The 252,788-nt window shown below is 41.3% G+C and overlaps 19 protein-coding genes and 4 long non-coding RNA genes across 41 annotated transcripts; 11 read left to right on the top strand and 12 right to left on the bottom strand.

Annotated features, from left to right (window-relative positions):
- Nucleotides 1-227: 227 nt before the first annotated feature.
- On the top strand, nucleotides 228-45,279 carry col11a2 (collagen, type XI, alpha 2). Of its 7 annotated transcripts, none has more exons than XM_071500955.1 (65): nucleotides 228-753; nucleotides 13,400-13,561; nucleotides 14,765-14,975; nucleotides 15,155-15,317; nucleotides 15,496-15,618; nucleotides 20,168-21,286; nucleotides 22,651-22,770; nucleotides 24,321-24,536; nucleotides 25,501-25,554; nucleotides 25,917-25,958; nucleotides 26,226-26,288; nucleotides 26,380-26,454; nucleotides 26,786-26,872; nucleotides 27,531-27,587; nucleotides 27,812-27,865; nucleotides 28,018-28,071; nucleotides 28,205-28,258; nucleotides 28,473-28,526; nucleotides 28,668-28,721; nucleotides 28,825-28,869; nucleotides 29,501-29,554; nucleotides 30,552-30,596; nucleotides 30,805-30,858; nucleotides 31,017-31,061; nucleotides 31,868-31,921; nucleotides 32,029-32,073; nucleotides 32,299-32,352; nucleotides 32,469-32,513; nucleotides 32,744-32,797; nucleotides 32,891-32,998; nucleotides 33,517-33,570; nucleotides 33,667-33,720; nucleotides 33,881-33,925; nucleotides 34,266-34,319; nucleotides 34,608-34,652; nucleotides 34,768-34,821; nucleotides 35,025-35,078; nucleotides 35,798-35,851; nucleotides 36,041-36,238; nucleotides 36,357-36,410; nucleotides 36,647-36,754; nucleotides 36,879-36,986; nucleotides 37,109-37,162; nucleotides 37,257-37,310; nucleotides 37,449-37,556; nucleotides 37,678-37,731; nucleotides 37,826-37,879; nucleotides 37,985-38,038; nucleotides 38,187-38,240; nucleotides 38,350-38,457; nucleotides 38,561-38,614; nucleotides 38,947-39,000; nucleotides 39,089-39,142; nucleotides 39,365-39,418; nucleotides 39,671-39,778; nucleotides 39,907-39,960; nucleotides 40,232-40,393; nucleotides 40,477-40,530; nucleotides 40,694-40,729; nucleotides 40,850-40,903; nucleotides 41,024-41,309; nucleotides 41,596-41,708; nucleotides 41,889-41,957; nucleotides 42,064-42,300; nucleotides 43,084-45,279. In XM_071500955.1, exons 1-65 carry the CDS (start codon nucleotides 636-638, stop codon nucleotides 43,228-43,230), a joined length of 6,441 nt encoding a protein of 2,146 aa, XP_071357056.1. In that variant the 5' UTR covers nucleotides 228-635; the 3' UTR covers nucleotides 43,231-45,279. The 7 variants fall into 7 exon arrangements, with proteins under 7 accessions (XP_071357056.1, XP_071357057.1, XP_071357058.1 ...); XM_071500958.1 differs by lacking the exon at nucleotides 20,168-21,286 and adding an exon at nucleotides 17,711-17,824 and having other exon boundaries at nucleotides 497-753; XM_071500956.1 differs by lacking the exon at nucleotides 22,651-22,770.
- Nucleotides 45,280-47,257: 1,978 nt separating this feature from the next.
- On the bottom strand, nucleotides 47,258-53,151 carry hsd17b8 (hydroxysteroid (17-beta) dehydrogenase 8). Its single transcript, XM_071500968.1, has 10 exons — nucleotides 53,133-53,151; nucleotides 52,022-52,160; nucleotides 50,925-51,127; nucleotides 50,691-50,807; nucleotides 50,325-50,420; nucleotides 49,730-49,815; nucleotides 49,554-49,638; nucleotides 48,688-48,730; nucleotides 47,674-47,748; nucleotides 47,258-47,478 (listed from the first exon to the last, which is right to left on the bottom strand). The coding sequence occupies exons 2-10, from the start codon at nucleotides 52,068-52,070 to the stop codon at nucleotides 47,459-47,461; spliced, it is 774 nt and encodes a 257-aa protein (XP_071357069.1). The 5' UTR covers nucleotides 52,071-52,160; nucleotides 53,133-53,151; the 3' UTR covers nucleotides 47,258-47,458.
- Nucleotides 53,152-54,456: 1,305 nt separating this feature from the next.
- Nucleotides 54,457-66,522, bottom strand: brd2a (bromodomain containing 2a). Of its 5 annotated transcripts, none has more exons than XM_071500966.1 (12): nucleotides 66,408-66,522; nucleotides 61,316-61,622; nucleotides 60,782-60,919; nucleotides 60,234-60,375; nucleotides 59,875-60,074; nucleotides 59,184-59,744; nucleotides 58,603-58,731; nucleotides 58,267-58,458; nucleotides 57,863-58,125; nucleotides 57,248-57,567; nucleotides 56,813-56,941; nucleotides 54,457-56,650 (listed from the first exon to the last, which is right to left on the bottom strand). In XM_071500966.1, exons 2-12 carry the CDS (start codon nucleotides 61,592-61,594, stop codon nucleotides 56,523-56,525), a joined length of 2,481 nt encoding a protein of 826 aa, XP_071357067.1. In that variant the 5' UTR covers nucleotides 61,595-61,622; nucleotides 66,408-66,522; the 3' UTR covers nucleotides 54,457-56,522. The 5 variants fall into 5 exon arrangements, with proteins under 5 accessions (XP_071357067.1, XP_071357066.1, XP_071357065.1 ...); XM_071500965.1 differs by having other exon boundaries at nucleotides 60,225-60,375; nucleotides 66,408-66,520; XM_071500964.1 differs by lacking the exon at nucleotides 66,408-66,522 and adding an exon at nucleotides 64,848-65,247.
- Nucleotides 66,523-79,908: 13,386 nt separating this feature from the next.
- tap2a (transporter associated with antigen processing, subunit type a) lies at nucleotides 79,909-86,800 on the bottom strand. The gene is made up of 11 exons (XM_071500455.1): nucleotides 86,207-86,800; nucleotides 85,855-85,969; nucleotides 85,641-85,771; nucleotides 84,720-84,925; nucleotides 84,208-84,405; nucleotides 83,944-84,072; nucleotides 82,913-83,101; nucleotides 82,477-82,650; nucleotides 81,914-82,073; nucleotides 81,523-81,659; nucleotides 79,909-80,513 (listed from the first exon to the last, which is right to left on the bottom strand). The coding sequence occupies exons 1-11, from the start codon at nucleotides 86,778-86,780 to the stop codon at nucleotides 80,307-80,309; spliced, it is 2,220 nt and encodes a 739-aa protein (XP_071356556.1). The 5' UTR covers nucleotides 86,781-86,800; the 3' UTR covers nucleotides 79,909-80,306.
- Nucleotides 86,801-87,899: 1,099 nt separating this feature from the next.
- Nucleotides 87,900-90,762, bottom strand: psmb9a (proteasome 20S subunit beta 9a). The gene is made up of 6 exons (XM_071500456.1): nucleotides 90,549-90,762; nucleotides 90,361-90,428; nucleotides 89,256-89,387; nucleotides 88,735-88,864; nucleotides 88,385-88,526; nucleotides 87,900-88,202 (listed from the first exon to the last, which is right to left on the bottom strand). The coding sequence occupies exons 1-6, from the start codon at nucleotides 90,597-90,599 to the stop codon at nucleotides 88,075-88,077; spliced, it is 651 nt and encodes a 216-aa protein (XP_071356557.1). The 5' UTR covers nucleotides 90,600-90,762; the 3' UTR covers nucleotides 87,900-88,074.
- A 291-nt stretch (nucleotides 90,763-91,053) lies between these two features.
- psmb12 (proteasome 20S subunit beta 12) lies at nucleotides 91,054-94,298 on the bottom strand. Its single transcript, XM_071501215.1, has 6 exons — nucleotides 94,159-94,298; nucleotides 93,629-93,699; nucleotides 92,442-92,573; nucleotides 92,215-92,344; nucleotides 91,962-92,106; nucleotides 91,054-91,552 (listed from the first exon to the last, which is right to left on the bottom strand). Exons 1-6 carry the CDS (start codon nucleotides 94,204-94,206, stop codon nucleotides 91,425-91,427), a joined length of 654 nt encoding a protein of 217 aa, XP_071357316.1. The 5' UTR covers nucleotides 94,207-94,298; the 3' UTR covers nucleotides 91,054-91,424.
- On the top strand, nucleotides 94,237-97,636 carry psmb13a (proteasome 20S subunit beta 13a). Its single transcript, XM_071501213.1, has 8 exons — nucleotides 94,237-94,386; nucleotides 94,722-94,809; nucleotides 95,339-95,436; nucleotides 95,972-96,112; nucleotides 96,234-96,349; nucleotides 96,651-96,709; nucleotides 96,834-96,985; nucleotides 97,229-97,636. Exons 1-8 carry the CDS (start codon nucleotides 94,325-94,327, stop codon nucleotides 97,338-97,340), a joined length of 828 nt encoding a protein of 275 aa, XP_071357314.1. The 5' UTR covers nucleotides 94,237-94,324; the 3' UTR covers nucleotides 97,341-97,636.
- Nucleotides 97,637-97,880: 244 nt separating this feature from the next.
- psmb8a (proteasome 20S subunit beta 8A) lies at nucleotides 97,881-101,644 on the top strand. Its single transcript, XM_071501212.1, has 6 exons — nucleotides 97,881-98,352; nucleotides 98,874-99,015; nucleotides 99,344-99,455; nucleotides 100,017-100,146; nucleotides 100,681-100,885; nucleotides 101,139-101,644. The coding sequence occupies exons 1-6, from the start codon at nucleotides 98,203-98,205 to the stop codon at nucleotides 101,225-101,227; spliced, it is 828 nt and encodes a 275-aa protein (XP_071357313.1). The 5' UTR covers nucleotides 97,881-98,202; the 3' UTR covers nucleotides 101,228-101,644.
- Nucleotides 101,645-103,679: 2,035 nt separating this feature from the next.
- Nucleotides 103,680-114,458, bottom strand: LOC139634626 (major histocompatibility complex class I-related gene protein-like). Its single transcript, XM_071501210.1, has 8 exons — nucleotides 114,299-114,458; nucleotides 112,269-112,535; nucleotides 107,695-107,973; nucleotides 106,871-107,170; nucleotides 106,013-106,111; nucleotides 105,697-105,714; nucleotides 105,456-105,528; nucleotides 103,680-105,036 (listed from the first exon to the last, which is right to left on the bottom strand). Exons 1-7 carry the CDS (start codon nucleotides 114,348-114,350, stop codon nucleotides 105,482-105,484), a joined length of 1,062 nt encoding a protein of 353 aa, XP_071357311.1. The 5' UTR covers nucleotides 114,351-114,458; the 3' UTR covers nucleotides 103,680-105,036; nucleotides 105,456-105,481.
- LOC139634633 (uncharacterized) lies at nucleotides 108,929-111,568 on the bottom strand. Its single transcript, XR_011694003.1, has 2 exons — nucleotides 110,918-111,568; nucleotides 108,929-110,239 (listed from the first exon to the last, which is right to left on the bottom strand). It is a non-coding gene; the product is annotated as an uncharacterized lncRNA (long non-coding RNA).
- An 8,036-nt stretch (nucleotides 114,459-122,494) lies between the features above and the next one.
- Nucleotides 122,495-122,789, top strand: LOC139634632 (uncharacterized). The gene is made up of 2 exons (XR_011694002.1): nucleotides 122,495-122,612; nucleotides 122,649-122,789. It is a non-coding gene; the product is annotated as an uncharacterized lncRNA (long non-coding RNA).
- On the bottom strand, nucleotides 122,582-131,983 carry LOC139634628 (major histocompatibility complex class I-related gene protein). Of its 2 annotated transcripts, none has more exons than XM_071501211.1 (8): nucleotides 131,813-131,983; nucleotides 130,531-130,791; nucleotides 125,840-126,112; nucleotides 125,086-125,385; nucleotides 124,016-124,114; nucleotides 123,686-123,703; nucleotides 123,445-123,517; nucleotides 122,582-123,029 (listed from the first exon to the last, which is right to left on the bottom strand). In XM_071501211.1, the coding sequence occupies exons 1-7, from the start codon at nucleotides 131,859-131,861 to the stop codon at nucleotides 123,471-123,473; spliced, it is 1,047 nt and encodes a 348-aa protein (XP_071357312.1). In that variant the 5' UTR covers nucleotides 131,862-131,983; the 3' UTR covers nucleotides 122,582-123,029; nucleotides 123,445-123,470. The 2 variants fall into 2 exon arrangements, 1 of the variants encoding a protein (XP_071357312.1); XR_011694001.1 differs by having other exon boundaries at nucleotides 122,946-123,339; nucleotides 123,374-123,517.
- A 3,295-nt stretch (nucleotides 131,984-135,278) lies between these two features.
- Nucleotides 135,279-139,828, top strand: tapbp.1 (TAP binding protein (tapasin), tandem duplicate 1). Of its 2 annotated transcripts, XM_071501207.1 has the most exons (8): nucleotides 135,281-135,486; nucleotides 136,442-136,633; nucleotides 137,041-137,289; nucleotides 137,386-137,745; nucleotides 137,900-138,223; nucleotides 138,429-138,530; nucleotides 138,778-138,797; nucleotides 138,951-139,828. In XM_071501207.1, the coding sequence occupies exons 1-8, from the start codon at nucleotides 135,426-135,428 to the stop codon at nucleotides 138,960-138,962; spliced, it is 1,320 nt and encodes a 439-aa protein (XP_071357308.1). In that variant the 5' UTR covers nucleotides 135,281-135,425; the 3' UTR covers nucleotides 138,963-139,828. The 2 variants fall into 2 exon arrangements, with proteins under 2 accessions (XP_071357309.1, XP_071357308.1); XM_071501208.1 differs by lacking the exon at nucleotides 138,778-138,797 and having other exon boundaries at nucleotides 135,279-135,486; nucleotides 138,429-138,525; nucleotides 138,926-139,828.
- An 890-nt stretch (nucleotides 139,829-140,718) lies between these two features.
- On the top strand, nucleotides 140,719-151,669 carry daxx (death-domain associated protein). 3 transcript variants are annotated; one of them, XR_011694000.1, is made up of 12 exons: nucleotides 140,719-141,051; nucleotides 142,149-142,403; nucleotides 142,878-143,330; nucleotides 143,891-144,022; nucleotides 144,161-144,277; nucleotides 144,914-145,145; nucleotides 145,327-145,496; nucleotides 146,081-146,255; nucleotides 147,114-147,660; nucleotides 148,125-148,254; nucleotides 149,368-149,538; nucleotides 150,815-151,669. XR_011694000.1 is itself a non-coding variant. In XM_071501200.1 (11 exons), exons 2-11 carry the CDS (start codon nucleotides 142,167-142,169, stop codon nucleotides 149,425-149,427), a joined length of 2,253 nt encoding a protein of 750 aa, XP_071357301.1. In that variant the 5' UTR covers nucleotides 140,719-141,051; nucleotides 142,149-142,166; the 3' UTR covers nucleotides 149,428-151,669. The 3 variants fall into 3 exon arrangements, 1 of the variants encoding a protein (XP_071357301.1); XR_011693999.1 differs by having other exon boundaries at nucleotides 149,368-150,088; XM_071501200.1 differs by having other exon boundaries at nucleotides 149,368-151,669.
- Nucleotides 151,670-153,817: 2,148 nt separating this feature from the next.
- On the top strand, nucleotides 153,818-154,537 carry LOC139634634 (uncharacterized). The gene is made up of 3 exons (XR_011694004.1): nucleotides 153,818-153,945; nucleotides 154,056-154,302; nucleotides 154,402-154,537. It is a non-coding gene; the product is annotated as an uncharacterized lncRNA (long non-coding RNA).
- Nucleotides 154,538-154,677: 140 nt separating this feature from the next.
- On the top strand, nucleotides 154,678-156,539 carry LOC139634635 (uncharacterized). Its single transcript, XR_011694005.1, has 3 exons — nucleotides 154,678-154,816; nucleotides 156,093-156,254; nucleotides 156,406-156,539. It is a non-coding gene; the product is annotated as an uncharacterized lncRNA (long non-coding RNA).
- Nucleotides 156,540-157,239: 700 nt separating this feature from the next.
- On the bottom strand, nucleotides 157,240-164,314 carry zbtb22b (zinc finger and BTB domain containing 22b). Of its 2 annotated transcripts, none has more exons than XM_071501198.1 (5): nucleotides 164,148-164,314; nucleotides 161,462-161,695; nucleotides 159,935-160,687; nucleotides 159,190-159,468; nucleotides 157,240-158,782 (listed from the first exon to the last, which is right to left on the bottom strand). In XM_071501198.1, exons 2-5 carry the CDS (start codon nucleotides 161,693-161,695, stop codon nucleotides 157,661-157,663), a joined length of 2,388 nt encoding a protein of 795 aa, XP_071357299.1. In that variant the 5' UTR covers nucleotides 164,148-164,314; the 3' UTR covers nucleotides 157,240-157,660. The 2 variants fall into 2 exon arrangements, with proteins under 2 accessions (XP_071357299.1, XP_071357300.1); XM_071501199.1 differs by having other exon boundaries at nucleotides 164,153-164,314.
- Nucleotides 164,315-165,120: 806 nt separating this feature from the next.
- Nucleotides 165,121-173,554, bottom strand: kifc1 (kinesin family member C1). Its single transcript, XM_071501201.1, has 17 exons — nucleotides 173,432-173,554; nucleotides 172,321-172,413; nucleotides 171,929-172,028; nucleotides 171,649-171,702; nucleotides 171,338-171,421; nucleotides 170,609-170,798; nucleotides 170,346-170,511; nucleotides 169,887-170,054; nucleotides 169,519-169,632; nucleotides 169,111-169,197; nucleotides 168,822-169,019; nucleotides 167,936-168,100; nucleotides 167,588-167,726; nucleotides 167,149-167,288; nucleotides 166,927-167,000; nucleotides 166,511-166,586; nucleotides 165,121-165,968 (listed from the first exon to the last, which is right to left on the bottom strand). The coding sequence occupies exons 2-17, from the start codon at nucleotides 172,408-172,410 to the stop codon at nucleotides 165,924-165,926; spliced, it is 1,890 nt and encodes a 629-aa protein (XP_071357302.1). The 5' UTR covers nucleotides 172,411-172,413; nucleotides 173,432-173,554; the 3' UTR covers nucleotides 165,121-165,923.
- Nucleotides 173,555-176,791: 3,237 nt separating this feature from the next.
- Nucleotides 176,792-185,664, bottom strand: znf384a (zinc finger protein 384 a). 4 transcript variants are annotated; one of them, XM_071501203.1, is made up of 11 exons: nucleotides 185,500-185,659; nucleotides 183,440-183,507; nucleotides 182,362-182,686; nucleotides 181,998-182,120; nucleotides 181,199-181,362; nucleotides 180,990-181,066; nucleotides 180,575-180,799; nucleotides 178,865-179,032; nucleotides 178,170-178,248; nucleotides 177,883-178,041; nucleotides 176,792-177,730 (listed from the first exon to the last, which is right to left on the bottom strand). In XM_071501203.1, the coding sequence occupies exons 2-11, from the start codon at nucleotides 183,500-183,502 to the stop codon at nucleotides 177,314-177,316; spliced, it is 1,800 nt and encodes a 599-aa protein (XP_071357304.1). In that variant the 5' UTR covers nucleotides 183,503-183,507; nucleotides 185,500-185,659; the 3' UTR covers nucleotides 176,792-177,313. The 4 variants fall into 4 exon arrangements, with proteins under 4 accessions (XP_071357304.1, XP_071357305.1, XP_071357306.1 ...); XM_071501204.1 differs by lacking the exon at nucleotides 185,500-185,659 and adding an exon at nucleotides 185,139-185,449; XM_071501205.1 differs by lacking the exon at nucleotides 178,865-179,032.
- A 1,187-nt stretch (nucleotides 185,665-186,851) lies between these two features.
- flot1a (flotillin 1a) lies at nucleotides 186,852-196,692 on the bottom strand. Its single transcript, XM_071501209.1, has 13 exons — nucleotides 195,977-196,692; nucleotides 195,442-195,505; nucleotides 195,025-195,100; nucleotides 194,300-194,390; nucleotides 193,617-193,760; nucleotides 193,251-193,370; nucleotides 192,986-193,081; nucleotides 192,698-192,850; nucleotides 192,415-192,596; nucleotides 191,562-191,607; nucleotides 191,228-191,365; nucleotides 190,386-190,550; nucleotides 186,852-189,811 (listed from the first exon to the last, which is right to left on the bottom strand). Exons 2-13 carry the CDS (start codon nucleotides 195,482-195,484, stop codon nucleotides 189,791-189,793), a joined length of 1,275 nt encoding a protein of 424 aa, XP_071357310.1. The 5' UTR covers nucleotides 195,485-195,505; nucleotides 195,977-196,692; the 3' UTR covers nucleotides 186,852-189,790.
- A 276-nt stretch (nucleotides 196,693-196,968) lies between these two features.
- LOC139633579 (tubulin beta chain-like) lies at nucleotides 196,969-206,163 on the top strand. The gene is made up of 5 exons (XM_071499327.1): nucleotides 196,969-197,128; nucleotides 202,184-202,292; nucleotides 203,474-203,584; nucleotides 204,271-204,515; nucleotides 205,334-206,163. Exons 1-5 carry the CDS (start codon nucleotides 197,072-197,074, stop codon nucleotides 206,144-206,146), a joined length of 1,335 nt encoding a protein of 444 aa, XP_071355428.1. The 5' UTR covers nucleotides 196,969-197,071; the 3' UTR covers nucleotides 206,147-206,163.
- Nucleotides 206,164-208,927: 2,764 nt separating this feature from the next.
- LOC139633578 (uncharacterized) lies at nucleotides 208,928-228,981 on the top strand. The gene is made up of 10 exons (XM_071499325.1): nucleotides 208,928-209,228; nucleotides 213,273-213,328; nucleotides 213,734-213,754; nucleotides 213,904-214,176; nucleotides 215,106-215,193; nucleotides 215,475-215,701; nucleotides 216,816-217,103; nucleotides 218,392-218,570; nucleotides 225,473-225,565; nucleotides 227,517-228,981. The coding sequence occupies exons 2-10, from the start codon at nucleotides 213,283-213,285 to the stop codon at nucleotides 227,958-227,960; spliced, it is 1,659 nt and encodes a 552-aa protein (XP_071355426.1). The 5' UTR covers nucleotides 208,928-209,228; nucleotides 213,273-213,282; the 3' UTR covers nucleotides 227,961-228,981.
- Nucleotides 228,982-237,191: 8,210 nt separating this feature from the next.
- tcf19l (transcription factor 19 (SC1), like) lies at nucleotides 237,192-246,773 on the top strand. The gene is made up of 5 exons (XM_071500649.1): nucleotides 237,192-238,942; nucleotides 241,351-241,520; nucleotides 243,188-243,581; nucleotides 243,884-244,391; nucleotides 244,936-246,773. Exons 1-5 carry the CDS (start codon nucleotides 238,672-238,674, stop codon nucleotides 245,297-245,299), a joined length of 1,707 nt encoding a protein of 568 aa, XP_071356750.1. The 5' UTR covers nucleotides 237,192-238,671; the 3' UTR covers nucleotides 245,300-246,773.
- Nucleotides 246,774-252,788: the final 6,015 nt, after the last annotated feature.

The following is a 252,788-nucleotide window of genomic DNA, read 5'->3' as shown; positions in this document are numbered from 1 at the left end:
ACATCAAACCACTTACTCACAGCTGAAAAGAAAGACGTCATTGTCATGTGTGTGAGCTGAAGTATTTGTATAGGCCTATCATTAAAAACGCTCAGTCCGCAGTCTCAGACGCTCCCCCGTGCAACGTCGATCTGCGTACGCCGAGGGCGCAATTACGCACGCCCTCTCTCTACCCCCTTTACCATTCACTCTCTCTCTCCACACACACACATACACACACGCTCTCACTCTTCGTGGGAGAAAGTAAAGAAGGGTAGAGGGAAAGAGAGAGAAGGGAGAGAGAGCGTGATTCCAGGTCTCTCTCTGCTGCTCTCTCCACTTTGGGTACTCGTACCCAATCTGACTCAATGGGGCTTTAGCACTAAGGGGTTAAACGTTAAAATAAAAGATATTTATTCACCCCAAACCCCTTTTAGTGTGTAGGTTTTGTGCATTAACATAGACAGACATAGGTAACCCATTAAGGAAAGTCTCCGGGAGAGTGGCAGAGACGTCTCCAGAGGCGTGCCTTTTTGTCCGTCGGCTCGCAGAAGGTTCAGTCGGGTCCCTCTCGTCGGCTGGCTTTCTGTGAGAGGATAACTTCCACCATATCCTACATCTACAGCTCAACCAGGCCGGCAAACTACTGCAGCACTATGGATATTGGAGCTTGTCCCTTCCGGAAGAAACGGAGACCATGGCGCATGGACCTCTCATCCTTCGCCTTGGTAGCCGTGGCGCTCGCTGTGTGCCAAACGACCGTGGTTCGGGCAGGTAAGACGGTTTCTCTTGTTACTAACTGTGAGGTTTATTGTTGCTTTTTAACTGAGGCAGAGTATTAACACCTTTGGTGTTTTTCTCTCTTAATCCACCTCATTCTTCTGACAACTTGCATTAAACGTGTGCGTAATAAAAGCGCACCTCATCCATTATTGGACACTTGCGCACCTGACATGCTTCTTTAGATTTTCCCCGAGAAATGCTCCAACACCACGACCCAGAGCATCTAAATATGTTATAGGTTTAGAAATGTATCTCTTCATCTCTGCTTTCTACACTTGGAGTCAAATTCCTGAAAACATCTTCGGGCAACTTCAGTTTTTTTCCCGGTGATTTTGACAAGTTATTTGGAAAATATAAAAATCTGAGTGACAGGATATATAAGAGTCCTCTCAAATAAAAGAAACAACAAAATAATTTCCCCAATATTGTTTTTCCTGTTTATTAATTGTGACTGTCGAAAAAGTTATTTCTCAGATCGGGAAACTGAAATCTCGTCTACCTTGACATACCCTGTCCGATAATGGATGTTACGCACGGTCCCTATCAAACACTGATCAAAGAGACGATACAAAAGCTTTTTATTCACTTTTTGCTGCTGGAAAACAAACAAACACTTTATTACGTTTTCCAGTTGAAGTTTTTCTCGCTGCGTGGACTTATCTCTGACAGGTGTCCCCTCACTGAAGGTCAGCAGCTGAGCTCAAACGTTCCAGACATCCAGATGCTTTCTTGATCATTTTTTAAAACAGATTTCACTGTATCCTCCACTAAACTTTATTTCGTTTTTAAGAATTTCCCTCAGTTTTGAAAGGACGCTGCTCATCTTACACATATCTGCCCCCCCCACCCCTCGCATCCGGAGGGGGGCATGGGGTAAGATGGTGCAAAGAGCTGCTTCAGTCGCTTCTGTGGATGTTTTTCTCGGATAAATATCCCGTTCACGAAATGTGTAGGCGACTATAATTGTATTTGTATATTGCAGTTGAATGTTGTGCTGTGGGTGAAGTGTGGAAGCAGGGACTGTGTGAGGTTGGCTGGGTGTTTACCAGCTCAGCCTGTGCACCAGTCCGCCCGTCCCTGCCTCTGGTTTCCCAGGGAGGAGGGATTTCTGCATCAAGTTTGTAGAACGGAAAGTTGATTCTGTATTTGTCCAGTATATTTGTTTTTATTAGTTTACTGGTGTCACTTTTTCATATTAAGAAGAACATTTTTTGGACATTTTTTTTTCCCCAGTCAGGACATTTTTGCTTGAGGTTCTTGTAAAGTTTTATCAGCCCCCCACTGCCCCCACTCCCGCCACTGTTCCGGTGTAAATAGCTCAAAGGGACTGATGTGTATGCGCTGCAGTTCCCCGACGGACCGCTAGTGGTCTCGGTTATTTTTAACACAGAGAATCCATTGATCCACCTGAATCCGCATCAGTTCAGACCTGACTCAGGACTCTTGATGCGGAATGGCAACGGAAAGAAATGTAATTAAAGATAAAAACTGATTTTTATTAAAGTGCAGCAGCAGGACTAAACTTGTGATGCTTGAATAAATCTTTTCAGATTTCACTCAACGTGTTAAATGATGAACTTGAGATTTTCGTTCGCCTCCAGCTGATCTGAGCTGGAAGTTTTCTTCCCTCGTTGCTTTAAGTGGAAGCGGAGTTTTGCTGCTTTGGCTCAGACGCAGGTTCGGTTCCAGCTTTTTTTTTTTTTTTTTTATTGAGAAATAAATTTGCTTTAGAAGTTTCTGTGGACAGATGGATCAGTGGCCCTTTATTCTTCATTTGGATGGTTTGCAGGGACAGTTGGTGCAGCTTAAGCACCAAGGGGGCTTTTGTAACATAAACAGCCCCCCTCCGGTGTATTCTTTGGCCCCGTTTCCAATTTCAGATTGCAGGAGGCGATTGCACCTTCCCGTCGTCTCCCGTGTGTATTTTGGAGGCGGAAGCCTGAGACATTTTTGCTTTTTATGAATAGGTTATTATGCGGCGGAGCAGCTCGGTCGCAGGGGTTTGAGGAGTGAAAGCGTTTAGTGTGTCCGTGTCTGTGTGTGCTTTGTACAGTTGTGTTTGTGTATATGCGTCTGTACGCTGTGGATGTTTTTTCCCCACTTCAGGGTGTGGAAATGTGTTCCACATCAATGTGAGTGCGCCTCTGTGTGCGGCACATCGAGCGGGCTGCTCTCTAGAAACAAGTTTGTTTTTTTAATCATCTGACCCTGTGATCATGTGAGAGTGACGCAAATAAAACACACCTTTCACCTGCGTCCGTGTGCACGTAGCGCCCCGGTGCGCGCACCACGGGTCCCATGCGCGTACTCGCTCAGACGCGCTGTCTTGATGCGCGTTCCTGCGCGCGTAGTGCGGCGGTGCGGCAGCAGATGTGCAAATTATAACAGCGCCGCACCCAGGCAGTGAAAGACCGATTTAGAGAAGAGAGTGGTCAGAATCTTTCATGTTTGTTCTCTCTTCCCTGGGAGAATGAAGACTAGAAAAAAGAAGGAGGAGGGAGGGATGAGGCGCAGCCATCACCCAGAGAGCAGTGGGCCGAGGGAGGCATGAAAGACGAGTGTTGTTCAAAGGAGGAGAAAATCAGAGGGCAATGTTTTCTTGACATGGATGTTCCCCAACCTCATTTCAAAGCAGCGCGCTCCTCAAAGAGCAGCCTGTCTCCGTTTGGCTAAACATAACATAACATAACATAACCCTGCTCTCTCTCTCTCTCTCTCTCTCCCTCTCTCTGCTGGTGAATAGAGCCACTATATGTGGTGGCAGAGCGGGGTTTTGACAGCTCATTCCTGTGACTGTATGGAAGTGTGTGGTATTTCAGGCTTCTGTTGGTCACATGGCAGCTTTAACCTTACCCCCATGATTTTCCTCTGCCTCGTCATCACTGTCCCATGAGCCATTGTGGCTCTGGTGCTCCACATCCATCCTCTTTATATCTTTATTTTTAATCTTTATGCTTTTTTGTACATACCCACACCTGGTTGTCCAGGTTATTGTGTCCAGTTTAATCATTTTTTATTGGCTAGGCAGATGCCTGTCACCATCAGATGTCAGCAGTGCACATAGGATTTATACAGATTTATTTATTCACCAATAAGATTTTACTTTTCACCCATGTCCATGTTTCTTGTGCAAAATTAGATTTAGTGAATGCAGAGAGACTTTGTAAATCACTTAACATAGGCAAGTGCATCAGGTGCTGTACAGTATGTACAGTGTTTTTACCCTGAGATGAGCCTCCCAGGCAGAACTTATTCTTATTCTGCCTTCAAATTCCACCTCATTTGCCAGGAATAACAGACCTCAGCCACTGGTTAAACCTAAACTTAACCATGTATAATGTAAGATTGCTACTTTGGTGGTGAAATACAACCTGGGAGGACAGGCTGCCTGGGAGGCGTAGCTCAGGGCAAACAAATACCAACTTCTCAAAGTGGTTAGCATCTCATTAAAACCTGAATATGTAAACACAGCAAACACTGCCACAGCTTTAGGACCAGGTTACTGGTGATTTTGAAATACATTAAGATTTCCTTTTCATATTCAATACTTCATGTTCAACTCTCACTACTCTCAACTGTTGAGAGGCTTAAATGTATGATTTTGTCCAGGAAACTGTGACTGTGTGCAGGACAACCTCACCTCCATCTCTCAGTTGCCTCAATGGCAGATGTAAAATCTCATCGTTTACAGACAGATAAGGCCCAGACAGTGGTTGTAGGGAAGTCAAATCTGAAATACACATACAGCAAACCCTCCTGAGCCCTTAGCTCCAAACCATCGCATCCCCGCAAACTGTGAACTCGTAAAAGCTTTTCTCAGGCAAAACCACATCAGCCCTGCAGACTGAAGGGAACAGGGTGAGCAGAAGATAGCTCTTCTTTCGTTCTCGGTTTCATAGGTGATGATTTTGTGGTTTGTGTGTGTGTGTGGATGGATGGATGGATGGATGGATGGTTAGGCGTCAATCCTCGGAGGCATTCTGTTCCAGCAGAAGATGTACATGGACGACAGGAGAGTGTGCCAACTTCATAATGACAGGCTGTCTGTCGATGCTATTCCTAGTCACTGTTATTTTGCTGCTTCTAGGAAGTCAGTGTAGGAGGGTGTGGAGACTCGCTGTGTGCCTTTACATGTAATGTTAATGTACATCTCTTTTCCAGACATCGGCATAGTCTCTCCATGTGAAAATAGTTTTAAAAGTTGGACTGGGTTGAGTGGAAAGAGTTGCTCTTTGATCCACTGTATATTAGAAGACAGAGCTGGGTTTAAAATATGGAAAACATGCCAAAAGTAATTAATATCAGAAAACCTCTCCCTGCAATTTCATAACTTCTCTGGGAGTATTTGAAGTGGCCAAATGCAGTAATCTCCAATTTTCTAATTATATAAGTAGAAAACAACATTATAAGGAAAAATGGAAAAATGCATCACTTTCATAAAGAGGAAATAACCCAATCAGTGCATCCAGTAATATAAGTAATGCCAACCTGACTGTGCACAGTGCTCCGCAGATAGTATTTATCACTGTAACTGTTGTGTTGCCAGCTTTAGTGCAGGAGCAAAAAGGATTTCTACCAGTGCGTTTCAGTTCATTTACACAACATATTTTTCAGACATTTGAATTTGCATCTCCCACTATCTGCAAATATTCAGGGGTCTGTGTTTAATTGAAGGTGTGAAATGTTTGAGTCCTGGGGGAACAATATCCCTGAAGGAGTGTGTGAGTTCAATCCAGACGCACACAGCACATCGCAGCCAGTCAAAGCCCTCCTGCACCCTCTCAGCTCTGCTCTTTACCCACCGTCTCCTCTCACTTGTTTCTGCAGGTAAATTACAGCTATAAAGATCCCCAGAATGTAGGTGTGGGGGATTTCCACAGTGAAAATGTGTCGCTATAAACATTGATGATGATTATTATGCAATCTTGGCCCACTGCTGTTACTCTTCTCTTTATTATAAGTCTGACTTGTCACCTCCTCTGCTAGACTCTGATGCAAATGTAAGTATTCAGATATATTTAATGTAATTTAATATAAATATCTTGGCTACACACTCCTTTAAGTAAATGTAATTGTCAGGAATAGAGCAATAGACTGGTGAAATTGATCTCAGGGATAAAAAGCTGTATATTGCTACAAATTATGTGCAGTCTGCATTAGAACTGACCAGGTTTCAGATGGAAGATTTAACTTTTTTTGCATTGTTTTGTTGTACAAAATGATTGAGTTTCAAAACATGGATTCCCAGCTATGAGGAGCTTTAAATTTATTGTCAGCAGTGAATTCTTCATATCATTGAACCCAAGTAAATGACAGTAGCTAGTGTTTTCTCTGTAATTTTGTTTTAGTTTAATGTAATATGTGGTGACTTTATTTTTGGACTGTAAGGTTTTGTTAGCTCAGTGCAGTCAGAGCTGGACTGTCAGGTCTTATCATTCAGAGCAGAAGGAGCTTGAGATGGTTTCTAATTTGTACCCTCACTGTCTGACTGTGATAGCACGACACAAGGAGCCACTGACTGTCTCCTGGTCCTTGTGGTGTCAGTTATCCACCCTCAGATCCAAACTAAGACTGTGGCCTCCAGCCCTGAAACCACACTAAGCTCCAGCATGGCAGCGTCTGTGCAGCACACACAGACTGGCACAGACCACATAATAGTACACAGGGGACAGTAGAGGACTTGGGCACATGTTGGCAGTAGCTCCTTAATAGGAGGGAATGGTACTCAGAAACCACAGAAGGCTGCAATACAGTAAATGTTGGCGCTGACCTGCGGTGGCAAATAAACCACATGGACTGTGAAATTCATTGGTACTGATGCTCTAAAATTAGTGCTGATAGAGGCAGGTTTAAAAAGCTAATATCAAAGGATAAAGAGCTTAAGTAAAACACTGCTAGTAGCAGGTGATAGAATACCTGGTTTTCCTTGTTTGTTGCAGAAATAATTTGCTTTATATAAATATTGTTTGGTGATTTTAATGTTGGTCAGGTCTGATGTGGGGGTGACAGAGGTGTGGTCTCATTAAAATCAAATGTTTGAGAGTTTTTCAGCTGAAATTAACTCACCAACATTTAATAATAATCATGTTGCAGCCCATAAATGGATCAGCAACTCTGCTGTCTGCATGTTGGGCTTCACTTTGATTGACATTTTCTCATCATTAATCAAACTCTCTCCTCAGTTCTTTTGTGTAGAGAGAGATCAGCTGCAGCACAGTCTGTGTTTGAGTTGTTGATATTGAATTTGACAACTGACTTGAACTTTCAGTTATGTCATAAATTCACATTGATCCATTCAAATGATTATCCAGGCTCAGATTTGTTCTTGTATTTGATAATTTTCCTCCCCTTCTTTAACTCTGATCTTCAAGTTTTCAAATCAAGCTTCCATCTTACTGTTGGGGAATTCAGGAACAGAAAAATTCACGCCTGGATCAGGATTTACTGAGATTCATGTCGCACAAAAGATAGTTCTGTGTTTCCTTTCTGAGCCGCCACCCAGACATGGTCACATGGTTTCGACATGATAATTAAACTTGTGCTGTATGAATAATGTAAATTCCACTAACCTCCTTTTACAGCATGGGTATTCATAATGGATTTTCTGTCTGTGTACACAAGACATTATAAATAAATCGTAACTATAGAGCTCCATGCTGTAAATTACAACCTGCAGTCAGGACCGTGCTCATACTCCTGGCCACCGTGGTCAGCTGGGTGGACGGGGACACAACTGGAGTTTATTTTATGGTTTTCAGTTTTGAAATTAGTTTTATATTTGACTTTTTGTGATTTATGATGTTTTTTAGAAAGCAGAAAAATGTCAGGAGGATGAAATACTGAGACATAGAATTGGTGTACACATGAATTTGTGTGTGTGTGTGTGTCCATGGTCAATATTGCACATCCCTCTTAAACCATGTGTCTAACAACGTGGTCGTTGTGTAAAGGTGAGAGGTGAGGGGTCAACGTGTCAGCTGGAGTGTGTGTCTGGTATTTGGCATAGCTCTACCAGAGGAGGAAAGGACACACACACACACACACACACACACACAGAAATTGTTGCAGAGCATCAAAGGCAGAAAGCCCAGGAGAGGAAATAAAGGTTTTCGTCTAAAGTGAATTGAGAACTGACCCCTCACATGTCTGCAGTGACCCAGGGCTCAGATCACTGTGTGTGTGTGTGTGTGTGTGTGTGAGTGTGTGTGTGTGTGTGTGTGTGTGTGTGTGTGTGTGTGTGTGTGTGTGTGTGTGTGTGTGCGTGTGTGCGTGTGTGCTATCCCACATAGGAGTCTCATATTCCTTTGAGCTGCAACAATTAGTCAATAAATCAATTAGTCAATAAAAGAAAATTTATTTTGGGATTCAATTAACTGTTTCAGTCATTTTTCAAGCACTCGATAAAACAAGGACTTTAAGGATCACTGTGAGCTCTGGAAGTCATGATAGAGGTTTTTTGATCATTTCATAGACTGAACAATCAATCAAGAAAATAATCATCGGATTGCTCGATAATGAAAAGAATCATTGGTTGCAGCCTTATTCGTGTTATTAATGATAATTTGGGTTTGTTTGATGAGAGACACAACAAGCTGAACTCCTCCTCCTTTGTGTGCACACAGGGTCTAATGTGTGTGTCCAGGCAGAAGAGTGTGTGTGTGTTAGTGGAGTTGTTCACACTGTCAGTTGACAGGGTGTGGACTCTGCTTCATATTCAGTCGTTCGTGTGTCTGTTTGTACAGTGGGTGTACATGTAAACACCAGTGTGTGTGTGTGTGTGTGTGTGTGTGTGTGTGTGTGTGTGTGTGTGTGTGTCTCCAGCCCTTCCACAGACTCTGACTGTACTCTCCTAACTCTGTTAATTAAATCCGCTTTAGCTCTATCTGCTGGCGGCTGAGGGGAACTGAACTATCCCAAACACCCCTGGAAGGCAGCGCAGTTTTAGCGGCACACCTCGTTTTACAGTGACTGCTAACCTGAGTATCACACATGTTTCCTATCAGGCCGTAATAAGCTGGTGGGCTGCGTGTTTGGTCGGTGGTGGTTGTGCGGAGCTGAGTGTAACAGGGACAGGATTGTTTCAGTCCGGGGGCACCTGTTGAAAAAAGAAATGCATCCACACCACAGTACAGTGCTGCATTATACCCCGCACAGCATCTCATTATAACTGTGGTTCCAGCCTCAGTTCTTAGTGGCTGTATGTGTTACATCAGTTTAAAGAGTGAACAACTCGGCTGAAGAAAATCAGAGAGACAAAAAAAAGAAATTATTTGCGTTGCAGTAAATCAAGTTGCTGAAGGGAGATGTGAGGTTTTCACTGAGCATCAGAGATATATTGCGACATTATTCAGCCTCTCTGATCACTGCCTTTACGCTCTGCGGATACGTCTACTGACGTCATTACGCCGGAAACGCACTGGGTGGGTGGCGTGTGCCTTAATTGTTGGATTTCTCCTCATTATGAATTAATTTCTGATTAATCTTTGACAGAAAATGTCACTAATGCCACTGTCTCCACGTGCAGCTGCTAAAATGGAAACAAATATATTTATATTTTTCATCTTCTGTGTTATTCAGCATAGACATAGAGACTATAGGTGAAGGTGTCAGTTATGTGTAATATTACTGGTATGATGTCAAAATTACTCTCAATGGGTCTTTTCTCTGTCTATTTTTGCTGCATGACAGCAAGGTCAGCGTAAAAACTAGGCAAGATGCTGAATCACTAGATCTCTGTTAACATAACTTTACATCACTGTCTCCAGTAGTAAAGAGATTATTTTAGTTTGGCTGTTTATACTGTTGAAATAAATACATGAAATAAAAATCTAAAGAGGATTCAGAAAGGAAAGAGTAGGAGGATTGTACACGAGTCTGCTCAGTACAATATTAGAGTAATTAAGGAAAGTTAAAGTTTAATTATCAGCCTAAGGTAGATGAATATTAGTCTGGCTGCCAGGGTCAAATGCACTGTGGGAAATGGTCTTTTTTCACTGGACTTAAGCCAGTGCAGCTGTCAGTAGGTGTAACTGTATGGGCTACTGTAATCTCTACCTACAGCACTGGTTGTAACTTCCCTCACGTGCCTGGGTGTCCTGTTTCCTGTCTTAATGACAGCGGCGTAATAGGCTGCATTTACATCAAAAGGCCGCAGCCATCTGTGAGCAGTTATGGTAAGAAGGGCCGATGGAGCGGGAAGAGGAAGAATAAAGGGAGTTTGTGCGCTGTGGCGGTCTGTTTTCCTACCTTGTCCAGTTTCATATTTGCTACTCCTCGTCTCGCGAGGTGTATCGGTGCACTTTTCCCTGCCTGGCCTGTGTGAGTGTGTACCTCTGTGGCCCTGTGTGTTGTTTTTGCGGGTGTGTTTTTGTCGTGATTGTGGTCCTCCAGGCAGGAAGGGCCCCGGCTGCAGATGTGAGCTGCTCGGGCAGCAGAGAGAACAGAGCGGCACATTGTACTGGGCGTACTGGGGGAGCTCGGGCTGCAATCTGATCCAGTATCCTGCCATCACAGAACCGCGCTGTCTACTGTCACTGCCTGACCCCCCAAAACACACACACACACACACTCCACCTTTGCCTGAACCACTCTCTCTTGCCCTCTGCCTTTCCTCCCTCTCCCTCTTTCTCTTTCTCATTCCCAGCATTCCTGTGCAGCTCAACAGAAGTCTTGAAAAGTATGAAAAAGAAATCAATGTCTGTCAGGACTTGGAAAGTTTGTAAAAGTCTGGAAATTGCACACAAATCTGGAAAAGCATGAAATCTGGTTTCTGTTCTGTCCATTTTTAGATTAACTCGACGTTCATTGCTCTCTGTCTCTCTCTCTTCTAATCCTTTTCTCCACATACGTCTTTTCACTCACTAACCTCCCTTCAGTTCATTTCTGACCTCAAGCTGTTGTTTGTAGGGAAGTTTCTGTCTCAGATGGTTAATGTAGCATCACAATACCACTCAGTCTCCCTCTCACTTTCCCATCTCATTACAGTGCATATTGGTTGTACACCCTTCTCTTTCTCCCCTCATTACTTACTCCATCTCTCCCTGCTCTCTCTCTTTCTCTCTCTGGTGTAGAGTGACGTTAATGGACTGTGGTCCAGACATCCTCAGGCTGTATTAACGCACCATTTGCTCTGTCTGAATAAATATTACCATCTGTGGACCAGTTTGACTAACTGGTAATTGTGAGACACTGGGTGTCACCTAAACACAAGCACCACTGATGGGATCAGTGTGATTTTAGGACAGACACACAATAAACGTAACAGTAGAGGCCAATAGAAAACCTCACATATGGCTGATGAGCACATTAAGACGACTTTATGATACAGTGTGGTCAGACTCATAATACAAAGAAGCCAGGTTTATGTTTGTACCTCACACTCACACATATATTTAGCAATAGTGGCCCAAATGGTAAAGGGATCCCTCATGTGCTAATTATTTCCCTGCTGCCCTGTTGTGCCCGCTGATGCTGATGTTGGTATGATCACATGATTTCTTCTTAAACGTGATGCTTCTTAAAGCCCCTGAAAGATGATTAATGTGGCTGTTAAATGAAAAATGAAAATAATCACGTAACGTCACAGACTGCATCAAAGGAGGGCTTGGTTTTAATCTTTTCATCTGTGCTGTAGTGTTTGTTTTTTTACCAGAGCAATGCATCGCTGCCACTGCAAGTTTATTATGAGAAGTGCCACAGCAGGGCCGGCTGTAAATGAATTTAATTGTCTGTTAACAGCAGAGTTAGCTCTCTAGTGCACCTCAAACACAGGAAGACTCGCCAAGACCGAGGGAGGACGAGGCTCAGGAAAATGTGACTTTATAGCTGCCTCACTTACAAACCCATGGGGATCCAGCAAGATGTTGTAACTGTCTAAGGTGGATTTTATAATTACATCTGGGTTTCCAGGCTGAAAGCTTTGGCAGATTTAGCATCAGTGTATTTGTCATTCCATTTTGAATTAGACAGCAGGTTTCACAACACCTCAGCGTCTCGGCAGTTACATATAAAAAAGTTATTTTTTTTAGCATGTAGAGCTGTTTTCTTAGTGAACCAACAAAAATTAGCCTTTCACCACAGACTCACTGAATAACCAAGCTTTGATTAGCCAATTATCTCAATAAGCAGGATTTGAATATGTATAAAACAAAAAGCAGCAAGAGTAACCCTAACCTTTGACCTTTGTGAATTTCTCTATAAATGAAGTATTTCTTATCTTATCTGATTATCTTGTCACAAATCTCTCATGTCTCATGCACCAACCACTGCATTTACCAAAATACTCTTCTGTAACAACAAGAAAGGACAAGTCAGCCGATGTGAGTAATTAGAGATCCGCTCGTCTTTGAGGTTTAACGCCTGCAGTGGTAAAATAAGTGCTGAATGTCAAACTAAGTGTAAATTATGTTTAAAATGATCAGTTCATTCAGGATGTTTGTTTCCAAAACAGTGAGATTTTACAGGAGCAAACATTGAGCAACGAACATCAGGGAGCACTTTTCACGTTAGATAGTTGTGACTTTCCCTCTGTGGTGTCGTTACTCTTTACTTTCATCAGCTGCTTCACAGCTTGTTTAGGGAAATTAATTATAACCTGGTCACTTTTATCCACATTGTGTTACAGCGCAGTATTTACTGCAGCATTGCAGGTGATAAAGGGGAATCAAACTCTGACTTCCAGAGGTTAGAGCCGTGTCTTTAAACCTGACAGACTGATTCAGTGCCTTTGAGCAATGTGAGAAAGCCAACAAGGTAAACCACAGCTCAGACTGAGGGCGGAGGAACAGACTGGTTGACCTCAGCGTGTGAAACTGGAGGCAGGATGTGAGACTGGTGGTACAGCGTCTGTATCTGTGTGTGTATGTGTGTGTGTGTGTGTGTGTGTGTGTGTTTGTTTATGTGATGTTAGACTGCGTACTGTATATCTGCTCTGTATGTGTGTGTCTGTGCATTCCTGCAGTTCTGTGTGCTTGTGCGTGTCAGGTTAAACTGTGAAATGATTGTGCGTCCGCAGATAAACACTCATTTTGACTCAGTGCTGTCACTTCAACAGCCACTTGTTTCAGCTGCCTGATAAATGAGCAGAATAGGAGACAGTGTCTGTGCTCTGATTTAAACTGAGCCTTACTGTACCTGCCCTGCTCTGGTTCATATATGTGGCTTGGACTGTTGCCCATTCGCCCTGGCACAGTGCTTCCTTTCTTAAATTATACCTAAATGTACAGTGGGAGCCATTGTGGACATCACTCATGCCTGCCTCTGTATCACATTAATGACAAGAATATTTAAGATCACTTCCAAGATTACATTTTTTTTTTTATCTTCTGGGCAAAGTTTGGTCTCTGCAGCTGCAAAGATAAAACTCTCCTCTATTCTGGATTTAAACCAAATTACTGAGGTGTAGGAGTAAAATATACACAGGTCTCATGTGTTTAACTCATGAAGTGGAGCTGCAGCTGGAATTTGTTTCCATTAACCGGGAGATCACAGATTTACCTTATTTGCCCAAAAGAGGAATCAGAAACTGTATGTGCACCTCAACGCAAACAGTGACGGTGACAAATGAAAACCAGAGAGTGAAGTGCTCTGTGCAGAAAATATGTAATGACAAGTCTCTTCCTCGTGCTGTGTCCCTCAGATCCAGTGGATGTGTTGCGGGCTCTGCAGGTCCCCTCTCTCCCTGAGGGCGTGAAGAAAGTCCCCGGCTTCTGCACATCCCGTCGCTCCAGCAGCCCCGATCATGCTTACCGCATCTCCAAGAAGGCCCAGATCTCTGCCCCCACCAAGCAGCTCTTCTCAGGTAGGCTGCAGCTGGACCCGACATCAGGTGGTTTGAGTATTTGGGGAGACTGCTCTGTAAATTGGCATAAGGGTGTTTGGTCCAAGTTACTATGAGTTTAAATCTAAGTTTCATTTTGTCGTACTTAAGGAGGCACTCATGCGATTTATTATTGCACTGTCATAATGTTGGAGGCCTGATAAGACACAGATATCATTTTCTCAGACTTTAGGAAGCTCAGCTGTTCACAGGCTGAGTTCACCTCAGGATGAAACTGAAATAAACTGAACTTTACTTTAAGTATTAAATATAACCAATGTCACAATAAGTTTGGTTTACAAAATTGTTTTACAGTAAAGCAAATTTATGTTTAATATTAATCACATTAACTCTAATTTTGAAAATAAGTTAACCAAATGTTTAGATTTTCCTCAGAAAGAAGGTAACGTTCCTGTGGAGCACGTTAACTTAAAGCAGAGTTCAATATTTAATATTTACGTTGAATTCCAGAGCTCAGAAGCCTATAATTATCCTCGCAGGTTGCTCTTTATGTTTGAATGTATTTAAAACTGAGCTCCGTGGGGTTTAGTGAGGCTGTTGTGCCCCAGGTGAGATTGCTCGAAGATATTTTAAGTATAATTATGTGTTGCAGAGTTAAACTGTGTGGAAGAGCCATAACAAATTAACTGTAGAATACAGTCTGACACCCTGGAGTGAGGAGGGAAAACAGAAAGTGGCACTTATGTGGCTGTGAAGAAAAATCCTCAAAAGTCAAAGCTGATTTTCAGCTCATTCTCTGAGGTTTAGGCTTCCTTCTCCAGCTGTGCCCACCTGTTATTATGTGCCTTATTATGTGTCCCCATCGTCTATGCCAGCCTCACATGGGACTGTATTCTATATATCATTTAATTCTGGCACAGATCTCTTACTTTTCACATTTATTCATTCTGTCCTTATCTCCCACTGCTTCTCCATTCTCTTCCTTCAGCAGCCAACACTAGTTCCTCCATTCTGCTTGAAAGCTTTTTCTTCTATCTTCTCTTCCTTCACCTTCATTTTTTTCATTGATAAATAAATGTCCTGGAGCAAGGTCCAGGTCAGTCTACACATCTTCGTACTATTTCCTCATCTCCTCATTTGAAAACCCACAAGTCAGTCTATGATCTAATTCCTTCCTTCTTTCATTGTCTCTCTCCTCCCGTCCCTCACTTTCTTCATCCATAGGTCGTTTCCCGGAGAACTTCTCCATCATGGCTCTGGTCAAGGCCCATGCCGGTCTCCAGGCCTTCCTCCTGTCCATCTACAGTGAGCAGGGCATCCAGCAGCTGGGCATTGAACTGGGACGCTCACCTGTTTTCCTGTACGAGGACCAGAACGGCAAGCCAGCCCCCGAGGACTACCCACTGTTCAGAGGTGTCAACCTGGCTGATGGCAAGTCAGTAACCAGCGACAACCAGTTTGTGACTGGTTGAGATGACACATTTAGGGTCTTGAGGGAGTTCTGTTGAAATGTGTACATGATTTGTGGGTTGGTTAGATTCCTTTTTAATCAGACCTGTCATCACATTACACATTTATTCGCCTCCGGTTCCTCCTCCTCCTCCTCGTCTCTAGGTGGCATCGCATCGCTTTCTCTGTTTCCAAGAAAAACGTGACACTGCTGCTGGACTGCAAGAAGAAGATGACCCGCGCCCTGCCCCGTGGCAACAACGCAGTGGTCGACACCAACGGCATCACAGTGTTCGGAGCCCGTCTGCTTGATGAGGAGGTTTTCCAGGTGAGGAAGGGAGAGACAGCTGTGAGGTCCCTCTGCTGTATCAGTCACACAGTTTTAGTCATAAACAGTAACTTTATCTGAGATTAAAAACACATTAACGCTTGATACACTTCACTAGTTTCCACTCAGCCCCGTTATAGATGATGCAGCTGTTCGTGGACCTGTTTTCTCTCCACAGGGAGACATCCAGCAGCTGCTGATCGCCTCCAACCCCCAGGCTGCCTATGACTTCTGTGAACACTACAGCCCTGACTGTGACTCCCCTCTGCCCAAAACCCAGGCTCAGGACCCCAACACATACGTGAGTAACACAATCACAGCACGATTGCAGGCACAGACGTACAAAATCAACATTTTCTCCTCCACACATATGAACCTTTTATCAGACAATTAAACTTCTTAGTGAATAATGATCTTGAAAACCTCTCTGCAGGTTACAATCAGTAGCTGTTAAATTTTACTCATCTGATGAAGGTTTCTGCAGGATCAGGTCTCAGTTGAATGCACAGCCACACATGAATCCACCAGCACTTACATGACCACTGAGTAGCATCAGTTACAGAGAGATAACATCAGGCTGTTAGCACTATGCTAACACAGTTCATTTATTATATTGTGGGCTCATCTGTAGCTCCAGTGAAGCCCAAACTAAATCAGTGGACTTTGTTTTTCTTTTCTGTGACACTTTATTTATTTGGAGAAAGAAAGCTATTAAACTATTCACCAGATCTGAATAGTCTTTTTTTTAATGAAATGAAATCACAAAATCATGGAAATATATGAAGGAGGATTCTTGAGAACTTAGGAGAAAAAGAAAAAAGAAAAGGCAAGATTCTCTGACCAAAATATTGCAGAATGGTTTCCTTTTCTAAATGATGGTCATATGTACAGTTTTCCATAGAAACAGAGAGTGGAAATTGCCTGAATCTCCTTTGTACATAAAAAGAGGTTCAGTTAAGTCAGTTAGAAATCTTCCAAACTGAAAAATATTCTTTAATTATTGATCCAATCTTATGAAGAGTGACTGTGGCTCAGTAGTTAGCACTGTCACCTGAAAGAAAAATGCCATTTGAATTACTTCTATCTATATTTTGCATCTTCTTCCCATGTTTGCTTCAAGTTCCTCAAGTTCCACCCATAAAGAACTTAAGTTTGTAAGATATAATTTGTGTTAGGAAAGGTACACCACATGAAAATGTGTTCAGAGAGTAAAAACAAAATGCCCTGGTTAGAAAATAAAAGAAAAGTCCTCGGGTTCAGTTTGATAGCGATAAGTCATCTGATGATGTCATCAAAGTGCTGCTCTCCCTTCCTGTCTTCCTCACGCATCCCTGTCATCAGCAACAGTTTGTATCCATCCACTTTCCTCCTCACCTCCTCAGTCTGTGTGTCCCTGAGGTAACTAAAGAAAAGCAGAGGCCTTGTCATAAACCGCACCCTTACAACTGGGCACATTTCCGTCATTTCATGCACCTTGCTGTGGAGAAACATGAGCTTGAGTTGTTTCGTCAGTGGGTTAGTTGTCACTTTTGTTTCTGCTCCGCTACAATGGAACACAGAAAGGTAGGGGAAAGAGGATGATACAAGCCAACGTCAATGTCTTCCCTAATTTTTTCCCCATGGATTGAAGAAAGAGAATTTGTTCAGTACGTAAAACAAATGAAGTTAAATTCTGATTGGTTTTCTGGTTAAATTGAGAAATATAAGGATTTGGCATGAAGATGGCTTAAGGTGGAGCCTCTTTGCTTACTGAGACTGGTTGTGCACATTACATGTATTATAAGCTTTTGCAAGCTCTCCGTCATTCTTTTTACTGATGTTCGGAAGCTGACAGCGAGTGATTCTCATCCGCATTCATTCATCCAAAGTACATGATCTGTGTTTTAAATATGCATGGCGGATCTGAAGTCAGTATAAATCGTCAGACACTGTACAGACCCAAGGCCTGTCATGTTGGTGCTGTTGAGATGACCTCTTTCTGAATGAATATAAATCAGTGTGGTTTTATTCATCGGCTTCACCCTTTGCTTTCTCATTCATCGAGGTCGTCTGTGTGTGGACATTTTAAACATCAGCACCTGTTAACCAGCACCACAGACTCCCTCTAATGAATGGAAAAATAAAAGCTTTGCATTTTGTCATTATCTCCTTTGCTGTCTATCACCATGTTTTATTTTTTCCCCCCTTCCTGCCGCTTCACTCCACATTCACCCCTTCTCCTCTTTACCTTTATTTATCCCCCTGTGGCCTCTGTAACTCCCTGGATATCCACTCTCCCCCTCTTCATGAATTCCTCTCCTTCCATTCATCTTGCTTTCATCCCACTCTGCCAAACCATCTCTCTATCCATCCCTCCCATCTTTCAATTCTTCCATCCCCTCCACCTCTCTCAGTACTTTGATGAGGAGCAGGATGACCATGAATACCCCTATTATTATGAGGAAACAACAGGCGTTCCCTCCTCCTCTGCGTCCCCCTCACCCCAACCTGGGGCCCCCAGTCTACAGGTAAAGAGGGAGCAAGAGAGAGGGAAAACACAAGCTGGGTTTGTGGAAGGGAAGGAGAATGAGAGAGAGAGAGAGGTATTAAAGCAATAACAGTGGAATAAATTCATAATTTACACTTAGCTTGCTTAATATTTGAGCGTCAACTAAATTTATATTAAATATTTCTTAAAATATTTGTGTGAAAATCTTCATTTTCACTTTAAGCACTCGATATGCCTCTCTCATCCCTCATCACTCCATACCTCCTTTGTTTTAATCATATCTCACCTTTTCTTTAATCCACACACGTCCACCTCGTCTCCACCATCTCCGTCACACAGGATTGTGATGCTCCTTGTGATGTTGTTTGTCCTCATGTCATTTACCTGTTGTCATATATGTATGCGTGTTCAGATGTGGCCAAGTGGGGGCACTAGGGTGGTATAGGTGCAGCTGTGTTGTTATACACACATGCAGACTCTTTTTTTTTTCCACATACCTCTCCACTCAGTTTTCCAATATCCATTCCTACTTCATGTATTGTATCCCGTCCTGTTCCACCCTAAACTGAACCAAAGTACCTTCTCCCAAAGTGGAAAAAAAAAGAATGAAACCATTTTGGGAATTTATGGAGGGCAAGTTCATGTTTAGAGAGGGATGTCACAAAACTTTCTCAGCATGTAATTGACTGTACAAAGAATCAGATTAAAGTTGTATCACAAACAATCACTGACAACCACATGGATGTTCACAGGAGATTTCTTGGATTAAATTATGACAAAAGCAAATAGTCTGACATTGAAAATTTAGAAATCCTATGACTAGAATTTTTTTGAGACTGTTAAGGTTTGTGGTTTTACTAAGTCACCAAATCCGACCAATGAATTACATGATGATTAATTGTTTTGTCTTTGATGACAAACTGAGCACATGCAAATACATGTTAGAATAGGAAGCAAATAAGAAAATGCATAGTAGCCTTGTCTTTATGTAATCTTGGTCAAATAATCTTTGTAAATGAGTAAATTTGTTTGCTTTCATTGATTCATTATGTGCAGGATATGTGGGGTTTGCCACATCGAGTGTTAAGAAGATAATCACAGAACAGCACAGTTATTTGATTTGCATAAGCTTTCCTGTGATTGTTTGAATTTTCTAGTGCTCACTGCATGATTGTTTACGAGAAACCCTGCCCATTTAGCTTCACAGAAAACCCACAGACAGATTTGCAATACTATTTGACCATGGCATGTGTCTGTATTGTCTTGTTACTTGCATGATTTCTTAATTGTCTTGGAGGATGTCACCGCATGCACCTACTGTACTTCTGCGTCATCAGTTTCCAGTCAACATGGGACTATCAATGCACATGTTTTGTGTTGGTAAATGGATTCATTGTTGTACATCAGACCTTTGTATGGCATACATGACAAACATGTATGCCACAGTCAGTCTCCTTTAAGTCTGTTTCTGTTCTGTATTGCATATTTGAGGAGTTTATATCACCGGTGATGTCCTGTTTTCCCTTCACACTTAATTATTTGGGTGAAATTTTTGACTCTTTTTTTTTCACAGTGTTATTTTGCATGTAATGTAATTCTAGCAGCACGAGTAGTAATAATTAATCTTTCACAGTGGTTTTCAATTTGTGGTTTTATGTGACTAACGTGCAGTTGCATGCAAGCCTGGCATCTGTCCTCCCTCTTTTGCATGGCTAAACAGCAGCAACCACCTCTGTCTTGTAGTTAGACTTCTCAGTGCACTATAAACTGTGTGTATGAGCACAGCAGGTCAGTGCATCTGTGTGTGTGTGTGTGTGTGTGTGTGTGTGTGTGTGTGTATACTGTGTGTGTGAGTTCAGCACCAGCTTTACCTGACCAGTCACACCCTCAGTGCCTCTGCCAAACCACAGGCTCCAGTTCCTGTTAGCACCAAGATGCTGCTTTGTCATTTAATATTGGGAATGGCATTACTGGAGAGGTCAGCAAAAACCGACCCAAATAACTTGGGTCAAAGACATGAAATTTCTCAAACGTGGATTCAATTTAGATTTTTATTCATAGTTTTTTCAGTTGTATTTATGTTTCCCATTTTAAACCTTGTCTAAATCCTCTGCTGTATCCAGTAATGCCTGTACAGTCTCAGTAAATCATCCAAGCCTTAGCCATCTTTATGTCATTGTTTCTCAAAACATCCACTCTTGTCTTTCTCTCTCCTTCTGTCCATCCCTTGTTTGTGCTTTTCACCCCCCTCCCAACCCCTCCACGTATCTATGTCTTCCTCCACTCTCTCTCCCTGTCTTTGTCAATATGCACTTTTACATACTAAACAACATCTCAACCAAACAATAATCACGGATATTAGAAGAAGGCGCTCAATGGAAAAGCAGCCCCCACTAAAACAACCCCTGTCAAAGCCAAACCCACTCCAGCTAAGCAGGCCAAGACCGGATCATACAAACTCGTAGTCAAGCCGCCTATGCCCACCAAAGCTTCCAAGTCCTCCAAGACATCCAAAGCAAAGCCTACTGCAGTAGAGATCCTCTTGTCTAAGATCAAACCAACAGCAGTTTCTAAATCGAAGCTAACAGCTGCTGAGAAGAAAGTAAATGGTGCAGCTAAAGCCAATGGCAATGGAAAAGCAGCTGTAGCAAAAACAAATGGCAAAGCTGAAGCTAAGCCTACAGCTCAGGTCAAGATCAATGGAAATGGCAATGGCAAGGTTGCAACTGAGAAGAAAGTCAATGGTAATGGAAATGGAAAATCCTCAGCAGAAAAGAAAGCCAATGGAAATGGAAAAGCCACTGTTGTGTCCAAAGCTAATGGAAACAGTAACGGCAAAGCTACAGCAGAGAAGAAAGCTAATGGAAATGGCAAAACTACCATTGAAGTTAAAGAGGTTAAAGTCAAAATTAATGGCAAAGCTGAGAATAAAGTCAATGGTGAGGCTAAGGCTAATGGCAATGGCAAAGTTATTACTGTGGTAGAAAAGAAAATCATTAGTAATGGTGCTGCAAATCAGGCAAAAACAGAAACCACTACAAAAGCAAAGACTGAGAAAGTTGTTAAAGTAGAAAAGACTGTGGTCAGTTCAGCTAAATCAACTGTCAAAGTAGACGCTGCCAAAGCACCTAAACCCACAAAAGCATCAAAACCTGAACCTACAAAGACGGCAAAGGCTGCGGCGACCAAAGCTCCTGCAGTAAAAACTCAAGTGAAGACAGTTAAAACTGTGGTCACCAAAGTCCCTCTGGTGAAATCAACGGTGAGCAAAGTAGTGAAGAATGTGGTCGAAAAGGTTTCCATCCTGAAGAAAGTAACTCCAGCACCTGGCGCTGCCAGACCCACTCCACCCAGGCCCACAAAATCCAAGCTGGTGGACATTAATGTCAAATCCCAGCACAAACCCTTCCCTCCGTTTGGCAAGAGTGTGCTGAGTGGAACTGTCGTCCCAGCGAAGAAAATTACCAACGGTTACCAACAGGTACAAAAGGAGGGCTCATGTTTGGGAATGTCCAGAGTCGTATGTCCCATCTATCCCATCTGGTCACCAGCTCTTTCCACCATCCAGGGTCTGCAGCAAAATTTTTTGTGAAACCTGATTTTCTGCCATTTTGGGGCGGGGTCTCTTTTATGAATAATATCTCAATAGTTGGTTGGCAGTGAAGATTTTGATGTAAATCCTTAATGGTGGACAATCTGGCTTCAGAATGGAAGGGTTCATACCGAGCTGGGCGCCTTCTCCTCTGTTTATATATCATATGATCTTCACGATCGCCCCAACTGCTCCATATGATATGATACAGCGGTGCACATTGAAGCATGGCTAATTGTACAGTTTCATTGTTCTTTACTTCACTTTATACTCCTACCTTCAAGCTGCTGAAGCTGGATCTCAGAAGCTGAATATACTCCATCGCTCCGTCTCTTTCTTTTCGGGGAAACCGGTCAAATGAATGAGCATGGATTGCTATGGCACAGAAACTAAACCTGAGAAAACACAAATACTGTCACATTCTACACACATGCAACACAACAAAACTCCTCTGTCACTCTGTCATTCTCTTTCTTTGTTTTTTTTCTTTTTTGGAAGTACCTGTGTTTTCTCTCTGACACCTATCTGTCTGTCTCTGGTCATATTTTTTTTTCAAATATGAATAAATCAGCCTCACAGAATCTAAAAAAGCAAGCTTTAAGTTTGCTTTCATCAGAGGTTCAGTTTCATTCATTGTGCAGTCTACTGTGAAGCTGGGGGGCTTCATGGTAGAGAGACAATGTAAGGTTCATGGTCTTCAATGGGTTCTGTAAAAGTCATAGCATGTGTTGACTGTTACATTAAATTAACAGAATTGTGTTCTGTGAGGCTGTTAATTTGGGTTGTTTCTATGTTTTCTGGTCTTGGGTGAAACTAGACATCCCAAAGCATCACGTCTGTGATGTTTTCATCTTCAGGGATGGATAGAGGCTCTCAGTCCTACCTTCACCCTTTCATGAATCTTGGCTTTGTCAACTTTTAAAAAGCAAAAATGGTTCAACAATGCAATGAAAAGAAATCTCAGCAATGTAGTCTCAATGACTCCCTAAGTCTTGCAAATGGCAAAATTTATAGTCACTGAGATTCTGAAACTACCTGAAATTTCTTTTCTAAAATGGATCTTTACAACTTTAAAAATGTGAGTTGCCACTAAACATTTCTTTGCCTCTGGCAACCACAGTTTTATGATGTGTTCCATTTTCTTCTTTTAACTCATCATTACCTCCAAGCAGACTTTGAACTAACCACGCTCTTCCAATCAAATCTGCTTACTTCCTCCCTGCTCCCCAATTCCTGTCACCTTGACCAATCAGGATGTAGACACTGAATATACCGAGGCTGGCCACACCGCTACAGAGACTGATTATTACTATGAGGAGACGGTCCCACTGCCAGAGGGTGAGGTGAATGGACATGAAGTGGCCCCTGTGCAGGTAAAAAGAAAATTACACACTGAGCAGTGACACAGATCAAGGACAAGACTGACAGGATAGATGAACCTTAAAGAGAACATGCATGTAAATTAAATGCCAAATCTTCACATAGATTTTAAGTATAAAAAATTCAGAAGTTGACAAAAAGAAGAAGAAATCATCACCTCAATACAAGAGACTTCCATCACCAAGAAAGAAGACGGTATAATATTATGTGGTGGTGAGCCCAGTCTTCATAGTTTAACCAAGTAGCCATAGCTCTGTGTCTCTTAACACTTCTCTAACCAACACACCACTGTTTTGTTGGCACCGACGCCTCGTGACAAGACACAAGAGAAAACCTCTTTCAAAAGAGAATGCACCACATTCATCTGCTCGTATCATCAAACATTTTTATGTGGCTCCCCTTTTCCCTAACAAGATCCCTGTTTCGTTCTCATCGCAAGACTCTCGGTCGATCAGTTTGAGGACTTGTCATGAGAACAAAAAAAAGTCTTGTGAAAAAGGGATTCACACAGGAATGTTTGATGGGCAGTTTTAACCACAGCAACAAAGGGAGATGAATATAATGTATTCTTGTTTGAGAGAAAAATCTAACTGAACTAGAGAATACAGTAGTTTCTCATGGCTTTACAGCCGTAAACTGTCAGAAACTGAGAATGAGTTTCTCACAGTTCTGATTTGTTTCTCACAGTTCACTTATTCTGGCAATAATCCATATTGTCATCATCACCATTTAATCTATATTAGCTGCCTTTGATGACTTTGTTTTGGTTTCCAATGTTGATGCTAATATTGTTTTTGCTACTGTTCTGGAGAGAAAAATGTCAGCCAGTCTGTGTTGTATATTTTAGGAACAAGTAGACTCAATATTCACACATTATATTTCAATTGTTGCTTTTTTATAAGAGATACGTGTACAGCATAGTTCCACTGGATTCATACTTGTCTTTAAAACACACATGGTAAGTAAAATAGATTACTGTATGACATAGTTTTTGCTTTGCATAGCGTAGCAGCTTGTTTTCACAAAGATTTTCATATCAGTTCTGTGTGTTTAGGGACCAAACTTTTACAATATCAAACAATACATTTTGTCAGATTTGGAGAAATCTTGTGGTTACAGGTCATCACACACAAGCTGATGATGAAATGCTTTTATGGAAACACATACTGTTTTAAGCTTAACAGTAGATTTAAGGTTGCAGGATAAACCAGTTTACCTGAGAAAACAGCCTGAAGTTACAGTATGAAGGACTGATAGAGTCCCCGCAGTCTGTCAGATGTCTGTTTGTTTTCTGACCCTATGTCACTGTTTATTTGCAAAAGGTAAGACTCACTTCTTTCTATATATGCCCCTCTCTTCCACTCCCCCTGTTGTTTCATTCTGCATTTCTCTTTCCTATAATAACATTTTCCCTTCATACATACCTCTCCCTCTTCCTTTCACCGTCCCTTCTCCCTCTTTCATCTTTTTTTTTCTTTGGCTTGATTCATCCTCTCGTGCACCTCCATCTATCCCATTTGCGGCTTTGATAAACCCAACCCAGCCCCAGGTGGAGACAACATTGGTGGGAGAGGAGGTAGAGGCCACCAAGGCAGGTGGTGCAGGCGAGGAGGTCTTCACTGAGGAGTATGTGACTGGGGACGTGGGCCTTAAGGAATACGACTATTCCTACAGGGACTACAATGAGCCATTACCGGAGACCGGAGAGGTCGATGGCAACATGGGCCCCGCCCTGTCCGCTGTGACAGACGAGGGAGGCGTAAGTCGTTTTGCTTCAGAGGCAAAAAAAATAAAAAATCTATTTCAACCAACTCTGAATCCTAGTCTTTGTCTAATTGTATTCAATGTCCTCTCTGATGACTTGTTTGAGTTGCCGTCTTTGGGAGTCCCCTCTTACCCATTGTGGCTAATTTGAATACACACGGTTGGAAATTGGACCTGAAAGACTTGGAGAGAGAATACAACCAGAAATCTCAGGAGGACCAGCTTACCTATTTAGACTTGACCCTAAAAATGAAACCCTCAGTTTACCCTTGTATTTTAAGGATTGCTTGTCAACAAGTGTTTTAATTTCCCAAAGTAAAGTTTATTCATTGACCCTGTTTCATACCAGGCAAGCTCAATCAGTCACAGAGAAACCTGTATTTGAATTTGCATTTCAAATACTTTAAGGACCAAGACCTAGTCCCCCCATCACGGTTGAAATGGGTTTGTGTGTAGTGAGCAACACAGGAGCCCAGGAATAGCTCTTACCATGGTAGAAGCTATTTGGGATCCTAATAAATAAACAAGTTGAACTTAGCATACACTGCATAAAGAGGCATTTCGAAGTGCAGCAAGTCACCAGCTGCTGCATCTTATGCTTTGAATGCCATTTATCTCGGTGTATGGCTTCAATTAGAGCTGCTATAACAGTTCTGCAAGTAATGGAGCAACAGTTTGGAGAACTATTAAATCACTGGTATTAGGACAAAAGCTTTTGCTTTTTTCACAAGAGAAACAGGTTTTCATTTTATCATTCTGTTGTCTACACTGGGATAACAGTGTTTAACACCGTGTGGCAAATGAATGTGGGTGTGTTTATGTCGTGTGCATCTTGCTGTTGTCTCAGTGCATGCAGCCAAGACACTATTATCTCTCATATGCACTGTTTTTAGTGAGTGTGTGTAAGTACCTCTGTACTGACTGCGCTGTGTTGTTGGCTACATGTGTGTTTTCCTCAGGCTGCTGTCAGAGGCCAGAAAGGAGAGAAAGGAGAACCTGCCGTCCTGGAGCCTGTGAGTTACTCATTGTCTGTAAGCAGATTTACATGAGCAGGTGTGTTTAGACTCTGCGACAGAGAGGAAACACAAACCTAAGCATCTTGTCCTCATGAGCTGCTAAGAGGCTGAACATGTTCCTATTTTTCATCTAAAATGATTATTTTTGTTTGTTTATTTGTTTATTTGCACATTTCATTCCAAAAATTCTCAGTTATTGACAGTTATTTCACGTGAAAGTTGTGCTATTTAAGGTACATTACAAACAAGCTTTATCTCACACACCCACAAGAGTCTGATAAATGGACTAATGACTTGTACAGACTTGTATGTTTCTTTTGTTTGTCCTCCTGCATTTTAACTTGTTTTAATTTTTGCAGGGTATGCTGATTGAAGGACCACCAGGACCTGAGGGACCTGCTGTAAGTCAATGATGGTTATTCCCTTGTTTAACTTACCTTTAAATATTAGATACACTCTCCCTGCTCCAGTGAGCTATGAATTATTTACAGTAGTTGTATCACTTGTTTGTTTCCAGTTTAACATTATATTAAGATGATTTCTGGAGTGTAATGTATACTCCTGAGCAACAACACAATCAAACTGCCCCTGACATTGGAATAGAAAATGACCAGCTCATTGATATGATTAGCAGATAACTCCACGACTCTTTCTTCTACCTCTTTCAGGGTCCCACTGGTCCCCCCGGCTCATCTGGACCTCCTGGCTCTGTTGGCGACCCTGGCGAGAGGGTGAGTTGAGGAAATGTAGGTTTCAGTGGGGACATTTGTGTTGAATCTGCGCAAACCTGGAAGCTCACTGCTCCCTCTCTCCATCCTCCAGGGTCCCCCTGGTAGACCTGGTCTTCCTGGAGCTGATGGAGTCCCTGGACCTCCTGGAACCTCAGTCATGCTGCCTGTGAGTCTTTTGATCCTTTGTACTGTTTGAACGGTCATAAACAGGTAAATGTCTGGTGCATAAGCTGTAACAGCGGCCCCTGTTCAGTATTCTGTATTCTGTATGTTTATTACAATGCCTCAATGCTGGATTTGTATTAATTTGTGGATATTGGCCTCTCAAACGTCCACTACCAATATATCGGAGGTTTGTCGTTCACCACCGCTTCACTCCATAAACCAGACGCCATGTTTTGATTAGTTTGTCCTTTTTATTAGGTGTTAGTAATTGTTCATTAGTGGTTTTTGTTGATTAATTATATATTTATCCTTCTGCTTTGTCCTTTTCACAGTTCCGTTTTGGTCAGAGTGGAGGAGATAAGGGTCCTGTTGTCTCTGCACAGGAAGCCCAGGCAGCAGCCATCTTGTCTCAGGCCAGGGTCAGTGCCCACTTTTACCTAACATTTCCACTGTGCAGTTAGTTTGCTTCAAGGACCATATCAATGGAGTCTTGAGACTTTGCCACTGTCCGAGATCGGCATAATCTTTACAGAATTTGTGTACAGTTGTAATAATTTGTATGCACATATGATATGGTAAACATTAACTCTCTTATGTTATTAATGTAAAAAAAGACCCTTTGTGTGATTCAGTTACCCACTTTGAATCTTAACTCTTTGCTCTTACTAACATGACTGTATCAGTACTATTATCATTTTCAATTTCCCAAATAAGCTCAGGTGGCTTAAATGCACAACAAATAATATTGTGCAAATACAATATGTATCCAACTATAAAGTTAAAATATCATAAGCAACAATGATCCTCAGGACAGAATACATAATAAACTGCATTAAAAGTACAACACTAACAAATCCATCATCTTCTTACTGAAATGAGTACAACACAGAACAGAATATGATATAATTTATTTACACAACAAAAAAGACACAGACTGCTCATAACACAAACACAGCTGAGAAAATTTCTAATTTCATGACATTGTGGACATTTAGCTGATGTTGTTTATAATGATCGCAAAAAGGAGATTGACCTAAATCATGATGATCACTGATGATGTGGTGTTGTTGTCTCTAGATGGCTCTGAAAGGTCCCCCTGGACCAATGGGATTCACTGGACGCCCTGGACCTCTGGTATGTTACCGGTCACCTGGACTTTTACCTGTTGCCAGCTGTGACTTTTACAATCCATCTGCTTCTACACAATACAAAAAAATTTGACATATAACAAGGATTTGGATCTCATAGCTTTTTGTTTAGTCTCTTAAATGCAAACCAGCATGTTTCCTTCTCATCATTAAGGACGATGAAAGGCTGATGGTTGATGATGATATTGATGATTATTGTGTCTGTTTCAGGGAAGTCCTGGAAGTCCTGGTCTGAAGGGAGAGAGTGGAGACCCTGGTCCTCAGGTAAAAACACTGGACATTAGATTTTTAGTCGTGCAATTAACCCTCCCCTTTACCTTACGATATTGTGTACATTATTATTGAACTGACAGTATATTCAGCTTATATCTGCAGCATGACAGGCATTTATCACAGACGTCTCATTCATTCGTCAGGGCCCCAGGGGACCCCAGGGACTGATGGGACCTCCAGGCAAAGCAGGAAGAAGAGTGAGTATAAAAAAACAGCTGGTGTGTCTAAATTCTGTTTAAATTCTTGCTGGATTTTTGGCAAGTGGCACAACGGTGTCTCATATACAGAAACACTTCCGAACATGTTCTTCCTCGGCTTGTTTCCTAACAGGGTCGTGCTGGAGCTGATGGTGCCAGGGGAATGCCAGGAGAGTCTGGAACTAAGGTAACCTCTCTGACCTTCTGACTTTGTCTCATGTCTGGTCTTTTAAAGAGCAGATCTCCATATATGAAAAATGAAAATTCAAATTCATACTGTAACTGGGATTTCAGCAGTACCTCAAACATATATCCCCTCTGAGTCTTTAGATGCTTGTAGTTCATTTATTTCAATGCTGAGGTTGTGAAAACACAGTTACAGACTGTCCCGTTTCTCTCAGGGTGACCGTGGTTTTGATGGTCTTCCTGGTTTGCCCGGTGACAAAGGACACAGGGTGAGTCAACAGCAAAACAATCACAACGCCACATACACTTCACACAGTGCAAAGCGATGGTACAATCTTAAGAATATCTGTTAATAGGCTGAGCTAAAGAATTTTCTGAGCCTTGACTTGTCCACTGTCTCGTCTCCTCAGGGTGACACAGGACCAATGGGACCCCCAGGATCTCAAGGAGAGGACGGAGAGAGGGTATGAAGATAAGAGAAAAGGATCTGAAATGATGAGTCACTCCGTATCTGTTAATAATCAGCCTCTTTCCATCCTTGACGTGTTTGTGTCTGTGTGTTTCCAGGGAGACGACGGAGACGTTGGACCCAGGGGTCTCCCAGGTGAACCAGTGAGTGTTTCCACGACAACCCAGCTGATTTTAGATTTCTCTTTATTGTCTGTTTGTATGTAGTTTGAGGGTAATTATGTCCAGAGTAAGTGAAGAGGAACAAGCTGCAGCTAAATGCTCCGAGGATCAGGCATGTAGAGTGTATCACCACGTTTTTACATGACAGTAAAGAAAACATGAACAGACTGAGAGGGTTTCTGAAAAATATCAGTAACATTACTTTAAAAATTAGTCCCTTAAAGAATAAAAAAAAAAAACTATTGCGCCATCTACAAAGAAATAGGAATAAGTCTTTACAGTTTATTACAAATGCTTGTATTAATTTCATTTGTCATTATCATGATGCTAATGTGGCTGCTCTAGCCGTTGTTGAACTTTGACCTTCTGTTAATATTCATCTACCTTATGATTTATTTTGGAGTCCAGTGTGTAAGGCTGTTTGAATATGTCATTCATGACTGTACATGCTGACTGACCTTGGCTTGAGTGAGTGAGTGAGTGAGTGAGTGTGAGTGTGTGTGTGTGTGTGTGTGTGTGTGTGTGTGTGTGTGTGTGTGTGTGTGTGTGTGTGTATGTCACTGAAATGTGTGTGTGAGTCTTCACTAATGTGTCCTTGTGTGTGTGTCTTTAGGGACCTCGTGGTTTGCTCGGACCCAAAGGTCCTCCTGGAATCCCTGGACCTCCTGTGAGTAAAGAACAATTTCTAACTCCATTGTGCTGCTGTTTTATCGCTCTCTGACCACTGAACACCCACAGCAGCTCCCGAAACAAAACCCTGTGACCTGATATAAAGACGGGGATCTCCAGTAATCTAAAACTGAACATGTAATCTTCCCACAGTCACCTCAAAACAATATGAAGACATCCACTATGACCCAGGGTTCAGGCAGCCAAGTCCACGGTCCATCTGACACTCATACATTTTATATACAAGTACTGTAGTTGTATGACTGAGGTTGTCGAGTTCTGCCTGTAAAAGAGTGCTCCACTGATTTAGTATTTCACTCCTGTAACATTGTCAGACTCATAATTGACATATATTTTTTAAAAGGATCAGAACTGGAGCAGAAGAACCAGAGAAAGCATCTTTTGTATTTTCATTCCATGAATTCTCCATCTGTGTCAAAACCTGGCACCGACATTAAACACTGCAGTTTAAACTCTGACAGGTCACTTGGTGATTTGGGCGTGTTATGCTAGTAGAGATTAATGTAACCTCGAGCAGAGATGACAGGGCTAGAGAGATGTGGTAATGTAATTTATTTGTGACCCCACACCCCCAGATTTTTTCATTTTCAAATTCACAGTCTTCACCCCATCAATGCTGACTTAAGTCACTTGGGGCAATTTATCGAACTTCTTACAGCTTCCTCTTTAGCCACGAATCACAAAATCTACGAACAGACATTTATTTGTAAAATTGGAGGAGCTGCCCTTTAAGCAGCCAGTTTAAATGCTGCTGGTTTTCCACAGATCTAAACATCCTCACCAAAATCTGTCATTTCCTGTGACTGACCTTGACCAAGGCTTTAGCAAGGATAGTTACAGTTTCCATTACAGTCATGAAATTCAATAGAAGCCTCCACCTGAGTGAGTTTGTTATTAAAATTTGTAACCGTGTGAATTGTTTTAAATCATTGAGATTCTGATTTTTCTCTCTGTCCTTCTTCTCTTCTTTTCAGGGTGTGCGAGGAAATGACGGGTCCCAAGGTCCCAAAGGAAACTTGGTCAGTGTCAATATAAGTTATCTGCCATGTTATCCTGTAACTTCTGAACCTGAGGATAATCAGCAGTAGTGCTCGTTAGAATATCAAAAAACCTTTCTTATGAATAATTCTGAGATATGGTTTCTCTTCTTCATCTCTCTTTCACTCTGTCCTGCTGTTGTCTTTTACATTTGTCATCACTTTACCTTCTTCTGTTTGTGTATCTCAGGGTCCCCAAGGAGAACCAGGACCTCCAGGTCAGCAGGGAACCCCAGGAACTCAGGTGAGACAGAGAGACAGTTGGCCAGTATCACAAGCTTGTAATATAAGCTGTGCATACACATGCAGGCAAAAATGAAAAAAAGCAGCAGTATAATTGAGTGTATGAGCATATGTCCTGTGTGTTTATTGTTTTATTTATTTATTGACTTATTTTTGCAGGGAATGCCAGGACCTCAGGGAGCTATCGGACCCCCAGGAGAGAAAGTAAGAAAACTAAATTGTATAATTATTCTGTTATAAATACCACGAGCTAACAGAAGCTAACAGTTAGCCTAGCTTTGTCCTAAGGTTTAAAGCACCTTTATATGTCACTGATTAACACACTGTACCTCTGAGATAATGGCAGCTGAAGTAACAAAGATATGACACTGAATTTATGCATCTTTCTCTGTGTCACATAAAACAACAGAAAGAAAGCAGCTGAAGCAGTTTCAGCACTCTTTGTCTTATCTTATCTAACAGCTGTGTATTATATAAGATAAGATGAGATAATCTTATATTAGTCCCACAGTGGAGATATTTGCAGTGTTACAGCAGCAAAGTGGACAGTGCAAAGAAAAGAAAAATTGCAAGATGACAATATCAAATACTTCAAAAAGATAAATATAAATATAAATATGTAGAATTAGATTTTTAAATATAACAAAAAACTACAAAATAGCAGCAGATAAGTGATCTTGGTGGTGTGATGGTGTGGTTAATTATTGTACAATTATCCATGTGTAATTGGGAGAGTCAGTTAGGTAGTTAACCCATTTATAGGCAAGTTCTTCTTCTTCTGGTGTTTTATGGAAGTTAGCAAACAGGTTCAGGAGCAATAGCACCACCATCTGGACTGGAGGGGAATCTACAGAGAAGTTGTGGAGAAGGAAGCTGGATGCAACCAGATTTATGATCAGCCTAACAAACCTGATCTGAATTGCACAAAGATTTTATCCAGATGACACGTGAAATAAAGGGTGTTTATGGGTTTATTTCTCTCTTGACCTTCTTGTCTTCTTCTCTACCAGGGTCCCACAGGAAAACCAGGTCTCCCAGGAATGCCTGGTGCTGACGGTCCTCCTGTACGTTTGTCTCTTCCTTTTTCTATATAATTACAACTGAGCTAAGTTGAATCCACCAACACCAGATGTCCAACCTGCATCTTGAGCTTTCTGTCTTCTCTTCTCAGGGTCACCCAGGAAAGGAGGGGCCTCCTGGCACCAAAGGAAACCAGGTGGGTGTCAATCATAACCCCATCACACCAAATCCCTTCCATCTAACAAAGTCAATTCACCAATTAAATATGATTCATACCGGGAAAAACAAAAAGTGTTGGTGCAGTTATTTTAAATATGTATTCATAGATGTAGTCGTCCATGTAAAAATGACGCCCAACATATTTACTTGAAGGTATTTTATTGTGTTGTCAACTCGTCTTTCTTTCTTTGACCTCCTTCAGGGTCCCGGCGGTCCCCAGGGAGCTATTGGCTATCCTGGCCCTCGTGGCATCAAGGTCAGTACAGTTCATCTTCTTCTCAGGCTCTTACAGATCAGTAAACATGGTTTTTGATTGATTGATGATATACCTTATCCTATCATTCTTCTGATTATTGAATCCTGTGACTCCAGGGAGCTCAAGGAATCCGTGGTCTGAAGGGCCATAAGGGAGAGAAGGTAAGTGATTCATTACAAAATAATATTTCAAAATGCACATCACTCACTCAAGAAATACTTCCCTGACATGACAGTTGCTCTGATAAACATTTTTAGTTCATGCACATTAGCAAAATGTTAAATAAAAAAAGTAAATGTTCAGATCCTCGTCTAAATGTATTTTGACCTAAAACCTTTTGCGGCATACATATATTTATATTCTTATTTATTTATTTTTTGCTTGTTTGTAGGGTGAAGATGGTTTCCCTGGAATTAAAGGAGATTTTGGTTCCAAGGGAGAGAGGGTAAGATAACCTGATGGAGTCACTGCTGAGTTATTATTCTTCATATATTCTTGTGATTTATTCTGATGGTTTTCCTTTGTCTCGTGCTGACAGGGTGAGATCGGAGTACCAGGGCCCAGAGGAGAGGACGGTCCAGAGGGGCCAAAGGGTCGCGTCGGACCCCCTGGTGAGATCGGACCACTTGGACTTGTTGGAGAGAAGGTGCGACCTGTTCAATGAGGAGAAGATTACATGAATGGTTCTTGGTTCTTCATGAGATACTTTACTGATATTCTTTGGAAAATCATTTTCTGCTTTGCCTGTTCAGTGAAATTGACCTTCAGTTTTTTTTTCCCGGATATTTACAAGAAATTTCTCATTTTCTTAAAATTAAGTCAAGGCCTTCCTTTTGATGATGTTAGAGGAAACGTGATTGTGCTGCCCTCTTGTGGTTGAATGTGCACTTCAGTGAAACGTCTCTCATTTCTACTTACTTTATTTATACTTTACTGTATTTTAGGATTATACTACAAGTATCTTTGACCATTTATTGCCTTATACTCTACAACTGAATTTCTGCACAACATTTTTCCTTTAATTTTACTGCATGTTAATGTGATTGTAGCACAATATCACAATCCTGAAACCATTGTTATTGCTCGGGTTGTAATACAGTTTGTTGTGGACAGGTTATTCATCTTTAAACAGAATTTATTAATGATGTCATTGTGCATTTCCAGGGTAAACTTGGCGTACCTGGACTTCCTGGATATCCTGGAAGACAAGGACCCAAGGTAAGAGCATCTGTCATTTATCCATGTATTCATCCTAGACGACTCTTTTTTTGGTGAGAAACAAAACTGATGTTGAAATGTTGATTTGTTTTTTAGGGATCTCTTGGATTCCCAGGATTCCCTGGTTCAAACGGCGAGAAGGGAACAAGAGTAAGTCGATGGTTCTGTGGAAGATTTTATCTCAAATTTTTCAGCTCAGTGGTCACTGTGATAGTGACTGAGTCAATATCTCTACACACATAATCTCCAGATAAAGTTATAATGCACAGTTGACCTCTGTCTGATTGAGTCTGTAATTGTTTTCTTTCAGGGTCTCACTGGCAAAGCAGGACCACGAGGACAAAGAGGACCAACGGTACGTTTCACATTAATTCATTCAGGCAATGTGTAAAAGCTTCTCTGCTCAGAGGACCATGGTCTTTCTCCCACTCTAACTGTTGAACGCAGCTTGTTTTCTCATGGTGTTAAAGAGTAACTGAACAACAGTCTGTTTGAAAACCTCCGGCCTGTTTCCCCTCTGATGACACCCTGCATCACTGATGGGTGTGGTTGGTTGTAGCCAGAAGAGGGTGTTTCATTTCTCTTTAATCTCTGATTGGATATTATTCCGTTTATTTCAAACTCATTGAATATCAGTGTAGCATCACATTTGCATTGTGTTTGACTGATGAAGACTTCCTCTCTGTGACCGACAGGGCCCCAGAGGACAGAGAGGACCGAGGGGCGCCACTGGGAAACCAGGAGCAAAGGTTTGTGACCAGGCGCCATTGTGATGATGATTATCACTGTCGCTAATTGTTACTCATTGCCCACATCATAATCATTATATATCATACTTACTGTATATTAACCCAAACTTGGACGGTTTCATTTTTAGATTTAATAACTCAAACTATCAAACTATTTGAAAGTATTCTTCACCATCTTGCCTAATGATTCCTTTTATTCATTTACATATTTATTACAGATCTTTGCCTCAGAATGAAGTGATTCAGAATTGAGGTGTTTTTTGGTTTTTTTTGTTTGTTTCCTGTTAGGGAACTTCGGGAAGCGATGGCCCTTCTGGTCCTCCTGGAGAGAGGGTGAGCGCCTAATTTTCAATATATCATCATATTATAAGATTTCTATAAAACTCTGAATGGCAGTGTTTGATATTATTATCTGTTTTTATTATATCATATGTTGTTGTCTCACCAGGGATTGCCCGGGCCTCAGGGAGCCAGCGGTTTCCCCGGACCAAAGGGACCTCCTGTAAGAAAATGTTTTGATACCAGTTTCTTTACGGACTGATTGTTGGTGGTGTTTATCTTAAGGTGGTATCAGTCGACTATTCAAAAGAGAGTCATAGCTCATTGTTCCAACATGTGTTTGATGTTCTCTCTTGCTTTTAGGGAAATCTCTCTTAAGGTGGAGATTTGATTAATATTTGATACTTAACTGATGATTCCTTACAGGGGCCACCAGGAAAGGATGGGCTGCCTGGACACCCTGGACAGAGAGGAGAAGTTGTAAGTTTGATTTTTTATTTTTTACTTTTTAAGTCATTCATGCTCCACTTCTTTAAACTGATCATCCAGTCAATGCTTTTCTTTTAGGCTACAGTCTCTCATGAATATACCTGATAACGATCAAACAGACTGAAATGGTTTAAATGAATAAAAATATCATCAGATCTTATTTTTACTCTCTGGTGCAGAAATTCTGTCAATGATTTGTTTGTTACAGATGTTTATTTTTTTAATGCTGGAAAACAATAAATGATTTATGTTGATTTTGAAACTGGGAATTATTTGGTGATGCTCTTTGGAGGTGGGTTGGATTCAAAGAGAAATCAGGTGTAGTTAGTTATGTACCTAACAAGCTTTCTTTCTCTATACGGTGATAATAAAATGTTGACTTACTGCTGATCATCTGATAAGCTACAATGGAGACTGTTCACTCATTTTTCACTGCTAAATCATGTAATAGTGAAGTAATTAGTAAGGTTGACGCTGATCTGCCTGGAATATTTCTGTTCCTTGGAGAACCTGGAGAACACCTCTGACCCCGTTGTGCCCTGTTCTGTGTTGAATCATTAAAGATAAAACACTGTTTCATCAAAGACAGAAGACACTGAATTATTCTAATGACTGAGACATGGATTATAATTAATTATGATGCATCTCAACAGCTGTATTGAGTTTCAGTATTTTGTAGATTATCTGTTAACTGAGTTTCTCTCCTCCAGGGTTTCCAAGGTAAGATGGGTCCACCTGGGCCTCCTGGAGTTGTCGGACCTCAGGTAAGAGCTCTCATCCTGGTGCTTCATTTTCTCATTACTCATCCAATAAATCACATTCATATTCATAACAACACAACTTGTCCTCTTTTCTTCTTTCTTCTTTTTTTCATCTCTTTTCCACTTCACTTCCTCTTTCCTCTCCTAACATCCTCTTCCTCTCCATCTCCATCTATCTCTCCATCCTCCCAGGGTCCATCAGGAGAGACCGGCCCCATGGGCGAGCGTGGCCACCCCGGACCCCCTGGTCCACCTGGAGAGCAGGGACTTCCTGGTTCCTCAGGCAAGGAGGGCACCAAGGGAGACCCTGGACCTCCAGGAGGCCCTGGCAAAGACGGTCCCCCAGGACTGAGAGGCTTCCCTGGAGAGAGAGGACTGCCTGGAACCCCTGTGAGTGTGACTGAGAGATACAGTACAGGCACATACTTAATACCAGTAAACCAACCTTGAACACTTGTTGTTGAGGTGAAACATTAGTGATTAATTAATCACTTTTTTTATCTTCCAGGGAGGCGGAGGACTGAAGGGAAGTGAAGGACCTGCTGGACCTCCTGGACCTGCTGTACGTTTTAAACCATATGAAAATTCATGTTCATCAAACCCTAACTCTGACTAATGGAGCAAAAACAACAGTAATGTCCAGCTCTCCCACTCAGTGAGAGAGTTGTAGTGCGACAACAGAGGCTGTAACTGACTCTGAGTCAGAATCAGCATCATTTGTGTCCATAACTCTGTCCGTCCACCTTAAGAATCACCTGTTGTAGTTGGTACTGTCTTTATGATATTGTATCTCTCTAGGGGTCTCCTGGTGAGAGGGGACCAGCTGGTACTGCTGGACCTGTTGGACCTCCTGGCAGACCAGGCCCTCAGGGGCCTCCTGGACCCGCTGGAGAGAAGGGAGTTCCTGTGAGTATTCTGGAAACTTTGGTCCAAGGAGCAGAAGAGGATTTGACTCAAGAACATCGTCCCTGGAGTCAGATAAGAAATATCAGCTATTGATTCTCCTCTTTGTTCCTTTTCTCCTGTGAAGGGCGAGAAAGGCCCTATTGGCCCCGCAGGTCGTGATGGAGTGCAGGGACCCGTGGGTCTGCCTGGCCCTGCCGGACCACCTGGAGTACCCGGAGAGGACGGAGACAAGGTCAGTAACTCTAAGTAAAAGTCTTGATGAGTGTGGAGAGCAGAGACCGGCCTCTTACCAGGGGTCAGCACTTCGTTTCAGACTGGTCTCGGCTGTAACGTGATGTTTTCTTGTCGTTTCAGGGTGAGGTCGGAGAGCCTGGTCAGAAGGGCTCCAAGGGAGCAAAAGGAGAGCATGTGAGTGACAATGACCTGCGTTAACATCAGAGTTTAATTGGTGTTTGAAAAATGTCTAATGATGGGGCTTCTCTATGTTTTTGTTTGTTGGTAGGGTCCTCCTGGTCCACCTGGGCCAATGGGTCCTGTCGGTCAACCTGGTCCTGCTGTGAGTTCAAACTTTACCTCTTTGATAAATGAACAGTTCGAAGTTACCAACACGATAAAGACACTGACGACAATGTTTTCAGGGAACTCATTATCATCTCAGGGTCTTCATTTCTGTTTATCTTCCTCTGTGGTGCAGGGTGCTGATGGAGAGCTTGGACCCAGGGGCCAGCAGGGGCCTTTTGGAGCTAAAGGAGATGAAGGAACCAGAGGATTCCCAGGAGCCCCAGGACCCATCGGACTGCAGGTAAAAAGCCCCGAAAGCCACAATATTTGTTTCAGAGGCAAAATTCACTCAAATCTTTGTGATATAAACATGAACACGACGTCGTCTTCTGACCTGGTGTTTGTGTAACTGTCACCTGCAGGGACTTCCAGGACCACCAGGTGAGAAGGGAGAGACTGGAGATGTTGGACCCCTGGTGAGTTTCACAAAGACATGATCACTATAACAACTGCTTCAGTCACTTCTTTTCATAAATGATGATACAAGCACAACCCTCTTTATTTTTCTAGGGTCCTCCAGGCCCCCCAGGACCCCGTGGCCCTGCTGGACCCAACGGTGCTGATGTGAGTGTTTACAGTTCTTATTTAAAAAATATCAACAATATTTAATCAAAAAATATTTAATGATTCAATCTTTTTATGTGATTTGTTTTTATTTGTGTTTTTCAGGGTCCTCAAGGTCCTCCTGGTGGTTTGGGTAATCCTGGAGCTACTGGAGAGAAGGTGCAAGAATTAATGAATTCATCCTTAATTAGATGAAATTCTACTTAATTGGATGTAGTGATATTTCTGCTTGAGGTGATGGTGTCAGGAGAAATAAAAGCTGAATTCATTGTCCTGATTACTGAAAGAAATCCCGTCTGCTCCACAGGGAGAGCCTGGTGAGTCTGGACCACCTGGAATTGTAGGAGAGCCTGGAAAGAAGGTGAGTCTCAAAAAACCCGAACACCTCGTGGGTTGAGATATCAGGAGACAGTGCCTTCACTGACTCGTCGTCCATGAGTTAACAAAGAGTTCTGCTCTTCTGCCGCCAGGGTCCTCGTGGAGAGCGCGGAGAGAAGGGAGAGGCCGGACAACCTGGAACTGCTGGACCTGCTGGGGGACGAGGACGACCTGGGGACGACGGACCCAAAGGAAACCCTGTACGACACCCACAGTGAAAAAACACACACATAATGACACTGACACACAGATCAATGACTTTAGAACAAAAAATCTCTAAATTCTTCTTCATCTCAACTTCAGGGTCCTGTTGGTTTCCCTGGTGATCCAGGTCCCCCTGGTGAGGTTGGACCCAGAGTGAGTATCTGTATTTTTATTTTGTTTAATATTAACACCATGTCAATTATATATTCTAGAAATTAGAAAGCCTTTATTGTCATTGTTAGCTCTACATACAACAAAATGATGGAAAAAAGACAAACAAGCAACATCATAAAAAACAAGACACAGATAATTTCTAATAATAAAAAAAATAAAATCTGAGTTCTATTAGATTTCAAATGGTTTAAATCATGTCGTCTGTGGCTGCCAATAGGTCAGTTCAGCTTGTTTCATACACATGTTGTCTTGAGCTTTTTACTTTACTGAAGAAGAAGAAAAACCACCGACTCTGATCTGCTTTACTTCAGGGTCAAGATGGCGCCAAGGGAGAGAGAGGAGAAGATGGTGAACCTGGAGAATCTGTAAGTCGAAAGATGCAATGAAACAGATATGTGAGTGAAGGTTTATAAAAAATATATCTGAATCTTCTGATCCTGCCTCCTTATGCAGGGCTCCCCTGGACCTCCTGGTGAGAACGGACCTCCCGGCCCCCCAGGAAAGAGGGTAAGGTCACCCCCCCTCATTTGGTGCTAATAAATCCAATAAGAAGTGCAGATGGTGATGTGTTAAATATGGATTCACTCCGGTGTTAGAGGAGCTGTGAATGGCCTGTGTTTGTTGTGCAGATATGATGTAGTGACCTTTTTTTCCTGCTGCAGAGTTTGAAGTTACAGAAATTAACTCATTTTGTTTATTAAATGCACTGTTGCATGTTTTATTCACCAGGGTCCTGCAGGAGCAAGAGGACCAGAGGGACGTCAGGGAGAGAAGGGAACCAAGGTGAGTCCAGAGCTTTTTAGTATGTTTTTCAGTTCCCTGTGGTTCTGCATGGATCAAACTCAGTCAATAGCAAACAATAGAAAAATACAAAGGTCCCTGGTGATGATAATTTACACTGATCATTCCAGGATTGATCACAAAGTTTTCAAAACGTTTGCAACCTGAGAATGTTTTCTTCTTATAATATTATAAAATGCATAGAATAACCTATGAAAACATTTTGATTGTGTTTCCTATCATCATCATTTACAGGGAGACCCAGGTGCTGTTGGACCACCAGGAAAAACTGGCCCCGTTGGCCCTCAAGGCTCACCAGGAAAACCAGGAACAGAAGGTCTGAGAGGACTCCCAGGATCAGTGGTCAGTGAAGCCTTTGGATGGTTTTTGTATTTGTCAATGGAGCAAATAGACAAAACAGTGTTTAACTTGTGTATCTGACATTAGTTGTACAGTGTGTTGGACCTGCTGAAGTTGTGTCTGTGTTTCAGGGTGAGCAAGGATCTCCAGGACCTGCCGGACAGAAGGGACCACCTGGACCTCTGGTCAGAAAACAGTTCATTTTCATTTAGACTTCATTTACTCTGTTTGACAAACAGAACATTTGTTAAAAGTTGTGTTAAAGTTGTAAAGTTAGTTTTGATCAAGCAGCAGTTCTTTCCTCCTACTGCCTTCTCCTTCAATCCTCCACGTCTCCTCCTCCTGTCTTCCCTCTCTCCCGCTCTCTCTCCCTTCACCTCCTGTTTCTCTTGTTTCCGGTCTCCTCCACCACCTCCTCACTGTCCTCCTCTTCTTTCTCCTCTTCTCCTCCTGCAGGGACCTCCTGGTTTGCCTGGTCTGCGCGGAGACCCCGGTGCCAAGGGAGAGAAGGGACACCCAGGTCTTATCGGTCTCATCGGACCCCCAGGAGAGCAGGGAGAGAAGGGAGACCGAGGTCTGCCTGGGCCTCAGGGATCTACCGGACCCAAAGGAGAGACTGTAAGTGTGACTCCTGTTAGCGAGGAGCAGCTCATATACTGTGTGAGGAGTTTTCTCACGTCTTGTGTCCTGTGTCATGACAGGGAATGCCTGGAGGTTCCGGACCCATCGGCCCTGCTGGTCCTCCTGGTCTGCCTGTGAGTGTTTCCACTGCTCCATCACTTCAACATGGCGTCTCACTTTCTTCTTCCTCTTGCCTCGTTCCCATGATGCTTTTCAGATTCATAGTAAAATAGTTAAAGTGGTGAAACACTGAAGGATGGTGACCTTCATAAAACTAAAGCCTTGTATCTTTTCCAGGGTCCTCAAGGTATCAAGGGAGCTAAGGGAGCCAGTGTGAGTATACTTTTAAAAACAAGTGCCACAATATGAGTGAAATAGTTCACAAATAAATGCATCAACTTTGATTTAATGTTGTGATGCTTCTCATATGTTTCCTCTTCCTGCTGTGTTTAGGGAGGAGCAGGTCCAAAGGGAGAGAAGGGTGTACAAGGACCTCCTGGACCTCCTGTAAGTCCTTCAGCTTCCTGTGTGAAAAAGGAGGAGTAGCATTTATCTTTGAACTCCTCCATGTTCGCTCTTTGATCGTCAGTTAACTGAGGATTAAAAAAATGTAAACTTGCCTCCCAGGGCCCACCAGGTGAGGTCATCCAGCCCCTGCCCATCCAGAGGAGTCCCAAGTCCAAGCGCTCCATCGATGCCAGCCAGCTGCTGCCCGAGTCTGACCCCGACATGCCCGCGTCTGACGCCACCGGCACCGAGTTCCTGATGGGCAGCGAAGGCATGGAGGAGATCTTCGGCTCTCTCAACTCCCTTCGACAGGAGATCGAGACCATGCGCTTCCCTATGGGCACCCAGGACAGCCCCGCCCGCACCTGCCAGGACCTGCACCTCAGCCAGCCAGACCTCAAAGACGGTGAGCGACTTAACCCGGAGATTCACCACTGATCCCTCCTCTAGTTTAGATCCTGTTGTTGAATCATTGTCATCTTAATATGTGGATGATGCTGAACAGCAATTCTTATTTTTTCATTAAATAATTCATGAAAGCAAACTACACATCTAAACAACTAAGATTCTACTGATTGAACATTACACAAAGAACTAATTAAAACATATTTAAATAAAAATCTTATAATAAAAAGACTTACTAAGAGATATTTTTCCCCACCTGGCTTGATTCCCTCTGCCACCCTCTGCAGGAGAGTACTGGATCGACCCCAACCAGGGCTGCTCTAGAGACTCCTTCAAGGTCTTCTGTAATTTCACTAACGGAGCAGAGACGTGCCTGTATCCCAGCAAGAGCATCAACACGGTCAGTCCACCGAGCAACAGTCACTTTAGAGATGATGCAAAAAACACTTCCTCAGTCACATCTTTTTATTTATAATAAAGCTCAGGAGATATACTAAGTGATATGTTGTTGCTATATTTATTAATTCATTCAAATATCAACATATATTATAATACGTGACGTGGACATTTGCTGTGACAGGTGAAGATGAGCTCCTGGGACAAAGAGACTCCAGGATCCTGGTACAGTCAGTTCACCACTGGCAGTAAGGTCAGTAACCCCGAGTGAGACTTTTGTTTTTAGTGAGCTCCATATTTGAGTATTTCGTTCTCACCTTCCTATATTCTGTATCACCTCCTCTTCCTCTTCCTCCCAGTTCTCCTACATGGACTCTAACGGCGAGCCAGTGGGCGTGGTCCAGCTGGGCTTCCTGCGTCTCTTGAGCGTCCAGGCCCGCCAGAACCTCACCTACCACTGCCACCGCTCAGTGGCCTGGGCTGACAAGAGCTCCAAGAACAGCTACGACAGGGCGCTGCACCTGCGGGGCGCCAACGACGAGGAGCTGAGCTACGAGACCAACCCTTACATCAAAGCCTTGGTCGACGGCTGCTCTGTGAGTTTAACCACAAACTGATTCTTCTGCAGAAAGCTCCGGGTCCACTGAGTCTTCCTGAAAAACTGTGGCATCCTAGAAATCATTGTCTCTTCTGTACTAACCTCATTCTGCGCTGGCAGACGTGACTCATCCAACACCAACCCAGTGAAGCCGACACACGTCTGAACAGTTTTCTGCCTTTGTTATTAAATCAAACTGATCTCATCTCAACATCCGGTTTCACCAGGAAAACACTTCACACACAGATACTGTCTCATCTCAATGAACAGCGTTTCCCACCCTCCTCTACAGCCTCTACATGCTGCATATGTTCATTTGAAAACAAATATGTTGATTTATGCTCTAATATCACATATTTTACAGAAGCACAACAATAAATATAACAAATATTTATGACAATAAGTATAAAAATAGCTCCTCTTGCACAGGAGAAACCAAACATCTGTTTCTTTTTCCAATGACTGTTTTTTATTCATATTCTATTTTATTAAATTCTTGAGCCTTTAATGCTTTTAAAAGGAGCTTTGAGTGATTTTAAAACTATGTTGCGTGTGTTGGTGTTGACATTTACAGGATGTAATGAAGCATTTTGTGTATAGATATTGTCTTGAAATTAGAGCAACACACCTCATCTCTCTCTAAGATGTTGATAATTTACAAAAAAAAGGGAAATATCAAGATAATTTAAGATATACAAGAATATTTTGACTGAGAAAACAGTTGTTTGTATGTGTAAAAATCCTGATGCTGAGCCTGACTCGTGTCTTCTTCTCTCTGCAGTATCGTAAGGGCTTCGACAGGACGGTCCTGGAGATCAACTCACCACAGGTGGAGCATCTTCCTCTGCTGGATATCAAGGTGTCAGACTTTGGGGAGAGCAACCAGCAGTTTGGCTTTGAAGTGGGACCTGTCTGTTTCCAAGGCTAAAAAACACACACACACAGACACACACCATGCAGAGAACAACACATGCAAACGCTCACGCACACACACATGCACTTAGAGACACACGTATATATAATAAACATACATGCCCAGTAATTTGTAAATTAACTTGTAAATGATATGAAACACACACACAAACCCACAGACACACACACACACACACTTACACACACACACACACACACACACACACACACAGATGCTGTTGTGAGACAAACACGCACTCACACTCAAGTACGTGCCTGGGGAAAGCAACATCCTCCCAACAATTAATGGACGTCAAAAAAAAAAAAAAAGTAAAGAGGAGAGAAATTTTTTTTTAAAAACACTCGCGAAGAGGAGGAGACCATCGCTCGGGCACACATCCGCGAGAACGGAAGAAAAAACACCAGGAGAGAGTGTTCGTCGGGATAAAACAGTGTTTTCTTTACCAGCAGCGAAGGGGCCGGCCTGAGAGAGAGAGAGCAAGCCGGCAACTTCAGGCCTGAAGCCCCCCCACCATGTCTCCGATCCCCCTCTCACTCCTCTCTCCTCCCCGCTGTCTCTCTTTTTTTTCCACTCATCTCACCTGCTCTACCTCCCCCCCTCCTCCTCCCACAGAAGGGTCACGCTCAGACATGATTTAATTTTCTTTAATCCCTTGTTCCCACTGCGAGCAGCTTGTCTGACGGTCACTCTTTAATGACAGGAGGTGTCAGCATGTTGTGCTTCGTGGGTCTGTCGTACTCTTTCAGTCACTCAGATAAAAAGTTTTCAATCAACTTTTCATCTGTTGCACTTGACTTCTCCTCCTGAACCGAAGTGAAAACAACAGACACCAAACTGACAGGAAAGAGATGACCAGCGGTCACAAATGTTACCAAACACGTCCTCCACCTGTGTAAAAGTTCACGCCTCTGGTCGTCCAGCTCTGCAGTGACTCGTCACTCACGTTGCTCGCAGTGAAAACGCAGAGTAACCCTCAGCTCTTTCCTGAAGACACCAAAGAATCACTGCCACCAGTTTCCAACCAGAGCACAAAGAGGGAACTGACCAAATATACCAGCAGGGTCTGATCTGTTTTTGTCTTGTTTAAACTTCCACCAAGTGAATCTTCTGCTCTTTGCAATATTCTCCTCATGCAGTTTTAGTAACAGTCAGCTTTTGATTTTTTTAACCAGACAATCTTCCCTCGCTCCTGAGAGCAGCAGAAACTGTGTGAACTGGTTGGTTAACATTGGACAAACTGCTGTGTGCAGTGAGGCAGGGCAGAGGATGTGTCGATATCTAGATCGGTGATTTTTAAAAGCCATTATTTTTGTAAACTGTGCTAAACTTGATGATATTTTACTTGCATGTTACTGGTGCATTTTAAATGGGGCTGATTCTCCTCCTATAAATCATGGATCCAGCTACCAGGGTCACTACCACAGTCCAGTATTTCCTGAGTCACTTCCTGGTGCTTTGATGATTGTTTTCTTTCCACAAAAACATCGTCAGGGTTTAAACATGTAAATCAGATTCAAAGTCCACCCCCCTGCTCTTTTTCTTCCTGCAGCAGTGAATAAAATGCATGCTTTACTGAAAGAAACTGTGTGGCAAGGTGCTAATTATACCAAAGCATAAAAGTTTTAGTATTCACTCTGAGTCCTCCATTTTCTTTAGTCTCTTTTACAATTTCATGAAGCTTTTACTGGGGAAAATGTGCATTACATTCCATTTGTACAGAAATAGTGATATTCTATTGTATTTATTTAAAACAAACAGGGTGCTTTGAGATTAAAAAAAAAAACAAGAACCACCAAATATTCCAGTCAAATGTGGTATATTTCATTTGTATTTATTTCCTGTAGCTGACGCTTGAAGGTCGAGTTAAACTCACTACCAGCCTGAGTTATGGTGCTTCTGTTCACGCCCTGTCCAAACTCCTTTTGTGCAACCAAAGAATCTGTGGCCATATTTTATTGTAATATCCCTTTTATAGTGTTTTCATCAACTGTACTGTGCTGTTAAATTTTGCCTCCACTGTAATGATTAAATGGTGACTCTCCAGCTCTGTCACATTTCCTTGTTTGACTTGGGTCAGGTTATTTCTTCACTGGGCTTTGAGACGCTAATATATTTCACTTAGTCGGCTGAAACTATTGACACACAATCCTCTGATCTTTAAAATTTCTCTGTGAGACCACAGCGTGTAGGAGAAAGGTTGTGAGAGGGAGGGGGCGACCCTGCCAGCCACCATGGGATTAAAAGTGATTAATAAGATTATTGTTTGTGGGAGTAAAGTGGCTGTGAGGTGATATTATACTAGGGTCTGGATTGATTTGGGGGTTTTTTTCCATCAGTTTGTCTTTTTTTTAAGCAGGGAAGCGGGGGCGGGATGGCCAAATCCTAAAAATAAAAAAATCTGTCCTTGAGATTCTCCAGAGAGAACGACCTCAACTTTTGTTTGTTTTTATTGTGTTGAAGACGAACATTTCAACATAAAAATATGGTGCTGAAAAGAGAAAAAAGTATTATTTTAAAATGTGTGTAAGTAATTTTTTTTTAAAATTCCTGTTTCTGTAATATATAATCTTTTTAAAAAGAGCTGCTTGACTCTTGTTTTTCTTCCGAACCCCTCTCCTCAGTAGTTCTCTTTGCCTTTCTGCAAGTGGCCACAAGACCACGCTGTTTATCACTTGTACAGGTTATTTCAGGTGGAAGCTTTTTTTTATTTGTCGACGTTTTCGTGACAGAACACACATTTCTGTGTGTTATATTCTCATGTGCCTGTTTCAATTTAACCAGTTAGTTATTAATGTGAATTTGAATCAAACCACAGCTTATTCTAAGCTTGAAAGTCAATTTCGCATTAGCATGTGGCTGATGCTAATGAATTGGGTAAATACTGTGTTGACTTTGATTCATGGCTATAGGTTGAGTTTTTGTTGTTTAACATAATGTTTTCTTTGACACCTTTAACTAAACACATTTTTCTTTTTAATTTTTCTCTTGATAATTTAACTTAATGCTACCAGTTAAGTGACTAATCAATTAATTAATAAATTACTTGCCTTTAAAATACTGGGCTCTAACTATCATCATCGTCTGCACTCTACTAACTTTGGCAGTGGTTTGGTTGTTTTGTGTTTCTGGCTCCACACTTTTCTACTGTCTGGTAAAACAGCGACATCTTGTGGCCAGTTGCAGTTTCTTCTCCTGTGGATTCCTCATCAGTTTCTCGGAGCTGTTGTTTTAAACAGAGAAGGTGGTTTATCTCAATCATTTCAGGTATTTCACCAGAAACATATTTTAAAACAACTGGCTGTGAATCATCCAGCTGTAAAACCAGTGAAAACACCATCACATCCAGTGTTAGTTACTTTGAGAAACTTTTGTGCATCTCAAGTTATCATCAGTAATTATCATAGAACCATCCAAACCTAAACAGTCCTTTGCACTGTGTAAAATGCACATTTTAAATGGTTTTCTCCACAGCAGCTACAAAAGAGACACTTTCCTTTCATTCTTTCTTCATACCCGAATGTTTGTTTCAATATCTACACATGGCAAACGACACTGTGGTGTGGAGACATACTGCTGTGTAATTTTTGAGTTTGTGGGCCCTGTTTCCAAAACATGACTTGGACATTTAGCTGAGTTGTGAGAACGAGGATCTCCCACCAACAGCTCATCGTGAAAAACAAACTGCAACAAACAGCATTAGATTCACAAAGACAGAGAGATTTGTTTTCCCCTTTTCACTTCTGATGTGACTTTAAAAGCCAGAAAATTAGGTTAAATTTAGAGTTCAGTGAGTTAGTGGTTCGAACTCTGTTCACTCCTTTAAATTCCAGCAGTTTTAAAGGTAAATTCCTGATGAACTGTACAAAGAGAACAAAAAACAGACTCTGCTGTGGCAGAGTTGTCAGCACGAACCTCTGACAAATGTCTACAGATCTGGAGGCGGCTCATCATCAAGGTGTAAGGGAATAAACAACACACTTCAATTTTAAGCTTCAGAATAAAATTTAAACCATAACACAACTTTGTGTAAACATTACAAACACAGGTATTTATTGGCACAGAAAGTGTCTTTACACTGTACAGTACATGATCCCAAACAGATCTATAAAACATAATCCACAGCACATAATCAAAGAACCACTTTTCCTTTTAACAATTAAATTAATTAATTAATTAGGAACTGGCCTCGCATTGGTCTTCATCAGCTTGACAGGGATTTGATTCAGCCGATGAAAAGTCCACCTGACAAAGACAGAGACACGTAAGTTGAGTTTCAACACTCAACCTCTAAAATGTGAGGTTATGATTTGTATATGTGTTAATTAAAGTTTAGCTGAGGGGCGTTCGTGACCTTTAAAATTCAACATGTCTCTTAAAACGGATAATAAAAGTGTGTTTTTACTGACACGGCTGTGAGAGAAGTGAATCACACTGCACCTGTCACTTCGATGCTGGCTCCTGTGATGTAGCGAGAGTCGTCTGAGGCGAGGAAGGCACAGACATCAGCGACCTCTGCAGGACGACAAACAGAGGCACGAGTCAACAACGTGATGAAGTCATGGAAACTGTGCACGTCAGATAAACACACAGACCAGGTGCACTGATCCTTACTGCACTGGAAAGGACAAAACCAAAGGGAGATGAAGGGGTTCAAGGGGGTGGAGAGGTTATCAAGAGAGGAGGAGTCATTTCAAAACCGTCAAATAAGATTTCTAAGTGTTTTGTGTCCTTTAGAAAAATCTTTTAGCTCAGTGCTTCCCAACTGTTTCCAAGTCATGGCCCATTTGAAAATCTCAAAAATGTTGACGGCTCACATCCGACCCCGTAACAATATGGAGGCCAACAAATGCCTTTATTTTACTGATAACAACTGAACATTCAGGACTCAGCTGACAGCAGGGGAAGCTCAAATTCATTTTTCATTGTCATTGGACGAGGAGAGATCACTTGTCTTTTCACCATCTGTCTCTTTTCCCTGGACGTAATAATAAACAAGTGTACGATGTGGTCCGGTCGGAGACAACATGAAAGTTTCTATCGCAGTGATCGACCTTAATATCAGGAAAAAAATTAAAATGAATGTTTTTAAAGATGATTTCCATTAAAAAACAATATTTATGTTAATAATAATATTTTTTATAATTATGTGTTTTCTCCAAAATTGTTCTGTTTTGCAAATTATTCGTTGGCCCACTTGCTAAACCTTCATGGACCACCAGTGGGCCTCGGCCCGCAGGTTGGGAACCACTGGTTTAGCCAGTTTAGCTGTAGCTGATGCAAAGAGAAACGTAAAATCCCCGTGTTAAAGGTTGAACTTTTATATTCTAGTGTTGCTGGAGCACAGAATAGAACATATCCTGTTCATTAAACACATCTGAAGTGAGAGAGCGAAGGTTTGCAGTGGAAACAAATCAGCTGTGTTCAAATAATTAAACATGCGTCTTATCTGACCTGCAGGTTCGCCCATTCTCCCCATAGGCACCAAGGATTTCATCTGAAACACATGAAACAAATATATTTAAGGAGGAAGTCACTGCAGTTTAACCAGGAACAGAGAAATGATGGAGAACAAGGTAGTTTAACAGTAAAATCAAACACACACGTTCCCACTGACCCTTAGTGGCATCGAGACCATACAGATAGTTTCAGTACTTCTCCACCAGCTCTTCTGCTTCCACTCCAGAACATCACATTCATTACATACTGAGAAATAAAACAAACTGTTCTGATATAGAGCTCCTCTAGTCCTCACAGCCACTCAAAGCTCTTTACATTACAAGACACAATCACACTCACGGTCATACAGCTCTTTGTCTACCACACACACACTCACACACCGATGCTGCACCGGAGGCAGTTTGAGGTTCACTATCTCGCCCAAGGAAACGTCAACATGTGCACTGGAGGAGCCAGGAATCGAACCATCGACCTCCTGAGCCACATGGAACGACGTTGAGGTTACTTGAGACTATACTGCGCGGGAACTATTTTATACTGAAGGAAAAACTGTTTTTGACACTTTTTGGTCATTTGTGTGAACTAACTCTTTAATGTGTTTTGAATGTTTTTTTTCTCAGTAGACAAGTAACAACACTGGTTTGTTGAGTGTTGTCTGTATGAATGAAAAGTAAAGGTGCATTTTGTTTTGATTTTAATTCATATCCGGCATGTTTTGCCTTCTTGGCTTGAATAACGATTTGTGTTTAGAAAATCTTAAACTTTATTTTAAAGTTTTATTTACAGTAAAAGATTGTAAAGTTTGGTTCTTCTCCTGTCAGATGATACTGAATCTGTCTGAGGTTCGGCCTGCGTTGTACCTTGGTAATAACTTTCTCTGGGACTTTATCCGTCATCGGAGTGGATATGAATCCAGGCAGCACACAGTTACACCGAATCCCAAACCTGAGGACAGGAGAGGGAGAAGCAGGTTTTTTAATAACTCTGTCGTCACTGTGTGTCTCGGGGTGCGGGGGGGTGATCAGACTCCTCTCACCTGCTGAGCTCTTTGGCAGCAGTTCTGGTCAAACCCTCCACTCCAGCTTTAGAGGCGGCGTAATTTGCCTGTCCCATGTTTCCCACCTGCAGACACAGACACGAGCATGCAGTGCATCAGGTCCTGCGGCACTGATGAGGAGGAGACCACCTTTCACAGAGGGGTAGGGACTGAACAGCTCCTGATCCAGGTCCTGGAATTTAAGGCTTTCAAACCAACTCTGGCCTTACATTGGTTTTACGATAAAAGGACGTTGTTGATGGATTTCTGCAAGTTCTTTGTATCTTATTCTTTGAAAAGACCCATTATGATCCTTAGAAACATCTGGAACATCTGCACAAGTTTAAAATTATGACTTATTCCCTGTACCTCGTTCTCTTTTTGGTTTGGACTCTTTTAATTGGTCCCTTTGGACGTCACTGAAAAGAAACTCAAGCAGCACCAAAATGAAAACACCACAAACTTCAGCCCTCAACAGCTGAGGAACAGTTCCACTGTGGTTCTGCCTTTCCACACAAAAGCTTTTGAGCTTCGTCTCCATATTTAAAACCTGGAGGAGTCACTCTGTGTCTGCCCACGCCTGCTGGTGTCTCACCTTTCCCACGATGCTGCCCACAGTAACGATGGATCCTTTGGGTGCTCCACAGGCCACCAGAGCCTGAGCGACCGCCTGCGTGACCAAGAATGAACCCTGGGAGAGACACAGGAGGGAGGAGGAGTGAATGAATGACTTCAGCCTGTTCTGTCCTTCAGTACACAGCACTAACCTCCAGTGATCAACCTAACAGGAAGTTGCAGGTTGGAGCAGGTCTGTCTGTCCCTGATGTAACGTAGGATCTTTCATCTCTAAGCTGCTGTGACTTTTAGATTATCATGACTTTAGGAGAAGCTTCACTGCAGCCTGTTCGCGTCCTCTGGTCCCTGATTGAGAGATTTCAGAGCAGGTTTCTCAGCTGCGTACCTTCAGGTTGACCTGGACGACCCTGTCAAACTGCTCCTCCGTTATGCTGAGCAGGAAGTCGTCCTGAGTGATGCCTGCTGCGTTCACACACACTGAGGGAGGCTGGAAGTAATGAGTCTGCAGAGAGAGAGGAGGACGCCGACTGTTACCAGAGGAGAAAGAAGGGAAGAAGGAAAACGAGGATTCTGACACACACACACACACACACACACACACACACACACACACACACACCTGTATACTTGTAACCAGCTTCGTTATACTGTCTTTTGACGAGACGTCCACCACAGCCGCCATGTGACCCTGCCCCCTGAGGTCACTCTGCAGGCTCCCCAGCGTCTCATTGGCCGACTCCTCACTGATGTCAGCGACCACCACGGACGCTCCCTCAGAGGCGAAGCGCTGGCACACAGCCCGTCCAATCCCACTGCCCCCCCCTGGGAAAGAGGAGTGAAGTCAGAGTGGCACCTGAACACATGCTGGACGAAATACTGCAGCTTGACTCATGAACTTATGAGACGTAATGGAGGGGGGACGGTTCATCCCAGCAGCTCCAGGAGACAAACCTCAGATACCTGCAGATATTTTCATTTTACTGGAGGCCACACATCAGCACAAAGGTTCAGGCCTCCATGTGCAAATAACAGCACTAAAACTAATGTGCACACAAACATCTCTTTGCTCCATAGCCACTGATTTTACCAGCATTCATCGTTTTAACTGCACTGATATACTGTGTGGTTGTGTAGCGTACCTGTGTTTTTGTTCTGCCTCCCTGCAAACTGAGTGTCCTCAACAAAAACTCAATGAGCAGAACACATTTATATTGCAACTAAAATAATTATTCAATTAATCGATCAAAGATAATGATTAATCTGAGGATGTTTTGATAAATATCAGCAGTTTTAGAGACATTTGAACACTTGGACACTGCACACACTTCCCAGTATTTTCAGACAGTTTAATCAATAATAACAAAGCAATAATAAGTATGAGTCGCAGCTCTGATGACTGTTAAAGTAACATCAGCGGTTTTATTGTCACTTTATGTCCAAATTATTTAACTGGTTTGTTTGACAGTCACGGATCAGGGTCAAATATTTAACTTGCAAAGACCCAAAAGCTCACTAACACAGTGTTCATCAGAAAAACAAACTTTAAACTTTGATTTAAACTGCAGGTGTACGCGGTTTGTCCGTTTAAATCAGGGAAACTCACAGAAACTGACGCAGAAACCACGACGTAAAAAACATAATCTATAAAGAAACAGCATCTTGTCTTATTTCTTTATGGAAACACGGTGGACGATGCATGTTCAGGTAAAAACTTACCAGTGACCAGAGTCAACCTTGAGATGAGCCTTGTGGCGGCCGCCGCCATCTTGGTTTCCTCCAGTGTTGTTGTAGTTTCCGGTTTGTCCGCTGATGGCGCCAAAATACCGTGGATCCTGAGAGTGGTTGAGCTTTACAGCTGTTTGGAAAACGGTGTGAATGTTGACTCTACATTCTGGTTTAGTTTAGTTCTACACTCGCCTCAGTTTGTTGCTTCCGTGTTATCGTTTTAGTAATAGCGTAATCTGCCTGTCAGCCATATTTATTTATTTTGAAAGTGCAGACAGGAAGTTGTCGTACTATGTAATATACGTAACTTGACGTGGTGGTGTAGTTTCCCGCTGCGGCCACAAGAGGGCAGCAGCAACAACAACAACAACAACAACAACAACAACAACAACAACACTATAAATACAGCTCTGTTGTTTGCGCTCATCCACGAAGTGCAACCGCAGACTTGTGATTAAAATATCAACGCGTGAATTCACACGGTGACTTCAGTGAAACCGCGGGAAACAACACAGACACGGGGAGTTTATTTCCCGCGGTCGCGGTTTGGCAGAAGGGCGGTGTGTTGCCAGGTCAAGTGTAAAGACAGACACAACGGCATATACCTACTTCCGGCAAAACTTTCAAAATTAAGTTATCAACTAAACAGCCCGTTAGCTAGCTCGTTTTAAGCTAACTAAATAAATACTTTACCCAACTTGCAGATATCCATGACTCAAGTCTAAGTTTGTGAACTGAACTCACTGATTTAACCAGTCGATCTGAATAATGTAATATGAAGGTTAAAGACAAAATAAAACGATCTCATATCAGTTTTAGATCTTTTTTTTATAGCGGCTCAGATTTCACAGTAAAGTTTATCATCATCTCAACATTTTTTATTTTTTAAAGTTAAAGTTGGCTACTGTATATGTTACTGTAAAACAGACCAAAAAAACCTTACAGCTCTGATTACAGCTTGGTTTGACTCTGATAAAGAAACAAAAGCGGTTTTATTGTCTCTTTCTTTACTACTTTGTTTGATAGTCACGGATCAAACACTGAACCTGTGAAACCCAAAAGCTCAAAGTTCAAAAAGCTTCAGAAAGAAGCAGCAACAAACTTTTAAACTTCCCGGTGACGAGTTTCAACCTTCAGCCTTAAAATCCGCCGCGAAGAAGCCTAACTTTATATCTCCATTTCTCCAGGAAACAGTGTCTTTAAAACGTATAAATATGTGCAGACATTAGCCCTTAACTTTGTTTTGTTTTAGAGCGTAATCAGGGCGATCAACGCTATTATTTTATTTTGAAAGTATTTACCGGATGCTGTAGTACTATGTAATTTATGTAACTTGACTTGACTGTTGTGACGTAGTTTCCGCTTCCGGCCACAAGGGGGCGGTAGAGCAGACTATAAATACACTGTTGCTGCGCGTCCATCCGCGGGCCTCTGCAGACTTGTGATTAAAATATTAATGTGTAAACTCACTCACTGACAAAAGTAAAACAGGGAAAACAAAACAGAAACGGGAAGTTTGAACAGCGACAGTTTTCATTATTTCAGTGACGGCGACAGCGTGTGTAAAGACAGACACAACAGCATACACTTACTTCCGGCAAAACTTTCAAAATAAAATTATGAATTAGCTAGGCCGGTTCAATTATTGGCACATTCTGGATTGACATTAGCTAACAAATCAGATTAAACCCAACTGAATGAATACTTTGCTCATCACGAACATATTCATGGGTTAAAGTCTTGTGTTGAGTCTTACCAGTAACAGAGAGACAGGATAGTGTAGATGGGATTTTTAGACTTTTTTTTTTAAATGGTTTGAAATTATCAAAACAAATCAGAGTAAAATTGTCCAAGCTTCCTCACTCACTTTTAAGACAAGAATTAAAATCAATTGGCAAACAGATAAAACAGGTAAATTTAAATTTTATTCCTTTTGACGGGTTTTCACAACCAGAACTCTGAGACAGACTAAAGAAATTACTTAAATTAAAGGGCGTATTTGACAAATTTTTCTTGAAAAGCCACATTGCATATTTTTGCAGTGTTTGCTAAAAAAATACATCAGCAGTTTAAACATGATAATAATAAGGCAACAATAAAAATTAGTCATGTGATTGAACACAGATAGTGCCAGATTTTACATTTATCATTTTTAGTTTTCAAGTCAACTTAAGGCAATTTACATCATAGAAATAAATTTAAACAAATGTGAAGTTTATAATTAAATATTTCTAAAGAGAAAAGAGAAAAGAAAAAGGTGAGTTTGTTCTACCATCCCTTGGAATAGTAAACTGTATGTTTTAATAAACCTTAAGCAGATGAGTTCCCATCTCAACTGTAAAAACATCCTCGTTCCTATACTTGTATGTGCTCAGCAGAACCTAAAGTTACAGTATCTGTGAATAAAATGTGCCAACAGTCAGTGAAAAGATGAACATGTCTCAGTTTATTTATGTACAGATGTTCAGATGAAATGATGGAGTCAAGTACAGAGGCATTTAGATTTCTGACAAACTTCAGAAAAGTAAGACTGAAACTGGAGTATTTTGTCTTGCAACAGTAACCCAAAGAAAAATCTCGACTAAAGTTACTGAAGGGAAAAACAAAAACATGCTCAAAGATTGAGACTGTAAAATATGTACACTTCTACAATCCTGACAGTTAATCTGTGCATATTTCATAGAGTAGACTTTGACTTAAAAGCTTTTGATTACTTTCAGTATTATGAAAAACGAATCTCCATTCAAATTCCTCCTAAATAAATAATCAGTTTCAAACATACAATAGTCCAATCTCAAGCCACAGACAATTTATAAAGAAAACAAAACTGACACACACCTTACCTAAAATCACAAATTGTTTAGTAGTACCACCAAAACAAACAGTGCATCGTTATTACTCACAACATTAAACCATCTTCTTTGTCTACTGGATCCCAGAATTCAAAAAACACTTTCATGTTTCCACCAGCCACATTGCTTTTCTTTAAAAAACAACAAAACAAAAAAAAAAAAAAAAAAAAACTAGTTTACCTGTCAACGTGGCTACAGAGGAGAAAATTTCACCATCCACAACCTTAAGTTTCTGGTTCTCAACCTGGTTTTACTAATGTTTTAAATCACACAGACAAGTAAACTGACTCTTAAACAAACCTCGGTTAAAACAGAAAATAAAACTTTCAGCTGCCGTAGATCTCAAAGGCCAAATTGTTTACAAGACAAAGCAGTTTCACTTCTGTGACACCGTGGCGTTAAGGAGTGATGGCCCATGGGAAATCAAGCCAAAACGCCTTCACCTACTTGAATAAAATATCAAATATAAAAACCAGTAAAAGCTTTTTCTTGCAACTTGAACTACTGAAGTCTAATCTGATGTTTTGTGACTGAACAGACCTGAACACCAAAAAAATAACTCAAAAGAACCAAGATGTTATTTGGGCACAGGTGAGTGGACAAGACACGTCCTCACAATTTATTAGCAGATTGGTCACAAGAAGAAGAAAAAGAAACACATCTTACAGAGAAATTGAAAATGGAAAGGGATGAAAAAGACAGCCGACACGGGAACAGAAATATTTACGCATTAACTGATGTGTAACTATGTCACATTTCTGTACAGTGGCCAACCCTTTCAAACAAGTACATGAGTACACAAGGATGCAGTAAAGTAGTACATAAGTATGCAGGTGTTTGTCAGCTCCTCTGTATTGCATGCATTCTGTATTCTACTGAACCAAGGTGCTTCTGCGTGCAGACTGATTTTCAACGCCTGCGTCAAAACTATGAGGGACTTCACAAGGCTGCACTCGTGGTGCCGTTCACACACGCACGCACGCACGCACGCACGACACACTCATACAGACACACACGCACATGACACAATCATACAGACACACACAAACAAACACACATTTCCCCTCTTTGTTACCCAAAAAAAAAACGAAACAACTCCGCCCACACCAGTAGATCTTTCCCAGAATGAGGGAATAAATTAGCTCCATAAAATGCTTCTTTATAAAAGAAAAATAGATATTTATATAACTGTACACCTTATCTATACAGCATAAAGACAGGGAGCACGGTAAGAAGGGAAATTATCTCCAGAAATAAGACAGATTCTGGCTCTAGCACCCTTATCCCTCCAACACATGCGTTGCTCGTCTCCTTTATTCGCAGGAGATGGAGCATCCCTCGCTCTGCTCAACAAGGCCGGTTCTCCAGAGAACAGCACAACCACAGCGAGCCTCCTTCAGTCCATCCATTCATCCATCCTCAAGTTTTCTGTGTCCGGGACTGGATGAACGAGCTGAGCGCAGGGAAAGCCCCATCTCTCTGTCTCTTTCTCGGACCAGTTCTGCCTAGTGCTGGTCTCCCTTGATCCGCCCTGCGGCTCCATCGTCAGTAGCTCTACTACAGTTCAGTCCACTCGGTGGGAAGCGAAAAACGCCAGAGGGCCCTTCACGTGACCCTTCCACATGGAACCCCTCTGCTTCTCAGCCAGAGTCTGAGTCGCTTGTGTCTGAGGATGAGGAGGAAGAGGACGAGGAAGAGGAGTCCGAGGAGGAGCTGCTGGCGCTGAGACGTGACGGCTGGGTGTGGGCCTCGGTTGCAGGTTTCTCTGCTGCAGAAATGAAACGCACACAATCAAGACCATGTTTTTCAGGAGCATCTTTTTTTTCCCCCACCAGCCACCAGTAATTTGCTGAAATGTCTGCGAACCAACTTCTGACGTCATCTTCATCTCATTAACACCTAGAACTGGTATCAAATGCTCTTTACTTACGTTTGGTCTTAGGAGGCTTCTTCCCAGAGTTGAGCTGACCACTGACGTCCATCAGCCTTCTCTCCAGCTCCATCTGTTTCTCCAGAGCCAGCTCTTCCCGGGACTTTCCAGCACTGTTCTTTTTACTTGCTACATGCAAACAGACAAGCGACCGCATCAGTAAGATGAGGGTATTATTCTACATCAGCTCTATAGATGATGTTATACACTGAGCCTGAGTGTATAACATCATGAGGGCCGCTGCTTAGCTGTGGTGTTATATGTAATTAAAAAGGCCGAACAACATTGAGGCTTGAAATCTGTGTCCTTATGTTCCTTTTTTATAGAATTATTAAAACAATCTGTATTTTACACTGATTCCTTTAAAGCAAAGAACAAATACAAGTGGTGATGCAGACATTTTAAGCCACAATCTCGTCCGCTTGCTCTACTAACCATATGGCTTTCGAGGTTTCTTCCTCAGACACGTCATGACGTATCTCTCCAGCTCCCGCAGCGTTGATGGCTTCAGCGTCTCGAAGTCTATCTCGATCTCCTCGGGGTTGGTGTCTCGGAGCGAGGGCTCGCGGGACTGGATGATGTAAACGACGCGGCCCAGCTTCTCGCCGGGCAGCTTGTTGATGTCCAGGCTGAGCTGACGCTTCTCATCGTACGACATGGGCGCCGTCTCCTCCTCCTCATCCGAGTCGAAGTGACTCACTATGGGTTCGTGGACCGGCTGAGGCACATTAAACGTCATGGCGCCCTTTTTGGCTCTGATGGAAGAGAAGGCGATGCAGGGAGAGACAGTTAGAGGATGACTAAGGAACGGCTCTTCTAATGGACACAGTGATGACTTATTTGTCTTATTTGATATTTGAATGAATGATACTCATTTTAAACCACAAAAACTATTCCTTCACTATTCCTTCAACATTTGCAGTCTGTTTTACTTTGTGCTGGAGCAAGACACTTTGGATGTCTCGCATTATTTCTGAAACAACTACCAATGCTCCAGCACAACACACTTTCAGTTCCGCAATTATCCAGCAGGTGTCAGTAACTACTCACTTGCTCTTGTTGTTTTTCTTGCTTGGAGCCTTCTTAATGGGGATTACGGGACAGCCCACTGCTCGGTTGGGCTTTGTTTTTGGAGTCTTGGTGATTTTGGGGGTCTTGGCTGGCTTGATGGGCAGTATTTCTTCCTCTACCTTCCGATGCTTCTCTTTTTCCACCTTTTTCTTCTTTTTCTTGTCTTTCTTCTCTTTCTTTTTCTTAGGTTTGACTATGGGGCCCTGGGAGAGTGCAGTGAGCTGCTCGTGCACGGCTTTCAGCTGGAGGGAGACAGGCAGGTGTGTCATGAAGGAATATTCAGTAAAGGATGTAGCGCCACAGCACCACAAAAACAGGAATTTGGACATATATACAAATTTCTGGCTTCCTGCTCTGTTGTGTGTGGGCATTCTAGTACAAACCTGTTCCTGCAGCTCTGCCAGCCGGTTTGCCCTCTCCTCCTCGGAGTCGGAGCTGGGGCTGCTCTCACTCTCCTCACTTTCACTGCTGAGCTCACTCTCAGACGAGGACGAAGAGGAGGAGGAGGAAGACGAGGAGCTAGGTGGTGCTGGAGGCTCATCTGGCATCTTAGCAAAGCAGAACTCAAAGACGTCCTGAAATGAAAAAAAACAGTGAGTGGGTGAAGAAGTTTGAAAACAAGAACGTGATGATTTGAGGCAGAGAAAGAGAGGAAACCAGCAGAGGAGCTGAACTGTGCTGATACAAAAAATAAAAAGATAAATAAATAAATACATTACCTGGAGTTTTCTGGCCATGGCCACCACATCATGATCGGGGGGGTTATACTTGTAGCAGTTGGAGAACATCAGTCTAACATCAGCAGAGAATTGCTGAGCATCACGATACTCTCTGCTGTCCATCTTTCGCTAAAGACAAGAAGAGAGAAGAAGAAGTTTTAGCCAAATATTATATTTCATACAGTCAAAGCAACACCAGGTGTATTAAAACTCATTCACAGCTTATAGTAAACAATCAGACAATTATGCCTGAAGTGAAGATGAAGTGAACACTGGGCTACACAGATACATGGACAGTGTGAGATTAACTGCCTCTACAGTTCATCCCACTTCCATCTTTGAAATATTTTAAACTATTTTATACAAAGTGCACCTTGTGGTTTTCAAAGCACCACAAAGAGGCCACATGGTAACAATGTGTCACAGCGTCGCCCCGTTTTCATTCTACACCTGCTACTGTCGACGGCAGCTCAGTGCAGCAGGGCTGGAAACACAGATCACCCTCTGCTCCTCTGTTCTGACAGGTGTGTGTGTGTGTGTGTGTGTGTGTGTGTGTGTGTGTGTCTGTCTTGGGCAGGTACCTTGATGGTGCTGAGGTCCATGGGCTGCTTGATGATGTCATGGTAGTCATGAAGACCGAGTGACGCGGCATCGACGGGTTTGTAGAACGGCCAGGCGTACGCTGCGTGCTTCTTTGACAGCAGCTCCTTCAGCACCCCATTGCAGTAGCGCAGCTGAGGGCTCAGCTTGCTGCGGCGCACCGGTGCCGGCAGTATGGAATCTGGCAAGTCCTTCTTGGGAGGCTTGATGGGTCGTCCACTCACTCCTCTCCTGCTCCCCGCTGCTGCTTTGGTACTCATCATCACTGTTCCACCGCCCATCCCCATCCCCATGCCCATCCCCATGCCCATGCCCATCCCCATTCCCATCCCCATCCCCATCCCCATGCCCTGACTGATGCTGAGGCCTTGGTTCATCCCCACGCTGGAGTTGTGGTCCACCCCAAGAGAAGTCAGGGTGAGTGGCGAGTCGTGTCCACCGCCCATCCCCAAACTGATGCCGCTGACGCCCATGGTGCTCATGATGGGCATGGCTACGGTGGTTGGGGTGGTTGTGTCTGCTTTCCTCTTCACACCTTTTTTCTGTGATTGAAGAGAGAAGGAGGAGGAGGAGGACATGGTGGTTTAGAGGAAGGTGTTTAGTCTGGTCTTCATTAATTTCTGTGAAAATACTGTCTACACAAATACAGAATGTCAGAAAGTTAACCATTACCTTAGCAGTGGGCTGTGTGGGAGGCAGACCTGTAATGGTAGGGATGCTTTGTTCAGTGAGAAGCACAGGGGGCAAGCTCTTGCTTACAAGCGTCTGTGGGGGGGTAGAAAGGATGGAGTCAGGTGTTTCCGGGGTGGGAGGTGAGTACGCTGACTGGGAGACAGCCGGGACCTGATGAGCTGTTGTCACTCCTCCAGAGACTGGGAGAAACAGGAAGGAGGCAGATTCAGTAAACTGATCACATACGTGTTTGTGTGTGTGTGTGTGTGTGTGTGTGTGTGTGTGTGTGTGTGTGTGTGTGAGAGACTAACATCTCTGGCTGTATTAGCTTGCTTGCAGCCAGTACTCACCTGCACTACCTCTGCCTTTTCTGCCAGGTTTGCCAGGTTTGATCCGTGGAGGGGGAGGAGGCAGCTCTAACTCCTCCTGGGGCATCTGAGCCACTTTCTGCAGGAATGCCTTCTCCAGAGACTGGGCCATCAGCACTATGTCATCCGTAGGCTGCAGGAGGAAATGTGGGCACAATGTTTACAACAGTGGGAGGATGAAGTTTCATGCAGTAAAAGTCACAAAAATGCTCTTATACAATCTAATATGCCATAAATAAAACTGCTAAGTTTTACCAGTACTTGTTTACATTTTATAATGATGGTTTCACTTTCATAAGATTTTGCATCTGAAACTTCCATGGTACAGGCAAAGCATCTGTCATTGGCTTCAAATGATTCCCAGGGGAATATATCTATTTTAGCTTGTACAAAGCCTGTTTTGTGGACAAAAAAGAAGCATTTGCCAGATGTCAAGGCTTCCAGCAGCAGCTGGCATGAAACATTTTCTTGCCAGGATGTCTCAGGCTCACGCTCGCACACAAACGTACATGCATGCACAGACACAAACACACTCTTACCTTGTTATAAATGTAGCAATTGGTAAACATGGTGTTGAAGTCCTGCATGCACTCACTGGCGCTGCGGTAGTAGTTATTTTCTAATCTCTTCTTAATAGTGCCCATGTCCATGGGGGTTTTGATGATCTTATGATAGTCCTGGAGGAAAACAGACACTTCAGGTCAAGAAACAGGAGCCACTACATCCCAAAACTACCAGTGAAGACATACAAAAAGACAAGACATACAAAAGATGAATGGATAACCTGCCCTGCCTGTGGCTCCTTAAATTTGTTTACTGTGGTGAAATTAAAGCTGATATAGTGTGTGTGTGGGGGGGGGGGTCTGTGGGGTATAAAAACGCATATAAAAACCTGTTGTCAGTCTGAAATGGTTTTTTTCCTCTCTGCCTCTAAGCCTGAGCACCAAGAGACCATTGTTTGCACTGAGACATTAGGCTTTCTGGAAAGGAGTGAGGTTGTTTCTAGACAAATGGACGGCCCCTCCTCTAGACAGTGGGTGTGTACTGTCCACTTTCTTAACATTGACACTCACAGGAAGGTTGAGCTTGACCGCGTCTACAGGTTCATGGAAGGGCCAGGCAAAGTGGTGCCTCCACAAAGACTTGAGCAGGACTTTCTGTAGGAACTGAAGTTGGTTGGTCATCTTTCCCTGTCGGGTAGGGTCTTTCACCGGGGGTTGTGGGGGTCCCGAAGGGGCCATCTGACTGAGGGGAGGCATCCCAGGACTCTCAAAGCCTTCATAGAGCAGTGAGGGTTTTCGGATGCGTTTCCCAGCTGTGCCAGAAGCCTGGTCCATCGGTGTGACTCCCATTATGCCAACCTCAACCCCGAGAAGAGAGCTGTGGGGAGCACAGGTGAACAACCAATGAGCTCTTCAGCTTAGTTGTTAAAATAATGCCGAGATTGACAAGTGCTGACAGTATAGATATTTACTAGTTTCCCATGCTGCACAAGGTTTGCTCCTCACCTCAAGAGAATCATTGAATTGTTGACATAACAGCCAAAATACTATTCTGTTTATTTGTTAACAACTAAATGTACCCCGTCTAATTAATGGAGGCAGGTGCACACCTGCATTTAGAGCAAGTCAAAATGAAGATGGGGATGCTGCATAAGAATACGCATCCTTAATGCCAACTTTGCCCTATAAACCAAAAAAAGACAATAATCATTTTATTACTACAAAAAGGTACAAACGTGCAGCAATGATTTTTATTTTAGGACAAGCCACCAGTTTCTCATGTGTTTGCAAATAGAAAATATCTGGACCTACGAACCAGACGAACTGAAAATACTTGAAAAAGCTATACACAATACCTGTCTAATAAATACTTCCATATAAACCAATTATTGTATTGTCTCATCCTAATATAATAGTGTTCCATTGTTGGTATACACTGCATGTTATCCTATCACACCTCAATTAATCCTGTTTATCCTACCGTGCACTCACAAGCATACGGTGTAGTGTAAATCTGCTTCACAAGACGTGCTTGTCAGTCACGCATTCTATCTCTGTGACTTGAAATGTACTGCTGTCGAATCAGCACTGCATGTTAGGAGGAAAGGCATGATTACCACTTCCTGTCTTTTGGGCTATCTCACTGATTAAACAGACTAACTCCACCCTCATTTCCCTGTAGAAAAAAACTGCTGTCCCTAAGGATTGTGGGTGGAGTTTCAGCTGCCATGTTTTAGTAATGACTGGACTATTCTTGGGTCGTCCAACAGAAATGTCCATAACATGCCAAGAAATATACAATTAAGACTGAAACTTGTTTTCTACCAGACATTCTGCCATCCTAATGCCCTCTGAATTTTAATGTTACCACCATTGAGACACAGGGAAAGCAAATAAGACTCCTCTATACAGATTAAACCATGAGCTACTGTTGGCTTTTAACAAACTTCACTGCTCTATAATCTGGAATGTGGCCACAATAACTTAAAATCAGTTACCGTTGGTTAGCCAGGTTTTAACACCACAAAAAAAATTCTTCCAACATCTCTGCAATGAAAGGAGTTCAGTGTTAATGAGAACACTTCATGCCTAGGAAGGCTCTTTATAAAAAGGCGGTCCTGACCTGACTTACCTTTCTTTTTACTCACAAAGAGTACTAACTATTGTTATTCTGTTGGTGCCTCCATTTGTATGTTTCATCATGTCCACAGGTGCAAACACCAAACAACAGTCTCACCTCCCCCAATGTAAGAGCTTCAGCCACGTGTAACAGTCAAGCCACAAAGTCAAGAAAGTAACACACAGTGACACTGAGACTGGTGCATATTTAGACTTCCTACTACGCTATCATGTACTGCACTGAGAAGCGTGCTGGCGCCCAAAGCTAAAATTTGTAAATTTAAACTCTCCAGAACTCCAGTTTACATGTCCATCTTAGTGCAGCTACGCTGATGTTGATGAGCTTAACTAATGTATGGCCCTCATGAAAAAAAAACAAAAACAAATGCCAGCACTGCTAACTTTGAGGTCAGTGAATGTAAACGTCAACAGCACAAACTCACTACATATCTGTTGACCCACTGACACTTGAAACTGCAAAACAAACGTAGGGCAAGGGCAAACAGGGGCATTTAGGGTCATCTTCTGGAAATCACCTGTTGTCCATTTGTTAGCATCGTCAGATGTTGCATGCCCCTTGCAATCTAATTTTATATCTACAAGTATATCTGCACATCACTGTGGTTCCCTCTTAAGTGACCTTGAAGCAACTGATGCAAATAGTATTATGATGTTACATATAGATTTTTAGCATGTTTGCATTGACGTACCCTACATGTACATACTGTTTACAAAAATAACATTTATAAAAGGAGATAAACCTAAGTAGTTTATGAAGTATGTAAAAAGACTATAGACAAGAAATGTAATAAAAATACAGTCTATATTTGTATCGTTTATGGTAAAGCAAGCCATTTTGAATGATACAACTTTTGGAAACACATTTGACAGTTAGTGTACTTTATTATTTAAAAAATGTACATAACATTAACACCACTAAACAGAAAACAACTTCTTTGTGTTAGCTGTATATTGAAGTAACAATTTGGGAAGAGTAAAAGGAGGAATGTGTGCCCAAGGGAAAAAACAATCTGATACTGATACAATGGAGTTAGCTTTTGATATAAATTATGCCATAAATTAAAAAATAACCTTTAACGCATTAAGTGCTGCTGCCCAGCTTAGGTTGAGTGACACTGAGCGCTGTAACCAGGCAACCGACTGAAACACCCAACACACATGGTTAACCCAACCACAAACAGGAGCCTCGCCATATCAAACTAACCGTTCCGATCATGGACAGCTGGCCGTAGTCACATAAATATTTATAGATAAATAATACCTTACCAGTGCAACTGGCAAATTTAGCTGCGTTAGCCCCTGTGCTACACTGCAGTGTCGTTTTACCGGTAAACACAACAAACCCTGACCGTCACATGGCTACAATAACAAACCACAAGCAGAAATACCGGTGCGGCCGCGCTTCTCTAGCCTGTTTGCCTTCCTACGCTTAACTCTTTTACTCAACTCGCGTACGACTGTAGTCTTGTTATACATTACAACATTACTTAAACCTAATGTGTCGTTAACATACAGTGTCTGACCGTTTAGATCAGAATGAATACCTACCACTAGATAAACAACACACACCGATTTCGATTCCCAGCAGCGGAGCCGCTAGCACACAGAAAGGCTTGGGTCTGTGAAGCTAATGCTAGCAAAGCTAGCACCAACTGCCAGGCAGCGGGAGAGAGCGGCCAAGAGCAAGAGGCGCTCCGAAGATGGCGCCGGCGTTGTGCGATCAGTAGTCGCAGCTTGTTACAACCCACCAACACATTTTAATTCCTCAACACGAATTTCGCTTCTAATCCCTTTAACGAAGAGACAAACGTCTTCCTGCAGCACAATCAGTGTCCATTTCTCTTCCACTCGTAATACAGAAAACACAGGCTGCCAGCAACGATACTTTGGGAAAAAAATAATGAGAAATGTTTGAAATATTCCCTCTGATGGAAAGCTGAGAGTCAGTTTTACCGGTAGATACCTGTCAAGGGGCGGGTTAACAGCCATATCCATCAGGATGGATCCGGATTCTGTTTTTAGCTAGACTCAAACCAGGATCCGTCTCTGTTCGTCAGTTTTCTCCGCTCCCCGCCGCGGAAAACTCCTTCAATTCTGCTTCGTTGAAATGGCGACTGCGCGACTACACCCGTTCTTTTATAGAGCCACCATTCGCCCTATTGGGTAAACTGGCTAAGAATGTCCACGCCCTCTGAGTTTCTATAGGCTGTTTATGATGTCCGTCAAAATCACCACACCCCTGTACGCCTGAGCTCCACTGTCAGTCTTTCGGGCCAACCTATTCGCAAGTTCTAGCTGTCCGTCAAAGAAATTGCACAATACTATTGGCTCAGTCTGTTCAGCGTTACAGAAACGCCGCCTGTGACTGGCTCCCTGCGTGATCCTCTACAAAATGGAAGGGCACCGAAACCGCCCTCCTCCTTATCGTATTACATTACGTCAACGTGTGCACAGCGACGGCGGGGATTGGTCGACACCGTTCTAACGCGGGCTTCCAGGGTGAATACCAAGAAGCTGATTGGTTCTTCAGTCGGGTCACGCGTATCCCCCGAGAGCCAGGGGCCTCTCCCCAGCCGCTCACCAGAATATCCGCATTTCTCCCTTTGAGAAGAAGCGCACAGCCGCCATCTTAAAGTACAGTGAAACCGAGAATTACAGTCCAATTATTTACAACAAGTCAGGCAAAACAACGTCTAAAACACGAGTAACACAACATATCTTGCTCACAAACACAAATTAAATGAGCAGCCTCCTCTGCTGGCGAGAAAGGCCACGATTTCAGACCACACTGCCACTCACAAAAGGCCCCATGGTTCACAGACAAATAAAAGCCAACAAGGATAAAGCTCAAGTTTTAACTGAATGTACAACAACTTGTCCGTGGACAACATTTACTTCAACCAACAACAAAAGGCCACACCTATAGGAGGTCACAGGGACCAGCTACCCACTGAATGACACAGCAGTTTTCCTCACACATCTCAAACTTAAAGCTGATTTTTGCCCAATCAACTAGAAAAAAAAACACTAAAAGACAAAAGGAAATCACAACCACAGTCTTATATGGGTCTGAAAAGACACATACCCTACCTCATCTTTCACACTTTACAAGAGTGATCAAACCAAGTTTTGTTGAAAAAGAAAAGCATACAACTACCAAATAAATAACCCTTAACTATAATCCTCATGTTTAAAGACTGAAACTCTAGAAATTCAACAACCACATAAAATGGTTACCTAACCACATGCGCCCATCCCCCACACCAAGGTTACAAATTCCCTACAATGTCACTCAAATACACGATGAAAGTAACACTAGGTCCTTCACTATCAAATATTAAATCAACTAAATGTTGTCAACTTAAAGCTGTAAAACCTTAAAGTATTCTGCGGTTCAAAAAGAAAGTTAAATAATCCAAAAGAAAAAAAAAATAAATATGTTCAGTAAGTATGTCATTAAAAAAAAGCTTCAATTTAAAATAAACACAAATGTCGACTGGTAAATCCCAAAATAAAGCGAAACCTTTCTTGAAATAATCTTCTTGTCTTCCACCTCGATACTCTTTAACCAACACATTTCCCTCCAACATGTCCGCCTTCTTCCTCCTCTCCCTGCGCCGGGTGGGGGAGGGGAGTCATGTGACCACATACGCCCGAGCAAAGTTAAACACGTGGCACCACGCAAAAAAAGAAAAAAAAAAAGAAAAACCCGCAGTAAAACGCGTCCACGGCTCGTCCCTCCTCACAAAGTCCCCTCGGCTCCTCCGCGCTGCGGGTCGTACCGGGTTCCCGCCTCAGACCCGAGGACGAAGTTGGAAAAACACCCGAACAAAGGGCACGCGCTCCGCTGCGTTTGGCTCGCTCCGATTGGTCGAGCTTGACCACGTGACGAAGATGATCATTGATTGTGCTGTTTTCCCACACTTCCTCTTTTCCGACAGCAACCCTTTTCAAACCGAGGTCACCCTTCTCGGCGCATGTTTCCCAGCCCGTCTCTGAAGAGTCACTGACGATGACCTTTCTCTCACGATGAAGATGCTGTCGGTCTCTGTCTGTGTTGCAATGCGAGGCTTGCGCATGCGCACCTGCCATGAAAACGCGTTGCCTTTGCGGCGCATTTGCACCGAGAATGCGAGGGGCTGATCCAAGAGCGGTTCAGTCTGGCGTTTGTCCCCCATGTGACTGATGCGGAGAGCCAGTATTACTCTGGGGAGCAGAAGAGATCTGTTTATATTCCTTATGCGTTTCTTCACTGATATATTAGCTTTTTTATTATTATTATTATTATTATTATGAAGTGTGCCTTACAGATAAACCTATCTTGCCTAAACACAAGCCTCAGAAAGTTGTTTATTATTAAGACCGATCTCTGCATTAAAAAACACAAGAGCCATGAAGAAAAAAACAACAGTGTGAAGTGTTTGGAGGTGATAATGAAAATCTCAGCATACATACTCAGCTGTGTAATCACAAAAAAAACAAAAAAAAAACATTGTAAATCAAGTCTGTGGAATCTAATTTTCCAAGAATGTGGTCTTCTGGGTCATCTTGCCAAAATACATTTTAAAACCATGCAGTAATGTTAAGTACTTTTCTTAATTTCTGTCTCTAAGTTTAAACAATTGACGTAGACTGTTTATTTGAATAAAAAACTGATGTTATTTAAGCAACAGGAATTCTTAGATTAAAGCCCTGTTCAAAAGACTCATGACAAGAAACGCAGCATCCAGTTTATATTTCTTTTGAAAACAGTGAATAAGTTTCACCATCAAGTCTGTTGCTGAGCCACTGAGACCATCTGGGCAAATATATGTGATAGTTGTGTTTTCATTTGAGACTTAGCTGACTCTGATTATGAGACAATAGACGCAGATTTCCACTGTGCATTGTTTTACTTTGTAGTTATTACACAATAGCTGGGTTTCAATAGGATCAGGAGACACATTACAGTGTTTTCCATGTCTCAAAATGCACATCTTCAGTATCTAAACTACATTTACATTGGGTTTGCTCTTTGATTTCTTCTTTAATCTGTCTTCACCTGTGTGAGGAATGTGAGCTCACCGCAGCCTGGTCGGATGGTTTTCTCAAACCTGTGTGATGTGGGTCAGAGCCGTGATTCTCCAGATACATTTACCTGTCGGCTCACTCACACAGAGCAGCCTGGTGAACCGACTGTTTGATGGCTGACTGATGAATAGTGAGTTTCTCCCACAGCTGTTACAGTAAATAACTGAAACCCAAACTGTACAACGTTTATCCAGAAATGCAGAAAAATTAATGATTATAAGCAAAGATTCCTGTTGTTTTACATTGTGCTAAATTTCACTGCACAACTAGACTCAACCCACAGCACATTAGCTGAAAACTGAATTGTATTCTCTATGAATATTGAACATTAATAAGATCACACTGTTTGTGATCATGTATTTGTACTTCAAGCCATTTATTTTACTAACCACATGTTTTTATTGGTTTCCCAAGAGTTGGTTTGGAGCATATAGGTAATATTTGTGTGCACAGGTGTTTGTGTTGTTGGGGTGTGAATTCCTGGGAAGGCCTCCACACATCAACAACATATATGGGAAAACAAACACATGGCAACAAGTATTTACAATATATGAATTCAAATATGACTCGGTGATAATGAAAATATTGTTTAATATATATTCTTTCTAGAGGGATATAATTATTTATGTTATCTTTTATTTTGTACTATTTCAATTTCTATCATGGATGGATCTATTATGGATTCTATTTAGGATTATTTTGTTATATTATGAAAAGCAAATGTGCACAGTAAAAATGTAGGTAACTACATTAAACTTTTGTTATTCTAGTCTAAAATGTACCGTGCATATTAAGAAGTTTGTGCAATCTTGCGTTTTGTGGTTAAGAAATATCTCTAACATCAGACTTATTCGATCTTTTAAATGTGCTAATAAAACAAATTCATGTTTTTGTGCCCTCACGCCTTGATTACTGAAATTCTTTATATTCTTGCCTTAGTCAAGGATCTGTAGCTCATCTGCAGATGATCTGAAATGCTGCAGCCTGCAGCCTCTTTTAACTGAGACAACAATTAGAATCAAATATAAAGTCTTAGTTATTACCCATCAGTCTCTGAATAGTGAAGCTCCTGAGAATATCCCTGAATTGTTGTGTAGATAAAGAGACACACAGTCTCGATCTCCAACTAGTGCCTTGTGGACACTCCCTTACTTACATGTCACTGCACTGTGTGATTTCTGTCATCACTCTTCCCACCACTGCTGATCAAATGGAAAAATCAATAAAAGGATGGAATAAGAATTGTCATTCTTCCTAAAAAGGGATGATCAATCCAGCGTTTTAGCTCGCAAAACCAAAAATATGGGCTGATCATAACAGATCACTCACTGATCTGTAACAAGATAAAAATGCACAGTATGTTGTGTTATGCTGCTTTATTTTTGTGGAAAAGTAGACTGTGACCTGAACATCCAGGAACAGGCATGGAGGCAGGGGAACTGGACAGAGGGAGGGATTGGTGGATTACGTCAGAATCAGCCTCCTCTGACTCATCAACAGTGCTCTCTCTCCCTCTCTCTCTCTCTCTCACACACACACACACACTCCCTCTCTGTCTCCCTCTCTCTGTTTTTCTTAGCGCTTGGCTGCATCAGCTTGTCACATGACAACAATCAGTGCAGAAATGGTTGCCAAGGAAGCTCTCTCCCTCACAACGCCTCAGTCCTGAGTCATCGGTTACCAGAGTTTTTAGTAAAGTGGTTCAGTATTGACGGTCAAACCAGGATCAAGGATTGTTTTTTATGCTGTTTGCATAATCCTGGTGTCATAAATAGACTGTAACATAATACATTTTTTCTGAGTGTTACATATTATGCCTGGTTGCAATGTTTGTATAACTCTACATATCTAGGACTCTGCTTCAGTTCATTCACTGTTCCTCACAATGGCCGGTGAACCTTCCTTAGCAACAACAGCCCCTTTGACGACTGATGCAAGCTGCAGTTTGCACATACAGAAGAACACTGTGCATGTGAGGTTCCTATTCAGTAGTGTTGTTGTGTTGCCGTCTCCTGAACATCACACTATCTTTGAAAAGTTGTCAGTTGCAAGCATACAGGCTTTCATGCCTCCCACACACACACACACACACACACACACACACACACACACAATGTCAACAGTGCTACTCATATTATTTCTGTTAATAAAATTGTTTTGTACGTAGAATCACAGTATTGGCACTACCTTGCTGATCTTTCCATCCCCAGCTATTTTCATTTGCATGCCAATGTGTTGTTTGCTTTACAAAGCCTGTATTCAAAAACACACCTGTGTGTTTTCCGTTGTGTTGTGTTACTCTTACAAATGTCCAAATTTCTGACATAGTAATATTAAGTCTTTCTCAGAAATCACACATTTCCTAAAGAAAAACCTCCTTATATGAAAGTCTGTTTTTCATTAAAGAAGCTACATGTGTATTTGTGACTCTTATCCAACGAGCATTGCAGCAGCATGAGTGCATCTGTAGCATGAAGCACTTTACTTGGTACCAAATGAGAAATAGCATTTATTATAATTACCTGTGGTATTGAAAAATATCAATATGCAGCAGTCACATCACTTGATACCCATGTTACACCATAACTTTGCTAAAAAAGATAAAGACAGCAGGACACCACTCTCATACTGCTGTGTGTGTGTGTGTGTGTGTGTGTGTTAACCACAGGTTTGGTAATACACTGATTGCTGTGTGCCGTGTTTATATTCCCCGAACAGTTTTCATTTCCTGCGTTATGCTATAATTCAGGGATGGGCAGTTCTGTCATACAGAGCCAGAAATCTGCAGGATTACAACCAAAGATAATAGATAAAGTTGTCTTTTCTTAGATTCATGAGATGATTATATACAACACATACTGTAATAGTATATCTTACTGGCTAAGGCATTTCTAAATTTTAAGTGTCCTTCTTTTTATTCCTCAATGATGCTTTTCTTCCGGCAGTATACAGAGACGCAGTTTAAAAACCAAAGCTCACGGCCACACAGTTCCAAGAAGGTAACCATCCAAATCCAGGACAACAACTGCTTAATTATGTAGTCATGCAAAATGAGTTGTAAATGTGTGAACGTAAGTAGGAACACTTCATTATACTCTCAAAAAAGGGAGCAGGGACCAGGAGGTGACTGATTTCCATCTGAATGGAGGTAAAGACAGACTAGGAGCGAAACTATAAAATAAAAATGTTACCAGTGTATTATTTATGTACAATGTGTTTTTCAAAGTATTTCTAAGTTAATTTCACCTCACAAACCAGCTACTGAACAGAAAACACTGAATGCTGGTGCAGATAAAATCAACAAAGATGATCACTGACATGAAATAAGATTAAAATGCTTCCTAATCCTGTATGAGTAATCTCTCTGGTAGCATATGTCTCTGGGCCTTTGTGGTTTTGTTAGAGAGGTGTAGCAACTGTTTGTGTTTTCAGGTCAAAATAGAAAGAGTAAAAAAAAGACATGTGTTTGTGTGTGTGTGTGTGTGTGTGTGTGTGTGTGTGTGTGTGTGTGTGTGTGTGTGTACTAAACAGCCAGGTAAGCTAAGCGGGCTCAGGTGTGAAAGTCTGGCTTGTCATCCCACTGTGCCTCCTAACCCGGCCTGTTTATCTCCTCCACAGAACAATGTGCAAAACAATTGAGTCAGGAGCCTCTGAAGGTCTGTTACTGATGTTACTTGTAGAAAGTCTCTGCTATCCAGCCTGGTTCATTCATTCTCACAGCTGGAAAGATACAAGAGCAAATACAGGATGATCCTAAAGATGCACATATTTATAACACTTCATTTCATTTTCCAAATGTTGGACAAAATAGTTTCACATTTTCCTTAACACCAACAGATAAATGCAGTGGTGGTTTGTTACTTAAAGTCTGAGGAAAGCCACTAACTTCGTGTAATGACTGGATTTTCTTTTATGTGAGTAACCACTGACATCAGACATCTTTGCTTTCACTTCAGTCCATTCACTACAAAAAACTTGCACATAATCAGTTGGTACTTTTCATGTCTTATGGGGTTCGAAAAGCCACAGACATGTTAAAAATAACAGCTATGAACACAAGTATAAACAGTATAAACATATAATTAGTTCTAATATCAGCCGTGTTGTCATAGCTGTTGATTGGATCAGGATTTAGCAGACGGTGTCAAATACTAGTTCCCAGAAAAAAGATTATCAGAAACCTTTTCCTGGAATTAAGATTGCTTTTAATGAAGGATGATCTTGTGTTTGGGGATTAATCCTAATGTGTAACAGCATGAGGAAAGAACATTTATCCAGATGGTATAGATTAGAGGTTACATTGTTCTGACCATCTAACGTGGTGATTCAACAACAACAAGAAAAAACACAATTCTCATTTTCAGCAGAATCTCTGAGCCCTACGATTCAGTGTGTTACAGGCTCAAACACTGTTCTATTGCACCATCTATTGACTACTGCAGGTCACTACCTCTCAGGTTATTGAAATATATAGTGTTGTTTCGCCATCTGGTGGCCCCCAAGTTAAACTTGATGAAAACCTTTTTATATACGGTCACCATGACAAACATTAATATTATTGTACATGCAATTCATGTCATTATCTATCATTAAATCATGAGTGATGAAAAAAATGACCTATAAGGTTGTTTAGGTTGGAGAAGCTGGAGAATCAACAATAAATAACAATTTATTATCAAATGTCTTTTATTACCAAAAATCTGATAAGATGTGTAATTTCAGTACAAACAATTGTAAACAGGAAGTAAAAACCTCCAAGACTTTGAATCCTGATTATAATAAAATGCCTTTAATTTAATTTAGTCTAATTGAAATACTCTCAGCATCTCATCATTTACTGTAATGCATTTCAAATCTTATCCCTGGTAATTTCCTTTGAGTTGTAGTGATATAAAATACAGTGTTGTCACTGGACCAGTGAAACAAGGCACTGCCACTGTCCCAGACAGACAAAATAAGAAGTGACAGGAAGTGACGTCCTACATGATTATAATTCATCAGGTCATGTTTATTTTGTTGTTAGATAGTACATATAATCTCCTTGATTTGTCCTCACATGATTATACTGTATATTTAAAGTGAGAATGTACTGATGTGCTGATTTTGATTTAGAATTGTTTGCTGCTTTAATCAAGATAGTATAATAGAATTTGACCCATATGTATGCTGTCTTTCATTTGTAGAGATATGACCACTCAGCTGTAACCACTCACACCTGACTGACTGCAAGCGAAAGACTGAATACCCTCAAGTGGAACCTTCAGCAGTCTAACTGATGAGAGCAAGCCTTTGACTTTTTTTTTGACTATGACATTTGCAAGCAAGTCTATACTTCCAGAGTATATATTTTTTTTCTATGCTGTATTAGTTCATCATTTGCACATAGTTCTTAATGTGGGGGGTTATGTTAAAGAGAAATGCAGTTCCTGCATTTCACGGTTTCATTTTTCACTTATGACATATAATCAGTGTTTTAATGGAATCTGAATTCACTGATACAAAAGTCAATGTCCTTTGTGTTTATCTATGGAGTAGCCTGATTTGAGGATTCTTTGGTTACTATCTTTAGGGCAGAGTGATGCATGTTTCCAAATACAGGCTTAATGTCACTGTCCTTCAGAACAATATACACGACATTTAAGCCTTTTATTTAATCAAAATTGCTTTTGAACGAATTAGCTGTATATCTATGAATGTTATTATATTTTATTAGTAACTTACACTGCATGCACAGCTGCTGTTGGTCTTTTACCTTCACTCACTGCTGCATTTAACAGAACATTAACTTTCCTTCTCTCTTACTGCTGATGTTTGTTTGAGTCTTGCTTCATGTTTTCTGGTTTACTCTTAAGGTGTCCTTAGGAATATGAGCAATCATGTTGTGTAAATGTGTCATTTAATAAAAGAACAGTCATGAAATCTGGTGCATCTAAGGGAGGGGTTTGCATGGGGAAAATCAACCAAAGCCATTATCATCCAGCCAGAACTGGTAGTGGGTTGAGATGGGACTGTGAGGTTGTACTTCAGGCTTGGTTGTGGGTTGTTGGACTCAAGCAACCATTCAAACCGTACTTCAGCCGAATCTCACAGCTCAGATTCGGCAGAGTCTTTGTCAGAGTCATATGAATAACAACATATGTAAAGTAAAACAGGAGAACAAACAAACGCTGAAACTTTCCATAGCTTGAACAGTTTCAGAAGTCAGGTGAACAGGAAACGGGTGCGCAGGGAAGAACCAGAGGTGAGTGCAGGTACCTGCCTTTAATGGCTGACCACATACGGGGAATTGACAGAAAGCCCGCCTTTATTCCTTTAAATATGGACCACAAAAAGCATGATGGCCACAGTGCGACCCATGCCTCTGAACTGTCTGCAGTTAGTAGGTAAAATACTCGGATCGGTGCTTCTTCATCACACCGGTCTCAGCAAAGCAGTAAACCTCACCGGACTGTTATATCCCATTTGTTCTAAGATATAAACTGAGGTAAGTCCAACAGCATCATAGGTTTTCAGTTCACTCTCTCAGCAAAGTGGTTTGAAAAACCCTCAGTTCTAGATTCTTCATGTGAACAGTGCGACATCTACTGGCCAGAATGTAAAACAGGCAAATATAACATTTGTACGCCACAATTACAAATCAGTAAAAGCACACATTTATAGCAAGTACTGTAAAAGCAATCAAAATGTTTGTCCATCAAATGTATTAATATCTGACAAGTCAGGCTCCAGTTCTTTGTTTGTTTCAGTGTGAAAACTGAGTGGTGAATGAGCAATGTGGGCAAAGAATGTGGAAAAAAATTTTGGAAAATCACTAAAACTTCTCAACTGTGTTGTAGAGTAGTAGTTTTTGTACTTTTAAATGTCACAGTGGTTGTGCTTGAACAAATTTTAAGAGAAAATAACTTTCTCAATATTGCTTTGTGAAGGGCTAATTAAAGTGTCCTTATTTGCCCTTTAATGGAAAGTTTCTTTTATTTAGCATAACTACATGTTTTCATAGAGATGCCAGAACCCGCCTCAGGCCAGCAGCACACGTTATGGTCCCCGACTACCAGCAGGAAATGGTAAGTCATTGGCATGAGTCCACCCCACACCTGTATGGGCTCACATTAGGGTACAAACGATTTTGAGCTTGTAAAGTGATTTTCACTGAATTGTAAATCAACCTTTGTAAACAGGTAAAATAACTCTACATGAAAAATTCAAGCATGCATGTGAAAAAAATGTGCCTGCATAAAAAAAATGGTGGGATTAAAATCTGAACAAATGATATCACATATGATATCTGTGGTTTACGTGGTATTTACTGGTGCCAGTGAAAACGAGAGCCTATTTCATCCTATGTCTAATTCTAGTTTGCACTATTTAGTGGCAAATACGACCACATTGAAATAGTTAATTTAATAGCAGCATTCAGCCTCACAATCCAGCTGTTGTGGCTGAATCCAGCTCCAGAATGCAGCATGCCCTACTTCCTGTCTACCACCAGGGGTATGGGCTCAAAGTAGGGTCAAAAAGATTTTGAGCTCGGAAAGTGATGCTGACAAAGAAGTTTGTAAATCGTTGAAATAAATCTTCATGAGAAATTCATGTTTGTACATTTGTACAAAAGATTTGCAGTATGTGTAGAAGATTTACAGGGTGCAGGAGATACAGAAAGGTTTAAACCCCCCCCCCCCTTTTTTTTTTTTTTTTTTTCTAAACCCAAAAGAAACTACATGGAAGAGCAGAGCGTGGTTTGCATGGTGCCAGATATGAGACAGGAACTGATCCCGACTGGCATGACTCTGGTTCCTCTGGTATGCTGCACCTGGTGTTTAGAGTAGTAGAAAATGAAACACTGCAGCATGTATAGCATGTGGATCTCTTCAAATTAAAACTGTGTTATGCTGCACAAAAGACATTTTGAACCTTCTCTTCTAGCCATGGTTGTGCTCCATGGAGGTGCAGGACTTTATATTGTTCCAACACTTAATCACCAAGTTATATGACTGATTACAGAAGTTCAGTGTATTACATGAAATAGACATATTTTAGATGTCTCATGCATCATTTTATGCAAATTTCCCAAAATGCACAACATTACACTTTTGTCCACTGTGCTTTACAATTTGCTTCTCATGCTCCCACTGAGAAATACACTCACACACTGATGGTCTAACCATTAGGAACAATGTGGGGTTCAGTGTCTCAGCCAGGGAGCAAGCTATCAACCAACATGCTCCCCTTCCTGAGCCACTGTCGCCCCATTGTGTATGTATCTGTCTTTGGGTACAGTTTTAAATAAAAATGGGTTTGTATTGACGTATCAGTCAGAACAACATGTCTGAATGTTTAATGCATTTTATTCATTTTTTATTTTATCCCACTTGGGGGCACTCGAGGTCTATCATTTATATTTTCTGTCAGGGATCATGGCAGCCATCTTACAATAACTGCTTCACCAGACTGAGTTACAGGAAATCACATGGTTGCCTGGTTTTACGGTGAAAATGCCGAACATAAGCGCTTGGGGTGCTGTTGCTCTTCCTAATGCTCTTCATCACAACTCTATTTTAAGTAAATGATGTCACCCTCCCACCATGCTTCTAGAAACTCCTGACATCATGAGAGTCTGGCTGACCTGGTGTAGCCTCTGGATTATTATTATTAAATAGTCTCTTTATGAGAATAAGTTTGTGGTGGTGAGAGAAGCGGTGCCCTGAAACTGAAATTTAACTGCGTCAGTCCCATCAACCACTTTTCTTTCCCTGCTGACGAGTCAAACGAGATGAAGTGTCTGTATTTCAAACCTTCTGCCAACATAAAGATCTTATACAATATATCCTCTGACTCGTGCCATGTAAAATGAATCAGTTTAATTTAGCTTTCAGTGGGTTTTGCTGTGCATTCATGTGGATGTCACTTGTCCTCACTTACATGACAGTGGTTTCCTGATGATCTGCACACATCACAAGACCTCCTAGAACAAAAAACCTTTACTGTTCCAAGAAGTGAATAAAGTGCTTCATAACAACACTGCCAAAAACCACTGCGGTTTGTGTCGTGGTAATTTTCAGCACAGGTCTGTTTTTCTTTTGCAGTACTGCTCTGCTCGCCCTAGATGTCAGTCAAGAGCAATGATTCCACCCTTTGCTGAGTCTTGTGAGAATCCCCTAACTTTTCACCAAACTGCCAGACTCACAGCTTCCAGGAAATCACGTGGTTGTTGATAAGAGTGCCCATCACTACCAACCGGGGTGCTGTTGCATTGCGATTCAGGCTTTGTCACAGATCAGGGTTGTTGAGTTGTGTTTTTTCTTTTCTTTTTTTTAAGCTGACAAAGGATCAGTTTCTGTTCACCCAGTTATTGCTCTTAAAGAAAATACAGACATCAGATCAGCGTTCCATGACTTTTGTTCATGAGCTGGGATTTCCCTGCACTGATCATGTGGTGTGTATTTGATTGGATGTTTTTGGGGAAACCACACATTAACTGCTCGATGCCTCAGATCTTTTGCTGTATTAAATGTTGCAATTGCCACTCTCCCGAGGGGACGTCAGGGGATTCACGAAATAACAGTGGGGCTTTACCTGGCTATAAATCAGTACAAAAATGACTGCACAGTGGTGATATATGGTTGTTATTACCTCAGGTAAAACAATATTGGGTCATGTGACTTATCAGAATCACTTTATTCTCCAAAGTCAGTATTTGCACATGATTTTTTTCCCCAGACTTTATAATGCAATATAATAATATAATAATTTGTCTATTATATTCTCTCATCATCAGTCAAACAAAATAGTGATGAGGTGAGGAGAAGCTACATCGGTGTCATTTTTGTTGTGCTTTATGCTGCATCGGTTCGTCTCTAGCTTTCGGTTCAGAGTGGTGAAAAGAAGTAGATATTATGTTACAGTCAAGCCAATCTGTCAAGTGGCTCGAATTACAGTTCAGTTTCTGGAACAAGCAGGATCGAAAGAGTTATAAAAATCCTCTGTTTGTTATTGCACCAGCCACCTCAAGTGTTTCAGGGCCATAAAATACACCATAAAACATACAATAGGATTAAATCTTTAAAAAGGTATTACTTTGCCCTCATTAGAAGATGTTTCATGACTTCTTAAATTAAGCAGTTGTAGGAGAGTAGAACCGTTCTAAATATTTGAGACCTGGTCCCATGGCATGGATCTGGTGGAAGGAAAAGATGGTCTGTATGACAGGCTGTGACACAGATATCAAGCATGGCACCGCAACGGCTGGAAAAAAAAAAATCACAAGCTGAAAACCCAAACTCAGAATGCTTTCAGTCACAAGACTTTGGGCTCGGCTGTGGTTTGGCTGAGTCAGGATGCTACCGAACACCCAACACGGTAAAGAAGGAAAGTGAAAGAGAAGAGAAGGGACTTTCCAGCTCGGCTGCATGGTGAGGTGTTATGGTGCAGAACAGGTTATGCAAATGCTTCTCGGCACAAACGCACACCCAAAGACACAAACACGTATTTACAGTGTATACAGGTGCAGACTGAGGTTTGAGGATACATGAGGATTTGACTCTTTTCTGTGACATCACAGTGACAGATACAGCCACAGGTTGTTTACATCATCTTTTATTTACTCCCCACGTTTTCTGTGCGTGCTGTCGGACATTTTGTGCTCAGGTTTAGCCTAAAATGGCGGCAACTTGGCATTTTCACTTTTAACCCTCCCGCCTTTGTAATCCTCACAGCCACTGATGGGAAGCAGCCAGTTTTACAGATGAGTCACTGGCTGATGTGAACCTCATCTGTTAATCTTAAATCAGGGGACATTTCCATCACAGCAGCAGTATGTACAGTAGAATCCAACACTACTGTGGGCCACGCAAGCAAAAACTATGTTATTGAACTGGACATGTTTAAAATGTGTTGAAAAACAACACACAAAGCTGTTTTAGTGTAAAAGTGTGTAATGGCAAAGAGTGAATTATTTGCCCCCAGAGTCTGCATATCATACCCCCACATTTCTACAAGCACCTTTGGATACAGGACAGTTGTGCAGTGGATTGTCCATATAGACAAGAACATGTAATTAAAATTCAGAAGAATCACACCTGTTGGGGGCACGTGGCTTCAGCCGCCATTTTGTGGATGCCCAGAAGTCTCGACAAAATGGCGACAAATGTTGCCTAACCTGTGCCTGATCTGTGCCGATAGAGGGGGTTGGTGTTTTGACACGGTGATACTCATCGCTTCGCTGCACCTTCGGTGTTTATGACACATGTCACCAGGCAACTTTCCAAAAGTTTCACAGCCAAAGAGAAAAAAAAACTAAAACGGCACATTGCTGGTTGTCAGGGACTTTCCAGGTCAGCTCAAACAATAAAACCCAACCCTGCTCTGTTTTAATGCACCACACTGAAATGTAGTCAGGTGGCTTATAACCAGAAATACACTAAACACAACAGACGCTGGTATGTGATCAGAAAAAGCCAAAGGTCTCAGACGAGTAGCCAGTTAACAGAGGCTTAATTACCATTCTTAGCAATACTTGGATCATTTTAGTCTTTTTTTAATTAAAGAGGTGATTCTCTTCTTTTAATCTCATGCTGCTCTGTACGTTGACTTTGAAGTAGGGTTTTTTTTTAATCACTGCATCCATGTAGTGGCATTTAAAAAAACAACCATATCATTCACTTTTTTACTGTGTGTGTTTGATCACATGTTGGCTGAAGCCTTTGTTCTTTATATTTTTTCACTATGTAACTCACATCGTTTGAATGTGTGAATGTATTTGGTGAAAGATTTTATAAATGTGTAACACGAGGCATATAAAATCCAAAGAACACACTCAGATAAAGTTTAACTGATGTGTTGGCACTGACTATGATCCAAAATGTCTGATGTTGTTGACTAATATTTTATTTGGGACAGACATATAAAGCAAACCTTTGTCCACTCTGATCATAAATGAACGTTTATGGTGTCAGCTGTTTGGTGTCATGTCAAACTTTTATTCACATTTGCCAAATACAAGAACACGAAATGGAAAAATTACACAGTGGAGCTATCACTTATAAACATTTCACTCATTAATTTAATTTGATTAATTTACAATGCCTCATAATTTCAACAGTCTGCAAAATAAACACTATAAATACTACTAACAGAGTTGCAAAGGTGCTTCAGTTAAAATACAGAAAACTTCTAAAAAATGAGAATTTATTTGTACAAAACAGTCTGAATTTAATATTTACATAAATTCCAGCTTGATATCTTGCATTTTTTAATCAGGTCGGCTGCTGTTGGTCCTGTTGTCAAACACGTTCAGCACAGTCACACAGAACAGTTCACCCACAAGCTGCATCATTTCAACACAGACGGTGGTTTTTCACTCGACCGAGTCTCCCTCAGTGAAGCGCTTCTCTACCAGCTTGTAGTAGCTCCCCTTCATGTCCATCAGCTCCCGGTGAGTCCCTCGCTCCTCCACTTTGCCTCCACAAATCACAACGATCTGATCCGCCTTCTCAATGGTCTTCAGCCGGTGAGCGATCACCAGGAGGGTCTGGTTGGGACAACTGGCCAGGGCCTGCTGAACCTGTGCACAATGACAGAAATATTTATAATTTCATTTTCAGGTGTCCACAGACAATGTCTCTGTTTTTAGGTGCAAGCAGAGCTAAAGGATGTCAGAAGAAAACTTTATGATTTTTATTAGTACACTGAAGTGATGTCTAAAAGAGTTTTAAAAAATAAAGATGTTATATGATATCACCAGACCTATGCAGTTTTGCACTTTGATATTTCCATTCAAAAACATGTCTTTACTGTTGTACTGGTTAGAAAGAGTTTAAAGGAGCAAACACACAAAAAAAGTGATGACAGCACTAGGTATTAATTGAGAATGAATATAACTGGATTTTCAGTGAGCATGTATGTTCAGCTGAAAGAGAACACAGGCTGCATTTATCGGATTAAATCTCATTTCTTCAAGATCGGTCGGTTTGTTATGACTAAGTTTCATTTTCTACTGGAAGACGTTACGTTTACTTGTCTCATGGGCACGATTTGCCTCATGCTCCACATTTTGCAGTGTAACTATCCCACATGACCTGTGTCTTACAAAATCAGTGTGGACATGCAAATGGTTTAGAGCTGAGTGGACACGTAAACACATTGAAGGGAAGCACCGCACATGAATCATTTATTGAGTCAAATGACTTTTCTTCTAGAGCTTTGACCTCTGAAAACAAATATTAGGTTTCAATCAATCAGGTCTAACTTATCCTGCCAAAAACTGTAATACAGTCATATACTTTAATTGCCTGGTAATATTAAAGTGATTCTTTTCCATTAACTGAGCAACAGTGTGAGCACATTTCTTACTCTTCCTTCTACACATCTCCTAAATACTGACTTTATGTTTTTAGTCAGAATTGAGAACAAACTGGATATTCAGAGCATCATTGGCACTGGTGATACCAGACTCTCTGCTCACTATTAAACTCCTGGTAAACAGGACTTGTTTGAAACACAAACCTCGAGGCTTGTGGCCTGGAGGCCACATGATTAGACACCACAGTAATAGAAGTTGTGACATACTCTACCTTAATTTCACTCTCAGTGTCCAGAGAGCTGGTTATTTCATCCAGAACGAGGATGCTTGGCTGTCTGACCAGAGCTCGAGCAATGGCGATCCGCTGCTTCTCGCTCTTGGATAACTGGCCGCCTCCCTCACCCACCTCTGACACAATATTATAAAATCAGTGGTGTTAAAGTTGTCAATAGCAAAACCCAACCAGTGCAGAAAGACATGAGGTATATTTAGCTTTATTATGGACAAACAGAATCTACATAAAATCACAGTGTTGTTGAAAATAATGTCTAAAATAAACAATTACAACAGTTCCATCATCAATTTTGCTCTTTAAATGATATTTTTTCCTTCACCCAACCTTCCTCTAACATTCAAAGCAGCTCTTTCTGTGGGCACTGTACCTGTATCGTAGCCTTTCTCCAGCTGCACGATGAAGTCATGGGCGCTGGCTTTGCGTGCCGCCTCCTGGATCTCATCCAAGGAGCAGTCAGCGAGCCCGTAGGTGATGTTGTCTCTAATGGAGCCAGAGAAGAGAACAGGATCCTGGCTCACCACTGCAACCTGTTAAACACACTTTCATCAGCTTGACTGAATGAATAACATGTAATAAAATTAAACTTTACACTAAATTCTAAACAATTGGATATATCATTCAAATCTCAGAGCGTATGCTACTTTCAGTATTTGACTTTTCTTTCTCAGAATTCTGAATTTTGTTGTAGCACCTCCCAAAATTTAATCTCTACTAATTCCTGATGATCCAAACAGTGAGTTGAGGGGAAATACGGGGATTTGTGGATGCTATTGGATGAATACTTAGTGCTCTCTACTTCTTTCACAATAGGTTTCTTCTTGTAAAATAGCTGAATGTTGATGTTGTATTTGAAAATATAAAAACATTTAAAATTACAACCTTTAGACAAGAGCTCCCAATAAATAACACTGTGCAGAAATAATTAATGACCTTCTTGTGGAGGTAACGGTGGTCAAAGGATTTCAGTGGCTCATTGTCCAATAGGATTTCTCCGTCCTGCGGCTCGTAGAATCGCTCCAGCAGACTCACACAGGTGCTTTTTCCTTCTCCAGACGGACCCACCAGTGCCGTCATCTGACCCGGCTTCAGCTCCAAAGAAAAGTCCTGGATCAAGGGAACAGTAGTTGTATTAGCACAGTATAACTGGAATATTCGGCATATATCTTAAGGAGAAAATCTTAATATATTACAATGAACTTAAAATTGAGTTTGTGCTGCTGTAATGTGTCCATTGTTTACATACATTTTTTGCATTTTAATTTTCGCTAATTAGTTTCAAAGTGTTTTTCCTCTATTCATTTCAATTTATTTGATGAGCTGTCTGAATTGAAACCCAGGTATCTCCCTGTCTTCCCTGAAAGCTCACCTGCAGCACGGTTTTGTTGGGGTTTGCAGGATAGGCGAAGTTGAGACAGTGGAAGTTGACGCGTCCTTTCAGATGATCAGGTTTGAGTTTTCCGTCTGTGCTGACTCTGGGTTTTCGGTCCAGGTACTCAAACACTTTCCCAGCAGCCCCCACTGAGTTCAGCATGTCACCAAAGATGTAAGTGAGCGTCTGGAACAGCGGCCACAGGACAGGGTTGGTAAAGTGATCACTTAATAACATGTTTTCATTTATAGATTGCTTCGAGTCAGAGTTTCAGTTTGTTAAATTCAAATGTTTTTGCAAGCAATTATATGTTCAGACTAGTGCAGATATGTCTGGTTAAATGTGCTTAAAAACTATGAGCGGTAGTTCTTAGGTCAACTGGTACTGGTCTTATAGTGTATGTGCATGCTAATCTAGACCAATCAATATGTTAAAGGAGTTTAAGTGTATGTTCTGCCTTTGCTACATGGCCAACATTAGCATTAAGAGTATTAAGAGTTCAGCATCAAACTTCTTCCTTTCCTCACCATGAGCTGTCTCCAATGGTGGAAAGCAACCCTCTTGTTTTTCTCTATTACTGTCACTTATTTTCTTCTACTGAATGCATGCTAACCAGCTAGCTCCACCATGTCTTGTCACTTTCCAATACCGAGTCACTGTAGTGTCCAGGCGGCCCTGAAGAAGCACCACTGCTTATAGCCTCTTGTATTGTTACCCAACAATAGCTTAAGCTTTTGGCAAGTCTGCTAAGTAAACAGATGTCAATCCTAACACTGGCTATGTAGCAAAAGCAAAAATTACACTAATAGATCTTTTAATGGGTTCTTGATTAACAACATGCACTATATAACTTTTTTATATTCTTGTGTACAGCACATTGACTTTTCACTTGTGCATTAAATATGAAAGATAAATACTGTTTTCCTTCCCAAAGTCGTACATTGTCAATGAAATTAAAAGCTACTGCTTTTAGGTGCTTGCAATCACCAGCCCTGACTGACAATAATTCACAGAGCATTATGGGATACCCTGATGTTGTCTCCAACATTTGACTGGTAGAGGAGGAAGGAAACCAGGTTGCCAGTGGTCATCTGTCCACTCTTGATGAACAGCCTGCCGTAGTACAACATGAAGACCTGCATGCCCAACCCTGTCAGCTGCAGACAGGATTACACACACACACACACACACACATACAAATAAATAAGGTAATATGCACTGACACTATGCACTGACACTACACTATCCAATCTTGAAAAACACAGTTTCATGGAATATTCCAAACTTCTCACCCTCCGTGCGAGCAGGTAAACAGCTCTGACAATGTCCCGGCGAGTCTTGAGGGCGTGTGTGTCCATCAGGCGGTTGTCATAGCGACTGGCCTCATGTTTTTCTGCATTAAAGCTCCGTACCACACGGATACCGGATACTACCTCACTTGCTGCTTCGTTTGCCAAAGCCATCGAGTCCTGCATTGCCAGGAACAACCTCTGAGGAAGTAATAAAAAAGGAGAATGAGTACTTCAACAAATTTAACTCATCATAAATCATGGTGAACAAAAACCATCACCATTAGAGACACAAAAGGTTTAATTTTGAACCTCAGGTTAGATTCAGGCAGTGATGCACCTCAGATCTGCACAACAAATGATTTAAGATCAGTTAAAAGCTGTAAGACCTGTACGCTAAATTATTTAAAATGAAGGATTATTTGATGAATAATTTCCTGATAAATACAGATGTCATACATATAAATCTGTGATTTTAATGTTAATCCAACATTTGTCATCAGCTCTGCTTTTACCTGGTAGTGTGTGTCGTAGATGTTCTGAATGAGGCCAGTGATGGGCGTCTCCATCAGTACGAGGAACGTGAGCTTCCACGACAGATTCATCATCAGGGAGATCATACCCACCGTCTTGATGAATGTCCTCAGCAGCACATTGACATTCAGACACACTGTTCTTCCCATCAGGGTGGTGTCCTTAGACAACCTGGATGTGATTTCACCTGCACAGAAAGTGAACAGAATTTATCTTCTGTCTTGTCCTGTCACATTGTCTTCTGTCTTTATTCTGTCCCATTTCTTTTACCTTGTCTTTTCCTGTCTCATTACAACCGCTTGATGTTATTATGTGCAGGGGTGGAGCATGGAACAGGGAAGAACCCATTAAATTCCGGGGCATTAACAATGAATTTGAATTTTTCTCTCTGAAATTTGATGTATGTTGTTTGACATTGGCCTTGGTGGAGGTATGTGCTCTAGAGTTCCATTCTAGTTTCTCTGTTGTTTGTTCATCACCAGGATTATGCAAAAAGTGCTGAACCGATTAGCACCAAACTTTGTGGAAGGACGGTGGAGAGGCCAGGGAAGAATCCATAATATTTTGTTGCAGATCTGGTTGAAGGGGCAGATCCAGGAAAGTTTAATCACTTTCCTTTACCATTTTTTGACATGTTCATCAGTTTCTCAGAAAATAATGCATGGATCTTGTTTTTAAAAAATGAGACATATTATTGGTATTACATAAGTTTTTACAATCTGGTGCAGACACAGATAATAATCTGGATCTCACAGACGTGTAGGATTGTTTGGCTTTGGTGGAAGTATATGCAATCTACTGAGCACCTCTCTAGTTTTGTCCTGAAATGCCCCATCTTGTCCTGTCTTTGCACACAAATTATTAATACAGTGAAACTGCATGTTGTCATACAAGAGCCTTACCAGTCTTTATGGTCTCAAAGAATCCAATTTCCTGTTTGGTCAAAGTTTCAAACAGTTTGACTTTCATTCTGCATGTGTAGGAACTGATGGCACAAAGTAAAAGACCCCCTCTGCAGCCTGCACTCACAGAGCTGACAAATCAAAGAGAGACAGTCAGTTAGATGTTACAGACACATGCTGGTGGCTGACTGTGGAGGAAAACACTGTGTCATACCTTCCCAGAGAATACAGGCCCATGAAGAGCAGAGCTGATAGAAATTCATTCTGCTGGTACTGACCACCCAAGATGTCAATGACTCTCCCAGTGTAGAACGGGATGAACATCTCACCTGAGAAGAGACACACACAGGTGGACACAAACAGGTGAGGTGAAGATACATCAGCCAGGAAAATCTACATCCGACCATCATGAATCTAAATGACAAATGATTTTTAATGATATTTTCTATCATGTTCATGGCTCTTATAGCTGAGCATCATCATCATTAATCTGCACCATTTTCATTGCATCACTATCTTAGTCTGAAATAATCATCATCATCATCATCATCATCCTCTGCACTTACACAAGACAGCCAGCGACAGGAACACAAACCCTCCCACCAGCAGGGGATAGTCGGGTCTGAACAGTCGGAGGACCCTCACAAACAGCACTCTCGCCTTCTGCTTTGTCTCTTTACCGGCGGCCGCTTCCTCGGTGTCCGGGATGGTGATCTCCCAAAACAGTGCGGCAGCCAGCGACGCCGCGGTGCAGAGCAGCCAGCAGCGCATACCCGCCAGCCGGCCGCACTGGCTCTCCTCATGGTGGAGCGCCTTGGTCCCGGTCTCAAACACCGCGGGTAGCAGACTGTGCGCCGCTATCAAACGACCCAGCACCGGTCTGAAGTGTCCGAGGGTGAGGAGAGAGACCACAGTCAGGGCTAAGCCCCGGAGAGCGGCGGAGACCCAGAGGCGGGCAAGGTGTCCAAAGAGGCCGTGCGTCACTGCCAGTCCCGATGCGTAAAACAGGGACAGGTCGACGCAGACTGCTAAAACCAAAGAAGCAATTTTGTGGATGAGAAATGTGTTTTCTTCCATTTTCCCGCAGCAGTCGTCCTCGTATGACCTGCTCTGCCGAGGGACCAGTGTTTTAGTTTTCATCCACTTTCAGTTTCATTTTCTGGCTGCACCAGGGGTTTCCCTGAAGCCCAGAGCACAGAGCTCAAAACTAGACTGAAGTAAAACACAGTGGATACACACATGAGCTATCACTAATGATTAGTGTCATCATCTTCCTAAATAACTGCATCATTATTCTGGATGAAAACTTTATAACATTCACTCTTCATTAGATCATAAAAACAGCTGATGGGTTGTTCAGTTTATTGAAAAAAGGGAACCTTATAACACAGAGCTTTTATTTTAAATTTCACATAACTGACAGATGTGTGGGACTTAGCTACTGCATACATTATGATTTAAAACACATATACATTAAAGACTTTTAATTAGGCTATCCACTTTAAACGAGTTGCCAAGTGACTAAAAATCAACCAGTTCACTTTAACTTGTCTAAATAGTGGGATGAAAAATTTACTATCAAGTGTAAAAAAAAATGGTGACATAATCCTTTAGTGGTGTAACAGACTTTTTTTGGTGATGTTTGTCAGACTGAATTCCTCACACAGACAGCTGCTGTTTCTCTGGGACTATTGATAGTGATATAATATATATATATATATACACACACACACACATATATATATATATATATATATATATATATATATATATATATATATTATATCACTATCAGGGGTTCTGTAGGTTTTTGTCCAATGTAGGTAAATGTACTTTTAATTACTCAGCCACTCAGACCCATTAAAACAAACAAACAAAAAAGTTTGTACAGTTGTTACACAACAGGCTCACAAACAGAATGATGCAGCACGGTGAAGAGGCCGTGTGACCTTGGATGACCCCTTGTCCAGTGAAACAGTTAATGTGACAGTCAGATTGTCTGGTTAAGGGATGGAGCTGACAAAATGTTCACTATCATCCCTCTGGTGAGATAATAGTGTTAGAGCTACATGCAGGGACTGAAATTAACAACTACCTAATGATGGTAAACTCGACAAGTAAAACAACAAATGTCACCATGAAACACAAACGTGATCAGCTGTATCATGTGTGTATGAGTGTGAGCAACTTTTGAATTTCACCAACACAAAATCTACCTGATATCATACTTTAAAAAGCTTTGGGAGTGAGAGAGAGATGCAGGTTTTTTCTTCATTTTTATTAAAATTAGTATTCTTGTTCAATATATTTCACTTTAGCTGCATTGACAGGTGAGTCAGAAAATGAGCCATGGATTTCGTGAGGAAACAAATACCTGTTTCCATTCTGCACAACAGTGGGTCGGCACACTACCAATAAAAAAGCTATATATCGATCACTGATCAAAGAAGGTGGGTAAGTCATTTCCTAGAATGACTTTCTCCTCTGTGCTGTGTTCGTCGATGGTGACGATATAAGCCACGCCGCCACTGGAGCCGTCACGGTTCATTGCCAAAGAGAGAGCTACAAGAAGAGGAGAGGTGAGACAGGTGAGGGGATGGAACAAATTATTTAGATTTTATCAGAAAAAACATTTAATATAACATGAACTAACAGAATGATTGATCCTCAGTCAGCACAAGAATGAGCAAGTGTCTGGTTTGTCTTTCATCATCCAACAGTCTGACAAACAAAAAAAAACTTACTGTTGACAATAAACTGCTGGCACTCCTCTCTGCTCATGCCTCTGCGATACTCAGCATCAACAAACCCATAAACATACGAGCTGCCGGAGCCACCAACTGCAAAAGGCTGCCTCGTCAGGAGACCATTCAGGGTTGCAAACACCTGAGAGGTCAAAGGGCACAGGAACAGACAGACTGCACTGTAATCCTGTACAAACACCTGTATCATCAAGTGTGTTGGCTAGATAACAGTCTTCTGCAGTGACCTCAAGGTCACCTGAGCAGAACCTGTAGAAACATTACTTTTGACATATTACTGTTTCCAGTGTTTCCAGAGTTGAATCTCTTCCTCTGGGTTGTGTTTTACTGACCTGTCCTCCGTCTCTCCTGTCCCAGCCGGCCACAATCAGATGCGCTGACAGCTCCTCCTTGTACTTGTACGAGATGTTCCTCACCAGAGTGGCAGCTGAGCGAACCTGGGGGTCCTCACCTATCTCAATACTGACAGAAGAAGATATATTAATATACTCTTAAAGAGTCTCCCATAAAGACAGAAAGACAAAAGCAGTTTGCACTGTGATTAAGAGTCATGGACACTTTTAAAGGCCAAACAATCCTGATATCTTTACAGTTAAGTTGCCAGTAGCTGACACTTGGTGATGAATGTGAACGATGAAAACACCTCTGGCTCGGACTAACGAGAATTCGTATCTGTTCACTAACGATTTTAAGGCCCTGCCTCCTCACTGTCTCCTCAAAGGTCTCTTGTGTGTGCCCATCATTTTACCAGCCCTTTTAACCAGGTTTGGGAGTAACAGTCAAATTTAACAGTCAAATTACCAAACCATGTTTAATGCCACAGCCAATCGGTCTCTATTCACAGTATGTTCACCTGTGGACATCGAGCTGGTAGTTGACTATCTCAGCGATGGTCTGGGCGTCTGCTGCAGATCCTGACAGAGCACAGTAGATCTTGTCATGGAGCAGAGACAGTTTGTTCATCACCCTGTTCACCACTGATGCTCTGGATGGAGGGATGAAGAGAGAAAGTGTGAGTGATTGTCAGGTGAAGAAGTCGATACAGAGGGAAAGAAGAGGACGTACTGCACGTAAGGAAACATGGAGAGGTGGAAGGATTTTAGGTTTTTATGCTTGAAAAAACTTAACAATTACTGCTGTGTTAATAAAGATAGTAAGGAAGTAACTGGACACACAGTGCATGTAAACACGTTAGTGGAGGAAGGCGTATTAAGATTCTTTACTTAAGTAAAAGTACCAATACAATACAATCCAAAACAAAAGTTTTTAAAAAATTCATAGAAAGTTAAGTAAAAGTACATGAGTGTTCTGCACAAAATGTAGTTTAAGTATCAAAGTAAAAGTACTTATCTCACCTGTGTGACTGACATATTACTGTATATGACATTATTAGACAGTTAATACTGAGGCATCGAGGTGAAGTTACTCTCAACTACTTTATAAACAATCACTTATTTTAGTCCAATGGCCCCAAACCCAGGGGTCAGGTCCCTCCAGAGGGATCCCAGGGGTTGTAAGATGATTAATGATGAAAAAACCCTGATACACACACTGCGTTCATATTTTGAACTTCTTATGGAATTTTTTCTTTGTTTTTTGTTAAATATTGGATACTTTTATACCTGTGTTTCAACCTCTAAACCAGTTGAAACACATCTGAAACGTGACAAGGGGCTCACACTACACACAGCTTTTTTGTGAGGGGTCACAAAGCAAAAAGGTTGAAATCACTGGTTTAATCTGTAACAATGTGTTGTGTTCACTAAGATTAATATAGGCAATTTATTATTATTGTAAAATCTAACCTTATGTACCCTTATAAGACGCATAAAATGTAAATACTCAAGTAAAGTTGGCCTACAATAGCCCATCTCCAAACTACACTAAGCGGCTGCAGTACTTAGTTACTTTCCACCAGAGAAACACGCACAAACACGCACAAACACGCACCAACTTACCCCGCAGACACTCGGGAGTCGGAGCCCAGCACGACCCCTCCGTCAAACTCCACGGCGATGATCGTGGTCTACAAACACAGGAAGGACCAATAATCAATCAATCGATACACACGCTGCCCGGGAGTGGGCCTGGAGCCGGGCAGACACCAACAGACCAGTCTATTAGATCATGAAACCCTTGAACTCACCCCGGTTTTCACCTCCTCAGACATCCACTCTGGTCCCGTGTGTCCCGACATGTCGCTGCGCTGCAGAGTCTCTGGATCAGACCTGACTGCAGGAGAGAAGTCGCTTCCTTGTTGTTGAAAACCTCCTCTAATGATACAGACCTGTTTCTGACCCGTTCTCTTGTTTACCAGGTTAATTCTACAACATCAGACAGACGCCATGTTTTCCTGAATTAAATCGAAATTGAAAGTTAAATGTTCCCTCCTCTGCAACGAGCCGTGAACCGGTCATAGCCTCAAACACTGAACCCTGATGCACCACAGTTCAGTGAGGACTGTGCATAACACTCTTTAATAATAGAACTAACTCCCACAAAGGTGATTCCCTACCTCGAAACAATACATATCTGCATTAAAACAACAAGAACCTGAGGAAATATTAAATTATATAAACAAGAAATTTACAGAACACATCACTGATCCTTAACTATACACAGATCTAACATAAAGACAGAAGGAAGCATGATAAAGTTTTGGAAAATATTTTTTATTTCACATATTTCCTTATGTTAAAAAAACAACACAAAACATGTGATCTGGACACATAAAACCCTAATTATTATAATGGAAATTATTACAGTCATGACAGTGGACTGTTGTAGTTTGGTGTAGAGTTTTTATCAAAGCATAAAAATACAGTCTCCACAGGATTTACACTAATGTTTCCATGTGTGATCACAAGGTTTTTCATGGCAACAAACTGTTTATTTATGTGTCTGACTTGTTTATCAGGTGAGTGTATTGGGCACATCTCCTTCCAACGTTAAGCAGAACTGACTCCAAATAATTACCCCACAATAACAAAAACAAAAAAAATCATTAGTGGTCTGAAGGTGGTCACTCATCATGGAACTTGGGCAGCTTGTCACCAGGTACAACCACATGCTCCACCCCTGTTTCTGTGATCACCACCAGGTGAGCCACGCCCCCGCTGACGTTGTCTCTGCCCATGGCCAAAGCAAGAGCTGTGAGTACAGGAACAGAGGGAGGAGGTAAAGGGAGGGAGGAGGACAGACCGGAAGAAAAGGCAGGAGAAACACACAGTGGGTCAAGCTGAACGAGCACCAACAAGCAGTTACAGCTCCTAACGACAACCACTGAGCCACCGACAGACATCTAATCGTGTTTTAAACTGATTTCTATTCAACTCTTTCCTCTAAGTGCAAACAGAAGATTTCTTCTCAGAAAATAAATACATGAATACATGAATTTTAATGGAAACCAAGAGACTTTCATGAATTCTTATTTTCTGCTACCTTGTTCATATTCACACATTTTCTTGGAATCACTTTAAAATCCTGACATAAACATCCTGACAACACAAGCACAAATGCATTTGAGTTCGTGGACATCAGTAAAATAATACGACAGTACCATTAGTGGCAAACTGCAGACATTCTTCTTTGCTCATGTTGGGTTTGTATTTAGCGTCAACGTAGCCGTAGATGTAAGTGCTGCCTGAGCCACCGATGGTGACAGGTTGACTGATTAACATCCCACCTAGAGACACGACGTACACCTGGGGGGGGGGGGATATCAGCAGTGCAGGTATATGCAGCAAGGATAAATAAGTACTGTTATCGTCACAGTTTCTCTGGTGTCCGGTGTCTTTATAACCTCCACCCACCTGTGGTCCTTTCTTCCTGTCCCAGCCCGCTGTGATGAAGCCGGCCTGCAGCTCCTCTTTGTTTTTGTAACACAGTTCCTTCAGCACTGATGCTGCTGCGATCACCAGTGGAGGGGTCTCCATCTGGACACTATGGATTAGGGAGGATCAACAATAAATGTTTTGTCTTTGTGTAGACATGTATGCATGCTTCTACATGTGTCTATACTCATATGTGCATGTGGCACCTGTGGAAGGACAGGTGGAATTTAGCAGCCTTGGTGACGGCCTGAGCGTCAGCGAGGGAGCCAGCCATGCAGCAGAAGATCCGGTCATGAACCTGGATCACCTTGTTGATGGTTTTAGTTGATACATATTCCCTGAAGAGAAGACGAGAACAAACACAAATACAGTTTAACAGCATCACCAACTGCAGCCTCTTCCTGTCTAACTCCACCAGATCTGGATTATTATCTGGGCCTGCAACAAACTGTACAATCTCATCGATGTCAACAGCATAAATATGTCGCAATTTTCACATCAAAATCCAAATATCATTTCCTCAGAAACTTACGAAAGTGGAGAAAAATGATGATGATGGGAAAGTTAGGGAAATTGATTAAAAAAAATCTTGAATCAGCCCTTAACTGGATCCTCCCCAAAATGTAATTGGGTCTTCCCTGGACCATCGCCCGCCCCTCAACCAAGTTTGGTGCAAATTAGAACAGTATTTTTTCATTATCCTACTGACAAACAAACAAACTAGAATGGCACTCAATAGAGTGCATATGTCAGGCCGGCCAGTGTCAAACATGCCCCAGACTTCAGCGAAAAAAAGTAAATACTCTAGACCTGCCCCAAAATGTAATGGTTTCTTCCCTGGACCAGGCATCATTCATCCACCAAGTTCATATAAATCGGTTTCATATTTTTTGCATAACGATGCTGACAAATAATCAAACATACCAAGAAAATGAACACAGGAAACATAACCTCCCTGACGGAGGTAATGAAAACACACTGGACATTATAACCTTCATGATGATAGGATTTATTGCAGGACCGTTGTAATAGACTACATTAGTTTTAGCTAGGTTCCCAATAAACAGCCAACAGACTGTATACATAAAATCTGTGGGGTAGAAGTATAGAGTATATCAAAAGTGTACTTAAGTGTAGTACTTGAGGAAACAGTTTCTTTTTACCACTGAGCTAAGTAGGACAGGCACAACAACTTAACTGAAGCTTTGAAGCTCAAAACACATAGTGTTCTGTAAAATGATGATCTTTTGTGAGCACTTTGTAAATCTTTTTCTGCTTCAAAATATGTTTATATAATAACAAAATACACCACATGGTTCTGTATCAGCAGTTTTATCAGTTTTTTATTACTGTATCATGCAGTCTATCTTAATAATGAAGGCAACATCCTCACCCTCCAATTGAAGCCCTGGAATCTGAACCAATCACGACCCCTCCATCAAAGATGGCAGCCAGGATGGTGGTCTGAGGGAGGAGAGAGAGGGGGGGGGGGGGGGGGGGGGGTGGAGGAGGGGGGGGTCAAATATGACAAAAGACAAATATAACAATGGACCACAGGTATACTCATTTCTGATGACGTCGTGCTCATTCATGAAGACTGAACAAGTAACTACTATGAATTCTGGGACTTGGAGTTCTGTGTAGGAGGGTTTTTCTCACTGAAAATTAAAGTGTAGCTAATGGTTTTCTTTGTAAAACTATAAAGAATAAACTCGTTCAGAGCCGATATATGAGGCTACATACGCTCATTCTCAGACTTCGGGAGTATCCGGTCATGTGTCTTCACTTTGTTACAAGGTCGTTATTCAGGTACAGCATCACCTGTTCGCTGGGAACTCGGTCATTGATCATTATAAACGTTAACAGGCTTTAGAGCTGCACCGGTAGAGACGGATCCCAGCGAGCCGCTGCGGATTTACTCACCCCTGTGCTGACTCCTCTCACTTGCGGGTCCGTGCAGCGTTTCTCCATTTTCAGTCCAAATCGAAAGAGAAGCCGAGGCGACGCTCAGGCGCAGTGATCCGCACTGATCCGCACTGAGGCGCAGAGGAGCCGCACTGAGGCGCACTGAGGCGCAGGTAGACCCAGAATGGCGCTGGCTCATGTCCGCGAAACCCCCGCAGCTGGGTTTAACTTCGACAACACGGCGAGGTATGAGCTTCTTCACGACTTCTGAGCATCAGACTGAAGCAGTAATGACAAGAATAAAAATGTGATGTCGGTAACTCTTAAGTTTCCATCGCGATCAAAAGTGAAAGTAACTTTTTCCTGCATGTTTATCAGTTTAATAAGTGAAACATTGTGGTGATAGGTGTTATTATAACTATTATAAGTGTTATTATAACTATTATAAGTGTTATTATAACTATTATAAGTGTTATTATAACTATTATAAGTGTTATTATAGCTATTATAAGTGTTATTATAGCTATACTAGGCTGTATGTCTGTATGTCCATCAGTTGACCCCCCCCCCTCTCTCTGTAGAAATGCTGCATTAGAGGGTCTCTTTGAAGAAGCACAGGCACCTAAACCTCTGAAAACTGGCACCACCATAGCAGGAGTGGTGTTCAAGGCAAGTATAAAGCTGTATAAACCATACTGATATAAACTGATCAAAAAACAGTGACCTTTCTTGTTCTTTAATATTGAAACTGTTAGAGAGCCATTGTTTTTTTTTCGTCAAGTCTATTCATCAAGTAGAAACGTTCAGAAAGCTCAAACATGTGTAAGATGCCTTTAATGTCACAGTTGTTGTAGGGTGCTGCAGCTGTGAGCACAGAGGCTCCATGGCACCACACTGAAGGCCTCCCAAGCTACTCGCAAGAAAATCAGATCCAGAAGACAAACAATAACCCAGCATCCACATAGACTTTTAAAATGTTGCTGTTTGGCAGCAAACTCATATCGTCAGTGTTATATGCCGGAGTACTACTTAACACAACACGGAAGAGTTTGCATTTCTTTAAAAATCACCAATGGCTGCCAGGAAGTGGAACAACTGGGATTTCAGTGTTTTCCCTGAGGCCAGTGAAGCAGTTTCTTCTTGTGTCTGGTAGCACATAAATATTATCTGACGAATACACTTTGTTGTGTTGGTGCAGGATGGGGTGGTTCTGGGAGCAGACACAAGAGCCACCTCCAGTGAAGTGGTGGCCGATAAGATGTGCGCCAAGATCCACTACATTGCTCCAAATATATAGTAAGTCTCATGAGAACTAGACTGAAACCACGAGAGAACAAATCCACCTTACCGTACTCTCACTGATGTTGTTATTCTGTGATTCTGTCATTTGCATTTTTGATGCACTGCACATGCTGTGATAATGTGATTTCCTACATATCCCACGATGCCCTACAGTGACCCAGTATTAAGTATTACGTTTGCAAAAGTTACAGCTGCAGTGTCTTCTTTTTCAAACCATAAAAAATCTACAGAGAGACTTGTGATTACAGTAACAAACTACTGATGACAGATTGATGCAAACTGTGGTTGCATTGCATTCTGGGCTTTTGAGGCTTCTGTGGAAGATAGATTAGTCATGCTATCTTTTATTTTATAAATATCTGTGATTGATGATTCAATATTGTGTCTGAAGAAAGAAGCCATCGCTCTAGTTTCCTCTTTTCTCTTAAATTTTTTCCCTCTATGACCCTTGACCCTTTCTTTTTGCCCTGATCTCCTCTTTCTCTCTTTCTCTCTCTCTCTCTCTCTCTCTCTCTCTCTCTCTCCCTAGTTGCTGTGGAGCAGGTACAGCAGCAGATACAGAGAAGACCACAGAGCTTGTCTCCTCCAACCTCGCCATCTTCTCACTGAACAGTGGGAGGAACCCTCGTGTCGTCATGGCCGTCAACATCCTACAGGACATGTTGTACAGGTTTGTGCCGCACACACACATCTACCTGTATCTGCAGGTGTGTGAATGAACATGTGCACATGTAAACTCACAGTTTAAAATTGTGGTGTTCATCAGACTTCCCTTGTTTGATCTCCCTCAGATATCACGGTCAGATTGGTGCCAATCTTATACTGGGAGGAGTAGATTGCACTGGGAACCACCTGTACACAGTGGGACCATACGGGAGTGTAAACAAGGTGCCTTATCTTGCAATGGGTATGTGACATAACTCTATTCCATAAGAGTTTTCAGTGCTGTGTTTGTTGGAGGAGTGATGTTCTTTTCTATGTTCAGTTGTGCTGCAAACCAACAAACCAGATCGAGTGTTTGAAATTGGAATTGTAAGAGTTTATATAGACTGATCACCTCTGCTAGAATTTGATGTGAGAGTGTGATAAGGCCTTTTTTATATTTTGTCTGTATGAATTGTAATATATTTTCATAATATATGTATTTAACTCACTGTGAGACTACATCCAGTCTGTGTTTCAGCTGGCTTTACTTTGTGTTCATGCAGGTTCTGGTGATCTGGCTGCTCTTGGGATTTTAGAGGACGGGTTCAAACCTGACCTGGAGGTATGCCACCTGCAGAGCTGTTGTTACTCTCTGTGACAATGATTGTTAGTTGATTTTATTTAGATTATGCAAAGAGCTGAGAAAATGTTAAAAATAAAAAATTGATTTCTCTGAACTCTCTCAGCTGGAGAAGGCCAAGGAGCTGGTGCGTGTTGCCATCCACGCTGGCATCATGAGTGACCTCGGCTCAGGCAACAACATCGACATCTGTGTCATCACCAGACACGGAGTGGACTACATCAGACCCTACCAGGAGTCAGAGTACAAAGACAACAGGTACAAGTATGACTTCATGCAAGAGCTGCTCTCTGGACACATTCTGAAAAGAAGTTTGGAAATTTTTATGTTGAACCATGTCTGTGTCTTTCTATCTATCTATCTATCTATCTATCTTTCTATCTGTCTATCTATCTGTCTATCTATCTGTCTATCTATCTATCTGTCTATCTATCTATCTATCTATCTATCTGTCTATCTATCTATCTGTCTATCTATCTGTCTATCTGTCTATCTATGTAGGAAAATGAAATACAAGTATCGTTCAGGCACGACGCCGGTTCTGACAGAGAAAGTAGTCCCCTTAAAGCTGGAGGTTGTGCAGGAGACCGTGCAGCAGATGGATACAGCCTGACCCTCGATCCACAGTCACAACACAACATTTAGCAGAACAAAGAAAAGTCTTAATTTCATTGCATTATTATTCATGTGGTTTTAAATATAAGTGGTGAAAAATCAGACATTTGATTAACATCGTCATCATGTTTTCTACTCTGCTGCTATGATTCACTGTGATGTGGAACAGTTCAGAAACTCTTTAATTCTGCAGAGGATACCACAGTAAACTACAAGTCCATGGTGAAAAGGCTGTAACATGTTTTTACAATATGGAACGATAATAAAAACACTGAAAAAAAATTCAGTTTCATCGCTGTTGTCGTTAACTAATGCTTTGTGATTATTATTTACTATTTGTTACTATATGTTATTATACACGTTATTCTGCATATTCTACCATGACAATAACCTGACTGCATTATATTATTTATAAGTATGAGACATGCAAACATACATGAATAATCTCATTGACCTCGGGTTGCTCTCAAAAACCTGAGTCCTGCTTTTCCGCATAGCGACTGATGATGAGAAAAATACAAAGCCTTCCTATTGGTTTATTCTGTCTTTTTTATTTAAGCTTAACATCACAGAGGCTTTTTATTATTATTGTGATCGATTAACTTTTAATCAAGAAAATATCTGTGTGTGTTTATTGATAGATGCACATAGGTTTGTGTTGCTGACCAGTTTTACATGTTATTTTATGAGAACAACTGGAGGGAAATAGTTTAAAATCCTTTCACTTTCGAGTTCTTTGTCACGCACAAGGAAATGATCAGTGACGCTTTGTGAAGCGTGTTCTTCACTTTGGAAACTGCAGTGTAGATTATAAATATATATACAGTGTAAGATTATAGTTTATAGACAGTTTTAACACAATGGCTCTTTTCGAGGTCAGTGGCTTTAAGCGTTATTCTGAACTCCGGGGCCAGATTCTTCCAGCGGGACAGACGCCTCTCGTCCACCGAACCAACCACTACAAGTTTGGGACCAAAACTCAAGAATTTTCTGTTCCTGTGGGAGTGGACGTGAGTATCATGACTTTAGTTAGGAGGTTAACATCACTGAGTCCTGTCCGGTAAACCCGAGGCGTCAGACGCGGTTCAGGTTCATCTGCGCGTCTGTTGCTTTCATGGAGAGTTAATCTGCTTCATGTGAAATGTTGTATCATGGATTTATCTCCACTGTCCCGAGTTATTGTCAGAGAATATGGGTCATGAAAGATATTCACACACACACACATACACACACACACACTGGTACTTCTATCTTTGTAAGGACACTCAGCACCTTAATTCTAACCCTAGCCATCACAACTAGTCCTTAACCCCAACCTAAGCCTAAATCTAACCCTAACTCTAAAACTAATTCTTAACCCTCAATCAGGCCTTTATAGGTGTGTCAGAAAGTGAGGACGGACCAAAATGTCCTCACTTCTCTAAAATGTCCTCACTCTGTCAGGAAAATATTTTCTTGTTCCTCACTCTGTAGCATCTATTTACACACACACCATGCACCTCTCAGAGCTCTTCTCTTTGTTTTAATGCAGCCCTCAGGGTTTCTCAAGTCCTGCAACCGTGATGGGGGCGTGTGTATTGACCTGAACCACGGTACGACCACCCTGGCCTTCAAGTTCAGACATGGGGTCATCGTGGCGGTGGACTCCAGAGCCTCAGCTGGACGGTACCTAGGTAAATACACACATCTGGAAAAGTATGGAAAAAGGTGGAACTTAACAAAAAGTTGGGCAAAGCACACAGACTGTCTTTGTGTATTGTTTGACAAGCTTTGTGAGCTGCGTTACAGACGAGGCCCAGTCAGTTGTCATATTCCCCAGACACCATCAAAAACTATGCATCAGAAATACCTTCTTTTCAGCTCAAGCAATAAAAGTCTTCAGGAGGAGCTTTGAAATGTAAAACTTTATAAATACGGCAACAAGTGTGACCAAGGTGCTGCTACAGTGGTGTAGTATTGATAAGCATCAGTTGTAACCATGGTGACCAAATGTCTCTGCAGCTTCAAATGATGTCAACAAGGTCATAGAGATCAACCCCTACCTGCTGGGCACCATGTCGGGCAGCGCTGCAGACTGCCAGTACTGGGAGAGACTGCTGGCTAAAGAGTGCAGGTCCATCACACACACACACTCACACACACACACACACACACACACACGCACGCACAGACTTCAGTAGTTTATTTGATAATGATTGGCACAAACAGTATAATGTCAGGAGAATAGGAGGAGAATAGGAGTTATCAGAGGTTCTGTCTGTCACAGCAGGATGACAAACCAGAATAAAGATCCTGTGAATGAGCAAATTCTTGGATGGCCACATGGCCATGGGCGCTGGGACATGGGTTCATCTGGTTTGGATGTTTATTTCAACACTTGTGTGAACAAGCTTTCTTACTCTTACTCTTGGTGGTGTATTTGCTTGTAACATGCTGAAAGGTTTTTATCTAGTTCCTGTTGTGTGTGTTAATGTGTCAGTAACTTTCACCCAAATAAAATAAATCAATATCAAAAGTTAATTAAGTTAAAGTTAAAGTTAAGCTAATAAAGCCAGGAGGATTATCATTACACTGTAAGTTCAGGCCAACCTGCACTACCTACAGGGCTGATTGATTTGTCGGTTGATTTGCCTTTGAATTGATCGATGCTCTCTGTTGTTATTGTTTCATCCAGGCTGTACAGGCTGAGGAACAACCACAGGATCTCTGTAGCTGCTGCGTCCAAGCTGCTGTCTAACATGATGCTGGGTTACAGAGGCATGGGCCTGTCCATGGGGAGCATGATCTGTGGATGGGACAAAGAGGTAAACTGTGGGTGTGGTCATGCCTGTGTGTCTGTGTGTCTGTGTGTGTGAGAGTCTTACAATCCACACTGCCTGAAACATTAGTGTTTTCATTGACTTAAGATGAAGCAGAGTCTCATATTGTTCTCTACTTACTTATAAGAAACATCGTTGTAGTATTAGTAGACTTAAATGTTGTGCCTTTGAAAACCAGGGAGGGTGTTGGGGCTTGAGGTGCATGACAGCAGAGAGGTTAAGATATAAAACACAGTTGAAGTCATGTGTTTGATGCACAGCTGGAGGACCCACATCTGGAACATACTGTATATACATTAAATATTGACTGTATATCCATATGACATATAAAAGGTACCAGATAATTTAGAAAACACCAGCTGGATCTGAAAATTCCCTCTCTAAAGTATAATTGCAATGTGATTATTAGAGGCACTGTTGTCTTCTCAGAAGAAAATGTCAGCTTGAGTTTGGAGACTTATCAGAAACTGTGGTCTCTATTTAAAATAATAATTTTCCTAATGACTGTGTTCTCTCCAGGGTCCTGGTCTGTACTATGTGGATGATAACGGGACACGTCTGTCTGGTCGTATGTTCTCTACCGGCTGTGGGAACAGTTACGCCTACGGTGTGGTGGACAGCGGCTACAGGGAAGACATGACGGTAGAGGAGGCGTACGACCTGGGCCGCCGGGGCATTGCCCACGCTACACACAGGGACGCCTACTCTGGAGGGGTGGTCAACAGTGAGTACACACTGACAATCTCCCTCAACTTAAGGTTTTAATTTCAGCCACATCAGCACAGAGGACGACAATGATGGTCGAGCTTGTCTGTCAGTTCAGAAAACTTCCTTTAAATGTGCAAAAAGTACATTTAAAAAGAAACTAAGAAAAGGCTGAATTTTGTATAAAGCTGTGGTCTGTGATCACTTCAACATGGTAAATTGTCATTGTCATCATGTGTTTTGTGTGTTTTGTGTGTGTTGTGTTTGTGTAGTGTACCACATGCAGGAGGACGGCTGGGTTAAGGTGTGTAAGGAAGACGTGTCAGAGTTGATCCATCGCTACAGGAAGGGAATGTTCTGAGTTTAGCTCCTAAACCTGGATCAACCTCAAACCTCTGAAAATCTTTTTTATCGTTTTTATTGTGACAGTGATGTAACTTTTTAAATTTTGATTAAGAAATAAAAACTTTGTTTCACAGCAGCGTGTATAAGGCAGTGTGTGCTCCATTTCTGATTTTGGATCAATGAAAAATCAGTTAAAGCATGAGTAACACACATGAATGTAAACTGAACAGAGTCAAATTGCATCATTTAAATGTTCAGATCTTTGTTGGTCATTGGTCTTTATCTTATGTAACGTTGGTACATATTAATACTACTGATCTCCGAGCTTGGTTCACTACAGTTTTTATGATTTGTACCTGTAACCAGACATCTTGTTATAAATAATCTCACCAACACAACACACTGCTCCAAATAAAGGCTTTTCTTTGACTCACTGCTTTGTCCTGTAGTGATTCACCTGAACTGATGAATTATGTTTGTTTATTATATAAAGTGTCAGGTACAAAATTCCCTAGAGTGATGAAACATGTCACTGAAAACAGAAGAGTTTGATTTGTTCATTGGAACAAAGCAAGACAGTTTTCAGCCACTAGTAAAAATATGTCGGCATGTGGATGATGTACAATATATATAAATATATTCCAGTTATTTATGTGTTTGTCCTATTCATATAGTGTCATCACATCGCTTGTGGTAAATCTGTATATCTGTGGAAAAAGTTTTAGATCACCTGATCATTACAACATTTGGTCCTGAATGTGACCACAAACATACAGGAAGTGACAAACCTCTTCTCCAGATCTTGAAACTGGTATTATAGTAAATACTAACTGGTAAATAGTACTTTTTATATTTGTACATATGATTTCTTATGTAATTTAGAGCATAAAGTATCATACAGATTGGTAATGCACCAAAACAATAGGATTAGCTGTGATGTCATGTGTTTCTATGCAGATTTCAGCCCGACAGGTTTCACTCATGGAGGTCAGAGTCGTCCCCTTGAAAAAAATCTGCACAAAAATCTTAATATTCACAGGTCTGTGATGAGCTGTTCATTTTTTGTTCTTGCTAAATGTGAAGATCACAGAATTCAACAGTTACTGAAATGACTTTAGAAAATAAAATCAAAATCAAAGGATGTTTTTTTCGTCACTACTTCACAAACACACAAAATGTTCTCTGCTATAATAACAACTATATGACACACCTGTACAGGAGGTGAGTGTGTGTCTCTGGGGTATATTATACTGTAGGTCAGAGCTAAACTGAGCTACAGCACATTACAGCGAGTAAAAAAAAAACTGATTGGAGGAGCCATAGAAATGTAGAATCAGTTGCCAGGCAGATTTCAGTGTAACAGGTTTTTTTCAGGGGAAAACCAAAACATCACTGCAGTCTTATGAGGAGATGAGAGGATCTGCTTGTGTCTCATACGTGTCACGTTTACATAAATGATGAAAACCAAAAAAGTTAAAAATATCATACACAAGGAGAAACAGAAAACAACAATAGTCATTTCAACAGTCATTAGGATCTTAAGGAAAAAAAGGAACCTCACTATCTTCAGTTCTCACCCCAGAACGTGAGATGTTGTCCTCAGTCTCCAAGAGTTAATTCATTCCATCCTCCATCAAGATATTAAATACCAAGTTGGAAACGCTTTATTTTGTATATCTGGTTTTATTATATCTGAGCTCGACTCTGTTGGAGGTTTCTTCCTGTTAAAAGGGAGTTTTTCCTCCCCCCTGAGGAGTGCTGCTCTGTTGGGGTTTATAATAAAGTGAGGTCTCGACCTTACTATATAAAGTGCTTTGAGATAATGTATATTATGATTTGGCGTTATACAAATAAAATTGAATTGAATTGGATTTATTATTACTGAAATTATCTTTTACACTTTTTTAAATTATTTATTATACTGTTATTATACCTGGGTTTACAACTGAAACTTAAACCAATCTACTATTTCAAAGAACTTGGTTATAAAAATACTATCCCACAATCAATATGTGAATTTAGATGTTTTGTATAAGTTTGTATGTATGATTTATGTACTTGCCTTTATGTTTATTGTGATGTTGCTGACAGGTGTATTATGTGATGTAGGAGCTTGGAGCTCAAGTGTCCCTGTGGGACAAGAGTATGAACCTTTCTCTACCAGTCAGTGGTTTTACACATTAGTATTCTCTCTATTTTCTGATGATAAAACAACAGTATACACCTCCTATGATAAACAAATAAAGAGGAGAATCATTTTCTTGTCATATGTAAAGTCAAATGTCTTCTTTGGTTTTCTGTCAAGTCACGTTTGCCAAAGTAATTTTAGTCTTCCTGCTCTTTAGTTTAACATTTACAGGTCAGAGATCTGTTCGTTTAGTCTCTCAACAGTAAATACTCAGGTAATAAATCATAAAATTGTGGCTGCAGTCTGTGAGTTACAGATAATAAGGAATCACAAAATCATAGAAGTTTGTAATTTTGGGGACTTTATTGAAACTTTATTGAAAAGCAAACAAAAGTACAAAAGGAATGAAACAGCAGTGCAACTTCATTTAACGTTCATTTACGTCATCTAACACAAGGAGTGAATTTTAGCATCGCTGTTTAACTTCTATATGTTTACAAAGCTAAGAGAGAAAAAGTCCCTTGTCCCTGAACTATCAATCTATCACTCTGTCAATGTACTGAGAAACATCCCACAACCCTTTAACAATCTCAACTAAAATTAAAATATAATGTTTAGAAACAAATAATCAAATAATGGATGAAACAAAAAAACAACATACTCTTGATTAATTAAGGAAAACTTCAAAGACTTAAATTATTTCTTACTTCAGCCTGATTTGAATCTAAATATTTTTAACTTTCATCCATTTTAAAGAAATATACAAGCAGAATATTTACACAAGTGGAAAATAAATTTGAGCTGTTGCTTATGTTTTGTGTATGTGTGTCTAGGGATGGCGACATTGACACCACCTGTCATTGCATATGTAATGTTACATCATGTATATCATGAAGTATATTTCCTGGAAACTAAACTAAGACAATTTAAAGCTGCAGCAGAAACCAGATGGAAACATGTGTCTAATTATCAAGATAATAATTCACCTCAGTGATGAAAAACTCCATCCATCCACTTCCTGTCCTGCTGAGTCTCAGGTGACTGGAGTCAAAACATTTACATCGACACCTACAGGAAATTTAGAGTCTCTGTTTTACACTGAATGTTTTAGGATGATGTTGATTTGCAGTATTGTCCTCAGAGATCAAAATAGAAACAGAAAAACTCCAGATTTATTTTTGTTATCTCAAGGTAACGTCATCAAGCCACCAGACCCCAGGAGTATGTATGTGGAGAGGGGACTGTATGTACAGTATGTGGATGTATGTGTGTGTGTATATATGTATATTTAAATTTGTATTATCAATATTGACTTAAGCTGAAAACCCCAACACCAGAAATATTAAACTGTAAATATGGTGGATTTGTTTTAGATGAACACGGGAATCTTTAAATGAATTCTCTGTGTATGAACAAAGCTGTGATGTTTTCATTATTCTAAATATCCAGTTTTATTTTATTTCTCTAAATAATCATTTGATTTATTAATATTTAAGCAAATATTTTATCAGAGGAAATCCTACTCTTTTATTTTAAACTAAGAGATCAAATTATTTAATGTCACCATTTATTTTTGAGATTTGTCAATTCATTTTTTAAAGTGTCAATATTAGATTTGAATGATGAATAATCAATAAATTCCCAGTTCACAGAGGAGAAGGTGGTGACACTGTTTCCTGATCCAGTGCAGAATGAACCTAAAGAGACACAAAGAGAAACATGATGTGAAATTATCATAATATTTGAAGAGTTCAGTTCCACAAAGACACAGATTCATTTACAGCATCATCGAAACCACATAAAATATCTATGATTCAGTTATTTAAGGTTTAATTTACATTTTATATTGTTTTAATTTTGTTCATCAACATTTCAATTCATTTGTGTCACTGTTTTTTCTAAAGGTCAATATCTAACACTTTATCTTTCCTGTTGATGTGAAGGTTTCTGAGAATAATCTTCATATATAACAACTTATATATTTAACTATATAAAACATCTATGTGAAAAACAAATCTAAAGTCAAAGATTTTCTCCACAACTACACGTGTCAGATGTTTCAGGTTCTTTTGCACAAAGTTTAAAGCAGCTTTGTTTAACATCTGAAGTAACTCACTGTGTTCATGGTGGTGAGTTTGTCGTTCAGGCGTTTGGATTCAGCTCCTCCATGACCTCTGGGTTGTTTACAGCTGTGAGGTCAGAAACACACTGTTAGCCCACATCCTCCTCTGAACTGACTGTTTTACCAACAGCTGAACTGCAGGAAATAGTCCTGAGAACTTCTTCAACACAAAATACTAAAACCATTTTAATACATGTGAGATCACAGAAAATACAACACAATAAATTGTACTTACGTGATGGAGGACGCTTGGCTGAAATGAAAGAAAATACAAATATCTCAGTTGTTACAGTTGAAAATACAGTGATGATCTCCTCTTCTATTCACTCAAACTGACACAGAAATCTCTTCTGCCTTTTGTTTAGATCTTAGATTATCTCTGTTCCTATAACTGCTCCCTTACACCATCATATTATAATCATATTATCATGAAACTGTGGCTCTAAACCCTAAAGCTCTGACTGCTGGTTCAAACAGATCTTAAATCTGTCTAAAATCTGTATAAACTCAACATAGTGAAAGCAGAGTCTGTCTCTGTTTTGGTCTCTCACCACTCTTCTTTCTGTAGAGGAAGAATCCAACACCACCGATGATGACGACAAGAATGACGACTGCAGCGATGATGATGGCGATCAGAGGAGTCGACTTCTCTGTTGAGCAAAAAACAACAAACCAATCACAACCTGAACAGATGAAGCAGGTCAGAGGAGAAGAAAATCATTTACCAACCAGACTATAATCCTGTACTATCACAGTTTAGCCTGTATATAGACACTATGTGTTTCTTTATCCTGTTGCTGTTAATTTTAGTTTTCATCCTTACTGGTTTGTAAATGATTTCTCTGTCTGTGCTTATTTTTCCTTGTCTGGCTTTGTTGTCTTCGTGTATCTGTAAGTTCATGTTGGTTTCTGTACCACACATTTGTTCTTGACACCATAGGAACAACGAGACCTTCAGACAATCATAGTCAATTTAATTTTAAACCGTGAGCCAATAAGCTTCAGTCTATCTGATTTATTGACAGATATTTACTGTATATTTATCTACTTATTAAATAATTTCATCTACTCATCTTCTAGAACTGACAAATGGTTAAGTCAGTGCAGGAGTTGAAATCCATAAATTGAAGTTACATGTTAAAATTAATAAATGGCACTACATTAAATAAAAATAAAAAATAAATAAAATCATGTGCATTTTAAAACTTTGACTTTAAATAAAAAAATTTAAAAAAATGAAATTTTTAGTAATTTGTCAGAGTCATATATGATGATACTAAGGTGGGTAACGTGTTGGTTTAATACTGATCCAGTCTTAAAATTATATATAAAAACTGGATAGACAAGACTGACCAAAAACATCATAAGGACAAACATACAGGAAGAAGAACAGAAGATTCAAATCTTACCGTTGCTCCTGATCACTCCTTGGTCCAGTTTGGTGATGATCTCCTCCTTCACACCAGAGAGCTGAAACACACACTCGTACCTCCCCCAGTCTTCAGGTTTGACTGATGAAAGGTCCAGTTCAACTCTCATCTGGAAGCTTCCATCATGGTTGGGGAGGGTCTCTCCTTGGTCCACGTCCTCATGAAGATCCTCTCCATCTTTCCTCCAGAGCATCAGAGCTCTGTCAGGGTAGAAACCTGTAGCGTGGCAGCTGACTGGAGAGGAGGGAGACTTCTGGAGGAGAGACACTGAGGGAAGCTCTGGAGAGAAAGAAAAACAGCTTATATTTTATTTATATTTATTATAATTTTCTGTATACTAATATTACCATTCTTGTTTCATATAATTTATTTTGAATACCTTAATTATGTGTTTTAATATGATGAATGACAGGTGTAAGTAAGAAAATAAGAGGTTGGTGGGACAGAGGGGAAAAGGACTTTATCTGTGCTGTGTGGACAGATGAAGTCCTGTCAAGAGGGAGTGAGAGACAGATTAGTAAGAGCTGAGGTAAAGAGACAGTGGTGGAAAAAGAGTAAGACATTCAGGCAGAAAGAAAGTCAAGAATGGTGAAAAATACTAGTGATAAATGTGTAAGAGAGAGAGAGAGAGAGAGACAGAGAGAAATGGGGGAAAAGAGAGGGGACATGGAAAACACAAAATGAGAGAAAGAGAAATGTATGGAAATGGAGACACAGTTGGTTCATCTTTATTTGAATGTTACTATTGGTTAGACTGAAGGGGAGACATGCATCAGAAACTACATCAGGTCATGTGATTCTACCTTTTCTCATCAGAGAGCTCCTCCCATAGTTCATGTACTTCTTCACCCAATCAACACACAGCTGAGTGAGGTACTGCTTATCCTGTGCGATCCAAGCTTTGTTATTGTCCCAGTTGTTTTTGGTGATGAAAGCCTGTGGTGTTGGAGCGATCCATGTCTCTGTCTTCAGGTCAAGTGATATAAAGTCTTCACCATCATAACCATACTGATCATAACCTTTAACCTCTCCAGTCTCATCGTCCCACTCACAGCCGTACATGTTCTGGACAAGGTGGACACCTGAGACAGAGACAGATTGTTGTAAACAGAGAAGATCTCAGCACAGACAGTTATTAACAGTTGATTTCACATCTTTACCACAGACACACACTGATCTACACACTAACACACTTACAGCCAGTCATCATCTGAACAGTGTGTAGTGTTTAGAGACAGAGAAGCAGAGGCTGCTGGGAAACGGAGTCAGATCCTCACACAGTCCACGTCCTCTCTTTACCACAGAGACTCACTGATCCACAGAGACCAACACACAGTTTGTCTACACTGCTGAAGGTGGTGTGGCTTCATGTGAACTGCAGACACACACTGAGGTGGAGTCCTGACCAGCAGATACAGATTAAACCTGATCCTGGACTGAGCCTGACTCTGAACCTCTGCAGCCAGTGGATCAGTCCAACAACATCCTCTTCCTGAGAGAAACTACGGACCAGACTGTCCTCAGCTTCTTCTAGAAGCTTCCACTGAAGCAGAGTTTCAGTCCAGGATGAGTCAGTAGACTCCACCTGCTCAGCCTGGACACTGAGTCCTGTTCAGCTGTGTGTTACTGCAACTGGTCACAGTGAGGCAGAGACCAGCAGGACCAGTATGGAGACTGGGAGACAGTCTGTGTCCTGATTGGTCCATTCATCTGTCAATCATTCAATACAACCAACAGTCTAGTCTAATCTAATCTTGTGTGTTTAGTTTTACTATATTTAGGGCTAAAACAAATTATTATTTTCATTATTGATTCTGGATCTAGTTATTATTTGTTTAATTAATCAATTTACCACTTCCTAAAATGAAATCTTGCTTCTTTTGTCAAACACTCATCAGGTTATTTCATTTAAAATGATAGAAAAGACATAAACTGAGCAAATCCTCATATTTAAGAAACTGCAATTATTATTTCTTTATTTCTTTTTTTAAAAAACTTTTTTGGTTTATAAAAGACTTCATTTGAGTATTGAACCTGTTGAAGATTAATTTTCTGTTTATTAAATAATCAGTTAATTGCCTATTGTTTCATGCAGTATATAACTGTATCATGGCATAAACACTGGTTAAGTAAAGTTAATCTAATCTAATGTGTGATTCTACTGTATATTAATTATCTGGTGAACACACTGTGGTCAGTGCAGTAAAGTAAATCTAATCTAATCTGTTGTTCTACTTTATATTTTATGTATTTAGGGCTCAAACTAATGATTCTTGTCATTATTAATTATGTAATGTTATTTTAAATTAATCAATTAATTGTTCGCACTGTAACAAATCAGAAAGTAGAGAAAATGTTCATCTCAAGTTCACAGAGCCAAAGGTGAAATCTTCAAACTGCTCCTGAACAGGTTTTAATTCACAATTATCTGAAACAAAGAGAAACTGATTCTAATATTTGAGAAACAGGAGCCTGCAAAACATTCGACGTCTCTGTTTGATAAAATTCGATTATCTGATCATCAACATGTTTGTCAGTTAGTTTCCTGCCGATCACCTGATCGATCAATGGACCGATGGCTTCAGCTCCACACACACTCTCTCAGAAGGGAGGTGTTGAAAACGTACAGTCAGTGTCGAACTTCCTGCTCCGCTCGCTGACTCAGTTTAAACCGGACTGTGCTGGATGAACCGAGCTGTTTCACACACGCGGCTCAGTGTTTATTCAAAATGAACAGATTGTGTATTTGTTGGCTCATCGTCGGCTCAGCTCCCTCCCTCCCTCGTCCACGACGGGTCACATGACTTACAACCCCGCGGCCTGAGGTGTGTGGTTATTCATCACCGCTGCAGCCGCCGGTGGACACACCCACACAGCCAGCGCCACACGCAGACTCTACTTTACTGTTTTATGTTTCCGCTGACGGAGAGCAGAGGATCGACGCTGACGTCTGCTCGCGTCGTCCTCCAGGAAACATCTACCAGACTTATCTTTCCTGAGGTTTGATTCACGTCGTCCGGTTAATTCAGCCGCTCGCTCCTGCTCATCTGTTCACCGGCGGCTTCTGTAAAACGTTTTGTTGAGTGTAAAGTTTCCCTGTGAGGTCGGTGTCGGTGACGTGGAGCCGAGTCGCTGAGCTGACGTCACATCCGGTCGGCTCTGACGTCGCACTTGTGTCTGCTTTGTTTTTCACCTCTGTGTGTTTTTTTATTATTAATCGTGTTAAAAGTTTTACATAAGCACAAACATGAATGAGCTAAAACTACGGCTGGAAAAGCGGCGAGCAGGCTCTTGGTGAAAGCTAGCGTAGCATCATGCTAACGAACGTGTGACGGAGGAGTCGCTAACCTACGGAGGGATTTTTCCTTCCACCACAGTTTGACAGTAAGTTTGATTTAACTGAGCTGTTCAGTGTTTTTCTTGTTGTTTTCAGCGTAGTGAGTCTTAGTGAGGAGAGCGAACACTCGCTGACGTCGCATTGTCGCTGCTTTTCTCTCAGCTAACAAGCTAACGTAGCTAAACACTGTAGCTGGACGCGTCTGACACAGTTATCGTCAGCTCTTCTTTAAAATGACTTATTTCTTGATTTCACATGGTTCATACTCCTCACAGTCAGGCGGTGATTGTTGTGTTGAGCTGCTTGTTTTTATCCCGACCTCAGCTTGTGTTGACTGTTCGCAGCTAAAACTCAGACCTGTTTATTACCAGAGGCTGAAGAGGACGTTTGTGTGGAGTAATGCTGGTTCCCCCTCTCTGAAACCTCACCTATCTGAGGCCAAACCTTTTATCAAACACCAGTATAATCACATTAGAGTAGCTTGGATTGTCCAGAGACGTTACTTCATCGTAGCCAAGTGTTTACAGTTTATTCTCCACGTGTTGTTTCTGTCAGTAGCTTCAGTGGATGTTTCTGAAGAGGACCCTGGACCTCTGGATCATCAGCCTCTGGAGGACCACTCACCAAATCTGCTCTAACACAACATTTCTATCTATAAAAGTCACGTTCAAATAATGTTGATGCTTCACTGAGGCCTAACAACATATGGGAATATCTTCTGTTAAAGTGTCTCACATGCTGTGCACAGCTGGATTATCTACGTGCACAAAGAAGATGAGCAGCGTCGCTGTTGGTGGTTTTGTGGAGAGGTGTGGAGGGTAAGTTTGTCAGTTTCTCTACTAAATGTTGGGATTGTCATTAGTGAGATAACAGGTGTCACATATTTCACCTGTGCTGTGTCAGAGGGACCTGCAGCCTCCTCTGTGCTGCTCATGGCAGCAACACACAACCTCCTCATGTAAAATCAGTTTGTCTTCACATGGGTTTTATTTTATCTGAGCGTTCAGAGACACCAACACTAACAGACGTTCACGTGTGGATCAGAATAATCAGTCACATGGAGAAGGTGAGTGCACGACTGGAAACTATGATGATGGTGAGTAACACTGACACAGTGATTTGTGTTGTGGCTAAGCTTTGTTTTAAAACACTTGTTTGATAGTAAGTGTAACTAATAGACACAATCATTACTGTGTGTGTGTTTTTTTTTTTTTTTTAATTTAAACAGATGGACGGTGCCACAACACACTGCAGGTTCTCTCACTTTTCTACCAGCTGTCACTCTGTCTGATCTGTCATTTTATACCAGGTTTTATGGTACATGTTTTATTCATTTTATTTTTAAAATTGTGTTTGTTGGTCTCTTTCCTGTAGAATTGCTGATAATTGCTATAACTAACTACCCTTATATGTGTGGAAGCAAAAAAAGTACTATATCCCCTCTCATCCTCTCTGCTTCCTCCCACTCTTCCTCCATCTCTCTGTCTCTGTAGGTTGGGAGATCTTCTCTTTAAATAAGACTAAGATCAAGCCACAAGAAATCAGTAGTACTGTGTGTTGAAGGAAGAACAATTGAAAGGCTAAATAACTGTAATACTAAAAAATTTGTGATATTTCATGAAATGAAATAAAAGTTTTAAAGTACTTAACTAATTCTATGTTAACTTATCAGCCACTGTTGTTTGTTTTTAAGTTTAGTTTTTAACATGATATTTGTAGCAAAGCACATAATGTGTTCATATTACATGTTTACACATCTTTGTGTTAACCGTCCTGACACAGTTTCTGTGTAAATATCATGACCACAGTTGTTATTGTATGTTATTCTGTGATGGACAGAAACTCTGCGTAGTAGTCTATGTGCTGAGTATGACTGTGTGTTTTTACCAAGGTTAAAACCATTAAACAATTTAACTTATGAAAATAAAAGACACTGAAGAATGAAGAAATTAGTGTGTGTGTGTTTGGTAGCACCTGTTTACTAAAATAAGGAAAAAAATATAAACAATTTTTATCAGCAAAAATGAAAGATAAACAAACCTCCAGTTTGGTTGAAGCGCTGCTTTAGAGTTGCAATGTCAACTTTGTAGATCGTCTGGGTACCAGAATAAATGCCAGTGTTCCTCTCCAAGTACTGTGGATCATCTGCTATGACTTTGTTCATCCAGTCCTGTTTGGCTTCTGCTCTCCCCGTGTTGCTGTCATAGTGATCAATCTGAACGTCATCAACCATCCCGACAGTCACAAACTCTGGGAAGTTTGGGACTTGAGAGGAAGCAGTGTAGAAATACTTCAGAGAGTGAGTCACTGTAAGAAAAAGATGACCTTATGATTTCAGTATAATGACAGTTTTATTAATCACTGAACAATGTATTAATTTACCTGCACACTGAATCAAAAACAACTACATCCTAACAATCTCTGTGGTGCAGTCAGTTAATCTAAAAACAATTTTATAGGTAACATGTTGCTCCAGCAACTCTTTAATATTTCTGACAATTTTGTTAACATTTAGGTCATGCAGTCATTTACCTAACTTTGTTGCCAGATTGCGTGCATTTAAAAAAAATGCTGATATTATGCCAGACTTTCAGACATTTGGGTCATTTGTCTGTCCATCCTTGGTTTTAGGAGCTTTTATTGCACTTAACACAAATTGTTGACCTGTCTCTCCTCTGTTCTGTGCATATGTGGTGGGGTTAAGACACATATGGGGACACAGAAAGCAGAGGAGAGAAACACGACTGTAAATGATAGCACAATGCAGTAGAGATTCTCACACTTAGCTGAAATAAGCGCCCTGGCAATGTTAGAGGAATCACTGTAGTCAATGCTCTCTGGTGGAAAGTTACCTCAAACCTAGTTTGGTATTATAGTACTGCAATTATCACCTTACTAATCGGCCTATATGATAGCCTATATTTGCAATAAGGTAGCACTGGCAGATTATAACATAACTGACATAACTGAACTGAAGTAAATTGTGAAATTCTCTAATGGATGGATTACAATATATTTTTTTAAAAGAGATAATATAAGAAAAATAAATACAAGTCAAATATGATGTTATGAACTCGATATTTATGTTTAGTAAGTTGCCATTTATTATAGACCCTATGTGTGTTTTGCTGGGTGCACATATTGTCACACAAGGTAATATTTACAGGCATCAATCTTAATTATTTATTCATTGTGAGAAGGGGCCAGGTTTTTCCCCTTATCCCTGTTCCTATTCATTTTTGACATATCCATTATTTGGTTGCAGATTAGTTTATAGCCTGTTTTGTGTATAATTTTATGTTGGACGTTATTGCAAAAAGATAATAATGAGTAATGTATCATGTTACAATGTCAGTGAATGATACTAAATATTGTACTAACAAAGCAGGAAGTTAATTGTCTTTAACATGTCTCTATATCTTTGAAAACAACGCCATCAACTGACTTGTGAGTGCAGTTACAAATAAAAATGCTGAACCTAAAACTGCAGCCTTATATGTCAGTTAGCACAATTTAGATGAACTTTGGTGACATGTTAGAGACTGTATAAATTATACATAATTAATGAAAAACTAATCAATCACATTAACATAATTTCCAAAATAACAGTCATGATTACGATCATTAAATTAACGACTTTACTGGCCATGCTATTCTTGGCACATTTAGAGAGCAGTTTTTCCATTGGACATGAGCACCTTGAATATTAAAGTGCTTAATGTGTAGTTTTGGACATGGAGCGCTTTGCTTTGTTTTAATGCCTCGGTATGAGTTTTCTTTATTTTTCTGAGTATCTGTTGGACCTGCGTAATTTGTTGCCATTTAAACCAGAACTCGATCACATCTATTGATATATTTTTGATAAAATAAAATAAAATAAAATCGTCCCTACTAAAGAATAAGAAAAGAAGAATGTTTCTTTTTTTAACACTTCTATAATCTGTAAGTAAATCCTGGAACTAAACATCTAATACTAACAGACGAACAGACTACCTCAAATTCATACATACAGTACATACAGTAAATTCATACAGCAATTTTTCTTTTATAATTAAAAATGATGAACTCACCTGCCGCCGCGCCGTGTATTCCCAGAAGAACCAGAAAAATGAAAGTCTTCATTGTGAGCGAGTGGATCTTTATGTCTTGTGAAAACCAACTGATGTGTTTCTTTGTCCAGTTGTGGAGATGTTGTGTTTCCAGCTCTAGAACCAGAGCAGAAGTAAAGGAGAGAGCACTGAGAGGCGTTAACATCAGCGTCAATCTGAACCAATGAGAATTTATTCTGAGCCCTACGTCACTTAAATCTGGGTTAAACTGATCCACTGAGGTTAGTAACGAAAGTGAAAGTTAAAAACTGCTCTTTATGGCCTGAGTCAGAGGATGGGAACTGGAGGGGAGACACTTTATTTTGGTTTCTCAGCTTTGTTCACATATGACAAGTTTTATAACTGAATCTGCTCAGACCTGTATAATGTTTTGTAGGTTAATGTGATGTAAGGAGCAGAAGTGTATGAATTTTCTGAGAGGTCAGAGGTCACTGTGATCTACAGATCAGATACTCTGGGGTTTGGGTGGAGACAGTAGCATCTTATTCTTTTCTTTTGTTTTGTATGACAGGTCTGGGATTGGAAACATTTCTGATCAAAATATCAACATCAAGCAACAGTGAGGTCTCAGTGATGTTCCAGTGAATAAATGTGGTAAAGAGCTCCCTCCAGTGGTTCAAACCTCCATCTGATCTGCAGCAGTGCAGGTTCTCAGTGTGGACTGTGGAGGACAAAAACTGATTAACAAGGGATTTATTTTAAAGGATCTTTTTGTAACCATATCTGGTTATTAAAATTCATGGAGGAAAGCATCCTATACGCTTTTGGAAGTCCTTTTGTGATGAGGTATTTAGCTGAATTTCAGGCCTGCAATATGTAATAACACAACATATAATAACACTTCAGTTTTTACTTTCTTAAATGAAAACAACACTGAAAGAAATTAAACCAAAGCAGAAAGAGTCCAAACGTTTCTTTAACACAAACATCAGATCAGGTCGACTCTGATCTACAGACTAAATGCTCCTGAACTGACTCGAGCTGTGAAGCTGAAAACTGCTGGAACAAGAGAAATTTAACTCCACTGTTGATGTTTGAACTCCTGAAGATGTTTTTCTCTTTGCTGCTGCTGTGGCAGAGTTTTCATCCTCTACTGACTGTTTATGAAGCACTTTGGATTTTAAAATTTAGGTTTAACTGAAAACACAGAGATTTTCTCCAGTGTAGTTAAAGACTGTTACACAGACAAAGCAACACGTGTCTCATCTTTTCTCCAGATGTAAATGTTGTATTTATATTGTTTGTGTCGTGGAGGCTTGAACTGTGGTTGACACAGACTCTTCCTGCTCTCTGCTGATCAACACCTGAGTTTATCTCTGAGTTCACCTGTAGAGACGTCAGCAGTGTGACAGCTCCTCCTCCTGACCAGTTAAACATCTACTGAGCTGTTCATGGGAATCCACCTGAAGATCTCACTGATTTACTGCTGGTGTCACTTTGTCAAAACATCCTGATGATCCCTGACTCTCTGGGTTCATCACATCAGGAGAAATTACATCAAATAAAATCCACTAAAATATATTTAGTGTCAATGAACATCATAAAAATACCTTAAAAATCTTTTTATGTTATGAAACAACTTTGAACCTCAAATAAACTACAAATGAACAGATGACTCTGAACTGAGTTTTCAGAAGCACATTATTCAATAAAACCCTGATCTGTGTAAAATGTAAAAACAGTCAGTTTCACTGCTCTGAACTTTTCAGCTAAGACTCTGTCATTATTGAAAACAATCAAAATGTCTCAATGTAAAACTTTGATTGATAAATGATTATCAAGGCAGAGGAGCCAGTCGTGTGATATATTTGATATTTTTTCCTCTGAACTGTAGATGGGAAATCATCACATGGACGTCACATGACTTTCTAAAGTCTGGTAACAATGTGGTAAATTATCATGATAAACAATCACATTCACAGTAGGAGAAATTAAATAAAACAAAGTTTATTACAGATAATTATGCTCAGTGAACATTTACCACTGAAAGTAGAGAAGCTGACTTTTTTTCTTCATTGTAAACTGAAGAAAAATAATATTTAAAAAATATTAAATGATATTCAAACAGCTGTTACAATAATGAGAAAACATAGAACAACACTTTATATATACAACATTTATATAAAAATCAAATAACACAGACAAAAATAAGACATCAAACAGAATAGTTTATTGTATATACTTGCAGAGAGAAGATCTTATTATATGGTTACCTGATGTGTTTAACTTATATGGGAAATGAAAACAATTAAGTGATTTTTGCAGAAGTGCTGTTTCTGCAAGATTTACCTGTTTGTTTTAATTCTTCACCATCTGATGAAAGAAATGAATGTTTAAGAACAATTGTGATATTCCTCGTAATAACCAGACTTAAGTTCAAATAAACCTACTACACCTTTTTTGTGAGAAACAACTTTTGTTCAAATTTTCTTTACAGCCACATTAAGTGAAGAGAAATTTTACAGTGATTTGAGAAACAAACAGAAATTAAGATGAGATTGTGTAATTACAGGTGTGAAGGAAGAAGTAACTCACTGTGTAAGGTGGAGAGTTTCCACTGCACTAAGATACGAACATGAAAGTGCAGGGCCACAGTTATTCTGCTCCTTCACTCAGTTTGTTCTCACAGTGTGTTTGTATTTAGCAGTGAATTTACTGAGGCAGCAGCAGATATTGGTCTTTATGTCTTTAACTGGTTGAGGTGAAGCAGAGTGAAGTTAACACAGTTTGTCTGAGATCAACAAACTTAGAGAAGAAATAATTTAGAAAGATAAGAAAAGATGAGAAAAATAATGTGACTCTTATTTATATCAACTTAAGTCTTTATATCAACCTAAAGTAGGACACCTGGCTGAGATAAATGACCACAGACCAGTGGCCCTCACATCTTACATCATAAAGACCCGGAGCAGCTGCTTCTCCACCTTCTGAGGCCTCAGGTTGAACACACACTAGACCCCCAACTGTTTACTCACAAGGATCATGTTGGACATATCCTGGATGGTGGATTACCTCACAAGATGACCACAGCACACCAGGGGCTCCTCAGGGGACTGTTCTGGCTCCGCTCCTGTTCACCCTGAATACAGCAGACTTTAAATACAACTCTGAGTCTGGCCACATCCAGAAATACTCAGATGACACAGTTATTGTGGTGAGTATCAGGAAATGGCAGGAAGGCAAGTTTATTTATATAGCACCATTCAGACGCAATTCAACTCAATGAGTTTTACAGAGGCATGGAAATACATTAGAAACAGAACATTAAAAACAATAAAAACAAATTTGAATAAATAAAATAAAAATATGGGAGTACAGGGATCTGATTATAGCAAGCAGTGAGTGGAGCGACAAGAACGGTCTCATTCTGAACACCTCCAAATCCAAAGAGTCGGTCAGCGACCTGCACAGGTTTAGGCCCACACTTCAGCCGGTCAATGTTCGAGGGAAGGACGTTGAGGTGGTGCACACTTATAAATACCTAGTGTTCACCTGGACAGTAAACTGGCCTTGAACACAGACGCCACCTACAGGAAGAGACAGAGCCGGCTCTTTTTCCTCAGGAGGCTCAGGTCCTGCAGTGAAGTGTGGTGGAGAGTGTCCAGCAGCCTGTCAGACGACAACACAAGGAGACTGGACGAGCTGGTTTAAAGGGCTGGGTCTGTGCTTGGCAGGAGTCTGGACTCACTCAGGACTGTTGTGGAGATATATATATATATATATATATATATGTATATATATATATATATATATATATATACACACACACATATATACACTGTAAGATGCAGGTCATCTTGGACAACACCAACCACCCTCTCCACAACATCCTCACAGGCTGGAGAAGCAGCTACAGCAGCAGCCAGCGTCTCATCTCTCTGCACTGCAGGACTGAGAGGTTCAGGAAATCCTTTGTCCCCACTGTCATCAGACTGTTCAACCCCTCAGATAAAGGAAGAGGATCATGACCTGACTATTAATATAAACTGCTCATTTTACTGGACAGTTGATTTTCTCCTAGGAGATGAATGATGATGTTATTAAGGAGCAGTTACAGCAGGTGGAGATTCACTGAACTTCACATTTACAGAGCAGGAAACCACAACGTCCACTTATAGCTCAGTCTGCTGATACAGAACAGTCAGATATTTAAGTTTAATTATTCTTAGCTCCCTGATTTTTGTTTCAATAGTTACATTTAATCAATCAGTTAACTGATGCAATACAGAACATTTCTGCACCACAACCGTTTTTATTATACATCATTTGCTATTTGTGAAATTTTCATCATTAATACATCTAACCTGATATTTAGATATTTCAGTTCAGAGCATAGAGAGGTCAAATACCAGATCACATAAAATACAACATAATTCTGTTTATGAGACGATGGGATTTAGATGAAATGAATAGAAATGATAAATAATTCAGTTGTGAGTATCAGATGGTTCTTTGTCACCTGCTGAATCCAGTAATTTTCTGACTCAGTTACAGTAAACTGATAAATGAATCCTGTCTTTACTTTTTGCTTTTACTTTTCTGTCTCTTATCTCCTTTCAGGTCACTTTTCTCTCTCATCCTCCTGCGACAGTAAAACCACCCTGACACTGTCTCTGAGATTTACACTGTTTGTGAAGAACAAGAAACCGAAGCTTATTTCACTTTTACAATCTGGATAAAAACTCTGATTTCTGAAGTCAAATTTGGAAATGTTTCTGTTGTTTTGCTCCTATTTATTTTTTTGTGAGCAGTTAAGACAATAGCAAGAAAAAACAGTGCAACCATGACGGGGATGGTCATGACCTGCCAAGATCCACACATTAGAGCTGGATGTGTCTCCATCCATGAACTGACACGACGCTTCACTAAGGATCCACTGGACGACCTATGATAGAGAAGGAGGCAGAGAGAGGAAAGAAGAGGGAGGTGTGAGGACAAACAGGTGTGAAGGACAGGAAGACATTTATAGACACATGACAGGGAGGAGAGTGTCTGAGGAGAGATCCTGCTCCTGAGCTCCAGCTGAAATTATCTCCAGTAAAACCTTTAATGACTTTAAATATTTGGGATGTGCTGATAACCTCGTCAGGGTCACATGATGAACTGGAGGTGGGGCACGTGCACTGGTTTAAAACTAAACTGACTATAAAAGATACGATTGTATATGAATATGTCTCAGCTGAACTGGATGGCAGGATCTAACAGCACCACCACAGAGGTCGATAATGAAGAGAAGCAGGACAGATGCTCTGCTGAGTTCCTGCTCGGCTCTGTCGCTGTGCTTCCTCTCCAGGGCTGCAGGTGACGAGGAGGCCAATCAGCAGCGGGGACACACCTGTGCCCGGTGTATGTACATGCAAACAGCCAGAGCAGCAGCAGCAGTCAGTGCTGGGCAGATCTGCTCACCACACATTGTGCTGCAGGTTGAGTTTTTCTTGGTTTTCACAGCACGATTTCTCCCATCTACCTTTTGTGTCTTTTTTTTGTAAATAAATGTGTTTTGATGTGATATCCCCGTGTATCTACCATTGTCTTGTTGCAGTGTAAGAGCTGTGCTGTAACAAGGCTAAATAACAGAAACTCTCCTCTGTATAATACAACACAGTTCAACAGCAGCACAAACTCCATCCTCCAAAATGATCATACAGTTGAATCAACACCTTGAACACAATTTTAATAAAAACTGAACATTACAACCTTCATGAAGTGTGTGTTCTGATAAACATGTTTCCAGTGAGATCTTACTGTGTTGTCAGTAACACAATAATCCTCTCTGAGTGTAGGGGCCACAGTGAGATGACTCTCCACCTTTGTCTCATGTCCTGTGTATAATAAAGACCTAAAAACTATTAGTGATGTCAGTGAAAGCTTCACATATTAATTACAAAATGAGCAAAGAGAGGAGAAAAGATTCTGCAGACTTTCTGAAATGAACTGTGAACACGTCATCACTTGTTGCCTGATTACTCACAACAGATCCATTTGTTGATTTAGGTTTGACTATGGATGTAAAAAGGGGTGGGGGGGGGGCCTGAACACTACAGTCTGTTCGGGCTCGTCCCTGTGAGATCTCAGTTTAACTCCATAACAACTGTCATTAATCTGATCATCACCGTACATTCTAGCTCTACTGTGTGTGGTGAAAATATTCAAAATGAAGTATGCACAGTTGGCGTATATATATATTTATATATATATATATATATATATATATATATATATATATATATGTGTGGCCAAAATACGTTTTTTTCTCCTGGCCCCGCCCACAGCAGTGCATCACTCATCTTCTGTGCAGGTTCTCCTGCCAATCTGAATCTCCTGCAGGTAAAACATTGACTATTAATAATAACACATAGATTAACTCAAACTATCACTTTAAATTGTATCATAATTAGCGTCTTGTGTAGCGTCTCATAAGTAGTCTTTTGTGAGGTCACAGTGACCTTGACCTTTGACCCCCAAAATCTAATCAGTTCATCCTTGAGTAAAATACAATATTTGTACCACATTTGAAGAATTTCCCTCAGGTTGTTACAGAGATATTGTGTTCATGAGAATGGAAGAGATGGATGGACAACCCAAAAACATAATGCCTCTGGACTCTGGTGCTAATCAGCAGTTCTGCCTAAAACAAAAGAATTTAACATTCATTTATTGAAGCCAACACAAGAATAAATTTAAGTATCGCTGTTCAATTTCTAAATGTTTAAGAAACTGAGAAAAAGTCCCTCATCCTAGAAACTAAAGGAAATATTTTCTCTGTGTCCTGAGAAGCTTAAAACATCCCACAATCTTTTAACAATCTCAGCAAACTTAAATTGTATGTTTAAAACACATCAAATAATGGAAGCAATATATTGTTGATCAATTAAAAAACTCCACAATTATTTCTGCTTTGGCCTGAATAGAATAAAAAAAATCTTTAACTTTTATCCATTTTAAAGAAATATACAAGCAGAATATTTACACAACTGGAAAATAAATTTGTACTGTTGTTTATGTTTTGTGTATGTGTGTCTAGGGATGGGTGACACTGATAACACCCATCATTACATTTAATTGTCATTATTATCAAGATAATAATTCATCACAGTGACGCAAAACTCCATCCATCCTGCTGAGAGTTTCAGGGGACCAGAGTCAAACCATTTACACTGATGCCTTCAGGTAATATTGAGAAGGTTGTAGTTGTAAGCAAATAATGAGGAAACTCAAAAAGACTTTATTGAAAAGCAAACAAAAGTACAAAAGGAGTGAAACAGCAGTGCAACTTCATTTAATGTTCATTCATATAGAACCCTAGACAAAGAGTAAGTTATAGCATCGCTGTTAAATTTCTTGTTAACTTCATGTTCACAAAGCTGAGACAAAAAGTCCCTCGTCCCTAAACACAAAGAGGAAAATCAGTGTGCTAACAAAAACAGGGACAAATTTCTTCTGCTGTGTCCTGAATAGACAAAATATCTTTAACTCTCTTATCCCTGCTTTTTGTTTTTCTGGTATTATCAATAACTCAAAGTGCTTTACAATGTGAGCCACATCCACTCATTCACTCACACAGTCATACAGCGCTTCCATCTACACATAGAGCACCTCCACCATTCACACATACACACTGATGGAACAGCCATCAGAGGCAATTTGGGTTCAGTCCCTTGCCCAAGGACACTACGACATGCAGACTGGAGGAGCTGGGGATCAAACCACCAACTGATTCTGCCCATTTTAAAGAAATATACAAGCAGAATATTTACACAACTGGAAAGTAAATTTGAGCTGTTGCTTATGTTTTGTGTATGTGTGTCTAGGGATGGTGACGTTGACACCACCTGTCATTGCATATGTAATGTTACATCATGTATATCATGAAGTATATTTCCTGGAAACTAAACTAAGAGACAACTTAAAGCTGCAGCAGTAACCAGATGGAAACGTGTCTAATTATCAAGATAATAATTCACCTCAGTGATGAAAAACTCCATCCATCCACTTCCTGTCCTGCTGAGTCTCAGGTGACTGGAGTCAAAACATTTACATCGACACCTACAGGAAATTTAGAGTCTCTGTTTTACACTGAATGTTTTAGGATGTTGATAATTGATTTGCAGTATTGTCCTCAGAGATCCAAATAGAAACAGAAAACTCTACTGATTTATTTTTGTTATCTGAAGGTAACGTCATCAAGTCACCAGACCCCAGGAGTATGTATGTGGAGAGGGGACTGTATGTACAGTATGTGGATGTGTGTGTGTGTGTGTGTGTGTATATATATGTATATTTAAATTTGTATTATCAATATTGACTTAAGCTGAAAACCCCAACACCAGAAATATGAAACTGTGAATATGGTGGATTTGTTTTAGATGAACACAGGAATCTTTAAATTAATTGTCTGTGAATGAACAATGCTGTGATATTTTCATTAATTTAAATATCCTGTTTTATTTTATTTCTCTAAATAATAATTTAATTTACTAATATTTAAGCAAATATTTTATCAGAGGAAATCCTACTTTTTTTTATTTTAAACTAAGTGATCAAATTATTTAATGTCACCATTTATTTTTGAGATTTGTCAATTCATTTTTCAATGTGTCAACATTAGATTTGGATGATGAATAATCAATAAATTCCCAGTTCACAGAGGAGAAGGTGGTGACACTGTTTCCTGATCCAGTGCAGAATGAACCTAAAGAGACACAAAGAGAAACATGATGTGAAATTATCATAATGTTTGAAGAGTTCAGTTCCACAAAGACACAGATTCATTTACAGCATCATCTAAACCACATAAAATATCTATGATTCAGTTACTTCAGGTTTAATTAACATTTTATATTGTTTTAATTTGGTTCAACATTTCAATTCATTTGTGTCACTGTTTTTCTAAAGGTCAATATCTAACACTTTATTTTTCCTGTTGATGTGAAGGTTTCTGAGAATAATCTTCATATATAACAACTTATATATTTAACTGTATAAAACATCTATGTGGGAAACTAATTTCAAGTCAAAGATTTTCTCCACATCTACAGGTGTCAGATGTTTCAGGTTCTTTTGCACAAAGTTTAAAGCAGCTTTGTTTAACATCTGAAGTAACTCACTGTGTTCATGGTGGTGAGTTTGTCGTTCAGGCTTTTGGATTCAGCTCCTCCATGACCTCTGGGTTGTTCACAGCTGTGAGGTCAGAAACACACTGTTAGCCCACATCCTCCTCTGAACTGACTGTTTTACCAACAGCTGAACTGCAGGAAACAGTCCTGAGAACTTCTTCAACACAAAATACTAAAACCATTTTAATACATGTGAGATCACAGAAAATACAACACAATATATTTTACTTACGTGATGGAGGACGCTTGGCTGAAATGAAAGAAAATACAAATATTTCAGTTGTTACTGTTGAAAATACCTGAACTTTTTTCAGAGATGATCTCCTCTTCTATTCACTCAAACTGACACAGGAATCTCTTCTGCCTTGTGTTTAGATCTTAGTTTATTTCTGTTCCTATAACCACTCCCTTACACCATCATGTTATAGTCATATTTAATGAAACTGTGGCTCTAAACCTGGGAACTGAAGTTTGTTTCACTATGAAATCTGGATAAAGCATCAACTCAAAGTCTAAAATCAACAGTGAAAACAGAGTCAGTGTCTCTGTTTTGGTCTCTCACCACTCTTCTTTCTGTAGATGAACAATCCAACACCACCGATGATGACGACAAGAATGACGACTGCAGCGATGATGATGGCGATCAGAGGAGTCGACGTCTCTGTTGAGCAAAAAACAACAAACCAATCACAACCTGAACAGATGAAGCAGGTCAGAGGAGAAGAAAATCATTTACCAACCAGACTCTAATCTGTACTATCACAGTTTAGTCTGTACACAGACACCATATGTTTCTTTATCCTGTTGTTAATTTTGGTTTTCATACTTGTCTGTAAACAGTTACTTTATCTATATTTATTTATATATTATCCTTGTTTAGCTTTGTTGTCTTACTGTTTGTTCTTGTCACTGTGTGTAAGAACAGTGAGACCTTTTGAACTGTGGCCAATAAACTTGAGTCTGACAGATTTATTGATTGATACAAATATTCATCCAGTTATTAAATAATTTCATCTACTCATTTTTTAAACCTGACAAATTTCAGTTAAAACAGTGGCTATAATCTCTAGATTGAGGTAACTGTTAATGTTATATTACCTACACCTAAAAAAAAATTCAAACAAAAAAATAATTTAATTTAAAAATTAAAATTGTATGTGTTAATAGCTGCAGAAACCTAGATTTATATTTTACAATGATTTCAGTACTAAAATTAATTTATACAGGTGGTAAATTTCAATATGTAAAGTGAAGGGAAAAAAAATCATGTGTAACTGTTGACATTGTTCTTTTATGAATCAAAGGTAAGTGAACAGTCAACAAGTCAACAAGCAGTACAAAAAAATGTGGTGAACACACTTTAAACCTTTGACTCCTGACTTTAAAAGATAACTTTAAATTTTTCCCAGATTTGTCAGAGTCACATGATGATACTAGAGTAGGTCACGTGTGTTGGTTTAATACTGATCCAGCCTTAAAATTATATGTAAAAACTGGTTAAAAGAAACTGATCAAGAAACACCATCAGGAGAGAACTTTCCATCCTACACATAAGAATACATGAACTGCAGGACTATTATTGTTAATTAAAAGTGTGTTTTCCACCTTCATCACTTCTGATTCAAGTCTTACCGTTGCTCCTGATCACTGCTTTGTCCAGTTTGGTGATGATCTCCTCCTTCACACCAGAGAGCAGAAACACACACTCGTACCTCCCCCAGTCTTCAGGTTTGACTGATGAAAGGTCCAGATCAACACTCATCTGGAAGCTTCCATCATGGTTGGGGAGGATCTCTCCTTGGTCCACGTCCTCATGAAGATCCTCTCCATCTTTCCTCCAGAGCATCAGAGCTCTGTCAGGGTAGAAACCTGTAGCGTGGCAGCTGACTGGAGAGGAGGGAGACTTCTGGAGGAGAGACACTGAGGGAAGCTCTGGAGAGAGAGAGAAAAACAGCTTATAGTGTATTATAATTTACTGCATACTAATATTACCATTCCTGTTTGATGTTATGTGCTTTGAAGGTCTTAACATATTTTAATATATATGACAAATGTAATTAAGAAAAAAAGGGAGTGGGTTGAGAGGAAAGAAACATAAAGGAGGAGGAAGTAAGAGACAGATTAGAAAGCAGTGAAGAGAAAGAAAGGAGACACTGAGGAAGACAAATGGGACATTAAAGAAGATTAAACAGAAATAATAGTGGAGATAAATATGTAAGACAGAGTGACAGAGGGAAAAAAGAAAATGAGAGAAAAAGAAATGTGTACACACTTAGAGACAGCAGAGCTCTGTATGTTGGCTCATGTTTATTATTACTGTTGGTTAGAAACAGAGGAAACATGAAGATTGTTGTTGATGAAACTACATCAGGTCATGTGATTCTACCTGTTTTCATCAGAGAGCTCCTCCCATAGTTCACGTACTTCTTCAGCCAGTCAACACACTCCTGGGTGAGATAATGCTTTTCATAATCAACTTTGCTACGATCCCACTTGTGTTTGGTGATGACAGCCTGTTGTTTTGGAGCGATCCATGTCTGTGTCTTCAGGTCAAATGTTACAAAGTCTTCTCCATCATAACCAAACTGTTCATAACCTTTAACCTCTTTAGTCTCATCATCCCACTCACAGCCGTACATCCTCTGGTAAATGTGGACACCTGAGACAGAGACAGATTGTTGTAAACAGAGAAGATCTCAGCACAGTCAGTTATTAACAGTTGATTTCACATCTTTACCACAGACACACACTGATCTACACACTAACACACTTACAGCCAGTCATCATCTGAACAGTGCGTACTGTTTAGAGACAGAGAAGCAGAGGCTGCTGGGAAACGGAGTCAGATCCTCAAACAGTCCACATCCTCTCTTTACCAGCTCCCGGTGTGGGTTCGGGAGGCAGACCCCCTCTCTATGTCCTGACCCATCCCTTAGTTATGCTGCTACAGAGCTAGACTGCTGGGGGATTCCCATGATGCACTGGGCTCTCGCTCTCTCTCTCTCTCTCTCAGCAGGATCCAGATCCACCACTACTCATCACTACTATTAACCACTGTTATCTGTCATTATTATTGATAACACCATTACCTATACCTCCCCCTTTTCTCCTCCTAAACCCAACCGGTCGAGGCAGACCCCCCCAACCTGAGCCCGGTTCAGTTGGAGGTTTCTTCCTGTTAAAAGGGAGTTTTTCCTCCCCCCTGTCGCCAAGCGCTGCTCTTTGTGGGAACTGTTGGGTTTTTCTCTTTAACAAAATGAGGTCTTGACCTGACCCTGAAAAGTGCCTCAAGATAATGCATATTATGATTTTGCGCTATACAAATAAAATTGAATTGCATTGAATTGAACCACAGAGACTCACTGATCCACAGAGACCAACACACAGTTTGTCTACACTGCTGAAGGTGGTGTGGCTTCATGTGAACTGCAGGAGCAGACACTGAGGTGGAGTCCTGACCAGCAGATACAGATTAAACCTGATCCTGGACTGAACCTGACTCTGAACCTCTGCAGCCAGTGGATCAGTCCAACAACATCCTCTTCCTGAGAGAAACTACGGACCAGACTGTCCTCAGCTTCTTCTAGAAGCTTCCACTGAAGCAGAGTTTCAGTCCAGGATGAGTCAGTAGCCTCCACCTGCTCAGCCTGGACACTGAGTCCTGTTCAGCTGTGTGTTACTGCAACTGGTCACAGTGAGGCAGAGACCAGCAGGACCAGTATGGAGACTGGGAGACAGTCTGTGTCCTGATTGGTCCATTCATCTGTCAATCATTCAATACAACCAACAGCTGTTTTTACCTGCAGATATTGATGATGCTGGAATGAACCAACACACTGTGGTCAGGTAATGTAATCTAATGTAATCTAATCTAACCTAGTTTAATCTAATCTAATCTAGTCTAATCTTAAACTTTTTTGGTTTATAAAAGACTTCATTTGAGTATTGAAAATGTTGATGATTAATTTTCTGTTTATTAAATAATCAATTAATTACCTACTTTTTCATGCAGTATATAAATGTATAATGGCACAAACACTGTGGTTAAGTAAAGTTAATCTAATCTAATGTGTGATTCTACTGTATATTAATTATCTGGTGAACACACTGTGCTCAGTGCAGTAAAGTAAATCTAATCTAATCTGTTGTTCTACTTTATATTTCATGTATTTAGGGCTCAAACTAATGATTCTTGTCGCTATTAATTATGTAAATTGTCTTGTGAATGTTGGGATTGTCATTAGTTAGATAACAGGTGTCACATATTTCACCTGTACTGTGTCAGAGGGACCTGCAGCCTCCTCTGTGCTGCTCATGGCAGCAACACACAACCTCCTCATGTAAAATCAGTTTGTCTTCACGTGGGTTTTATTTTATCTGAGCGTTCAGAGACACCAACACTAACAGACGTTCACGTGTGGATCAGAATCATCAGTCACATGGAGAAGGTGAGTGCACGACTGGAAACTATGATGATGGTGAGTAACACTGATACAGTGATTTGTGTTGTGGCTCAGCTTTGTTTTAAAACACTTGTTCAACAGTAAATGTAACTAACAGACACAATCATTACTGTGTTTGTTCTTTTTTTTCATTTAAAAAGATGGACGATGCCACAACAAACTGCAGGTTTTCACTCACTTCTACCAGCTGTTATTCTGTCAGATCTGTCATTTCACAACAGGTTTTATGTTATTCATTTTATTTTTAAATTATTTTTGTTGGCCTCTTTCCTGAAGGATCACTTATAATTATAATAACTAACTATCCTTAGAGGTACTCAAGCTAAAAAAGGAATCTCTCACTCTCTCGCTCATTCCACTCTCCCTCCATCTCTCTCTGTCTCTGTAGGTCAGGATGATGATTTTCTTTCTGAATAACACTGAGACCGAGCCACAAGGAATCAATGGACCTGTGTTTTTTTTAAAGTAAATAATAAATTCAATAAATAATAGTTATAGTAAAAAATGTGATATTTCATGAAATTTTTAAGATTTTAAGTACTTGGCTAATAATGTGTTAAATAATGAGATGCTATATTGAATTGTAAAGTTTAGTTTTCAACACAATAACTTTCAAAGTAGCAGAACACAGCACATAATGTGTTCATATTACATGTTTACACATCTTTGTTTTCACCTTCCTGACAGTTTCTGGGTTAATATCATGGTCACAGTGGTGACCGTGTTTCACAGTTTACACAAGTGTTTACCACTGATTGACTGTGGAGACCCCTGCTGTTTGTGTGGCAGGGTCCTTTTTATTTTGCAGCACTGTCATCAGTGTTTTCTGGAGGCACCTGGGCCCCGTGTTCTGCAGCCTATAAAATCAAGGTCCTATCTCTCACTCTCTCTCTCCTCCTCCTCACCGATGGTGATGTGACCAGCCTCAGTTGTTTTTGTTCCTCTTTGTTTATTTCATGCACTCCACAACACTCATACACATCCACACTTTCCACTCGCATATTGTGCACTTCACACTGACTTTACTGACAGCCACACTCCATGATTTGTGATTGTTTGTTAAGAATATATTTTCATTGACTTCTGTTAAATAAATTACCTTCTGCCTCCTTGTCATGGCTGTAAGAGCCAGGCTGTGACACGACCAACAGTTTGAGTTTTAACACATCTTGTCTAGTTCATTATGACACATACACATATGAAAACACAAAATAAATTAATCTAATGTACTTCTGTAGAATGGACACACCAAGGTCAGAGCAGAAGTTAATCTAATTTAATCTTAGTTCTTCTACATATTTAGGACTAAAACTAATCATACTTGTCATTGTTTATCATGCAATGTGAATTTATCAATTAATTGTTTACACAGTAATATGTAAAAAAGAAAAAATCATGAAAAATGCAGAGAGTGTACGGTGAAATCTTCAAATCGCTTTTGTCCAGCAGATTTCCATATGTGAAAAATTGGAACCAGCAAATGTTTGACATTTTGCTTGATCAAAGACATTAGTGATTATTATCAAAGTTAATTTTCTGTTCATCAATTAATTTAACCATTTGTTTTTTATGTTGTTACTATAATTTTATGGCCTAGGCACACTACATTCAAGTAATTTTAATCTATTTATTATATGGATAAACAACCTGTGGTCAGTAGAGTTGTACTGTTAAACCTTTTAAACCTGTGATTGGACTGTGATCATCCTGTCAGTCAGTTTTAATATGTTTTAACAAACCTGTGTCATGTTAACAGTCCTGCTCCAAGGTTTAATAAAGCAGCCAGTAATGTTCTGTGTTATAAAACTGTTGTGATAAACAGAATTTCCACAATGAAATTATTATGAACCAACTCACTGTGAGAAGTTCAGGAGAGTTGTTCTGATCTGATCTACTGGAAATTAAATGCAGCATCCAGTCCTCTGACTGATGAGTGATGTGTTTTATTCAAGTGTATGAATGAAAAAATGTTTCATAACAAACAACTGAATCGGTGTCAATAACATACAGTTGAGTTTTGTGAAACTGTGAAGTACTTTATTCTATGTAAGATGAAAGAAATGAAAGATTTTACATAAATATATCCAGAGAACTCAGTTACAGAAAACTAACAACCAACTTTCCCCCTTTTCAAATCAAAACAGATTGAAGTGGATTCAGTTCTCAAATCTCTTACTATGAGATTTTTAACCCATTATAAAAAATATTTTAAAAAACCACTGTGAACAAATAAAATGCTTTCCTCATATGGATGTGGCTATCACTTCTTTATTTTATAATTGATATTACTTTATTTAAGGCTACTTCTATACTGCAGTGTGAAATGTGTTATAAACATGATCTGCTTCAAAAATAAACTAGTAAAAAATAAATGTTCAATAAAAACTTAAATGGAGTTGGACCTTACAGTAGAAATTAAAATAAAGCAGCAGTAGAAAGATAAACAGATTGTTGTTTCTGTGTGTGTGTGTGTGTGTGTGTGTGTGTGTGTGAGTGTGTGTGTGTGTGTGAGTGTGTGTGTATGAGAGAGAGAGAGAGTGCAACTGTGTGGTGTACACAATATTAATGTTACAAACATTTCTAAATTATTTTCTAATATCTGTGAACTACTCACCTCCAGTCTGGTTGAAGCGATTCTTTGCAGTTTCAATGTTCCCTCTGAAGGTCTGCTCATCACCAATGGAGGCCTGAGTCTGTGTCTCCCAGTACTCAGGTCCTTCATTCTTGGCCATCCAGTCCTGCTTGGGAATCACTTTCTTGATATTACTGTCATAGTAATCCATCTGTTGCCCATCTAACACTCCCAGACTGACAAACTCTGGGAAATTTGGTATCCCTGATGATGCCGTGTAGAAGTACTTCAGCGAATGTGTCACTGTGGCAAAAAAAAAAATTCAGTGTCACTGTTTTGAAAAGCAGGTTTCACTGAGGGAGTCAGCGAACTCCAACACAAACCTGCTGCAATATTAAGACAAACTGAGCAAAGCTGAGGAAAATAATGAGACAGTCCTGTAATTATACAAAAGACTTTAAAATCTGTAGTCATGACCTAATGGCTCAAATACAGATGAAAGGCTCACTATTTAAACAGAACTTCACTGTGGTCCTGGGAATTGTGGTTTCCAACTATTTACATTGAGTTTTTTAACAAGTAAACATTTAAGATAAATACATCTTTTTTACCCATTATTGTTTAATCCATTTTATAATCTATTATGTACATGAGTTAATAGATAGGATCCTACTTAATACATTTTCCATATGTGATACAGATAACAGAAAATTACATCATGAACTAATTTCAACCATATCGCCCAACTCCACCGCTCTTCTTACTAGTTACTCCTTTATATTCCTGTCATTCAGTCCAAAAGTCAAAAACAAACAACAACCAACAGTTACTGCTGTTTTTCCCTTTTTAGGTCATCAGTGATATTAACGCTGTTTAATTCAAGGTAATCTCTTCATATTCATGTGCCACTCTTCATATGGGCCAATGTTAGTTAGTGGAGCATTTCTCATGAATCCATGGATCTTAAAAATAAATATTTAGCCTAGTCATTGATTTGAGCTGTAGGTTATTTAGCTCCTTAAAGCATAGAGTGAATCACTAACTCAGCACCTTGTGGCATAAACGCACTTGTTGGTTATTAAAGGACACAGGATTAAAAAACATGTAGCTGTGTAATAAACTCTGAGGATAAAAATACAATGGATGGTTACATAATTAGGAAAGTAAAATAAAAGTAAGTCTATCTTAATTATTCTATATAAACGTATAGTCTACGTATGTAAACAAGAAAAAGTCTGACTGTTTATTTCTGCTTTAAGGAGACACATCGACAGCAGATTATCTTTGATCAGTTACAGTTATTAAACGTTTTCATTAATCTTACCTGCAGATGCAGCGTGACACAGGAACAGCAACAAAATAACCTTCCTCATTTTGATTTGACAAAGAACCCAGGAAAGAAAATTAAAATCAGTAGATTTTAACTTCGCCCCGATCAGCGTCCATTATTCCCACAGACAGCGCCTCAGTGAGAGCGACAGGAGCAGCAGCTTGATTCTGACCAATAGGAATTCAGAACTAGTTCCGCGTCATAAGTAACCAGGTGAAATTAAAGAAATGAGGTTGGTAATGGAAACCGAAACTTACAGAGCAGACTGACAATGAACTGTTAACAGGGGATAAACAGCAAACACACAAGAAACAAAATAATCATATATATGGTTTAAATGCGACTTAAGCACATTATTGTAGTTTTTCTAAACACAACACAACCGTATTCTCTATTTACTCCTTATCAACTTCATTTTTATAGTGTAACATGGTGAGTTTCTACACACGAGACAGAATACTTCACAACAGAAACACATCTGAATAAAAATAATAGAGACAAACTGAAGATACAGACACAAACTGCAGGCACCAAGGTACCAAGAAATCCAGGGGATTAAGTTGACAAATGAAACTGCAGATGTTTCATGTTACAACTGGACAAACCTTTTCACATCAAGGACCCCTGACACAAATCAGATCATGGGCCCCCAGGAACCCCCTCAAGGATCCCTGGGGGTCCCCAGACCAATGCTTTAATGTGCTTTAATGAGCTTACATTTTATAAGAACATCATATATTTTTTAAATAAAATCTTAGCAACAAGGGTGGTCAACTAGTGTAGTGAAAAAAGTAAAGTGAAGCACATAGAGAAATAACATGGAAATACTTAAATCAAGTATCTCAAAATTAAACTTAAGAACAGTATTTGAGTAACAATATTTAATTTTAGTCTCTGTACAGGGGCAGGACAGACGCTAGAGCTGATCTATAGGAGAAGCCACCTCTGACCCTTCTTCACTGCTTGGGAAATGAAGGTTAAATGGAGTGGATTCACATTTACACAGCACTTTTCTAGTCTTTTCAACCATTCAAAGCACTTTACAAGTCACATTCACCATTCACACACACACACACACACACACACGCACACTAAAGGCAGACATGCCATGCAAGGCACTTTCCTGCCATCAGGAGCGACTTGGAGTTCAGTGTTTTGCCCATGGACACTTCGGCACACAGGCAGGAGGAGCCGGGAATAGAACCAACAACCCAGATCAGCAGACGACCCGCTCACCACCTGAACCACAGCTACACAATATCCTCAGTGTTCAACATCATCAGTGTCCAGAACACCACCAACACCACCCAAATAGTGTGTTTAACCCCAGATTAAAGAAGTTATTTTAAAGCAGATTAGTTGGAGTTGGAGCTGGTGAAGGAAAGGGAAGAAATAATAAACACAAAACATCACAAAACAGAACTGGACAATATGATGAGAACTCTTGGGAAGGACGTCAAATCAAAATTAAACAACAGACTAAATATATCTCAGACTGTGTTGGACAGTGACCATCATCAGTTTCTTCTCCAGGTTTTCATTTAAACTAAAGAGCAAAGTCAACAGAGGAAATCTGGGTGAGTATGTGAGCGATGTCACTTGTTGTTTTGTTTCCTCCTCATCTTGTTGTGAAGTGGAACTGAAAGCTGCAGACCTGGCTATAGGGTGTGAAGCTTCTTGTGTCTGAATTACAACTTTGTGTCACGTTCTCCTGCTTGAAGAGTGAGAACGTATTTTGTCTGCAGATGTAATGTTACAGAACAACAACAGTAACTGAGCTTTGACTGTCCAGAGGATTTCTCTACGTCGAGGCTCTGCAGCACAAAGCACCGTGCGGTTTTATAAAGTTTCTAAACTGGTCTGCACACTGTGCCACACCCACACAAACACATGCTGCCACTCACAGTTACTCTGCCACACCTCACCCTCTGAAAACACCAGCGTGCGGCCATTTTGTGAGTTCCTTTGTTGTTATGAAATGGCTGATATACGAACACCTGAGCTGATAAACGCTTCAGGGCGAACTGGCTGTCAATGGTGATGCCTAACACACAAATCTCATTATTTGATCCTGCAGGACTTTAGAGTAGAAGATTCACCATGTCACGTGTCTTACAGTAATAATGTGTTGATTTGGTGTTTTCATTTTTTTATAAACACAAATCAAACTCTCACAGTGACAATAATTTAATAATTAAAGACATGAGTCCTCCTGAACCTGCACAGAACACAACTTAAATGAACTCCTTCGTCTCTCCGTCAAGCCTCCAGATCAACAGACTGAACCTGGTCTGAACCTGTGGATAAGCTCAGTTTCCTTCAGTAACAGTGTTAGAGCTCCACCACCAGGGAGAAGCTGCACACCCCTGCTTCTGAGAAGTCACATGATGAGTCTCTTAGCTTTCGTTTGTCTGTGCATGACACACAGTCCTGGCATGATGTGCACATTTTGGCGCTCAGTGCAGGAAGAAAGAGCGGGTTATGGTTGTTGTCCTTCTTGTTTTACCACATTCCTCCAGTGACCAGGAAAATAGTTTCTGCACATTCACAAACACAGACATGATCAGAAACGAATATTAGTTAAAATACAGTGAAAGATCCAAAATAAAGTGCGTACAATTGAGATATTGCACCATATAAAGGAAAATATGTGGCAAATATATGATAAATATGAAGTTGTACTAATCATGAGAACAATATTTGCATATTAAAAATACATAAAATCATGTGACAATAGCTGAAGTGAACACGAGGATCATTAACTTGATGTGTTGTATTTGGTTTACAGCAATAAAAAGCTGTGGCTGGAGTGATGGTAACTTATCTTGTTAAGATCAAATCAAAAGTTAAATGTGTGTGTATTTGTCCAGGACCTTGTTATTTCTGTTTCCTTGTCCTCATCTGACCTCTGTTCTCACAGACTGAGTTCCCTTCCTGAACAGTTGCAGCCTCACATGTCCACTTGTTTTTCAGTACAATCTCCATTTTCTGGATTAAAGGGGTCAAGCTGTAAATAAACCAGGCGAGCACACACTCAGACCAACAGGAGTCTGGGTCAAAACTCAATTGCAAGACATTTGTTTGCAGCGGAGGAGAGAAGAAGGAAGCAAAGGAAGGACACATGAAGGTGGTGGGTCATGTCCGGACCTGGTGGGTTATTGCCTGTCAGAGGGCGCCATCTACCTGCAGACCGGTGTGTTCAGAGTAGTTCAGGCAGTGTTTGCTGTCAAGTTCCAGTTCAGGGTTTGGTTTCAGTTTCCTCCATCCATCATTATCTACCCCGCTTATCTGGAGGGGGGGGGGCAATCCCAGCTGACACTGGGTGAGGGCGGGGTACACCTGGACAGGTAATTTTCATTTTCAAATTTAATTCTTATGACTTTACTTTACTATTGATATCGCTTACACATTGATTTCTGCTGTGGCTTTATTTTGAAATTATTGCCGGAATTGGTATTTTATTTTGGTAAACTTGACTCGCTGTACGTGAAAGTGAAACTACCTTCACCCCGGATTTACAGAGGGGAAAACCACGATCTTAACTCGCTTTAGTCCGTGTGTTCACAGCAAAGAAGAGTGACTGACAACTGAGAGGACACAAATAATCATGACGAACATTTCTGCAGTTTATAAACTGTCCCTGGTTGTTGTTACCTGCTTCATCCAAGGTAGGCTCACCTGTCGATATGTTCTGGCGAAATACTCTAAAAACAAAAACACTTCTATACATAGATCAACAGATTGTCTAACGTTATATTCCGAACATGGTAGCTTGTTCTCCTGTGAAAAGTAAACCAAACTCCATGAAAAAACAGGCATAGCTAATGTTAATTTGCATGTAGTTGGTTGCAGTATAGTTATAGAATATTAAATAAGATGTTTTATACATATACAGGAGTCATAGATAATTTCGGCATAACCCAGGTATAGCAAAACAGCTGCCTACTGTAATTTAGGGATGAAATTGTGCAAAAACAACTGAGCTGTAGCTTCCAGTTTCAGGCCATTAAAATATAGCAATATGTGAGTCTTTGGACGCCATGCATATGCCGAATTTAGCATAACACGCAGTCACGTTGTTTGACATCTTAATCAAATTCTTAGGCCAATGTAAGGTTTCTTTTAAAGTTTTAAAATGTTGCTATATTTCTGAATGGAGTTTGGTGTGAAGCGCTTAGCGCAGCTCTGCACCCCGCCCCCTCCTGACCAAGACTGTCACTAAACCCAAGCCTCAACGAGGTTCGTGCAGTAAAAGATATAGAGACAACAAAATGGGAAAATAGGCCTGATTTCCAAGAATATACTACACTCTGTTTTGTCAGGCATCAAAAGCAGGAGAATTAAGTGAAAGCAAAACTCTGAAGGGTGGAAACACTTGAGAGAAACAGGCCACAACAATCAGGGTTTTACTTTTATTTTTAACTGCCAGAGTTCAATATGTTACACTCAATGGTAGTCAGGATTTACTCCTATATTTTGTATTTCCTGTGTAACTACATGCCTTATTTAATGTAACTATAGTAGATTAGTCTTTATATTATTATGATTCATTGAACAATAATATCAGTATATGTAATGTTTTTAAATTAATTGTCAGTTTCTTGTGAAATCTGTTGTCTGAAGCCTGCAGCAGCAGCTGTCCGGTGTTGGACTGCTGGTTTGTGCAGGAGAAGGCGGGTCGAGGAGGAGGTTTAACTGGAGCGACAACCCAGGAGAAATCCCTGCTGCACATCAGAACAGACGCAAACAGCCACAGTGCCGAGTCCCAGCGGGCTCCATCCGACATCAGCCCTGACAGGGTCTACTTTATCACAGGTTAGTTCAAAATGACACACTGAACAGGATGAGTATCAGCACATTTATCCAGATGTGTATTGAGCTTTTAATATCTGAGGTATATTTTTGCATTAATGAGCTGTGTGTATCTACGGTGAGTGTTAGCAGTCACAGTTGAAGGTAAATTATAAGACTCCACAGATATAAATGCTGTCAGTCAGTGAAGTTATTATTATATATGAACATAGTTGCACGTCTGTTTTTTGTCTTTTAGAGCAGGTTTGACATTTATCTCTCCACCATCTCCCTCTTTAGATTAAGCAACAATTCTCCTGTCAAATTCTCTTTTTTTACAAACAGTGTAAACAAAACGAGGATCTGTGAAGTGTGTGTCCATGCACCATGGTAGAGTATACATGTTACCCCTCTGACTCCTCTGTCCTCAGACCCAGGGGCCACTCTCTGCCACCGCTCTCTCAGCCCTCCCCGAGGCTCCATCAAGAAGCCCCAGTGTGAGATCAACCCCTTCCTGCCGCAGCCCTCCACCCTCAAATGGGTCGCTCCACTCACAGACTCTGCCTTCAGCCCCATATACCTACAAGCTGATTGGCTGTCAGCTGCGCTACACGGGACCAACAAAGAGCTGGTCATTTCGAGTATAATGCGAGCTCCCACGGCGACCAGAGAGCACAATGGTGATGATGATGATGGTGAAAAACTGAAAAACTTTATCTCAGCTCAGTTGTATTTGGTAGTTTGACTCTCTCTCTGCTCACTGTCTGTTTCCTCAGTGATCCTGAGCGTCACCAGTAAAACCGTCTCGGTGAAGGCCAGACTCGGGAAGCCGGTGCTGCTGGACTGTGGATTCTGGGTCGACCCCTCTTCACCTCTGTCTGGGTCGGGTTTTGCGGTCGAGTGGCGCTACCAGTTCAGAGGTGAAGGACGACTTGTTTTTGCTTACGACGGCAAGACTGACCGGGTGGCTGATACACAGGAGGAAGGGGCCACACTGGACTTTGAGGGTTTGCATCAGAAAGGAAATGCATCCCTGATCCTGGAGGAGGCTAAAGTGCGTCACTCCGGGACGTATATCTGTACAGTGTATCTGCCGAACATTCTGTCTCAGGTGGTGTTGGAGCTTGAGATTGTAGGTGAGGGAAAAAAAATCTGAGTTTTTGAAGCATTTTATTTCTCAAATCTGGTCCATGTTTGCATTAATATACAGTAAAATAGGCAGTAAACTGAAAAAGTACTGAGAATAAAAGTAAAATAATTAACTTTCCACTCTTTCCTCCTTTTATGCAGAGCCTCCATCCCTCTCCATCCACCCCTCCCCTCTACCCCTCGCTGTTCCCGGCCAGACTCTGACCGTCCAGTGTGAAGCGTCCGGCTTTGCCCCCCTCTCCCTGGAGCTGAGCTGGGAGTTTAAAGGCACCGATGGGAAGTCCAGGCCCCTGGAACCAGGCAGCGTAACGGGCCACAGGCAGGCCTGGGACGGCACCTACAGCCAGAGCGCCCGGCTGGAGCTCGACACCTCTAAAGTGGACCTGGGCAGAGGCGGAGAGCTCACCTGTGTGGCTGTCCACCCTGGAGGCACACGACGGGCCAGCACCACCCTCAGTGTCATCGGTAACGTGGACAAGTGTGGTTGTTAGTTTAAGACATGGGTAGGGTACGAAATTAGAGCAAAGATCCAGCCAAAGTTATGTTTAGGAGGTTGGTTATGGATGTTGAAGGTTAAATAAATGATTTTTTATCAAGACTGACGATAAAGATGCACATCAGACAGGTGGGGATCCATTAAAAGTTGAATTCTTTCTTTTTTTCTCCTCAGGGTTCAGTACTCCCTCCATTGAGGACTCAATGGCAATGGTCGGCGTGGCGCTAGTGCTTTACGGTCTCATCAAGCTTGTCTCCTGGACCTTTACCAGCTCAGGTATCAAAACATACAACAACAATTAACCAGAAAAAATCCTCATTCTTCATATACTGACAGTAATAATAATTATTCATGTAGTTTTTAAATAATTCAGTTACCATTTGAATACAGTTAAATAAAAACATACTCAAATTCAAATTTGAAAAATATTAAATAAAATGCATTGGACACTGTATACTATTAAAATAAAATTACAATAAGATATGTTAATACAATATCCATTTGTTTCTTTCCCTGTTTCTAGGCTCAGATGAGACTGATAAGGTGACTTTTTCAAATACTGCAACATTTATGAATCTGAATGTGAATTTACCTAAACGTTCTATTTGTCCACTTCTGTTTGATCACCTCGGAGCTGCTCTGTGGTGTTTTGCACGTCTCCTCTCAATAACAACTTTCCACGTTGTCCTCTTACAGAAAGAGAAGTAAAGAAGAACAAGGTCAGCTGATGTGGAGGTGTGATGCTGAGCCACCGAACCCTCCTGTTTCGTTCTCTTACACTGAAGTTTCAGGACTGTTCTCCTGTACATCCAACACTTATGTTGAGTTTAGTGTTGAATCTGAATTAATTTTTAGAGGTTTTTCCTACAGATTTGGTTGAACGCTTGCTTGAGTTCACACTCATTCATCTGTTGTTTTTTGCTATTTTGCGCAGCTAGTAATAATAGGCAGGAATTGGGCACCAGGGAGATTTTTTCTTTTTCTTTAATGTGATGTGTTGACAAAACGTATCGGCCTCCCACTGTTTGTTTACTGTATTTTTTTCACAAACACTGGAAAAGCCTTAAGAAGTTAATGGAATTATGCTCCCCTGTGCTTACAATCCAAAATATATCACCACTGAAGGACAAGAGCTCTGTGTGTGTGTGTGTGTGTGTGTGTGTGTGTGTGTCTGCGCGTGTGCGTGTATGTCTGCGTGTGTGAATGTGTGTGAATCCTATTTCTGTAAATATGTGACAAATAATTAATGTATATTCTGAAACTTTTCATCTGTGCATCATGCCGGTATGGTCATCACATGTTGCTCATTTTTATTTTGTGTTGTGTGTGTGTGTGTGTGTGTGTGTGTGTGTGTGTTGTCCTCACTAGTAGGAATGATGCTTTATCCATTACTAAAACTGAAGTGACACTCTGGGCTGATTCAAAGATAAAACTTGTGTAAAAATGGGAAGATAATGGTACAAACCGATGCTATGATTCAAAAAATTCAAAATTTTTGTTAGACTTTTAAAATGATATTGAAAATTGATAATTAAAGTCTGCATTCTGGATGCAATAAAACCATTTCTTAAACACACTGTCTCTTGTTTCTTCTTTCTTCTAAATCTACCTCCTCTCAACACACTGGTGTGTAAAAGTAACCTGAAAATGTCTCATGGTGTCTAAATGTATGTTATGTATCTTATGACAAACTAATGTAATGCCAGTGGTGTGTATGTGTGTGTGTGTGTGTGTGTGTGTGTGTATTTATTTATTTATTTTTGCTGTCAAATCAGTTAGGACCACAATCAAAAATCTTGTAATTACCACACTGCAAAGTTTGTGGGGAATAAGATACTGCGCAGAAAAACCTTGGTGACTTCCGTTGTCCTTTTCAAAATAAAACGACATGGTGAGCCTTTTTGAGTATTAATCTTTCAAATTTAATTTGTTATTCATTTTCTTATGTCCTGGAGGTAAAGCATTTAAGTTGGAAATTAAATCGTTTAAGTGATATTCATTTGAGGAGTCTTGCAATCCTTTAATATTGTCAAATCAATAAAAAAATAAAATAAAATAAACAATATCTAATGCTGCATTTGTCAGACATCGGAAAATCGGAAATTACAGACTCAAGACTACAAAATTGACTCTAAAATTGAATCAACTACCATCATACTCCGTCGTGACTGGTGGGGACAGTAATATACAAACGCTTTTCAATTATTTTTTTATTATTACTAGTATTACTACTCACTAGTCTACTCGAGCGTCATCGCTATTAACATCCTCGATCATTGACGTGAAGATGTTATTGGGGAATTTCTTCTTCGGATTTAATCGTGGGAACTCGGACGTTCCGACTCAGAAGATTCCGAGTTTATTATCGTCTTGAACGCAACATAAATATATCAATGATTCTCAACGGGGTCACATCATCCAATGCCTATCGACATTACTGACCATCAACCAATCAGAGGCATTGTTGCTGATGGGACTTTAGCGGGTACATTTTCGATCTCGAGTCGACAGCATAGCGAAGTTGATGAGCATTGTTTTGGTAAACAGAAAGTCCGCGGGATTAAAAACACGATTTTAAAGAGCACCTTGGATCCGATAACCTAATTCAGAAGTCATGTAATTAAAAACATCATGCGGACATTTCTTCTGCTTCGTTATTTTCTTACTTAGCAAAGTCCCAGCGCTAACTAGCTGCCTAATGCTAATGTTAGCTAACTGTAACACAGTATTTTACCGATGCATCGTGGCGGACCTTTATCCTCCTTTGTTGTCACATCAGACGGCTCATAAACAGCAGGTGGGTTTGTGTGAATATGTCACAGCGCCTGGCAGAGGAAACCTTTGTTTCTTAACGACAGTTTCTGTCTGTTTTTGTTTCGTACTGTCATCCGGCTCAGTTACTCCACTGCTGAGTTTCACTTCCAGGAAAGCGCTCCTGTTGGTTTCGGTTCTGCAGATAAAGACAACATCGTGCTGATGTTTAATAGCTCATTTGCTTGCTTTGATTGAAACAACAGTGTTAACACATCATGGCAAAATGTGGCCGTGTTTCTCTGTGGTAGTGTTTGGGTGTTTGATGGGGGAATGGGACCCAGATACAAGGGGGCATTGATTTACCACTTTATCGGCAGACATTTGGTCTGTAAAAGGAATTACAGGGATCAGAACAGTCAACATGTTATTGTCAGGCTGGTGTCATCAGATTGCTTGTTTTGTCTGAGCATCAGTTCAAAACCCTCAGATATTTACAGTAGTTAATTTTCACATGAGACAAAGAATAGCTACTCATCTTCTATTTTTAGAAGCTTGGACATTGTTGCTTGAAAAATTATAAAAATGATAATAATGATACGAAATTACAATGAATAATAATAATTATTATTATTATTATTAGTAGTAGTAGTTCAACAATGTTTACAAGATCTGATCAGCAAGACAGAAAAGTATTTAATAGTGAAAAATGCCCACTATAATTTCCCATAATCCATTGTTATGTTTACATGGGTTTTTTGTTCAACTAAAAGATTTTCAGATTATCAACAATTATGACAAAGAATATCATCAAATCTTCACAGTTTAAAAGCTGAACCCAGCAAGTGTTGTTTTGCATTGGTGGTTAAAAAATTACCCAACCACATTTTTCAATCATCATTGCAACTCTGATCATTTTACTGACATTTAAGTGCTGTAAAGGGAACTTTGCTTTGCCAGTGTGAGTGTCCATCAGGCAGCCTGGGGTCTTCAGTAATCAAAACTGTTATCACTCCCACCGCAGCACACCACGGTTTGTCATCACATGTTTTCATTGGATCACTATTGTTTTCATGTTGCTTGCCTGATGTCTCAATGTTTCGACTGTCATGCATTCTCACAGTTTGTATTTTCTGACTGCAGAAACAACCAACTTCTTGAATGGCGGTGGCTCCCGCCTCGATGGCTGATAAGATCATAGTCCTTGATGACGATGAAGAGGAGAGTCCTCAACCCTCCTGCGCTGCCCCCACCTCATCCTCCAAGCATCAGGCCAAAAATGTCTCCGCACTCAAACTGCAGCAGCCGGCCCCCACCCACATCACCCAGTCACCTTTTGCCTCAGCGAAGAAGCACACCCATGTTCTCCAGGCAGAGAATGAGAGGTTGTTCACTGAGGTAAGATTACTTATGCACAGTCTGACAGTTTCTTCCATTGGCCAATGTAGCTGCTGGTATGACTGGTGGTTATCTGCTCAAATAACAGTGATGTTTGTTGTCCAGTAAAATTATAGCATTTGATTGGTAGCTGTGTTAATTTCTCCTCTGATGACATTTTCTAAAATGAAAATTAGTATACATACTGGAATTAAAATTTTTACTGTTGACATTTTACCTAGCAGTATTAAGACTGTTCCAGTGTGCTGATACTGGACTCTTCTACTTTTTATTGCACTGTAGGATGTTTGTACCCAGCACTCTGAAGTTTTTGTTGATGTGCAAACAACCATCTTAACTATCAATAATAGTCATAATACCAGGGTTGTAATTATGTTAACAATATATTGAAACAGGGTGTGAACTAGAAAAACCTGAATCACAATGTGCTGCATGTGCTAATATTATTATTATTTTTTTTCTGCTTCCCTCCAGTTTGTGGAGCACTGCTCGCCTCTCACACAGGACTGCCCCGAGGTCTTGACCTTCCTCCGAACAAAGCATGCCAAGGCCTCCCCCGACTACCTGTCATCTGTGGAGTTCAGGAACACCGTGGGACGATGTCTGACTCGCGCTCAGGCCAACCGCTCTAAAACATTTGTCTACATCAATGAACTGTGCACTGTACTCAGGCAGCATGCCGCCAAGAGGAGGCAGATCCTCAACAAGGTTGAACCTGGGTCTTCTACCTCATCATCAAGTACTCGCCAATCTACCTCTGTGATGCTCACAAGTAAAGACAAGACTAAAGGTAAGACGGATGAGAAGGAGGAAGGGGTGAAACCGGCGGCAGAAGACGAGCAACCTTCCACCTCAGGGCTGCAGGAGGACAATAAAGAGGGGGAACAAGAAGCGGAGAGAAAGGCAAAGAGAGCATCCAGGAAACAGGTTAGTGTTGAACACCAGGATCTGTGACCAGTATTGTCTTTGGTTAATAATGACCTTTTAAATAATTCCACTGCTGAATATGATAATTAGAAATTATATTTTTATGACACTTTTAAAAAATTGCATCAGTTGAGTAAAGCTGTAATCAGGTAGATATAAAGGAAAGTTTAAATGATTTCTAAATTTCATTTCACTGTGAAGTAATTTTGATGTGATTATGTTTTTTTTTTAATCTGGGTTTTTAAAGGCCACATGAAGAAGGAATAGTTTGAGTTTGATCATTTTTAATGTACTCTAATGGTATTAGCACCTCACTGGTGTGTAATAGTCAGCATCAACTTTTGCAGGAGATTTTTCTCTCTGTTTTCACCTGAAGTCACAGGTGTGACACACTGTAGCCTAAAACTGTTGGTGTGATGCTGCAGACTTTGACCAATGAAAATATGTTTCATGTCTCCATACACACTGAAATACAAGTGTTTTTTCTTCTCCCTTTGTTTTCTTTTCAACTTTTTGAAATAAACAACTTAAATTCTCCATCTGTTGTTGGTTCCCCTCAGATAGCGTACCTGGAGAACCTGCTGAAGGTGTACAACGATGAGATCTGCCGTCTGCAGCAGGCTGAGCTGAGTTTAGACGACATGGGAACTGAGGACTCTTTATACATCCAGGAGCACAAGCTCAAACGCAAGGTCAGGCAGAGGTTTGGTGTGGGACTCCACTGATAAACACGGCCTCAGTTACAAATTAAAGCTGTGAACAGAACAATAACAGCAGGTTGTGGGACAGCTACTCTGACGTCATCGCTCTCTCCCCTTCTTCTCTCCCAGATGATGAAAATTTATGAAAAGCTGTGTGAACTGAAGGGCTGCAGCACACTCACAGGTCGAGTCATTGAGCATAGGATCCCCTACAGCAGCACTCGTTATCCTGAGATCAACAGAAGGGTGAGCTGCCACAACACTTTTATAAATGTCCTGAAAAACAATAAACTGTGGCTTCTTTAATCTGGGTCCTGAGGTCTGAAAGTTATGATAATTGTTTTATAACTAATGACTCCTCCACAGACACTGCAGCCTGATGGTAATCCAATCATATATATTAGTAATGACCTCTTACCCTCTCAGACATATCTTGAAATGTCCCAGTTTAACATTTATTAATGTCATGTCAGTGATTTAATCTTGTATCAACATAATGATTTTAAATCAGGAGATTTTAGTATCTGGATCAAGTAGCTCATGAAAAACAAGGTGTGAGGAGTGTCATGTATATGTAACACTGAGGTAAATCTAAGTATGGGACCTGACTCAGAATCAGCAGACATCCAGTCTTAGAGGACTGGGACATCCTAGTAGAGTCAATGGTTGTAGTTTCTTTCTCTAAAACAAAAAAAAAACATCCTGCAGAAGAGGAGTTACAGGACACAACAAATCACAGATACAGTTTGTAATCTCATGTCTCGGGTTGGGACATGGACTGTGGTTAGACTGGGGAGGGGTTTAATTTGATGTTGCTGTATTTTACATGGGTGAGTTTGACATGGTCCTGATCCCATACCCCACGTTTCTCCCCCATATCAGATCGAGCGTTTCATAAACAGTCCAGAGGCGCAGAGGAACCCTCCGGATTACCAAGACATCCTCCAGCAGGTGTTGCGAGCCAACGAACGCCACAACCTGTGCTTGAGCAGAAAACAGCTGAACCAGATAGCCCAGGACGCCTTCAGAGAGACCGGGAGCTGCTTGCAGAACAGACGTCACCTGGACCTCGTGTACAACTTTGGCTCACATCTCACCGACCTCTACAAACCTGGTAAGGCTTTGGGCAAAGTGGTAAGAAGACTTAAAGACGCTGCAGCATGTAACTGTTTGACTAATTACCAATAGCAGGCTTTCTGTCCCTCATCGCCCACCCCTAACTTTCTAATTCTATCCTCTATCCCTTCATTCCCACCACTGTTCACTCACTGTGTTGTCTCCCTCACCCTGTGAAGCCACAGACCCAGCTCTGTCAGACACCTCACTGCAGCGGAAGCTGCGAGCAAACAGAGAAGTGGCTCTGTCCCGCCTGGAGGAGGTCATCACCAAGTACGCCGTCAAACAAGAGGACACCGAGGAGCAGGAGAGGAGCAAACGGCTGGAGAAAGACAGCAAGAAGAAAGAGGTATGACCGCATCTGGGAAAATGATCAGACTTCCTCTGCTGTCAGTGTTTCACTATTTTGGAAAATGTTGAATTCGCGTTTTTGGTGGGGGAAACAGTAGTGCTGTCCTGAATAACTTTTTGGGGCTTTGAAGCTTCATTGATTATGATTTTGAATAACAAGCGAATTTTCAAGGCTTTGATGAGGAGTTATATGTTTGTGTCTGAGGATAACTAATAATAATTAATTGTGATGCATAATGAAAAATGTTGGATTATTATTTCATGTTTGAAAGACTATAGAATGTATGGTAATGATTGGTAATGCATACATATAATAATAATAATAATAATAATAATAATAATAATAATAACAATAATAATAATAATAATGATAATAACATAAAGATGAAAAATTTAAGGCATTTAGGTTCGCTTTAGAACACAGGAAATTGAATTGTTGCGTAACTTTGTGTTGTCTGATATTAATCTTAATTTATGGGATCAACACTAGATCTTCTTTTGTTCTTTAGTTCCTGTTTGTTTTTCTCCTCCTCCCCTCTACACACCGTCTGCTCCTGTCTGACCCTCACATCTTGTTTTCAGGGCAACAAATCTGAAAAGGCAGAAAAAACGAAGGAGGTGAATGGAGTGGCAGAGGCGGAGGTAGAAAATGAAGAGGAGGAGGAGGAGGATGATGATGATGATGATGAAGAAGATGAATCATCAGATCCAGACATAGAGGAGGAGATTCAGGCCAGCACACAGCAGGATGGACCAGGTCAGAGCACAGGCCTTCATTCACACTTTTTTTTGTTGAGCTGGTTTTTCTGTCACTGCGAAACAAGACTAGGTCAACACTGAGTGCACGGACCAGGTACAGTCAGTGATTGAAGACTTAAAAGTCACGATATGATGTAATATGCTGATGAGAATATTCAGGACATGAGTTCGCTGTATCTGTGTTCAGCCTGTTATCAGACGGTTTCAGCCCTTTTTCTGTTTGATTCTTTCCTCCTCTTTGTGCTCACGTATTTTAAATACAGCTGAAACCTTAACCCACTAAAGCTGTTCTCATTTCCATGTGATTCTGTCTGAAGTCTGAAGTAGTGACTGAAACGTGGCCCATTCAGACGACGTGTTGACCAGCAGCCAACCTGCTGCTCTGCTGCTGTGAACTTCCTCATTTTAAAACCACAACATTGTCTGACAGAATCGCAGAAGAACACGAGACGTCTCATCATACTTCACCAAGGATGTTTGTATAGGATATAATGTTTTTCTCTGGCAGAAAACAGCTGAGTGGACACACACCCTAACAAGCCCATCCTCAGTCACTGGAGGAGTCTGGACTGAGCACACTTCAAACTCAGATTTAAGATGAGCACAGAGCACAGAGGGGAGACTCTCCCCCCTCAGTAGAAGAATGAGAGAACAGTCTCCTAGCGTCAGACTCTGCACATACATAATGTTGGATGCTAAAACTCAAACATCCAAGTTTAGTGACAATAAACAAAACACAACACCCAGAGAAGGCTGCAGCTGTTAAAACTGTTGTGTAGTAGCTATGACTGACCAGACCAGGAGAGCAGACACAGGGAGAAACCATTTCATCACTTTCATTTTTCTTTTTCTATAGATGATGACGATGATGAGAATGAGGAAGACAATGGTAACGAGGCGGAGCAAGCAGAGGACGACGCCACCAAAGAGGACCAGACAGACAAGCTGTTGGGAAGCGTTAAAGATGAGGAGGAAGAGCCCGTCACGAGTGGACTCAGTCCTCTTTCTGATGACAGCAAGTCCCAAATCTCTCTGTCTGACATCCCCTCCCCTAGAGACAGTCCCAGCCAATCAGAGCCCACGCAGACTGATGACCAGAGGCCGTTGTCTAATGGTAACGTTGCAGGTTTAGAGGAGCCCGTGGATTCGTCCAATCATGTTTCAGTTGTGCCAGTAAGCACCAGCAAAGACAGTGAGGACGCTGCAGACGACTCCACAGTAGCAACCAATGGCGTGTCGTTACCCCTGTCACCAGCGGTGATTGCGGACAAATGTGACACTCAGGCCACCAACGGCACTTCACCACCGCCCAGCCCCAGATCTACGAGGAGCCGGAAGAGGAAGAGGCAGGAAATGACATCAGGGAACTCCCAAACTGCGAAGCACATAATCATCCAGGACAGGTACTGTGAGGCTCTGTTGTTTATATGACTTAATCCATCACATCATAAAAGTGTTAGACATTGTGATGGTAAAATTGGTTAAAGAGATAAATGTGAATTTATTTCTCTCTTTTTATTGGTGGATCAGTTTGAAACATTTTGAAACGGGAAGTTAAGAAAAGAAGAAGAAAGAAAATAACATTAGCCTGAATGTGATGCTGGAGGAAATTAGGAAACACGAGTGTGACTCTGTTGTTGCAGATTCAGAGACACACAGGGCTGATTTCCTGGTGGGAGGGAATGAACCTGTTTAGCTTTTCCACAGGATTAACTCAAACTTTCTCAGATATCGTTCAAATTAAGTCAGGATTTAGCCTCAGATTCAGGCTGTCAGTGGACTCTTTATTCAGTGAGGACTGTCAGTTTAATAAACTCATGTTTGCATGTACAGTAAACTCTCTCCATCCATCCCGTCCTCCCCTCAGTGAGACAGACATCCCTCTGGATATGGGCGTTTTTAGCAGCAATTCTCCACCTGAGTCCACCCGAGCAGACACTCCAACCCAGGACCTGGTCAGCAGCTCACAGTCAACGCCGCCTCCCAAGAAAAACAAGGTATGACCCTGTATACTTGGTAAATACTAGTATCCTGGTCACTAAGTACTGCTATTAGTGCAGGAGCCTGTGATCTTTACAAACACAAACCAGTAATTCTGATTAATCTGACGCTTCTCACCACTTTTGCTGCCGCTGCTATGTTTCTGTAGCCGCCGTCACACAGCCTGTTCGAGGCAGGAGTGCTGTGGCGCCGACTTTTGTTGTTACACGTCACGCCTCTGACTCCAGGGCGCCGGCACGCTGTCTAAAATCACACACTGCAGCAGCAGCAGGCCGGATTATTTGGTTCAGTGTAAACAAGCAAAAGCAACAGTTTCTCTGTTTAAGGAGCTGTGATGTCACTTGGCTGATGCAGCACCTGCTCAGGTAGTGGTCACAAACCAGGATATCCTGAGTACTTCATGTCAATGTCATAACAAAACATCATACAGTAACTGTGAGTTTCAGTTATTGTGGATTATGGTACAGTTTTTATTATCTACATTGTAAAGATGTTTGTCAAGTTATGTAGAAATACCTGAAAGTCTAATGATACAGTTATTTATTGTGATTTTCCACAGGTTCATTTTCATATTTTCTTGGACATCACTCAAAAACTGTTTGCAGTTTGACAGATTTTTGCTCTTTTTCACCAAAAGATATCATTTTCCTAAGAGGTGCAGACGACTTTAACCGGGTTTCCACACAGATTTGATGCTCCTCAAGACAAAAACTGTTTCCTGCTACAAGTGGATGTTATGAACCACAGGTCACAGTAGAGAAGGTCGTCGTGCAGCAGGGACGGCTCAGAGGCTTCCTAACTCCAGCAGCACATGTAGCTTGGTCTTTGTTGTGTTTTATGATGAATCTGATGAAAACCACAAATCAAAACACATTGGTTAAGTTAACCTTGATGCTTCATGTGTTGCTGGAGTTTTTAGCTCTTCAGAAGATTGAAATGCCGCCCAGCCGATGACGCTCTTTTCTCAAATTAATTAAAGACACTGAAATTATTATGGTATCTACATTTAGAATTTTAGGAATTTTTTGTCCAGTTTCCTTCTGTGTAATTTTCCAAATAAATTTGTGGTCTACACATCTCCCCAACTGTGCCACTGTTTGTGTTTCCAGGTTAACGTGGCGACCCAGTGTGACCCAGATGAGATCATCGTCCTGTCAGACTCCGAATGACCTTTCACCTTTGACCTCTCACTGCACTGCAAGATACTCCTGGGACTGACTTCCTGAAAGCACCTATTTCCAAGGAGCGTCCTCGTTTGTTGGCTCGTAAGAAGAGGAAAAGTGAGATGAGATTGAAACATAAATCATCAATAAGTTTTTATAAAATGCGCGGCAGCCGCTGACAGGGAGACCTGTGACTTTAGTATCTCACGTCAGTTGGTAACTTATTACCACACAAAAGCCAAGAAACATGTTTTTTATAAATGACCAATAAAATAATTTAGATCTAACATCTACAGGAAAGCCAACATGAGCAGGATGTGTTTTTTTTTTTTTTTTTGGGAATGACCACAGGACTGGGAGGCCTCCTCTTCTTCTTCTTCTTCTTCTTCTGCTGCTGCTGCTGCACCAGAAAACACAGTTTTCATTTTCTCAGAGCAGAGAAACATCAGTTGATGTCGGCCTTTTGTTTTTGCTCTGAACACAGAGCTAAAATCACTTCTCTCGGGATGACTGTCCCTGGACTTGAACCCTGAACTGTAGTTATTGTGCTTTAGGTAAGAAACCAGTGCCTGAAAACATGAACTGTGGAGTCGGACTTTCGGCCCAGACGGGAAGTTTCTGTTTTCACAGACACTCGACTGGCGGGAGCTACAACAGCTCACTGCCGGTTTGTTTACATTTTTATATTTCTATGGTATTTCTTTCATAAAGCAGGGGGAGGCGGTGTCGGTGTTAGAGGAATATCTCAGATGACACTGTTTTACGTGCTGTTGCTATTTATGATGTGTTTTGAGTGAGTGAGCGATGTGGTGGTTTGTGCTCTGGTGATGGTGAGAGAGATGTGTGGACTGCAGCAGTGATAATGGAGAACACTGACATTTTTTTATTGTTTCTTTTATGTTTCCCCTCAAACATATTTCTGTTTTCAGGTTTAAAATCAACTCAGTTACTTTCTTCATTCAGACCTCAGCTGTTGGTTTGAATGATTGAAGGATAAGGCCAATATTTTATATTTTCCTTACTGTCAACAAATCTGATGAACTGATTTAACTCTGCATCCAAAGCCTGTTAAATATTATTCCTCTGAGCCATAGAAACCTATTAAAACCTGTTAAAACACATCTGTGAGCCACACTGTTGTACTGGGGGACATGCTCCTTTATTACCATGAAAACACACACTGGGTTATTTTGATTAATTCCCGCACACATCATTCTGATGCCCCAAATACTCGCTAGAGCACCAAGTGTGGATTAATCCGCCACTGAAAATAGTCCCCAACAGCTGCACTGTTTTCTCTTTTTTGAATAATCTTTGCTCAAAACTAGTATCCAGCTGCTTTATGGTTTTTTTTTCTCTTTTTGAAACTATGTATTTGTGACTCATTTTAAAGGTTTACATCTGCAGTGGGAGCAGTGGGTTTGGAGCTGAGAGTGTGGAGAGACGGACGAAGACGCGCTTGGTTTTTCATCTTGTTGACAGTAAGGAAAATACAGAATACTGCCCAGGCTTCTCCTTAAAATGTTTCCTCGTGATTCTGATTCATCTCAGAGTGAAACACGTTAAGTATCTGCGTTAATGCATCTCAGATAGAGATGAGTCTCACCATGACCCTGATGAACTCTGCCCGGCACGGATAACTACATCCATTCACCAGACAAAGATCAGAACCACATCCGTTCAGATGAATTACTTTAAAGGTAAAAATGTGAATGATTTTTTTTTTTTATTAAAGAATGAAGTCCTGCTTCATTCTGTCATACACTATGATTCACTGTCATACAAATAATTTTTCAGTTGTGTTTGTTCATCTTTTCATGCTTGTGCCCTCCTGATAATGCACTGGGTCTTCAAATAAATTTAAACCATTCAAGTTAAACATTTCTTCTTCCCTGTCAGATTGAAAATAAAGTTTGTTTCATTTTTTCTAGTAGTGGTTCTTATGTGCAGTGTTGGGCATTGCTGCACATCTGATCTCCAGAATTTTTTTTTTTTTTTTTTTGTGGCCAGTATGCACATGTTTTTTATCCTTAAGCAATTTTCCCACTTTTATTAAATTTTACCACATAAATGAAATGATATTTTGGGGTGAGTGCTCTCTTCAGAGTTAGTAGAATGTAGACCTGGAATGTAGTTATCGTAGCTACGTCCTGTCGGGCCTCATTTATGCAGAGGAGTGATACATCATTCACTGTGAATTTTTTTCTCTCTTTAATTTTTTATAAAATAAATGATAGATTTTGTTATGTACGGCCTCTGTGATTTGGATTTCTTACCTGTTCTTGAACTAAATATATAATAAAAAACTGTATTTGTGTAGCATTTTTCATAGACAGGATGCAGCTCAAAGTACTTTAACAAATATAAAAGAAGAAAGGGAGTTCAGAGAAGGAAATCACTAGAGGAAAAAATGAATAAAATACAATAAATAATAGTTGCAAGAATGAATACAGCGAGAAAAAAAACTCAAAGAGCTAATTAAAAGCTAAATTGAACAGGGATGTTTTCAGTTATTGTTTAAGCCCTTTCTTGGGAGGGTTTTCCACAGTTCAGGTGCATAATGGATGAAGGTCGGCTCCTCAGATTTATCCTGGGAGACTTAGAACAAAAACAATAATAATAATAATAATAATAATAATAATACATTTTATTTGTATTGTGCTTTTCTTGACAAAGTTAGAAAGTGCTGTACTGCAAATAAAACAAAAGGAAACCAAACATCATAAAACAGAAGTAAGTTAAATGATAATGTGAGTTGTCCGTGTCTTTAGTGAGTTGTAAGACAGTGAGGATGCTGCCTGCTGTGGAGGATCTACAGGCTCGGGAAGTGAAAACTGCAGATGAATCTTTATTTGTCTCCTCTGGTTGATTTTCTGCTCACTCCACTGTTTTAACCTTCACAGTTGTCGCTAGTGGCCATCAGCTCATGGGACCAAACATCCTCAACGAGTTCCTGCAGTGAGATTTATAGATTTTAGATTTGGATGAAAGAAAAGTTGAGTCAGTGCATCTGCAGTTGTAGCTTCTTTGTGTTACTGCAATATTAATAAACAGCAAATTAATAATATTAATGCTGCTGTTGCACAATTGTAATTTTCTGTGCATATAGAGATGTTTACTCTGCAGCAGCACTCTCACCTGTCCAGTGTCAGTCAGGCCTAAACCTGCATGAGAGACGAGATCAGATCAGTGATGGCTCAGTTTCATTTCTACATTGATCAGAAGTTGTTGCAAATGTTCCAGGTAGTTATTAACCTGAGAGTCTAACATGGAGTTAGTGATGTTTCTGAGGCTTTTCCACCCTCAAGGTCAAAATCTGACAGGAAACATAAAATATTCTATTACCCCCAATATTATAATAATATATGTATACAGATGTGCAACATCAGGGTAATTAAATATTTATTGATGTTTCTAAACTTGAACAGAGATTAAAAAAAAAAACAGACAGTCAGTTATTTGCACCAAATAATTTATTAATCCATTATTTCTGATACAGGGCAGAGGTGAATATTGATGTACTGTAGTTTCTTACATTATTAATACCACTCAGGATTTACATAAAAATGTCTATTGACAACTGTCGTTTTCTATTCAACAATCAACTGGTCAATCAGAGGACATGTAAGAAGTTGTGAAATGTATAAAAAATAATAAAAATACCTCAGTCTAGTTTTCAGCAGCAGCAGCTTTGACCCTTCCCTCTTCATATTTCTCTTAATGAAGGAACGTCCAGCTCCTCTATCGCTCTCTGAAGTAAGACGCAGTGATAAAGACGTCGTCTGTTGTTGGTCAGAAACAGGTTGATGTGTTGGTGCAGGAGACAGAACAATACATTTAAAAAAAACACATATTGTGAATCTTTTATTAAGTATAAGACGTGTGCAGCCTGGAGTCAGAGCAAGGAGCCTGGTCAGGGGCCCCTCAACCACCACGGGGGCCCCTAAAGAAATGGTGAATTCTCTTTGGTTTTTCATTTATTTTGTCATAAATTAAGTATTATATGAGAAGGTGTGCTTACTGATTCGGACATTTTAATATCACGAGGCTTTATACTGAATTTTTAGACCATAATAAATCACTATAGCAAATTCAGGATTGTTTTTTGTAATTTTTCTATTTGCACCTTACATGAGATGAACAACACAGAACTGGTGTTGACGTCACAAAAGACGACTTTTTGATCATTTTAATTGTGATCATTTGTCATTCTTGCGGTGCACAGTTGCATATTATAAAATTAAGTCTGAAAAAAAAAGGAAATGAAAAATCAAACTCTACTGAAGCCAACAAAGCCTCCGGAGCAGTTTGCACAACAGTTAAATCTGACCCCAGGTGTTGGACTGACCAGCTGCACTTTCTTCAGTCACTGATAAATGATTCTGTTTTCTCTTGTTTATCAGGAATCACTCACAGGTAGAGACTTCAGCCTCCTCTCAACACAAACCTCTGTCTCCTCATGTTCTTGTGTTGAGTGTAAATGTACAAGTGAATGTGCTTGTCCTGTTCCCAGACGTTCACTCAGTGAGTTATTTAGACGCATGTTTAAAAGCTTTAGTGTCGACACTTCAGATGTTTTACTCCACATCTAAGAAAAGACGTGTCTCACACATTCTGCTCTCATGAACCTCCAGCGGTTCCTCTGCACTTCTGCACACACACAGATGTGAAGCAGATCCATAGAGGAAACACAGGAGGTCACACTCCACAGGTCACTGAGCCTGAAAAGCAAAAGCCAACAGTCCTGTCACTCAGGCCGAGCTCCAAACCCGCGTATAAAAACACCCAAACCTGCAGCCTTCACAGAAGGTGACACATCCAGAGCCTCCAGGAAACTGCAGAACGAAAACATCTGTCCAACGAAAGCAAAATGTTTCAGAGGTTCGTGTGACTGAAGTATTTCCTTCAGGTCTGTTTGGTTAAAGTGTGTGAAACAATAACACAGCTACGTATCTTCACATTATCATCACACTGCTGCAGGTGGATCATCATCTCCATCATCTGTTAACACCAGAGCCAGCTGTGACCACAGGGGGGCGCAGCAGTGAGGCACCAGAACAAAAAACTGCTGGACTCTATTTCATCACAGATAACAAAATATTTTTTATCTTGTTTTCTCTGATTTACTCTGAACTTTGTTTAATTATGTTGTTTTTCTTTTGAAATGGATCCAATTTTACATGTAGGTTCAATCTGAGCGGGATGAACAGCACATTATTAAAACTAATGTTACAATCCAAAGTATTTCACTCAGCAGTAATAATGAAAAAATAACTAGATACACTTCCACAGTATAAACTACTGCTTTTCTTGCAGGCCTTCAGCTGGTCGAGACAGTATGTGAGAGGAGATTTTACCACTAAAAACAGACCATGTGGCAGCAAACAGTGAGTCTGTAAGTTTATGAAACAGAAAAATGTTTTGTACCAAACAAAAATAAGAAATAAAGAAGAAGACAGGCCACGTTTGAACTTTAATAAGTCTTTTTGAGCATCAGTGTTTCTCTCTGGTTACCTGCAGTTTAACACACAACCTGTGCACTGACATGTAATGTTGATGAAACTGTGTTTAAAGTGTCGCAGCACCAGACAGTTGGTCTGTTTCAGAATCGTGTCGGTGCGGCAGGTTTTGTTCAACGTGCTGGTACAGGCTCCTGCACCTATTTGGCAATGTCACACTCTCAAACATGTCGACACACACGAGAAGAAAAACACAACCTGTTCTGTGTTTTACTGGAAAAACAAAGGCAGCATCTGTGGTGAATCACCCGGTCAGTGTGTCTTTTCAGTAGTTGTACTAGTACCTGTTCACTATGGTCCCTAAACGCATCACACAGCAGTGATATTATAACTACAACAGTCCCAGAACTAAAGGTGTCTTTAAACCACAGCAGGGTCCAAAACAACAGGATGTTTGAACTATGAGGTTACATTTCTATAAACACACCTGTGTTTTCATCATCATCATCATTATCATAATTTAGTTTTATTGTGACTAAACAAAGATGAACTACAAGCCCTGAACTCCCAAAAGTAAACTGGCACAAATACTGTCCCCAGGTATTTATTCAGCAGTGGTAAAGCTTGGCTACTATTAGTAGGGTTTCAATCATTGATTATTTCATTTTAATTTAAATTTTTGTTTTTTGACGGTGGTGGTGGTGGGGGGGGGGGTCATATTGTTTACATAATGTCTAAAACAATGACTAATGCTCTTTGGAAGATAGACTCCTGATCATTTATTCATCATTAATATTAATATTGATTGAGCATAATTTTCTCTGATCTAAAGATTTGCACTAAATTTACATTAATTTACGCTGATAAAATCAAGCCAATCAACCAATATGAACATGAAATGTTATTATTAATTTAGTCATTTTTAATTTAATAATTTGTTGAGCATCTAAACTGTCACAGAATAACTTTCTGTGCATCAGCAGGTCAGTTAGTAGCTCAACAATAACTGACCATAACCACTGTTACGCAATATGTTTTCAATTGTATTAAAGAAACATGATACTCAGGATGTTTGACAAGTCACTTTTTTACTTTTGTATTTTCATGGAATTAAAGTTTTCTTCAGGTAGGTCAAAAAATCAAATCAAACCTGAATCAAATCTATCACTCTGGACTTGTAAAGAATGAAAACCTGTATCTTCTGATTCAAAGTACCAGGACCATGACCACGTTCACATCCAGGACCAAAACAGGGACAGGTGTGGGACCAGAAGCACAACCACTGCTGAGAAACACCAACAGAGAGGGAAACACTGCTTCGCTCCTCTAGCAATGCAGAGAGGAAACGTCTCCACACTGAGGAGCTCCTGGGAGGTCAGGACCTGCACGACTCAATCCTGCCTTTAAAATTATTGCAAGAAGAAAAAAAAAGCCACCAGTGGAAAACATTAGAATCTAAAACAACACAAAGAAGAAACAAAATGCTGTCAATGAAAAAGATGTGACTTGTTTTTGTGCATAACAGCTACTGCTTTTCAACTGGGTCCAGACCTTGTTTAAGGAGGAGGAGGAGGTATACTCACTATACACTGTATAGCTTCGATAAGAAAACCATCTGCCATCCCGACACCCCCCTGATGCTCCCCCTGAAGAGCTGCACCACAGGTTTACATCATTTCTGATGAAAACCAAAACCAGACGGCAGCGACTGCATCACTTTTTAAAGTTAGTATCTGTTCCTGGTCTGATGACCTATAGCTCTATATACAGTAAGAATAAAATTCTCCTCAAAGCACGAGAACTCTGTGAAGAATAAAGTAAGACAGTGACAGCAGGTAAAAGCAGCAGAACCGCTGAATGAGAAGCAGCCGAGAGACAGAACTGCTCCCTGTCACACGTCGGGGGGCCTTCAGGCTTCCTGTGTGAGGAGGGTCAGTCACTGTGATCCCAGCATCCTCTAAAACAACATGGCAGTGCTGACGGGTTGTTACACTGAGGCAGGAAAAGATGTATCGCTGCTGCTGTGAGGATTTAAGATAATAATAAAAACAAAAACACACAAATCTGCGATGTTTACTTCTTTGAGAGTTTGGTTGAGTCTGACTGAGCTTCGACGCTTTGAAATCTGTTAACATAAATCAAATCTTTTCCTTCCTTTCCACATTCTCCTGCAGTTTTGTGTTTTTAAAATCTGATCACAGCAATAAATCACAATACGATACCGCAGAAAATCACAGCGATAGAACAGCCATTTTTCTACTCTACTGATACTATAATGTCGCCACAGAAGGTAACAGTTGGTGAAGCACTGTCTTTTCATTTTTGGTTTCCTCTCCACACGCACACATTCTTCCACCAACCCAAAGAAAAATAAACTTTAATAACATCTTGGATATTTAAAACGATAGCTTACTCACTGAGACAAAAGGTCCATGTTTTTTAATGAGGCCACTTTTTGGAGGCAAAGTTGCCTGAAGTCTTAGCGGGACAGGAACTGCAGATAACTTCAGATGGCATCAGAAACTTCACACAACAGTCGACTGGAGTCTCAAAGTCCCATTTTTCTGTAAACACCTACAGGTTCTTGCGGTTGTGTGTCCAACGGGAGCCTCATCTGACTTCTTCCTGCTTCAGGTGCTGAGTGACGGCAGGTCGGAGTGTTTCTGAGGAGCACCGCGCGTCTTCCAAGTTTACAGTGTTTCCAAAACAGCAGCAGGAACCAGGAAGTCGACTGTTACCTCACCAAGAGGCGCCCGTTGGACATAACGCACAATTCTGGTTTAAGTCACGCTGCTGTCATTGGCACTGACTTCACACACGTCTTCGTCACACACGCTCCGACCCAACCCAAGACCCCCGAACATCCCAGAGCCCTGACCCTGACCTGGACTCTGACAGACCACCCCCAGAAGCGCCCCCGCCGCGGCCATGTTGTTGCTCAGAGCAGCGCTGCCGCTGTTGCTCACACTGTTGCTGCTGCTGCTACTTCCTGCGGCTGCGACGCCGCCGTGCTGCGGCGACAGAACAGCGCCGGACAGATGTGGAGAAGACACAGACACTCCTCCTCTCCCTCCTCCTCCCAGAATATTACCCTGACCTCCCTCCCCTGCAGAGAGGAGGAGGTGAGGGGAGGACATCAGGTCCGGCCCGTCCTCACCTCCGCCTCCCCCTCTTCTCCCTCCCTCGCTGCCGCTCCCCCCCTCCCCGCTCTCGCCCAGCCCGCTGCGCCTCTCGCAGTGTGAGCGGTGCCTCATGAAGCTGTCGCGCCACATGAACTTCTTGCCGCAGCCGAGGCAGTCGTACGGCTTGAGGCCCGTGTGCGTCTTCATGTGCTCTGTGAGGTGATGCTTCATCTTGAACTTCTTGGCGCAGACGGGGCAGTGGAAGGGCCTCAGATCCAGGTGCATGTTGATGTGGCGGTCCCTCATGCTCTTGTGGGTGAAGGTCTTACCACAGTGGCACATAAACACTTTCCCTGAACCCCCCGTGCTGCTGTTGCTGCCACCGCTGCCTCCTCCGCCTCCAACCCCCCCGCTGTCCATACCATCAACTCCCAGTGCGCCCTGCACCGACAGGTGGACCGCACCGTGCTCCAGACCGGGGCCTTTGAAGGAGGTTGCTCCAATCATTCCTCCCGCCATCCCCAGGGGAGGGGCGGCACCGTCCAGAGAGAGTCCGGAGGCCTGGCTGTAGAGGAGGATCTGGTTCCCCTGCATGTCCAGGGGGAAGAGCTGGGCCCGGGCCGTGGCCGCAGACTGAACCTGGCCCAGCAGCGCTGAGACGGCGCGGTTAGCGCTCTGGCTCTGACCTGCAGCGCTGTCGTGAAGGTGCTGCGCTAACGTCTGCTCCATCAAACTGCCTTCAAACTTGAGGTAGTCTTCTGAAGACTGGCAGTAGTCCATCTGGAGACAGACAGGGGGAGCAAACTTCAGCTGGAGCAAACAACACAAACCTACTTGAAGAGACGATTTTCTGGGATCTGCGACATCCGGACACTTTGCAGAACTGTAAACGGGATTTTACACCATATTCTGCAGCCGGTGTCTCTTATGCATGCATCCAAATTAAAAAGTTCCTAAATTAAAATATATATATAATTCCTTTGCACGTCACCCAGGTTCAGATGGCTGTACTTCGGTCTCCCCTGGAGAGAGAAGCTGCCTAAGTTTGAGCCTTGCAGTGCACAATTTGAAACCTTTGGTGCTCTCCTGTGGTCGTATGAAAGAAGACACTGTAGCAGTCTTCACCAGGCCTGACTCTGCTTATGAAATTATTACATAAAAGCTGTTAAAAGTGTCTGTCAGCTCACCTGTGAGTCCATGTCGTTCTCAGCTCTGTTTCCCAGCTCGGCCGAAAGGCTCCTGACGTTGGAGATGTTGAAGTCGCTCCTCTCCCTCTCTCTGGCCAGCTCCACCTCCCTCTCGTCCTCGTCCTCCTCGTCCTCTCCCCCCTCCTCCCCGGACACGACGATGAGGTCGTCGTCCTCGGTGCGTTCGGTTTTCACCACCACCCACTGTTTACGAGGCATGATACTGGGCTGGCTGTAGGTGGGGCGCTTCTGTGGAGGCAACGCGGAGTCCTCCCCGTCCTTTGATTGAGATGTTTCACATTATAAAGCAGTTATCATAAGATATCGGGTCTTTGCTGTATCTTAATTTATTGTTTCAAAAGTGCTGCATCAAAAAAGACTAAAAGACCAAAGCTGTGTTAAAACCACAGACTGTAAATAAAGATGGACGTAGCCTCTGAAGAGCGATTCTGAAGCTCAGAGTGGGCTGCTCCACCGTCGCCATCTTGGCAGCACCTGACTCCACCTAACTCCAGGCCAATCCAAAAATGGGCAAAGAGGTGGGGCGTGTGTGGAGCCCAGAGTTTGGTGCATGTATACGCTCACTCACCTGTCCCCTAATCTATGTTCTACTCATGACAATGAAATTACATCTATTCATCAATGGTAGAATACTGCATATCAATTATCGACAGACAAAAATTGATTTTGAATAAATTTCAAAATAAAAGGTTTTTATGTATTAGCGTCAGTTGCTCACACTCACCTGATAGGAAGAAACACCGAAGCTGTCGCTGACCCCGACTTCCTGCTCCGACACTGAGCTCACTTTCTTCCTCCTCCCGCTGCCTCCTCCTCCTCTTCCTCTCTTCCTTTGGTGGTACAACACCTCCTCCTCTTCCTCCTCCACTTCATCCTCCTCTTCCTCGATGAGAAAGGCCTCCTCTCCTCCCGATGGGGTGCAGTAGCTGGGGGTGTTGCTGGACCCACCTCCGTCCGCCGAAGCCCCGGCTGCGGCTGCTCCGCTTCCCCCAAAGCTGCTCCCGTCCCTGGGGCTGAAGTAGTTGGTGCTGCTGGGAGACTGGCTCTCGCTGACTGACGGGCGGCTGGGAGGTTGGGAGGCTCGCTGGGGCTCGTTGGACCCCACGACCTGAGCTTGGCCGCCACCGATGCTGCCATCACTGCCAGCTTCATTACCACCAGCAGGACCACCGTCACCATTGCTGCTGCTACACCCAGGGTTCGCTGACCCCCCACCTCCTCCCACACTGGCTCTGTCCTGCACGCCTCCTCCTCCGCCGCCCCCTCCTCCCGCGGCGGCCCGTCCCTCCTTCAGCAGCTCGGTGCACTTGTCCACGATGTGCCACATCTGCAGGACGCTGCCCACCGTGAGGTAGTTGACGATGTCCTCGCGTAGCATGCGGAGCTGCCCGGTGTAGGCGCAGCTCAGCACGCTCTCGAAGGCCAGCGGGTCCATCACCGCCGGGATGGAGACCGTGGACATGTTCTTCAGGAGTACCTGCAGACGGATGAAGAAAATGATACCACAGCAACACATTTATCAGTCTGCGATGATTTGTCCTGTCTCCTCCCTCTCTCTCTCTTGTCAAGGTGGAAATTCACCTGCTGGTCACAGTCACAAGTCTCAGACAGGTAACCGGGGCCTGACACAGCCTCCCTCCTGTGAACCTGCCGGATGCTGTCGTGTTGGTTTTTACACCATATGAAGTTCTGCAGGTTCAACCCAAATAATCCAACCTCCCACAATCAAAGACATGCACATAAAAAGAAACACAACTTCACTGATTGTTGCTCAGATTACAAACAGGAGCTTATCAGGTTACTTCAGTAGAATAACTCCAACTGTGACGTCTTGTTTTACTCTTTAACCTAATTTGTCGGGACAAGAGGCTCCAGACCGGCGTCCCAGTCTGTGATCAGTAAATATTAAAACAGTATTGAAACAGTTCACAGACTGACTCACAATAAACAATGAGGATATAATATTAAACTTAGCTGAAGGAAATGTTGAAATGTTGATATTATTATTATTATAATGAATCTAAGCTCCGTGAAGTTGTCTGTTTTGTTTTATGTTAGATTCTGTGTCTGAACCTCTGTAGTTCTTCTGAGTGAATATGATTTTGTGGCACATTTTCTTCCAAGGTCCAGACCAGAAATGACTCCATGGAGCTTTTATGTGTGCAATCATGCCGACTAGAAAACATCACATCTCTGTCATTCATCAGTTAGGCTGGTTCCTAGTGGTGAGATGACAGCACGCCGCTCCCACCTGGTCATGGAAGTATGGCGAGGACGCGGCCAGGACGCAGCGGTGGGCCTTAAACACGTGTCCCTGGACGTGGATGGAGAGGTCACAGAGCCTGCCGTCCTCCCTCTGTCGGTTCAGGCTGTCCAGCACCGAGGCCTGAGCGCTGGGGAAGCACACCTGCACCATCGAGCCAGATGTGTCGCTGGGAGCTGAGCTGCTGCTGCAGCTGCCCACTTCCACGGGCAGAGACTGCATCTGGGGGCAGAACAACCTTCATGAGTTTCTGTCCAGGCCACAGCTCAGTCTGATGTAGGCATGTGAAATAAAACTTGAAACAATAACCTGAGGATGTTCTGATAATGTGTAACCATGTCTGTTTAGGTATGAAAAAGATCACCTGTTTAAAGGTCACATGACTGCCATTCTCTATAAAATTTACTTTTTTTAAACTAAATTCCTCTGTGGTGGTAATTTAGGAAAAATTGTGAATTCAGGGTATTTTAAAATGATGCTATGACAGTAAAACCAGTGCAAACTAATACAAAAGACCTGCTTTTTAAATATTCAGTTTTTGTTATAAGATATTTTACAATTATGTTGATTATTTTCCTGATTAATCCATTAATTCTTTATTCTATAAAACATCAGAAAATAGAGAAAACCCAGTTTACCAGAGTCATCAAATGTCACAATGATATAAAACAGAGAAAAGCACCAATTCCTCACATTGAAGAAGCTGCAACCAGAGAATATGAACAATGATTTTGTTAAAAACTGACTCAAAACAAATCAATCAATTATTAGAACAGCTGCTGATTGATTTTCCATCAGTCACTTAACTAATCGTCGCGGCTCTAGTTTTGATTGAACTCCCTGGTTATTTTGGAGGCTGTAGTTTGAGCTGTTGTTACAGTTTCTGATATATTTACTCCAGTCTGGACAAAATATCAGAAACAGCTCTCAGTGTATATGAGAGCTCCAGAATAAAGGATAGGTGAACATTTAATTATGATTTATAACACACTATAATGTGGTTGTGAGCAGATACAAGTGTTTATTAATGTATTTGTTAAAAACTATAACTTCTATTGTGGAAACCTGCAGGTGGAGGCGGCTGCATTCCAGGTGAGCGACACTATGGTAAAACGCAGCTGTAATAATATATCGTGATGAACAGCTAAGATGCTTGCAGCTGCATTAAACTGATATAAAACATTTAGTGAACATTGATATAGTGCTGATGGGCTTAAAGTAAAGTTTTTATGAGACAAAAACAGCTGATGACACCTGATAACTTTGTGCTGCTCTGACTCAGACGTGCATGAGAGACGGTGAAGGCAGAGAAAACAGATCAGAGATCAGTCAGAGATCAGTCAGAGAAGACTGTCTGACTGACCGACACTTCAAGACTCTTAATTCAACTTAATTCAGTGAGTCCAGCTTCAGGCCGACGAGCAGCTGAAGACCTGAGGTGTGTGTCTGTTGGATCTGAGTCTCTGTCTGTCCCTGTCTCTGTCAGTCTCCGTCTGTCTCCGTCTGTCTCCGTCTGTCTCTGTCTCTGTCTGTCTCAGTCTCAGTCAGTCTCTGTCTGTCTCTGTCTGTCTCAGTCTCAGTCAGTCTCCGTCTGTCTCAGTCTCCGTCTGTCTCAGTCTCTGTCTGTCTCTGTCTCAGTCAGTCTCTGTCTGTCTCAGTCTGTCTCTGTCTGTCTCCGTCTGTCTCAGTCTCCGTCTGTCTCAGTCTCTGTCTGTCTCTGTCTCAGTCAGTCTCTGTCTGTCTCAGTCTGTCTCTGTCTGTCTCAGTCTGTCTCTGTCTGTCTCCGTCTGTCTCAGTCTACGTCTGTCTCAGTCTGTCCCTGTCTGTCTCAGTTTGTCTCTGTCAGTCTCCGTCTGTCTCAGTCTCCGTCTGTCTCAGTCTCTGTCTGTCTCTGTCTCAGTCAGTCTCTGTCTGTCTCAGTCTGTCTCTGTCTGTCTCCGTCTGTCTCAGTCTCCGTCTGTCTCAGTCTCTGTCTGTCTCTGTCTCAGTCAGTCTCTGTCTGTCTCAGTCTGTCCCTGTCTGTCTCAGTTTGTCTCTGTCAGTCTCCGTCTGTCTCTGCACTGGTTGTACTTAACAACAACACAACGGCAGCTACAGGAAAACTCACATCAACACGGTCAGTTTGCACCTGGCTCCCAGACAGAGCAACACACCTGTGTCCACACACACACACACACAGACACAGACACAGACACACACAGACACAGACACACACACACACACAGACACACACACACAGACACACACACACACACACACACACACACACAGACACAGACACACACAGACACAGACACACACACACACACAGACACACACACACAGACACACACACACACACACACACACACACACAGACACAGACACACACACACACACAGACACACACACACACACACACACACACACACACACACAGTTTTTGTTGACAAGCTACAGGAGCAAAAGCTGTTGCCTGGAAATGAAGCTGACGTTGTTGTGGAGATGTTTATCCGACACACACACAGACACACACACACACACACACACACACACACAGACACACACACACACACACACACACACACACACACATCATGCCGTTACAGATGTGGCGTTAGCCTGCTAGCTAGCTCTCACGTCTGGCTAACAGGAGAAATAAATAAATAAATAACTAACTAACTAACTAACCGACCTCACCTCGCCGCCTCAGCCGGCGGCTCCCCGGTCACACTGCGGTCTCCGGCCGGGCTCGGGGCGGCGGGTCCCGCAGCTGGAGCCGCATCTTCCTGAACGATCCTCCGGCTGAAGCTCCGCAGCGCCGCGTCGCCTTTAACGGGCTCCCAGACAGACGAGCCAGACTTCGGCCGACACAAAATAAATGAAATAAATAATCACATAAACACGTTCACACAGGCCGTGGGTTTCACTGGTGGTCATATAGTAGCTTAAAGGGTAATTTATAATAAGAAATTATCACATTGAGGCGCTTTATAATTTTATTTTACATTAACCAGCACAAAGAAATGATCCTTGTCTTATATTTCTCTGAAAATTGTCACGTACACGGTAAATATAGACTCAGATGGCAGTTTATCATGAACATCTGGCTGAAACTTATACAACAGCAACATGTCTGCTTTATGCAAACAGGTGTTTCTGTTATTTTGTCCACTCCATTTATATCAGTGACAGTAAATAACTCACACATCTCTGCACAATAAAACAGTCCAGCACAAACTGCATCCTTCAAACTGATCATAAAGTTCAATCAACGCCTACACATCTAACACTGGTTCAGTAACAAGCCTGCTGTAGGGGACTGGCCAGGTGTACCTAATAAACAGCCACCTCAGTGCATCCTGATTAACATTTGATCTCCATCATTCTCTTAATCTGCTTTCATGTAAATCTTATAGATCCTACAAATACTGCACAGTAAAATTAAACTCTAAAAGAACCGCTGATTATGCTGCTGACCTTTAAAGTGCATCATCTTCTGTTCAATGAACACAATCTGACTAATGTGAGTTAATCTGGTTAAACAATGAACATCCATCCTTTGCCACTTCTACACAAAGAACCAGACTCTTCATCTTTCCTCAGCATAATGAAGTCGGCCTTCCTAAGCAACTTCAACCTGAAATAAAGGCAACAGGACACTGACACTGGGAGATTGGATTTATCACAAACACATTTACTATAAAAGTCTCCATAACGTGGATTTCATTTAGTGGAATAAACAATAACCAATTTAAAAAAAAAAAAATAACAAAGGTACATTCAAAAATTCAAAAACACTGTAGTATACTTTGGAAAATGGACATGAATAATGTATACAAGATTAGCCACAATGTGCTTGGAAATAAACACAAGGAGGCTCAGGAAACACAAGCAGCCCATCTACTGAATGTCTTTATTATTACAGTATGTTGGGCCCGAGGGTACAGACGGAAAAATGAAAAACGATGACCACTTATCACCAAAAGTGTCAAAAAGAGGGAAAAAAAAAAAAAAAAATCAAGAAAAACCATACATGACAGTATCAGTTTACTTACACTGAAATGATTTTCAATTATTGCTAGGTTATATGCAACACACCATATTTGAATTGAAAACAAAGAAAAAATAAAATATGATGCGCCTAATGGAGATTAAACTCTTGACTAGTTACCTCATCAGTCAAGAGCTCGAGAGCCGTATGTGTTTTAAAAAATCTGACTAGAAACATGCATATGTACACATCCACTTGATTTACACAAAGATGTAAGAATGTTTAAAAGCCTTTGTTAGTGATCACTAATCAAGGCCCTGAGATATTTACAAAAGGAGCTTTTGGTTCTTACTGATGCCAAACAGCACAATGTGTAAGTAAAAGACATAGAACATTTCACACTGTGACCATAAAGTTGGAAATATTAAGAACAATGGTTAGTTTTTTATTTTGTTTGTTTTTTCCACAAGCTTCACTCTACTTCCTGTTGGCACTTGCAGTCCCAATAACACAGTCGTTCACCTGTAAAGAGATCAAATGCAATACAGACATTATGTGTCAAAAATGTTAATGTCACATCAATATGAAAATGAGATTGTTTACAGAGAAACTTCAGAACCAGATCTGAATGGTCCAAATGAAAGTGTGCTGTAAAAACTCTTTTCTCTCCTTAATGCCATTCAACAAATACCACCTCCCCCACAAAGGCAATGTTTATATTTTAGTCAGCTGGTTATCTCAAAAACTTGTCAACAACTGAAATTTTTTGCAGAATGAAAATTTTAACCAAGTATTTTAACCTTGAAAGATGGTACTTAAAAAACCAAAAAAAAAACTTCAGCTTCTTATGTACTTTTCTGAACCAAACAATGTGAGGGAAATGCTAAAAACATCACACAAGACATTGTGAGTTATTGCAAAAGAACAATTTCTCAAATACAAATTAATTTAACATTATGATGAATTTCACTTTATCTACACTTTCACATTGTTTGATTGATGTTACTTGTGTCACCTTTTACCAGCTGTAGTAAAGACACTATACAAACACAGATGCCACTGACCTTGCTGGCAAACCTCAAGGAGTTGAGGGTTTCCCCGAAGCTGTCTGTCTCTGGGGCGATGTTCACAAACATGAGGCTGCGATGAGGAAGACAGAATTACAAATCAGTATAAATTAACACATGAAAATAAAATTAATCAGAATGTCTTCTTTCCTAAATAGGTTTAATTGGGTTAGAATTTAAAGCCAGCGAAAAGATGGTCAATTGGTTAATTTATCTGCCGTAATCTGCAAGGTAACCAACTACTGTCCAATATGAAGGCTGATCTGACTTTGGCTTTTTAAACCAAAGCCCTAACAGTGTACAAATGATTGAAAAGGGCGGCTCTCTGTCCTGAACTCAAGTGACACAACATAACACAGCATGTGTTGGAGTAGACCGCTGGCATCATGGAGCTACACTGATGAGTAACTCACGTTTTGCTGTTTCCTCCCAGGCAGCCCTGCAGAAGGTAGGTGAGCTTGGAGTTTCTGTATGGAACATAGCTCTCCTGAAACACAAACAGAACCAATTCATGTCAAACAAAATAAACAAACACAATTTAGATGCTGTCATCCACAAACCAGGGTGGAAATAAAATATATATCTAACGCTTCTCAGCGGTGTCATTTTTTTATTCCGGGCTCCTGATCACAGACCTTGTTGGCCAGTGCGGTGATGACGATGCCCAGGTTGGACAGGGAGCCGTTGATGGCCGTCATCTCTTTGAAGCGCTCACCCTGAGACTGACTCTTCACCATTCGCTCACTGCCGGCCAAATCAACCAGGCACAGAGTGGCTGTACATATTTAAAAATAAAATAAAACAATCAGAAAAGTTATGCAGGTTCAACAAAAAAATAAACTGAGATGGTGAAATCAAATTATAGAAGAGGAGACCTGACATATACAGAAACTGCTGTGATTTTGGACAAAACATGACAGAACAGAAGACGCTTGTGAGCCACAACAATAATGTTGAGTCATTTATGTATTTTTTTCCCCATTTCTCACAGAACTGATGCCCAATTAATGTTTTGATATTCTACAAGCCAAGCCACAGTTCTGATACTGGCATAATCAGTGAGCTCATACTCACACTTGCATTTGACGTCCCTGCCAGCATTCACCCCCTCGATATCCAGCTGGAAGACTGAATGGGAGCGAGATGAGCGGTCATTCTGGGCTGTCTGGGCTGTGGAGCGATTCTGATTGGCCAGGGCAATCAGACCGAGAACCTGGGGGGGTTGGGGGTCAGAGAGGAGCTTTACTTTAAAATGGTATATGCATAGTCAATTATTCTTATGTACCTGTTTTCCAATTTCAAAATGAATTAGCTCAACTCTGGTGCAATATAAGGTTAATTTTTTAAAGTTTTTTTAAGATATGCAGGTTATGTTGCTAATCATCATGTAATTTAAGCAACAGAGACTTCTGCCTGCCATACCTGATCCTCGTTGGAGACCTTTTCGTAGGTGAGGTTGGTGATTGTCACCTCGTTGTTGGCTGACTTTCGGATCTCATGCTCAGGCCTCTTGCTGGCCTTGCCAGTGTAGAGGAGATCTCTCAGGGTCTCGTTGTAGATTTCAACAAAGCTCGCTGTGAAGGTGAACTGAGGGAAAACAGAGATTGTTGTGTTGTGTTGGCTGGTATTAATAGTTGCACAAAGAGCATGAATCTAGAATAGTGTGAAAAAAATGCCAAAAGAAAAAACATGGTGGACCAGTGAATGGCACTGTTGCATCATAGGAAGAAGGTACTGGGTCTGACACCCAGTTTGGCTGAGGCCTTTCTGTGTGGATGTTCTCCTCGTGCCTCCAGGTTTTCTCCCACAGTGAGAACTCTGAATTGCCCATAGATGTGAACGGTTGTTTGTCTCTATATGCCCACCCTGTGATGCCTAGGATAGACTGGCAATCTGTCCTGATACACCTTTATGCTCACCCAGTGTCAGCTGGGATGGGTGTATGGATTTGTTTTTTCTATTTCTAGTATTTGATACTATTGGTGACATCTTACAAAGAAAGTACAATAGAAATTCATTACAATATTATTGGGTAAAGTTATCAGTAGCTGCAGCCATTGTGTGATTCCACAAGTATACACATATTTAATGGCAGGATTTAACAGAGTTGTAATTTCATAATATTAAAGAATTTCCAAGTAACAAACAAACTATTGAAACTACTGAAATTAAGAATTAAAATATGTTACAACTTCAATATGGATAAAAAAGGATTTATATTTTCTCAGAATACAGTAGGAAAAGTTTATTTTGAACTCAGTTACCTCCTGCCCTGTATACACTCACATGCATGACCGTACACACTAACCTCCCAGCCTTGTGCTCCCAGCTTCTCTGCTGCTTTGAAGATTTGCTGCACGCCTCTGGGAATGACACCTCTGCTCTCATCAAACTCGTCTCCCTCCATGGTGTACGTCTTTCCACTTCCTGTCTGGCCGTAGGCAAAGCAGCAGACGTTGTAGCCGTCCAATGCTGACTGCACCAGCAGAGAGATCTCCTCAAAGACCTGAAAATGAAGCATCATGAAATTTATTGCTTTAGCTGGACAAAGTAAAATACGTACATAAACAGAACAGTATATAGAGTATATAGTTTACCTCCTGTTGTGAAGCCTGGGGACCAAACACCTTGTCAAAACTGAAGTTGTAATTCTTCTGAGTGTCTGCAGTTTTGCCTGTGTGAGACTGAAAAGCAGAAGATGGCTGAATTTAGTCTTTTAGTTTGAGATAAGCTTATACAAACAAAGGCAAATGTTTCTGTCTGTCAATTGTTCTTTAAGCTGCACTGTCCATCACTTGGACACTGACACATACGTTTGTTATGATGACTTTGATATGCGACTCATTTAGATCCTGCTGTTCTTTCTTTTCCACAAAGTATTTCACGGGTTACACAGTGAAGACATGGAGACATGAGATACCTTCTACTACACCCTGCAGAAAAAAAAGAATAGTTTCCCTAACTACAAACATTTGAGGGTTCTGGTAGACCGACAGGATTCTCACCTCCTCTGTCTTGGCCAGTGTTATCGTCTTGTTGTCACTGGCTGGGAGCTGGATGTGCTTGCTGAGCCCTCCACCCACCAGTGGTCGCACTCTGCAAAAGACCCTGATATTGCCCTGCATGAGAAAGATGATGGACAAATTAGTCTCATTTGTCAGAGAGAAGTTTGTGGTTTTCACCGTTAAATGCTAACGACACAACACCTTACAAAAATTATGACGAAATAAAAAAAGCAAAAGGACCCAGGTGTGTTCCCTAATGTAGTCAGAATAGAAGCAGGACTTTGAAGGAAATCGTTAACCCAGCAGATGGATCAGCTAAAAGGCCTTAAGGCTGCTGTAACTGGGCTGTGCTGCACTGGGTAACTCACCTTGAGCTCCTGAATGGTATTGTGGAGCCGCCTGCGCTCCATTTCCCCTGCATGAAGCTCGTCCCTTTGCTGTGCCACCGTCTCTTTGAGACAGCGGACCTCCTCCTCTGTGTCTCTGAGGGTCGCCTGCACCCGGGCCAGAGTTGACTCCTGTACCGAAAGCTTCATCTGGAGTGAAAAGAAAGAACAACTAAGAATGTGGTCTTTTCCCAAATCTGACCATCATATTTATTTTTATCTTAACTTCTTGATTGGATTTCAGGAAAGTAACTTTAACCTTTCTTGATTCAATGCCCAGTTATTTGCTAGAATTAACAACAGTCTTGAATAAATACACAAGTAAAGTATGGCAATGGACCCTTGGCAGGTCAAGTCTATCAAATAATGGCATATTTATATTATGACACTGCACATCCCAAATAACTCATATGATCTGCTGTCCAGAAGCTGACAATTCACCTTGAGAGTTTGTAGCTCTGTCTCTTGGCTATCTCTGAGCGTCTCCATGACTTTGTATTTGCCCTCTAAGTTGGAGAGCTCTTTCTGAAGAGTGCTTTTATCACTAGACACTTTCTCCAACTCATCCCGGACTCCTGACAGTGCCTGCAGCTCCTCCTCATACTCCCTTTAATCAGCAAAAAGGAATGACATTTAATGGATTACAAACAGATAGTAACACTAATGTAATGACAATAAATGTTTAATTTAAATAATTTTCCCACCTGATCTGGTTCCGCTGCTTCTCAAGTTGTTTCTCCACTTCAGCCACTCTGGTTTGGCTCTGGGCCATCGAGCCTTTCAGAACCTCATTCTCCTGGTTGATGGATTTGAACTTGGTCTGGTAGTTACGGACCTTATCCTCCATGTCGCTGACCTTGCCCTTTAGGTCCCATGCATGCCGCCGGCCCCCACCTGTAAACAAGAGCATCATCAACAGGTGTGACAAATCTATTCAGACCACATCAGTCTTTCCCAGTTTTCAAAGGAGACATCTTAAAATTTCACAGTAGCAAAAGCAAGTACAAACGTTTTCCCTTGCACCTTTTGCAGCTTGGTTAAAAATAAAAACATTGACCATTTTTCCTCATCTGTTTACATTTCATGGAGACTCATAATAATAACCTCCCTGGGAAGCCAAACGAAAGTGGGAAGAACTAAATCGCAATTTGGACCAGAGCTTGAGGAAGACAAACAAGCGCTTGCTACTTTTATTGTGAAGGTATAGGAAGTGATGTACATTTTTGCATGTGCTGGTTGTTGTTGTTTGGAGTGAACATGGCAGCAGTTGCCAATAAAGCAGTTGCTGAATAATTAAAAGTTTGTCTTCTTTTCAAGTAACACCAGCACTGCTCTGCCATACACACAGCCATTAACTAAGCACCAAATATGAATTTAATTGATTTGGTATGATTTTTTTAAGGAACAAGAACCAAGTGGAATGGATTTCTCACCTGCTTTTGTGCCAGTAGAGACAGCAGGTTGTTTCGTGTTGCCTCCCTTTGCTGCAGCTGAAGCTATAGATGGTTTCAGGACACCTGATGGGACAAAAACCAGTAAAGGACAATGTATAAAAACGAACATTTCACACAAAACACAGATCTACTACCTTATGATTTTGATGAAACCAAAGCATGTCTGAATTTTCCTGCTACCAGTGGTTAAATTGGGGAATACTATCTCATGCTCAATCTAAACTTGAACTGTAACGCTCAATCACAGCTCACAACCTTTGCTCCACTGTGCAGCAGACAGAACATCTTACCTCTGGAAGGACCAACAGCCACAGTGGCAGCTCCCATACCTCTGACTGACTTAGCTGTGAGGAACAAAGTGAAACAGAGAGATCTATGTTTAATATTAGGAAACTCAAATATATAATATATAAATAAACAAAATAAAACACACACACACACACACACACACACACACAAGCTTAGAGAAACAATTCTGATCTCTTAGATATGTTTGCACAAATGCTGACATGGAAAGTCTTTGAGAAAAAGAAAAAGATTCTGAAACTCAGGCATGAGCAAGTAACTTACAAAGAGGTGCCCTGGTTGCTGCAACAGGAGGCCGCTTGCCACCAATGATTGTAGCAGCTGCCTGGGGTTTGACAGACTCTGGGTCCTTACGAATCTTCTTCTGCAAACAAAAAATAAATAAAAATAACACATAGCACCAGCATAAAGCAAGAGCAGTGATTATTCAGCTTTTGGGCTATAGAAATAATCTACTTTGTTTTGCACACCTATACTAAAAGATCATTTTAGGGATAAATGTCTGTTATATTGTCTATAAGGATTACTCCTGTTATGGGCCTCCAAAATATTAGAGGTGTATGCAAAAATGTGGTTTGACAATGAAACTAACAGAATTAATCACAATGGAAACGAAGCAGATGAAGTAAAAGATGTAGATGGTTTTCGGTACAAACCTGAGCAGGCGCAAAGTCTTGGCCATTCTCAGAGCTGCTGCTGCTGCTTGTAAGGACCCTCTTGCTTGACATAACTGGTAAGCGGGACATGCTCTGTTGAGAGTTAAGAGGTAAATTATGGTCAAACCAGACTAATCACAGAACAACCCAATTATTAACACTTATGTCAAATGTAGGAGCATGGTTATCCCCAGTTTATACCCATCAGGTGTTACTGTCAAAGAGGTGAGCATCAGTTTCCAACACTCTAACCTTCAAGCAAAGACTATCATTCATGGACACCATCTTTGTTTGTTTCTCCGTCAGTAAGTTTGAAAGTTTACCTCCAGAGCAGCAGTGACTTTAATTAAACTGACTTTAATTAAATAAAGCTGAGCTCTGTGGCTAATATAACATTAATACATGAGAGGCACAAACTGGAACCGTGGCCTGATGTGCAACACCGGCTGTTTGGGCATAAAAGAAATCTGTCAGTGCATGTTATTAGATGAGTAAAGGAAATTAACAGATAATACAACTTCAACGTTAATCTCAGTCTCAGATTAATTGTACAAAACAGATGCTACGTTGTTTGACGTTACGCTGTAGCTAAGTCTCACATAAGTTAGTGTTAAAACAGCCATAATAACAGCTTAGAGTAGGTTAAGTTTTTTCAAACAACAATAACCCGACAATATGAAGTGGAACATGTGTGGGTGACATGACTGGGGTCACCACTTCATCCAACAGCCACCAGTTACCTTGTGCTCAAACCATTACAACTAACATTACAGGAGTGATAGCGATAGCTAACCATACATCCAAAGCCTATACCACCTGTTGAAACGTGACCCAACTTAATATTTATCGACTCAAACATAACATGGGTCGTTTATGAACACGTAAAATAAAAATTAGCTTCGATTAGATTGCTGTTAGCTACATGAAAGCAACTAACCAAAGTTCATGTTATCTTAACTACCGTTAGCTTGAGCATACAGTAAACGGTAAATAACCTTGATAAATTACTGGACCAATCGTTTGTGTATCGTTTCTGAGCAAACGATTGCAACACCCCCTTTACAATCTGAGCTAAGCGAAATTAATAGTTTTAACTTATGAAGACAGTTACCTGACGCAGAACTGAATCTCCGCTCCGTACAACCCTCCACCGTCTCCGGCCGTTTGAATTTGAAATTGAACTGTTTTGGTGGGCGCTTCGAACAGGCCGCCGTGATTGGTTGAGCCACCATAAACCCCGCCCCACTTCCGTGTTTGTGTACGCTTGTTACGCCTTAAGGAGTGTGCGGGTTGGGCGGGATATACACTGTTTGCCTAGTTGCCTCTGTGCTAAGGGCAAAATCCAGTCGATGACTTGATAAACAAATCATTGTAACCACGTCACTTAGGAAGTTGAGCTCACCTCTCATTTCTTTATAATTAAGTGGGGTTGCAGAAGAAGCTTTAGGTGATAGGAGATAGGTCTTTGATTGGTAAACCAGAGTTTGAGGTGTTAACTGCAGCTGGGCACACGACCGAGCCAGATCAGCTGATTAGACCTGCACACATACATAAGCACACAGACACAGCCACACAGATAAACAGACAAAGACCAACAAAGCCACACCCACACAGTGTCTGGTGTTTTATACAGTGCTTGGTGTTTGACAATGTTGTGTGTGTTATTTTAATCTGTACCCCGACTGCAAATAAAGTTTCCCACTTGGGATAACAAAACGTCTGAGTCTGAAAATATCACTGCTGTTGACCCGACGGCTGTTGAAATTTCCAAAACACATGAGGCAGATTATTTTGTATGTTGTGCACAGAATCCCTTGTCTGTAAATCAAATTGTGAAAGAAAATCTTTCATTTTTGTCAAATTAATTAATTATGAACGCTAAAGCATCTTACACCTTTCTCACCTTGTGTGTCATTTCTAACAGGATTTTTAAAATTCTAATGCAACAAAAATCAGACACAAATTGGGCCTCAGATTTTATCAAAAAGAAAAATCAAATAATCATACATTCTCATCAGTACCATGCAATCTGAAGCTTTTTCATCATAAACTGTTTTTGAACTTTATTCTCCTTAAGGGAAGAAACAGTCTGTTCAGATGAGCAAGAGGTGTAACTGTGCATACAGTATGCAAGAGTGTAGCATAAGAGGGCAGTTAATAACTGTATTATTGTCAGGAGCATCAGTTATAACATTAACAAGAATATTGAGAATGGGTTATTTTTCATAAAAAGACACAATGAAATACAAGGAGGATTATACATGAAGACAATCAGCCCGGTGTTTAGGCTGCTTCAACATTTTGATTGGGTAGAAAGAGCTTGTGCACAAAAACATGGCAGCAGTGTCCCAGGTCAACTATATCACAGCCTTGTTTAATGTTATTTAAACTTTGAGATATTCTCAGATCAGTTGTAAAAAGGTTTATGAAGGAATTCTCGAGGGTAAAGGTTGATTTTCAGATTGCAGTTGTTCACTTTTGCTCAGTGTCACAACGTTCTTGTCTAATAAGGCTAATAACAACCTGTTAATTATATTACTACAAAAAAAAAAAAACTTACACTTGACCAAAAGATCACTCAACACCATCATTTCAATTAATTTGCAGAAGTGCAGAAAATGGTGTATAGTCACACATTCCCATATTTAACAAGCTTTTTAGGTAATTCCCAAACTTCCCGGGCCTGGAATTCATAATTCTTTGCAGACTTTGTTGAGCTTGGCTCTTATGGTCCATCAGCACTAAAGGTGACCTGGGACATAGCCAGTGATTTGGTTCTTGTTAATTTGAGTTCCTTTAGTTTCCATATATGCTTTACACAGGACATACTTCCCTTTTACAGATGAAAAAGTTTTTTCTATCTATTTTATGTACAGCATACTGAAATACAATAATGCCTCAGTTTGATAATAATGTGGGTAACATTTGCAATACAGTCATAATGAAAGTAGTAATAATATGTATGAAAAGTTCTTTAAAAAAAAAGATTGATAACAGTACCTGTCAGCCATTTTTATCACACAATCATTATTTCCCCAACAACTACCCTGACAATGACGAGCTGGGCTGTCTTGACTCATTGGAGGATAGCAAACTTTGAAGAGTAGGAAAAAAATGGGACAAAAACGTTCTGTTATGACTTTTCTCTCTGTTCCCTTCACATTCATGCACTCACTTTGCTTTCTCTCTGAGTTTGTTCACACATTTCTCTGTTGGTAGAAAAATACATACATGATATATTTAAAAAAGTACAACGATGACAAACATAGGCATGAAGTACAAGCTTCATCAAGTGCTTTCTGTATGACCCCTCCCACCCCAGCGACCCCTTCTCTCTCTCTCATGTTCACGTCTCGCTCTGCTGCAGATTCCTCACTTTTAGTGCATTCTTGAACTGTCTCTTTTGTTCAATACTTTGGGCTCCGACAAAGAAATGGTTCCTCGACTCCTCGCTGTCTGAGGGGAGGCGGGTGTAAATAAGGACGTCATGATTAGTGAAATGAACACTGAGATTCAGCCCCAGGCTTCAGTCTGATTCCACAAACCACATAATTTTCTCTCTGCTCCTCATCCTTGGTGGTCTTTTCTTAGGCCCCAATTCTGCTTTTCTGATTCAGCCTCTATTGTCCATGCCACCTTGACAGTGTCATTCAAACCCATTCAAATTTATCTACTTAGTCCAACCTCTGTTTTTCACATCAGTAGCACTACCTTTTTGTTTAAGTTGCTATTATGAATCTCTACAGTTTGTCATGATTCATTCCTTGTCTTCTTTCTCTCCCTTGTTTTGGCTTGAACTAAATAGTGGACAATGTTCAGATTAATGTGATCTGAATGTGTTCAAAAATTACACAATTTTTTGGACCATAAATGTGCAGAAAATTGTGTAATTTTTTCATTTTACAGATATTTTACACCTTAACCATCCAATGATGCCTATTGCAAACAATACAATAAAAGAAGGGAAGGGACACCAGTGAGCCTCTTTTATCAAGATTCCCAAAGCAGAACTGCTGGTTTAGGATCAGATCTGAGGTGTGTTTTACAAATTAAAGGTGAAATTAGACTAAAGATGCTTTTGTGAGCTTCAGGTCTGGATTTAATGACCATGTCATTCATAATGACACAAAAGATAAAACTGAGCTCAGATTACGTTTTGGTAAAGTCTTCACAAACTACTTCTATTATTGCCCTAGACCAGCATTTCTACTGAGAGACACACTAACGGTCAAAAATTTTACAAAACCTATTTTTTTCTGGTTGTTATTTAAATTGACTTATTTCATTGTCTCAATGTTTCTGAAATTAAAGCATAGAACAAGCCACCATCTGTGAAGCAACCATCTGGTTCTCTCTTCTAATGTTTTAAGTCATTTCTGTAGGATGAACCTCTGACCAACCATCCATCAGAGGGTATAATAACAGTAACAGTAAAAAAGGCCTGTTTTCAGTTTTTGGTAAATGTCTGTAATTTATTTTTTTTTTGACCTTGGGCAGTTAACCACATACCTTTGTACCATTTAAGGTTATTCACTGCACTTGAGCTGCGTAAATTTCAATACAAACTGGAAAAACAGGGGTGTTTTGAAATTTTTGACCAGTAGTGTACTTGGCACAAGTGGGCTCAGGAACTGAGAAGCACATTGTAAAATATCTGTGTTCTAACAAGTAATTTAATGTTGTGATCAGCATTAAAGCTTCTTAAAGTGAAGAAAAATTGGCACTGAGTGAATTAAATTTGACTTGTACCTTTGATTATGACTGAACACCCTCTTTCAAAATAATGTCACTCAAAGCCTCAGGAAAGTGAATCTAAACTGATTCCATTGGTGTCTTGTTACAGTTTCAAATTCAGTGAAAATTTCCACCCTGCCATTTTTTCTTGCTTTAAGAAGACCATAATATTGAATACAGTTAAATTACTTGTTCGTATGGACCTTTTTACACTGCAGACACAATAAGTAATTCTTCGAACAGAGTGGGAAGACGCAGCCTATGAGTTCATGTGTTCCACCTGTATGGCTGATGTGGAGACAGTGAGGCAAAGGTCTTTGTGGACCACTGGTAGGTCCGCCACAGAGACTGGTTTGTACTGGATCTCACTGGCTGCCACTGTCTTGTACTGGTGCAGGTCAAAGGGGCATGGAACCACAGCTTCTGTGGGTTGCTGGGGTGGCTGGTAGCTGCCTGGGGGTCCCTGGTTAGGGTTCTGGTTGGTGTTATTTGGATTGGTCTGGCTTTGGAGCTGGGCCGCTCTGCCTGCACCTCCTCCTCTCCCTCGGCCACGGCCTCGGCCTCTGCCCCCTCCTCCCCCTGGTGTAAGGCCCTGGGCCTGCTGGGCAGCTACTGTTGCTGCCACTGTTAGTGGGTCGGGGTTGTGCTTCCTCATGTGTTTCATTAGATACGTCTCCTGGAATTGGGAGTGAAATAGAAGACATGATGGGGGGGGCGGATAAGAAAGAAAACAGAAGGAAGCGATAATTGCTTAATTCAAATGTCATGGAATAAAAATGGCTGGTTGTTTTCCTTCCATATGCATACATACAAAAAAATCTAACCTACCGAGGTATAGGATCGGTTACAGAGGCCACAGGAGAACAGCTTCGCATGTTTGACAGTGTGTGTGGACAGGTGCACCTCCAGGCTAGCAGCATCTGTGTAACCACGGTTACAGTTGTGGCACTTAAACGGCTTGTCTTTGTTGTGCTGCCGACGGTGAGACTGTGGGGAAACAAGAGCAAACATACAGGTGATTTGGTTACAAAAAAAACAGGAACAAATAAGAAGAAATCAAAGTCTTACTATAGAACATGTCATCAGGTCACTACCAAACCTGTGAACTAGTTTACCTGTAGGTTGGATAACTGAGTGAACGCTTTTTCACAGCCAGGGTGGTTACACTTGTACGGCCGGTCACCAGTGTGAATCCTGAAAAAATCAGTTTTACACATTGTTAGTTAGTTACACTATAAATTACACTCACTGCATTTGTGAGGCTTAAAGAAAATGAAAATGAGAGTCACGTGCATTATCATAGGTATTTAGTTTGTTTTCTCTTATCCCGAGCAACATAGTGCACATACAGCAGCATTATGCCAATTCAGACTTGATGTGGTCATGCTTCATTAGACATCTATCAATTACCCTCATTCAAAAAGTTCACATATTTTAATGGCAACACAATCATAACTTGCTAGTGCAACCCCTTGATTTCCCATATTTTAGTTTCTTCTTCATTTACTTTCACTTCCACAAAAGGAAATTCCCTTTGGTACATGGTTTTATGAACTATTATGTCTAAGGATTTGATTTGGGAACATTTGTGGTTTTGGGCTCTTTCAGGTACACTTTACCACTGGCTTTAGACCACAGTATGATACCACAGCATGCCGTCCCAATTTTAAAAATGCTAAAAACACATACAAAATAAAGTGCAAAAAGATGAAAACAATTACAAATAACTCTCCACACACCTGCTCCCATACATGCACACATGAAACCCACCCGTACATTCAAATCCACCCAGCCCAGCCCAGACCAGTACCGTGTGTGCTGCTGTAGGTGACTGAGCTGCCTGAATGTTTTCTGGCAGTAGGAGCAGGTGTAGGGCTTGGCCCCAGTGTGGATGCGGATGTGCTGAGACAGGTAGCTGGAGTTGGCAAACGACTTGGAGCAGTGGGGACACTTGTGGGGCTTGGCCTCAGTGTGGTTTCTAACACGGGAAACCAGGATTGGAGGGTTGAGGGGGTGGAGACAGAGAAACAGAGAGAGAAACAGCGAGAGATTTTTAAGCTACAGCATGACCAAACTTCATGATGAACTGAAGACCAAATCATGCGCTTAAGTTAACAGGATCTGCGATCAGTGGTTCTGATCATAGATCATCAAGTTTGACAGTGTGCTCTTTGTGCTGTGTCTGAGTTGTGAAAACACAGAACAAAAACATACAGCAAGCACAGTCACGCTTTTCTCTCTCTCTCTCTCTCTCTCTCTCTCTCGCAGTCTCTCTCTCCATTTGGTGTGCCCTGCTTTGAGTGGAGTGTGAGTGTGTATAATGTATAATATATGTGAATGTCTGGCTCTGCTGCAGTCAAACTGAAGTGAAATGTAAATTCAAAACGTGTGGCAGGCCAGTGGAGCACATCTTCCCCTTTAAACTAAAGGCCTGAAACCCACAACAAAACCAGTGCAAGACAGTAAGAGAAATGAAAAAATGAAAAAAGGTGAATGACAAGGTGAAACATTTATCATTTATCATGATGACCTGAACTGAAGAAAGGTGATCTCATCACTGACAGTGTCACACATAGTTACATGTTAAACAAGTGAAACCATTCTCAATGCCTTTGTTCCTTTTGGAGCTATGATTTTGAGGGTGTGTAAAACATGCAGGTTAACTTAATGCAGTGAAAAATGGCAAAGACAATACGAAGGGTGTATTGATCTAAGATGGTGAATTATCATACATAATATGCAAAGTGTACTCACACTTGTGGGATCTAAATAAGAGACTGATTTACCAGATTACAACATTTTCACTATCTGCTTATCAACTGTTTCATTTATAAACAATGAAAAAGTAGATAATCAGTGCCCATGAGTGATGGAATTCAAGGGAAAATGGGACATTTGAACATGATAAGTGGCTCCTATGACAGTGAAAGATCTCCAGAAGGTGCTTCAAACCAAAGAGAGGATGTTTGAAGGATTTATGTGAAAGCAGAGGTGGATTCGAAGAAAACAGGGTAACTAAGATAAAGCAGCATGCAGGCAATACCAAACCATACTTGTGTTGGTATCACAAGCAGGATGAGAAAAGTAACACCAACCACCTGCTAAATCAAAGTATATTTAGGTAGTAACTTGTACTGTAAGTCGACTACCTCTACCAAACAACAGAGCATTTAAAGCAAGTGTAAAATTTAGTGATGAGACTGGCTTCCTGTTCTGATAATTCATCTGTTACAATAAAACAACAAATCTTTGATAAACACATAAAAATAACAAGCTTAGAGCCGTGATTTTTTTTTAGTTTGGTTAAAGTGTTGTACCTTCAAAGGTGATGCTTAGACTGTGCAGAAAGAGCTTTACACTGTCAACACTTTCCCAAAAGACCCCGTCAAGTCCCTAACTTATCAGCTCTCCCTTCATCCATTACCACACACAGGCCCACACATGTGCTTTAACAACAGAAATCACATGCACAAGCAGGCGCCCCCACACACAGGACCACACAAACCACTCAGCCCAGTACCGTGTGTGCTGCTGTAGGTGACTGAGCTGCCTGAATGTTTTCTGGCAGTAGGTACAGGTGTACGGTTTGGCCCCGCTGTGGATGCGGATGTGCTGAGACAGGTAGCTGGAGTTGGCAAACGACTTGGAACAGTGGGGGCACTTGTGGGGCTTGGCCTCAGTGTGGGACTTGGCGTGGATCTGCATGTCTGACTTGCTGAAGAACGTCACGGCACACATTCGACACCTTGGCAGGAAAGGAGGGAGAGAGAGGGAAGAAAACCTTCATGGCAGTCAAGGAGATTTAATGTAGGGTTACAAACACATCCTTCTGTCTGTGGTGTCTGAGTGGCAGTAAGCTATTCTTAATGTTTAATGTAAATCTGTGATGCAACAAATAATAATGTGTTTTTCTAATGTAAATATCGTCCCACTACCTGTATGATTTGGGGCCATCCTTGTTAGTATGATCATCTTCATCATTTGACAGGTCATACGGGTCAGCAGAGTGGTGCTATAACACGATGACAACATATTAGTTATGATGAAAGGGACAAGTAATGAAACATATGTGTGTGTGTATATATATATATATATATATATATATAAAACTGCTATAACAAAAGAGACAAACAGAAGACCTCACCTGTCCGCCAGCAGCTAGGTGTGCCAATATTAAAGCATCACTTCCTGGAGGGAGGACCCCACCTACTCCAGCCACTCTGCCCATCACCTGCTTGCTCTTCCTGCCTCTCTTTGATGGTGTTGGCATTAGAACTGCAGGAGGGACACCAATGTCCTCCTTCTTGTCTGGAAACAAAAGAAAAGTAAAGGAAATGAAAGGGAAAGGAGGGGGGATGAAGGGAGGCATTTGGGAGTGGTCAGGGAAGACAGAGACAGCATATATTAGAGAAAAACATGAGTTGCTGTGGAGGGGTGTGATGCCTTGGTCAGCAATACCAAATCTCACTAAAGAGATAAAGTATGTGTTATAAAGTGTGTATGATTGCATGTACATGGGCGTAACGACACAAAAAATTTGCAGGAGGAAATAAATTGTGGGTGGAAAATAGGAATCTCTTATGCAAATTAAATCAAATTTGGCCTGAATTTATTTAGCAAGATATGATATGTTTTAAAAATTAAAAACACTGAGAAAACAAGACTCTTGTTACATCAACCTAGTAACAAATTCTCTTTTATCAGGTTGTGTCATGGTGCCCTTGAGTTAAATCTCACCTGCTCTAGGAGGGGTCAGGTTTTAGCTGAGATTTTTACTGTGGGGACTGTAAGATGTTTCTGAAAATTCTGATATATTCCCCTTTAACAAATGCATGTTAAAGATAATTAGCATAATACTTGACAATACCATTATCCAACACACTGCCGTTTGCATTAACATTTTGAGATGACTGAAGTGATGATGAATTATGCCTGTAATTTACCTGTATTTGACGGGTGCATTGCAGACACTATCATGGTGGTGGCAGTGGGGTGTCCAGCTACAAAGGACTGCGTGGAGGCAGTGGGGACCAGTGTGCCTTGAGGGGTGGTGATCACTAACCCCGCTAAAAAGAAAGGAGAAAGTGTGATCTGTCTGTCCAGTTGTTCAAAACAAACAATTTACATTTATTCTCTTGACATGTTAGACTACCATTCCTACTACAAGTAACAAAGAATCGGAGCAGTGACAGACAGTTCAACAACAAATACATACAAAAGAACAGATAAATATAATAACACAACAGAGATGTGGCAAACGGGGGATGTCATGATTCAGGCAGGAAAAGGACACGGCAGCCCACTGACCTGCAGTCATGATACCCGTGGAGGGAACAGGCACAACGGTGACGTTCTGGGAGGTGTGCGACTGGTGCAGGTGTCCCCCGATTGCAGTTAAAGGTGCGCTGCCACCGCCACCACCACCTCCTCCTGCAGCACCCCCACCTCCTTCCTGTTTGGGGACAACCCGCACCCCAGGCCCTCCATCCACTGAGCCAGGAATGGCAAGCACCGCCGTGGGGTAGTGGGGTGAGGAGGTGGAAGACGCAGAGGAGTGAGGGAAGGAGGGCGCATTGGCCTTCTCTGGACCTAGCTGCTCCTTTGCCTTGTTCAGGAACATGGCGTTCTCGATCTAAATAGGAACGAGTAGAGGGGTGGGTTGGTGGTAAGAGGAAGGACATGAGGAAGGGTGAAGTAATTAAAAGAAAGGTATGTGGGATGGGTGAGAGAAAAAGGTTGGAAGGTTCAATGACAGGGTAAGGAAGGGGTTATAAAATAAGATGAAAAAGAGAGAAGATAAAGAAGGACAATGAAGGGAGATGTTGGTGCCATAAGAATGGTTTAAGTTATGTGGGGAGGTCAAAGAAATGATGAAGAAACAGGAGGGATGGAAGAAAAATAGAGGGAATAAAAAGGAGGCAGGAAGGAGGTGTCCCAATGTGGGATGAGGAGAGTGAAGGGTGGGAGTGAATGATGGGTTCCATCCATATAGGGAGAAGATAAAGAAGGAGAAGGCAATGGGAGAGAAGAGAGAATGAAGGCATGATGAGATGCAAAAAGTAAATGAAAAAAGGAACAAAGAAGGGTTGAAAGATGAGAGAAGAGAGGGACAGGAGTGATCATGTGATCAAGTGAACCTTTGCCCTGTCAAGAAATCATACTCAATTAACATCTATGTGATGTAAAACCAGCTTCACCAACTAAGTGAGCATTACTCAGTGGTGTTATTAACAACATGTTCAGGGTCAAATCATTGTCTGGTGCGAAGCAATCTTTTAAGTATTTCCATTAACAGTCAAAGTGATATTCGATTCCGGATGGCTTTTGCCATAGCACATATACCATGTGTATTTCAAGACAATTCCAACAATAAGGTTGCCTCTACCTGTCCTTGTACAGTGGGGACGGGAGACCAAAAGTATGATGAGTTGAAATGGGAATCGTCCATTATTTCTGTAATTAAAAAGCAACACACTTAGAAAACACCTGTCCTCCTCCTCCTCACTATGCTTTTCTTTTTTTTTTTAATTTTCATGTGAAACGAGACCATGCATGGCTGCACTTCAATCATCTTAGTTTGCTTCCTTTGCATGTATCCTCTCCTCCATTGGCTGACACACTGAACATGTCAAGTTTCAGGATCAGTGTTGAGTTCTGAGACTAGGCAGTGTAAAATGGCTCTGACAAATTTCACTGGTTAAAGGCAAATGCTTTTATGTTAATGCTATAGGCTAAGTTTGTTTTAACAATAATATTTGATCGGACTTACAGAGAAGAGGATATAAAAGGAATCAGGCAAAGATGTTCAATCCCAGAAGGGATAGATATAAAAAAAAATCTACAGGAGGACAGAAGAGGCAAGAGTTGAGAAAACACTAATGATAATTAGTCTTTGAGGCTTTTTATTTGTTGTAACACAGCCAATATACTTCCTCACTAGTCTCTTACACAGTATGTGTTGATATTAACAAATTTCACAATCTTAGAGTAGTTGCTTTATCAGCAACATGTCAGTGAAGTGATTCTAATTTTAGAAAACTCAATGTTATGTAAAAAAGTTGTAACTATTTACTGTCTGTAAAATTAACACAGCTGTGTTCTGTCAAGCAGTGTGTGTTGAAAATGACATCCTCTCTAAGAATGTATATGGTTTGTTGAAAACAACACTCACTGTTTAAAAGACTACTTTCTATCTTTTTCATAATGAAACCCCTGATTTTCTCATTCCTGATCATCTCCCACTGACACATAGGCAACATGTTGTCTGTAGCACAAAAAAAAGGAAGTTTCATATTTTACTTGTTCCATGTTGGCATGCATTTGCACTTCATTTTCCACATAATTTGTTACTGTCATAGACCAGCAGTACAATAGTTTTGAGGTTTGGCTTTCAGTATGCATGTTAAGATTGTGAATGCCATGCATAGCCATATTGCTCACATACCAAGAAAAGCATGCATAATTACACGTTAGTAAAAATGAGCTGACATTTAATATAAGTGGTAACTGTTAAGCCCTGTGGGGGAGCACAGGCCCATGAAAAATAAACTTCAACATAATGAAATATTAGACTAATAAAATTAACTCTGAAACAATCGAGGAAACGATATATTTCATGCAAAACACTGTCAATGCACATCATGTTTAACGTTATTTTTCATGAGCCTCCTCTCCCCTTTGCAGTTGCACAACCTATAAATAAATGATGGGGAGAGCTTCTAAGGAAAATTAATTAATTTCCCACAGGCTGTATCTATCTGGTAACTTAGCTTCTGATACAATGGGCCGTTATTAGTGGAATACAAAGTCAATGTTTCAGTGCTCTGAGAGACATTTTTATCGAGGGACACAAACTGGCTCCAAAACTGTGGCACTGCTAACTGCGGGCTAACGTTAGCAGTGATTGATGAAATCGTGTGAATACTAATTTGTCGGAAATCATTAAAATTGAGGGGGCCCTTGCAAAACCCCCAGTCTAGATGTGTTACTCTGCACCTAAGCAGCTGGAGATATCGGGGTTATAAACAAACACGGCTAGCGTTAGCTGTTTCACGCAACAAGACAAGGGGAGCTAGCTAACTTGCCTCCATTAATTTTCTCCTTTTGTTCGCTGGCTCGCTCTAGCTACAAGGAGGCCTGTATATTCATATGCTTAACTAGCTGCCCGCTTAGTAAACACAAACATCCTCGCTCCCTTCGCCTCCATTCCTCACTCCCTGCTCATCTCGCTGAGAGAAAATAAAAAAAGAGAAAAAAAGTCTCGAATAAAAAAAAAAAAAAAAAAAAAAAAAAAAAAACGAAGACAGAAAAAAAAACGTCGACGCCGTTGCCTCTGTGGGAGACGCAGCTTCATGCAGACTTCCGGCGGTTGGGACGACGGTGCTCTCAGACACACTGAAAATAACAGTTAATTAACAACCGACTAGTAACTCCTGTGTTAATTACCGGTGAAATCGACTCCCCGTCAACCCCCCCAGGAGCTTCTTCGGGTCGGGACAGTTGGGAAACTTTGTCCAAATCCGCCCCACAAACCCTCAGATGTGCCTTTTTTTCTTCGGGTTTTTTTCCTTTTTTTCCCTCCAGCTCTTCTTCGTTGAGTCAAACCAGCCGCAGTTGAACAGCCGCGCTTCCGGTGACATCTTTCAAAATAAAAACCCACAAATATTTACAGTTATTGCTGTAAAATTAAAGAATGTACTCAAGTCTAGGTTAAGATTGCACTCACATCGCAAGTGGAAATTGCAAAAAAAAATATGATTACTCAGATTATATATGCCATTGACATAATTTATTTAATTTTGCAGATTAAAATGAAGCTTCCGATTTCAGAATCTATGTATTTGACAGTAGATGCTGCTCAGTGGAACCTGCTGGTTCCACTGAGTGTTTTGAATTTTGCTCTTGAGAACACGTATTTTTGTCTCAGGTGATTTGTCTCAATTCTAAAGAAAAAATCTTACTTCCTGTACTACATTGGCTACGTCCTGCTAACTTGACACAGTTGCAGGCGTCCACACAGTGCCTTCCGGTGTATTAATTATCCCGTCAATGTGTGCAGCTCAGTACAAATTCAATTTCATTGTAAAATTTCTTCTTAAATTAGACGATATGTCTATGTGCACTGGCAAAACACAGTTCTCAAATTAATTAGAATAGCCACAAATCCATTTTAAAAGTTATCATTGGTGCAGTGTTCGTGTATCAATAACATGAAATTATTATTTTTTGTCCTCATCAGGTGAGACAGATAATCAATCTCAGAAATAGACTCACTTCTATTATCAGCAAACATTCATCATTTAGCATTAGGGGGAAAGCTGGGTTGTGGTTAGACAGTTGCTTGCTTGAATCCCTGGACAAAAATCATAGAGTAGCAGGTTCTTCTTGGGCAAGGCAGTGCAGCTCAAACTCAGCTGTTTAGTGCAAACAGTGGACAACAGCTCCCAAAGATGCACTAGTATGAACAATAAAATAAAATAAAAAATTGAAAAAAAAAAAAAAAATTCTGACAGGACATTGTAAGGAAAATGTTTAGGAAATAAAGCTTTATTTATTAGGACCCCTTCATGCATGCAAGCTCTGTTCTTCATGGGGTCCCCATAATAAAACTACACAGTTACATTTCAAAAGCAACAGAACTCGTCCACTGATGGAAATAAAAATAAAATCTGGAACAGAAACACAACAAAAATGCACAAATCAAATTTGTAAACAGAAAATAATACCCGAGCAAGGTTAAGACATATAAGTAGACCATAGGATATAATTCTCTGTGTTCAGAAACAGTAAAGAACATATGCGGTTTCCCTTATGCACTTTAATGACAGGAGTACAGCGTACAGGATGGCAGAATAACAGTTTTCTAAAAACACAAATTTCCTCAAGTGCACAGAATAAATAAAATGCAGCAACGTGGCAAAACGTGACCAAAAAACAGGAGTTGAAACAACACAAAAAACTCTACTAAACTAACTCTAGCTTAAATACATTAATAATGAAACACTGGGACTGCTGTTAGCGAGAGTTAGAACTGTTACTGGTGAAAGTACTACACGGATACTTTATCAAATAGCAAATATATACTGTATAAATACATCTACATCCATATGTAGTGTCACTGCAGAGTGTCATTACTCTTATATAAGCACAAAGATTACATTTGCTTGCTTTTCTAGGTAGGATCTCTCTTACTACTTTAGTAACCCCACAGCGAAGTAGCCTGAAGCGTCCTGAATGAGAAATGTAATAGTGTGTGACAGGTATCAATGCCTTTCTAATAACAGCAGTGTTCATCTTCTAATAAATAAAATTTACAGTGAGAGCAATTTCAATACACTTGGCTGCACCATGACCAGCTGTGTAGAGAGGTCACAAACAAACAGTGAGGAGTTTAGGGCTGGGTATCACGGAGGAAACAAAGAAATTGCTGTCATACAGCTCAGTCAAACAAAATCAGACATGCAATTAATTTTCTGTCAAGCAATAATACCTCAGAAAAGTCACTGCGATACTCTAAAAATGTTTAAGTGTCTCTTGATGCCTTAAAATGGATGTTGATACAAAAAAGAAGGAGTGCCTACATGAAATGTGATTAAATACCCAGCCAGGTTATGGTGAGGTAGAGGGTGACAGCATGATAGGGATCATATAAGGCTACTCTTTTACTTTTCAGAACAACCTCCAAAACCTTCACTAGCATCATCATTCTGAGCGACAGATGCACTGACTCTAAGATGAGAAGTGACTAATATAAAGTCTAGTTCCTGATCCAGGCTATCAAATCTTAAACGTTCCTTTCCCTGAACTGCGAGCTGGCATCATTTGACAGTTAGTAATCTAAAAGACCTTTTAGCCTCTTATTCATATCCCTTCATTTTCTATTTAAAAAAAAACAATAATGATAAATTTAATACAGTTATCTCATAATTATACTGTGGTATTCCCATTGCTACTATAGAAGGTTAAAGCTATACTTTACACCACATTTACCTTTAGTTCCACAAGCCACACCTTTATGAGAGCTGCTACATCAGTGGCCGTGATAGCACAAGATCTGTACGTTTAATTCCTGTCTGCTTTGCAGCTGACCCTGACCTTTGACCTACTGTTGAGGAAGAACAGGAAGAAGAGAAATTGAACCCTTTTCACATACTCCTGTAGCATGCAACTCTACATTTACATTATGTGTACTGTGTCTATATAGATGTACAGCAAGGTTACCAGTAAACTGAGCTGAATTTCCTGAAATTCTGCCATTGCAAGCATCCACTGGAGAGGGGTGTAACGCTTAAAGTGACCATTACAGTGCTCTGACAAAATATATAAAAATATTAGGTGATATTAAATGATGGAATATAGTATTGAAGTGTTAGAGTAAGTCAACATGCATCATATTTGCTATTTCATAGTCATAGAGAAACATGTGGCATAGGGCTTCTGCACAGGTATTTAATGCCTGATACTATTTTATACTGGTATGCCTTAAGCAAAGGGTCCTACAAAAATTATTCTCCAAAAAAACCTAAAAAGGTAAACACTGATTCAGCAGGACAGGACCAGGAGAAATACAGTAAACATAATGGAAGGAAAACACACCTATACAAAATAAAAACAATGACAGATTTAAAAAAACATATATAATACATAATAATGCCTCACAGATTTACAGATGGTATCTTGCCTTTGATTACCTGTAATTCTGCAACAATACATCACGACCTCAAGGACTTTAAAGATTGAAAAAAATGATTATCCTGAACTCTCTTCGTAAAGTAAATGTGAATTGTCAGAAATGCATGATGAGGAAAGAGTGGCGGCTAAAGCTACAGGTTTTGGTTTAGTATTAGACTATGTAATGTCAGTAGCATTAGTAAATGAAGGTTTGTATTAGAATTTCATGTTAAGATGCACTTAAGGTTTGGCAGCAAGGCAGCGCACACAGGCAGTTACAGAGGACACCGTGAAGGGAAACACAGACAGTGGGGAGATGAAGACAGATGAAGACTTTGTTATTAGTGGGACACAAACACACACAATGAGACAAACTACAGAGAGAAGAAGGTGAGAAAGGACATAAGACTGTTAAGACAAAGTCTGATGAAGTTTTGAAAAGGACAGGATACACAGAGACTACAGTTACACTTGCTGCTTGTTTCAATTAATTTTAAAATCACAATAATAATAATAATAATAATATTTTTGTATTTTATGTTTCAGGTATAAATGATGCTGCCACTAAACAGCAGTTTAGATTTATTTGTAACATGCTGAAGTGAAATAAAGCAGTGAAATAAACGAGGGTCAGACTGTGCAAAACTGCAAAAAAAAAACCTGCACTTCATACTGATATTAAGAAAAATATTGAAATTGGTGGGAAATATTGGGATATCTCATATTATCAAACATCAGGCCAAGCCCAGTGGGAGGTATTATAACTTGAGTAATAAAGTTCTAGTGGACATATGGACCACATAAAAAGAAATTATTTGAAACAACAACTGTAACTGTAGCCAGAGGAGAACAATGTTCAGCCCAGACAGAGCTGGTAATCAGTGACACACAGGAAAGGGAAAAAGTGAAAGTGGTTTCACAACACAGAAACATCACAAGAAGATGTCGACAGAGGCAGATACAGATGATGTAAGAGCGGTAAGGGTAGAGGAGAGGGGCCGTGTTAGCAGAGAGTCCAGGCAGCTCCACTCTCCCGCTGCCTGGTCACCGGCTTGTTTGGTTCTGTTCAGCCTGTACGAGAGGTCACCTGCAGACAGGAGGGATCAGAGGAGAGAAACACAGATTCACACAGGTTAAAGTTCAGTTCATCTTTTTTTATATTAACAGTACCATTGGGAACAATAACTCAATTCTGCAGCTCTGCAGTGATTTTTAGCTCATTATTTTGGTTTTTATGGCACATTTGCAGCGTGGCTCAGCCTCACTGGTCTGATCAGCTCTGTTTTCAGCATCAAACATTAATCACTTTGATCAGAAAGTGATGTCTGGACCAAACCAAAGCTGAAAGTAGAGTAAATACTGGATCTACTGAGCAATCATTATGTGGTCAGAACACACAGCTCTAATGGGATTATAATGTTGTAGGCAATTGATTGTTTACATATTAACTAAATCGGCTTTAAGCAGTGATTACGTGTCAGGCCTGTGAGACTCTCAGCTTGCTTTGGAGTTAGTCTGGTCTCTAGTGGCCAAAATATTTGATTAATGCAGGTTTGATATACTTTCTTGTGTCCTCCATGACACATTAAAGTTCAGACGGCACCACAAGCTACAGCAGCAGATCTGATTGCCATGAATGTATGTGTGAGAGAGAGAGTCACCTGGGAGATGCTGACTCCGGTCAGTTTCTCCACCGTATCAGGGAGGCGGGTCATGATGTCCAGCACCTCTCCTGACAGTTTGGCCGCGCCCACGTCCCCGCCTCCACTGGACACCATGGTGACCTTTTTGGCTTCACACAGAGGCTTGCTAATCTCTTCTGCCATCTGGTGGAAGACACCAAAAATGTTAAAAACTGGGATCAAACCTTTCACAGGCAGACGAAACACAAAGAACATGAACCGACAAAGTGACTCTGGAGAATACAGGGTGTAAGCAAAGCAGTTAACCTGTTAACTAAATCAATTAAATGACCCAAAATAGGCAATTTTAATACATATGTTATACATGATTCAATCCACAAGCTAATTTACACATCATCATAATTATTCAGCTTTATGGTTTCACTGTAAAGTGTTTTTTTTTTTTGTTTTAAATGTTTTCATGATATTTGATATTTTCTTTTTGACTGCACCACTCTGTCCAGAAAAGGTAAAATACTAATGTGTATAATCAGTTTTTATATCAACAGTTCTTGCTACTGAACAAAATTAAACAGCAGTACTTAAATTTTATGAACTCCCAAGTTTCAGAAAGCTTATGCTTTGAGTAGGTATTAAAAAACACCACTGATACCTTCTTCTGTTTTCTTATTTCCTCGTTATGTTTTTGTTTCTGTCTTTGTAAAAGACAAACTGAATAGAAACAATAATTAGCTGTAATTAGGGCAGTAGGTGGAGCCCAGGGATGGATTTGTACACAGTGATGTATAAAATGCAACATTAAGTTCTATATAAGGTATAAATGGTTGTTGTGGACTGTAGAGCATGTTGTTGTCTCTCACCAGAGGCAGTTTCTCCAGCAGCATGTCCACCATGGCTCCATCCTTATACTCCTGGAAAGCCTCCGCCTTCTTCGCCATCTGCTCTGCCTCAGCGCGACCCTTGGCCTCCACTGCAAACGCCTCCGCCTCACCTTTAATCTGAAGGAGATAAAAGGACGGGCTTTCTTTACCAGAAACCACAAAGGTCAATGAGGCCCACACATGAACAAAGCTGTGTGTATGAGATCAATGTTAAATATGCTAAATTCTCAGCATGATTTCCATCTTAAACTAAACTACTTAAAAAACTAAAGCCAGCTGAGTTGGGACTCTGCTGTTGTGATCAGTGACTCACCCTGATGGACTCAGCTTCAGCCTCTGCCTCCATGATCAACTTAAGACTGGACAGAGAGAAAGAAATGCTGGGTCAGACAGAGAACCACAGATGATTCAGACAATTTGTGCTAATACACAAACTGACCGACAGATCCAGTCTCAAACAGCCAAATGTATTACCAGCAAACATCTGACTGGACTGCGTCTGGCTCAGTCAGATATCAAACATCTGTCAGTTACCATAATAAAAATAACAACTCAGATTGCATAGCAGCTTATATCATTAACAGTACGAGCACATTAAGCAGAAGTAGTGTTTTATTTCCTTTTTGTTTGTTTTTTTTATTTCTCCTTTGTATTCAGACAGTCAGTGCAGAGAGCAACCATACAGGTGAGGGGAAAGAGAGACAGGTATGACAAGTAACAAGGTTCCTCCGGCCGGGAGTCCAACCGTGTCTGTTGCAGTTATGTTGTATGCACCTTAACCAATCATCCACTGTGCTCATACAGTATTACAATTTCACACATCTGTCACTGTAACACTGTGGGTTTGTGTTCTTATAAGTGTAAAAAGTATAGTGTGTAAGGGCAACGATACGTCTAAAGTCCCGACTCCCTTGTTGAACCTTGTTTTACCGTGTGTTACCTGATCTCTCTTTGTAAACAGTAATGGCAGAAAGCCTAGAAACTAACAAGAAAAGGAAGGTTTACAGTTGACAGACAGAAGCTTGATAAATGCAAACTTGATCTTCACTTCAGCAAACACATGGAGCTCAAACTAAAAGTGAAAGAGCCCCTACCCACTCCCAGAATTATCCTGCTGTTTGGGAAGAGCAAGAAGGAAAGTGAGTGAGAATAAACCTGCGACTCACCGCTGAGCCTCGGCCAGTTTCTCCAGGCGGTACCGCTCCGCCTCTGCAGGTTTCTTCACCTTGGCCTCCAGCTCCTTCTCCCTGCGGGTGATCTCCTGCTCCTGCAGCATGATCTGCTGTGTCCGCTCCACTACCTGGACCTGCATCCTCTCCTCCTCAATGCGCTGCTTCGTCTTCGCTACCTGGAAACAGAAGAACAAATTAAAGATAAATCACAGCAACAATTCAAGATGATAAAAGCTCTGACTCTATCACCATCCAGTTGTTATTTACTCTCATGTACCTGCAGCTGGTAGGCCATCTCAGACTCAGCCTTCTTAGTGTTCACCTCGATGTCATAAGCCGCCTTCTTCAGCTCATAGTCCCTCTGGGCCTTTGCCATGTCGATCTCGTTCTTGTACTGAGCTGAGATTTTCTCCTGCATTGCGTGGGCTTCCTGCAGAGAGACAGGGACACACACAGAGAAAGAAACAGGAGGGAGGAAACAGGGATCAATGGGATGAAAATGCTGAAATACAGACAAGAGTTTTGACTGGTGGCTAAGCAAAACGGCCAAATCAGTACATCTCACCCTGATAACAGCATCTCTCTTGTTCTGGGCCTCTCCGATGCGAGCGTCTTTCTGAACCTGGGCTGTGCGAGCCTTTCCCAGTGAGTGCAGGTAATCCTGTAGTGCCAGACGGAAAACAAAAGCTCATTCAGATTCACGAACCCACCATAATATTTACAGATCAAAATCATATATCCAGGACTGTTTCTCCTCCTGAAAGGCATTAAAAAAAACACTTTTTGATCAATGTGTAACGTGGTTTTTGTAGATGACAACAAAGCAGTACCTGGTCGTCATGAACATCTTTGAGCGTGTAGCTGACCACGCTGATGCCCATGTTGACCAGGTCAGAGGAGGCCACCTTAAAAACCTGCTCTGAGAACTTCTTCCTGTCCTTGTAGATCTCCTGCAAGAGGAAGATGTTTACTGTGATGTGGGAGTCAGACACTTAGGATCAATACAACAGCAAACATTATCCCAACAATATCAGCTACATCATGTTGTAAATCATCTCCTTTACTGTATTAAGTTGTTATGATTTGTGTGTGATGCAGGCTTGTTTGTGACGATTATTAATGTGACAAAAATCCTTAACTCCACCTTAACACTTTTGAAATTCATGAACATCTTCAGTATTTTTCTCAAAAGTCACCTCTACAGTCAAGTGGGCGATGATGGCCCGCTGGTGCCCCTCCAGCGTCTCCAAGGCGATCTGAGCAATCTCTGCTTCCGACTTCCCCATGAACATCTGGCAGGCTGCAGCCAGCATCTGCTTATTCTGACCCTGGATCTTCATCTGTAGGAAACAGCACCTCTACAGTGAAACACTGACACGATCGCTGGGTTCATTCCCCATGTTCACTATAAATAAGAGCCCAGCAACACAGCAGCTGGTACTGTATGTAAATCTATTACAGTGATATCAGAAATATATCATATGAGAGGAGAGAGTTGTTGTCAAATGTGGATGAGACTACATTTGGATGGGAACAATGACTATGTTTGGATCAGGATATCTATAGTATTAATTAAAATTAATACTCATCACTGATGCAGAGATTTTGATATTCTAAAACAAGCTGCTTGATTCACCACTGTTAATATATGTGAGGACATGTACTGGGCAAAATGCCACATTAATCTTTCTATGCCTGCACCGTCTTGTTTGGTAAATGTTGCACATTCAGATATACCTGACCCTGCCTGAGTGATTAGATGGCAGCTAACAGTGGTTCTCCTACTGATGACTCTTACAAACTATTTGTCAATTCGTCTAAAGGCGTCACTCCAAACAAAACCTGCTCCTGCTTCACCAGTGGGGCGATGCACACTCACCTGAGCTATGCCTGTGACAGAGATGGGCACTCCGTGGCGAGTGTAGACTTTATCGCTCTTCACATTCAGAGTGAGAGTGTTCAGAGAAATCCTGGAGACAGGCAGGGTAGAGACATTTAAAGGGAAATATATTTATTGATTGAGCATAAATTGCTCTAGGGATCCCATTAGATATTAAAGTGCAGTGATTTTTTCGTTGGTATAGATTCAAGGCCAGCTACAACACTCAGACAAACAAAATGTCCAGATGTATCCTGGACGGGCCTGTTTGCAGGCTAATGCTAATAATAATAATAAAAACAATAATAATACTACTAATAATATCATTTTATTTGGTTGGCGGGAGGAAGGTAACCAGTGTTTTGAATCTACATCCATCAGTCATCCAGGCATTATAATCAATAATTATTTCATTATAATCAATTTCTTGATCATTTTTCAATGATTCACAATTTGTTAATTGTATATACATGATTGACAAAACATATAATTCTTTTAAGAATTTCCTCTAGTGTAAAGCTCCTCTTTCCATTTCAATATGAATTTGTATTTTTTGCAATCTTATCATGCATCTGGTAAAAAAACAAACAAAACAAAACAGCAAATATCAAGAGCTTTAAATGTAAATTAAGTTGTTCTACACACCAGCATTAGGAACTGAACTGAGCATCTGTAATCACCAGTGGACAGCAGAAGAGAAAACGCAGACTGAGATGTTAGCCTACCTCTGTATCTGCTGAATGCACGGGAAGACAAACACTCGGCCTCCAGCTATCATCATGGGAGGAGAGCGACAGAACCCTGGGAGAGATCAGAGACCGAGCAGGGCCTCAAGTCAGAGTCCAGACAAGGCCAAGGTTGAGTGTGAATGTTTTTCTAATTTTTGCATGACACTATTTGGATAAATTTCCCTCACACAAAAACTTTTGTAACATGTTTCACTTTAACCCTTGTGACATTTTGGAAAATTATCCTCTAAAGGTTTTTAAATATGTTTAAATACTTTGATTTTCAAGTGTTTTTTTGTCCAATTCAAATCAATGAAAATGATTGAAAAGCAACAATTATATACTAAACAGGGTAGTGTATTTGTATTTATTTATTTGTTTTTGATGTGGCCATCATACAGGCCATCATTTTACCTGACACCACCATAGCCTCATTGGGACCACAGGTGTAGAACATGTTTGCTGCTCCTTCTTCACCCTGAAAACAAAGTTAAGTAGAACAACACCATCATAGCTCCACCTTACAAACACCATTTCACAAAAGGAGTGCTGGACACCACCTTATATTATATTATATTATATACATTTATTTATATATGTTATCTTATTCATTCAGTCATTTGTAAGACCTCCTAAGACAGTCACGTTTTTGCTGAATGACACCAATAATTTAAAGGGAGGGAGGGGTTGGGAAAGAAAACAGACCATCAGCTAAAATCTAATTAAATACTGCGCAGTAAAATTTACAAGAAAAAACATAAGCATTGCAAAAAACCCGCTTATTGCAGCCGTTCATTAGGAAAGAATAATGCTTTAAAATCGGTATAATGTCACTTAGTGCAGATTGCTAGCGGCTAGCTGTCAGTCTATTAACGCAATAAATTTAACACATTCACGTTGACAAATGAGGATGGACGTGGACGGAGGTTTAACACAGCCACACACTTACCTGTCAGGATACAGCGAGGGGGTTCAGGTAGAGAAGATGCGGTGTTTGAGGGTCAGAATGAAGGCAGCTGATTTAATTTCTATCCCGTTATTCCCGTCAGGCTCCGGATGGTGCGGACAGTGAACGCAACACGGACTGCAGCTCCGCGGCCCCAGGCAGAGCCGCAGCACGCCCATCCTTCACACTGTGTGCGTCCGCCATCTAGTGGCGCGGTGGAGAACTAGCGCTCAGGTGGTTCCTGCCACCACACTCCATAAAAATCCACTCCAGCAAACATTGCACTGTTTACTCAACTATATTTATTATGTAACTGTAGATACAGATTATAGTGTAATAAATCATGATTATCTTATCTTAACTTATGCCAACATAGTCCCAATTTTATGATTAGATTTATTATTATAGGTTATAATTACAAAGGTTATAATTAAAACTGGCCCTGTCTGTACCAGCTGCAACAGTAAATAAAATTAAAAAAAATAAATAAAATACACATTATTCTGCATAAGGTGCACTTTTACTTTTAAACTATGAATGCATGACTTTTACTTGCACCTGAGTATTCCTGAATTGTAGTACTGCTACTTTTAAAACTACTACTACTGCAGTAGAATAAAGTAGCAGAAAATGGAAATATTGAAGTAAAATACATCTCAGAAACGCAGCCTACTTAAGCACAGTGACTGAGTAAATGTTCTTCGTCGCTTCCCACCTGACTCTACTGTATTCTACTGTATTCTACTGTATTCTACTGTATTCTACTCGGCCTCCTCTCATTCACATGAGTGGGACTCCGAGCTCCAACGGGGCAGCGATGACAACACACGGCACTCCTTCTCTTCTTCCGGTCCTTGCCTCTGAGATAAGGAAACCCCTTTAGAAAGAAAAAAAAAAAAAGCTAGCCGCCCGTTCAGCCAATCAGCGTCGAGCCCACAACCACAGCAGCCAATCACATAGGCGGGAGCGGCGTCCCCCCCACAACTCCGTCCCCGCCTGCAGGAGGCTCTCGGCCGCCTCTCAGTCCGTCCGCGGTCGGTCAGTAGGCCAGCTCCCCCGCTTCACCTGCTCCACCTCCACCGACACCCACCAGCCAGCATGAGGGAGATTGTGCACATCCAGGCCGGCCAGTGCGGGAACCAGATCGGCGCAAAGGTAAGAAGATGTCGGGCGGAACTTCTGTTTGTTGTTAATTAGCACTTTATTCTAGGCTCTACAGGTTGTGGTTAATGTCTCATTGTGAAAACTTTTTTAGAGGCTATTCTTTTGTTATGTGAAAATAATTATATTTAATGACAAAGATAAATTCGTCTGTTAATTTCTGTATCATAGTAAAAAAATAAATAAATAAATAAATAAAATGTATGTTTAAAGATATAACGGTACCAGAAACCGCAGCTTCTTTTAATCTGTTGACCTTTCACGTATGAGTAGATAACAAGACACTAAAAGGTCAATTTTATTTTTGAGAAATTCACCACAATATTGGTTAAAGTTGAGCAAGAGATCACAGAGAGAGATCATAATGGGTTTAAAGTTAGTTTTTCTCTCCCTATTATCACCACATTCATGTGTTTCCACTGCCAGCTTCTTTTATCCTAAGGAAAAGTATATGTTTTATACACTTTACAACGTTACTGCACAGATTCAGCTGTTAAAGTGTGAAAAACCATTAAACTCACAGTCAAATTAGAAACTGAGTAGAAAATCTGACTTAATCCTGTTGTAACAGTGGATGGGAAAAGGCTGTAAGTACTATCAGACTGATACAAAGTGCCAGACGGAAACAATAAATCACTCCTGAAATATCTTAATGGTGTGATGGGTCATGAAAGCACCACAAGATACACTTTTATCTCAATAGGCATTTAGTATAAGCAAGTTTTTATTTTTATTATACCCTAAAGTGAGCAATACAATAGATTGAATAAGATACAGGTGTAGTGGGGGTATTTGTGGGATATGAAATGACATGAACTCATTTATTTTAAATTCTCATAATACCCCTACACATGAATACAGCAAAAATTCACATTACGTTTGGAACTGTTGACAAAACTGAAGTCATTGATCCATGATTAATGAAGCTGGCCAGACTTGAGCAGGCGCTCAGGGCCAGCTGCTGTCTTGGCCGCCTGGTGAGCTGGACTCTTTGTCACTGTTTAAAGAGCAAAGGAAAAAAAGAAACGAGAAGATGGTGGAAAGAAAGGAGAAATTTGCTGAGGCAGAGGAGGGGAGCGCAGCAGGAGAGGGTGAAGGGGGGGGGGTAACAAGTGGCTCAGTGTCTGCTCTGAAAGCACAGATGAGGTCATTTAAATGGCTCCCTTTTCCAGTCAGTGTATCACATGCACACGCCCCGGGGCCCCCAAACCACCAGCAACCCTGAAAACCCCGAAAACCCTGTGTACACATGATTTGTGAAGCGAATATCTGCAAAATAAGCGTTTCTGTTCATCAGCATTTTTTGCTGGATCGCTTTAAATGTGCTGAGCCAGTCAAAGAGAGCTCCAATAATTAACAGATTCATTGTTTGGCCAATGAAAAGAAAATGAATCTGCAGCTGTTATGATCATCGATTCATCGTTTCAGTCAGTTTTTTTGCAGGATTGCCAAAAATTTTCCTGGCTCAGCTTCTCAAATGTGAATATTTAATGTTTTTTTTGTCCTATATAATAATTAATTAAATATCTTTGAGATATGGGCTAATCGGGTAAAACGAGCAGTTTAAAGCAGTTACTTAAAGCTTCAATAAATCCTCATATGTTGTGGTTTAAAAATTATTAACCATTTTTATATTTTCTGGGTTTGAATGCCTTTTTGTCAAATTATACCAATGCATCTTTTATTCTTTTGCCTGAAAATGTCAGTAAAATATAGATAAAGATGAACATTATTCACACATCAGAAACCAGACTTAGATATTGATTACTTTGCAGCTGAGCAATAAGCAGGAGGTCTCTGTAATGTCAAGAATCTGAAAGGATATGTAGCTTCGTTGTTGAGGTTAGAGTATGTTCATATGCTTGGCCCACTACACTCATCCAGCTGAACTGCTCTTGGAGGGAGGGGGAGGGGGACGGGGGGGCAACAACAGGCGTGGCAGCAACATATGGGGTGACTCAGACTCCACTACTCAATGATCAGTGAAGACAAGTGTATTTACAGAGGACTTAGTGAGGCTGAGGTCATCCTCAATTCACGATGGATTAACTCTGCCTGAATTCACTTCCCCAGTCTGGTTCCACCAGAACCTGCTCCGTCTGTTCTGGTGACGAGGAACCTCTGATCTCACAGATATGATCCAGTGAAACGTGAGACAGACCGACAGAGGTTTCAGCTTTAATTAACTGATTATTTGTAGATTTGGCTTCAGAAATGTACGTTTCCATTATTGTTTCCCCCAGTTTAGATCATCAGCCAGATCGTTTACATGTAATTTGTTCATTGAGTAGATGCTGTTATTGCTCAGTTTTGGTTATAATTTTTGTTCCTTGTCTAGCAAATGTTGTGTTTTTTTGTTTTTTTTTTTAATCCCAAAACAGCTTGACTAAAATCAGAAACTTGTTTCCATGGTGACCACAGGAGGGTGAATTCAGGGACAGCCAAAGATGGTGAGGTGACAGTGGTGAAGATTAAAAAATGAGATTTTCTCGCCCACCAGTCTCTCTCTTAGCCTCTCCCACACACACACACACACACACACACACAGCGAGACGTGCCAACTTCCCTCTGCTGATCTGTCCCTCTTTCTCTGAAACACACACACACTCGTGCAGTCTCTGGCCCAGATTAGGGCCAGTTGACTGAGCTGGTGTGACAGCCTGCGCTCCTGTCTTAACTGAGTTTGGCGTTAATGTCTCAGCCTGTAGAAACGAGGCCGACTGAATCCTCTGAGAACGCTCTGCTCTCGCTGGCCCTCAGACCTCAGCGGGAACAGGCAGGGTTCAGGGAGTCTGCACGTCTTAAACACTCTGAAAAAGCAGTGAGTTCATTCCCTGAGAACAGAATTAAACTCTTCAATTTGATTTAAAAACATCTTTAATGTATTTCTTCTGTTGGGAAACAGCTGCTTAAAGCTCATTGACTCATAATGGACAGGTTATTTTAGCAAAAACCTAAATGACCATAATATTTTTTTATTTTTTTAATTGTTTCATCTGTTATTTTATTGGACAACAGGCCCCTGGGCTTAGACAGCAACACAGCCGTAGGGTTTTCAGTTGTTTAAGAATGTTTTGTGTCTCCTTGTGGTCGTGTCGGGTCTCTTAGGTCATTTTGTGTCTCTTTGTGGTCGTTTTGTGTTTCTGTGTTCAGTTTGTGTCTCTTTGTAGTCGTTTTGTGTCCATTTGTTGTTCCTCTTTATAGTTGTTTTAAGTCTCTTTGTGATATTTTGTGTCTCTTTGTGGTTGTTTTAACTGTCTTTGTGGTAATTTTGTGCATCTTTGGGATACATGAGCCTTTGAAGTCTTTTATATTTTCAAATTAATAATAAGTCACTTCATACATGGCCCCTGGGGGCCCCGGGGCTTGTGCTTCATTAAATACAGCTGGAAAGTACTGACAAAAATCTGAGATAAATTCATATAATTCACTAAATTCATGCAGGCCTTCTTGTTTGTTTCCATCATCAAGTGATTCATTTAATGATGAACACTGTGGAAAGTTTTAGTGCCTATAAATTATTACCACAGTGTGTTTGTGTGTGTGTGGTTCTCTGACCAGCTGGAAAACTTCAGGTGGGGATAATTAAACAGCTTCTCTCCCGTAAAGCTCCACAAAGACAGATTTTTATCTGAGAACAGCTGAAATTACAAAGTGTCCTTGAAGATAAGAACATCCTGTGACTTTTGATGAAGGAACCAGATCAGACAAATGATTCTCTGATGTTTGAGTTTTTAGCCACATGTTGGTTTCACCAGAGACGGAATATTTTGGGGTTTTGTGACACGTCAGCTGGAGTTCGGAAGATTGAGAGCATTTCCCAACATTTTTTAACCAAATGATTTAAACCAAGGAAGAAGTGATCATGAGTCGTAGCAGTGGTGCACTGTTCTTTGCTTCCTGTGACACATTTGTCAGCACTGCTTCCTTTGTCGTCTTGTTCTGGTCTCAAACCTTTGAATTTCTCCAGGTTGTGCTTCGTCCTGGTGGTTTTTTTTCCCCCAAAGAGCAGAAACAAGTATGAGACTTTCGTATGATCAGTGTCATTTTATTACACGCGTGTGGCTCATTTGTAAATTTAGCAAAGGATTTCTATCAAATGCGAAGGCTTGTTCCTTTGCTGTGTTTTTAGCTTCTTGGTTCTCCGTCCAGCTGTGCTGTGGACCGAAGCAACAGTCTCCTCTAATTTCAAACAGCCTCTGGCTCAGAAAGAACAAATCCTGAGCTGCTCCGTGCTTGTACACTTCAGTACACGTGCACCACATGATACAATGTGCGTGTAGCCATGAAATGCAGCTTGTAATCAGCGTGATGATCGGAGAACGCTCATGTGGAGATTGCAGTTCATCGCACGGTGAGCGTTTATTGCGCAAAACCTTCTTTCACCACAGTGGGAGAAAGAAAACAGGAGGTGTCACAGAACATGGTGTTTTCTGATGATCTTGTGACTGCAGAAGGTAATCAGATCCCAGTGTGTCTTCGAGAGGCACAGAGGACAGAAGAGCGATTGTAAACCACACTCTATTTTTTCCCCACAGGAAATAAGCTCAGAGTTAAGGCCTTAACAAGCACAGAAATACACCTCTTTTCAAAGGCATGTCTCCAGAGTTGTGACTCAGAAACGTCACTGAACATTTCATCCTAATGAAATCTGCAGAGAGATGTTGGAGGTGTGAAGCCCTGTGACAGGTTGTTTTTTTTTTTAGCTGTCAAGACTGGAACATTATTGCGAACACATCAGATTTAATCAGGTTTAGCTTAACTCAATGTAGGTGACACAAAGTGAAGAGACAATAATAGTCGAGTGTCAAACAAACTGACATTTATCTGTGTGTGTGACTATGTGTGACTTGAATTCAGCACATTTACAGTCAGCTGTTAATAACAGTTACCACCTTCATTAATGTGCACAGCTCCTTTAATTATGATGTATTGGTCTGTGTGTGTGTGTGTGTGTGTGTGTGTGTGTGTGTGTGTGTGTGTGTGTGTGTGTGTGTGTGTGTGTGTGTGTGTGTGTGTGTGTGTGTGTGTGTGTGTGTGTGTGTGTAGTTCTGGGAGGTGATCAGTGACGAGCACGGCATCGACCCAACAGGAACCTACCATGGAGACAGCGACTTGCAGCTGGACAGGATCAGTGTGTATTACAACGAAGCCACTGGTGAGTACAGCCACACATGTACTGAGGTCAGTGTTTGATAAGATGAAGCATTTAGTAAAGTACAACTGTTTTTAAAAGAAGAATCTGCTGGTGTTATGTTATTTTAGATCCTGTGCTGTAGATCCTCACCTGTTCACATGCTGAGATTCATTATCAGAGCCATGCTGCCTTCAAGAACCAGATCTATCATCACTTTTAACTCAGTATGCTGCAAAATGTAGCTTTTCATTTGTGTATTTTGTATTGGCGTATTGTGTTTTTGTTTTACCTGCCCAGGGACAACAGATGTAAATTAGCATTAGCATGTATTTTGTGCTGATGTTCATGCAAACGCATTGTCCCCATCAAACAAACAAATGAGTAAATAAAAGAAAGAGCCACTGATACTTAAAGATTTTCAGAAAAACGTCATTTGTTGAATTTTACTGCTCCACATACAGAAGAATGCAGCGTGTTAATTCTGTCGCTGTTTACATGTGACAAATGGCCTCATATCATCTATTATAACCTGACATGTTAAAGCATGAGAAGCCTAAATACTACAGATCAACTCAGCAGGATCAGTTGGTTTGTCTCAGTAAAAGTTCACAGAAGTGTCACAAATGATTCACCCTCACAAAATCTGTGTTGCTGCTACATGTGGTTTTATAATACTTGACTCCATCTAGTGGAGTATGGATGGATATACAATATGGATTGATGAACATGATCTGGACCATACTGAATACTGTACATTATAGTGTCACAGGGCAGGTAGAGCCTAAAAATTTCACCATCAGTCTTAAAATAAAACCCAATGTCTGAACTCGTCTGTTCATTTCAGCTTTCTTTCCAGTTTCTGTTCATAGCTCACATGAATTAATCTATATTACTAGGGTTAGGATCAGGGTATGTAAATAAATCCACATACTTAATAAATGATTGTCAGTGATTTCATAATAAATATTCTTATGAAACCCAGTAGTTACAATGTACGTGGGGGGCATGAAATGGACAATGCAGCCAACACTGTAGCGTCATGTGCCTGAAATGTTTAAAATCATCTCTGTATGTAAATAAAATTCAGTGTCTAAACTTTCTTTCCAGTTTCCTTTTCCAGCTGTGATGCCTCATTTCTTCTGGTTTTACAGTTACATGCAGTGTTAATCTGACTGTGTGTGTGTGTGTGTGTGTGTGTGTAGGTGGGAAGTATGTGCCCAGAGCCATCCTAGTAGACCTGGAGCCAGGCACCATGGACTCAGTCCGCTCTGGACCCTTTGGTCAAATCTTCAGACCTGACAACTTTGTCTTTGGTAAGAGCACACCCTTCTGGAGAGGAGTCTTTAATGTGGTGCCACAGGAGGTCAAAGGTCAGGTTGGGACGCCAAATGGCACTTGTGGAGCTCGTAAAGTTGAACATCTTTCAAGGACGCTTGAAATTCTGCTGAATGACCCTGGTGAAGGTCACAAGCTGAAACGTGTTGGTCCAAGTGTTTTTACCTCTTCAGACTTGGAAGCCTGCTCCCACAGGAGTTTGGGCTCCTCCTGAAGGATGAACTGTCGGCGCCTCTTTTGGTCTGTTTCGTGGTTTTAGTCACATCCTATGCATTTGACAAATACAGCTCAACTGACTGCTCACTCCTGCCATAAATTCCCAGGACAAAGCCAGATTGTCCCTCAGCTCACTTACTGTCACTTAGTTGTAGGATGCTTTAAAACAGTGGAGCATTCGGCTTGTTTCACTTTCAAATTAATTATAAAAATAAAGAAATAACATTTTTACCACTATTGATGTGACAGTAATAAATCAGGGATTTCTCTGATGCCAACATATTTATTGAGGAGTTGTGGTGTCACATCCTAGTGATGGTACATGTATTTGTCAGGACCTACAGTTTTATCACATTTGCTGCCCACTTTTCCAAAAATGTAGAATAACGGATTCATCACATTGGTTTGGGAGGCAGAAAAGAAATAAGGCATGTTTTATGTTTCTCAGGTCAAAGCGGAGCAGGAAACAACTGGGCGAAAGGTCACTACACAGAGGGGGCAGAGCTGGTGGACTCAGTCCTGGACGTGGTGAGGAAAGAGGCTGAGAGCTGTGAGTGTCTGCAGGGCTTCCAGCTAACACACTCCCTGGGAGGAGGCACCGGCTCCGGCATGGGCACCCTGCTCATCAGCAAGATCAGGGAGGAGTACCCCGACCGCATCATGAACACCTTCAGTGTGGTGCCCTCTCCTAAGGTAAAAAAACACTGTCCAGTAAAAACAGACACTGGACTACATCCTTTTTTCTGTTTCTCTGCATATTTTCACATTATTGATGTTTTCTTTCAGGTAATTTGTCATCAAAATAAAATATGAATACTTAATTGCTGCTTTAATTGATATTTATTTGTTTCAAAGAGTTAATATTTGTTTGCAGTGGAATGAATTACTGCATTATATTATCTTGTCAGTTGGTATCAATATTGAATTGGATGTTTCAGTAATAACATGAAGTAATGCATTAGTGTTGTTGATCTGTGATGCTGACCAGAGGTCATTCCAACAGATAGACCAGTAATGAAGAGGCAGTAAATCTCATTACCTGCTGCATATCCACATAAAGACAAACATTGTTTATGTTTGCAACAATCAAATATGTAGTTCTTGACCGGTGTCTGTCAGAAATTAAAAGAAGAAGAAACAGAACAGACAGACTGGCTCTGTCTATGGGGTTTATGGGGTTTTCAGAAATGTCAGATATCTCAGACAGAGCCAGCTTCTGTGATTGAAACCCACTGAGTGAGTTTGTACTTCTGCTTACGTAGAGGACGTCAGTGGAGTAGGACACACAGTGCTGAAAGACTGTGGCTACATGTGGTCCAGACCACCTCTGAATGTGGTCTGAGTGATCCGATCCCGATGCGTTCAGACCTGTACTCAGACCTGTCCTCTTCAGATCAGCTGAGACGCATGTTGATTTCAGGAGTGAACAGGGCTCACAGTAAGGCGCTGAGGGACGGGTTACCTGTGTGTAATAGGATCTATATCAGTGCTGACGTCCGTCTCTGTCTCAGGTTTCAGACACGGTGGTGGAGCCGTACAACGCCACGCTGTCAGTCCACCAGCTGGTAGAAAACACAGATGAGACCTACTGCATTGACAACGAAGCCCTCTATGACATTTGCTTCCGCACTCTCAAACTCACCACGCCCACCTACGGCGACCTCAACCACCTGGTTTCAGCCACCATGAGCGGTGTGACCACCTGCCTGCGCTTCCCCGGCCAGCTGAACGCCGATCTGCGGAAGCTGGCTGTCAACATGGTGCCCTTCCCTCGTCTCCACTTCTTCATGCCCGGCTTTGCCCCCCTGACCAGCCGAGGGAGCCAGCAGTACCGCGCCCTGACGGTGCCCGAGCTCACCCAGCAGGTGTTTGATGCCAAAAACATGATGGCGGCTTGCGACCCTCGCCACGGACGCTACCTGACGGTGGCCGCCGTGTTCCGAGGCCGCATGTCCATGAAGGAGGTGGATGAGCAGATGCTGAACGTCCAAAACAAGAACAGCAGCTACTTCGTGGAGTGGATCCCCAACAACGTGAAGACGGCCGTCTGCGACATCCCGCCGCGCGGCCTCAAGATGGCCGTCACCTTCATTGGCAACAGCACGGCCATCCAGGAGCTGTTCAAACGCATCTCTGAGCAGTTCACCGCCATGTTCCGCCGCAAGGCCTTCCTCCACTGGTACACCGGCGAGGGCATGGACGAGATGGAGTTCACTGAGGCAGAGAGCAACATGAACGACCTGGTGTCCGAGTACCAGCAGTACCAGGACGCCACGGCCGAGGAGGAGGGAGAGTTCGAGGAAGAGGTGGAAGAGGATGCCTAAAAAGAAAAAAAGAAAAATGATGTAACATGAGCTGAAGAGAGAAGAAAAAGAAGAAGAAGCTCATAACCAAAAAGAAAAAAAATATCAAAAAAAGAGAAAAAAAAAAAGTTTGAAATGAAGAAATGTAGCAGAACAGGTGAAGGCTGAAGAGAAGCAGAGCGGCTCGGTTGGTGAATGGAGGAACAGAAATGACGACAAGGAGGAAGGATGAACGTGAAAGAGCAGCAGGGCGAGAAACGGGATGAAAACGATGTGACCAAATGAACGTGCCATGGTTTACAGTTTATTGTGACGCCATGTTGGCTGGTTTCAGCGGGACCAGCCTCCCAAAATCCCTTTACACCAAGACTTTGTCTTGTAGCAGATGCACAAGAAGCACTTCTCACACTTCACTGTCATCACGAAGGACTGTCTCTAAACAAAGTAATCATGGCGGCTTTTAGCAAATGTTGTGTTAAATTGTTGAATTTCTGATTTAAATCTCACTTCCATTCACACTCCAAACAGACAAGCTTATTGTAACGGCATCACCTCGTCACCAAACTGTGTTTTATTTTAATTGGTCTGATGAAGAGTTTCGACTTCACAGTTTAAGCACTTAAACTAGAGTGAAGTCATAGAGCGATTGTTTTGGAGAAACCAGGCCTTTAATGTGAAAGTGAAACAGGAAATCATGCCATCATCAGTGTTAAAGCTTTTATCAGTGTTAATTCCTTTGCCATTTTTTTTTATCAGTGTTCAAGATCCACTCTCAGAGAAAAATGTGATAAATGTCAGTGTTGTTTTTCCTCACTCGGGTCTGTGCTCTCACACACCATTGAAAATAAATAAGTGTTAAAGACCCAAGAGGTTTTTCCCAAGCCGACATATATTACAGACCATTAAAACGATCCATCAAAATAAGAGTCAAACTGACTTTACTCAGATACATTCCCGTGGTGAGGGTTTTCCTCAGACGCCAGCCAACGTCATGAGGAGGCTCACACTGCAGATGCCCACAGCCCAGGTCAGGTCGGGTCATGGAGAAAACATGAGCTTCAGCCTGATCTGTTCTACACCTCTCACTATTTTTGCTGCCTGAAAATCTGAGGCCAACAAAGGCCTGAGCTCAGCTTGTTTAGAAGCATCTCTGCTTTTGTTGGATTAGAGCCATTAGAGACATTTACATTTTTCCTGTGACCTACATCTACATTTTAAATACAGTTCATGGACCCAGTGGTTATGGGACTCCACATAATCCAGACCATAAATGTATTTGGATTCATGTCGTCAAAAATATAAGCACCTGCATCTTTTTCCATTCAAAAATACAAGTAATTTGTTGACTTTGAGAAGAACAAACTGAGAGGAATGAGCAGTGAGATGATGAAAATTATTTAGAGATGTTTAAAATTAAACTTTTGTCTCATCACAGTGAGAATTTCCTGCATTTACCTGCATTTAAATCTCACTCTTAGTGCCCAAAACTGTTCAGTTCAACAGCTCAGCTGCTGCTGCTTCTGTCATTTTAACACTTTTATTATGAAGGCTCGATGAAACACATTTAAAAAAAATCACAATTTGCAGTTTTATATTTCATCTTTCAAAATGTTTGTCCTCTGAGGAAGTGCACAGTTTAACATCCTGGTGGATGTTTCCGCTCTGAGCCACATTATGCTTTCGAATCACACAGAGGTCGTTTGTGTCGGGTATGTGAACTTCAACATGTTGTCTTTACTGTATGTCTGTGTCTGTGCTTTACTGTGTGTTAGTTCCTTTTTTAATTCCTGTGCAACAGTTTCATTTGGGATGCCACCGACTGAAACTTTTGGGAGAAATAAAAAGGCATTTAAGAAAAAAAACGTGTTTTGTCAGTTATTATTGATGATCAGTTTGTGGGGTTTGTACTTCTTATGATGACAACAGATGAAGTGATGGTTTCAGTGTGAAACATCCCAAAAAATATATAAGATCTTTTCCGTCAAAAGAAAGTGGTTCAGTGATGACTGAATAGTTCACCGTGAGGCTACAACGAAGGATTAGTTTTATTATTGATCAGTCTGTTGATTATTTCTGCAACTAATCTATAGTTTAGTCTCTAAAATATGATGGAATAATGGAAAATGTCCAACATAGGTTCTAATTTAATGTGCTTGTTTGTCTGCCCAACAACCTAAAAACCCAAATATATTAAGTTAACAATGATACAAGATGGAAAAACAGCAAAGAAATGAAATGATCAGGCCCTCAGACAGCCTCACTCTGCTGTCAGGTTTGGTGGTGGACAGGGCTCATGTATAGAAAGTCCTGGGTTTATTCCATATTTTTCAGGTCTACATAATTTGATTAATCTCACATTTGTCACATAATTGGACATTTTAAAGTTCATTAACTATGACAGGTTCTCCATGCTTCATCTGCTAAAGTTTCTCTACAGACATGTTTTCAACCATGTAAAAATACAGTTCAACATTTTTCACACATAAAAAGTGAAAAAACAAAAACAAACTGTAAACACATGTAACTTACTTCCTCACTGCATGAAACAGTCACATCGAACTGTACAGATAATGTAAATATATTGTCAGCATTGCATCCTAATACAATAAAAGACAGAAGTAAGCTGATAAAATAACTTTATTATTACTGAACTGCACAAACTGATGCCCTCTGAGTGTGAGGCCAGAGGAGGAGGAGGAGAGGAGGAGGAGGAGAGGAAGAGGAAGAGGAGAGGAAGAGGAGGAGGAGAGGAAGAGGAAGAGGAGGAGGACCCCCACCCCCCTGACCACATCAGTGCCCATCAGACCGGAGGAGTCGTGCATGTGTGATGGAGGCCTGAGGTTCAACTGCAGAGCGGCTTCCTGTGGCTCCGAGCCAGAGCTGCCGATCTTTACCGAGGCGGCCCGAGTCCGAGCACCGCCGATCTCAAATGGTCCACACGACATCATCCGAAACTCTTCCGCTGCTCCCGATCTGGCCCCACTGAAGTGTGTTGTTGTCGGGACCAGATTAATGAAATACAGAAAAAAGAGGGTCGTCTCCAGAAGCCGTCTCTCCCGAGCCCCTCCCCGCCCAGAGATCCAGGATTCGAGGCTTGACAGAGGTAATTACCATCATCATAATTTAACATCACAGTAATTCGTGTTTTTCCCTCAGTATTTGGTTCAAACAGGGAGGTGGAGGGTTAAATCTTGCAGTTTTTGCTCGGCTGTTTGGACGCTCCGGGAGGATCCAGGGCGTGTGACCGGCGGCAGCGCAGCGGGGGAGGCGCGCTGGCATCCCCGCACAGCTGCACGGCTCCCAGCGCTCTCCGGCCGCGGAGCCCCGATCCGTTCCCCGGAGAAAAACCCGATGCGATTCCGCTGTATTCAGACAGGAACCCGGGCTCGGATGAGACAATATCGGATCGGGCTTTAATGCTCCGGCTGGCCTCCTGCTTTCTGCCAGTTTTTTTGGGTTAATTCTCTAAATTCACTTCTCATTTTTCTGCAGACTGTTCAAAACAAACTGATGCTGAAAATCGGATTCCCATGTGTTATTATTTTAGCGACATTTGATCAATATGTGGGGCATTATCCGATCCTGTGGGCGGGATATACCCGTGAATTGGGGTATTTTCTGGTCCATCCCCGTAGAGATGGTTACGCAATGTCCTGGCACACATTAGAGCCACATGCAGGAGTCATTTACTGAGCGTTGGATGAGTGAAACGATGAATTATCATTTCTTTATTCTTATGGCAGATGAGCACAGCCAGTCATCCTGGGTAGAGGAAGAATCAGCTCACACATTTGAATAGACGCCTGCTGATATCAGTTTAATCTTCAGCTCAGTGATGGAGCCTAAAGCAAGAGCGCAAACCCACCTGAGGTCTGAGAGACACAGAGAGAATACCTGCTTTAATTCCTGGACCTGATGAATTTCATTATGCACACTCTGCCACACACACACACACACACACACACACACACACACACACACACACACACACACACACACACCTGGCATTAGAGTGTCTGACTGACCCGCTTTCATTCTTCATTCACTCTCATTCTCCCTCTCTCATTTCCTCCATCTTCCATCCGGACATCCCTCTAAGCCCCCATTCATGCCGGCCGTGACACACCCTTGGTTGCACCAGCAGCTGCTCCTGCTGGGCTTTATGGGCTGCATGAAGGCTGAGGAGGGGGGCTGGTGGTGGAGGAGGTGCAGAGGAGGACAGTGTAGGTCGGGGACAGCCCGGTTTTTAAAGTGGCATTGATTTCATTATCTTCAGATTTAAGGTTGTAGTGTTGAAATCACCACATTTGGCTGTTTGCAAGCCAAAAATGAATCAATGGACATAGGAGGAACCTGTGCATCAGCATTTTGAACATAAGGACATGAACGGTCTAAACCTCAGGCTAATGAAATCAGCAGTTGGCAGCAATGATAGAGAGAGCTCTTGACATAATAACAGTGAAAGAAGAAACCACCACAACAACTGTGGGAGACATATTAGGGCAGGACCAGCCCAGGTTATCGGTAAACCATGAATCAGTCTGACTCAACATAATAGGAGAGAATAGAAGAAGAAATGGTTGAAGAGACAGAGAGAAGCAGAAAGATGAGACACAATCCTGTAACCAGAGGAGGATGGAGGCAGGTTGCTGCGCCCTCGCGGCTTGTGTGGGAGAGGAGAGACGAGGAGGAGGAGGAGGAGGAGGAAGAGGGGGAGAAACGCTCTTAAATCCGTCAGTCAGGATGGATGTCAGGCTGATGAGATCAGCCTGAAAGACGTAACCTCCACGCCTCTCACCGCGAGGAGGCTGCTGGACGTGTCACGAGCACTTCAGGAAACGCTTCGCCTCCTGCAGTTCGATTGATCTAATTGGTCATAACAGGAGACAGCGGAGCCGTGGCCCCATTTAGAGTCCGACGTCTAAAATGGACATCACGCATCAAGGAGGCTTTTTATCCAGGACGCCCAGGGGTGGAGCAGCAGCGACCACCCCCACCCCCCCAAACTCTGATACACCCTCTGTGTATGTTTCTAAAAGTAATGAACACCAGCAAATTCATCAGCATCCCTCCATTTTTTTTATCCAGTTCAAACCAGTGGAGTCCTGTCTGAGTTTGTGTTGTTTGAAAATGTTTTTAAGTGGCAGCAGAACATTTTTTGTAAGATGTACAGAGTGAGGAAAGTTCAGAAAGACCTCATGTAGCCTTAATGTTTTCATCTGCAGCCTTCACATGCACAGCTACTGCACCGACTGAATATATTCCTCATGTGTCAGTGTTTCATGTATATGCATCTTTACAGTGTATAATCAGCAGCAGCCCCTCATCTTCTCTTCAGATGTATAGTTCTCCCTATCAGTGAATCAAACCTGTGATTTATATCTGCAGCACTCACACATTCAATAAGCTAATGGCTCCGTAGAACATTAAAGCGAGATGATTCAAATCTGCTTCACAGGGCAGCAATTAGAAAATGAGCCATGATTACTGTGATTCGCTAAAGGCCTAAGAGCCTCTTGAGTGATTTTTCTGCCCACTTTAATGCCAGGGCGTCATTTTGAAGTGACTTTGCATCTGTTGATGTGCGCAGGGAAAGTAGATGGGCGTTTTCTTCTATTTTCTTTTTTTTTTTTTAAATAGCACTTTAATCCCTCATCTGAAGAAGCTGTCAGAAATTCAGTGGCTTTTTATTGTTCTCTTTTCAGAGTCTAAAGATGCAGTGATTCACTCTATTTCATAACGCTGCCCTGGATACAAACAGGAAAACTGCTCATACTTCCCAATTTGGTGCTGAACTCTAAAGCCTGCTTTACATTTTTATAACTTTTCGCAGTCTGAAATCTGTAATGTGCCACATACTGTGCAGGAACTGATCTAATTTGGGTAAAAACAATCATCTGCAGGACTTTTGTGTGCATCTTCATCTTTTCTCCACTTGTTCAGGTAGAAGTTTCAGGAAGTCTGCACATCATTGCTCAGTGGCTCCTTCAGCCCATGACTCCTGGTGCATTTTTACCCCTAATTTGCTGAACAGACTTTTTGAAGCCTGTGATGTCAGCCATCCCATGAGGACCACTGTGGCGTAGGTGATGTGTTGAGACTGTGGAGTTTATGAATGCAGGTCTTGTTAGTGTTGATAGGAAACAGACAGATTTATTGTGCAGTTATTTTCAAAATCTCCCACTGTCAGGATGTTTTCCCAAAAAGATGAGCAGTATGTTAAGATGTGCCTGAAAACAGAGAAAAGCAAAGAGAATCTGAAGGGAGAAGATGAATTAGAGAAGTGTACATAGGAACATCCGCCTTGTGGCAAATAGTGATTTGTGTTGCGGTCCTGATGCTTCAAGATGTCTGCCCATCTAATTAAATCTGCTGCTAACTGCTCAGTCTAATCCAGTGCAGTAGTGGTGAGAGGTCAGAGTGTCATCATGCCGGCTGCTTTCTGTCCATCTCATCGTCCCAAAGGGATGAACACACACTCCTGCATATAAATCTCTCCGACCCTCTTAACCCATCCTCCGCCGCTGTGTCCCTTTTTTTCCGGTCCTCTTCTCTTTTGTTTCTCCCCACTCTTCTCTTCTAATGGTCTTGTGGTCATGTGTCATGAGTTTGGGGGGGGGGGGGGGAATCGATCCCTCACACCACAGGAGACATGGCTGCTCTTCAGCTCGACGTCATGTCTTTGACTCGAGGACACTTTATCTATAAAACTTGGGTAAACAGTGTATTTTACGTTACAGCAGCGTTATAGATTGTCTTGTCAGGGAGTGTTGGCAGTGCCCTCCCTCAGGTATTTGAGGAGCTAATTTGTGAAATGCTGTGCAGGGTAGTGCAGTGCAGGAAGGGGGGGGGGGGGGGGGGCAACTTCTTCTCAACTTTAGGACACAGATTGAAGTTGGCATGCTTCTACCTTGCGGAGGTTTTTCTGTTTTTTCCAATTAAACACGGAGCCCAAATTAGCAATACATATTTACCTTAAGCGAGTTAATATAAAAATATTAAATCAAATAAAATTATCCTATTTCCGCACAGTTATGGCAGATATCTCTTTTTAGAAAGTCTTGATTTGAGCCTTTGGAAACGTAATTGTGCCATAAAAAGCTTTTTTTAACAGCTGTGTATTGTGTGTGGGTTTCTTTTTTCCCAGACTATTCAAGATGAAAGTAATCAGCGCTGCGGTGCTTAGCGCCCTGTTCTGCACTGGTAAGCACAAACATAATCAGTCACTTGGGAGTAGGTCGGATAAATGAATGGCGGAAACAGACTTCCTGCGAAACCAAATTTGTTTCAACTGAATGATTACCATAGACGCTGTGAAAACCGCACCAAAGAAACACAGTTATTTTGTGATCTATTTAATCTCCACTTATTTGCTTTCTTTGCTTTTCTTATGTGGAGTCAGATTAGTATTTATATCTGGTCTATTTTTAGTTGTCATTATGTGGGACATTTACATTTCAAACGTTTTTTTGCACTTTTGGGGGAAGTTTTGTGGTTTTTCACTGAGAAGAAAGGAACTCTGACTTGTTTAGAGATCTTCGTTTAAATGAGCAAAGAACTAAGAAAAGCTGTTAAAAATAAACTCCTCTTCATCTTTTTTTTTCACAGTTGTATCAGCAGCTTTGAAAGGTAAAATCAAAGGCTTGTTTGCAATGCATGACTGAGAATGCTTTTTGAGAATGAACAGATTATGTGCATGAGAACAGACACGGCAGGGCAGATGAAGTAAATTAAAAATTAAAACTTATTTAATAAAATACCTTGATTGTTTCTGCCAGTCAAAGAGGAACGCAGGACAGCGTTCTTCGGGGAGGACATTCACATTGATGTCCCGGATGGGAACGTAGCCGAGGTTGTGTTCAAACCCAGGACCAATCACTCCGTCGAGGTGGTTCTGATGCGAGCGGGCACGGTGGCGTACCCCCGGGGCCGTCTCAACTCTCTGGGCCACCTGGTGCTGGAGAACGTACAGGAGGAGGACGAGGGCACGTACGTCATCAAGAACAGCAACAACCCCAACATTGTCAAGCAGCTCGTCCTCATTGTTAGGGGTAAGCCGACTTCTGCCCTCTTTTCCAGAGGAGGGGAGGAGTGAGAGGAAGTGAGAAAGCTTCCAGGTTGACTGTCTGAAGTCTAAAGGCAGGGAGAAGCAACTTGTTCACGAGACTTTGGTGTCATTTCAGGAGACATACAGAAAATAAACATACACAGATTATGTGCAGTCCCACAATACAGGAGGAATGTGGGAGGAACAAACTTATTTTATCATCAGTCTTTGAGGCGTTAGATGAAGAGTGGCCCTAATATATAGATATAGAAAATATGGTAATGTGATGCTGGTTAGCTAGTTAGATTCGATAATATGAAGACGATTCAGCAACAGAATCATTAGGAAACATGCTGCTTCATATTGAATATTTAGGACACACATAGGTGGATAAGAATGCTAAATAATGTGTTGTACGATCACAGAAACATGTAGTTATTAACAGTTATTTACGTACCAGTCTTGAAAAGAGCTTCAGCCTTCGTTGAGTTGACAGGACCAGAGGTTATGATGCATCCTCTGAGTGGCGCTGCTTCTCCAGGGCAGATTGATGCTACAGTGAGTACTGTATTGAAAAGCGATGACGGTCCAGGCAGTCTGGGGCTAGCTGGTTAACATGCTGGTTAACATGCTGGTTAACATGCTGGTTAACATGCCAACTTTAGTGGAAGAAGAGAATTGATAGAAATAGAACAGGAAAAAAGTGAGTAATAGAAAAAAAATTGACATGTTTCTTCTAGACTGGTTTGTAAACAAATGTTAATGCTAATGTTAGCTTTGTAGCAATAGCAAAACTTACAAATAGCCCCTTTAAAGTCTGAAGATTTAAAATGAAGGAATCATACAAGCAACCATAAAAGACTTTGATCATTGGCACTCTGCTCAGCAACAGTTCCTGCTCTCAACCTCGTTTCCTCTCGTCTTGTTGTTCAGACTGCGCTTTGGAGCAGGTGGTAAAATATGGAGAAACCTACTACATCCATCTCAACCACGTCGAAGGCCCCATCACCCTGGAGTTCAGGTATGATCAGCAAAGCACCACAGAAAACAGAAAAAAGATTCAGTAATCTGTGTTCAACATGGAGTCATGTTCATTACAGATCGTTTAGTTTGGTTTTGACCTAAATTTTAAAGCCAGATAGGGACAGGTGCTGCAAATTAGCTCCTGTCAGGTGTCCTATAGTATTGTTTCTCTTTATGTAACAATGTTCATTTCTAAATAAACTAATACAAAATGTTCTGTTAACTGCTACATTACAGATGACATTACTGTTATCTATTTTGTTTTTTCACCATGGTAAGGCCCAGTCTGGTTCAGGTCAATCAAACAGAGATACAGCAAACTACAGAGCCTCCACCCGTGGTGCTGTACAATCAGACGGGGGTGACGGCAGAAGAGTATGTGGGACGCCTCAGTGTATCGGAGAAACGGGTGACGCTGCACTCGGTCAGGATGACGGACGAGGGGAGCTTTACAGTTCTGGACCGTGAGAGCAAAGTCAGGAGGAGGAACTGTCTGAACGTCAGAGGTGAGGAGTGATCGGAGCTCGGCTGCATCCTCTGATCAATCCATCAGTCATTATTCTGTGCATGCTGGTGTTATGTGCATTTGAGTATGTGTTACTTATCTACACCTTTGTCATCAAAATGCAGTGTCGGGCTTTTTGTGTTTCTCATATTGCAAGTTTTCATCTTGCCTAAGAGTCACTTTCTACATTATCTCATTCTTGAGTGTATTGCCTTCAAAAATCCTTGATGCTTTAATCTCAGAAGAGGTCATAAGTCTTTATTTAATGTATGTAAAATGAGGCTAAAGCTGCCGGCAGGGATACTAAGCTGCTGCAGCAGCAAAGAATAGGAAGTAGATAAAAATAGATCAAGAGCACATTTACTTTAATGAAGGTTATGGAATAAAATATATCTGAAGACTGGGATACGGTCCAATGGCTTCTGAATGGTAAAAAGGAACATTTGGCTTTAAACAAGACTGAGTGTCTACATCAATGCTAAATGCAGACATTAGAATGGTAACACTTTCAAAATGCAATGCTACCATGCTGATGTTTAGCAAAATCTTTTTTTAAATGAACATAGCTAAGGCTGGGGGAAATACTGATTAGTATTGTGGGTGGTTTTTTTTAGCCATAAACCTGAACAACCTGATTTTTCTTTTTTTATGTGATGATGATGATGGAAGAAAAGTAAAATGATCACTAAAGTTAATAATTCATCCTGTAGGGAACATGAATGTCTTTACTAAATTTCATTTCAAACCATTGATAAATTTCATTCAAACTATAACTGTCACCGAGCTGGGGTGGCCAGAGGTCAGGGGAAAACCAAAATCTTCATCTTCTGGGAACCATTATGACTCCTTTTTTCCTCCAATCCATCCAATAATTGAAATTTCAGTCTGGACCAAACATGGTGGACCAACCGAACAATCATTGCTCCAGCTACATCGCTATCATGTCAACTTGTATTATGTAAATCTACAAACTAACCATTTTCAGTGGGCTCTTCCACTCCTATGGCTAACAGTGAACAGCTAGCACCAGAAATCAGGCTTTCAAAAAGCAAACCCCAGGAAATGTGTCTAAATACCTCACCTTCTGTACATCTGTTCATGCATCTCCTCCGCAGAGCACCAGAACTTCATGCACCTGTCCTACGGAGAAAACCTGAAGATTAAACTCTACCTGCACCACTCCAATGTCAACATCGTCTACAGGCCCAAATCAGACAATCAGGACCGGGTCGTCCTGGACCAGGGGGTTCTGGTGACGCCGCTCGACCCTCTGCTGGAGGGCAGGCTGACTGTGGAGGGGTCAGAGCTGATCATGAAGAAGGTCCACATGGCCGACACGGGGGTCTTCAAAGTGACAGACCTGGCCGGGTTTCCTGTGGCTCATGTCTATGTAGAGGTAGAAGGTAAGAGTTCAACGTTTAAATGATCAACAGGATGTTTTTAGTTCTAATCCTGCTTTTCTGTGAGCAAACAGACACAACAAACAAACCAGCATTGGTTTTCTATTGAACAAACAAAGTGCCTGTAATGAGTTGTAGATTGTGTTTATTTAAGGGTTTATATCCATGACATAACAAAGTACTAGTCAGAGTACTGCAGCTGTAATGAAGCATGTAGATAATGAGTGTCAGTCAGATCGTGATTACAGGCCTATAACAAAAAGTATCACAACTGACAAAGCACAACCAGAGACACTGTACACCAGTATTTACACCACCTGTAAACAGATTTTGATTTGTAGGATTGGTGGAGTTCACCTTTAAGAGGGCAATTACTTTACATAGGAGGAGATGGAGCAATATTACAGTGTATTGCTTTATGATATTGTGTATTTATTGGGTAATTTGAACCTTGGAACTGATCTCTTTGTGTCAAAGGGTAGTCATAAATGTAAATAATGAAACTGTGGAATGAAAACCATAACACACTAATGTGCTATGGGCCATGGATCCAAATCTGTTTTTACTTGTGCAGTAAAAAAAAGACAAATGGAAGTGTTGAAATCATTGAAATAAATAAATTGATAAGTCACTGTATTTAGCAAATGTTTATAAATTTTTAGTACTTGTCAACTTTTATTAAAACTTCTACCAATGACATATTTTATTTTATTACATCTGTGTTTATCTATATTGTTGTTCATTATCTGTTAATACACCGGGGTCCACTTAGGAGGAGAGAAAGTTATTGCCAACACATTAATTAACACTTTTCATGTTTGTGCAGTTCTTATAAATGCTAAACTGGTTGACTTACATGTGTTGCCAATAGATTTAAATATCTGACCTTAGAAATACACAGAAGAACTATTTATATTTATATTTGTGTTCAGCAGCTTCAACCCAATACACATTATTGAATGACAGTGACTTCTGTTATCCGAGCTTGCCATGTTTTATCATTTAGATATCCTAAGCTGTATGGGAAAGAAAACTGAATCTTTATCTAGACAACAGATCCAATCAGGTTAACGTGCTAATTAAAAGAAGATTTTGTTTTAAAATGAGGCAAAGCTGAGCAAGTGTCTGGCTGCAGGTCATTCCCTGGCTCTCTGTCCCCACATTTCCTGTCTATCTTCACTCAAATAAAAAAGGCAGAGATGAAAGATGAGTATCCACACAGCAAAATAATTATAATCATAATGGAGGCATTATTATTTCTCTCTGTGGTTGTTTTTGTTCTTTGCTATAGCCTATAAGCTGCCTCCCCTGACTGTGGCCATCCTCGCCATGCTGGGCCTGATCGCCTTCATGCTGCTGGTGTGCCTGCTGTCCTGTCTCTATAAAGTGCATAAGCGGAACGAAAAGAACAAGAAGCTGATGCTCCTTGCTCAGCAGGCTGGCAAGGGAGACGGCGAGGCTTTCAGACAGGTAACACCCACCCACTGCATTACCATCCGTCTGCATTTCCTCTGCGATGGAGGAACGTTGTTGGGCCTCTGCAGTGGGAATAAGACAAGGCTCTGGTGGGGCAGTGGGCTTGTAGGCAAAGTTAGTGCTAGTCACAAAGGGGGAAGGAAGAGTGAGGTGTGTGTTTGTGTTTGTGTGTTGGCTGGGAAAAGCTAGAGGAGGGTTCTGCTCCTGCTGTGGGAGTGAGGATGGTCAGCTGGTCGAGGTCCTCCCCGACAGTGCTGGAGCGGGCACACATGGTCACAGCCAAATTACAGACACGAACACGGCCGAGGTCAGACAGCTCACAGGAACATAATATTTCTTCTGCTGCTCTGTGGGTCTCTTTTTGTTTGTTTCCCTCCCACTTGTTTGTCGTACATTAACCTTCCACAGACCCCAGGATGTCCGTCACTTCTTGTTGTTTGTGGATGTGTCATTATTAGGAGCTGAACGTTTTATTTTCTAAAATGCCACTTTTGTTTTGAATGAAGCACGAGCCCGTCAGCAGGGGGGTGCTTCTGCAGACAATGACAAGATATTTTTGCGATGATTAGTCGACAGATGACAATACTTTGCACTATAAATTGTAACATAAATCACCACTACACTGTTCCCAGAGAATGGAGCTTTAGCACCACAATGTTTTCATTTACTCTAATTCTGAGTATTAATCAGTTTTAAGATTGAATGGCTTTTTTTAAATGGTTGCTTAAAAAAAAAAAAAAAAACCTGGTGAGGTTCTGTCATTACTCAGACTTTAAGTGTCAATTGTGAATGAAACTCTTCAATTATGGATTATGAGGGTTTTCTCGAGGGTTGTGCTGCAACAAAAGAAAAAACATTGATTGTTTTCCAATTGGCTATTTAAACCCCTCACTCTCCCACCTCTCACCTGCTCAGTATCGGCTGTTAAAGTGACTGATTGGATGAGTCAGTGGAGGTGACAGTTAACCCTTCTGTCAACACAACCATCCATCAACCATCCCAAGTTGGGCATTTGTTAACCAACTGAATTTATGGATCAATTAAAAACCCATTACAAACAGATGACTCACCTATTGCAAACACCATTCTCACAGATTGATTGCTCTACCAATGGATGGTGGTTCAATACAAGAATGAAGCCACGCAGACATGTGTCCAGATCAATTCTGTGAGAGTTTCATAAAAAGAAAAACTGTTTGATAAATCAGTCTGTCTCATCTTATCACATATTTAATTTAGCATTTTGATGTAATTAAAAACAGGTAGTGCTGATTTATCAATGGTTATTTTAGACGTCTATAATTTGAGACTGCTGAAAACAAGCTAAATTATCTTTGTGGGATTTTAGGGAAAATGAGAGAATTGTTTTCCCAAATGGATGACTTCATCACTTGATCATTAGAGGTAGCTGAGCTGACAGCTAACATCAGCTCCCCCACCCAGCATCGCCGCTAAATGATCTTTTAATCTGAATGAATTTATGAACCAATTAGAAAACCCACTGCAGACAGATGACTCGCTCTCTGTAAACAGCTTTGAGACCGATTGCTCTGCAGAAAGATGAGTTGTTTCGAGTCGGAGAATTCAGTGTTTTAGGTTTTATCCCTCAGAACCAGCCTGACTGTATTTTCACTGTTAACTGTCTGATACCAGAACTTATCTTAGATCATTTTGTGAAATGGAATAATCCGACTCTGCCGCCGATGTAGACTGATGCTGATTTTATTTGTCTGTTGTCTCTCATGTCACATTAATGTTACTTATGTTTGTCTTTGTTCTCTTTTTCCCTGTCACTGTGTGTGTGTTGCACTTCATTCACTATCTCATTCTAAATTTACATTTTGTCTTTACAGACACACACTCTCCTGTGCTGCTGTTCGATGCAGTAGTTGTCATTTTGAACATGCATCACACTGTGGGTGGGAAATTCAAGCTAACACACTGGAATCTAACAACAAAGACAAGAACTAGCTTGATTTATAAGTGTTAGTATCGTAACACAATGGAAACACAAAAACAAAATGGCTCGTGTGTATTGTATGTATTTATTTTGTATTTTTTGTTACTGAATATTTGAGAATCTGAGGAAGTTTGTGATGTTTTTATGATGTGCCCCTTGGTTCAGTTTCACAACTGCTGAGTGAATTCAAAATGCTGCTGTGGAAATGGGGCCTTTATTGCTCACAGCTGGATGTCTCTGAGTGGTGGCCCAGCTAACGCTGTTGCCTGTGCGTCACGTTTCTCCCTCTTACTTTAAGGAGCCTCAAACGGAGCCTCTTCTTGGTGAGAGAACAGTGTTCTGGCTTCTTCCTTTTCTTTCCTGCTCTCCCTTCTTCATATTGGTGTCTAGAGAAATGTGCTGCTTTTGTGGCAAATAAGTTCCTTGATCAACTTGCTGTTGTGTGACAAGATTATTGATGACAGTTTCAGTTAATATACAGAGTAATTAAAGATATTGAGCACCGGCAGACGGAATAAATCTGAGGAGAAACTGCTATCGATCTTAATGAACAAGCACAAGTTGATCAGAGACCTAATTTGACAAAAAAATCGATTAATTATTTTAAGTGAATCTGGCACCACGACTTGGGACAAACTGTCTCTGTGATCCTTACAGACTTTTCAGTGTGACTAAGCTGTGCCACACTATTATTTTGAGTAGAATACATAAACAAGATTATACAGTATTTTAGTATTAAGTGACAGAAAGTCAGATTTCTCCAAATTCACCTCTTGCATAATTTCGATTTAAAAATTTGTCATAAAAAGTTATTAATTCCACATTAAAAACAACTGAGAACAGAGGCATTAAGGTTTATTTCCATGTTGTATTCAAACGATTAGACACCACAGATGGTCAGGATATCGAGTCTAAAACTGGCAGTGTACGCCCTCTGTTGTTGACTCCGACATGCAGAAACACTGAGCTGCAGCGTTTTGTGAAATGTGTTTGTTTGCTTTCATCCTGGGGGTCAGATGTAAAGATCAATACCACTGTTAAAGCTTAGGTGAAGGGGGCAAGAGACCATTGCCGTTCTGGTGTAACGAGCTCGGTCAAGTCCTCCAGGATTCAGGACACAGCTTTGACCCAGGTTGGGGTGCAAAAAAGTCCATTTTAACAAGTCATTTAATCCAGTGTTTACTCTCAGTATCAGGTTTGTTAAAACAAGTGAAAATCTCAGCTGCTTCTGCTTGACTACATCCCATTAAGAGAGAGGAGGTCAGGGCTTTTCACTTGCTTTAAGAAAATTAGATTTTACACCTCAGCAAAGCGACTAAATGACCTGTTGAGATGGTTCCTATCTCTGCAGTATCGGTGTGTGTTAGCCCCAGCCGGGTAAAGTCACACTGCTGTGCAGCTCTTTCTTCTCCCGACATTAGTGAAATACTCGTGCCGCTCGTTTCCTCCACTCTCTATATCTTTGTGTCTTCCTCACTTTCCTTAATTCTTTCTTTCCTCCTGTTCTTTCCTTCACTGCTGATTAACAACCTGGACCGAGCTCTGCAGTTACTCATAAACACTGTGGTTATGATAACTGAGGACGCCGTAGCTTCACTGCTGTATTTAACATACAGTGTGTAGTGATTCAGCTAGATAAGCGCGCACACAAGCACATATTTCTTATTCAGTGTTTTTATTGTGTGGGGTGAATTCCAAGGTAACTATCCGATGTGTAGTACGTGTGGGTCTCTGTGCTGGCTTTGTGTGTGGTGTTTGTGTTAAGGGCAGTAGTGATTAACCTGTATGAGCAGGCTTTATTCAACCCAGTAATTTATTCTTGGCTGTTTTCTTGAGAATTATTTCTGCATAATCAACTACTTGCCCAGGACGTCTGTGGATGTGCTGTCAGTGATTTTATTTATTTATTTTTTTTTTTGTGGGTGTCTGACTGTGTTTGTCTGGTTTCTGTGCATTAAATGTTGTGTGTTTGTATTTTAGTTTTTAAGTGATGCAAAGAAACAGATAAACGTGACATGACGTTGCGACTCTCCCGCTGCGGCGTGCTGTTTTTACATTTATCCCCAAATGTCACAGCTGAGAATATCATGACTTTTAGATGTAACTACAACAAATTTAAATGAAAATTAAGGAATCACTGAAAATATTCAGCCTGTGTAGAGCATGAATGTCTTTATCAAGTTTTATGTTAATGTAGACTTTCTCTCAGTCCATTGTGTAGCTGTTGAGATGTTTCACTATGACCTGTTGGTGGCACTAAAGCTTTTCACAAGAAGCTGGTCTTTGCTAATTCATTTAGCACAAAAAGACCATTCTGATTAAAAAAAAACAAAGATTATATTAAGTATTCATGCATCTTAAGTTACTGATAAAAGTGAAATATGACTAGTAGCTGCTAACTTGGTAATCAGTTGTTACTGTTTAAAAAAAGTAATTATTTTGTTTATTAATAAAACAAGAATAGGTCAAAACCTAGTCTGTGTCTGGACCGTCTATGGTCAAACCCTGATTTTAGAACCAAACACATAAATTCAAAAAGACTGAGCTGTGAGTTCAGCTGTATTTACTTACAAAATGATCCCTCAGAGAAAAAGTTAGAAGAGACACAATATCTTTCTGACTTTGTCTCTCACACAGAGCGCAGCCTCCATCTGGGTCCACAACAGCTTGTCCTTTATTTAACTCAACTCCAGACTTTTATCAGAGGCAGGTCTTTATTTCTAGCTCCCTCTGTTTGATATGTAGAATTGGTCATAGCAGTGTTTTAGTGCGAATCTTCGTTTTCAGTTGCTCCTGTTTGCCGTGTTAAAGTTACTGCATTATGTGTTACAAATGCAACACTTCCTGTAAGTGTTTCAAATAAAAAGCCCCCTAATGTTTAATCGGGCAGAAACCCTTTATTTCTTCACATTTTCGCAACATTTTACTGCTGCACTGCAGTAAACCTAATGACTTATTTCTGTACACGTTATTCAGATCTGCTAGTTTCTTCAGCAGTTACCGATGACTTCTCTCTCTCCCTCCATCTCTCCTGCTCTTTCTGCTTATTTTTAGTTATTCCTCTGCCCCGTTCAGTGATAATGATACATGTAAAAATAGTTTATTTGCTGTAATAAAAATGGTGGCACGCCTCAGTGTATTGAAGTGCTCTTCTGCTTTCCTGCAGTTTCCAAGCAGCTGGAAGCCAGAGCAGCTCTGTAGACTGCCTGTAACAAAAGGTGTACCCCTAAGCCCCCAGTCAGCATCCATGGTCCAGTGATGAACCAAAATCATACCCAGTGTGGTTGGAAAAATGTCTCTAAAACAAGGGACAATGTGCAAAATTGGCAACACTGCGGGATGTAAACACCAGAAAGTCGAGGCACTCGACTCGCTGACCAATGGTGGAAATATTGTCACTCAGTCAGTCAGAGGTCATAGGGCAGGCTGTGCTGTTGTGATCCTGCCAAAAACAGGAAGATCAATCACATTAAACAAACAGTATTATGTCATTTTTCAGGTCTACTGATCAATATGGGATAAATGTTAAAGCAGCAGGTCACACACCCCCTGATATCTCCCACTCACCCTATGTGTCTGTGTGCAGTCTTATCTCAGTGTGTTTGTTTATCCTCATATGTTTGTGTAAAGGCTCATACAGCAATATAATGTGTGTGTGTGTGCTAATGCTTATAACGTGCATTTGAATTATCATGTGTGTGTGTGAGTGTGTGTGGGAGCTTATTGTGTGTGTGTGAGTGTTTGTGTATTGACAGCGGAGGTTGAGATGACAGCAGTTGCCCTTGATGCCGGTCGCTCTGACATGTTATGGATTTCCTCATAGATCTGAGAACACAGACGACATGTGTGAGAGGACGTCAGCGACCCTCCGGGACTTGACCCGAGAGACGAGCATGAGACTGAAATCAATCGCACCTCTCCACCTGACTCTCTCCCGAGTCCCCCTCTCTTCATCTTCATGTGTCTCTACCTGACTGCTTTTCATTTCCATCCATCTATCTTACTTTCCTTCTACCTCTCTGTTGCTCTCCTTGTCCCTGTGCTCTGCCTTTCTTCTCTTTTTCTCTCTCGTTCTCTCACGTTAAGTCTCTCATGTTTCACTTTCTGGCATTTTTCTTACTCACACTCTCTCTCTGTTTTCACATCTGTCTTGTTGCTCATACTCATCTGACCACCCCCTCTTCCTCCCACTTTCCTGCGAACACAAGTTGTTTTTCTTCAAAACACAGTTTTTACTTTTTACTTCACTATTTTCAGTCGTCTCCTTAATATGCAGCATGTTGACAGCTCACATTGAATAGGTGTTTAGTAGCTGTGGATTGATTTCAGAAATGACATATCTTATAACACGTAATAAACAGCCTGCAATTTACCGTGTAATTTCAGTGCATAAACCAGGCACCAATGAAATATTTAGCGGTTGCCATTGGTGCTTAAATCCCACCTTTCCCTCTGCTGCCTCACTTCATGTCTTACTCTCATTCTCTCAAACCTGTCACTATCCCCTCCAGTTTTTCCTGCAACTCGCTCCGACTCTCCATCAACATATCCATCTCAGTGTTTTCCTCTTTTCCTCTCCCACCTTGATTCTTCAAATCTTTCACCCTCGCTCATCCTGCCTCTCCTGCTGTTCACGCGACACATTTGAAAGATTACAGCCCCCTTTGGCTCTGTTTCCTCTCAACCTCCAGCCTCACTATGAAGACAAATACAAAAGCTTGCCTTTCAGTCATGTCATACAAGGGTTCTCTTCAATATCTAATATGTGTGTTTAAGAGCTTTGCGTGCAGTTATGTGCTTTGTATGTGTGTGTGTTCATGTCCTCTCGAGCAGTGTGTGTGTTTTTAATGACCAGTCGTATGCAAAAACAGCTGCTGTTTTTTACACACCTCCTGCATATGTGTGTGTCTTTATGTGTGTGTGTGGGTGTCTGCAGGTGGTCCATGAAGCGTACACCAGGTTCACCGAGGAATCTCTGATGCAGTCTGTGTGTGATAAGCCTTCGGAGGGCACAGAGGTCACCATCAAGGTCAGTGGTGCAGCTGTACCACAAAGAAATTAAAGCACTAATATACAGTAACAAGCATGTGACTAAAAAAACAACAAATTATCAAAATGCAGCTTTTGTTTTGCAGACCCACTCTCTGAAGTGCAGTTAAATCTACATCTAAGTTTCATTTAAAGCAAATATTATCTATATTTTAGATGGAATGTGAAAGAGTTTGTTTGCAGTGATGAAATACTGAGAATTCTGCAGCTCCTCTCGACTTTATGGAGCTTTAAAGTGACTCATACTGTTTGGCTTCAATCTCTCTGCTCTGATATTGTAATGTTCATACAATGAAAAAACCCTCACCACTGAGCGGCTGACCACAACTCTCTGTTTAACACAGGGGAGCATTTAGCGGCTAAAGAGTCAGATATTTCCCTCAGGAGCTGGTGGAGACCAAACTCAGAGCCAAAAGAAGAGTAAATACAGAACTTTAAATGGCCATAAAAAATGACTTAAATGTGTGATATTGTTGCTTTGTAACTGGTGGAGGTGTAAATAAGCAGCTCTTTGCTATCAAGTTCATTGTCTCTCCTAAAAAGGTTATGATATGTCAATGTTAACAACTTTTTTCTGCTGCCACAAAAATCAGTCAATTGCAGGTTGAAGCAGAGATAAAACAACTCCAGCTGTAACTATTCATCACTGTAAGAGACTGAATGGAAATCAGGTCAACAGAACAAGTGTTTCAGCAGCTGTGTGTTAGGATGAGTGAGTATGTTGATAAGAGATGTAGATAGAAGAGTCATTACAGTAATAATATCAGAGAATGAGGTCTTAACCTTGACAACTGCTGCTGAGCGACGCCAGACTTGACTGAAACACACCTGGAACTCTTTCAGTGAAGTTTCTCTTCCAAGTCGTATATCAATAAAGAAACTGATTAAATACCAGAAAGATCATTTACCATCCTTGTGTTTGAGATTGCCTGGCAGCTACCTACTGTATAATGTCACCTCAGTGCCAAGTGTAATTAAAAGGCAATCAACCTTACACAATTCGCTGAGCAGTGGAGCAGATTAAAGTTCACAGGCACGGCCTTTTGTGAAACTGAAAGAAAGAGGAATAAAAAAAGTGGTCAAAGTCAAAAGTTTTAAAAGAGTCAGGAGTTGTTTCACTATTTCTGCAGGTATGAAGATCAGGATGTCCATATATAGACTTAGGTTACATATCACCACTGTTTTAATCAGGTTTTAATTGACTTTATTTCATTTCTTTGAAAAGCTGTTTAAACAACAGTTATGTACCAAGACAAATATAAAAACTTTAGCAGAGAAGCTACTTGCTACTGTGATGTTTGACCTGCTAAGGTTTCATCCTGTCATATCTATCACACATCTATTATTACCTCTGTGTAAATAGTGAAATGTGGTCTCCATGTTTAACGGAGAGGGCAGGTGTAGTCTGTCATCCATAACCTACATTTGTACCTTTACTATAAATCTGACTGTGGATCGTTCATTCACCTGCTCAACATTTCTGTTGTCTCCACCGAACAAGAAACTTAAGTAGCGTTAGCTGCTTGGTAGGGGAAGGTAAATCTATAAATATGGTCCTAGAAACGTGCATAAATTATTCATGTTGCTTTTTCACTGACCTCAATTTTTATCACTTCTATTCCTTCCCCTCCTCCATCCCGCTCCACCTCCTCCACTGTGTCGGGGGAATCCGTTTTGTACTCGCCTCGTCCTCTTTTCTTGTGCCTCCCCTTATTTTCCACCTTCCCCCACCTTCATTTCGTACTTTTCTTTGCTCCCCTGTTGTTTTACTTTCCTTCTTCCAACCTCTCTCTCCTTTCTCTGTCTATTTCTTTCATTTTGCTCTCTGTCCTTTTCTTAACTTCATATTCCCTTTTGCCTTTCATCTCCTTTGACCCTGACCTCTTCTCCTTTCATCTCTGCTCTTCTTCTTTCTTCCTCTTTCTCCACAGGGCCTTGAGGTGTCCAAACCAGGCCGCTACCAGGCCCTTACCTCAGACAACTTTTTGGAGATGAGCGACTCTGGAGTGGAGTTCACCAGCTCTGGTCTCCCTCTAGACAGCGACACTGAGGCTGTGATGACCTACGCCTCCCACAAACCCCTCCTGAACGCCGTCTCCCCGACAGCCATGACCGGAGGAGTTAACTCAGACAGCCTGGAGGCCACCGCTGTCCCTGACCTCAGTGCCAGTCGGACCCCTGACTCCGCCATGAGCGCCAGCCCTGCCTCCAATCCTCGCTCGCTTGCGGCCGTGACCCCTGATGGCAGCCTGCACGGAGCTGCATCGCCGGGAGCGGCCTCCAGGGGCACCGCTGGGTCAGATTCAGCCAAGACGGAGGAAGGGGCTGAGAGTGGAGAGGCTGAGCAGAAAGAGGAATCAGCTCAGAGCACCTGAAAGGATACGCCAAGGTGTATTTTTTTTTAAGCTTGTGTCTCCTTATACAGTAATGACATCCACATCTTTCTGAGAACCTTATCTTGTCCAAACACCACCCAGTCCTCGATCACTGCATCTGAAACAACATCACTGACAAAATAATCATGCTTGGATCCGGATATCAGTGTAGCCCAGAAGAAAATAATAAAAAGGTAGTTGCACACAATGCACAAATACAAAATTGATTGCACTATGCACTGAAAAATGAGATGCAAAAAACAAAAACCCAAACTCTATCAAAAGAGGAACAATGCAATATGGAAAATGCATGCATTTAAATTAAACATTAAAGTAGAAATCATAGCTCAGATCTACAGGAAAACGCTCACGTTAGAGTAGACTGCCTGCATGCAAGCTTCGATGGGCTAAAGAAGCACAGGCTCAAACAGAAGTTATGATGATGTGAGAAGGGTAAAACACTCTCAGCACTTTTAGGAAAACACCTAAATGGGATCAAATGATCTTAGCTCCTGGAGAAAGGTTGTCCAAAAAAAGAAAATTGCAGGAGTTTGACAGTGTGACAGTGAGAGTCTGTCTACTCCGAGGAATCAAGACATTATTTTCTAACACCAAGGCTCCTAACAACAGCAGCAAAGAGCGTCCCCTTCTTTTTGAGTGGAATCTCAACGTGTTGCCTCTGACAGCACTTTTGTCTGCTCTCACAGCATCAGACAAACATTGCGATGATTGCATTTCATCCCACCCACACACAGACTCTATTATTAAGCATGTCAGAAAGTGTCTCCGCCTCTCAGACACAAGTGCTTGTCTCAGCACTCACTCACCTCCGCAACGTGCTCTCTCTGAAAAACCTGCACACTGAAACAAGCTCGACTAGATTGCATATCACCACTCCTGTGTGAGTGCTGGTGGTTATGTTCCTTTCTCGTAGAACTTGAGGGTCAGATCTGACACATTTTAAGACATAATCTAAAAAAAAAAAAAAAAAAAGTGTAAACATACACCAAACTCCCTCACAGTAATGATGAATCCCAGAGAAAACACCCACAAGAACAGCAAACTGTAGAAACGAGCCTCATCTGTTTTTGTTTTTTTGTCCCTGTGGAGCTGTCACAAGCCCTGTCAGAGCAAAACAAACTGGGTAGAAGACTGTGCAACACTTCCAGGACTTTTGGAACAGCCCCCAGAACGTAATTGGATTCATGGTCTCTTTGCAGATGGACGATTCACGGACACTGCAGAGCGAGGAGCGGTGATAAAAGCAACGACAGAGATGGAGCAGGGCGCTATTATTCGGGGGAACAGATAAATAACTTGCATGATTTAAACCCCCCCCCTCTCTATTTTCATCTAACCCCCCATCCATCTCATGGAGCTCTGATTATTGTGGCCCAGTTGTTTGCTTGAAATGAAGTGACTGGAAAGACGCAGTCGGATCAATCTGCGATAACGACGCAGCCCACAGCCCCCGAATGGAGCGAGACAGAATAAGTGATTTTGAGAGGTGTAGGAGTGGGTGTGTGTGCGTTGGTGGGAGTTTCATACAAAGCAACCAACTGTATTAGACATTCAGTGCCCTGCATGGAGACATGAAAATTCAGCCCATGAAAAATAGAAAATGAAAAAGAGGAGCGTAGAAATCCTGATTTGAAGGTTAAAGTAATATTAATAATTTGAAAGGGTAGACCATACATCTGCTGCTGGTGCTCTATGAATCAAACCCACTGTACAATTCAGTGACACTGACAACATCATTGACTGTACCAGTAATGGTGTGTAGGTGGGTACAGTACAGGAAGGACATATGTTTACTACCACCTCAGTTTAAATCTATTCAGCTACTCTGTGACCAGGTTTCACCTCTTATTGATTCAAGGGCATTTAAATCCCAATAACTGACAGTTCATACTGCATATTTCTTCACTGCAAAGACGCTAAAGCATCTGTGGGTTAGAACAGAGATCTACAGCATCATATCTATCAGGTAGCTTCTAAATGACATCCTTGGATAAAATCTGTAGTCCTGCTTTTTCTTTTTTTTTTTTAAAGTTTTGTTCATCAAGGAACTGCTTTTTACAAAAGAAGATCTGGGTAAATCAGCGGCTGAACAGCAATTAACACATTTTGTAGGGAAACAAAGAAAGAAAAGACCCATGTGATGGACCCCAGAAAAAACAGATGGGAGAGCGGAGACAGTGGCACAAGTTCAAACGTGTTTAAAGAGAAGCGTGGACATGCAATCGATTAGATTAAGCTCCCACAGTCCTAGCAACTGCTTTTCACTAATTAGCTCCCTCTCATTGCCGCGGAACAAGCCTGTGGCCTAATTCAGGTCACAGGAAGCTGATTTTTACACCAAAGACATTTCGCAGAATGAGAGCGAGACATCTCACACTGCTGCAGAAACTCCGCTCTAGCATGTCCTCTCCACCCCAGGGCCAAACAGTCTGTGATACTCTCGTAGAGCCCCGGCACATGTTAAGAGTACAGCACTTTTGCACCTTTGGGGAAGCAGAGCAGTATCCATGGCAACACCAGTCACATGCTCCACCCACTAAAAGTCACCAAACCTCAGTGGTTTTCATCATAACGAGGCTCCGGTGTCCCAAGGATCCCATTTAGATGTCACTGCTATTGTTGCCGTTGACGGCCATGAGCAGTACGGCTACCTCATGCTGTAACTGAATGATGTCGGCCCGGGGGGTCTGAAAGATTTACCACCTGTACCTCTGAGAGTTATTAAAAGCTGTCAGGCAGACACAGGTGTTTGCTGTCTGGGAAAGAAAAGCACAAATTTTAACACAGGGGAACCTTTTGAAACAAGAAAAAAAGTTGACATTGTAATTAAAATGGGTAAAAAAAAGAAAAAAAAACAAGTAGCAGCTATTGTAAATACAATATAGTGATCTGCAAAAAATAACTATTTTAGCTAGCTCCCTTCTTATTCAGGAAACTGTAGTTTGGACATTATTATGAGTGTGTAAAATGACTTGAATACCCTACTTACATGTGATTGAATTATTGATTCTGTAAGGCTCTTTTATAGGGCTGTGCTTTCGCTCATGCAGGGACTTCCTGACTTACTGGGCATATATATAAATATTAAAAGGCAACAGTAATGCTCCCAGAACTGACTGTAAATATCAGGTTGATTCAAATAAGGTCTGATAAGTAGGCGAGATGGGCTAATGACAAGGATATGGTCAAAGGATTTTCATTTAAATATAAAGCAATATTAATGATAATGGCACTGAAACATTACTAACACGCCAGGGCGGAAAGAGGAATCTGACATAGCACATATCTCAACATTGGCCACTCTTAATCACCCTTTTTTTCACTGTTGTAAATATTAAAATAAGTGATCTGCATGTGTATAGCGTGAAAAAAACGAATGTTTCTTACTGCAAGGCTTATGCAAGATTTTATACTATCAAAACGCTGCATTGATCCTTTAACCACATGTCCACAGTAGGTTAGAAACTAACACGTAAAGACTCTCCAGTCTAACTCACGTCATGTTTACATGTTCACTGCGATGCTGGGTGAGATCCTTTCATCAAAGTTTGCCTCAGCAGGGGTGTAGTATGTGTTGCGGCCTCAGGGGTGCACGTCGTCACATCAGCAGTGTTAATTTAACCAGGTGCTCTCACTTATATTTACATCCTGGCCTCTGAGTCTGGGCCAAGAAAACAGGAACTAGATAAACTCGCAGAAAACCAACACACGGTACAATGATGTCAAAATGCAAAACAGTTGCTGTATGTAGTTGGTGAGCAGCAAATCCATGGCAAGCGATCAGGGTCAAATATGAAGCTGCTGATGTTTTGAATAATCTTCTTCAGTTTTGGGGAAAGCATGCACACTTGTTTGAGCTGTAACTCCAGGAAAGTGTTACGCCTGGCTTAGCGACTGACAGCCTCTGTCAGAAGAGGAAAAATACTCCTTCAAAAATGTTTCTGTGCACGTGCTGTGTCTTGTAAGCTAGTGAGGGGTTTTGGGTTTTGTTCAGAGTTCGAAAAGTGTGTGAAGGACTTAATGCATGCAGCCGGTTAGCCTTGCTGTTGTTGGTCGCTAAGCTAATGAAGCCACAGTGTCTCATTTTCCACATGCATTATTTATTATTCCACATACACATCTTTTGTGGAGCTAGGCTAGCCTTCCTGTCTGCTTCCAGCATTTGTGCTAAGCTAAGCTAAACAAAACTAAACCTTGTTAGAAATCTTAATATTCAGCTGACGCCAACGCTGGCTGTGTTCATGTCATATTGCACAGATCATAGATACAAGAAGCTAAATGGGAAAAACTTGGTCTGTGATCTCAGACATTTCTAACAGCTGCGATACTGTGTCTCTAAACTAGTTAAAGAACAACAGTTTTATATTAAAAACCTGCAGCTAAATGGCTGCAGAGCCTCCACTGCTGGCAGTTAAATCTCAATAGAATCCCATAATAGCACTTGCAGCTCATTCAGCTAATTAAACAATGCTGGCAGTGCAGATAACCCTCTCGTAGGGATTCAAGGTTTTCTAATTCATCCTATTTTGCCAACATTGCTTGAATGCAGGATAAGGAACCAGTGTATTACCCATAATGTCTGAGTATTCCTTTAATAATGTGGGTTAAAATGATTTGCATATGGCACTGTTGTACAGCTATCAGGTTACATGAACCAACCAGTTAATTCAACAAATCCAGGCCTTTGTAAGGTCCTAGATATCAAACATGAGGAACGCACAAATAATAGTTGCACACAAAGTTGTGTGTTGGGTCTAACCTGCTCAGAAACGATGGCAACAGATTAATTTAGATGAATGAATTCAAGATTTCTGTGAAATACACTTGTATTTTAGAGGCTGGTGAGGCTGCTCGAGTACACAAAACAAACACACCAAGCTTTTGTGTGTGTATCTTGGTGTTTTGAAGTAAAGATTAACAATACATTATAAAGCCTGTTTTGTAAGGCACTTTTGAGTTTTGAATGGTGAAGGGTTATGAGCCTCCTTTGTACTTCAGCATGTGTCTGTTGGAATAATAAAGCCGCAGGTTCAGGCGATCACAGCTGACGTAAGCTTCGTGAAAGGATTTCACTTTCTGTCGTTCAACCTCGGCCCGATGTTTTCTGTTTCATTACACATCACAGCCGCTATTCACAAAGCCTCTCAGAGCAGAAGTGCTGATCCATGTGTGGACAGGGGGAGATTTAATAAAAATGTTCTTTCAGTTCTGGTAGATTCACTCTTCTGTTAATCTATTGTTCTCTGCAATTCCAAAGAATAAAATGAAAATCCATGACATTATGTCTGCCGCATCACAGTTTGCGAGCAATTGTGATCACAAGAGAAATTTGCTTTAACACAAAATAGCAGAAGAACCGTCGAGTGCAGTTTCAAACAGTGATATCAGTTAAGTTTAATTCACTCCAGTGCAAATCAGTCGCCTTTGTCCTTGATTCATATCAGATTAATAGAAAACCGCTCATCTCTGTCACTCTCAATATTTTATACAAAGAACATCTAATGACAACAATTTCAGAGCAGGTGGATAATCTTTTGGACAACAGCACTCCTACTCTGTGAATTGTGAATTACTCACACATCCACTGCACCCTGTCTGCTTGAAATGTGTTTTGTAGTCACCATGATAATACTCCCAGCACCTATGAATGTTTTTTATACAAGGGGAAAAAAAGAGAAACAGTATTCCCTAGAAATAATATAGAATTTTCATATAATCATGTGTTTACTTTGGGAGAAATATACGTCGTCCTGTGTGCATTTACAGAGAGAAAAAAAAATCACACTTCCTTTGAATGAATGAATGAACCTGCTCGAGTACATTTCATGGTCACAACTTTTTGTAGCATCACATTTAGCACCGAAAGACTATTCTTGCTACTAATGTGCTTCGTATTTGTCCTTACTCTGATATTATAGCCTATATCTGCTGTCCCAGTCTATACCTAAGAGTTAGTGTAACTGCAGCATGCTGACCTGTAGATTGCTTGTGGGACAGCAGGGGTGATGCTGATAATAATAATAATAATAATAATAATAATATGAATTGCACTTTTCTGTACAGCCGGCCTCCCGAGTCCATCCTGATCTTGTCGCCTACGTCTGGCTCTGGTTTCCCATGATCCTCCTTGATGCTAAAAACAATCCCCTGTCACTTGTCGGCTGAGAGTGATGGTTAAAGGAGAATACTGGTGTTATTTTAAAGGTTGCTCCAATCATCAAGGGTGCTTTTATTTCTTGCTGGGTTCTGCATTCAGTCTGGAAACAAGAGAGGTTGTTTTCTAACAGCAAACCAATTAAAATCCAGCATCAGTCAGACTTTGTGTTTGACTGTTGCTGGGACATCACAACTTTGTCATGAAATCAATCAAGTGCAATTTGACTTTATAATGCCACTGGTATTCTCCCTTAACTCCACCTGATATAGGCTCCCATGAAGCTGGTGTCTAAATGAAAGTTTCAAAACTGATTCTAAAGGACATTCAGTTTCATTTCATTTTGTTTTAAATGTGGAACAAACATTACACTCAAATACTGAATGCTATAATATCAACTAAATGTTATTTATTGTGTCTATAAAATCCCAAAATTAACAGCAGACACTCGTCATTGTGAACTGGTTCTGGTCTTGGGAAGCCGCAGATTCAGGATGGCTCGAGGCTAAACTAGATCCTGTTGGTTTTAGCCTATAACTCAGGCAGGAGAAGTATTGTCATTGTCAACATCACTGCTGTTACGTCTGTTAAAATGCAGATACAGATTATTTTATTTTCTCTGATCCAGTAATTGCAGTTTTATTTACATTATGATGATGGTTTCGATGGTTTCGGAGAGGTTTGGAGAACTTGTTTTGTCTTGTTGGAGGTTTATAGCTTCAGAAAGGCAGAACTGTTTGTGTGGAGTGAATCATGCAGCTGATTATTTGACTTGTATGTAAGTGAATTATAGAGTTGGTGTCTTAACATTTAGTCAAATCAAAGACAAGAAAGTGTTGGATTGTTTGTTTAATATGAATGAATTATGAAAGTGTGAAGCCTTTCAAACCTGACACACTTTTTGGGGTTTTGAGTTTCCATGTTTGTGTCCGGTTTTGCTTGTATATTGTGTGTTTATATAAAAAGAAAAGTGTTATTTGCTGTGTTTTCATGTTGGTTTAGTGGAATCCAGATCAGTGGTGACCGTCAAACTGTCACCGAGCAAACGAGCAAAGGTGCAGAGGAGGAATTATTGCCACCTGTATTTTTTTGATACTGGAAATTCTGGTCCGGTCACTGCTTTGTCTGCATGCAGGTCTCTGTTTGCACTTGTTGCTTTAATTTCCAAAGGAGTCACGTGAAGGCTTCATACCTGAGAGTTTAGATTTAACTTGATCAAGCTGAGTAATCATTGACTTTTACAATACTTCACTGTCCTGCCATGAACAAACGATTATACCCTCTTGTTTGCTTGAATAATAAATCAGTGGTCATTTCTATACTGGTACTATGTAAGACCTTTTGGCATCCTGCACAGACTTTTGTAAAGCTTCTCTCTTTTCTGTAATGAATGAATAATTCCAATTAAATGAATTTTCAACTGACAATGAATGAAAAAGTTTGTTTTTTTTGTGTGTTAATGCTTTTAATGCTTTTTTTCCATTTCATTAAAACAAACTCAAGTATTCATTTGAATTTCAGGAATGGATTAACAAGCATTTCTAAAGCTTGCCAGGAAAGACCTTTTTTTGAAGAAATATTCTGGAGACGACCTCAGTCCATTTTCCTGAGAACCCTGCTTACATCGGACACATTTCATCCACAGTTGTGTCTCTTAAACTTTAAAATGATCTAAATGTCCCCACACATGTGGTATCCACTGGAAGTTGAGATAAATAGAGATTAAAAACAGATTTGGACAGTTGATTGTTGCCCCCCCTCCCTGTAGGCAGAGCGGGTGCTGCCCATAGGACCCTGCTTACCCCCTTACATAACATTTACTTTGTATAAAGAGTGTAAGATGGCGGAGACGGGGGCAGTGAAGAGGGGGATTTCAGGAATTTTGCCTATAGGGGCTCGACTGCCGGTTGATCAGCAGAAGTACCACACGGTACAATTCACTGTACGGTTTCCCTCTCAAGATAAGAACAAGCTATAAACATTGAAACTATAAGTAAATAAATAAATAGCCTTTATAAATCTCTCACATAATTAGTTTGAAAGCCAGTCGTGGTCCAATACACAACTTATGTCCAGTAGTTAAACCTTTTTTGGCCTTTATTTGTGGTGGAGAGGTAAATATCCCTTTTAACATGATCTCAGTCTTTACTCACCACAACATTAACATCAGAAACGAATGTGATTATAAACCTGAGAATATAATTCTGAGGTGGGTCAGTCTGCGTGATTTTATTTCTGCCACTTCAAGTACATTTTGTCACTGACACCTCTACACTTTTACTTTAGTATACTTCTGAATGCAGGACTTGTATTTGTGACAGAGTATTTCTACACTGTAGTACTTTACTGGTATTTTTACTTCTGTTGCCCCCAGTTCTGCACACAGCTCTGCGGGCTCCCCGCTCCTCCTCCTCAGGCCTGTCCTCCTCCTGCTCCTCCTCCTCCTCCTCAGGCCTGTCCTCCTCCTCCTCCTGCTCCTCTTCCTCCTCCTGCTCCCAGCTCCTCCTCCTCAGGCCTGTCCTCCTCCTGCTCCTCCTCCTCAGGCCTGTCCTCTTCCTGCTCCTCCTCCTCCTCCTCAGGCCTGTCCTCCTCCTCCTCCTGCTCCTCCTCCTCCTCCTGCTCCCCGCTCCTCCTCCTCAGGCCTGTCCTCCTCCTGCTCCTCCTCCTCCTCCTCCTCCTGCTCCTCCTCCTCCTCCTGCTCCCCGCTCCTCCTCCTCAGGCCTGTCCTCCTCCTCCTGCTCCTCCTCCTCCTCCTCCTCCTCAGGCCTGTCCTCCTCCTGCTCCTCCTCCTCCTCTTCCTGCTCCTCCTCCTGCTCCTCCTCCTCCTCCTCCTCTTCCTGCTCCTCCTCCTCCTCCTGCTCCCCGCTCCTCCTCCTCAGGCCTGTCCTCCTCCTCCTGCTCCTCCTCCTCCTCCTCCTCCTCAGGCCTGTCCTCCTCCTCCTGCTCCTCCTCCTCCTCCTCCTCCTTAGGCCTGTCCTTCTCTTGCTCCTCCTCCTCCTCCTCCTCCTCCTCCTCAGGCCTGTCCTGCCCCCCTCCTGCTAAAGGCGCCCTGGCTGTCAGCCAATCGGGGCGGGACCGGATGTGACGTTGCTTCTAGCGCTAGGAAGCCCCGGGACTGGCGCGCCAAATTTCAAAGGACTTCCTCCTGGGAGGAGAGACGGCGAAGAGCTGCACCGAGGTCCGGCTAATAACGGCGAGGAGCTGCGGCCGGAAAAACACGGTTCAGCCAAAGTTGTTCGAGCCGGTTGAGGAGTCGACGGGGCCTGAGCTGCCGCGGCGGGAGAAGAGGCTCCATGAAGTCGGTCGTTGCTGTAAGTGGCGGCTGCGACTTTCATCCTGTCCGACGAGGAACTAACTCCGCTAGCTTAACCTAATCCTGCGCCTGCCTGACAAGCTAAAGCCCAGAACCAGGAAACTCTGCCGCTGTTTTTTTTTAATCTAATCTTAACATTAGTCAATATGTGTGTGGACAAATAAGAGGGTGAGACGGGGACAGACGCGGTTGAACCGGGGTCCGTGCGCCCCCGGCCCGTCACTGTGTCTTGCTTTGTGTCCCGGTCCCATGATTAGTCCGGTGCAGCTGATGCTCGGCCGGCGGTGCACACTGCAGCTCTCAGGCCTGAAGAAGTGAAGTGGGAGATTTGGTTATGCTCTGCTGTGAATATTTAGCATCTGCATGTTTAACTGGAGCGTTTTTGTGTGTTTTTATGCTCTGAAGTGTCAGATAAATTGTATTTCTAAAGCATAAAACTGACACTAAATTGAGCAATTAACCAAAAGCTGTTATTAATTTTTTTTCTTTCATGGATTTTTCTTTTGTTTTCTTCCAGATCACACAGCCCTCAGCCGTGACACCCTGTCAGGCTTCCCACCCCTGAGACCACTGATGGGATTTTAATCTCTCATACACACATTCGTGCTCAGCTGACGGCTCTTCAAACCTGAAAATATTAAAACTGAAAGTAAAAGTCGCAGCTGTCAAGTTTTTTGCAGCAGGTTTATTTCTCAAGGTTTTAATGTTTGCTGCACCTTTCGCATTAGCAGCTCACTAACACACAGGCTGTCCACATTATAGGGAGTCTTTATTCTCAGTCTGCTGTCTTATAGCCTCCACTCCGTGGGGGATTTAGTCTGTTTGAGCTGGGGCTCATAACAGAGCGTAGAAGCTCATTTCCACACCTCATCAGCTTATACAGTACTCTGTAGCCTCATTATGTATTCATGTATTCACAGTAGGACACAAGTCACCAGCTTCCCATGCTAATGCAAACACCTGTTGCTGAGAGCCGCTGCACCTCCCTGTGACCTTCACACAATATTTTCTCCTGCAGTGTGGCTTTATGTTGGTGCTCAGCTCAACGCTCTGCTCAAGCTCAGATGCCTTTAATTTAACTGCTGTCCACTAGCACAGAGTTGAATCTGGAAATGGGTTGCAGCCTCTTGTAACTCAGGGCCTGTCACAGATCAGGTGTGGCCTCTGGTTGGGGCAGGTGGGGGGGGGGGTTCAGCAGTGGCAGACAATCAAACCCTTCAGTCATGCTGTCCGGGGTGCAGCCATGCTTCCAGCTGCTTCGGATCGGTTCATCGACGGGCGACTCTGTGCGGGACCTGTACACATTCAGGCCGGCCCTGAGCCACTCCGTGTTCCGCCTGGGCCGAGCGGCGGAGCTGTGTGACGTCACGCTGGACTCGTCGTCGGTGTCCCGCATCCACGCCGAGCTGTATGCCGAGAGGGAGGCGAGCGGAGGGGACGCCGCGCCACAGGAGGAGGGCTGGAGGGTTCACATCAAGGATAGGAGCAGTCATGGTGAGAGAGGCTGAGACACACACACACACACACACACACACACACACTCACTATGACAAGATGAGACTTCAAAGGCAAACTCACACATTCACACCCCTCTACAGTCACTATGGGAGAGAGAAGGAGGCAAAACACACCTGCTTACAAGAAATATCACTACTACTGCAGGGAAACACACACACACACACACACACGCACACATGCACACAACCAGTTATTCGTGGACAGAAATACAAATGTTTCACACAGAAATGACAATGCAGCTTTAAAGTGAAGCTGGGCCCACACACAGGAATACAGAGAAGTAAAACTGTAAACAGGTGAAGAATACTTTCTCCCACGTTATTATTTTTTTTGATGTGGTGGAGATGCACAATCTCTGAAACACAAACATACTTTTCTGCTGATTTGCTGACAGAAAAACCAAAACTAACACCTGCGGCCTGGCAGCAGCTGAGACCCACACACCAACGCACACACAGCTATTAACTGTCCAAACACAGCTGCACACAAACAGACGAGGTGAAGCACAAACACCCGCTGCGAATGAAATGCACCTCTGAAATGTAAAAAACTTTTTGATGATCTCTCTCCAGGACTTTTACTGCACCCGCTTTGTCTGTGGAGTTTGGGTTTTTCCAGCCTCAGGAGAGACACATAATCCTCACAGTTTGCTCATTTGTCAAAAAAGTCACTTAAATTAATGATTAATATTAGTGACAAGGAAGTAATTAAAGAGTGAATTTGATTATTTAGAAGTTATAATGTATTTAAAGCTGCAGGTTGTGACAAAACCAACGTTAAGTTTATTAAAAAGGTTTCAGGCCTCGATGAGGCTCCAGAGCAGCCTCAGTGTTTCCTGCTCTGAACGACACTTCTGCATTTATTCAGAGATTTCTGTTCATTTATTACCAGGTTATGATCAAAATGATGATATTTGTTATTAAAATTTGAAAAAAATATTACAAATATCAGACTTTGGCAGTGTTATCTGCCTATCAGATGATTCCAAGTGGTGTCCGACCGAAGAACGACAGACGGGAGTAAATTTTTTATGTTTACCAGTGGAAACCAGTTGAACAGGCTTTACACCAACTGCATCTAAACACAAAGTAAAAGTAGAAGTGAAACAGAAAAGAAATTGGCCGACAGCTATTTTGATGAATCAGTTCTCATAAAGGTCACATAAGGGTCTAATGTTTTCTAGTTCTAGTGAATAAAGTGTGAGGATTTTCTGCTTTTCTTTGTCCTTTATGATTGTAAATGAAGTCTCTTTAGATTTCGGATGGTTGGTTGTTTCCTTGGGCTTTAGGGAATCATGGCGGACATTTTTCTAAACCTATATATATATATAAATACTTCATCGATTAATATAGAAAATAATCAGCAGGTGAATCAATAACGTGTAGTTGCAGCTGCATTGAAAGAAATGGAAAGAAAACATGATGGTTTCAGTAAAATCTTCAGAACAGCACAACAGGGACACAAGTTTAGAGATGAGGGTTTAAATATACCAAACATGCCACCAGATGCTTTCAGCTTTGTGTCTAATACACATCAAGTCTGAAATGTGGAGACACTGAATTTAACACAAAGTCTAATTCCTCAAGTGTCGAGTGTTGATCCACTTAAAGTTCACATAAGAGACGAGTCATCAAAATGTTAAACATGATGAGCTGGACACAGAGGGGGACACAGAGGGGGACACCTTTCATCTCACTACCTCAGTGTGCTAACAGTCATTAGTGAAACCTGGAGTCTGCAGGAAGTGGTTCAAGGTGAGGAAGGAGAAGATTGAGAGTGAAAGTTGGCTCTTCACTTACGGCTGATGGACTGACGGGCTCAGATTCCAAACTGTGCTCTTACGGCCTAATTTTTCAAGTAATTTCACAGTCTGTTTCACACATTTTTCATTTTCACTATTAAAATTACATTTTAGTATTCGCCGTGCATTTTTCATTCCGTGCTGTGCCGTCATGGCCCTTTGATTGCCTCATAGCCTTCCAGCTCCTCAATTCTAGGTCCATTTCACAGACTGTTTTACATTTCCCTCCAATTCTGGAAGCTGTAAACACATTGATAGTCAACAAATGACTTTATTTTGAAGCTCTGCCTGCTTGATTTATTCTTTCTTGTTTGGCAGATGTTCATGTATTTAAAAAAAAAAAAAAGTTGTTGATTATCTGGCCCCAGGTAAAATCGCTGTGAACTGTTGTTTATTTGTCTGGATCCTGTGGCTCAGAGGAGAGTTTCTCGCCGCCTGCGTGTCAGTGTGGCTGAGTCAGAGTCTGTGAACACGTTGTGAGCAGAGCACGTTCGGTGCCAATGCTTCATGGTGAAACATCCTGCAGCTGGAGTTTAGTTAAAATAAAATAAAATCTTCGCCATCTCTGCTCCCTTTTTGCCAGGCACCTGGGTCAACGAGGTCCGCCTCCAGCCCGGCGCCCAGTGGGAGCTGTCAGATGGCGACACGCTGACCTTCGGTGGCCAGTCGGCTCCTGGGAGCCCAGAATTCTACTTCCTCTTCCAGAAGGTCAAAGTTCGCCCACTGGACTTTGATGCCATCACAATCCCCAAGGTAATATTTGTTGCCTCATTCTGTGCAGCGTCATTTCACCAGTACAGGTTTCTAATGATACCTCACATACTGCTGCAGCACAGGTGGAGTCCTGGGCGATGCTGTTTCCTAACGTAATGATATCGCGGGCCCCTGCGTCTCGCTCAGGTTGTTAAGTCAAGTCAAATTTGTTTCTAGAGCACATCTGAACACAGCTTGAGCCGACCACCGTGCTGTACAATAAAGAGACAAATAAAAGCAAGTAAAACAAATGTATAAAGACGAGGAAAGCAGGTAGTTTTACTGTGTAGGACATAAAACATACGAACAAAGACAAGAAAACAACAAGCAACAAACATGACAGGGGATTAGGTTTGTGAGCAAGAAAGGCCAGTGAATGAAAATGTGTCTTTAGCCCAGATTTAAAAATGGAAATGGAGGAAGCACATCTGATATCAAAGGCTGCTGTCAGTGTCGTCTGACGAATCACAGCTCACACCTGAGGTCAGGATGATATTTGGCTTGTTTTTCCATGAATATATTAATTTATTATTATTGTCAGTATTAGTAGTATTAGATTAATATTAGGTTTAATTTGCTCTGCCATAGTTTCATGTATATAACCAATAGGCCTACTTTCAACACACACACACACACACACACACACACACACACTATGAGCAGCTGATTGTCGCTGCAGTGCTGCTTGTTGTGTGTAGGTGTGTAAACGGAGCAGAGATCAACACAGACTGAACACGTCACTTAGTTCAGTTTCTTCACGTGCTGCTTTTTTTGGGAATATATTTTATTGGCATTTTAGGATTCATCTCAAAACTTTACAGAAAACTACAATGACATGAAAGGCTCCTGTTGCGTCCAGGCCCGTGCCCTCCCACCACCACACCCAACACCTCCCTTTTAACCCTTTGGCTTCTTAATCTTAAGAAACTGTGCTGCACATGAGAAATGAAACATGATAAATAGCAAAAACAGAAAACAACAAACGCACCTGCTGCTTTTTAAGGTTGTAAATAAAGTTTTGGGCAGTTAACGAGAGATAGAGATTCTACATGCCTCCCCTCGCTGACTTTCAGTGACTGTGAATACGCGTTATTAAATGTAAATTAATGCTTTATTTGTGATTACAGATTTGTTTTAGCATCGCTATAAAACATTTGTCATCTTACTGTCATCACTCCGAGAAAAAGCGAGAGAGAGCATGGCAAGCAAAACTGGACACGCTCGCTCTTTTCTTCCCTCTCTCTCTCTCGCAGGGTAACGTATGCTCTGTAACGAGACCCCCCCATCCCTGATAGGACTAACAACTTGTTGGTTTTAATGGGATTTGTTGACAGTAATGAGAATATAGAGTAACATCATTCCTCAGCTCTGTGCAGCATCAGCCACTTTGGTTGAAGCGTCCACTAGGTGGCATGTTGGCATTCAGAGTTTTAAAGTCAAGCTAGAGAGGAGGGGGGAAACCTCTGTGGCTCATCTCACAACAGCTGTTAAACACAACAGCATTTTACCTACCGCTTTCAGCACCTTTTTAAGAATGGAATCAGGTGCTATCTTTGTATTTTAATTTACACTCTATCATCAGTGAGGTGTGGAAAATTTAAACTGCCAGACAAAAAAACATCAGCGGAGCAAGTTGTGATTATATATTTATATTTATTGTTTCCTAGGCGGGAACCTTTTCCTCTGACTTACAGAATCGGATCAGGACTAACCTGGACCGCAAGGTGGCGGCCAACCTGGACCTGTCCAAGCTGTCCATCAACCGGGCCACCGTCATCCTCAACTCCATCGGCAGCCTCAGTAAGATGAAGGGCAGCGCCTGGACCTTTAAGAGGAGCTTCAGCCACGAGGGAACAGTCTCAGACCCCGGCTCCTCCTCCTCGCCTCCTCTCACCGTGGGCTTCTCCTCTCTGCTCCCACCCTCCACCCCGCCATCATTCTCTTCTGCAGCGTCGGCACCCTCAACAAAGTCCCTCCCACCGACCTCCAGGAGCAGGAGGAAGTCGGCTCACACAGTGCTCCTCGAGGACGACAGCTCAGACGAGCCCAGAAGTCGAGGAGGTGAGGTTCAGCAAAAGTGCTTCAAAATACCTCTGCAAGCAAAATACTTTTCTTTATTCTTTTTTTTTAATCACACTGAGAAAATTAATGCAAAAACATTTTATTTATTTCAGTTTTCAGCAAAATGTAATGAAGTGAAAACGGCAGAAAAAGAGCAAAATGGAAATGTCAGAGGTGTAGCTGGCTGCTCAGCAGTTCTGATAAACAAGACAAATGCAGGCTTCAAAAAATAAGCTGGAAAACAGTCATTTCACTGGAGTCTGGATGTGGTCACTGCTCCTGTTACAAAGTTCTCATTTCAGTTCTTGCAGGAGTTGCAGAGGACGGACAGAGAGCAAGAGGGAAGAAGAGGCGGCGGCTCTACAAGTCTGAGTCAGAGAGTTTCAGTTCTCCTCCTCCCCTGCCACTGCAGCCCAAGAGCCACAATGATGTCAGGCGGCCGCTGGAGGCCAAGCCCTTCCCCGTCGGCATCAGGACCATTGGCAGCTTCCACGGTGCCATGACGAACAGCAGACTCAACCACCACCTCCTCCAGGCGTCGTTCACAAACTCCTCCGTTCACAAACAAGAGGTGGAGACGATGCACCGGATCAAGACGGTGGTGCAGGGAAACATCGCTGCTTTCCGCCAGCAGAAACCTGCCCATAGTTCTCAGACGGCGCAGAGGGGCCGGCGGAGGGCCCACAGCTCTCCGGTCTTCTCCCCTCTGGTGGTGGGAGGAGAGAACTACAGCCTGGCCTCGCCTTCGGTGAGGATCCGCACAGAGGAGAGAGGAAGGGTCCAGTTCAACAGATTTCACCATCAAACCAGGTCAGATGTCTAGGGAGGTTGCAGAAAGCCCCCCCCCACATTTATTTGTAGAATACTTATGTGACTATTGCATGCATCTCTAAAATCATCTTTATGGGTCATGTTTTATACTCTTTCTCCCACTGGGAGCCACGAAAGTAAAAAAAAAAAACAAAAACGTTGGCTTTAAGGTTTTAGAAGGTTTTAGTTTTGGTGAAATCTCAGATCGATGCAACAGACAGATGTAGATTATCTGATAAGATTTTTGCACATATCCTTGGAAGTTATAAATAATTGAACTGAGAGCTGATATAACAAGGAATGTAACAGATACAGACACTGAGTCCAATTCTTAATTTTAATTCCCTAAAAAAGAACAAAATGTTTTATAGGAACATTGAAGGTTTATGTGTTTGATATTTGTTGCTCTCTGGCAGGTTTTTTTTAACATACGCTTGTTAAATCATGAATAAAATATATTTTCCCTCCCTTTTCTTCACTTGCTTTTGCTGCTACTTCCTCCTACTCCTCTTGTTCATTATTTTCTTCTTCTCTCTTCTTTCAGTAAGCGGCGAGGCCGCCCCAGGAAACACCCACTCCCCCCCCGGCCGTCCCTGCCCTCTCCATCCTCCTCATCTTCTTCTTCCACCTCCTCGGCCTCCTCCTCCTCCTCTGGCTCCTCCTCTTCCTCCTCTGATGACGAGGATGATGACGAAGAAGACATAGAGGAGGAGGAGGAGGAGGAGGAGGTGGCGGTCGGGGCGGTGGAGCCGTGTGCGGCGCCGCGTTGCCGGCTCCCCCAGCAGGACACGGTGCAGTGGATCCAGTGCGACGTGTGCGACGCCTGGTACCACATAGACTGTCTGCACGTCGACCGCAAGAAGCTCCTGATGGACCCGAACGCTGACTTCCACTGCGGCTGCCGCTGAGAGAAACTGTTTGAACGGAGAAAAATGCTCCAGTCTGGACTTTAAAGTTCCCCTTAAATCTTTATTTCCTTCAGACTGGAAATTAGCAGTCTCTTCACTGAAGACAAGATACAACTCTTACTAACGGCCTGACCTGCTCTTGTAGAGCTTTTATTTCCCCTCAACAGCAGCTGGCGGGGGGCGGGAAAAGAGTTCCTTTAATATGATGTTCCCAAGTTTGAGTATTTGTGCCCTAACAGCCACCACTGCTTCACAAACCTCTTGTTGACTCAGTTTCAGGGCTCAGGATTTGGTAGAACTGCGATGAAATGTCTCAGGTCAGATTTCATTATGGCTGCGAGTGCCTGGAGAGGTGCGATCAGGGCGGGAAAGCATGATGAAATGTTTCTGAGTACACTCCCACCGTGGCTGATGTCGACCAGGGGGCAGGCAGCGTTCAGGAAGATTAATGAAATGTTTGAGATCAGGCTGCCACAGTAGCAGCCTCTACAAGCCGATTAAACTTTCCAGATGCCTCAGTGCGGCCAGCTTCATTATTTTACCAAACTGCTCAGTTTTTTCAGGGCAGAATAGGACCTCCCAACACCCCCGCCCCCAAAAGAAAACAGTGCTGCGATGGTGGTTTCCACCTCAGCGAGAATAAAACTCAATGAAATGTTTCAGTGCAGCTTTCCTGGGTGGCAGCAGCTGTCTAAGAGTGGGCGTGTGATGTTTAAAGATTAATTAAACGGCAGGAAATGTGTCAGCAGACTTCTGTTGTTGCTGCTGATGAGGGGAGCTCTTGGGACAATAATCAAATGTTTGAAGGCACTCCTGCAGCAGAAGCAGCTGCTGGATTTTTTTGGGGGGTGGGGGGTGTGTTGTTGTAAGATGTGTGAGTGAAGGCTGCAGCTGGTTTGGGAGCACTCATTACCAGTGACACGTCGTGAAATATCTTTTACTGATGTAACAGGATAAACAGATTCATCCTCTCTGTGTGGTGGGTTGAGTCTTTACGTCACAGATGCCTTTAACGTCGCCTCGCACTACTGAACTCTTGGGCCAGTGGATGTCTGTCCTGGGTGAAATGGGCTGTACCTGACTGACTGAGCTGTCGATGCACAAATTCTTTGCTCAGATGCAGCTTGAGTAGAAGAAAATCAAAAGTGCGAAACTCCAAATTCTTCTCTTAAGCACCTTTCTTTTATTTAATTCTAAAATTCTTCTTGGGTTGGCTCACCAGGACAAAAACTCTTCGTGTTGCTAAAATTGCGTTTTTGAGCAGTTTACTGTCTGTGCCACGTTTATAATCTCAGTAATAGTTCTGACTTGGAGCGATTCAGATAATGACGGTGTCAAAGCTGGTGTAGTGTAGAAAGGTGACTTACCAATTTCTGCTTTGATCACACCACAATGGCAGACTGGCGTTTTTTTTTTTGGAGTGATAGGAAAGTGTGAGTAAAAGTTGAAAACCTGATTCTTGAGCAATAAAATAGATCTAAAAAAAATTCTTTAAAGATGTATATTTTTTAATTTCTTAATGACTGATATACACTGCAGCTTTGCAGAATCAGACTAATAACTGCTCCCAGCACAGTCAAATCAGATTTCCCACATCTTTGGCCTCACTAAGGCCTCTCAGCAGGATGGTCAGCTGTGCCAACTAGATGATCAGCGAATCAGCTGCAAAGACTGTGTTAGAAAGTTGAGGAGAAACCTCAGAAAACGGGTTTGGGGCCATTTCATTCTCACTTCATTGGATTAACTTTACACGTGTTTAAAGGTCCCATATTTTACACTTTTCAGTGTTTTATTTGAAGTGTTGATTAGAACCAAAAACCATCTCAGTGTAGTTTTACATCTCCTCTCTCAGGCTTCTCTCTGGAGCTCTAGTAACAACAGGTCAGTGAGCCAGCCAATCAGAAGAGAGGCCAATCAGAAGAGAAAATATAGCAGATTTCAGGTAAACACTTGGAGAAACGAAATCCTGCAAGGCTTGATGGTGGGTCCAGGTGGGCGGGGCTTGGGGCATGGCTGAGGGCAGTGACTGCTTTCTTGTGACATCATAAAGTTCCAGAAGTCCTGACGGCTGGTTTTAAGGCTCAGTTTCTGAATACAGGCTGTGTGCATTTCTCTGTGGACTGAGGCTTAGATACTTTCACAGTATTAATATAGAACCTAGACCTCCTTTATAATCACAAACACATGGAAATCTACCTTTATACTATATGGGACCTTTAACAGAATTAGTAAATGCAGTGTAATGAGCCAAAAGGCTCTAGTTTCACTTGAAAAAAATTAATTTGATGTTTGCGTAGCCAAACTTCACTGCAGTAATCATATCAACTATTTAAGACTTCACATAATATCCTAACACTATAATACAGATTTTAAAGACACGTTTGGTTACGTTAAACTGTGGTTACTCAAATGTAAAAAAAAAAAAAAAAAAGAAAAAGAAAAAAAGTTGGGTTTCAAGTTTTCTCTGTTGATCTGTAGTCCTTTGTTTTGTCTTTAAAAATGGATTTTGTTTGCAGGTTCATCCACAAGTAAAGATTGAAGTGTTGCATATTCTCTTTGTCTCTTTGAGCTGTTAAGACATTTAAATGCCTGTTTGTGTCTTGTGGGGTTCACTCAAAGAAATGTGCCATCTTCACCGCATCACTCATCGTTCAGTGTTATGCTGTGTTTTTTTTTTTGTTTTTTTTTTCTGCTTTCATGTGGTGTGAAAAACAGTTGTAAAGGTCTGGAAAAAAAGATGTTTTCTCCAAACTACAGTTGCAGATGTGCTGAGAGGTGCAGCTGCTGAGAGAGTGATACTTTTTAATTGGCGGGAAGGTGAAATTGGCAGTGTCACACAAAGTGTGAGGATCAGAAAGAAAATGAGACATCCTCAATGTTTTCGGTGCCAAAGACTTGATTTCTCTAATTCAAAATGCAGCTACATAGACCAGACTGAACATTCATACTGAAGCCTGAGCTCATTCAACATGTAGCACTGCCGCTCCCTTAAAGTATCATACTGTCAGCGTTTTGAGTCATACAGATGGACGAGACTCTGTGGTCGACAGCGGAGCTGTGTTTAAGTCGTTTATCAGGCAAAAGGGACAAAAATTTGCAGCTGTTTTTATAAAGTTAACATCTTTGAGTTTTGGATTGTTAGTTGAACAAAACAAGCAATTTGAAGATTTCATCTGGGGCTGTGGGTAGTTGTAATGGGCTTTGTGTTTTCCGTACATTTAATAGACTTAATGATTGACAGATTTGATTTAAAAAAAAAAAAAAGAAAGAAAAAAAGAAATGTGATTAATTAAATAATCACAGCAAAGCTGCAACCCAACTCGACAAATGTTACTGAAAAGCACTTGACAAATTCTCTCAGTCGGGCTTCCAGTGGCTGATTGTGTTATAACAGAAAGCAGTTTATTCGCATCTCTTCCAGGCAGAGAAACGCAGGGACACATAACCACAAATTAACTGAACAACAGTCGCCTTCATTCACTTTCTGTAGCTGTGGTCGTGAAGCATAATCTCAGTCATCATCAGTCGACCACATAAGTGCCCACTAACGTTTTAATAAATCAGCCCGGCGTATTGATTAACACATCACTAACAGCTCTTTGCAATATTTTCCATTTCCATTCCCTCGAAGAGAAGCGTCTCTCGTCACATCTCTTGTGGCTCGACGGACCTTTTGATCAGCAACACTGTTGTGGTCGCCTCATTGTTTCTGCTGTTTCAAATGTCAACACCGAAGCGTTGACATTTTTACTGTGAGTTAATTCTGTTTACTGTTAAAAACAAGACCCCAGAATACTGGACCGGTGGGATGAAAGCAGCCTCACTGATGAGCTCAGAAATGTGGTTAAACATAGGGATTGTGCAGTAAATCAGGATGTACTCCATAAATCACTCTCTCTTCTTCACTGCCTTCACTTTAATTATCACATTAAAATGCAGAGACGCAGCACAGTTTGACTTTGCTGGTTTTTGCGTGTTTGTACAAAATGAAACCGACTGTCATAATTCTCTGCGATGAAATCAGCATCAAAGTTATCAGAGAAGAAATAAAGAATATTCAGAGAATTTATCTTTGCATTGTCTGTTTCATCTTCACTGCTGTACTTTATTTTTTTTCTGTTCCCGAAGAAGAGGCTGTGATCTGAAGCACATTTCATTTATTATAGATTATTCTCCTGCATCCAGCTCAAGTTGTGATTGATGAAACATTGATCTTTTGAAATTTGCATTTTGTTTTCCTCTGGTCTTTTGTGTTGTTTAAAAAAAACAACACAAAAGAGAGATGTGATATATGTGGTTATTATCTTCATCGTTGTTTTCTTTGAAATGATCACAGCAGAGTGAGTCAACAAGCAGAGAGAACATCCTCATAATTGAAGCCCATTATCTCACTTTTTTTTTTCACTTAATAATGGAGTCGTCTTATCTGAGTTGTCCGTGCATGAAGTTACATTTATGCACAGAATTACTGCTCACACCATCTGTGGGTTGGTGCTTCACAGAAAGGTTGAGTTATGCGTTTGAGATACAGTCACATGCTGACAGTTGTGCACGGTTACATGTGGATATTTTAACGTAGATATGTGGATGTTTCATGCTAAATGAAAGATTCAGTGACGTCTCAACCTTGTTAGGGCTCATTTAAAAAAAAAAAGGAAAACATAATTAAGATCTACCCTAAATATAATGTAGATGTGAAATCTGAGGTAGTTAAATTAAAACGTGCAGTTCCTCTTCCCTTTATATACAATTTATTAATCAAAACTGGAGAGGTGGTGTAGAGAACCGACACATGGATACTTATAGTATCACATTCATGGTGTAGTTGTAGGAATACATCAGTGCATGCTGCTGCATTTTCTCTATGGCCATGTCAGACAAAAACATACACAGGAAGGAAAAAAAAATACTGTAAACTGCCAATAATCCAAGAACAAGTGCTGTAATTAACTCTACAGAGGTGGGAGTGAGTCTCAAGTCCCAAGTTAAAGAGGTGCAAATCAAGCATGTGAAGTGGAGCTCCTGTTGTAAGTCATGTGAAGTCATTATTATTAGCATTATTATTATTATTAGTTTGTCACATGTCAAGTTATGTGAAACTGATGATTTACTGCAGGTTAAAAGTTAAAAGACGGTGGTCATCAAAACATTAACGAAAACTGTTGCAGCTGTTTACACCTTGTAAATCTTTTATTGAGCCACCCACTGCTACAATTACTATTATTACTCCTATTATTGTTGCCGTCCTGTTTATCTTTTAGCAGGATTTCCCAAAATGATCTGAACTGATCTGTACCAGCTTGGTGGAGGGATGGGGAGGGGCCAGGGAAGAACCCGGCACATCTTGGTACAGATCTGGTTAAAGGGGCCGATCCAGAATTTACCCCTTCATTAATGTGTAGGATTGTTTGACCTTGGCGTAGGTGTGTTTACTGCTACATCTCTGTGAGGAACCGGTATTGTTCTGTGTTCTCCTTTAATCCAGATTTGAGTATTTTTGGACCTAGCCCCTTCCCATGAGAGCTGGTTTATAGAAATCGCTCTATTCATCATGTTTCAACAACAACATGTAACTTATCTAAAAAATATATTTGGAAAAATGCAGATATTTAATAGAAAAGAGTCATTGTGTTACTTATGGATGGAGCTATAGTGAAAATAGATTATTCTCCTTTTTGCTGGGGACCCCTAGGAACCCTCTCAAGGACCCCTGGAGGTCCCCAGACCCCACATTGAGATCCACAGCTTTAAATGAATGTTTGTTTTGCATGAACCTGTTTTGAGCCTGTGGTTTCTGTCCATGTGCGAAATTCTTACTTAGTCAAATATTGCGTCAAATATTTCCTCTTTCCACATGGCTCCACTTGTCCTGAAAAAGAAAACACACAACACATCCGACTTTAAGAGAAGTGGTACAAAAGTGCAGCTGGGTAAATGTCTGTTTCACTAAATGTCCAGAGGGTCTTGAATTTATTGTGGATTGTGCTGGTGTTGAATTGATCATAGGAACAAGATTAAAGAGGGTTTCTTTTCTAAACTGTGGGAAAGAGGCTGAAATAAGTAACAGTTTCTGAGTTTTTATGTCTGATTGTCATTTTTCTCCACAGTTGTGATGATGCAGTATCCATTTTAGAGCAAAACATGATATGAACATAAACACACACACACACACACACACACACACACAGGTTATGAAATAAGTCTATATATCACACAGTATATTTGTAACTCCCGACTCCAGGAAACCTATTATACGCTGGTCGGCCGGTGGGTAGATACAGAGGAGACGGAGATTATGGGGCTGAAATGTTGCTGCCTTGACCTGCAAAGATGGAGGGAGACAATTACATTTGTCTGAACTGTTTCCATAGCAACATTCCTCTCTTTCCTCTGTCTCTCTCTCTCTCTCTTTTTTTTTTGGGGGGGGGGGGCTGTAAGAAGCTGTAGTGTTGTCTGTGCTATAATAACAGCTGGCACCTTCCTCCTCCTGATGCATGGACTGAGACAGAAACAGGGTGAAAAACTGATTCTGTTCATTTGAAACTCAAGTGCAGAGAGTGGAGGACTGTGTGTGTGTGTGTGTGTGTGTGTGTGTGTGTGTGTGTAGCTGGGGAATATGAGCGTTACAGTTTTCAGCCGTCTGTTCTCATCTGTCTGTGAACTCTTCCCTCACCAGCATCGAGACGAGACTGGAACACCCTCACTTATTACTGGTGTGTGTCCTGTATCTGAAACCAATCACACACACAATCACCCCCCTGCTACACACACACACACACACAGACACACACCCAGGGTCATTTTTCCTTTCCCTGTCATCAGAGCGCTGCAGCACTAAGCCTGCTCTCCTGATCCTGGGTTGCATGTAATGTTGCTGATCTGAGATTCAGCTTTTACAGCTTTTACAAAAGAGCAAACATCAAGTTAATGTGACTCTGCATTCATTTGAATCTAATATACATTAACAGTTACATAGATTCCTGCATAATAATGATTCCGTTAGATAATGAACTGCATGCAGGCATTTTGCATCTTTTCTCTAGAAATCTATTTAAATGCACTACAATGACAAAAAACAGTGAAAAAACAACATTTAAAAAAAATATTTTTTATAAAAATAAACATTTTTAAGTCAAAATAAACCTTGAAATAATCACTTACCTACAAATTATAATTTTCTATTAAGGAGACTCATTAAAATAAAATCCAGCCTTTTGGATTTACCATTGTCAGCACTGCCTGTGTGTGTGTAGCTTTAGAGAAAACACTGTTAGTATTCTTCATTGAAACAAATATACAATTTACAACCTACTGTATTATGGACTCAGCTCTTGCTGTTGCTCCGAAGCTACTGACATGTTAAATCCAGAGAAACATCATCGTATCCCATTGATTTCCTTTACAAAATCAACTCTGATCACAAAGGAGACGATGCAGTGACAAAGAACAGCGGAGCCAGACTTACAAAGTAAAGACATTTAAGCTCTAG

The sequence above is a fragment of the Trachinotus anak genome, unplaced genomic scaffold (genome assembly GCF_046630095.1).
Source record: "Trachinotus anak isolate AG129_WGS33_773 ecotype Australia unplaced genomic scaffold, CSIRO_AGI_Tana_v1 ptg000016l, whole genome shotgun sequence".
NCBI classification, from domain to species: Eukaryota; Metazoa; Chordata; class Actinopteri; order Carangiformes; family Carangidae; genus Trachinotus; species Trachinotus anak.
This window is presented reverse-complemented; position numbering and strand designations above follow the sequence as displayed.

Coding starts and splice junctions, on each gene's coding strand:
- tcf19l (XM_071500649.1), top strand. CDS start 238,672: ATGCTGTCCGGGGTGCAGCCATGCTTCCAGCTGCTTCGGATCGGTTCA. Junction 243,582..243,883: donor CGAGCCCAGAAGTCGAGGAG/GTGAGGTTCAGC, acceptor TTCTCATTTCAG/TTCTTGCAGGAGTTGCAGAG. Junction 244,392..244,935: donor AGATTTCACCATCAAACCAG/GTCAGATGTCTA, acceptor CTCTTCTTTCAG/TAAGCGGCGAGGCCGCCCCA.
- kifc1 (XM_071501201.1), bottom strand. CDS start 172,410: ATGTCCCGCTTACCAGTTATGTCAAGCAAGAGGGTCCTTACAAGCAGC. Junction 170,055..170,345: donor CAGAGCTACAAACTCTCAAG/GTGAATTGTCAG, acceptor TTTTCACTCCAG/ATGAAGCTTTCGGTACAGGA. Junction 165,969..166,510: donor CCTTGAGGTTTGCCAGCAAG/GTCAGTGGCATC, acceptor ATCTCTTTACAG/GTGAACGACTGTGTTATTGG.
- psmb13a (XM_071501213.1), top strand. CDS start 94,325: ATGGCGCTGGCTCATGTCCGCGAAACCCCCGCAGCTGGGTTTAACTTC. Junction 96,113..96,233: donor CTACAGGACATGTTGTACAG/GTTTGTGCCGCA, acceptor GATCTCCCTCAG/ATATCACGGTCAGATTGGTG. Junction 96,710..96,833: donor GGTTCAAACCTGACCTGGAG/GTATGCCACCTG, acceptor GAACTCTCTCAG/CTGGAGAAGGCCAAGGAGCT.
- tap2a (XM_071500455.1), bottom strand. CDS start 86,780: ATGAAAACTAAAACACTGGTCCCTCGGCAGAGCAGGTCATACGAGGAC. Junction 84,073..84,207: donor TTTACCTGCTCGCACGGAGG/GTGAGAAGTTTG, acceptor TCCTGTCTGCAG/CTGACAGGGTTGGGCATGCA. Junction 81,660..81,913: donor GGAGAAAGGCTACGATACAG/GTACAGTGCCCA, acceptor ATATTGTGTCAG/AGGTGGGTGAGGGAGGCGGC.
- brd2a (XM_071500963.1), bottom strand. CDS start 64,879: ATGGATATGGCTGTTAACCCGCCCCTTGACAG. Junction 56,942..57,247: donor GAAACCTCGAAAGCCATATG/GTTAGTAGAGCA, acceptor GTTTGCATGTAG/CAAGTAAAAAGAACAGTGCT. Junction 56,651..56,812: donor GAAGCCTCCTAAGACCAAAC/GTAAGTAAAGAG, acceptor TCATTTCTGCAG/CAGAGAAACCTGCAACCGAG.
- psmb12 (XM_071501215.1), bottom strand. CDS start 94,206: ATGGAGAAACGCTGCACGGACCCGCAAGTGAGAGGAGTCAGCACAGGG. Junction 93,700..94,158: donor TGAGAGGAGTCAGCACAGGG/GTGAGTAAATCC, acceptor CTCCTCCCTCAG/ACCACCATCCTGGCTGCCAT. Junction 92,107..92,214: donor ACAGGAAGAAAGGACCACAG/GTGGGTGGAGGT, acceptor CCCCCCCCCCAG/GTGTACGTCGTGTCTCTAGG.
- znf384a (XM_071501203.1), bottom strand. CDS start 183,502: ATGGACGATTCCCATTTCAACTCATCATACTTTTGGTCTCCCGTCCCC. Junction 181,067..181,198: donor ACCTAGCTGCTGGCGGACAG/GTGAGGTCTTCT, acceptor ATCGTGTTATAG/CACCACTCTGCTGACCCGTA. Junction 180,800..180,989: donor GATGGCCCCAAATCATACAG/GTAGTGGGACGA, acceptor TTTCCTGCCAAG/GTGTCGAATGTGTGCCGTGA.
- hsd17b8 (XM_071500968.1), bottom strand. CDS start 52,070: ATGGCGGCGGCCGCCACAAGGCTCATCTCAAGGTTGACTCTGGTCACT. Junction 51,128..52,021: donor AAGGTTGACTCTGGTCACTG/GTAAGTTTTTAC, acceptor CCTCTTTCCCAG/GGGGGGGCAGTGGGATTGGA. Junction 49,816..50,324: donor TGGGCAGCATCGTGGGAAAG/GTGAGACACCAG, acceptor CTGTGTCTGCAG/GTGGGAAACATGGGACAGGC.
- col11a2 (XM_071500955.1), top strand. CDS start 636: ATGGATATTGGAGCTTGTCCCTTCCGGAAGAAACGGAGACCATGGCGC. Junction 33,721..33,880: donor ACGGCGAGAAGGGAACAAGA/GTAAGTCGATGG, acceptor GTTTTCTTTCAG/GGTCTCACTGGCAAAGCAGG. Junction 37,557..37,677: donor CAGGACCCATCGGACTGCAG/GTAAAAAGCCCC, acceptor TGTCACCTGCAG/GGACTTCCAGGACCACCAGG.
- LOC139633579 (XM_071499327.1), top strand. CDS start 197,072: ATGAGGGAGATTGTGCACATCCAGGCCGGCCAGTGCGGGAACCAGATC. Junction 197,129..202,183: donor GGAACCAGATCGGCGCAAAG/GTAAGAAGATGT, acceptor GTGTGTGTGTAG/TTCTGGGAGGTGATCAGTGA. Junction 204,516..205,333: donor GTGTGGTGCCCTCTCCTAAG/GTAAAAAAACAC, acceptor TCTCTGTCTCAG/GTTTCAGACACGGTGGTGGA.
- tapbp.1 (XM_071501208.1), top strand. CDS start 135,426: ATGACGAACATTTCTGCAGTTTATAAACTGTCCCTGGTTGTTGTTACC. Junction 135,487..136,441: donor TGTTACCTGCTTCATCCAAG/GTAGGCTCACCT, acceptor TGTTGTCTGAAG/CCTGCAGCAGCAGCTGTCCG. Junction 138,526..138,925: donor GTCTCCTGGACCTTTACCAG/CTCAGGTATCAA, acceptor CCTCTCAATAAC/AACTTTCCACGTTGTCCTCT.
- LOC139634628 (XM_071501211.1), bottom strand. CDS start 131,861: ATGAGGAAGGTTATTTTGTTGCTGTTCCTGTGTCACGCTGCATCTGCA. Junction 130,792..131,812: donor GTGTCACGCTGCATCTGCAG/GTAAGATTAATG, acceptor TTTTTGCCACAG/TGACACATTCGCTGAAGTAC. Junction 124,115..125,085: donor AGCAGTGATCAGGAGCAACG/GTAAGACTTGAA, acceptor TTTGCTCAACAG/AGACGTCGACTCCTCTGATC.
- flot1a (XM_071501209.1), bottom strand. CDS start 195,484: ATGTTCTACACCTGTGGTCCCAATGAGGCTATGGTGGTGTCAG. Junction 193,371..193,616: donor TCGCCCACTTGACTGTAGAG/GTGACTTTTGAG, acceptor TTCCTCTTGCAG/GAGATCTACAAGGACAGGAA. Junction 191,608..192,414: donor AAACTGGCCGAGGCTCAGCG/GTGAGTCGCAGG, acceptor CTCTCTGTCCAG/TCTTAAGTTGATCATGGAGG.
- LOC139633578 (XM_071499325.1), top strand. CDS start 213,283: ATGAAAGTAATCAGCGCTGCGGTGCTTAGCGCCCTGTTCTGCACTG. Junction 217,104..218,391: donor TGTCTATGTAGAGGTAGAAG/GTAAGAGTTCAA, acceptor TCTTTGCTATAG/CCTATAAGCTGCCTCCCCTG. Junction 218,571..225,472: donor ACGGCGAGGCTTTCAGACAG/GTAACACCCACC, acceptor GGGTGTCTGCAG/GTGGTCCATGAAGCGTACAC.
- zbtb22b (XM_071501198.1), bottom strand. CDS start 161,695: ATGCAGTCTCTGCCCGTGGAAGTGGGCAGCTGCAGCAGCAGCTCAGCT. Junction 160,688..161,461: donor CGCCATACTTCCATGACCAG/GTGGGAGCGGCG, acceptor ATCCGTCTGCAG/GTACTCCTGAAGAACATGTC. Junction 159,469..159,934: donor TCGGTGTTTCTTCCTATCAG/GTGAGTGTGAGC, acceptor TCTCAATCAAAG/GACGGGGAGGACTCCGCGTT.
- daxx (XM_071501200.1), top strand. CDS start 142,167: ATGGCGGTGGCTCCCGCCTCGATGGCTGATAAGATCATAGTCCTTGAT. Junction 142,404..142,877: donor ATGAGAGGTTGTTCACTGAG/GTAAGATTACTT, acceptor GCTTCCCTCCAG/TTTGTGGAGCACTGCTCGCC. Junction 147,661..148,124: donor CACATAATCATCCAGGACAG/GTACTGTGAGGC, acceptor TCCTCCCCTCAG/TGAGACAGACATCCCTCTGG.
- LOC139634626 (XM_071501210.1), bottom strand. CDS start 114,350: ATGAAGACTTTCATTTTTCTGGTTCTTCTGGGAATACACGGCGCGGCG. Junction 107,974..112,268: donor GCGCTTCAACCAAACTGGAG/GTTTGTTTATCT, acceptor TCTCTGTCTCAG/GTGTCCACCTTGTCCAGAAC. Junction 107,171..107,694: donor GAGCTCTCTGATGAGAAAAG/GTAGAATCACAT, acceptor CTTTCTCTCCAG/AGCTTCCCTCAGTGTCTCTC.
- psmb9a (XM_071500456.1), bottom strand. CDS start 90,599: ATGTCGGGACACACGGGACCAGAGTGGATGTCTGAGGAGGTGAAAACC. Junction 89,388..90,360: donor GACTCCCGAGTGTCTGCGGG/GTAAGTTGGTGC, acceptor CCCTCCATCCAG/AGCATCAGTGGTGAACAGGG. Junction 88,527..88,734: donor ACAGGAGAGACGGAGGACAG/GTCAGTAAAACA, acceptor TTGACCTCTCAG/GTGTTTGCAACCCTGAATGG.
- psmb8a (XM_071501212.1), top strand. CDS start 98,203: ATGGCTCTTTTCGAGGTCAGTGGCTTTAAGCGTTATTCTGAACTCCGG. Junction 99,456..100,016: donor CTGCTGGCTAAAGAGTGCAG/GTCCATCACACA, acceptor TGTTTCATCCAG/GCTGTACAGGCTGAGGAACA. Junction 100,147..100,680: donor TCTGTGGATGGGACAAAGAG/GTAAACTGTGGG, acceptor TGTTCTCTCCAG/GGTCCTGGTCTGTACTATGT.